Raw genomic sequence first — 288,358 nt, 5'->3', positions numbered from 1 at the left:
GGCACACACACAGAGGCACACACAGAGGCACACACAGAGGCACACATACACATAGGTACACACACACAGAGGCACACACAGAGGCACACACAGAGGCACACACACAGAGGCACACACAGAGGCACACACAGAGGCACACATACACATAGGTACACACACACACACACAGAGGCACACAGAGGCACACACACAGAGGCACACACACACAGGCACACACACATGGTGGACACTATTTCAATAGGAGAAACCTATGTTCATTAGACTGTCTATGAGCTCTCTGGTCGAGGTATGTGTCCTTTCTGTTAACCCTGTATAAGAGCATCCAAAATGGTACCCAGCACATAGACTACAAAACAAGTATATGTTAAATGAATAACCACGTTAACACAGCAAAAGCAATTATGTTGTGCTTCTTTAATTTTTAAAATAGAGTTTTCTCTCTATATTATTCAAGCTGGTCTTGAACTAAAGACTCTCCTGCCCCCTCAGTGTTGGGGTCACAGGTATACACATGCCTGACCTGTTTTATTCTGTAAAGATTATTATAATTATAATAATTATTATTATTTGTGTGTATTTGTGTGAGAGAGAGGAAGAGAGAGAGAGAGAGATGTTTGGATGTATGTGTGCTATGATGATGTGCAGATAAAGCAGATAAAGGCCTGAGGATAACGTTGAGGATCCAACTCAAGTATTTTTCCTTGTCACGCCCTCTCTAAATAGCCCTGGCTTGTGTGCCTAAATGTACTCCATGGTGGTACTCCCTTTCTGAAGCCATGTAAACGTTTGAAGAGACGCGCTTGGGAAACATCAAATCCATGTATTCTGGAGAGACGTTGTAATCTTGGTGTTTCACTAAGTGCTGTCAGCATTGGTCTGAGGAGCTGCAGCTCCTGCTGGAATGGCGGGGAAGAACTCAGTAGTGACAACTCAAAGGAAATCTTGTTGATCAGCGTAACAGCCTGGAACTCACCCTGTGACCGGGCTGGCCTTGAACTCATAGAGACCTCTGCCTCCCTAGCACTGGGATTCGAGGCATTCATTACCACCACCCAAATGAGGGGGAGATTTAACAGTCCCCCCGTGTTTTCTTGAACATTTGTGTTTTGCTGAACAGTTTCAGATGGTTTTTACAAAAAGAGTGAGGTGACACACCTAGCAATTTCGGCCCTCAGGATGTTGAGACAAGAGGCTCAAGATTTCGAGGTCAGCCTTGACTATCTAGTGAGAGTCTGTCTCAAACCAAACCAAACCCTGTTTAGAAGACATCTCTAAACTACTTCTTGGGAAAACCCAAGAGCATTTCCTCAGTGCTGACATATATGCCTTTACATAGAGGCTTTTTTTTTTCTTTTGCACATGACTAATACATCCAAATAAAGAGATTAATGAATTCACATGAATTCACCAAGGCTTTCTCTGACTGTACAAGTGAGAAGTTACGCAGGCATTTAGTCACTCTGGCTACAAAAACCTTCCAGATTAGGACTATGGATTAGCTGAGATCTTGGGTTTGAATTCCACCTCTGCTCCCAATTATTCTGGGTACCAGGAACTTTCTAAGCCCCCCCACCCTCTCGCCCCCACCCCCCGGGAGCTGCTTGCTGAAGGCAAGAGGATTGGATGTTAAAGATTGGAATATTCTTCCAGCTGCGCTAGTCCGTGCTGCTTGTCAGGAAGAACATTTAGCATCCACAAATGGCATAAATCGTGCTGAACATGAAGAGCTGGTTAATGCCTTCGTCGCAGTGGCTCGTACGCAAACTCCGTGTACTTAAATCATGGTGGTCCCTCAGCTGAGTGACTGAGGAGGCTCTCACAGGGTTGAGTAAAGCGCTCTTATTTGCAGGACCCCTGAGAAGGAAAGCGACAGGCAGTGCAGATGCCCTGAAATTGTCCTAAGGTGCCCTTAGCAACTGCTGGGAACAGTACAACACACTGGAGGTTAGAGTCTAAGTTCCTTCCCAGTGCTCAGTCCCTGCATACACCCTGTGCTGTACGTAAACTAAGTACTGTGTACCAGATGTCTGAGACAGTCTTTCAAGGCCTCTAAGTCCTCTAGCTCCTCCCTTTCAATTTCTTTCAGTTTTCTGTTCCTGAACCTGTCTCTCCAGAACTCGTATGGCACACATAGATACTCATAAACGTCTCAAGGATAATACTACGCTGTGAGAAAGGTCACAGCCCTTGCTGCCAACAAACACAACCCAGCTGGCTGCAGTAGTGGAAATGTACAAATGCCCTGTCACTGTAAGAGCTGCTGCTCCTTCGGGACTTCAAACTGTGTAGTAATTCTTATAGAGAAAAAGCGCTTAATTCTTCACCTTTCTGCAAAGCGCGCTATTGATCAAGGTTGTTGAAAGTTAACAGTTAATTCCACACACTGCTACAGTTTACTTTTGGAACCACAGTCATCGGATCTCATTTTTTACTGTTGTGAAATCCCTGCTATGCTATTATCGCAAACCTAAGCTCAACCTGTGCCAGTTAGAATTCTAAGAATTGTTTCTCCTGATTATGAGATTTAGTGTGTGTGTGTTATGGAAAACACAAATCTAATGATTGTTTTGAAAGATCTAGGCAAAGGGTCAGGACAACAACTCACTACTTAGCACAGCTCCCTGAACAAATCCCCAGAGAAAAGCTTAAAGTGACGTAATCATTCCGGCTCATTGTCAGGAGCAAACAGCAGGCAGCTACAGACATGTCTAATTAATTCCTGCACTCTCCTCAATTACAAATTAGCACCAAGTAGCATTTCTGTGACTTAAAGGCAGCTGCCCAGATGGCGGAGGGTAGAGCTTCAGCTGTATGACCTAAGCTAGGATTTACATATAGGACCTAAGAGACTGGGTACATATTTGGAAATAAACACTTTGTTTAACAGAAAAGACAAGATCCAGAATAAACACTGGCAAGAGAGACACAAATAACAGGAGGAGCCCACTGTGTTCCACTATAGGACAACAGGCATCTTCTCCATCGAGGGCAACAACTCAATCCAGATGGGAGACAAGCTACGGGAAGCCCTGGCACCCTGGGAAGATTGGCAGTGTTCTGACTAACAGTGGTTGAGGAAAACAGTCTTGTTAAAGAAATAGCAGAGTCAGAGGAGTAAAAAGCGTTGCCTGGAAGGCATGGGTGGGATTGGCTAAGGGGCAGGTGGATTCTGGAGAATTAATAGAAAATGTGTGAATCTGTTTAATCACAGGAGGCAGAGGCAGGCAGATCTCTGAGCTCTGGGACAGTCTGGGCTACACAGTAAAACTGTCTAAAAAGAAGAAGAAGAGAAAGAAGAGGAGGAAAAAAAGGAAGAAGAGGAGAAAGAGGAAGAAAATTTGTTTTGCTCTTTTGTTCCAAGAAAGATTGTCACTCAGTCTGTAGTCCATGCTGGCCTGGCTTCAGCACATGGCAATCCTCCTGTTCTCACTTCCCATGTCCAGGTGTGAGCCACATACCTCTATCTGTCATTCACACTGGGGTCTTGTTAATTTTTTATGTTGAAACATATATACACATAAACACACACACACACACACACATACACACACACACACACACACAGAGAGAGAGAGAGAGAGAGAGAGAGAGAGAGAGAGTTACAAACGTCTATGCTGTGAAGAGCAGTGAATATACCAGGTTGGATGTCTTTTTCTCAGGCATGGCCTTGGGTAGCACATTTGGATTTCTGGTCCTTCTGTCTCTGCTTACTGAGTTTGGAGGACTACAGAAGGTGCCACCTCATCTGGATTATATGGTGGTGGATTCAGGGCTTTGGGCATCCAAGGTGAGCACTTTCCCAACTGAGCCACACTCCCACTTGAACCTTAGTCTTGTCTTTTGTACAACAGAAAGACATCAATATTCAGGCAAATTGGTATTGCTATAATTAAGATGGCTAAACTGCTTTCCAAAAGCATTTAGTAAGGCCTCATAGTGGCTGCAGTTGTTCACTTACCCACATATTTGCCAAAACTGAGTAATTTTATTGTTTGAAATCTGTGCCAGTCTCATAGAAGAAAGAGAACACTTCATTCTCTAGACTCTCCATTTTGTTACGACTTCAGTTCCTTCTGAGCTACCCACCCCAACCCCAATACTGGGAATGGAGTGTAGGGCCTCAGTGCTAAGCAAGCACCCAGCACTGTGCTATCTTCTCTGTCCTAATGCTGCTCTTTGGGTTTTAGAGACAGGGTTTCTCTGGGTAGCCTTAGCTATCCTGGAATTTGCTCTGTAGACCAGGCTGGCCTCGAACTCACAAAGTGCTGGGATTAAAGGTGTGTGCCACCACTGCTTGGCCCTAACACTGCTCTTAAAGAGGAAACTGGTGAGTTCCTGTCTGTGTTCGTATGGTCTGTGTTGTAGGACCATATTCTGATAGGAGTGTAGAGAAAAGACTGAGAGAGCAACTACTGAGTTCATCGTATTGCTAGAAACCCATTATCATATTCCAGGCAAGAAGTGGAGATGCCTTACTTAGTGCTGGGCGTGTCTGCACAAATAGGAGTAGATGTGAGCAGCCCATCTGTGGAAGTGGAAACTTGTTTCCAAGGTGAAAGGCAAGGAAGCAGTGAAGATTGGACTGTGAGTGTTCATCAGCTTTCCAGTTTTTTTCTTTCCATGTGTGTGTGTGTGTGAGTGTGTATGTGTGAGTGTGTGTATAGTGTGTGTGTATGCATGTGAGTGTGTGTATGGTGTGCGTGTATGTATGTGGTGTTTATATATATATATATATATGTGTGTGTGTGTGTGTGTGTGTGTGTGTGGTATGTGTATGTCTGTGTGGTGTGTGTGTATGTGTGTATGGTGTGTGTATGTGTGTGGTATGTGTATGTGTGTGTATGGTATGTATGTGGTATGTGTGTTTGTATGTGCTCACGTGAATGTGTGTGTCTCTGTAAGGGGTGCATGCCACAGGGCACGTGTGGAAGTCAGAGGACAACCTAAGGGATTTAGTTCTCTTCTTCCACTATGTGTGTCCCAGGAACAAATTGAGATGGTCAGGATAGGCTTTTACCTTCTGAGTTACCTGAGAGGCCCAGTGTTGCTGATGTTATGTATTTGGCTTTAGTTTCTCACTGGCATCTTTATCCTAGATCATATTCAAGATGCTCTTTGCTCAATCACCACACATCTGTGACCAAGCCAGCTCAGCCAGTCAACAGGTTCTCAAGGGAGGGAGTGAGGATTGAAAAGAAAAGGACAATTAAACAGCAGTATAACATGACTCCAGCCGTGCTGAGACTGAAGCGGGTTTATTTTTTCCCAGTCAGCTCTTATACCATTCTAGGTAATTGCAGAGAATAGGGTCAGTTCTTAGATCAAAAACAAAGTAATCAAACAAGGTAATCAACAAAGAGATCAAACAAAACAATAAACCAGGCACCCTGGTCACTGTTTCTAGGGGCTAATCAGGATGACCAAGATAAAAGGAGCCCCATACATTCCTAGGCTGAGTTTACCTTGATCCTTGCATCAGCCCAAATGTGAATATTCTTATCTGAGCCTACTTCCTTAAGCCCAGTGACAAGTACTTGCCAAATTTCTATAAGTGGCACCAAGAGCTTTCCACACATCTAACTCTCCTTTATAACCTCTGCTTTTTCTACTCTCTGCCCCTTTGCTATGATAGGCCGATGTAAGCAGAGTGCAGCCCAGGATGTAACTGAACATGAATCCTCCTTGCCACTCTCTGAAACACTGAACCATCATGCCTGGTTTATTCCATGTTTTCTTTTTTAACAATCATTCATCATAGATTGATTCACCTACTTATTTAATGTTTATTGAGAGCTTTCAATATATCAGGCACAATTCCTAGGAGCTGAAAAAAACCATCAGCAAATAAGAAAAACAAAATCCCCCCCTTCCTCAGCTATTCCAGGACTTGCTTGTGTTTCTTCTGTCAATAATCCATGCTCATAATTTCCCTTCAAAAGGTTGACACTGGTTCTAACAACGTCAACTTCGAGTCTTTACTTGGTGTCCTTGACCTCAATGTTTTGACCTGTCTCTTTCCTTAGCTTCTTTACTGTGAACATGTCTACCCTTGTTTTCCACTTTATTGCCTGAAAGATATTCCTTATACTTCCTGCCTTCTTCCCCTTCCTCATTCCCAGTGCTTCCTACTCAGAGGCTAGCTATGGAACTGTAATTTGTGCTGTACTCCTCTGGGTATGCATATTACTTAGCGTACTGTTTTGTTTTCTGAAGTGTGTTTCATGGAACAGATATGCCTTTGCCTTTTCTAGGTTCTGTGACCACATACTTTGGAAATGGGTAAATACCGGGCTTGACTCTTCTATATCAGAACAGTTTAGAGAAATATACCTGTCAATGAGAATTAGGCACTACCTTGGAAGAAATGATGCACATCCTGGTGAGTAGGCTGTGTCCTGCTCTAAGCTGTGTGAAACTGATTTTCAAGCTTTATCTTACCGAGCTGGCTAGTTTTATGTCAACTAGAGGTAAGCTAGAGTCATTGGAAAGGAGGTAGCCATAACTGAGAAAATGTTTCCATAAGATTGGACTGTATACAACCCCATAGGACATTTACTTAATTAGTAATTGATGGGGGAGGGCCCTGTCCACTGTGAGTGGTACCATCCCACAATGGGGTTTGATGGTCCTAGGTTCTGTAAGAAAGCAGATGGAGCAAGACCCTTCATGACCTCTGCATCAGCTCCTGCCAGCAAGTTCCTACCCTGTTTCCTTACTGGCCTGACATGCTTTGAGGATGTGTAAACCCTTTCCTTCCCAACTTGCTTTTGTTCATCACAGCCATAGTAATTCTAACTAGGACACTTACCCTGAGTGGCTCCATTTTACAAAGCAAAGGCTGCCTCTGTGGATTCAGAGGTTGAGTGAATCAGTATCTTGTTTGTCAGGTAGATACTACATGGGCCATGAACAGATCAATAATTCTGCAGGTAAAGAAGTACTCATGCATGCTTTGCAAGGTAGACTGTGAGTCAGTGGGTACAGGGCTGTATTAAAGCCCTCTCAGCAGAGCTGGCAGGCAGGAAACACTGGGTTTGATCCCCAGCACCACATAAAACAAAGAGCAGTGGTACATAGTTGTAATCCCAACACTTGGAAGGTACAGGTAGGAAGATCAGTGAAAGTTCAAGGTCATTCTCAGCTATACAGTGAGTTCCAGGACAAAGTGAGCACAAAGAGGTGAGATGAAGAGGGGAGGGGAGGAGATCCATAGCAGAAAAACCAGCCCATGAACTTTTTTCATAGTGCTGGGGGTTAAAGTAGGTGCCTCAGAAAATGCTAAGTGTTCTATCACTGAGCTACAACCCTTGCTCTCAGGCCCCTGAGCTTACCTAACAAAATAAACCAATAATGCAGAACTCTCACCTAGACCTCCCCAAAAGGAAAAGTGCCTAACATTGTCCTGACAGTGGCCCTGCCTACCTGTCAGGGGCCAATAGGCAGGGATTTCCCAATTTTCTCAGTGTAAGAGGGAGCCTCAGGTCAATACAATCCCCACTCTCTGACAGCTTGGTGCTGCCCACACCTGGTATAGAACCTAGTTACTTTGTATTTTGAAGGAGGACTTCTGTGCTGAAGAACACACTTCAGGAAATATTACACTAGACAAAGAGCTTGAGGAGAGTCCAGACCTTATCATATCTGTTTGTTCATGTGTTCCCTAGAGAACTCTGAAGAAGAGTTTGGACCCAGAGGTATTGGATACATTTTAGGAGGTAGAGATTAAGCTGAAGGGTTAATAGGACAAGACTAAGCAGGCAGGAATATTGGTTTGGTTGTGTGATAAGGAATGAGGAGGAAATGACGTCAGTAAATCAGATAAGATTCCTGAAAAGATAGATACAAACTACCAAAGCTATAGAAGACAACCAGAATAGTCTGAATTAATTTAAGGCTGGACATTGTGGCATAGTCTTGTAAACCAAGCACCAAGAAGGTAGAGTCAGGAGCAACACAGATTTAAAGCCCAACTGGGCTGCACAGAAAGTTCAAATTCGGTGCTAAGACATATAGTGTGAGCCCCCTCTCATACATACATACATACATACATACATACATACATATGCATATATATATTTGTTTTACATAACACACATATACTAAAAAAAAAACTATTTATAAACAAAAACCTGGGGGCTGGAGAAATGGTTCATTGATTGAGAGCACTGGCTGCTCTTTGAGGGCACCCTAGTTCAAGTCCCAGCATGAACATGGTGGCTCACAACCAACTCTAACTCCATCCCCAGGGGTTCAATACCATATTTGGCCTCCTTGGGCATGAGGCATGCCATAGCACATAGATATACATGCAGGCAAAACACCTGTACACATATATTGTTTTTTAAGAGAAAAGAAAAAGAAAAGCCTGGACTAGAGGGCTGTCTGGTTTAAGTTAACAAAGTTATAGTTAGGTAGTATCCCACCTAATGGCTAGGAAATTCAAAAGGACTGGGTCAGTAACAGACTGTGGAGGTTAGGGGAGGACGAGGCTGGGAGAGTCTAAGTTCCTTGTATAAGGAGAGGTTTTGCTGACTAACGGGATCACTGCAGTCCTTGAATGCACTAAAATGAGGCTAGGTCTGGTTTTGTTGGACCAGCATAGTGGGGTATTCCTGTGACAACCTGACCATGTTTTGGGGAGGACTGTGGAAGAACTTTGGAACTTTGGGCTAGAAGATCCATTTGGTGTTAAGAGCTCTGTTAGATGTTGTGTAGGAGCTTGGAAGATAATATTGAGAACAGTGCAGAAAATGGAGGCGTGGCTTGGAAATTTCAGAGGGAAAATTAAAGACTCTTTTCAGGACCATTGCTATTTTGGATTGTGAAGATTCTGTAGTTCTGGTTAGCCGGGGCTGAAGAATCAGCTGTGATTAACAAGATACCAGAACTACTAAAGCAAAAACTTGGCACTACTAGGACTATTGATGCTGGTTAGCTGGAGCTAAGAAATTAGTGGTGATTAAGAAGAGACCAGCATCGCTGAGGTGACATCTTCTGGGAAGTGTTTTTTGAGAGCACAGAGGCTGTGTTTCAGAGATAGCCAAGGATGTACCTTGTGCTACAGTGGGACTTGGTAATGTTTAAGAGTCACCCAGGTGGTACTGGTTTTGAAGGCATGAAGGGGTCACACAGAGCAGCTGAGGCTCTGCACTGTGAGAGGCCATGGAAGGTCATTGGTGAAGGTGCAGTCTCAGTTGCAATTGATGGCCCAGGACTGAAGGGGTCATGTAAAGGATTTGAGGCTTAGCACAATGAAGAGAGCTGATAAGAGGCTACTGTTAAAGCCAAGTTACAGTGAAAGACAGCAGCATTTTGGAGATGCCAGTACCATGAGATGACTACCAAGAACAGCAGCAGCAGTGGAGTACAGGCAGCTGGAGCCTAGAAGACAACATGTGTGCTAAAAAGGGCATGGCTGGAGAAGTGACCCAAGCTCTTGGAGGAGCTCAGAAGATTGTGAGTTGGATCCCAGACATTGGATGGTTGGAGATTGATTTTTGCTTTTGATTGTTACTGTGCCCTGATATTTTTCCCTCTTGAAGGAAGTTTTTGTAGTGAAGCCCACAGTTAAGAGACTTTGAATTTTAAAGTACTTTGTATTTTAAAAGATACTGGATATTTTAAAGGGATTGAACTTTTAATATGTAAAGACTGTGGGACTTTTAAAGTTATTTAGATCTTGGGGATGAATAAGAAAGTAAGGGTTGAGGCTTACCAGTAATGTGTTTGTGTGTCAAGTTGACAAGGGGTCAATTGTACTGGCTAGTTTTGTGTCAACTTGACACAGCTGGAGTTATCACAGAGAAAGGAGCTTCAGTTGGGGAAATGCCTCCACGAGATCCAGCTATAAGGCATTTTCTCAATTTGTGATCAAGCGGGGAGGTCCCCTTGTGGGTGGTGCCACCTCTGGGCTGGTAGTCTTGGGTTCTATAAGAGAGCAGGCTGAGCAAACCAGAGCAAGCAAGCCAGTTCTATGATCTGTGTTTTTTCTGATCAGTCATTGACTTTAGCGTGGTGTGTGTGTGTGTGTGTGTGTGTGTGTGTGTGTGTGTGTGTATTTGGTATTGACTAAATGTAGAGCCTTAAGCTTGCTAGGCAAGCACTCTATCTAGTCCCCCTGCCCCTGCCTGCTCTCCTCTCCTTTTTCTGCCATCTTCCTCATCTCCTCCTTTTTCTTTTACCTGTCCCTTGTCCCCTCACTGTGCAGACCACACTTGTGTTAAACTTGTGGTTCTCCTCCTGCGTCTTGTCCAGATCTCTAGCCCTTTTCTGCTTTATTATGAGGGATGCTTTTTATTGATGATGTTGGCCTTAAATTTATGATCCTCCTGCCTCAGCTTCCTGAGTAGTTGGAATTTTAGGCATGTAACATAATACTTCTGAACAGAAATGGTTATAAGAAAGTTATAAATAATTTAAGTTATCAAATCTTCAGCAAAAGGAACTTTAAACCATCTATCTGTATAGAAATTAGGTCTAAGGTATGCTATACTCATAAGAAAGAGGGATCAGAAAACAGAGGTCCTTCACTCTGGCTAAATAAGGTTAAGCTTGCTTTCATAATCCTTAGTAAGGATCAGAACTGCTTAGAAAAACGTGAGTGAAGTTCACCTCAAACAATAGCCATAACTATCACCCAATATTGTCTTAATATCTATCACACAATTTTCAACTGAACATTCCCCCAAGACTTAATTTTTAATTCCACAAAAATATGTATTGCAATGTGACCATAGGTGCATTCCCTACTACTTCTAGGCAGTCTGCAGATCTCACCAGGCCGCTCTGATTCTCAGGTGGCAGGCATCCAGTGGACGACTTTTCTTCCACATTCTCACTTCTTCCTTTATGCTTGAATAATCTCTCTCTCTCTCTCTCTGTGTGTGTGTGTGTGTGTGTGTGTGAAGGATGGAGGCTTTAGTATGAATGGGCTTCAGTGTCCTATAACAATGATTCAACTGGCAAGACAGTTCAGTGGTAAAGGGTATAGGAGCTTGCTGACAAGCCTCTGGAACTCACATGGTGGAAGGAGAGAACTGACTTCTACATGTGTCCTCTGATCTTCATATATATTCCAGGTATGCATGTGTGTATGTATGTATGTATGTATGTATGTATGTATCTATCTACCTATCTATCTAGATACACACACAAACAAACAAAGTAAACAAAATAACTTTGCAATGGCTTGTAATGAGCTGGGATGTGGCTTCGTGGTGGAGTGCATGGAGTGCTTGTCTAGCACATTCAAGAACCTGAGTTCAATTCCCAGCACAGCAAACCAAACAAACAAAGAACAGGAAGAGAGACCCAGGAAATATCTCCTGTCCTTTGCTATGTGAGATGCACTGAGAATGTTCACTCCATGAATCTATGAATCAGGCTCTCACCAAACCCTGCATCTGTCAATGCCATGGTCTTAGCTTCTCTACCCACCAGCACTGTGAGAAAGTAATTTGCCTTTTATTTTGTGTGCATGCATGCAGAAGTCTATGGAGGCCAGAAGACAGTGTTGGATTCCCTAAAACTGGAGTTATAGAAGGTTGTGAGCTGCCATGTGGGTACTGGAAGTCAAACTCGGGTAGTCAAACTTGGAAGAGCATCACGTGCTCTTAACTGCTGAGCCATCTCTCTGGGCCCCTGAACTCTTTTGTTTTAAACAGCCTGGTCTGGTGTAAATGATATTCATGCTAAGAAGTCAAAATGCTACTGAAAGAAATCAAGAAGACCTTACAAGTAGAGAGATGTGTTTATTATGGGTTGACAGTATCAATGAAGAGAAAGGGTTGCTGTCCATGGTGGCACATTAGTTGTAGGAGGCTGGCTGGGCTAAGAGAGCAGGAAACTGGTCACAGGGATCTTCTATGTACAATAAAGGAACTGGGAACCCACTGCAAGATTGAAAGCAGGAACAGGTGACAGGGTTGATGTAAAACTTTAAAAGGGTCCTTTTACCTGCTATTTAAAGAATAATCTGTAGAAAGAACAAAGGGAGGCAGGGAGAATGTTACTATGATCAGAGAGAAACTACTCATTCAGAAATACTCAGTTAGGAAGTAAAATTAAATACTTCATTGGTTTGAGTTGAACAAACTGGCCTCCTGGGATGAGTTGGGATGTGATGTGCGATGAGGTGAAGCCAGAACACAAGGCTTCAACTAAGGAATTGGGTGGTATCACTTACAGGATGTAAAACAAACTCATAAATCAACTGATAAGGGGGAGACACTGTGGTTACTATGGGCTGGAAGTCTCAGTAAAGTAAAAGTGTTGCTGTCCATGGTAGTGTATGCTTGCAATCACAGCAGAAGCAGGGAGATTGCTGAGAGTTGAGGCCAACCTGGTCTACACAATCAATCCAAGCCAGGCTACATAGTAAGATCCCATCTCAAAACACACAGGCACTCCAAATGTGCTTGAGAGATGTCTCAGTGGAAAGAGCACTTGCTGCTCTTTCAGAGGACCCAAGTTTGGTTCCTAGCATCCACATCAGGTAGCTCACAACCATCTATAACTCCAGCCCCAAAGCCTCTGCACACATGAGCACCTACCCACCTGAAGACACACACAGCCACACATGAAATAATACAGATAAATCTCTAAAAACGAATGAAGCATCAAACAAAATTAAATTGTTACTTCTCCAAGTTGATATAAAAGTTTAATATTAAGTCCTACCAAAATCCCAAGAATACTATTTTAAAGTTATTTTATGTTGTATGAGTGTTTTGCCTGCATATATCTTTGTGTCACTTGTGTGCCTGGTGCTTGAGGAGGCCAGGAGAGGTCACCTGGAACTCCCTGGAACTGGAGTTATAGATGGTTATTTGCAGAAACATGGGTGCTGGGAATCAAATGTGAGTCTTGTGGGAGAGAAGCCAGTGCTCTTAACCACTGAGCCATCTCTCCAGTATCCCCCAACAATAATATTTTGTAGGTTGTTAGGATTATTTAAAAATTTATATGGAATGGCCATGTGCATGCCTTTAGTCCTAGCAGAAGCAGAAGTTTGAGGCCAGCCTGGGATACATATCAGGACCTTCCTTGACTCAAAATAAAAATGTAAAACTTGTATGGAAATACTAATGACCATTAGACATGAAAGAATGTTCAACTTTACAGGCCATCAAAGAAATCTGAGTCAAAACTAAATTGAGATTCCATCTAACCAAATCATAATGTCAGTCACTAAGAAAATGAACAGCAAATGCTGGGCAAAAGGGAGCCTCTATACACTGTCAGTAGGAATGCAGAGTAATTCAGCTAGTATGCAGGTTTCTCAAATTAAACCTTAGTATAAACCTTCCACACAATCTAGCTACAGCCCTTGCAATCATTTACCCACAGGACTCCACTCAACACAGAGACACTTGTGCAGCCATGTTTATTGCAGCTCCATACACAGTATCCAACAACAGAGGACCAGGTACAGACAATACAATACACAGTGGATTTCTTTACACCCATAAAGAATAACGTTATGTTGTCTACAGGACAATGGATATAACTGGGTATAATCACATTAAACCAATTTCAGTATTTTCTCTCACTTGTGGCTTTCAGAATTCATGTAGAGACATAGTCATATGTATGTATGCCATGAGAGTAGAGGACTGTCAAGGGAGCAAGGGAGATTAAGTGCAGGTGGGACACAGAGAGGACAGTAGAGAGGCATGGTGGCAACAGACTCAATGGGTGACAAAAACTGAAAAATAAATGTGTATGAAAATGCAAAGATTTATCATAGAAAAACAATTTTTGTGGATGCCTTTTTTGGCTGAGGGTGGGTAGGGTGGGTGGGAGTGTTTTGTTACTGGCTTTTTTTTTTTTTTTTAAGCTAGGATTTCTTCATCTAACCCTGTGTCAGGGGTTTCTATTCCTGCACAAACATCATGACCAAGAAGCAAGTTGGGGAGGAAAGGGTTTATTCGGCTTACACTTCCATAGTGCTGTTCATCACCAAAGGAAGTCAGGTCTGGAACTCAAGCAGGTCAGGAAGCAGGAGCTAATGCAGAGGCCATGGAGGGATGTTCCTTACTGGCTTGCTTCCTCTGGCTTGCTCAGCCTGCTCTCTTATAGAACCAAGACTACCAGCCCAGAGATGGTCCCACCCACAAGGGGACCTCCCCCTTAATCACTAATTGAGAAAATGCCCCACAGCTGGATCTCATGGAGGCTTTTCCTCAACTGAAGCTCCTTTCTCTGTGATGACTCCAGCTGTGTCAAGTTGACACAAAACTAGCCAGTACACCCTGGCTGCCCTAAGCTCACTCTGTGGACCAGGTCGGCCTCAAACTCAGAGATCTTCCAGCCTCTATCTCTCAGTGCTGGAATTAAAAGCATGTACCACCACAACCCAGAAAACAATTTTTGTAAAGAAAAATAAAACGGGTGAACTAAGTTTTGCTAATTAAATATTTTTAAAATGTTTAGGTTTACTCTATGTGTATGAGTGTTTTGCCTACACATTTATCTATGCACTACATCTGTGTCTGGTGGCCATGAGGTCAGAGGAAGGAATTTGCTCCCCTGAAACTGGAGTTATAGATGCTTATGGGTGCTGGAAACTGAACCTGGTCCTCTGGAAGAGCAGCCAGTGCTCCTAACCACTGAGCCCTCTCTTCACACATACACCTTCTACTAACTTCACATTGAATTGTTTGTCTACAGCATCAGTACCAGGTGGACTGCGTGGAAAGACAACCAGCAGAGAATAGAGAGCCCAAAATAGGAGCACTTTTATTTTATTACTTATTTGTTATTACTTTGTGTATGTGGAAAATAGAAACGGGGACATGTGTGTCATGGCATGCATGAGGAGGTCAGAGGACAACTTTTAGGAGTCAGCTCTTTCCTCCTTCTGTGGGATTGAGGGAATGAACTTAGGCAAGAACCTTTAGCCACAAAGGCATCCCATCATCTCCCAGTTTAATTTTGACAAGCGTGCAAAGGCTGTTCTGTGTGGGGAGCAAGCCTTGTGAGCCAGAGGCCATCTAAAGATAAAACATTGATATCCCACCTCAGACCTTGTGCACAACTCAAACTGCATCACAAATGTGAATGCAGCGTCTTGAACATCTATGAATGTGAGATAAAGACTTCCAAGGCTGATTTATTAAGGGAAAGATGTAGAGCCTGTACTTCATCAAAGCTGATAATGCTCTAGAAAACGTTTTGAAGTTAGAAAAACAAGTTACAGATTGGGGAAAACATTTATATCCTACATATTACATAAGAGAATAGTATCTAGAATGCTCAAAACTCAACAACACAAAAGCAGGCCCAATCAGAATATGAATAAAAGACAAACCAAAAGGACACACACGCAAAGCAAATATTAAAAAGACGTCAGCCTTACCATAACTAGAAAAATGTAAATTAAAACTACAGAGAGTGAGGGGGAGCATGGCTCAGCTAGTGAAGGCCCCTGTTGCCAACAAGCCTGATGACCCTCTAAGTTTGATCCACAGGCTTAAGTGGTGGAAGGAGAGAACCCGTTCCGTCAAGCTGAGCTCTGACCTCCACATGTGTGCTGCTGTACAACTGCATGTGCACGCATACAAACAAACATGCAATGATGATGATGACAAATAAATGTTTTTAAACTATAGTGAGATATTTCTATATATCAGAACGGCTAAAATAAAAGCTAGCAACACGACCAAATGCTGATAGACAAATCACATATGGTGGCACGCAAAGTAGATTATTCACTCTGAAAAATAGCTTGGCAAGCTCTTAAAAACTACACAGGCAACTACTGTAGACTGAATTAGTGATTTTAAAAAAGGAACTTCCCTCTTAGAAAACAGTAGGCCAGATGGTTTCACCACTGAATTCTACTGACATTTAAAGAAGGATTAATACCAAGTTTCACAAATACCTCAGGAAATACTTCCCAACTCATTTTTGAGGCCAGTATTACCTGATCTGAAAATCAGACACAGATATCAGTAGTTTCAAACAGCCAAACACATCTTCAAAGAGAAAAGTGCTAACACCTGCTTCCTTGTTTGGACAAACTTTTAAATAAAATTTAATTTGAGGGCTGGAGAGATGGCTCAGTGGTTAAGAGCACTGACTGCTCTTCCAGAGGTCCTGAGTTCAATTCCCAGCAACCACATGGTGGCTTACAACCATCTGTAATGGCATCCGATGCTACCTTCTGATGTGTCTGAAGACAGCAACAGTATATCCACATACATAAAATAAATAAATAAATCTTTTTTTAAAAATTAACTTAAAAAAAAACCACCATGTAAGTTTTGCTGACTAGCTTGTCACCACACTGGTTACTATAATATTTAATATAGAATGTTACACATAGACTATGTGACTTTAGTACCTTATAGTCCCCTAAGCACTGGGATTATAGGAATGTGCCACCACTTCTTTCCTTCCTTCTTTCTTTCTTTCTTTCTTTCTTTCTTTCTCTCTTTCTTTTTTAAAGGGTTATTTATTTATTTTATGCATGAGTACACCAAAACTGCTCTCTTCAGACATACCAGACGAGGGCACCAGATCCTATTACAGATGGTTGTGAGCCATCAGGCGGTTGCTGGGAATTGAACTCAGGACCTCTGAAAAAGTAGCCAGTGCTCTTAACCGCTGAGCCATCTCTCCAGCCCTTGTTGTTCCTTTTATGGGTTTTCTGTTTGGTTCTTAGACAGTACTGCTACATGGGCCAGGTTGGCCCAAACAAACGTCATTCCCACACGAGCCTGGTACTGGCATAACAAAGTTGCACCTACACTCTGGCTCCTTGATGAGATTAATCATAAACTTTCTATACAGCTTTTAAATTTAAATTTATTTTGTGTGTATGCATGTTATGTGCATAAGTGGTAACTTAGGAACCATATTATCTTGGCCAAGTCACCTAACATTCTCCAAAGCACAGTTTTTCTCTCTGTACAATGAAGGCAAAGGAGATTTCAGAGTTGTGATGGTTCTAATAATGACTGGCATGTATCCAGCCTACACTTTTTAAAATCTACCCTTTATTACCAAGAACTATAAAAATAAAGGGCCTATTTCTAATTTTACATTGCAGTCTCTCAAATAGATGTCTACGTATTTACTCATCATTTCAAGCCCTCAGTTGTGGTACCAGAGGTAGAGGGAAGACTGGAGAAACATTGAAGTCATTATCTAGTTAACCTGCCACTCAGAATTTTCACTCTGTCTTTTTCAGCATGATGCATAACCTTCACTCTAACCAGCTACTGTGAAAGGATGAAGCTTCACTGTTCTGTCTAGTTAGAAAATCTCAGCTATTAAAAAAGATGAATTCATGAAATTCTTAGACAAATGGATGGAACTAGAAAATATCCTGAGTGAGGTGACCCAATCACAAAAGAACACACATGGTATGTACTCACTGATAAGTGGATATTAGCCCCAAAGTTCTAAATAACCAAGATACAATTCACAGACTACATGAAGCTCAAGAGGAAGGAAGACCAAAGTGTGGGTGCTTCGGTCTTTCTTAGAAGGAGAACAAAATACTCACAGGAACAAATATGGAGATAAAGTGTAGAGCAGAGACTGAAGGAAAGGCCATCTAGAGACTGTCCCACCTGGGGATTCATCCCATATATATAGTTACCAAACCCAGACACTATTGTGGATGCCAAGAAGTGCATGCTGAAAGGAGCCGGATATGGCTGTCTCCTGAGAGGCCCTGCCAGAGCCTTACAAATACAGAGGCGGATGCTTACAGCCAACTATTGGCTGGGCACAGGGTCTCCAATAAAGGAGTTGAAGGGTTTTGCAACCCCATAGGAAGAACAATATCAACCAACCAGACCCCCACCCCCACCCCCAGAGCTCCCAGGGACTAAGTAATCAACCAAGAAGTACACATGGCTCCAGGTGCATATGCAGCCGAGGATAGCCTTGTCATGCGTCAATGGGAGGAGAGGTCCTTGGTCCTATGAAGGCTCCATAGATGCCCCAATGTAGGGGAATCAAGGACGGGGAGGTGGAAGTGGGTGGGTGGGTGGGTGGAGGAACACCCTCATAGAAGCAGGGGGAGGGAGGATGGGATAGGGGGTTTCCAGGAGGGGGGAAACGGGGAAAGGGGATAACATTTGAAATGTAAATAAAGAAAATATCCAATTAAAAAAAAAAAAGAAAGTTTCACAGCTTAAACACTTCTTTAGCATCTGGAAATCTTCTGTTGCAATGCTTTGGTGTTGAAGCAGGCAAAGGTTTGCTTCTTTTGTGTCTCTCAAGTCTGAGGATACTCACCTGGTTTCTCTTTGGTCTCATGGGCGCACATCAGCCAGTGAATACACTGACTAATATTAGACAAGAAAAAGCCCAAAAGACTGGCTTGAGAAAAACATGCACTAGGTGGTTTTTTTGTTTTTGTTTTTGTTTTTTTTTTTTCTCCAGTAACTTTTGGATTAGTGATGAGAACTCTGAAAACACGAACACCCTCATTTTCTTGTCAAACTGGTCTGAAGGTTACTAGGTCAGGCGTCTACTGTAATTAACAGTAGTGTAGCTTAAGGGTAGTTTGACACTAGTGCAATGAAGATGATGATTCTAACCTTTTCTATTTTGTGAAGGTAAATTAGCCTCAAAAATGGTGTAGCAGCCTGAAATGGCAGTGCATGCCTCTTGCCTCTCATTCCCAGTTTTTTGTAAGGAGTTCAAAATCAGGCTGGGATTCCTAAGGAGCCCAGCTCAAAAGCAACCCCGCCCCCATTCTTCACCTGCCGCCTTCAAAATCTAAAGAATTCAGTGGTTACATCCCTGCTATGAGCTCTTCCTCGCTCAAACATTCTGTAACTTTCACACTCTGCTTTTTGCCTGTCCTGTCACTTTCATCGAAGGCCGGCTGGGGAGGGAAACCATTCTTCCAGAACACATCCATCCCAGCAGATTCGGGGATCAGGCAGCTTCAGGACTCGCGACACCTGCCTCGGGACGCCCATGGCTGCACCAGCTTCTGAGAGCTACTCCCCTATGGAGCTAAAGGAGAGAGAGTGTGCTCTCGAGGCTCCGCCCCCCGCGGGGCGGAGCCAGTGATGGGGCAGGTCTAAAGGGAGGGGAGGGGCGAGGGAGGGGCGGGGCGGCGTGGAAAGGGTTTGGGTCCCAGCCTGCAGACTTCAGCTTCTAACCCTCCAGTCAGTTTCAGTTCATCCAGTGGCTCTCGCTTGCTTGCTAGTTCTCTGTCCTGGCTGCCACCTTGGATGAGTGACTGGCTCAGACCCTCGCGTCAGCATCCTAATCTCTAACTGGCCGCTAGTTCTCACCGGGCCAGCAACCTGCCCTGTGTGCAGACATGCGTTCTGCAAGTTTCTGCATCTAGAAACTTCCACCACTGAAGTAGTCCAAAGAAAATATGAATAGACTTGGGTCATGGTAAGTAAAGTATTGCCAAGACCCTACTGTTAAAAAGATACTTTGTGGTTAAGAAGCTAATTACCTTTAAATTTATTTTTATTTATCTTTGTTATAAAATCAGATTGATCCATAAAAGTACATACGGAATGTGACAGCTAGGCTAATCCATGAGCAACTGAACACTGAACACTGGGAAACAAACTTCTGTTTGTTATGTGACTTGCATCACTCTCAGCTCCTTACACGTGATGTTTTTCTTCAGGGCCTATATCATTTTTTCTAGTTTGTGAATCATATTAACTGAATTTTTCCACTTTAGTTAAATGTGCCTTGTGACATCTACCCCAATGCTAGGCTGGGTTAATAACCAAAGGGCGCAAGCCTTCCAAGGAAAGACAAACCTTTACAACTTAGCTAATTGCCCATGGGAAGTGTACTTCAGCTTTTGTAGCTCCAAAACATTTGGGTTAGTCTTCCTGGGAAAACAACGGCAGTTATAGACATTCCCTAGGGAAGATGGATAAATAAATGTGAGGAAAACTGTAATCAGAATGAATGGTAAGTTTTGCAATTTAATAATTACCTGATTGACAGCACAGAAGAGCAAACTATAAAAAGGTTCAGAACTTCTTTATTTAATGTTAACTTTATCAGGATTTGCCAAGCATTAAAAGATGGGTGAAAAGAGAATTTCTCTTATTCAAAAAATGAACATCATAGATATAAACATTAAAGAGATAGACCTTAAATAAATACTATTAAAGAAATAAACATTAAAGAGCCTTTAATCTCTGTTCCAAGGCAGACTGGTGTTAGTTTATCGGTATATCTATTCCTATGGGCTATGTATTCAGAACTGGCTTTTTTCTAGGGAGGAGTTATTTGGGGTTGAATTCAGGGCGTCAAGCTTTCTAAGTGACTATAACCCAGACAATTTTATAGCAGTGGGGCTCAACCTGTGGGTCACAAACCCCTGATGTTCAACTGACCTTTTCATAGGAGTTGTCTAAGATCATGGGAAAACACAGATATTTACTATTCATAACAGTGGCAAAATTACAGTTATGAAGTAGCAATGAAAATAATTTTATGATTGGGGCACTACAACGTAAGGAATGTATTAAAGGGTCACAGCATTAGGAAGGTTGAAAAGTGCCATTTTATAAAAATATAATTTCCATATTCTGGCGATGGTATAGAAAAGTGGTTGAAGGAGCTTTTGTCGCTTGGGCCAGAATGCAGAGTAGACCCCTTCTTAGCCATACCATCAGGGTAGACCCCTTCTTAGCCATACCATCAGGGTAGACCCCTTCTTAGCCATGCCATCAGGGTAGACCCCTTCTTAGCCATGTCATCAGGGGATGATATATTTCTTTCTCTCAATTTCTCCTGCACCAACTGTCAATGAGAATCTTAAGTAAATCTTTTTTTTTAAAGATTTATTTACTTTATGTATATGAGTACACTATAGCTGTCTTCAGACACACCAGAAGAGGGCATCAGATCCCATTACAAATGGTTGTGAGCCACTATGTGGTTACTGGGAATTGAACTCAGGACCTTTGGAACAGCAGTTAGTGCTCTTAACCACTGAGCCATCTCTCCAGCCAAGTAAATCTTTTAAAATTATTATTATCACTGCTACTACCACTCGTGTGTGTGTGTGTGTGTGTGTGTATGTGTGTGTGTGTGTGTGTGTGTGTGTGTGTGTGTGTGTGTATAGGCACACTGCCACCTATTATATGGAAATCAGAGGATAACGTTGGAGTCCAGCCTTCCATCTTTTTGTAGGTGCTGGGGATCAAACTCAGGTCACCAGGCTTATAAGGCAAGCAGTTCCCTGACTCATCTCACTTAAGGTTTTAAATATGAGGGGACTTTTCTGCATGGTTAGGTACCTGGAAAGTTGTTTGCATTTTAATGTATTTTGGATGTACATTTTAAAATTATTACATTGTGTGTGTGTGTGTGTGTGTGTGTGTGTGCATGAGACAGATGGACTGAGAGAGAGAGAGAGAGAGAGAGAGAGAGAGAGGGAGGGAGGGAGGGAGGGAGGGAGAGAGAGAGAGAGAGAGAGAGAGAGAGAGAGGAAGTTTCCTTCCTCCTATTGTGTTGGGGCTATAACTGTGATTTCCCTATCATGTTGGTATGTTGGTTCTGGGATTGAATTCAGGTTATCCTAATGCTTTTATTTGCAGAGTCATCTTTCTAGTCCTATTTACATTATGAATTTTAAGCCTACATGTTAAGCATTTAACCATATTTCTCAAATTTATCTATAAATTTATAGTTTATACTAAAACAGTTGTTCTTTGATTAAGTTCTTGGTGAGCTTATTAATATACTATGTTACATATCACATTTACACATACTTTAAATAAATATAATAGGTTTTTCTTAAGCATTGCATGGTAGTCAGAATAATAGGCACACCAAGCAAATTGAATTCTTTTAATATTTAAAATTGTTTATAATTCAAATTAATAAATATCTCAGAAAGTAGGAAATTCACACATTGCATCTGATCTTTTCTGATACCTCACGTCCCTAAAAAGGTGGACAAGACTCTGTAATGAATGGCCCACTCATCCCTGCCCTGACTACTTAGCATAGTCCTTCGCAGTACTAAAACTGCTTTGTTTTGGAGAGAATACTCTCTTACTGGGCCTGTGAAAATCCTCGTGAAAGGAGAGAAGACTTCTTCCAGCTCACAGTTCCAGAGGTTTCGATCCACAGTCACTCACATTTCTTCTCTGGCTTGTGACTACATAGCACACCATGTTGGGAGCTTGTTGTGGGAAGGCCTGCTACCTCATGGCAGCTGGTATGTAAAGAGAAAGAGAAAGCAGAGTGTTGGGGGTACCAATAACGTTGCCTCCTAAAGGTTCCACCTCTTTCCATAGCACCACCATGACGACCAGGTCTTCAACACATGTGCCTTTGGGGGATGCTTCAGGTCAGGCGGACAGTGGTCTCCCAGCCTGCTCAGTTTTAAGTTCTGGTTCTGCCACTAACTTACTGTATTTCTTTTCTGTGTGTCCTGTTTTTCATCTGGAAAGGGTGCAACTATATACATTTCAGGGAGCTGGGAGCCTCCCAGGCGTCACTAATTCTAAGCAGCCAGGCTAGCTTGTGCTCCTAACTAAGATCTTTTGAATGTTCAGAAAGACTCTAACAGAAATACTTTGATTGGTCAAATCCTAAGAATTCCACTTAAATACTGCTGGCTCTTTGCCAGCAGGTCCAAGGGAGAGGAGAGAGGTCCGTTGGGGTCTGTCTGGGGCTGAAAGGGATGGCGAGTGTCGAGGGCCCAAAAGAAACACACTGAGCCTGGAGTCTTGTAGAAGCAGGAACTCAACTTTATGGCAATCAGCCTCTTGCTTATATAAGTTCAGAACATAGGGAGGGGGATTTTTGGTGGGGTAAGATGACGTAGGAGACGAGGAAAGGTGACAGAGGGTATGGAAAGACTGACAGGGCTAATGGCAAAGCTCTACATCCGCAATGGCAGGGCAGAGGCAGGGCCAAACAGGTCTTGCTGAGTCATCCCGATACGGAAGTGACTGAGACAGGTCTCAAAACTCGAGCCAGGCTTGGGTTTGTCCTCAAGGCCAAAATAGGTCCCAACAAAATACAATTTAAAGTGTCAGATATTTTTAAAAATTATGAAATTCCTTAAAACATAAAATATCCCAAACAAAATAGCACAGTGTAATACAAGTTTTGTTATTCGATCTTAGTAAGCTCAATAATATGTCCCTTAACATTATACTAATTTATTCACTGTAGCCATTTGGAGCTATAATCATTTTCCAGTAACGGGTAGTAGATTTATTTTGGGGCTGTTAATTTGATGCTATATGTTGTCTTGGTTAGGATTTTACTACTCTTATGAGACACCGTGACCAAAAGCAACCTGGGGAACAAAGGGTTTATTTGATTTATATATCCTGAAGCACACTCCGTTTAGAGAAGCCAAACAGGGAGGAACTCAAACAGGGCAGGAACCTAGAGTCAGGAGCTAATGCAGCCGCCATGGAGGAATGCTACTTACTGGCTTGCTCCTAGTGGCTTGCTCAGTCTACCTTCTTATAGAAGCCAGGACCACCAGTCCACCCACAATGGGCAAACCTTCCCCCATCAATCATTGATTGAGGAAATGCCCTACAGATTTGCCATCAGCCTGATCTTATGAAGGCAATTTCTCAATTGAGGTTCCCTCCTCTCAGATGATTCCACTTTGTGTCAAGTTGACATAACACTAGCCAATACACATGTTCAGGGTTGTCAATGACTTTAGGGTTACAGAGTTGGGCAAACACTCCTGTTGGGGGCAGGCAAAATGCATGCATGTCTTTTGGGGGCTCAACCTTGGCTGAACCTTTAGAACAGCTGGGTCTGCCCGCTGTTTAGTGGGAGCATGAAGCCCACACAATTCAGCTGGGATTTATTTTCACAATTAGGACATTGCCTGTCCCTAGGAATCCTAAAGATTTTATCTTTTGCCTCCTTAAAAATTTTTCTTCTCTGCTGTGAAAGGATGGAGTTCTAGAGTTCTCTCTCTCTCTCTCTCTCTCTCTCTCTCTCTCTCTCTCTCTCTCATTCAGCTAATTTCCACTTACTTAAAGTTAATTAAATTCTTCACCTCTACTGAATTGTGTTTTCTCATCTACCTAATAAACAGATTAGTGACACAGAATTAGAATAAGCCTCGAGTTGGTCCTTGGTAGGTCCCATGCACATCTAAGAGGTGATAATGCTACCCAACAACTCTCCAGTTTCCTAATGCACACTGACATCCATGGCCTGTTGGAGAGGAAAGACTTCCTCACTGGGGGCTGGCAAGGTTGGGCAGCCAGTCCGTACACTTGTGGCAAAGCCTGCAGACTCCCATGATTCTCCTGCTGGAGTGAGAGGAAACTGACTCCAGCATGTTATCCTCTGACCTTTGTGATGCATTCCCCACCCCCACACTGGATACGTTAATGTAATTCTTATATTTTTTGGTGTTGTGAGCCTAGACTTTAACAGCTGAGCCATCTCTCCAGACCATGATATAATTCTTAAAAAAAAAAAAAAAATTAGAGTTTCTTATACAGAACAAAGAGGGCCTTTCCAGGCAGTGGGAATCACACAACTCTGGAAAAATCTCAGTTTGCACACAGCCCCATCCTTCTCTTCTAATAAGAGGGTGATTTGAATTGAATTTGGGCCAGGGACTTAGTGCAGAACTAAGGGAGCACAGCCTTAGTTTCAGTGAATTGAGGCTCACGCTGCTCATGTGGCTTTGTGGCCTACTTTTTTGTTTATACTTTTCAACAAGATGTAAGAAGCTTTTTATATTCGTAGACTTCTGGATTTTTAATGACTAGAAAATATTAGAAGAATCTATAATAATTTATGTAAAGGGTTCCTTATTACTGAACATTTAGATTTTTTTGATGGGAATACTAATTCAAAGAATATCCTTGTAGCCAAATATTTGCTTATGTATTTAACCAGTTTCCTGGCATAAATTGCCTGGAAGGGACTCACTGGGTCAAACAGATGCTTATATTTTCAGAGCTTTGGTCTGAATTCCAGAGTGCCCTCGAGGAAGGTTGGACCAGTGTGTGCTATCCAGCATCAGGAAGGACTATGCTTTGCCCTGCTGGTGACGGAATCTCTTACAACTTTTTTAAGTGTCACTTTTTAAAATTAATTAGTTAATTAGTATATATATATATATGTATATATATACACACATATATATGTATATATATATGTATATATATATTCATTTATTTATTTTGTTTTTTCAAGACAGGGTTTCTCTGTGTAACAGAGCCCTGGGTGTCTAGGACTGGCTTTGTAGACCAGGCTGGCCTCAAAAGCACAGAAATCTGCCTGCCTCTGCTCCCCTCCCCTGACAGTGCTGGAATTAAGGCTTGTGCCACCACCCCCAGCTTAAGTTCCACTTTTAAATACTCTTGTTCATGTAGGAAAGGAATGTATGTGAATTATCTAAGTCCAAATGTGAAGAAACATGTGATGTAGAAAGCGAGGGTGCCTGTGTCTCTCACTCTTCAGAGCAGTGTTAGCTTGTAAACACTTAGATAGACTTTCAGCTTTTCCTATGGATACACTAATGTGTAGTATAGGGTAATTATGTAGAAATACTTTCCAACCTCCATCCTTCTCCCCCTCTCTCCTCTCCTCTTCCCTTCCCCTTGCCTTCCCTCCCTCCCTCCCTTCCTTCCTCTCTTTGTTTTCTGAACAGGTTTTCACTATGTAGCCCAGGCTCACCTCAGCTCATCATGCATCTTGGGCTATCCTTGAACTCATGGCACTCCTCTCCAGTACAGGGACTATAGCCTGTATTAATATGTCCAGCTCTGCTTGCCTTTTAACACATCTTGGATATATTTGTCAATATAGTTAGATCTCATTTTCTCTCCTCCCTATTTGGTTTTTTTTTCTACTTGTTTTCCCTTTTTTTCTGAACTAGCCCTTTATACCCTAAGCTTACCTTTATAACCATGTAATTATATAGAGATATTTTCTTATTGATTTTCTAACTATATATACATTAAATATATTACCTTTTTATGTATTTATGAAGCTGTTTTCTATAGCTATTTTTGTTACATGTGTCTTAGTCGCTGTTCTATTGCTGTGAACAGACACCATGACCAAGGCAACTCTTATAAAGGAAAACATTTAGTTGGGGCTGGCTTACAGTTTCAGAGGTTCAGTCCATTATCATCATGAAGGGAACATGGTAGGCGTGGTGCTGGAGAGGTAGCTGAGTGCTCCAATCTGATCCACAAGCAGGGAGAGAGAGAGAGAGAGAGAGAGAGAGAGAGAGAGAGAGAGAATATGCTGGATGCTGGGCCTGGTGTGAGCTTTTTTGGAACCTGCAGGTGCACTTCCAGAAGCAAGGCCACGCCTCCTAACCCTTCTAAGTCCTTCTCAAGTTCTACCACTCCCTGGTGACTAGTCATTCAAATCTATGAGCCTATGAGGGCCATTCCTTTTCAAACCAAAATACCCCTGAGCATTTTTGGCTTGTGTTTGTTTTCCTGATCTCGTGTAGGGGATACTATGACCGAGTCACTTTAGTTAGCCCTGTCCTCTTCTGCTCAGCTTGTCATACACCACAGCTTACTAGTTCACTTTAAAAAATATATTCAGCCAGGCATTGTGATGCACACCTTTAATCCCAGCACTTGGGAGGCAGAGGCAGGTGGATTTCTGTGAGTTTGAGACTATCCTGGTCTACATAGCAAATTTCAGGACATCAAGGATTACATAGTGAAACCATGTCTAGAAAAATGATATTAGTATATAATTGTTTTTGATTGCTAAAGTATTTCTTGGTCCTGTAAATTTTGTACCCAGATGAGTGCTTCCCAGTCCTAGCCTAAGGCACCAGAAAGGGTTGTAACCAACCAAGTTCATAGGCAATTATGAAGTCTTTGCTGTTCAGTTAGGTAGGGAAACCTGAAAAAAGAAACTTATTCAAGCATTTCTGCTTTCATCACAGTACTGAATTATCAGGTGTGTGTGTGTGTGTGTGTGTGTGTGTGTGTGTGTGTGTGTGTATCTGTCTCTGTGTTTTCATGTATTGGTATGTTTGCAGGTGTATGTGTGTGTGCCTGTCTGTGGAAGCCAGTGTCATTCCCGAGAAGCTCTCTACCTTGTGCTTTGAGGTAGGGATCTCGCTTTGTGCACTGGGATCTCGCTTGACAACCAGGCTAGACTGGCAGGAGAGGCCCTCTTGTCTTTGCCTCCTTGACACTAGGGCTCCAAGCATGTGCCATAGAGCCTGACTCAGTGAGCGTACAGAGGATGAGAGCCAGTCTTCTTGCTGTGCTGCAAGCACTTTACCAACTAAGCCATCTGCCCAGAGAGAGCCAACCCAGATGTGCTGGGCAGATGCCCTGCCACTAAGCTACACCCTGGCCCTACTTAGTATTCTTCTGGTTTGCTTTTGTGAAATCTCCTGTCACCATTAGTGAACAATATACACCAAATACCAATAATACTTAAATATATTTTAGGTATAATGTATGTATGCTAAAATATGAAATACTGTTTAGTAAAAAGAAGTTATATACATATTATTTCTTTATTACCACTTTGGGGGACCAGATACTGATAATAATCTTGTCCACATACTTCAAATTAGTAAGGATTTCTTTGTATTTCTAAAAATTATTTACACTTAGAAGATATGACAACTTAAAACAGGAAATAACAGGAAATCGAGTAAATATTTTTGCCTAAATTATCACTTATATTTAAAAGATGTTCATTTTGGTTAGGCTACAAAAGAACAGCTGTCATTCAAGCAAAAGTCAGACCTGTGCTGGGGCTGGAGAGATGGCTCAGTGCTTAAGAACAAGAGTTGTCTTGAAGAGGACCTGGGTTCAGTATCCAGCATACACATGATGATGGCTCATAACCATCCGTAATTCCAGTTTCAGGGCATCTGATACCCTCCTCTGACCTCTGCAAGCACCAGGCATGCATGTGGTACACAGACATATATGCAGGCAAAACACGCATACACATAAAATAAAATAAATAAATCTCAAAGTAAAATCAGCTCCAGATTTGTGTTGACTGATAGTAACACATTCCTTTTTAAAAAATGTTTATTTATTTATTATATGTAAGTACACTGTAGCTGTCTTCAGACACACTAGAAGAGGGCATCAGATTTCATTACAGATGGTTATGAGCTACCATGTGGTTGCTGGGATTTGAACTCACGACCTTTGGAAGAGCAGTCGGTGCTCTTAACCACTGAGCCATCTCACCAGCCTAGTAACACATTCTTATTGCTGCCATTACAAGTTATCATGAACTCAGTGACTTAAAGCTCATAGCTTGAAATAAACAAAACAAAACAAAACAAAACAAACAAAACAGAACTGTCTCTCCAAGCTAAGATAAAGATGTACATACATCATGGGGCTGTAGAGATGGCTCAGTGTTTAAGAGCACTCACTACTCTTACAGGGGACCAGCCATGAAAGGCTGTTCATAGTTGTATGTAACTATAGTTCAGGGGATTTATCACCCTCTCCTGGCCTCCAGGGGCGCCAGGCGCAGGCAAAACACACACACACAGAGGGATAGACATAGTGTAAGGGAAAACAAATAAATAGAATACAATAAAATGCAATAAATAACGTAATGTTTTAGTGTTTTTCTTTTTCATAGGGGAAGTGTTGTAGTTTATCCACTTGCTGTTTCCAGATTGAACAGTTAGAAGCTGTGAGCCCTTCGTCTCCCCTGCCTCCTTCTGATGGACCTTAGTTCACCTGGCAGGACAGGACAGCCACCTGTGCACTTGGCTATGGACCTCACCCGCCTGTGCACGTGGGCCATGTGTTTACTTGCAGCTCCCAGGGGGAGTCACATGCATCTGTTTACGTTCCTAAAGAGCCTAGGAGGTCACCTCTAAAAATAATCATGCTCGGTATCAGATCTTCTGGGACTTGGAGGTACATTCCTCACACACTCTCTGCCACGGCGCTGAGCCGGGCATATCCAGTTCCCCAAAAGGGCTTGGACCAGAGGACTGGATGCAACTGCCAAACGGTGCAGCCCCAGGGTTCATTTAGTTACAGATCTTGGGGGAGATCCACGTTTTAAAAAAGTGTCATGTACCTTTTCCTGTTACTACCATTGCAAGTAATGCTGAAATTTAAATGTGTTTATGGCAGCTTGTAGTTCTCCTGTTACTTTCCAAAGGGAATATTCAGATTTTCAGAACTGTGCTATAGTCATTTGATTTTGCAACAAATGTAGGTTGTCTCAGGAGGCAGAGGCAGGCAGATCTCTGAGTTCCAGGCCAGCCTGGTCTACAGAGTGCATTCTAGGACAGCCAGGGCTACACACAGAGACCCTGTTTCAAAAAAACTTAAAAAAAAAAAAGGCTGTCTGATCAGACTCTATTTGCTTTACAAGGGCCAGTGCTCCTATTGAAATGGTGGAGACTGGGGAGACAGACTTATACCTGGGGAACACCCTCATTTGCCCCTGACTCCCATCCTACTCACACAGGATTGGACTTTTTATTACTCTGCGAAGGGCTTGGAATACTTCGTGGGAAGGAAGGGAGTAGCAGGATTGAAGTTTGAGGTCATCCTCTGTCATAGTGAATTTGAGGGCAGACTGGGCTATGTGAGACTCTGTCTCAAAAAAGAATAAAGAAGAAAAGAAAAGATGACTAGTTCTTTGCCTTTAGAAGGTTAGTCTTTGACTGGGGTTGTACCTCTGGGTAACTGTCTTGCTTAGCATATGCACAGGCTCTGGGTTCAATCTCCCACACCGAAAAAGAACCTGGTATCAGATAGACTGGTGAGATGGGGAGGTTGGTTTTGTTTCTTTTCTTTCTTTTTTGTTTTTGTTTTTTATTTTGTTTTGTTTTGTTTTTTTGAGTCAGGATTTCTTCATATATCCCTGGTTGGCCTGGAACATGCTAGAGAGACCAGGCTGGCCTCACAGAGATCTGCCTCCCAAGTGCTGGGATTAAAGGTATGAACCACCACCACCTGGCTTTTTTTTTTTTTTTTCTTTTTGAGACAGTCTCACTATGAAGCTGGCCTGGAACATGCCTATAATGACTAGGCTGGCTTCAAACTCACAGAGACATGGCTGCCTCTGCCTCCTAAGTGTTGGGACTAAAGACTTGGTGTGCCCTGCTCAGCCTGGGAGGTGAGTTTCAAGTCACAAATAATGAAACCAAATGTAAGTCATGAATGGAGAGTAACAGGTTCCTAGCAAAGGAGACAACTAGAGTTAGCAAAGTGGCATAGCCTGGAAAGTACCTTCAAGCAAGCCTGATGATCTGAGTTCAAGTCCTAGAGACGACTCTCACAAGTTGACCTCTGACTTTTCATGTGCATCATGTGCACGATGGTGCCCACACGTATACACAAAATAATTAAATGTTAAAAAAAATTTTTTTAAAGAAGTGAATCTCGGGCTGGAGAGATGGCTCAGCAGGTAAGAGCAGTGACTGCTCTTCTGAAGGTCCTGAGTTCAATTCCCAGCAACCACATGGTGGCTCACAATCACCCATGATGAGATCTGACACCCTCTTATTGGTGCATCAGAAGACAGCTACAGTGTACTTACATAATAAATAATAAATAAATCTTAAAAAAAAAAAGAAGTGAATCTCAGGCTGGAGAGATGGCTCATCATTTAAGAGCACTGGCTGCTTGCTCTTCCAGGGGTCCTGAGTTTAATTCCCAGCAACCACATGGTGGCTCACAACCATCTGTAATGGGATCTGATGCCCTCTTCTGGTGTGTCTGAAAAGAGACAGCTACAGTGTACTCATATAAATGAAATAAATAAATCTTTCGAAGAAGAAGGAGGAGGAGGAGAAGAAGAAGAGGAAGAGGAAGAGGAAGAGGGAAGAGGGAAGAGGGAAGAAGGAAGAAGAAAGAGGAAGAGGAAGAGGAAGAAGAAGAAGAAGAAGAAGAAGGAAGAAGAAGAAGAAGAAGAAGAAGAAGAAGAAGAAGAAGAAGAAGAAGAAGAAGAAGAAGAAGAAGTAGTGAACCTCTAGAACTTTATGCCTCTTGGCTGGAGGATACAGAAGAGTTGCTGAGGTCTCAGAAGTTCCGAAGATTGAGATAGAAAACCTGGTAGTGACATTACGGAGGTGATAGATTACACTGGGCTCTGAATTCATCATTACGTGCCTCTGCAGATGTCTTGTCATTCATGTTCAATTTTTGCCTTTTTAATTTTCTTTTTCATTTTTTCAGCCCAAGGCCTGGCCAATGCCAAGCAAAGCATTCTACTGTGGGACTTTATGCCAGGCATGTATGCAGTTCTTTAATAAAGTTTTTAAACTAGATTTGGGGTTTTGTTCCTTTTGATTTTTGTTTAGTTTCTGGCTAGATAATGGCCAGAGAATGGCAATTAAAGTTCATTCTTTACAAAATCATTGTGAAGGTTGAATGGGGTGCCCAGCACAGAAGGAGCACACAAAACTCTAATCAGGGCTCCCTCTGCCCGACAGCAAGCAGGAGCTGGGTGTGCACACCAACGACCACAGCCCAGCTTCCTCTACAAACTTTCCCAAGGCCTAGCCTTATCCTGAGGCTCAACAGCTGAGTAGCAATTCAAGGCACAACTGAGGGTAAAGACAATCTTGGATCACACTTATTTCAAGGATTCAAGGATTGAACTCAAGTCAGGCTTGGCAGCAAATGCCTTTATAGACTGAAAATTGAAGTGCCAGGCAGGACTCCCTGGTCAGAAAGAGCGGGAAGCCTGCCTATGTTGCTTTTGGGCATTCAACTTCAATGTCACAGGACATCATTCCTTGCTTGATCTGCTTCTTTCAATCAACAAATGACCTCACCAACCAACTGAGCCATGGAGGCAGACACAAGCCTTATCATTCTTTATCTGGGCTTTATGTATGTGCTCATTTTATGTACCCTTCTCCCCAGCCTTGAGTAGGCTAAATAAACCTTAAGTGTTTGCCACAGTTGGACTTAATGACCTAGGTGTAGTCTTCTGCCCACCTAGGTGAAGTCTCCTGTGGGGAATTGCAGGCTGGTCTTCAGTTGAGCCCTGAAGGTCTGAACCCTGAAGGGTGATAATTCACCTACATGACATGGTAGGCGTTCCCTTATGCTCCTGGAACTCTGGCCCCTGCCTAAGTTACAACCCCCCACAACCCCCACAAGAGAAGCATGGCTAGAAGACATGTAGACAATGGCCCAAGCTTCTGACCTTCAAGCTAAACTCCTCCCCAGTTATCTAGCAACAGTAAAGGCCATAAAAAGGGCTGTTCAGCCCCACCTCGCTCTCTCACTCCTTTGTTCTCTTACCTCTCACTTCTCTCACTTCTCTCTCTCCTTTCTCTTTGTCTTCTCCTCTCCTCTCTCCCTCTTACTCTCTCTTTCTCTTTAGCCTCCCCCCCATCTACCTTCTCTCTTTCCCCGTGCCTTTCTACAATAACGCTCTAAAACCATAGAGAGTCTCTGCTCATCAAGATATGCTCCACTCACCCTGGTCAATGTTGGGAACATCTTCCTTCATCTCTCTCTCCTATAACCCTGGTGGCTTTAGCAAAGTAGCTCTGGGAATCCCAGGTAAGGCTGTCCTTTACCAGCCCCTGAAGAGTGGGTTAGATGCCCACTCAGGGATGAGTGGAAGGTAGATAGCAGTCCTCCCACTCCTGACTGACCAGAGAATAGGTAAAACTCTGGCAGGGTGTGGGTTTTTCCCTGCCCCCTCTTCCCCTGGGTTCCCCCTTTTAGTTCCCGACAGTCTCCTGCCTTGCTGCGCCTGTACTTTCCTACAGGAACAGACTGCCCACTGAACTTGCTTTGCAATATAATCCAGCTGAAACAAAACAACATAATTCAGATGAAGAAAGGATGGGGTCTGTGAGTTCTCCCTATAGAAATACAGTGCTGAAAATTAAACTTTGAGCCTTGATCAGATCTTAGAAATCCTCCTGCCTCTGATGTTAGAAAAATTCTTAGCTCAAGTAGATTTATGCTGTGCATGGTTCCCAGAAGTAGGAATGGTAAATACATAAATGACAGGAGAAAGAGAGAGAAGGAGAGAGAATAGTTTTCAGAAAAGAAGTTGTCCCCTGTCCAGGAAGTACTAGCAAAAGAGAAGGAAAATGGTCAGAGCTCTCCTTGGAAGAGGAGGAAATAGGAAGATGTCGTGCTTCCTCTCTGGCCCTGACTGGAGATCAGGTTCAAGTTCTCTTCCCTCTCTGTCTATTGTCTGTCTTTGGTGCACCAATCTGTTCACGTGTCAATTTATGTCTGTTTTTGTTTTGTTGTTTGAATGATTATTGTTCTGTTTTTCATGTTGAAAAGAAAAAAATGGTTAAAACGTTATTTGCTGGCTATCCATCCCTTGATTTAGTTTAACTTGTTTAAAAAGCAACCTCAATTTGCACAGCAAAAACTGATAAGTTACCCTGTACAGCTGGGTACCCAAGCACAGCTGGAGGCAAGGTGCTTTTTCTCTTTAAATTACAGCTAGAAAGGATAAGAAAATTTTGTTTGGTCTAAATATATAAGATGTATGTAGCCACTTCATTTTTGTTTCTAACTGATTTTAAAGGTATAAATATGCTCTGCATGTCTTGGCTATAGAGTACTGGCTTATAAGTTATTTGGTATCACTAAAAACTTGTAATATTGGTAACAGAAAGTTAGCTTAAAACTGGTAACTCAGGGTTGGAGTCGCTCTAAACACATGAAAACAGGTCTCTAAAGATACTTCTAAATTGGGATAATACTTTATGTAATTCTTATCCTAGAAACTAGACTTATAAAGGATAGAATTTAAAAAATAATGTCTCTTCAATGAGGTATTAAAAGCAGCACTGTCATGCATTCATATATAGGAACTAACAGCCAAAAAGTTTGTAACATGGGGGTGATGTACTTGGTGTTAATTTTAGAGAGACTGGATTGTATGTTGGATATTGAGTTTTGCTTGTCACAATTATGGTTATGCTCTAATATTGTAAAAGAGACTTAAAAATTATAGTTAAACTGCCAGTGTTCCATTGGCTGCAGTTTGCAGTTCCATCAAAGGCTCAGGATACTGGCCTGCTGCCCTTTTAAAGGAGATCTCAGTGGGAGTTTCAGTTGTCCCCTGTCTGGGATGCATTATCTAACAGGGTGCCGAGGAACTGCTAAAAGCAGCTGATTGAATTTTTGGAGACAGAAATTGGACCCTCATGGCTGCTGCCTTGCAAAGGACTAGTGTAAACATTTACAGTTGAGTTAATACAAACCTCAGAGCAGCCTCAGCAGAGGCCTGTGTGGCACTCCTTTTGTCTTGCAAACCCTGCCTACAGGAGTTTTTGGGCCATTGCCACCAGGGGCCTGGGGATTACTCTTAGGCCAAAGCAGCATTATTATAAAAGGATTACAGATCTACCCAGGTGTTATAGAGAGTGATTATGCAGGAAAAATAAAAATTATGGCTGCTTCCCCCTCATAGCATTATAACTGCACCTGCTAATGTTAAATTACTAATTGAAGAAATAGGGCTTTGAAGGATTAATAGACACTGGAGCTGATGTACTCTCTCACCTCCAAGGGATTGGTTATTCCATTAATCCAAAACAAATCTCGAACTTAAGATTTATGAAAGGTTAATGAAAGTAGGAACTTGTAGAGGCATTGCAACCTGGCTTGCCTACTCCAGCTGCCATTCCATGAAATGCATATAGAATTATTATGGATTTGGAGGACTGGTTTTATACTGTTCCTTTGCGTCCTGATGATTTAAAGGGTTTGCTTTTAGTGAGCTTGTAATTTTAGAGTCCAGGAAGTGGTATCATTGGAAAGTTTTGCCTCAAGGAATGGCTAATAGCCTTACATTATGTAAAAAAAAAAAAAAAAATTGTGTCTGCCTCAATACAAGAAGTTAAGACTTTGAATCTTTCAGTGTATATTATTCATTATATGGATGGTATTTTATTAGCTGATGCCTCAGAAGGCATTTTACTACAAGGCTTTGTTCTTATACAATGGGCTTTAAATTTTTGGAGTAGTTGTTGCTCCATAAAAGATTCAAAGGCAATATCTTTTTCAATATTTGAGGCCTCAATTATATCCTAAAAATGTGGCACAGAAAATTCAAGAAAGAAAAATGACTTACTTCAAATTATTTTCAAAAGCTTCTAGATGTTAATTGGCTAAGACCTCACAGGAGGACTTAGGCCTCTATTTGATATTCTCAAGGGGGATGCAATTAACTGGTGAAGGATCAATAGTTTTGCAGAAAGTAGAGGAAGCATTAGCCAACAACAGATACATTATATAGACTATAGACCAATTGTTGGCTGTTTGCGTCATTGCTACTCATGTGTCCACAGCAATTCTTTGGCAAAAGGAACCATTTATGTGGATTCATCTTTCTTCATCTCCAAGTAAAGTATGAATACCCTATTATGAAGCTGTTGCTGTGTTAATACAGAATTGTAGGATAGAATCATGAAAGTATTTTGGAAAGAATGTCATAAGAACCTGATGAAACATTTATTCCTTATTTCAAACAGCAATTAAATTGTTTATTGTAGAATACTGATACTTGGCATATTTCATGGCAGACTTTTTAGGCAAAATTGATAATCATTATCCAAAAGACAAGTTGTTACAATTTGCTTCTATGCATGCTTTTGCATTTCCTGTAAGTTTGCATATATAGCTAATGGAGAAAATGCTTACTGTATTTACAGATGGCTCATCTAATGAGAAGGCAGTATATGTAATTGCATCACATGTTTATTCTCTCTTGAGTTTCTGCCTGTTTCAGCGCAGATTATTAAATTACATGGTATAGTCACTGTTCTTGAAATATTGAAAAAAATCAAGCTTTTGATTTGTATACTGATAGCCAATATATAGCTCATGGCTTACAATTGCTTGAAATTGTTCCTTTTTTAGATACTGCTAATTTTCAATTTTTGCAATTATTTATGCAAATACAAATCAATTTAAGACAACATACTATTCCTTAACTTTATAGGACATTTACGAGCTCATACTAGATTGCCTGGCAGACCCCCTTAAGGCAATGCCACAGCAGATTTATATACCAGGCAGATTATAGGCCTTACACAGGGACAATTGGCCATACAATCTCACTCTTTACATCACCAAAATACTAATAAATTAAGACAACCATTTGGTATTTCTAGAGAATGTGCACATCAAATTGTAAAAAGACTTGTCCTCAATGTCCTCAATCTGTACCACATAATGGTGTTAATCCTGGAGGACTTATAACTAATCAATTATTGCAAATGGATGGCACTTATATTTCTGATTTTAGAAAAGTAAAATATGTACATGTGACTATTGATATCTTCTCAGGCTTTCTAGTTACAACTGCTTTAACCAGAGAAGCAACTAAAAATGTAATTAGTCATTGCCTGCATTATTTTTTCTGTGCTTGATGTTCCAAATCAGATTAAAACAGATAATGAAACTAGCTATCACAGTCAAGCATTGACTGTAATATGTTTTATAGATGATTTAATATGACCTATTTTACAGGGATTCCTTATAATCCTAAAGGACAAGGTATTGTGGAACAGGCTCATGGAACTTTAAGACAATAACTTCATAAAAAACAAAAAATGGGGAATTATATCCCCATATACCACATTGTTTAAATCATGCTTTTTATTTTAAATTTTTAAAATTTGGATGCCAAGGAACTCTCTGCTTAGTGTCTATGGCACCCTACAATTAGGCATACTTGTGCCTAGGTGAAATGGAAGGATCCACTTACTGGCATATGGCATGATCTCAATCAGGTATTTAACATGGGGGTGAGGTTCTGTCTGTGTTTTCTCACAAAAAGAAAATGGAGCCTAATGACTGCCTGAAAGATCAATTCATCAAGTAGACACAGATTCTGAGCCTTCTAATGATTATGATACCAATGATGAAGATGGCTCAAAATCCCTATCAACCAGCTGAGTTAGCCTGGAGTGTAGTCTCTACTCTTATTGGAGAGCAAGTGCTTTCTACCAATTCTCAAAGTTATCCTCCATATAACTGGTGGCCAGACTTTGTGTTTGATCTTTGCCAATTAGCAGCTAAATTAAATACCTGGAATATCCCCGCAGACAACTTTAATTTCTAAGTATAATCTTGTTGCTTTTAACTTTTGGATGTTGTACCTTAAACAGATTGGTTGGCTTCACACAGGATCGCTTTTAGCAAGCTCAGCTATTTACCATGGCGGTTATTCATTACTATGAAGAAATGCATTGAGCGTATATTTATATGTCCTTTGTGGCTTTAGTCTGAATGGGAAAGAGTGTGCTATAGAAGGCCAGTAGTCAAAGATGGGTAAGAGTGTTCTTGAGCCGGGCGTGATGGCGCATGCCTTTAATCCCAGCACTTGGGAGGCAGAGGCAGGCAGATTTCTGAGTTCAAGGCCAGCCTGGTCTACAGAGTGAGTTCCAGGACAGCTAGGGCTACACAGAGAAACCCTGTCTCGAAAAACCATAAATAAATAAATAAATAAATAAATAAATAAATAAATAAATAAGTGTTCTTGAGCTCCTATTGACCTAAGACAGAGACAAACATCAATGCTATGTTTGATCTCCATGGTGGGTAAGAAGGAGCAATATAAACACTGACCTAAGACAGGCATGGTCACCTAACCACTCTCTATCCTAGACAGGATTATGGAAAACAAGTAAATCTTGTGCCCCTCATCAAGCTCATATTTAAAAATCAAATAAGGGGGAATTATGCCCTTCCCCCCAGCCTTGAGCAGGCTAAATAGACCTTAAGTGTTTGCCAGAGTTGGACCTTAATGACCTAGGTATAGTCTTCGCTGAAATAAGTGTTTGAGACCAAGGGGCGGAGACAAAGTTTGGACTTTAAAGAGTGGCTAGATTTGGTCTGGATAAGCTGACCTCAAGGTGGAAGGCTTTCCATAGGCTACAGGTGCATAAAAATCTTCTGCTCAGTGTCATTGAATTTTTCAGGTACCTCCCTGGTTGGGAATTCATAGGTCAGAGTTATGTGTGTGCGTGTGTGTGAGGGGAAGAAACTGGAGGCCAACCTGAACCTTGAGTGTTGCTTCTGAAGCCATCCTGTGTTATTCAAAGTCTCACGGGGACTTGGGCCTCACTTATAAGGCTGGCCAGTGAGCCCTAAGGATCGTCCTGTCTTGCCTCACTAGCACTGGGATTACAAGCATTCGCTATCATTCCTGACCTTTTAAGTATGTGTGGCAGATCTAACTCAGGTCTTCATGCTGTTCAGCAGGTACTTTACCAACTGAGCTATCTCCTTAGCCCCCATTTTTGTCTTAAGTCAGACATTTCCAGTTTGTTCATTTGAAACCAAAAATATATTGTTAGTTTAAAAATACTTCTTTTCAAGGTTGTGGAGCACACTTGTAATCTGATCAGGAGGTGGAGGCAGGAGGATCAGGAGGAGTTCAAGGTCATTCTCCATAGCAAATGGAGTTTGAGGGTATGTGCTATCCTAGCTCAGATAAACAAAACAAAGTAAAACAAAACCTAATTGAGTCTTCTTTCCCCTTAAGTACTTTGCCAATGCAAAGCAGATATGCCAGGACACAATGTAACAGGCACTTTTGCACCCACTGTGACCAGTTTTCTTGCTATATAACAAAAGCAGAGAGGACTGTAGGCATTAAGATTTAATTTAACTCTGAGTCATCCAAGTTTAAATCCAGGTAGTAAATAATGCAGAAAGAAAAGGTGTCTTGTCCAGGTTAGCCTAGGGGAAATGCACAGTGATTTCTACAGGCTGGAGGTGAGGGGTTGGGGGATAGCAATGAAGGGAAGTCTGGGAAATCAAGATCGTTACAGGCAACTTATTGCAAACGTGACATAGACTGAAAGAGGAACAAACTGAAAGATGTTTCCCTACAGGCAATACAGGTTTTATTATAACTAGGGATGATATTAAAAGAGAAAAACCAGAGTGGGGATGTAGATCAGTGGTAGAGTGCTAGCCTACAATGTACAAACCTCTGAATTCAATTCCCACCACTGGAAGAAGAAATAAACAAATAAGCAAAAATGAACAAAACAGCAAAATTTCCCAAACACTCTGATAGTAGAAACAGGACCACTAGACCCTCTTGATAGTAGGGACAGAGCCACTAGATCCTCTCCCCATCCTCTCTTGTTCTTCACTTGCTCTTTTGTTCATTTAAAAAGCAATTTATGTCCTACTGTGTACTGTGTATTATGTGTTGGGAATTGCATATATCACAGTCATACCTGTATTCCTAGCACTTGGGAGCCTAAGGAGGAGTGCTGCTGAGTTCAAAGGTTGTAACAGCCTGCCTGTCTTAGCCTTTTTCTGCTGTGAAGAGACACCATGACCATGGCGATTCTTATAAAGGAAAACATTTAATTGGGGCTGACTTGCAGTTTCAGAAGCTTAGTCCATTATCATGGCAGAAAGTTTGGTAGCATGCAGGCAGACATGGTGCTGGAGTTTCTGAGAGTCCTACATTTTGATTCAAAGGCAGCTAGAAGGAGACTTTCTTCATCAGGCAGCCAGGATGAGGCTCTGGGTCACCCCAAAATCCCCAAAGCCCGATCTCTGCTGTGGAGAGCTTTTGGGGCTGCTTCTAGAAACTTGGCAGGAATTTGACATTGGGCCAGGATCATCCTGATAAGCTCCTAGAAACAGTGATCATGGGACTTTGTTTATTGCCTTGCTTGTTCTTTAACCTAGAACTGATGCTACTACTTACATAATTAAAAATGGTATAAAAGCAGACTGGGAAAAATTACACCTGCTTCAGCCTCAGAACTGGCTGGGGTCATGCTACAATGTTGTCTAATTGTCTTTTTTCTTTTTAATCCTCACTCCTGCCACAGAGAACCTGTTGATTGACTGAGCTGACTTGGTTACTCCACAGTGACACACTTCCTCTAAAAGGGCTGCACCTCCTCCAATAAGGTCACAGCTCCTATGGCCACGCATAGTCAAACCACCATACTAGCTCAAGAAACAAAGCAAACAACTATGAAAATGAACAACAACAACAACACAGAGCTATCTGTCCCACTCTCATGAAGCTGCAGAGGGCAAACAATGAACAGCAGGTCTGGTGCCACAGACACACTCATCATTTATACATTAATATAGAGAGTTAGCTTTTGTGGCTTGCTGGTTGGTTGGTTGGTTGGTTGGTTGGTTGGTTGGTTGGTTGGTTGGGGCTGGGTACTGAATTCAGTGTCTCACACCTGCCAGGCAAAGGCTCCACCCTTCAGGGACAATCAAAATGCATATTATGTAATGGGAATGGGAAATGGGACAACTTCAGGGAATACAGTTGGGAACAAAAGCAGAGTGTCTCTCTTTATGGAGCTTCCTGTGTGAAGGATGAGGTCACACAACAGAAGGCAAAGTTGTAGCTGTGCTAAGATGTGCTATGATGAAACAGCTAACAAAGACATGTGCTCTCACAGAGTGTCTCCAAGGACAGAGTATGGAAGGAGAACAGAAGAGTTAGCCAGGCAAAGGAGGCAGGAGAGAACACTGCAGACAGGGAGAAAGGGCATGTGGCAGAGACCATGACCTAGAGGTTGCAAGTTGGTTAGTGTGGCTAAAATGAACACCCAAGGTGCCCCAGAGGGAGCCCTAGGATGGAGAGAGCAAACCTGGGAAGTATTTGCCAGAAAGTCTCAGAAAATAAGCATTTTGAAATGAAGACATGAATAAGAATCAGATGAGATGTTAGGCACAAGAACTGGAAAATATCCCCTGGGTCTCATGTGTAGGTCACTAGCAATCACACTGGAATGAGGATTCAGAAGCCAGATGGCTGAGAGAGAGTAGAAGATGAGCAAGAGGGGGAATTGGGAGATTGATTAGAATTTGCATCTGGAATAGAGTGACTGTCACTCACTGTTAGAGCATCTACCTAGCTGTGCCAGGAACTCACTATGTTAGACCCATGTACCATAGACAGGGAGAAGGATGAGGAGGTGGAGATAATTCCATTTGTGCATATATATATATATATGTGTGTGTGTGTGTGTGTGTGTGTGTGTGTGTGTGTGTATACAAATATATATTTATATACCATTGTATCTTACCTATAGGACTATTTTCTCAAATTGCAAAATGACAAACAATGATAATTCAGACAGGTCCCATGACTTCCTGACATCACCAGTCATCCTTGGACTGATCTATTTTGCTGCTGTGAATGCAGAATGACTGCTCATTATCCACTCAGTGCCTCAGGTAGGAAAAGAAAGAAACATCAAGGAGAAAGGTCTAGTAGTATCTCATGATACAGGAGCTCTTTGCAAGTCTCCAGCTGACTCCATATACATAACTGGCCATAGGTCCACTCCAAGTTGCAAGCACAGGGAAGTGCAACATTTTATCTAGACCCTGTGGTGGTTTGACAAGGAATTGCCCCATAGACTCAGATATTTGAATGCTTCGTCACCGGGGAATAGCACTATTTGAAAGGATTAGAAGGTGTGGCCTTGGTGGAGTAGGTGTGGCCTTGGTGGAATAGGTGTGGCTTTCTTGGAGGGAGTGTGTCACTGTGGGGGGTGGGCTTTGAGGTTTCAGAAGCCCAAGCCAAGCCAGAGTCTCTCTCTTCCTGCTGCCAGTGGATCTGGATGTATGACTTTCAACTACTTCTCCAGCACCATGTCTGCCTGCACACAGCCATATTCTCCCCCATGATGACAGTGGAGTAAACCTCTGAAACTGTAAGCCAACCCCAATTAAATCCTTTCCTTTATGATAGTTGTTACTATGGTCATGGTGTCTCTTTACAGCAATAGAACACTAAGACAGACTCATTGCTACACTAATAATTTAAATTCCATTTCTGGGGCTGGAAAGATAGCTCACTAGTTAAGAGCACTGGTTGCTTTTCCTGAGGACCAGGTTTAATTCCGAACACCTACATGACAGCTCACAATTGTAACTCAAGTTCCAAGGGATTCAATATCTTCGTATATACATAGACATGCATGTAGGCAAAACATCAATGCACATAAAATAAAAATAAATAAATCGTTGAAATTCAGTTCCTGTTTAAAAGAAAGGGAGACAAAGTCAAACCTAGTGACATAGGCCTGTAATCATAGCTATTTGGGAAGCTGAGGAAATGGGTACAAGAAGTTCATGGCCAGCCTAGGAAACTTAGACCCTGTCTCAAAATAAAAAGTAAAAAGAGTTCTGGTGACATAGGTCAGTGTCAGCACATTTTCCTAGAGCGTCACAGCACTATTTCAGCATGCTAAGGAAAGGAAAGTGGACAGGGAGGAAAGACCAACAGATACATAGTACATAACAAATAACTGCTTAGGACTGTGGGGTGTGTGGGTTAGTTGGTTAATGCTAACCTACCACTCAGGAAGCCTTGGGTTAGATCCCCAGAACTGCGTACAACTGGGTGTATTGATGCATCCTGTAATCTCAGTAGAGCTTGAGAGGGAAAGGCAAGAGCTCACAACTGCTCAGTGCCAGAAGTAAAAATTAGTTCCAGGCCAGCCAGGTCTACACAGGAAGGCCCTGTCTCTAAAGCAAACAAAAAGACAGGTCAATGCCTTCTTGGCTATGTTGTTGGAGGCCAGGGGTGTTATAAGAAACCCTAGCTCAAAAGGCAATCAATCAGATAAACAAAAACGTCCATAACCAGAAGGAGAGAAATGGCTTGATGGTTGGGAAAGTGTATGGAATTGAGTGACTTAAACATTAAACCCAGCAAAGTTGTTCACTGGGTAAAGGTAGTTGCTGCCAGGCCCAATGACCTGAGGTGACTGGGGCCTCATGGTGGAGGTAGAAGGGGAGAATCCACTACCATAATTTGTCCCCTGATCTCTTTACATGTATTGTGACATATTCATGCCATACACATACACACAATAAGGAAATAAACGTGATAATTTTTAAAACTTGGGAATGACTTGAATTTAGTACTTGATAAGAATTAATGAGAGATCTGGGCATGTAAGTGCAGTCAATGCTCTTAACTTCTGAGCTATCTCTACAGAACCCTTGGCAGTTCTTTTCAAAGTGAAATATTGCCTATCATATGAGCTCACCATTCTACTTCAGGTGTTTGACAAAGAAAACACTTGCATGCTAACACATTACATGTGGATATACAAATGTTCAAAGTAGCTTTCTTTGTATTCTTGTGTTGATACAATCCAAATGTCTCTCTACAGCTGAAAGAATACAATGGAAGATGATTCAGGAACTAAATGGACTGAAGAAACTTTCTATGCCTATGACATAGGCAAATCTCAAAGTAACTGTTAGGGCCAAAGTGCCCCACCCCCAAAATAGTAGTATCTTAGTTGGGTTTTTTGTTTTGTTTTATATTTTTGTTTTTGTTTTTTCAAGACAGGGTTTCTCTGTCTAGTCCTGGCTGTCCTGGAACTCATTCTGTAGACCAGGCTGGCCTTGAACTCAGAAATCTGCCTGCCTCTGCCTCCCAAGTGCTGGGATTAAAGGCATGTGCCACCACGCCCGGCCTTAGTTGGGTTTTATTGCTGTGAAAAGACAGTATGACCAAGGCCACTCTTATAAAAGAAAACATTTAATTGGAGCTGGCTTACAGTTTAAGAGGTTCAGTCCATTACCATGATGTCAGGACAAATAGTAGCCTTGCTAGAGAAGGAGCTGAAGGCAGCCAGGAGATTCTGTACTGCAGGCAGCTAGGAAGAGGCTCTCTTCCACACTGGGTGGAGCTTGAGCACTAGGAGCCCTCTGTGTACAGTGACACACATCCTTCAACAAGGCCACATCTCCTAATAGTACCACTTCCCGTGGGCCAAGCATATTCAAACCACCACAAGCATCTAGTTCCCATTCAATCTGAACATCCTGTGTTAGCTCAAAAAGACCCTATCCTGCTGCCTGACAGAAAACCTTCGTGCCTTTCTGCCATTTTGTTCTTCTGTACTACCCTTCCCCCCCAAGTCTTGGCAGTTTGATTCCCATTAAACATTTCTTTCTGCCCATGGAGTGGTTCAGCTCAATGGTTTTGCTGCACTCTCGCTTTCACTGTGTGGATTGAAAAGGCAAAAGTCTGTGGATATCACGAGTCCAAAGCGCAAAGAACCTGAACTTTCAAAAAAAGAGAAAGCAGATCAGTGTTTTTGTGAGGCTGACAATGGTGGGGATCAGGTGAAGCAAGATGAGGAAATTACAAATGGATGTGAAGGGTTTTTAAGATTGTCCAAAGAACCATGAGGAAATTTTGGATGTGTGTTTCTCAGGCTACATATGAGTTAACATACATGGGCTTATATTACTTAATATGTGTTTGTGGCCTGTAATAACACCTGGAACAGAGCTCTTAAAATGACGTATTGCTGACTTAACTGCCTCTTACTTACACTTTTATCTTTTATTTTCCAAAATTCTAATACCACCAGGTATATTGGCACACACATCTAATTCTGGCACTCCAGAGGCAGAGGTAGTCAATTTCTGAGTTTGGGGCCATCCTGGTCTACAGTTTTTTTTCAGGGCAGCCAGGGTTTTGTAGAGAGAGCTGAATAAAAAAATTGGTGGTTTCCTTGGAGACACAATGTGTTTTCTGGAATGAGAGGATGTTTTGCTGAAGCAGACATGTGAGAGGACACATGATGTTTGGAAAGAGTATAAATGGAACCAAGTAACAGTGAGAGGATCTTCTTGCATTGGTTTGCCTTGCAACATTTTGCTGGTCTTCACTGATCTTCAATTGTCATGCCTTCATCGAGAGAAAAACACCAAAAATCTTCTCATGGTGTTCCATCTGCTTCTTGCTGCTCCCGTGGACTCATGCTGATTTGGCAGAGCCTTGTGGTTTCTTCTGGATCTAGCCACTGCTACTGATTCATGTTTGGTGTTTGTGATTGGACTGCTGATATCCTAGCAATGGAGATTGTAGTCATCCAAAGAACTACTTCTAAACAGGTCCACAACCCCTGTTTCCTATTTAGATGGGCTAGAAGGGATGTTGAAGTATTAAAAAAAAAACAAAAAAAAAAAAACAAAAACAAAAAACAAAAAAAAAACCCTCTTATTAAAGTAGGTTTTCTAAAAATCTAAACCTAGAGACACTGTCTCAAAAAAAGGGGGTTCTATTACCTTTTAAATAAGGGTATCTGATGCATTTCAGCTCCTTTATTGCCAAACCAGAGGGCAGGACCACTTTGGCCTCTCTGCCTTCTTGTTTATGATGACTGGAATATAAAGATCTCCTAGAGCCAAGTGAGCTTTCACTCTTTTTCTTGTCTTGACAGGGTTGGCACCCTTTGCTTGGTGGTAAGGGACAGGGAGGGTGTAGACCAAGGCATGGCAGTGAGGGACAGGGAGGGTGTAGACCAAGGCATGGCAGTGAGGGACAGGGAGGGTGTAGACCGTGGCATGGCAGTGAGGGACAGGGAGGGTGTAGACCGAGGCATGGCAGTGAGGGACAGGGAGGGTGTAGACCGAGGCATGGCAGTGAGGGACAGGGAGGGTGTAGACCGAGGCATGGCAGTGAGGGACAGGGAGGGTGTAGACCGTGGCATGGCAGTGAGGGACAGGGAGGGTGTAGACCGAGGCATGGCAGTGAGGGACAGGGAGGGTATAGACCCACATTCAGACAGTTCAGATGCTTGTGGTGAAGAAGTCAGCTCAGAGCTTTGGAATTTTCCAAAATTCCACTGGACCACTTCCCTCCTAGAAGAGACAGGTCATAGGGCACATAGGCCAGAATAGAGAAGCTGTGCAAGCCCCTACTACCTCATTCCCTAAAGATTGATCCGTTTAAAGGGCTCACTGTTCAACCAGTCATATTGTGCCTAGTTGCTGATGCTCTTTCTTCTGCCCCTGGAAACCATATAAAAACTTTCCAAACAGGCCACTGGAGGATGCCACCTCTCCTTCGGGTTTGGGACGATCCCAGTGCACTGGAACAATAAATTCCTCTTGCTTTTTGCAAGATTCTGGCTCCACATGGTTCACTTGGGGGTCCCCGGTAAGCTAAGGGTCACCAGAGTCTTACAGTGGGAGGCAGTAGGAGTCAAATAACTTTTTAAAATGATTTGAGAGCTAGCACATATTATTCATGTTTCTTTTTTTTTAAGATTTATTTATTTATTATTTGTAAGTACACTGTAGCTGTCCTCAGACACTCCAGAAGAGGGAGTCAGATCTCGTTACGGATGGTTGTGAGCCACCATGTGGTTGCTGGGATTTGAACTCCTGACCTTCAGAAGAGCAGTCGGGTGCTCTTACCCACTGAGCCATCTCACCAGCCCTCATGTTTCTTTTAACGAAATCTATAAATAGTCTCATGGCAACTCCAGCACCATCCTAGATAGGGCTGCAGCATGTGGACACAATTCCCAGATTCTGGACTGTAGAATGGATATGAAACTGTGTGACCTTTTTTTTGAGGTCACAAGCCAGTTAGGCTGGAGGGTGGATTCATTACATGAGGAATTCAGAGAGTTTTGCAAGGTCATTGGCACCATCCTGTGGAGTTCGTTCTTGATCACCCAACTCAGATAGGCCTGCTTGCTCAGGCAACTCAGGCATGTGCTGAAACTGGGCAGGAGACAAGCCTCTGGGATTGTTACTGTCTATTACTGTGTCTGATCATCTTTATGCCCTGAGCAGCTCCTGCAATCCCCGGGCATTAGTTTCAACTCTAAGAAAACAAGAACAACAACAATTGCCTGTCTGTGGTGAAAGAGCTTCCCTGGAAATACTTTTAATCCTTATCCTGAAATCTGACTGATCTTTTCTAAAACAAAAGGTCCCATTGTGATTGGACAAAAGAAACAGCTGAGCATGGTGTGTGCATCTGTGGTCCCAGCAGTTGGGAAGACTACTACTGCAGGAGGATTACTTAACCTTAGTGGTTCAAGGCCAACTGGCACAGTATAGTGAGATAAGAAAAGGAAGAGGAGGAAGAGGAGGAAAGGGGAGGGGAGGAAGAGAAACACACACACACACACACACACACACACACACACACACACACTATATTCTAGGGAGATAGCTCCATGTAGGGGGGCTGCTGATGTCAAACTGCTTAGGCTGTAAACGTTTTCCAACCTTGAAAGGAATCTGTACAGGGAGGGGTCCTGAAGCTCATGTCCTACAAGTTCAACCTCTGTGCAGAAGCTTCCCACATGATTTCCCCATTCTTCTGAAATTACTTGTTTAGGATGAGTGCTTACCTTGTACCAGTCACACTTACACTTGAGAGTCTTCTGAGACTTGACAGTACACCTGGGAAGAGTTTCCTTTCTTCTTGTTAGAATATATTAGTTATGCAGAATAAGGAGTTTTCTGCTACATCCACTCCAGTAGTGACCCATGTAACAGGCCAAAAAGCCTGAATGCTGTCCTGAGGCGAAAAGTTCACAGAAACGTAGTCTCCTGGAACCGTGGCATCCTGTATAAAGAATTCTCCAATGTCCTTGCTTTAGTCGGTAAAGGGATCTAGGTGCTTTCCCTTAATATTGTTTATTATAAGTGCCACTAAGGATTGATTTTGACATATAGCTAAGTTAGATTCCTTACCAGTCCTAGGCAGTTCTTGAGCCGACCATGGGCTTTGAATTCAGTAAGAATGCTGCCTATTCAGTGACATTCAGAATTGCCTCTAGTATTGTAAGAGAGATAGTTAAAGAAATCAGGCATTACTGTCTACTACATAGAGTTAGAAATCTCAGGGCAAGCTACTCCTATATGCAGGAATTTATCACTATCTAGGAAGAAGGAAGGCTGTGGTCTAAGGAAGAACCAGAATAGATACTTAAAACTATAGATAGCTGAGTTACACCCATACACAGGAATTTACAATGGCCTGGGGGGAGGTGGACTATACAATAGACTAGAATAGGAACTACAGCAAGGGCACGAAGCCCTTGCCCCTGACTTCTAAGATTAAGTTGACCTTAGGTGGGGCTGCTTTTGATCCCAGTTGTTAACATTGATTTTTATCCCAGTTGATTCCTGTTAGCTTTTAGTATGCATTCCTCTGTTTTGTGTAAAAGTCACTTATAAGACTGGTGCTTGCTTTGAGACAAATTACATTCAGATTCACACTCCCTTGTGTCTGTTTGTCACCCCTTTTCATTGCCAACTCCATTGCCCACCTGTCCGGAACCCTGAGTTCTCCCTGAGGCCAATCTGCAGCAGTTTTCTGCTGTGTGTGCTTTGGTTTTGTTTGGTTTTTGAGACAGGGTCTCACTATATACCCTGGCTAGTCTGTACCAGACAGACCTCAGACATGAAGTGCTCCATCTGTCTCTCTCCTGCATGCTAGCATTAAAGGCGACACCATTACACCTGGCTAAAGGGAGGGACTTTGCTAAGACATTTCACACATGCATAAACTACTTTGGTTATTAGCTTCCTCATTTGTCTCTTTTCTCTGTCCCGTCCTCTATGGCATGCTTCTGCAGGATGGTATCCAGTCGAGCTGACGTCTGAACCCCGATGGTCATAATTCACCTACATGACATGGTAGGCGTTCCCTCATGTTCCTGGAACTCTGGTCCCTGCCTAAGGTACCACCTCCCACAGCCCCCACAAGAGAAGCATGGTCAGTAGTCATGTAGACAATTGCTCAAGCTTCTGACCTTCAGGCTAAACTCCCCCTCAGTTATCTAGCAACAGTAAAGACCATAAAAGGGGCTGTTCAGCCCTCACTTCGCTCTCTTACCTCTTCTGCTCTTACCTCTTACCTCTCTCACTCTCTCTCCCCTCTCTTTGTCTTCTCTCCCCTCTCTCTTTGTCCTCTCCTCTCTCTTACTCTTTCTCTCTCTCTCTCTCTCTCTCTCTCTCTCTCTCTCTCTCTCTCTCCCTCCCTCCCTTCTCTCTCTCTTTCCCTTCTCTCTTTCCCCCTGCATTTCTATAATAAAGCTCTTAAACCATAGAGAGTCTCTGCTCCATCAAGATCCGCCGCACACTCTGGTCAGTGTTGGGAACCTCTTCCCTCATCCCTCTCTCCTATAATCCCGGGGCGACAGGGTGTAGCCTCGGGGTCCCCGATCGAGGGCTGCCCCTTCTCCACCCCCCGCTGTGTGGGTCAGAGGCTTGCATGCCCACCCGGGGGCCGAGTGGAAAGTGTCCGGCAGCTCTGCTGCGTCTGCCTGCCCAGAGCACAGGAACTCTGGCTGGATGTTAGGCCCCTTTTCCTTTCTCTTCTTCCCCAGGGCCTTCCCCTGGGGTCCGCTTTTATTTTGTTCCCAACATGCTTCCTCTTCACAATTCCTCTCTTCTGTCTTTATTACTTATTCTTGTATGGGAGAAAGCATATTAATATCTGTATTCTTTCTAGTCTGGCTTGTTTTGTTTAACTTCATGATCCATGGTTACCTCCATTTTCTCTCAAACGACATGATTTCATTCTTTTTTTTTTTTAAATAGATGAACTGTATGCATGTGCATGTGTGTGCATGTAGAGATAATTTCTTGTGCACTGTGTAAAAGCATTCACCTGCCAATAAAAAGCTGATTGGCCAATGAGCTGAGGCAGGATTAGAAGGTGGGACATCCAGCAGAGACAGAGGAATTTTGGGATTGAGTCAGGTGAGAGATTTGCTGGGACACAGAGGTAGACAGTGAAACTGAAGATGAGGGAATGAGCCAGATGGCATGACTTAGACTACTTTAAATGGGATGATTGAATTATGAGCTGGCAGAAATGAGCCAATGCTATTGGTCTAGACATTTACTTATATATAAGCAGCATTATTTTGGGTGGGAAGGCCATCAGTTATGTGTCCATGCGTATTTCTGTTTAAAATTGCCTTTATTCATTCACCTGCTGGTGGGTTCTTAGGCCGCTTCCATACCTTGGCTATTGTGAAGAGTAGCAAAACGAACCTGGGTTACTTACTATATACCTCTATGCTATATTGACTTCATCCTTTAGGTATATTAAGGGGGTGGTATAGCTCCATCAAATAGTTGTTCTATTTTTAGTTTTAAAAGACTTTTTGTATTGGTTTCCAAATATATACCTGGAAAGCCTTTTAAAGTAAGCCAACCTCAGACCAACAGAATCCGAGTCTCTAGGGGCAAAGCATGAGTATCTAAACACACACAAGTGTTTACTTGCCCCCCTGTGTTATTACGATGTGCAATCTGAGTTGAAACTCTTGGCACACTAGTTGCTGGGTAAATTTTTCCTAGGGAGACATAGACAGCTATCCACCCTATCCCAATAGGGGGCCAACAACAAACTCTACCCAACAGATTCTACTCAAGTGTGGTAAACAAGTAAATTTTGGGGGGGCTTACTCAGTAGCAAGGGTGACCTGCAAACAGCTGTACCACCTTAGCATAGGTGATGGCCTCCCTTCTCAAAGCATCATAAATGGGAGGCCTCCCTCCTATAGGGGTACTCTTCTACCTCCTATTCACTCTAGTACCTCCCAATACCATGACCATGTACGGCTGGGACAGAGTTTTACATAGCTACAGCAGGGAAGGGGATGTGCAGAAGTGGGAAAGTTGCCAGAATCTCAGATGTGGGTCTAATAGTCCTCGATACCTCCCATTCTCTGAGGGAGTATCAGTTGGCCTGATTGTGTTGATGCCTCTTGCAGGTGACTACAACTGCTCCCACTAAGAGGTAAGGTCAACTTGACAGGTTCCAGCATCACCCATGAGGCACTATTCCATGCACCCTCTTGAAGGACTGTCTAGATTAGGTTTGCCTCAGGGCATGGTCATGAGGGATTTTCTTCATTAGGTTAATTGAAATAGGAAGATTCATAATAAATTCCTGCCAGGCCCAGATGTAAGGAGGATTGAAGGACCCTCCTCAATCCTCCTTCTTGCCTTCACTTCTCACTAATGCGTGCATTTCTTCCTGTTGCTGCTGCAGCTGCCACCCTTTGCTGATGTCTCAACCCAGCTACTTCAACCTTCCAATATGGATGTCCGGAAATCCTCCAGGCCTTCATGACCAGCCTGGGAATGCTGAGTCTGCAAGCATCCATGAGACCTGGCAGCCACCAGGTTCTCAACCACCACTGGGCTACACAGATCATCTTATGTAAGCCAGGCTACAAACCTCTCTCCAGCATTTGTACTAGTTACATTGGTTCTGTTCCTTTAGAGAATCCTGGACCGTATTCCAAAACACTAGGCTACTTGACATACGTTACTTTCCTAAATCCTTACAGTAAGTGGTCTTATATTCCACATTTATAAGTAAGGCAAGGCTCAGCAAGATTGAGTATTTAGCTTATGACAAATCAGTCATGATTCAAAACCAGACTGATTGGTCTGGTATTAGAGACCTACCTTGCTTTCTCAGTTCCAACCTGAATGTGCCTTTATGAGAAACAAACACTTTTCCTTCCTTTGTATGTATGAGATGTGTGTGTGTGGTTGGTGTGTGTGTGGTGTGCAGATGTACTTATTCCACAACTTTGAGTGTCATTACTTACCTTTCACCTTATTGGAGACTAGATCTCTCTGTTGTTTGCCATTGAATATACCAGCTAGCTGTCTCTAAAGCTTCCAAGGATCACCCCATCTCCACCTCCTGTCTTGCTGTAAGGGGTTGTGATTACAGACACAACCACTATATGCCTGTCTTTTGTGGGCTCTGGGGATTCACACTCAGGCCTTCCTGACTCTTTCAGTGAGTACTCTACCAACCGAGCCACTTCCCCAACTCAAGCTTTTGCAGCTTGCAAACACTGTAAAAGGAATGAAGTGTTCTACAAGTTACCAAGACATGGTGGCACAGGATGGAGTTCTCAGTGGAGTCCAGGTGCGTTAGCACAGTTTCTACTCTATCTGGAATGAAAATCAACCCAAGAATCTACTTTCTGCAGCTCTTGAAAAGTTTTTGTTAAATTCCAGCCTCCATCTACTGGAAAAGTAGCTGGTTTTCTGCATATAATTAACTTCATATCACAAATCAGAAAAGAGAGTATAGGCATGTGACACCCTCCCCTGTATTATGAAGCTACAAGAAGGCCTCACCAGAAGTCAGCAACCTGCTCTTGCACCTTCTGGATTCTAGAACCACAGGCTAAAAAAAGCCTTGTGTGAAATAACCCTTGTTCTTTATAAATTAAAAAGGTGCAGTGTTTGTGTGTGTGTAGTGTGTGTGGGGGGCATGACAACAAGGTGCTTAGGTTTTGGACTGTGGGAATGAAGTAATTAGCTCATTTTTTGTCTTTGAGGTTTTGTTTTGTTATAGTCATCTACTTAAATAACCTTTAGTGGAAAAATGAAATTACATTCCCTACCTCATTGTAGGGATTTGTCGTGCACCACTAAAGTGGGGAGAGGGCATTGGCAGAGGTTGATGAAAACTTATTTTTTTCTTCAGTACTTTTGGCCTTTATATTTCTTCTCTTATCAGTGGGAACAAATAAGCCATCACAGGACAAGAGGAACTATTATCCCTGAGTGATTTAGGGTCACTAAATGGGATTGCCAGAGACTGGATTACTGTAAGACTGTAGGATGACAGCCTGCCATATCTAGCCCTCCATCATCCTCTGCCTCCAGCCAGCCTTAAGAACAGCTGTGCTGCTGGTGATGGCGCACACCTTTAATCTTATTCTCTACGTGTGAAAATAGCTTAACAGGAAACGGAACATGCTGCCTAGCTAATTCAGAAAGAATTAATAGCTTCTGTCTTTAAAAAAAAACACTTCAATTCAGATACAGCTTTATAATAAACTCTTAGTAACACATTATTGTACTTTAGCCCATCAATAACTCTTAAGATCAATTTAAATGGTGCATTGTGTAGAGAAGTAAGTTCCTGTCCATATTCACAGGAGTGGTATCATGATGACAGTAACAACAGAGCCACATGCAAACCCACCTGAGGGCTTTCCATCACTCCATGATAAAACATCTGTGTCTCTCTTTAAACTGGATGCTTAGGGTTGTAGATGTCACTCCTGGGTAAAGGTGCTTGCAGTATAAGCTTGGAGACCTGAAGTCTATCCCTGCATCTACCTAAAGCCAGAAGGAAGGACAACTCCACAGGTTGTCCTCTAACTTCTACATACACACTTTGGCACACACACACACACACACACACACACAAATAAATGAAATTTAAAAATAAATATTATGTTATCAATAACCATGTTGTCTTGAAAAACAACCAGTTTATATTTATATGTCATTTATCAAATAAAACAGTGTTTTCATTGACTCTTAACCACACCTGCCAGCTACCATGAAAGAGAGGCTGAAGAAATACTTTACCATAAAAAAAAAAAAGGTGGAAGTTGCATACCAACTCTAGAATGTTATCCTCTGATGTACATGAGTGCGGGCACACACACACACACACACACACACACTTAAAAAGCAGGAATACATTAGCTATTCTTGGTTGTCAACTTTTCTACATCTGTAACTAACTAAACCCCAAGCAACTGGGCTCATCCATGAAGAATTTTGTGTGTGTGTGTGTGTGTGTGTGTGTGTGTGTGTGTGTTGGATTATTTGAGGTAGTAGCCTAAAACTAGGCCACACCTTCTGATGCAGCCCACATAAAAGGACATGGAAGAAGGAAACTTTTGCTTTTTGCCTGCTTGTCCTCACTCTAGTTCATCTATCCAGTTCACAAGACACTCCTTTGTTCATGTTAGAATCTACCTCTTCAAGACTCCAACAGACGTGGAAACAGGCAGCTCTCGAGGACTTTCCTGGGACTCCAGGACCAAACGAACAGCTGAGACAAGCAGTCTCATGGACTGAACAACTGAACAACTCCAAGATCCTTGGCCTCTCTATCAGGAGACAACCCTTGTTGGCTGACTCAGACCATAGCCTGTATTAATAAATCTTTCTCATATCTTATGACATAATTGCACATGTTTCAAGTATATGATTTCTTAAGGTTTGAATTTCTATACAACCACAAAGCAGACAGCACAACTGAGATATTAAACATGCAAAGCATATCTGTGTTCTGTGTTCCTGAAAGTTTCTGTAAACATTAGAAATGAACCAAAATCAAATCTTCAGACTCCCAGGCTGCTGTTCCTGTGCTTTTTCTGGAAGAAAGCTTATGCTTTTCTGTATAGTGTTTATGCCTGTTGTGCATATATGGGAAAACACGGTTGAAGTGAAAAACATATATAGGAGCCCCAAAATATACTGCATGACTCACATATGAAGTTTCTCATCAGCTGTACATGATGGTGTACTCCTTTAACCCCAGCACTTGGGAGGCAAAAACAAGTAGCCCTCTGTGTGTTTAAGGTCATTCTGGTCTACACAGTGAGTTCCAGGCTAGAGTAGCCAAGGCTGTACAATGAGACTGTGTTTCAAATGGTAATAATAATGATGGGATTTCCTAGCCTGCTTCCTGGTGGCAGTTCATAAAGGCCCACTATCCTCAGAGACTGGTCCTGCTATTAGTTTCTGAAACACACCTGAAAGAACAGATTTTGTTTTAAAACAACAAGAGCATTACAGACTGTCTTAAGGTTTTACTGCTGTGAACAGACACCATGACCAAGGCAAGTCTTTTTTTTTAATTTTTTATTAGGCATTTTCTTCATTTACATTTCAAATGCTATCCCAAAAGTCCCCCATACCCTCGCCCCACCACTCCCCTACCCACCCACCCACTCCCACTTCTTGACCCTGGCGTTCCCCTGTACTGAGGCATATAAAGTTTGTAAGACCAAGGGGCCTCTCTTCCCAATGATGGTCTACTCCAACCAGGTCACACTTCCAAATGGTACTACTCCCTGGTCCAAGAATATACAACCATCACACAGACCAACTTTCTTTTATGAACTTAGATGAAAAAAATTCTCAACCAAATACTGAATTCGAGAAGATATTGAAAATATTGCTAAGATCAAGTTGAGTCTATTCCAGAAATGTAAGTATAGTTCAACATATGAAAATTGATACATGTTATAAATTACATAAAAAGACAAAAGTCACACAGTTAACAGACACAGAAAGGGCTTTTGACAAAATCCAACATTTGGTGACATTATTTACAAATGGAGGAAAACAAAATTCACATGAAGATTACACTGGAGCGATCACTTAGTGGTTAAGATTACTGGCTACTCATCCCGAGAACACATGTTCAGTTCTCAGCACCCACATGGCAGCTCACAATTATCTACAACTCCAGAGAATCTGAAGCCTACTTACGGCCTCTGCAGGCACCAGGTATCTATGTGGTGCACAGATATGCACAGACACCCATGCACATAAAATAAAAATAAAAAATAAACGGATCTTTGAAAATTATATAAAAGCAAATGAAATCCCAGATAAACAAAACAAACTGGAACAATAGAAGCATGGCTGGGGTTATCACCATACCTGACTTAAAGTAATATTAGATACCTAGTAACTTAAAGTGAAGGCTACAAAACCTGCCCGGGGCCTTGGTGGGAACAGAATGACATGGTTCCTGCCCTGAGACAGGGCCATTGGAGTGTCAACTGCTGCTCTGAATATAAGGCTTGTGTGTATAATAATGTACATATTTTCTGGACCCATGAACTAACTGGCTGTTTTTGTGTGACAACTTAATACAAGCTGGAGTTATGACAGAGAAAGGAGCCTCCCCTGAGAAAATGCCTCCATGAGATCCAGCTGTAAGGCATTTTCTCAATTAGTGATCAAGGGTGGGATGTCCTGACTTCCTTTGGTGATGAACAACAATGTGGAAATGTAAGCTGAATAAACCCTTATCTCCTCAACTTGCTTCTTGGTCATGATGTTTATGCAGGAATAGAAACCATGACTAAGGCAAATTGGTACCAAAAGTGGGGTATTCATGTGACAACATGACCATGGTTTGGGGAGGACTGTGGAAGGACTTTGGAACTTTGGGCTAGAAGAGCCATTGAGTGTTAAGAGCTCTGTGGGATGTTGTGTAGGAGCTTGGAAGATAATGTTGAGTACAGTGCAGGAGATGAAGGCCTGGCTTGTGAAATTTCAGAGAGAAGATTAAAGACTCTTATCAGGGACCATTGCTATTTTGATTGTGAAGATTCTGTGGTTCTGGTTAGCTGGGGCTGAAGAATCAGCTGTGATTAACAAGATACCAGAACTACTAAAGTGAAACCTTTCCATTACTGGGATTATTGATGATGGTTAGCTGGAGCTAAGAAATTAGTGGTGATTAAGAAGAGACCAGCATCACTGAGGTGAAATCTTCTGGGAAGCATTTTCTGAGAGCACAAAGAGGCTGTGTTCCAGGGTGTCTTAGTCAGAGTTTCTATTCCTGGACAAAACATCATGACCAAGAACCTAGTTGGGGAGGAAAGGGTTTATTCAGCTTACAGTTCTACATTGCTGTTCATCACCAAAGGAAACCAAGACTGGAACTCAACCAAATCAGGAAACAGGAGCTGATGGAAAGGCCATAGAGGGATGTTACTGGCTTGCTTCCCCTGGCTTGCTCAACTTGCTTTCTTATAGAACCCAAGACTACCAGCCCAGGGATGGCCTCACCCACAAGGGGCCTCCCATCCTTGAACACTAATTGAAAAAATGCCTTACAGCTGGATCTCATGGAGGCATTTCCTCAACTGAAGCTCCTTTCTCTGTGATAACTCCAGCCTGTGTCAAGTTGACACACAAAACCAGCCAGTACAAATGACCTCTTGTCAACTTGACAAACAAACACATCACTACTAAGGCTCAACCCTTACATTCTTTTTTTTTAAAAAATTCTTTTTTTTTTAATATATTTTTTTTAAAGATTTATTTATTTTTATTGTATATAAGCACACTGAGCTGTCTTCAGACACTCCAGAAGAGGGAGTCAGATCTCATTACGGGTGGTTGTGAGCCACCATGTGGTTGCTGGGATTTGAACTTCGGACCTTCGGAAGAGCAGTCAGGTGCTCTTACCCACTGAGCCATCTCACCAGCCCCCAACCCTTACATTCTTATTCATTCCCAAGATCTAAATAACTTTAAAATTCCCACAGTCTTTACATATTCAAATTTCAATCCCTTTAAAATATCCAATATCTTTTAAAATCCAAAGTCTTTTAAAAATTCAAAGTCTCTTAACTGTGGGCTCCACTAAAATACTTTCTTCCTTCAAGGGAAAAATAGATCAGGGTACAGTCACAATCAAAAGCAAAATCAAACTCCAACTGTCCCATGTCTGGGATCCACTCACGATCTTCTGGATTCCTCCAAGGGCTTGGGCCACTTCTCAAGCTCTGCCCTTTGTAGCACACACCTTGCCTTCTAGGTTCCAGATGCCTGTACTCCACTGCTGTTGTTCTTTGTAGTCACTCATGGTACTGGCATCTCCAAAACACTGCTGTCTTCCACTCTAACTAGGCTTCACAAATAGCCTCTCATAGGCTCTCTTCATGGTGCCGAGCCTCAACTCCTTTGCATGACCCCTTCAAGTCCTGGGTCATCAATTGCAACTGAGACTGCACCTTCACCAGTGACCTTCTGTGGCCTCTCACAGTGCTGAGCCTCGACTGCTCTTCAGGATCCCTGCATGCCTTCAAAACCAGTACCACCTGGGTGACTCTTGCACATTACCAAGTCCTGCTGCAGCACAGGGTACAACCTTGGCCATCTCTGGAACACAGCCTCTTTGTGCTCTCAGAAAACACTATCCAGATTTCACCTCAATGATGCTGGTCTCTTTCTTAATCACCACTAATTTCTTAGCTCTGGCTGACCAGCATCAATAGTCCCAGTAATGCAAAGGTTTTGATTTAGTAGTTCTGGTATCTTGTTCAGCACAGCTAATTCTTCAGCCCCAGCTAACCAAGACCACAGAATCTTCACAATCAAAATATGGCCCTGATAAGAGTCTTTAATCTTCCCTCTGAATTTTTACAAGCCAGGCCTCCATCTTCTGCACTGTTCTCAACATCCCACAGAGCTCTTAACACTGAATAGATCTTCTAGCCCAAAGTTCCAAAGTCCTTTCACAGTCCTCCTCAAAACATGGTCAGGTTGTTACAGGAATACCCTACTATGTTGGTACCAATTTGTCTTAGTCAGGGTTTCTATTCCTGGACAAAGCATCATGACCAAGAAGCAAGTTGAGGAGGAAAGGGTTTATTCAGCTTACACTTCCATACTCCTGTTCATCACCAAAGGAAGTCAGGACTGGAACTCAAGCAGGTCAAGAAGCAGGAGCTGAGGCAGAGGCCATGGAGGGATGTTTCTTACTGGTTTGCTTCCCCTGGCTTGCTCAGCTTGCTTTCTTATAGAACCCAAGACTACCAGCCCAGGAATGGCACTACCCACAAGAGGCCCTCCCATCCTTGAACACTAATTGAGAAAATGCCTTAGAACTGGATTTCATGGAGGCATTTCCTCAACTGAAGCTCCTTTCTCTGAAAAACAAAACAAAACAAAACCTCCAGCCTGTGTCAAGTTGACACACAAAACTAGCCAATACACAGAGATAGCCAAGGTTGTAGTCACCCAGGTGGTACTGGTTTTGAAGGCATAAAGGGGTCATAAAGAGCACTTGAGGCTTGGCACTGTGAGAGGCCATGGAAGGCCCTTGGTGAAGGTTCAGCCTCAGTTGCAGTTGATGGCCTAGGATTGAAGGGATCATGCAAGGGAGTTGAGGCTTGGCACCATGAAGAGAGCCTATGAGAGGATGTTGGTGAAGCCTAGTTAGAGTGGAAGACAGCAGTGTTTTGGAGATGCCAGTACCATGAGATGACCATCAAGAACAGCAGCAGCAGTGGAGTATAAGCAGCTGAAGCCTAGAAGACAAGATGTGTGCTACAAAAGGCAGAGCTAGAGAAGTGACCCAAGTCCTTGGAGGAGCCCAGAAGATTGTGAGTGGCTCCCAGACATTGGATGGTTAGAGTTTGATTTTGCTTTTGATTGTGACTGTACCCTGATCTTTTTCTCTATTTTAGTAGAGCCCACAGTTAGCTGACTTTGAATTGTAAAAAGTCTTTGAATTTTAAAAGATATTGGATATTTTAAAGGGATTGAAATTTGAATATGTAAAGACTGTGGGACTTTTAAAGTTATTTAGATCTTAGGGATGAATAAGAATGTAAGGGTTGAGCCTTAATAGTGATGTATTTGTTTGTTAAGTTGACAAGGGGTCAATTGTACAGGCTGGTTTTGTGTGTCAACTTGACACAGGCTAGAGTTATCACATAGAAAGGAGCCTCCCTGAGGAAAAACCTCCATGAGATCCAGCTGTAAGGCATTTTCTCAATTAGTGATCAACATGAGAGGGTCCCTTGTGGGTAGTACCATTCCTGGGCTGGTAGTCTTGAGTTCTATAAGAAAACACTGAGCAAGCCAGGGGAAGCAAGCTAGTAAGTAACACTCCATAGCTTCTGCATCAGCACCTGCTTCCTGGCCTGCTTGAGTTCCAGTCCTTGTAAGATCCGGACCCTCGGTCAGTGGTACTTACTTCGAGATGCCCCCGAGTGAGACACCTAGATACAGATTAATACAAAAGCAAGTGGTTTATTTTCTAGCGAGTCAGGGTCAACTTTCAAGACAAGGGATGAGAAGGCGATCTCAAATGGCTATTATAAGCAGTTTTTATACGTTTTAGGGGCACAGGTTACATCAGCAAAGTTATAGTTCAAACTTTTCGGTTAAGCATATTGACCTTTAAATCTATTGGCTAGCAAGCATGACAGCATTTGAACTCTATCTGAGACTTTCCAGGCCAGGTTACTATCAGTCAGTACATTCTGAGACTTTTTTTACTCAAGAATGATCCTGTGGGTGGAGAATGGAACTTGGCCTAGCCTTGACCCCAGGTGGGAGAGGAAGCTATAAGGAGGGTTTTCGACTGGAAATCCCTTAGGGTCTCTCATGCTGACTTCCTTTGGTGATGAACAGCAATGTGGAAGTATAAGCTGAATAAACTCTTTCCTCCCCAATTTGTTATTTGGTCATGATGTTTGTGCAAGAATAGAAACCATGACTAAGACAACCCACTAGCAGTGGAGAACTCTTTCCTTCAGAGGAATATGCTCCCTGTTAACTTTAAAGACTCCATGATAATTAGAAACAGCATGAGTGGGCTGGAGAGATGGCTCAGCTGTTAAGAACACTGACTGCTCTTCCAGAGGTCCTGAGTTCAATTCCCAGCAACCACATGGTGGCTCACAACCATCTGTAATGGATCTGATGCCCTCTTCTGGTGTGTCTGAGGACAGCTATAGTGTACTTATATACATTAAATTAATTAGTTAATCAATTATTCTTTAAAAAAAGAAAAGAAAAAGAAATAGCACGAGTCCAGGAGTCGAGGGTGTGGCTATGTCTCAGCAAAATGGTAAACACTGAGACCTTCAGGACAGCCCTTAAAGCTATGGGGAAAGACCTCTAAATACATGACTTCAAAAATATACAATTTCTCAACTATGGAAAATATAAGAATGCAGTATGAATTATATGAGGGGCTTCATGAATCTAAAGAACAAAAGCAGTTGCTCTGTGAAGTTGGATCCATGATTTGATTTCCCACCATGTTACTAGGAAGGAGATGAAGAGACTTAGGGGGTGGAGATCTCAAGAGACCCCACCCAGCTAAGTTTTTGTTTGTTTGTGTTTACAAAGGTAGATAGATTCTGAGTTCATGAGCAGCCTTGGGCAAGGCAAGGTTGGGCCTAGGCATGGTGGAAATGGTAATTTCAGAGTAGGGTCTCACCCAACTTAGTTTATAGTCTGTGCTAAATGAAGACAGACAGACTCTGATGTCTTTTGCAATGTTAAAAACAACGTGAGCTTGCTATCGATAAGAATCGAAAGGCTGGGGTCTTGGGATGCTGAATCATAAGGTGTAACCACAAGGAAAACCTGGAATAAATGGCTGGATTGATGTGGAAAATGAAAGACTGAACCTGTGTTCTGCAGGAGATGAGCTATCCAGAGAATTTTTTTGAATAAAAAGAGAGAACTGCTTGGAGAACTCACACACACACACACACACACACACACACACACACACACAGACACACACACACACACACACACACACAGACACACACACACACACACACACACACACAGACACACACACACACACACACACACACACACACATCCCTTAGAGTAGCAAATATTAAGCAGAACACAGGTCGTCAGCTTGGATCCATGATTTGACTTCCCACCGTTCCTTTTGCTGCCCACAGGCACACACCAATGGAAAAGAATAAAGAAAGGATGTCTTCCAAGCACTTGTTACTCTTACAGAGAAGCCACGTTGTGTTGCTAGTACACATGTGGCACCTCACAGCCATCCCTAACTCCAGTTCCAAAGGATCAAATGGTCTCTTCTGGCCTCCTTAGACCCTGTATACATGTGGTGCACAGATATACAATATACACAGACAAAACACTCATACACATAATACAAAAAAAAGCCTTTTTAAAAGGACCCAGATATAAGGCAAATAAATATTGCCTGCTTAGATGTCTATCAACTAATGGTTAATGAAGACATGATACATATACACTAGTTATTTTTTAATTTTTTTATCTGTTGGAGTGTTTTGCACGTATGTATGTATGTATGTATGTATGTGTACAATGTGCATGTCCGGTGACCCATAAGGTCAGTGGAAAGTTTTGGATCCCTGGGAATGGAGTAACAGACAGGTGTGAGCCAGGATGTGGGTGGGTTCTGGGAATCAAACCTAGGTCCTCTTCTAGAGCAAGTGCTCTTAACCACCAAACCATCTCTCAAGCCCCACAAAGTAAAATTTTATTCATGTATAAAGAAAAATGAAATTATGAAATTCGCAGTGAAGTGACTGAGCTAGAAAAATAGAACATGAAATGAGTAGCTCAGGTTCAGAAAGACAATGAGTTAGCATTCTGTCTAAGCTCTGCCCCACAGTTAACACAATGGCTTCTCGTCCCCTGTCATAGGTGGATCCTCGGGGAACTTTTAGGGGTGTGTGTTTAATCTGGAGTCTCAGTAGAGCCCAGGAATGTGGAAAGGGCCAATGGGTGGGGCTTAGCGTAGAGTGCCTGTAGTGTAAAGTAGGAGAGGACATGGGGAGTTAACAATTAAGCACGTGTGGGGGCAGGGAAAGAGAGGGGCTGGTGGGGTGAATTAATTATAGCCTAGAATGTCTGACAACCTACATGGAAATCCTCTACTTAGTAAGATAATTTTAAAAAACTGTTTAGGGAGTTTGAGCACAACATTCTTCGTGGGTGCGTTGTTTCCCAGCCCCCCTGCCCAGAAGGACATGAGGTATTCTTTTAAAAGGTTCATTTATTTAATTTTTTTGTATATGAGTACACTGTCACTCTCTTTATGCACACCAGAAGAGGGCATCAGATCTCATCACAGATGGTTGTGAGCCACCACGTGGTTGCTGGGAATTGAACTCAGGATCTCTGGAAGAGCAGTCAGTGCTCTTAACCGCTGAGCCATCTCTCCAGCCCAAGACATGAGTTATTAAATAAAAGTCTCAGTGCCAGATGAGGGATCCCACCTTATTAGGTGTTTGTCAGGGAGGCCTAGAGGTCCCCACACAGCCACCACTACTGCTCATTCTCCCACCATAACTAGATGATAAGACCCTTTGGCTGAAGACACGGCACTTATTTCAGGGCAGAGAGAAATCAAGCTAGAACTGACTCGACAACTTCCTGGTAGCTATCTTTCATAGTGCTAATAGGTGCTGTGCAGGCCACCAAGAGAGAAAAGTGATCAATACTGTTCCCAAGTGGTGGATCCTGCGTGCTACAATAGTCACTTGCCAGGCAAAATGTGCCTGGGTCAGTAAAGGCATGAAGATCACTGGGAGAGCCAGCCACTCTCTTGTTGGCTCTGAGGCCTCCTGAGGAATTCATGTCTGGTACTGTAAACCTGGTCAAAAGCCCATGGCCTGGGAAGTGACTGTTGAATCCACAGTTCTAAATGGGACATCTACATCCACTACCACATCAAGATTCAGGGGGCATCGGAAAAGGACCAGAGTGGAGAAGAGTGCTGTGCAATACTACCTTCAGCACACAGTGTGGCCGCTGTGCACATAAACTCACCAAAGGCATTGAGAAGGCTAGGCTGATTCCAGGACAGACTTCAAATTGGTAGTTAAGGAGACTAGGCCTAAAAACTGGGCAAGCCTAGGCAAGCCCAGACAAGTCAGAAAAAGACTGCAGGCTCCAGGCAATGGAATGTCCCAGCAACCTGGCCTGAAGCAAGGACAGTGGGTCAGCAGCAGTTTCCAGACTTCCTCAGCTACTTCCTCAGAAACAGTTCCCAGACCTCCCTGGCAAGTTTCCAGCCCCCACACTCTGGTAATGGAATGTCTGTAGAGATGGATCCAACAGATTAACATAGAGGCCACCTACCCCCAAATTCCCTAATGTGCTTTAAATCAGGCCTGCAAGCTCAATTGGGTGTCTCCCTATCTTGGTAATGGGGAGACCCCATCATGCTGGACTTCTGCAGAATAAAACACTCTTTGCATTTACTTATTTGAGTCTGGGGTATCATTCTTCAATGAATCATGGACCTTTAACAATATAACACTGCACACAACTTTGTACTGTGTAATGCTTCCTCTGCACACAGTGTGGCCATTGTGTGCATAAGCTCACTGCAGCTGTAATACTGCTTATGACCTCTGCACAAAATTGAATCAATGAGGTTAGGCAGCATCCTGACAGGCAGCACTAAGTGGACTGGATGAATTACAAAGAGAGCAAGAAAGAAAGGACACGACGGCTAAAGGGGAATGTGTTGGGAATTCCAGGGAGTGGAAGAAGTGAATCTCTGCATGTATACATGTATGGAATTATATGGTAAATCTATACATGTATGGAATTGAAAAGAGACCATCTCTCTACATAGCCCTGGCTGTCCTGGAACTCACTATATAACTGCCTGTCCCTGCTTCCCAAGTGTTGCCTGGCTTAAAAGACATTGTAAAAGATTATTCTACAGCAAATGAAAACAAAACAAAAAAAGACAAAGAAACCTAACCTTTTGACCTGCCCTTTTACTCTTCCCTCTCTCTGTGCTCCATTTCCCTCGTGACTGGGTTCCGATCTCGGACCTCTTCTCTCCTGTCCCACATGGAGCCCATCAGAGCAGGTAGCCATACCTAAACCACAGAAGCAGACAGCTCCTTACCTCCTCTGGCAGCTGGTCCAAAGCACGGCTCTTGCTCCATACCCTGCCCTCTTGCTTATTTATTTTTTTAATGGAATGAAATCATACTTCTAAAGTATAAGTCACAACATGTCGGCTCTCCTCAGCTTCTCATTCCCTCAGAACGAAGGCAGACATGCTTAACTGTGGCCTGTAAACCTGTGTGGTTGTCTCTTCCACCACCATCTCCACCATCTCTCATTTTACTGCCTGTTGCTCTGTCCTAGCTCACCAGGATGGTGTTGCCAGTAGTCACTGTGTGTTCCCAGGCTCTTGTTTAACAGTGAGGCAAAACCCACACAGATTGTAAAGCAGTGAAGGAGTATTACTCAAAGCAAAACAATGGAAAAGATCAGAATACACTTGCAAGGGAACAGGGGGCCACATGAGCAAGGAACCTCAGGGCTCTGGTCACTGTCTGGGTTTGACTTTAGGAGAAGGAGCAGTTTGGTACTAGGCGTGGAATTTGGATGGTTCTCTAGTTTTACTGAGTTTTTTTTTTTTGTTTTTGTTTTTGTTTTCTGCACATTTCCCCTTATATAAAATATCTGATTTTAACCATATTCACATCTAATTGTGTACAGGCATAATGGAGAGGGGTTGGAAAAGGGGTATTTATACTCCTGGGGAGGTGGCCTGGGTTTGTGTGGCCCTGTACAATGGCCAGGGCAGAGGTGTTGGAAGAGGCATCATCTGCATATTCAGGGGCTGCAGTGGGCTGATAGTGGGAGCACAAGGACTTATAAGGTCAAACCAGAAAGAAGCCTAATAACTATGAGGGTAATAAACTCTTACTAGGGTTGATGATGGGGGAGTCAACTTTATGGTGCCAGGATGGGAGCTGGGAGAGAGCCAACTCCATGCTGCCTGAGGCCTGGGATTGAAACTCTCCTGGATTCTTCCTCTGTAATCCTAGGCCATTACAGTCCCACACTAGTCCTTGAACCTCCCATAATGTTGCAAGCATAAACTTATAGCAGCACAGATTATCTGTACAAGTCTGGGCTATTGACATTCTAATGTGGGTGAAGGAAGAGTTTGTGAGGTCCCACCCCAGGGTCCTCCTTCTGGGATTCTCCAGGTATCCATGGGTAATACGGTAATGTGTTTCAGTTGAAGACTTTCCAAACTCTCCTATACAGAATAATTGCTCTCATCTCTGCCCCCTTAGTTGCCCTGATTATTCTTCAGAACACTGTTCTAAAATTCATTATTTTGAAATTACTATATTTACATGAAATTGTTTTAAATAATAGAGAGTTCCTGTGTACCATTTGTATAACTATAACAAATGTCACAGCTGAGACATTGACATCAATCAGCCAAGGCCCAGAAGATTTCCAGGACTGTTTCTCCACAGGCCTTCATGACTGGGGTCAGTCCGCTTCCCAGAACTGTAACAAATACTTGAGAGTTAGTTTGTAGAAAGGTTTATTTTAGCTTATGGTTTTGAAAGTTAGGTTCCTTTGATCTCCTTCCCCAGCCTACTCCAACGATGTTCAACGAGGCCACACTTAATGTTTCCTCCCAGTAAAGTGGTGCTGGACCTGAGCCTTCAACACACTGGTATTTGGAGAACATCCCAGATCTAGACTAAAGTATTGTCCTTTTTATTTGTTTGTTTGTTTGTTTGTTTGTTTTTGAGACATAATCTGTGCAGCCTGGGCTCGTTTGGAGTAGATGATTCTTCTGCTTCATCCTCACAAGTGCTAGAATTATAGGTGTACACCGCCACACTGGGCTTTATAGAAATGCTCTTTTAGGACTATACTGACTTCCTTCCAAACGCTGGAAACCTGTCATCTGGTCTCCATCCCTATAGTTTGTTTGTTTCATAGATGTTATACAGTCACAGAATTAACCTTTTAGTTTCCCTTTTCTCTCACAGTTTCCAGTGTGTGTCTACTTTGAGCAGATTATCTTCTTTTACCCCTTCCAGAAAAGCCACTTTTTCCCAACAGCACCCCCTTCCCATCTTTCCACATGTGTCTGTGAGCCAGTGAGGCCCTGCTGCATTGAAGTAGCTTCTCTTGTATAAGCACAAGCTGGGATTTATCTTCCCCTCCTCTAGCAACCATTAGGTAACTGTAGCTCCTGGGCACTGTGTCCCCTCACAGTCTGTCACAATGCTCTAGCAGTGTGTCCCAGTGCTTCTTGCCTCCTCTAGCTCTCACTTTCTTTCCCTACACCCACCACAGTGCTTTGAGTTCTGGAGGAAGCAATGGAAGTGTTCCACTTAATGCTGAACTCTTAGTGGTCACTTACACTCCATGTTTTGGCCAGTTGTGAGTTTCTATATAGAGAGTTCCTGTGTACCATTTGTATAACTATATGGAATTTATACTTGAGGACTGGTGTGGGACTGTAATGGCCTAGGATTATAGGGGAAGGGTCCAGGAGAGTTTCAATCCCAGATACCTCAGATGAGGATGGCAGGAGTTGGCTCCCTATCTAACAGCCACTGCAAAATGAAGTGTCTCTAACCCAGGCTGAGAGCAGCTCTCATGTATGAATATAAACATAATATTGAGAAAGCTGACTATAACCCTTAGGTACTTTTTCAGCACCATGTCTGCCTGTGTGGTGCTGTGCTTCCCACCATAGTGGCAGTGGGCTAAACTTCTGAAACTTTAAGCAAGCCCTAATTAAATGTTTTCCTTAAAAGAGTTGCCACAGTTGTGGTGTCTCTTCTTAGCAGTATTACACTGACTAACACACTATCTTACAGTTCTTTTAAGTTTCCCTTCTGAATTACCCCTCTGATTTATTCAGCATTCAGTCTCCTTAGCCCAGAGCATGGTATTCCATGGCCCACTATGCTTACCTGTCATATCACCTAAAACAAGTATTGTAATGCCCTTTTGATTATTAGAGAGGTTGAGGAAAGGAGAAAGGAGGAAGGAAGAGGGAGAAGGAGGAAGTGGGAGAGGGAGGAAGTGAGAGAGGGAGGAAGTCAGAGAGGGAGGAAGTGGGAGAGGGAGGGAGAGAGAGAAAGTGTACAAGAGAGCATGCCTGTGTGCTACTATGTACATGTGGATATTAGAGAATGACTCTGAAAAGCCAGTTCTCTCCCCTGATCTTCAGTGGGTTCAGAGCACTGAATTCAGATCACTAGGCTCATGTGGCATCCCTACTGTCTAAGCTACCTCACTGGCTCTGAAAATCTTAATAAGTGTTTCTCATCATGTAGCTTGGAACCCAACAAAGCATGCACTCAGTTTACCTTACTGAATAAATTCATTAATTTTTATACTTTTAAAGATTTGGTGAAACATTGGTAAACCAGCCATAGGACTAAATACTTCTACATAGAAATAAAGAATAGACGCATGAAGGACAGATTGTTTCATTGAGAGGTTTAAGAAAAATTAGGCCAGGGGCAAGAGGGATGGCTCAGTGGTTGAACATGCACACTGTTCCTGCAGAGGACCCAGGTTCAGTCTCCAGTACCCCCATTAGACGGCTCACACTCCATAACTTCAGCTTCAGAGCACCTGACACTCTCTTCTGGTCTCTGTCGGCACCTGTACTCACATGGTGCCTATAAACTCACATAGGCACATACAAAGGCACACACACACACACACGTAATAACTTTTTAAGAAAAATATATAGCAAAAATCTAAGGACCCACTAGGAAGTTTTACAATCTAAACTGCAACTCTTTTAAACCAACCCCCACAATGAGTAGCAATGGACCACAGGGTCAGAGGTGCAGCTGGTCAGAACTGGACCCATTACTTTTGATAACTACTTCACAGTCTGTATTTTCTTCCCCTGAAACTGTGTTTTTTGCCTTCAGACTAAACAGTCCAAACCACAGGGGTGTCTGGCACAAGCAGGACTTCAAAGAAACTCTTAGCTGACTCCAGAGCTGGCCAGGCAAACTAACTGCTGAAGTTTAAATGTGTAGCTTGAAGCCATTACCTAAATCCCGAAAAAAAACTCCCCACCTCTAGAAAGCTAAACATTTTCCTAAGTTCATGACAATCTCACTCAGAAACCAAACCTGACCTGAAGAGGTGTGTGACTATCTCTAGACCTTACTGCTTCTAGCTAGAGCTGACACTTGTTTCTGCTTGACATTTTTTTTATTGAACATGGTGGTCCATCTCCAGTGAGGTTCTGCAGTAGGCGGCATTGGATTATGTGATACATTATATGATGTCTAAAACCCCAGCAATTGTGTTCTTAAATCTGTCTGGTAAGACAGACTTTGGGAAAGAATCATGTGCTCGCATTAATAATGAAATATCAATTTCCTTTCAACGTTGACTCTTCTATTGCAGACCCTTATTCAGTTGTGTCCTCTACTGATTACCATCTTATAAGTAAAAAGTAGTCCTCTTGAAAATGGCTTTCTTCATTCCAAAGTGTGCTTTAGTGGTGGTGGTTGTTGTTGTTACTGCTGCTTGTGTTTGTTTGTTTGTTTGTTTGTTTGTTTTTGAGACAGAGCCCGTAGTCTTTGTAGTGCAGGCTGGCCTTGAACTCTTAACCTTCCTGCCTCTGGGATGCTGGGGCTCCAGGCATGAGTCACTCTGCCTGGCTCTGTTTAATGTATTGGAATGTAACTGCTCTTACTCAGATGTGAGAACTTCTTTTTAAATTGGGCTGTAGGACGTGAGGTTCTTCTTTGAGATCCTGTGGCTCACTGAAATCAGATGAATCACTGTCATCCTCATATGAATCACCACCAAAACTGAGTTATAGAACGGAACGATCCAATAGGAAACATTGTTCTGGAATGCACTTCAAAGGCTGATGTCACATTTATACGCCACTGACGTTTGCCGTCTCAGCTGATGAAAGAATTTCTACAGATTGACGTAAAGGGGGCTATGAATAAGCAGTTACAATTGTAAAGAGGGAAAAAAGAAACAAATGAATTAAATAAGAAATTTATAGGATACATGGGGAGAAACTGCTACTTGAAAACTTGCAAAACCAGTGTTTTATGCCAGAGGTGGTTTGGGTGGGCTTAAATTAGCAGTTTATTTGGAGACGTGGGTAAGTCTGTGCACTCCTTCAAAGATTCCCACATCCGACTGTGTGTGGCTCAAAGGTCTGTTTGTCTGTGTCATACCTTTCTAGGTTGAAACTAACTAAACCTACCTATAAATTCTGGGAGAGAAAAATCAGACTGAATTAGTTTGAATCAGTTTTCTATAACCTCTGTTTCAGCTACCCATGACAGAGGTGGGGAGGGTCCGGTCAAGTTAGCAATAGCAGTGAGGCTCTGTGAATTAAATGAATTAACATAAGAGAGACCACTGCTCAGTTTGTGTGGTGGCTTAAGCCTCTAATACTAGCAGGTCTGAGGCAGGAGGGTCAAAAGTTCAATGGCCTGGGCACTTGGACTACATGACACAGTGTCTCATATAAACAACCGAACACAAATGAAGCACTTGGTACAACCGATGTCTATATTACCTTTATAAAGAATCTGTTTCTTCTTTGGGAGTGTAGCTCAGTGGTTCAGCACTTGGTAGCACATGCAAGACTCTGGGATCAATCATTAGTATTGCAAAAATAAAATTAATTTACATAACATCCATTTTCCATGATCTGGAATTTTAATACAATTCTTGATGATTAACGTCACCAACTTGACAAAATCTAAAACACCTAGAAGGGAAGGCCATGGACATTATGTTAGGAAGTGTCTATGCTGAGTTACTGAGGTGGGAAAAGCCCATCTAAATGTGGGCAAAAGCAGGGTTTCTACAATAAATAAAAAGAAGAAAGCTAAACATCAGCATTCCTTCATCTCTCTCTGCTCCCTGCACACAGATGCAGTGCGCCTCCTGCCCCACTGCCTTCACCTCCATGGTGAGCCTTCATCTCTCTCTGCTCCCTGCACACAGATGCAGTGCTCCTCCTGCCCCACTGCCTTCACCTCCATGGTGAGCTTTCATCTCTCTCTGCTCCCTGCACACAGATGCAGTGCTCCTCCTGCCCCACTGCCTTCACCTCCATGGTGAGCCTTCATCTCTCTCTGCTCCCTGCACACAGATGCAGTGCTCCTCCTGCCCCACTGCCTTCACCTCCATGGTGAGCCTTCATCTCTCTCTGCTCCTTGCACACAGATGCAGTACACTCCTGCTCTGCTGCCATGGCTTCACCCCCATGGTGAACTTTCAGTAAAACAGAAAGCACAGGAAATCCTTTACTCCTTCTGTTGCTTTGGCTCTCTTTTCATGGCAATAAAGCAAGTAACTAGACAGAAAGCTGGTGTCGCTGCCCCGGAGGTGATGGGACCTGAGAGAGTGCAGCTGATAAATGAGGCACACTAAAGTCTCATCCAATAGCCAGCTTTCTTCAGAGAACCATTCAATTTATACTCTGAGTGTTCAGAGGAGTCACATGGTAAAGTGTGCAATCACAAGGACAAATTGCACATGGCAAAAACATGTTTTCCATAAAGGCATATAAGCAAATAACAATAGGCAGTTTAATGAGTAATCTGAAGCGAACCCACTCTACGGGCTACATCTGGGAGAAGCATGAACGCACATTCTAAGAATGGCGCCATGTTTGAAGGAACTGAGATCACAAGGCTCGCGTTTTCTTGGCGTTTCCTCACAAGCACTAATATCTTCATACGACTCCATTCTTTCGTGTTCTGACAAGTTGGTACTTAGAAGTGGAGCTGTTGCTGTCATAAACACAGTTATGTAGATCTCAGGTGATGTAAAAGGTTTGTGGAAGGATGCAGGAGTCTTTGGATCTCTAGGATCCTAGAAGCAGCACACATTGGGGCATTTTCTTGGAATCTGAAAAACAACAATGCCAAGAGCAATGCCTCAGTGGAGACCTAGCTCATGAGGTTCTAAGCACAGAGACTACATCCAGCCCACATCCTGAGAACTTGAGCAACACAAAGTCCAAATCCTAATGTTTCTGATGGAAGAACTTTCAAAACAAGGCAGCATTCATGCTGTGTGTGCTGTTCACTGCTCTTCGGATCCTTAGTAGAGAGAGCAAAATCGGGAGCAAGTGAGAGCAACTTTAAAGTTACAAACATAGTATGTCTCAAAGCAGTTGTTAAACAGATTAGTGCGATTAAAAAGAAACCCAGAGGGCTGGAGAGACGGCTCACTAAGAGCCCTGGCTGCTCTTCCAGAAGACCTGGGTTGAATTCCCAGCACCCACATGACACCACCATCTATAATTCCAGCTACAGGACTTCTGACAACCAGATACAGACACACATGCAGGCAAAACACCAGTGCACATAAAATAAAATAAATTATTCAAAAAGAAAGAAAAGAAAAGAAGAAAGGGAGGGAGGGAGGGAGGGAGGGAGGGAGGGAGGGAGGAAGGAAGGAAGGAAGGAAGGAAGGAAGGAAGGAAGGAAGGAACCTGGAGCAGGAAGGGTGTCCTGAGGGCAGCCATGAAGGGTTCCACCTTGTGGAATGCAAAGTGGGACTGAATGTCTTTAGCATTAGGAGATGGCCATGAGCCAGAGCCACAAGGGGTTGAAAAGTCCTATGACATAAAAATGATGTGTGGCTGTCAAAATGACTAGGGTTGAAGTTGCGAAGGTTAATACTAGCTGTCAACTTGCAAGAATTTGGAATAACCTAGGAGACAAGCCTCTAGGTAAGTCAGTCAGTGAGGAATTCTCTAGATTGAGTTAACTGAAGGAAATCTACCTGAAATATGGGGGCACCATTGCATCAAAGGAGGCCCAGACTGAATAAAAAGTAAGTTGAACACCAGAACTGATCTCTCTGCTTCTCCCGCAGACACATGTGATCAGCTGCCTCACACGCCTCCTGCCGTCCCCTCATCCTCTTACCTGCATGGCAGACTGTATTCCTCAAGTATAATCTGAAATAAGCTTTCTTCCCCAAAGTTGCCTAGTCATCACAAACAATAAGAAAACTAATACAAATTCCAACCAAAATCGTAAGTCTTGGGTCTCACTAGGTAGCTCTGGCTGGTCTTGAACTTGCTTCCCAAGTGCTTAAAGGCATGCACCATTACACCTATCTAGTTCTTAAGACTGTTATCAACCGGTCGTGATGGCGCACGCCTTTAATCCCAGCACTTGGGAGGCAGAGGCAGGCGGATTTCTGAGTTCGAGGCTAGCCTGGTCTACAAAGTGAGTTCCAGGACAGCCAGGGCTACACAGAGAAACCCTGTCTCAAAAAAAAAAAAAACAATAAATAAATAAATAAATAAAAATAAATATATAAATAATAATAATAATTAAAGACTGTTATCAGGGATTCGCACTACTGAAACTTTAAAAACTAAAGGTGCATTAAACAGAGCCAGTGAGATTGTTCAACCAGAAAAAAGCACTTGACCCACAAGCCTATTGACCTAAGTTGTAGAGGAAATGGGGTCCTTGTGCTCACAGATAAAGCACTAGGAAAGGTAGGAATGTTAAACTCGAAGGGTTATCTATTCAAGAGAAGAGATATATAACCTGTTCTGCCCAGAAGGCTAGGAATGGAAGTAGTAAATAGCTTGGTGATCTGTGTGACCTGTGGGGCCAGGCCACACCTGAATCCCACTGACTATTATGTTCATCCCAGACTCTTACTCCAGAGACCTCTAGTTTGAGCACTGTTTCCCAGTCAATAGACCCCATCTTCATGGAAGATGTCATATGGACTTTACAAAAGGGTTTCAATGTAGTCATGCCTTGAGCTTTAACATGCACATGGGATTTGGTTAACTGTTACCAGGAAACTTTTTCCAAAGCTGTACTGTACTTAAATGTGCCTAGAATAAACTGCCCAAGATCAGACTTTAGAGGTGTGAACGGACAGCAGCTACTGAGTGGAGCTGAAGCAGATGTCTTTCTTGCCTCACACGGACGTCACTCCCGTTACTGCTCTGCCTGCCATAGCATTTGCAGGGATGCTCACACCGAGTGTCCCACACACGAAAAGTAAAAGGGGAGAGGCAAGTCCACAGAGTTGTCCCCTGACTTCCACATGCATCTCATGGCACACGTGCCTTCTCATCATCCACACACAAATAATAATAAATATATTTTTAAAATTTGATGGCCAAGAAAATGGTTCAGCAGATAAAAGCACTTAGTACAAAATCTGACAACCCGAGTTCAATTCCTGGATCCCATGTAAAGGTGGAGGAATGAAGCAGTTCCATGACACTTTCCTCTAATACACACACATGTGCGCACACATACTAATGACACACATACATATATACATACACATGCACATGCACACTGACACACATATATGCATACACACATGCGCATACATACACACTGACACACATACATACATACACACACATACAAACATACACACACTTAAACATATTCTCTCATGCACGTGCATGCACACACACACTTGCACATACACTCACACAATAATATATACAAATTCAGAATAAAACAATTTTTTAAAGATTCACTGAAACAGTATTACTGTTCAGTAGCAAATCAATGGAATAAACGGAAAGGCACATTTGGAAAGTTAGGGTTTTGTAAAAGCAGCATTTTCTTTTCTGTCTGTCTGTCTGTCTGTCTGTCTCTCTCTCTCTCTCTCTCTGAGACAGGGTTTCTCTGTGTATCTCTGTGTATCCCTGGCTGTTCTGGAACTCACTCTGTAGATCAGGCTGGCCTCAAACTCAAGAGATCTGCCTGCCTCTGCCATAACTGAGCATCGTATCTAGGATCTGGAAGATTCTAGGCAACATACTTTATCACTGAACTACATCTCCAGCCCCTCTTTTCCCTTTTACATTTTATTACATTATTTTACTATGTGGAAAGAGATGCATATCACAACTTGTCAGAGTTGGTTCTCTCCTTCCACTATGTGGGTTCTAAGGATCCAACTCAGGACCCGAGGCTTCAAAGCAAGGGCCTTTACCAGCCAAGCCATCTCACCAGCCCTTTTTTAAAAAAGCTTTTTATGGCCCGGCATGGTGGCGCACGCCTTTAATCCCAGCACTCGGGAGGCAGAGGCAAGTGGATTTCTGAGTTTGAGGCCAGCCTGGTCTACAAAGTGAGTTCCAGGACAGCCAGGGCTACACAGAGAAACCCTGTCTTGGAAGAAAAAAAAAAAAAGAGAAGCTTTTTGAAAACTCCTACTCTGTGGGAAGCCACATGTGCCGTTGCAGAGTGGCACTGACTACTGCTGGCCACCACGCATAAGATTGGACAAACAACCAATGTGTACATATGCAGTAAAGTTTTTTGCAAAGACACTGCCTGGCCCAGGCATGATAATGAGGTTCTGTAAGGTACGGAGAGTATAACCAATCAGATGTGAGACATGCAAATGAGGTATGATAATGAGGTTCTGTAAGGTACTGAGAGAGAGTAGCCAATCAGATGAGGAACATGCAAATGAGGCTTAGTGCATAACCAATCCGGGTGTGAGACACGCCCCTCCTAGGCCTATAAAAGCAGCACCAGTTCTTCCTGGCCAGTCGAGCGCGTGCAAGACTACTCCTTTTAAGTAAACTTCAAATGAAGTAAACGACATATGTGCACATGTACAATAAAAACCCTGCAAGTGTATACGGAAATGCAATCAGGTAAGCAGGGAGTTGGAGAGGGACGGAAGCTTGATTAGGTATGCCTACCACAAAGTTAAAACCTTTCACAAACTAAACCTTACTGGCTTTAATAGCCAAACGATTTTTGCAATCTTTAAATAAAAGTTAATATTGCTAATATACAAAAGCACTGTAAGTTTTAAAAATGTTAATACCTCGAATATAAAGAAAACAACTTATAAGCAAGGAATTCATAAAGAACCAGTAAGTATATGGAAAGTATTCAGTTTTATACCTAGGTAACAAAATGCAAATTCATACAAGAGTCTGACAAAAGGCTGACTAGTAACAGAATGATTCATGCTGTCACGCAGCATTCTAATACTTACTGGGAAAATGCATTTTAATAAGAACACTTCTAGGAAGCCTCTGTTAAGGTTCAGAATCTTACAAATGGGCATTCCCTTTGATCTAGCAATCTATCACTGCTTGTAGAAATGAAAAATTGTAAATACCTTAAAAGCCCAGTAACTATGGGTTCTTTAAACAACTAGAATAGCCATACGACCACTTAAAATGTATCTAAGACCTGGAAAAACAGGTACCAAAAACCCCTTTGTGCATATTTGAAAACTCTACATTTACATAGCAGTATGACAATACCCTCATCCTTGTGGGTTTTGTGTCCCACTCTGGTGGGCAGAGCCACCTTAGGTAGCCCAGGCATGTCTCAAGCTGACCTTGACTATACCTTTGGTTCCCAACGTAGACGATTACTTCACTTAATTTCCCCCACTCCGTGGTTTTTGACACAATCTCGGTATGTAGCCCAAGGTGGAGTAGAATTCGCAGTAATCCTCCTGCCTCAACAACGCCCGTCATTTTTTTTTTCTTTTATTGCTTAACTATTTCGGATATAATTGTGTACTGTTGGAATGCTGTTCGCATAGCAAACTGAATTTTTTTAACGCATTATTTTTAAAACGAGGCGATGAGAGAGGCGTTGCCAGCACCATGCCGGGCTCCGGAAAGGTGAAGGGCTCAGCGCCTTAGAAACAAGCCCCCGCACCAGGGGATTAAGGGCCACGGGGGATGGGGGGGAGCCGTGACGGCTGAGGGAGGGACCTCTAGCCTTCTGAGGAAGTGCGATCCCTCTTCCCGCTGGAGTGCGCGCCGCCCGCGCCTTTATTGCGGAGGTGTGGAGAAGAGCGTGGGAACAGCACGCAGGACAGCCTCCCGCTCCAGCGTACAGGGCGGGCGCCGTCAGCGCCGGTACCAACGAGACAGGACCGCGCTGCGTGCCTAGAGCGGCCCTGCCGCTGTGCGCGTGTGCAGAGGCGGTCCAGCCCGGTGCGCTCAGCGCTAGTGGGCGAGGTGATCTGTACCCTGACTGAAGGTCTAGGGCAGTGCTGACGCGAGTTCGCAAGGCGCGTTCGTGCTCCTGGTTGGTAGGACCCAGGGGCAAGCGAGGCTTTCCTCAGAGCCCTAGGATGGGAGGTGGAGGGAGACGAGGCCAGGTTCTGCAGAAAGAAGGCTCAGGCTAGCCCTTGAGGAAGAGTGAGGAGCATCGGGACAAAACGGCCATCCTCCAGACCCAGACGCTGAGTATGGAGACACCTCGGCCAATCACTCTATTGGAAAACCAAATAGAACAAACCTGTTTGGGATGAAGGTTGATAACCAATTTGGAATGATGTGTGTTGAAACGAATGGATTTTGGTTTTGAGGCATTAGCAGGACATTTGAGTAGAAGAGCTGATAGGAGATTTGTTTTAGAAACTGGGTTTACTCTGTAACCCAGGTTGGCCTGGAGCTTAGTTTTCTCGGCTTCTCAGAGCAGAATTCCCGCCTTGTGCCGCCACGCCTGGCTGAAGTTTGGGAACATGGACTGTGAATGTAGAATGTAAGGTGTAGTCTGCAGCTCAGGAGAGTCAGCTAAGTGACAGTTGTCTATAGTCATGTTTACAGGCTCAGTGTTTAGTCCCTAGCAGAAAAAAATTGAAGTAAAGCAATGTAAATGCATTGTCTTGACTAAAAAACTCCATAGGGATTGAGTGGTAAGTTTGACATAAAACTATATATAATTTCACAGAGCAGACAAGAATCATGAAGTTTGGGGGGCGAAAAACTTTGGAAGGCCTGGAAGCCACATAGGACTACCAAGTCAGACATTTTCAAACCAACCAGTTAAATAATGGGCAAAGGAAAAAAATCAGAAGGATGCCCGTTTATTAATTATGGCATATATCCTTGCCTGGCTTAACATAAATTATGTAACTGATAGAAACATTATACTTAAATGATATTTACCCATTAGCAAGAACAGAATTTTAAGAGGTTTTACTTGTAAACATCAGGACCTTTAACTACATCTTGAGGGTTTTTTAAATGAAAATTCGCAAAATCAAGTTGGACTAACTAATGTGTATTTTAAGTATGAGACCTTAAATTTCTAATTATGAGGATTTTTTTGTGGGTGGGAAGATGATTCAGTGGTTAGGAGTATTTCTTGCTCTTACAGAGAGCCACTTTGATGCCCAGCATCCATGAAGGGCAGCTCACAACCGCTGTGAGACTAGTTCCAGGGCAGTTACAGGCATGTGCTCTCACACACACAGTTATTTTTTTCGATTATGAGTTTTTTCCTAAAATTGTTCGAAAATTAAACTAGTGTGTTTAGTTAGAAATGTTAGAAAGTGGTGTGTGAGGTTGCTGGTGGGAAGAGGGCATGGCAGTGAGCCTGACTACCTCAGTTCAGGCTCCAGGTTCCACATGGTGGAATGAGAGCAGCATCTCCTGAAATTTGTCCTCTGTCACCCACCCCTGCATACACACAGAAACATGAGAACACACTGGAAAAAGAGAAGCCATGAATTCCTCTGCCCAGAGTTAATGCCTGTTAATATCGTAGTGCTAACATGTGTTCTCCCTCATGGTAATGATTATGGAGTCAGTAAACAGTACATTTGATAGAGAAGCAGAAGCCAGCCTGTTTGGAGGTCAGGATTCTGAGGGGATTACTTGCTTATGAGTTGGATTACCATCAAATGACCATATGTTTGTTACTTTTTGCAAAAAACAAAACAAAGCCCTAAAATATATTTTTTCATTTCAATCAGGAAAACCAAAGATTTTGGGGGAAAATATATTATGAACATTTTTTTCACATTAAATAGTCTATAGTTATATCATTGATTTTTAAAATAGTTGTGTAACATTCGTGTTTATGCACATATATTTGTGTGTACATCAGAGGACAGCTTTCAGAAGTTGGTTCTGTCCTTCCACCATGTGTATTCTGGAGATTGGACTCTGGCCATTTTGTGAAGCTTGGTGGCAAACACTTGCTGAGCCATCTCACCAGCTCAAATTCTCAATTTAAAAAACAAACACACCTCAAAGGGGATTTTGGTTCAACGCAAGAACACTTAAATAGGTTTGTTTTCTGTGAACACTGTTTAAATTGAGGAAATACAAAAGCTATCAAGCCCGAAGACAACAGTGTTAATGCAGTCTTACTGGAAAAAAAAAAAAGACAGGATCTAAGTGGAGCGGAAGAGGGCTGTCAGAGTAAAGCATTGAGGTATGGTGGTATTGGCCTGTGTTCCCAAACTGTCCTGGGGGTTGAGGCAAAGGGATGACAAACTCAAGACCAGTTGGGCAACTTAGATCCTATATCAAAATAAAATCTCCATGTGCAAGGCCACATGTTGATTTCCCAGGACTTCAGAGGGAAGTGGGGGTAAAGCAACTGCAGAAAGGCTCACAGAGTGGAGCTACCACCTCAGTGGGAGGGGACTGAGAGAAGATCAGGGAGCTGATTAGAAGTCTGTACAGTCTGGCTAGAACTGGTTCAAGTCACCCCAGTTCTGTGAGAAAGAAGGTATGTATTTGGTGGGGAAGTTAAATGAGAGGGCCTGGGTTTTTAAACAAAACCTGATCAAAGGAAAGTCTATACTGACTGGTGAGTACTGACTTTCTCCTATTGACTGTTCTTAGCAGCACTCAGTAACCTCAGCTAGAGAAGAGCCTCTCTATAAAAGGGCCTCTGATTTCATACCTCAAGGTGACATTTTTACTATTCTAACAAAATGGCCTGGCTCCCGAATTCATCCATTCTTACTGTCTTCAAAGTAGTAAACTGCCTACATAATCAGTTTATGCAGGCCTCTACATAGGCCTCACCTCTCTCTGTAGGCCCTGCCTTCTAGAAACCAGAGGAAAGCCTCCTTGTCCCTCATAGAAGCAGCAGCAGCCTAAAGATCTCTAAATTGCTTCCAGAGTGACTCTGCCCTTTTCTGGAAGGAGGAGATGTTCTCTAGGCTGCAATAGTCGCTCTCATCTACACTTCACTGTCTGTGGCTTCATTTCCCACACTCACCAGCACTCTGAAGTGTTAATTTGAAAGTTCCAGAAATAAGTGATTCATAAGTTGTAAATTATGCATCATTCTGCATAGCATGACTATTAGTATTCCTTTTTTTTTTTTTTTTTTTTTTTTTTTTGAGTCAGGGTTTCTCTGTGTAGCCCTGGCTGTCCTGGAATTCACTTTGTAGACCATGCTGGCCTCGAACTCAGAAATCCACCCTCCTCTGCCTCCCAAGTGCTGGGATTAAAGGTGTGTGGCCACCACACCCGGCTGACTATTAGCATTCAGTCTAAGCTCCAACCCACAGTTACCTAGCAACAGCTGGGTATGCTCCTCCCCACGGTAACCTGGCAACAGCCAGGTAGGCCTGACCCACTATAAAAGGGGCTGCTTGCCCCCTCTTTGCTCTCTTGCCCTCTTGGGCTCTTCCCTTCCCCTTTACCTTCCTGGTCTCTCCATGTGTTCATGCCTGGCCTCTACTTCTCTACTCTCTTTCTCTGCCTTTCTCTGCCTCTACTACCCTCTTAACTCCCCTCCCCATGCCCTGAATAAACTCTATTCTATACTATACCGTTGTTTGGCTGGTTTCTCAGGGGGAAGGGATGCCTTGGCATGGGCCTGCTGAGACATCCCCTTCCCCCACACTTCACTTACACCCCGTAGAACATATCTCCTCTTTCTTTATCTTTTCATAAACACATCAGTGACAGTCTCCTGCCTTCTGCCCCATCCTTCACAGGCTGTGACTCATCCCTTAATGCAGCAATTCCACGATACAGATGCTGCTCTCCCTTAGTCAGTTAGCTGTGTTACTCAACTAGGCCATTTGCCTACCTCCCAGCTTCCAATTACTGAAGCTACAATGTTTGCCATCTTAAAATTAGTGATTTTTTTTTTTTTTTGAGACAAGGATTCACTATGTATCCTGAAACTTGCAGTCCCCTTGGCTCTGCCTCCTGAGTGCTGGAATGACATGAGTGTGCTGTGTGCCTCACATCTGACTTAAAGCCCACTGAGAGCAAGTGAAATGAGGGCTTCTTAGGTTTGCCCCAGTCTTGGTTATCAGATGAACTGTCAGGGTGTCACAGTGCTCATGTTTAGCAGTGGCCGGAGCATTTGTGAGTAGTGATTCTGACAATTTGAATATGCCAAAGAGAAGTCATGAAGTGCTTCCTTGAACTGACCCCATAAGGAGAGGAAAAAATGCCGAGTGCTAAAGTAACTAAGATCTACAAATTCTTAACAGAAATTTTAAAGAAAACTAGTCATGGTGGCTCATGCGACATCACAGTGCTTGTCAAGTGGAGGCAGGAGCACGGAGAGTTCAAGGCCACCCTTCCTTATATAGCAAGTTCCAGTCTAGGTCGGAAAACAAATTGTGAAGAAGGAAATGGATCTGTGCTAGTTTTGCTGTCACCTTGAACTACAAATCGGTTGCCACAGTTCCTGACAAATGCTTAGTCATTCACCTCATTTGATCTCTTCACATTGACCTTGTGTCACCTCACGTCACCAGAAAGCTGAGTACAATGCAGTACATTATTGTTTAGAGACCAGATTATGGCTATACTACTCCGAATGCACTGATCTTGTCTGGTCTCAGAATCTAAGGCAGGTTGGGCCTGGTTAGCACTTGCAGAGGAGAAATCATATTCACATACCTTTTGTAGGGCGATATAGAGTTGAACTTGCTGTATTTTATTATTGTTAATCTTACAATGCCTAATACATGTTCTTTATAGATGTATCTAGTAGGAAAAAAATAACTTTCTGGTTTGGTATTCAGTCATCAGTGAGGCAATTTTGAACAGACCCTACCTCCCAAGACAGGTGGAGATTACCACATGTATTAGCATTGGAGACTTGTCCCGGTTTTCCCAAACATGAGTCAGAAAGAGAGGTAATGTTCTGACATAAATCCTAGGACAGGAATCAAATCACTGCCATGTCTCATGGAGAAAAAAAGTCAGAGGATTCATCTCTAAAACCAGATTATTTTAAATCCTCAGCCACAAAATTGGGAAACAGTGGTGTTACCCCACCTTTACCACAAGACCTTCCTGATCTTGACTTCTCTGTGGGGCCTTTTCCCTTAGTTCTCTCACTAGCAATTACATTTTCCTGTTTAACTTTCCACAATCAGAAAGAGTCCCATTGTTTCACCAAGTGTACGGGCTCAGGAGACAGGGAGAGGAGGGTCTCCCCAAAGTTAAAGATAGCCAGCTTTATATGCAAGCTCCAGGCAGCCAAGGCTACATAGCAAGACCCTGTCAAAGAAATCTAACAAACCAACAAAAGAAATCTAGATGTAAGCATTTATAATGCTAACTAGGTCTAAGCATTTATTTCATGCTCAAGTTTCTGATTTTATAACTAGCGACTTGTTATGTCCAAATTTTAAGTTATTTAGTGTTGGGGGAAGAAACAAGTGCCCCTTCAGAGTACTTTTCTCATTTGTACAAGTATTTTTAACTGTTGATACATTTCTCTACCCCAGAACATCTTTTAGAATGTATCTAGGTGTTTTAAGACAACAGGAAAATCTTTGAGTTTCTGTGCTGATTAAACTGTGTCTAGTATCTTTTTTTTTTCTTTAATTTTAAGTCCAGGTTATGCTATAATGCCCAGGCTGGTCTTGAAGTCAGGGTCCTTCCACTTCAGTCTCCCAAATACTGAGAAAAGAGGAATGAGCTGCATACTGGCCTCTCTCTGCTATTCCCTCCCGCCCCCCTCTGCCCCCCGCCCCCCCCACACACACCCTACTGTTCTTGACCTGAGTTACTGAGGGCAGGATTATAGTAAGGCATCCATCAGTAGAGGATGCTGATTCTGTAGTAAGAAATGCCTGCCAAATCCAAGGGACTTAAAACCACAGATTCGTTCCTCATTCATGCTACAACACAAGCTTCAAAAGTCAGAGTAGTCCCAGAATAGCTGTCTCTCATTGGGGGAGGGGAGGGGATGGAATGACTGATGGTTTCTTAGTCCATAAAGTCAGCCTCAGTAATTCCAATCTGGTGCCAGGAGTTTGGATGGTCCTTGGATAGGCACTGTTCTCTATTCCACAATGAAAGCTTGGGAATACTGGCTCTACTGTCAGCAAAGAGTCAGCAGCACTCACAACAACAGGACATAATAACTTGTGGCAAGAGAGAGGCTAAACTGGAAACAGGTAAGAGTAAACATCCTTCTGAAATACCCTTACCTTATCAATTAGGATAATCCTTCAGGTGAGGCTCCCTACTCAGATGTGTAACTTGTAACCTGTGGCAAATTGACTTTAAAACCAACTATAATAATAGCAAAGCAGTAGTGGCACATGCCTTTAATCCCAGCACCCAAGAGGCAGAGGCAGGTAGAGTCCTTGAGTTTGAGGCCAAACTGTTCTACAGATTGAATTCCAGAACAGCCAAGACTACAAAGAGAAACCCTGTCTTGAAAACAAAAAAACAAAAGCAACCATAATAATGGGAATTTGTAGGAGACACAAAGAGACAGACCAATTATGAGTCAGTAGTCTACAGTGCAATGCGTAAAGACATAGTCTCAGAGAGGAGTATCTTAAATTGCTTTGACTAAATGATTTACTGCCATTCTTCAGCATAGTGACCAAATAAAACAAAGTAATAGTAAATGGTACTGTGAGCATCACTGTGTGGGCACAGAGTATGGCTTTGTGCAAGCCTATTCTCATATCTCACAGGTTATATTAGAATAGTAAAGGGAAGTATTAGGCACTAAATATTGATTTGCTTGTGATCATCAATAAACATCTATTAGCACAAATGTCAATGAACATACTTTACAATAGCTAAGACAGTTTACTCTTAATAGAATTTTTCTGTACTTTATTTCTTCGTGTGGAAGAAGGGTGGTATTAGAGGTGACTACAAGGCCTTACACACCCTGGATAGGTGCTTTGCCTCTAACTACATGCCCAGCCCTAAAATTTCTATTTTCTTATTTGGGGCTACAAAGTTATCTAACTTCATCCAGGACTTCAGCTTTTTAAGTGCTGAATATTTCTAGTGCTATGTTAGTTGAATTTTGTGGTGGACATTGTACATTTGTGGTGTATTCCAGCTATGTAGCAGCTATCTAGTTACAGAGTTCTAGAACTAAGTTGTATGTATTTAGAGATTAGTTCTAATCTGCTTGCTTAATCAGACAATCTTTTACTCTTGTCATGTGAAGTGCCACTTCTAAACAAAATCACTGCCTCCTGCTTCCTTGCCCAAAGCCAATAGGCCCAGTTTGAGCTAATCAGATATAAGAGAAGGTAGAAGAGATGACCCACTAAGCCATCTTCCCAGACCCAATGGTGGATTTTTTTTCCTTAAGAAATTATGAAAGCAGGAGCAGCAAATATTTTTTAAGTGCTGAAAGAAAGAAGAGACAGAGAGACAGAGAGGGAGGGAGGAGGAGAAGAAGGGAAGGGAAAGAAGGAAAGGAAAGGAAAGGAAAGGAAAGGAAAGGAAAGGAAAGGAAAGGAAAGGAAAGGAAAGGAAAGGAAAGACTTACCTTACTCCAGAGTTCTGTGCATGCAACAAAATACCTCCTTCAGGATTGAGGTGAAGAAAATACTCCCAAGAGAATTGAAAGAGACTGTTGCTGGAAGATGTGTGTCTTAGTCAGGATTTCTATTCCTGCACAAACATCATGACCAAGAAGCAAGTTGAGGAGGAAAGGGTTTATTCAGCTTTCACTTCCATATTGCTGTTCATCAACAAGGGAAGTCAGGACTGGAACTCAAGCAGGTCAGGAAGCAGGAGATGATGCAGAGACCATGGAGGGATATTCTTTACTGGCTTGTTTCCCCTGGCTTGCTCAGCCTGCTCTCTTATAGAACCAAGACTACCAGCCCAGAGATGGCACCACCCACAAGGGGACCTCCCCATTGATCACTAACTGAGAAAATGCCTTACAACTGGATCTCATGGAGGCATTTCCCCAACTGAAGCTCCTTTCTCTGTGATAACTCCAGCCTGTGTCAAGTTGACACACAAAACTAACCAGTATAATGTGCTTGAAAATTACTCTACTAAATCCTAAGCAAAGGAGAAATGGTACTGTGAGAAAATAGAACATTATGAAGGAAGGGGAAACAATGGTGGAAACATGGTAAATTCAGACAATTCTCTTGAAAGCAAAAATCAACATTGTCTGATTGGGTTTTGATGACTAGAAATGTTATATACTTAGAAGGTCTGTATGGGGGATGAGGTTTTCACATTCAGCTGATAGTAAAATCTCAACAGATGCAGTAAATACTAAGAAGCTCAAAGAACAGAAGGCAAGATAGGGGAAAACAAGAATTGAGTAGATTCAAACCAAAAACAAATGGTTAAATTGTTGACATTAGCCCAAATATATCAATAATATTAAGTTGCCATGTAGCTGACATCAATAACATATAATTGATGTCACTGTGCCAACTGAATACCCCATGACAGTATGTGCTGTCTAATAAAAAAAGTGCTTCAAGTATTGTCAGCCCAGTTTTGCTCCTGCCCTCTAGGCACTGTTGCACACTGGGCTGCCTAGAAGGAATGAAGCTTAGCTGCTGGGTGTATCTCAAGGAACTCAGCTGGCATGAGTACAGGAGAAATAGCCTTCTCCACAGACAGTTTTCAGTGAAACATATCTTTTATTCATGGTGCACAAAGGCTACATAAACCTTGGGGAGTGAGTAGGGGTTTGTGGGTGAGTGTAGATTGATTATTGGCTGGCCTGAAGTACTAGGAATGTTTCATTTGCATGAGGAGGAATTCTAAGACATGTCCTTATAAGAAGAGGAAGTTTAGCCTGTAATTTGGCCACCAGGTATGTAACTACCTCAAAGGTGGCAGAGGTTGAGGTTGTAAGGCTTACATGAGCTAAGACATGCAGGCCCATCACAAGGAGGAATTCTAACTCCTGCCAGTCTCAGGATGAGATTTTCAGGGTTTGAACATGTCTCAACCTCACTCTTACTCCAGACTGGCTCCCCAAGTTGCATGGCTTTCTGGCCTTACAAACTATGACATAAAAATTGAATAGGAAAATATGTAATATGCAAATGTTCATGAAAAGAAAACATCAATATGAATCTCAAACATAGCAGACTTCTGAGTAGAAAAAGTGACTAGGGATAATGTTCAGACCTGCAGGTGTAGCTCAGTGTCAAGGCTCTAGTTTGATTCTTGCAGCAGGTTTTGTATGTGTGTGTGTGTGTGTGTGTGTGTGTGTGTGTGTGTGTGATGGTAGTAGTGGTGGTGGTGGTGGTAATGCATGCCTTTAGTTCCAACACATGGGAGGCAGAGGCAGGCAGATCTCTGAGTTTGAGGCCAGTCTGGTCTACAGAGTGAGTTTCAGGGTAGCCCGAGCTACATAATAGAGAAACTCTATCTCATAAATACATACATACATACATAACAAGAAAAGAAAAAAAAGATTGTTGCATGGGAAGATGGCTTAAAGGGCTGAAGGTACCTGCTGCCAATCCTGACAACCTGAGTTCAATCCCCAGGACTATATGAAAGTTGTTTTCTGATCTCTATATGTGTGCTATGGCATAGACACCCATACACAAATACAATATGTAAATGCAATTTAAAATTTTTAAATTGTGACTGTTTATACATTTAGCAACAGAACTTCAAAATGCATGAAAATTGTTGGACTATGGGAAGCAGAAGAATAAGTAAATTGGCACTTGCAGCTGACGACATCTGTACTTCTCTCTTGATAACAGATAACACAGTAGACAGATAACCATCACGGCCAGATTATATATGCACACTGAAGGACTCAACAGTACCATCAACTAGATCTGACATCCACCCAACAACAGCAAAGTAGTCATTTCTTTCAAGTGCATACTGAAAATTCCTAAGGCAGGTTGCTTCCTGGATCATTAAAAAAAAAAAAAAGAACAGTTGAAAATAATGCAAGTTATGTTAATTACTATATTGGAATGACATTGGAAATTAATAAAAGAAAGCAAGAAGAAGACTCTCCAAACAGTGGAAAACACTATACTTCTAAGTAATTCTCAGGATGTCTCAAAGGAAATTGGAAAATACTTTCATTAAAAAAAGAAAATATACCATATAAAAATTGTGAGGCTCAAATATAACAGTGCTATTACATCAACATCATAGTGTTAGAAAAGAAAGTAACTCTTCAGAGACCTCAGCTTTCACCTTAAGAAACCTAGAGAGTTGGGTGTGTGAAACACATCCATGGCCACAGTGCTTGGGAGGTGGAGGTCAGCCTGGGTTATGTGAAATCTAGGGTGCACAGTCAAAATAAGCTCAAAGAAAGCAAAAGGGGGAAATAGTAAAGAATATAAAAATCAGAAAATGGAAAAAAATAATCCAAAGGGTAACTTTTTGTAACACTGGCAAAACAGAGAGATGACATGAGTTACCAGCGTCTAGGCTGGGAAGCAGAATAGTACTGTACTATGTCACATACTCCACAGACAATAAAAGGATAGGAGAGAGTAATATATAAGCTATATACATTTATAATTTTATTAGATAATATAATATAATCAAAACAAAAAGTCAACAACTTAGCTGGAATAGGTCTGTTCCCTGCAAATTCCAAACTAAAATAAAGAGGGATGAATAGGAATGAAGAAGGATTAGGTGACTTCTTATTTTAAGAGGCCATTGTTACCCTGATAGCCAAAGCAAAGGAACAAGAAGACTACAGGCTGTTGCCCTTCATAACACAAGCAAACCCTCCATCACACTATTAAGAAGTTGAACAATTATTCAATATAAAATATACACACAGTGAAGACATTATGACCAAGGATTGTTTACTTCAGAAGTGCAAGCCTGGGCTTAATATTTGAAAATCAATATAATCTACAATTTTAACAGGCTAAAGAAAAAAAAGCCACATGGATATGTTGGTTGATGTAGAACATTTCTAAAAATTAAATGTCTCCACAATAAGTCTTGTCAAAACTAGGAGTTAAAGGGTCCTTCCTCAACAAGATAAAGGATCTATTCAAAAATCCTAAAAAGCCATTATGAGTGATCAAAAGCTGGAGGCTTCCCCTAAGACTACACCTTCCTTAAGACTGTAGTCAAGGCTGGTCTGTGCACTCTCACTACGCCTGTACAATATGACACAGGAAGTCTTAGCCGGTGAAGTCAAGAAAAAGAAACAGCATAGATTAGAAAGGGAGAAGAAATAACAACAAAAAGAAAACAAAATCCAACCAGACAAAACTGGCATATATGGAAATGATACTTCTGTATCAAGGCCACACAGGAAATCCAAGGAATTTGTTTTATATATAGAACTGCTGATTTCAGCTTGTTAAAGAACATAACTGGTCTTAGAGTTTCCATTGCTGTGAATGGAACTATTTAATTCCATGGCCAAGGCAACTCTTATAAAGGACATTTAATTGGAGCTGGCTTACAGGTTCCAAGGTTCAGTCCATTATCATCCTGGAAGGAAGCATGGCGACATCAAGGCAGGCATAGCACTGTAGGAGCTGAGAGTTCTACATCTTGTTCTGAAGGCAGACAGGAGAAGACTGTCTTCCAGGCAGCTAGGAGAAGGGTCTCAAAACTTACCCCTACAGTGACATCCAACAAGGCCGCACCTCCTAATAGTGCCACTCCCTGGGCCAACTGTATTCAAATCATCACATAACTCCAACACACAATACCAGCTGCAGTTCTGGGGAGATCTCCTTTGCTAAAGCTACTGTCATGCAGGCATGAGCACCTGAGTTTAATTGCCAGCATCCGTGTAAAATGCCAAACATAATGGCATGCATCCTAGAGCTGGGGATATGGAAACCGCGAGATCCCAAGTCAGTGAGCTCCAGATTCAGTCATAGACCCTGCTCCAAAAGTAAAGTAGATAAGAGTTGACTCAACAGGTAAGAGAACTTATTGCTCTTGCAGAGGACCTGGCTTCAATTCCCTGCACCTACACGGCAGCTCACAACCATCTGATTCTAGTTACAAGGGATCTGATGCTCTCCTCTGTCCTTTACAGGAACCAGGCACACAAGTGGTGCACAATACACAAAACAAATCCAAAGAATTCTTTTTCATTAAAAGGTGGAGCCCAGTGTGGTGAGACATACCTTTAATCCCAGCACACAGGAGATAGAAACAAGCAGATTTCTGTGAGCTGAAGGCCGACTTGGTCAAAAACCCATGTGTGTGTGTGTGTGTGTGTGTGGTTAGATGTATAATAGAGTGGAAATGATAGAGGAAGACCTCTAACCTCTACACATATGCACACATAGACATGTGCACTTGCAGACACATGAACATGTACACATGTATGTACCATATAAACGCATACACAACAAATATTTTATATACTAATAGTGAACTGAAAACCAAAATGTAAAATATAATAGCAAACTATTTAGGCAAAAAATTATCTTAAAAAGCTCATTGCTGGGCTGGCAAGATGGCTCAGCAGGTAAGAGCACAGACTGCTCTTCTGAAGGTCTTGAGTTCAAATCCCAGCAACCACATGGTGGCTCACAACCACCTGTAATGAGATCTGATGCCCTCTTCTGGTGCCTCTGAAGTCAACTACAGTGTACTTATGTATAATAAATAAATCTTTGGGCTGGAGCAGGCAGGAACTGAGTGAGCAGAGTTGACTGGAGCGAGTGGGCCTATCTGAGCGAGCAGAGGTCCTAAGAATTCAATTCCCAACAACCATATGAAGACTCACAACCATCTATTCAGCTACAGTGTACTCACATACATAAAATAAACAAATCTTTGGAGGAAAAAAAGCTCTTTGCTTCAAAATGTCAGCTAATTTTTCTGTGTCTTCTTATCCAAATATGTATGTTTGACATTATGCTGCATTTACATTTTAATGAACATTTTACTCTATATTTATCCTCATCAGATTTGTTGTCTGAAGGGCTTCCCAATATTCCAGTATACTGTTACATCAGTATGATGTGAGCTTTTAAAACAATCCTGGCCGGGCAGTGGTGGCACACGCCTTTAATCCCAGCACTCGGGAGGCAAAGGCAGGTGGATTTCTGAGTTCGAGGCCAGCATGGTCTACAGAGTGAGTACTAGGACAGTCAGGGCTACACAGAGAAACTCTGTCTCAAAAAAACAAAACAAAAAACAACAACAACAAAAACACCCCCCCCCCCCAAAAAAAACAACAACCAAAAAACCCAAATAAACAAAACCAAGCCTGGATTCAAATTTCAGTTTTCCCTGGAGGCTTTAATTAAATGCCTTGCTCAGTCCTGCCATTAATAAAATACCAAATATTCAGGGTTTTTAAAATTAAATATGTTAAATGACTGCTACACGGTAGGTACTCAACGAAGTGCACTTATTAGTTCTGTGATTTAAATTCTTAATTTTGAACAATTAAGATAATATCTTGGCAGATATTTATGCTGGGGTCTGAATGGTCTTTTTTTATTTTCAAGATATTAACCCTTAGACTTTTAGTTCTAAAACATTGTTTAGGTGTATGTGTGGTGGTTATAAGCCTTGGCAAATTGACTTCAAGGTCTAATTTGTAAACTGAATGTCAACTTATTCATAAATGTGAGTATCATCATCCTGATTACTTAGAATGCATAATCTATGTTAGACTCTCAGCTGTTCATCACTTTCCATTTGTATTGATCATGAATGTAACCTTGGTATTCCAGAATCCCACTGCCAAGAGTCCAAGAGATATGGAGCACAGAACGTGGGGTTGAAAACCCAGGAGCCAGAACTGTCAGACTTGTCCTGAATATGCCCCAGGAACTCCAGTCATCTCCAGGATGAAAGGAAAGGCAGAGGAGAAAGTAGTTTCCCTCCATTATGAGTTTGGGGTTTAGAGGTGGTGGGAGACTGAGGTTGATTGCAGAACGCAATGAACAAAGCAACAACAAACCTGTCTCCTTTGCATGAATTCTACTGTATAGCTGAATTGTGACTCACACACAAAAAATGCTTCTAGCATTTCTTATGGAAAATCAATCCATCAGCTAGCTAGCACCCAGGAGACAATACCCTCAACATGGGTATATAAGGATGATTCAATGGAGGGTTATTTATTTAAAGCCGTGGTTCAAAATGAAGAGGAGCACTGTGAACCCCTCGAGAGAGAGTTATTTCCAACCTTATGCTTAAAAGGACATAGAAAAGGGGCAGTAGCTCAACATGAGAGAGAACAATGTCCTAGGAGCCACCAGCTGGGCTGTAGCTTTGGCAGGAGAAGAGCCAGCCAGCTTATGACTGTGCAGCAAGGAGCCCAGAATTAAATGCCCCTTCCTCACTTCCTTGCCAGTTTCTTTCCAGTGCCCAGCCTTCCATATTTGCAAAAAGAAAAAGAAAAAGAAACACAAAAATCAGAGGGCAAGAGGTCCTGGGGACCTTAGGACAGAGAATGCTGGAGGGTAAATCTGAAGGTAACAGGTTGTATACAGCATGTAAGAGGTTCACTGGCTTAGCTAGCATTCATAGGCCCAAGTCTTTTTTTGACTCATTTTTGCCTCTGTCACATTTTGGATTTTAGGCTGGCTCTTTGTTTGAACTTGTGGACTACTGTCTATTGAATCACATACACAGTCTTGGATATTGCTCAGAGGTGGAATGTGGATTTAGCATGCACAAGCTCTGCTGTTTACTAGACATACCCTTCAAGGAGGGGCTAGTTATCCATATAGAAATGTAGGAGAAGCTGGGTGTGGTGGCACACGCCTTTAATCCCAGCACTCAGGAGGCAGAGGCAGGCAGATTTCTGAGTTCAAGGCCAGCCTGGTCTACAGAGTGAGTTAGTTCCAGGACAGCCAGAGCTATACAGAGAAACCCTGTCTCGAAAAACCAAAAAAAAAAAAAAAAAGAAAGAGAGAGAGAGAGAAAGAAAGAAAGAGAGAGAGAGAGAGAAAGAAAGAAAGAAAGAAAGAAAGAAAGAAAGAAAGAACGAAAGAAAGAACGAAAGAAAGGAAGAAAGGAGAATCAGTGTATATGAATGATCATCTTAGTTATTGGAATTATCATCTGAGGGGGGAGCAAAGAAGTGCAAATCTCTTATAAAACGTCCCCAGCCACTCCCCACCAAATCACACAACCCTGGAACACCCTCTCCACTCCCCACCAAATTACACAGCCATGGAACACACACACACACACACACACACACACACACACACACACACACACACTCCCCACCAAATTACACAGTCCTCGAGAAGGTCATTGCTTAATCATCTCAAGTTGGAGCTGCTTGTTGCTCCACACAAAGGCAGAGAAGGGCAGATGAGACAGAATGAGTAACTGGGACAAAGTCCACACGTGGAACTCTCATTCCTGTAGGGATGGCTGCCAGGTATTTGGTTGAATGCATAGAGAGCCCAACATATTGGAAAAGCAAACAGAATCAGAATCCTAGGAGGCAGTTCTCCCAACTGGAGAAAGCGGCTGAGCAGGAAGCCAACCAAACCCTCATCTGAGGTCTGAGTGCTCCTCACACTTCACCTGCTGGAAGTCAGAACCGAAAACTTAAGAGACGGACGGGAACTTCCCAGGTGGTTTGGAGGCTAGGGATATAGCTCAGTGGTGGTGCATGCTCAAGTGTTAGGTGCAATCTCCGACAAGAACAAAAGATTTTTAAGTGGTTAGATTGTAGATTAGTGTAGCTATTTAGTAGATGAACTCTTTATCACGACAGAGAGTTTGCTATAAAAGTTGTTTCTTCCAACTCTCTGATGGGATGTCATTTGTCATATAAAACAGAGCAACTCCCCCCTGCCAGATGTTAATGCCATGCTCCTGGACTGCCAGTCTCTAGAACAGCAGTTCTCAACCTGTGGGCTGCAACCACCACGGGGCCTCATACAAGATGTGTACATTACAATTCATAATAATAGCAAAATTACAGTTATGAGAACCACTGATCTAGAATATGAGCCTAATGATTCTCTGGATATTACAAATTAACCCATCTATGGTATTCTGAGATACTAACTCACTATCTGAGGGAGTTATCACCTGACTTTATTCTGCCCAGCTAAGTAAAGCTTTATTCAAATTTCCATTAGTGTGTAACTTCCAGAAAATGATTAAAATTCGCCTGCGTGGAAGAGTTAATCCACTGGCAGCTTTCTGTCACCTTTACATTTCAACCATCTTTGCCACTAGCAGAGAAAGGGATGTGATTCCTTTGTGCAAAGTGAATTTTGGCTTAGAGAATTGACTTATAGAAGAAATAGTATACTCTCTTTGTTTGTTTGTTTGTTTGTTTGTTTGTTTTTGAGACAGGGTTTCTCTGTGTAGCCCTGGCTGTCCTGGAACTCACTCTGTAGACCAGGCTGGCCTCGAACTCAGAAATCCACCTGCCTCTGCCTCTCAAGTGCTGAGTAGTATACTCTTAATTCATTTATTTTCTGCTAATGAATGTTTCTTTGACCATTTTTGCTATAAAAGAATACCACAGACTAGGTAATTTATGAAGTTCAGAGATTTGCTTCTTTCAGACAAAGAGAAGTCCACCATGAGGGCGGTGGTGTCTTATAAGGGCCTTCCTGCTCCACATGGTGTTCAAGGAGGCATTCTATGGGGAGAAGGCACACATCTCAGCATAAAGGTCTCAACATCAGGATTTCAAACAGCTCTACTCGATTCTGAAAGTACCCTCCTCTAGGTATCGCCTGCATATGAGTCTGGGGAATAAGGTTCCAATCTTAAATGTTTCAGAGATATATTCAAACCATTGCATTATTATTTTAAGATTATAATTAGTGATTATGATTGTGAACAAGCCATGTGAGATGTGCTGTCTTGATATTTAACAGTCTATGTGCCCCTTTCAGTGAAAAGTATGTATGGATTTTATATTATTTTCCTTTTGTCTGATATACTGACTTGTTCTTATTTGTTGGGTTTTTATTGTTTTGAGACAGGATTTGGAGAGTCTCGCTATGTTGCCCTGGCTGGTTTGGGATTTTCTGTTTACCAGGCCAGTCGAACTCACATAGATCTGACTGCCTCTTCCTTCTGAGAGCTGGGATTAAAGTCACAGACCATAATGTCTAGCCTTGATATGCTGGCTTTCATATATGTATTGAAATGTAAAAATGGAAGTTTACAGTTGATACACAATACATGGAAATCATAAGAAAATCCAGTGGTCTTTATGATATCTCGTGAACATTTTGTTCTACAAAGGTAGATTAATATTCCATAGACACATAGAGAAAGATAATTCTTAAGATATGGTCTTTTAAAGATTTTGAATACTTGGGTATGTTTTTCAGTAGTTACAAAAAATATCTACTGTTCCATTAATCAGTGAAAAGGATGTTCTAGCCATGCTTTTTAAATGGTCTTTATTTGGTTAGTAATATAAGGAATCAAAATTGTTAGGCACCTCATTGCAAGACAAAAGACTGGAGATATTTTTAAAAATACAAATATTGGCCAGGCATGGTAGTACGTTTCTTTAATCCCAGCATTCCAGAAGCAAAGGCTGCTGGACCTTTGAGTTTGTGGCCAACTGTGAACATGGTCTACATAGTGAGACGTCATCTAAAGAATTAACCAAAATTAAAAAACAAGCAAACAAACATGTTGATGGACATACAGAACAAATTATTTCACCTATAGCTAAATATAGCAATGTTGTCCCTTTCCATGCTAAGCTTCTGATTTCTTTTTCTGCACTGGCAAAGAGACAAGAGGCATTGTACTTGCTGAAATTAGAGTGTGAGCCAAGAAATATTAAAGGGTCCTTTTATACTATCTCTACATGTTAATAAAATGATAAATTAGAAGCATATTCTGCCATTTTAAAAAACCTTAGGGTCTATGTCTTTACTTAGGTGGTATTAAATTACAGTTTCTCTGAACTCAGATATTTAGCACTAGTAGCTCCATGGAGATGACAAAAATACAGTTCAAACACAATCCAATTCCTTTCTTCCCCAGTGTGTGAGATCTGTTTCCATGGAAATTTCATGTTGACAGGGGATTGCAAGAGTACTTATATGCACACACATCTCAGAAGCAAACCCTTTTGGTGAATAACCATGATTTAATTTTAATCATTCCATTAAAATTGTTCAAATAATAGAAAAGAAATCTGTATTCTTCTAAAGCAGAAACCATTCTGCAATTTCCCTTAGCTCAATGTATTAATTTAATAGAATTGGCGATAACAGGGACTTTAATTTGCCTTTTGATGAAAGCAAAATTAAATTTTAATCATTTAGGTAAATTTATCGAGTCAAAAAAGATTAAGGACTTAGTCTGTTGGGATGTGGAAAGGAGTACAGAGATGTATGTCAGGAGCCACATTGAAAAACAGACTGCAACGGTGAAGCTGACAGTTGTATGTATGCTCTGGGATGCGAGAGAGAAGAGGGAAAACCAAGGAGCTCTGGGTTTCAACAGAGCTTGGGAAATAAGACGTGAGAAGGTTGTGGTCTGGTGAGGGGAAGACTCAGCGGCAGGAAAGCTGAAGCCATGCTTGCAGAACTAAGTTCTGCTGGCTGAGGTGAAGGGGAGATGACTGCCTGTGGCTAGGCTGTGTGTGGCGCAGTGAGCACTGTACCACTGACTGTTCTCAACAGCAGTAGTGTTCGGTTAGGGCTCTCAGAAGCTGAGTGTTAAGTGAAGGGAATAGATCACATTTTGAGAAACAGTCCTGAAAGCAGAAAGCCTTGAAAAAGTGATCTGAGACATTTGATCATTTTAAAGTATGTCCACAAAAATGTACAGCTCTTTTTTTTAAGAGATGTAAATTAATTGTACTCCTATAGTATGGGTGTAGTCAGTTCTAGAGAATAAAACAATTTATTGGCAGCAGTAGTGAGGGCAACCATCTCTGAGAGGATTTTAAGAGCGCTAGGCTTCTTTCTTGTTTGCCTTCTCAGTGTTCTTGCTCTGGGGACACCCGCTAGCGTATTGTAAGGATATTCAGCTGTGGACAAGGGTTCTCCAGCCCTGTTAGGCCTCCTGGTGAGCACGGTTGTTTCTTAGTTGCAGTCTCATTGGAGAGTCAAAATCAGCACTTCCTGTGCCTAAACTATTATATAATCCAGACTGTGAGGAGCCCTGAGGTAATAATGGCGTTTTAACCCAATCAGTCTTGCGGTGTTTGTGATACGGAAATCCATAGAATAGGTTAAGTGTGAAGGGATCACCGGAGGGAAGGAGGAGTGGGAATCAGAAGGTTTCAGACGAGCAGAGAAGCGGAAGTGAAGCCGGATGTCCCGCTTCCTTCAGTAATTGAGGAAAATGGGCAGCAGTGCCGGTGATTTACTCAGAGACTGGTCAGTAAGGCTCCACTGAGATCAGAGGCTCCAGAAAAGCAGGAAAAATGGAAGAGCTACGGTGAGCTGTTACCTTAACTCCTGCAAAGTCAAGTCAGGACTACTACTCTACTCCAGGACCCTGGAGAGCAAGCTGAGAAAGCAGACAATGGCTCTTGCCCAACCCTGGTAGGAGCTTTGAGACAGGAAAGACAAATGAACAGAGGATTCTGAGATGCTAGTGTGGTAGTGGCTGAGACACTAGACAGGACCGTAGGGCACGTGCCTAGCCTAGGAGAAGGGACAGCGAGACGTGAGATGGGTTGAGCCGAGGATACGGAAGGGTTGAACTTCTGAAGCAGTTATAGTCTGGGTGAGGCGCACAGGCGGCTTGTTTCTGCGCTGTCCTGCAGAAGTCCCCTTCCCCCTTAGGCTCTTCCCTGGCAAGCATGTTGAGGCTTGCTCCTGTGCTTGCCTTTGCATTTTCCCTCAGAAGCTCTGCTTTTCCCCCACCCTTCCCCCTCCTGCCTTGCAGCAAATGCCGGGATTCTTTCCACCTCCCTGGCTGGTCCCGGAGGACTCAAGGAGTAAGACAAATGACAAAAACTCCTCAGCTTCAGTGGCACCAAGACTAGCACTTTTCTAGATAACCAGGTGCAGCTGGTGCATATCCTTGAAGAAAGATTAGGGTCCCACGCTTAAATCGCAGAAAAGAGGTAATCAGAGGTCACAGACAGTTATGGCCAGCCATAAAACTAGTTCCTGATAGCCCCACAAAAGACAATCTTTAATCCCCCTCCCAGCCTCGGGATTCCGCCCCACCAAATGGTATCATGTCTGAGCTATGACTTACCTGACCCGCCTTCCCTCTCCTTCACCCTAAGCATTTAATGAATTTCTAACTGCTCTGTATATAAGTGCTAAAACACCGGAGCTAGGGATCAGGATCGCTGTAGGGGGTTTGAGATCCAAGTCTGACTCATTTTCAGTAAAAAGTCTTTCATGCCCACTTGCAGCGGACTCTGCACTTCCTGAGCTCGCCTGGGCTTCCTGAGGAATCAGGGCATAACATGGGTAACACAGGTCACATCTTAGTCATGTTTTTATTGTCAAGGAAATCGTGGCTGGGCAGGCCTTGCCTCTCAGTGCTATGATAAACTCAGGGTTCTTGTGGTGGTTCATGCATTTCCATCCCTGTAAACTTCTAGCCCATACCCCCATTAGGCTTTGTGCATTTGTTGAAGCAGTGCATGAAAACTTTTTGAGTGTTTTCCCATTCCAGTTGTTTTCCTCTTTCACAATAAGCACCTGATTGAGGCCAAAGATCTGCCCCTTTCAGTTCATCTGTGCTCCATCCTTGTCTCTAAGAGCCAGGGTCTCTGGATGGTTTTAAGAAGCATTAGATTATTATCCAAAGAGGGTCTGTGCCTGATTGGCTCAAAATAATAACCCTAATTATGCCTACAAAAAAACAACCTTGAAATCAACCTTGGGTAATTTCTCTTCGGTCTGATTTAAAAACAAAACAAAACAAAAAAATCAGAATAATGGTGGAGAGACCGAGAGAGAGAACTGTCTCCTGGAACATCACGAGTCCAAGGCCTCCATCCCAAGGAACCCTGATGAGGCTTGGATCAGACGGGGCTGAGAGGGGAATCTAGATTCAGATATTTACCAGTACTAATTATTGCTTATGTATTTTTTTAACTGGGGCAGTCTGTCATTATTTACCTTGGAGAGTAGAGAAAGACTGCTAAAGTCAGATAAAATGACTAGAGAGAAAAAGAAAAGAGAAGAAGAAAAAAAGGACACCATTTAAGCCATTGGACAGAGTCGTCAGTTGCAATGCCGTAGGTAAGCTTTGAGTTTTGTCCATTTTCACACACCCCTCTTCTTTAATCTGATCTTCTTTTGCAGCACAGGCCAGTCTTGAACTCTCCCTACATCTACAGCCCATGTGCTTGAGATGAAAGGAATGTGCCACCATGCTGAGTGAATATATGCCCTCCTATTTATATACATAGCCGCAAAGCAACCTCCTTCCATCCAACTCAGTCTGTATATATTGGCTAATGCATTAATGGCTTAATGTGTGGTACGGTGGAGGCTGGGCAGAGAGCTCAGTGGCTAAGAGACTTGGCCGGAGATGGGGTTCAGCTCAAAGTATCCACATGGTGACCTCTAAACACCTTTAACTCCAGTTTTAGGGGATCGGATGCCCTCTTCTGACTTCTACTGGCATTTTACACACAAGGTGTAATACTCATACACTCAGACACATATATATGTTAAATAAATAATTTTTTAAAACTATGATGTGATAGAGCTAAGCATTTCAGGTCTGATGTTGGGAGCATTAGCTGTTTTGTTGATGAGCATTGTTTAAATGTTTTGCTGTACTTTATAAGAGTACTTTGCTGTACTCTTATAAAGGTGAAGAGAAACAGAAATGAACATGTTGACACCTGTGACACAGATTTCTTATGTCTAGCACAAACAAGACACATTCAGCTACCTAAGAGGAACAGAATTCAGCCATAGTCAGAACTAATTATAAACAAAAACAAAACAAAACAAAACAATTCATCCAAATGCTGGAACAAGTCTGGAGAAGTGGCTCAGAGGTTAAGAGCACCAACTGCTCTTCCCGAGGACCTGGATTCAATTCCCAGCACCCATATGGCAATTCACACCCTTCTGTAATTCCAATTCCAGGGGATCCAACACCCTATTCTGACACCAGGCACACATATGGTACACAAAATACATACAGAGGAAACACCCATATGCATAAAAGTCAATCAATCAGACATGAGGGTGATCTGGCCTAGAGCAAGTATCCCCTTCTTCACAGCTCCATGCGTGTTCTTCCTGAAGCTACATGCTCTGCTGAAGAGAAAAATAAATCAATTAAAATTTAAAATTAAAGTTCTAGGACTAAATTCATGAAAACTGTGGCTGAAATAGAGATGTACTTGGAAATTTTACAATAACTTTTGGTTATATATTATATCAGTTGTGCCAGGCAGTGGTGGCATATCCCTTTAATCTACCACTCTGTGGTTGAGGCAGGAGGATCTCTGAGTTTGAGGCCAGCCTGGTCTACAGAGTGAGTTCCAGGACAGCCAGGGTTACACAGAGAAACCCTCTCTCAGAAAACGAAAAGAAAGAAGTCTATGTTACTGACTGACTGACTAACTTTGTTTGCTCGGGTTCTCTGGAAGAGCAGTCAGTGCTCTTACTCACTGAGCCATCCTCCAGCCCCATGTTTGAAATGGGGTTTCACTTGTGGGGAGCGGGTGTGGCGGTAGTCCCAAGATGGCGCCCGGGACTGCAGCCAAGTCTTATGACTTGCACCTGACTTCCTCATACACCCAAAAATAAGCCACGTCCATCGTGAGAGCTGCGCAGGCACACCATGACACAAGATCAGGCCATTTGATGAAGGCCAATGAACTGAGATTACGCAGACTGGGCTGATGGGGCGTGGTTGAGGGGTTATGTAAGGGATTGCGACTGGGGGCTAGGGAGATTCCTGCTTGCATGTTGAAAGGTTCCTGAATAAACTGCTTTGAGAAGAACGCTGTGTCGTCGCTCTTTTCTGCTGGTCGGAGACAGAAGCGACATTCACTATCTATCCCAGACTTGTCTGTAACTCATGATTCTTCTGCCACGGCTTCCCCAGTGCTGGGATTACTGAATGTTCCACCATGCCTGGCCTCTATCTACTCTTTTTAAAGAGTAGTATCCCAACACAGAATACCACTATGCTAACAAGTGCTATATTTATGGGTATTTGCATTGCTTTCAATACTTTACTGTTCTCAACAATGCCTTACTAAAGTTCTATACACATGCATTTGCTATTTCATTGGTATTGATTATGTGAATAGTAAAAGTTATGTAAAATTGGTGAATCAAATAGCTTAGATTTGACAAGCACTGCCAAGGAGTCAGCCTCTGAGGAGTTTGAGCACAATGGTTTATAACCACCTGAAACTCTAGTCTCTGGGGATTCTGGCTTCCATGGGTATCAGGCACATATGTGATGCGCAAACATACATGCAAGGCAAAACACCTGCATGAATAAAATAAAATATAATGAAATTTTAAAATCAACACACAGACACACACACTCATGCATGTGCAACAACTCACACACACACACACACACACACACACACACACACACACACACACACAAGAATGAGTGGAAAGGTGCCAGGATAAACTTTTCAATGGCAGGTTATAACAGAATTCCATATGAACAAGTTAATAAAGAAGACCAGACTGTATGTGGTGGTTCAGACAATTGATCCTAACATTGAAAGGCAAAGACTGCCAGATTTCTATGAGTTTGAAGTCAGTGTGATTGTGATAATGAGTTCCAGACCAGCCAGGGTTGCACAGTAAGACAAAGTTACAACAAATATTAAAGAAAATATATGGAAATAGTGATGATTTTACTATTTTTTATTAAAGATCACAGGATTGTTTTAGTTTACATGACATGATCTTTCTAAAATGCCATGTTATATTTAGGGTTTTGTTTTGTTTTGTTTTGTTTTGTTTTGTTTTGTTTTGTTTTGTTTGAGAAAGGATTTCTCTCTGCAGCTCTGACTGTCCTGGAATTGTTCTGTAGATCAGTCTGGTCTCAAACTCAGACGTATACCTGCCTCTGCCTTCCTTGTTGGGATTAGAGTTGTGTGCCACCACTGCTCAGCTATATTTAGATCTTTTTAAATACAAACCTACTAATGACTTAGTCTGTGAGCTCAAGGCCAGCCAACACTACATAGTAAGAAGACTATCTCTAAATGAACAAACAAAAAGTAAAGATTTTTGTGGAAATATTAGATGCTAAGATTATCAGTGAAGCTATGAAATTTAGTCACGTGACTAAAAGAGAAGTTTAGCTCTCTAAAAGATGTTGAGTGCTCAAAGTCACTAACCACACTCAAGGAATGACCTGCTGCCCTGTCACTGTGGAGGTGGCTGGTTTCAGAGGAGCTGGTATGTGTCTAAACTCAGCTGTCTGTAACTCTGTTGTTTCCTAGCACCCGAGGGGGTTGGGGGTACCTGTGAGAAAGGTGATAGGTGGTAATCCTTTGCTCTACTTTCTCAGTCTTTTCTTTTTTAGTTACCCAAACAACTGCAAGGCCATCTCATACTAGGTACATTAACCCTGTAAATCAATAAAATTGCCTTACTGTTTATTTTGTTGATGTAAGACTCCTACAATTATCATCCATCATCATCATTACATCACATCATTCTAATTACCATTTGTGGTGCTACAGTTTAAAGCTAGAGTTGTACATGGCAGAAAGGCTATGTGATGCTGAACTGCATCCCCATTCTCTTGAATAATGGTGGAAATAAGAGGTTGGGGGAAGAAAGAGAGAGACTAGTTTCCTCAATTATAAGTTATGTAAACCAAAAATAAAAGACTTTGTTTACACAAACATAAGGTGTTAAGAAATTGTGGTACAATGTCATTGTACCTGGAGTTAGAGGAGTGGCTTAGTGAGTAAGTGCTTTCATGCAAGCATGAGGACTTGAGTTTAAATCCCTAACATTTGAATAAAAATCCAACATGGCAGAGGCAGGGAGATCTCTTTGAGTTCAAGGCCAGCCCAGTGTACAAAGTGAGTCCAGGATTGCCAAGGCTACACAGAAAAACTTTGTCTCGGGTATTGGGGTGGTGGACATCTAAGGACCTCACTGGCCGGCCAGCCTAGCCAGACTGATGAGCTTCCAGTACAGTGAGAGAGCCTGTCTCAGGCAAGAACGTGGCTAGAGACAGAGAAAGGCAGCCTTCTGATCTTTAGCTCTGCCCCACATGCTCACACACGTGCAACACCATTCATACACAGACAGGCACACACACACAGGCATACACACACACACAGGCACACAGACAAGACAGAAGATTTCTTCAGTACCTTCATCACAAACATACACACAGACACAAATATATATATATATATATATATATATATATATAGAGAGAGAGAGAGAGAGAGAGAGAGAGAGACAGAGAGAGAGAGACAGAGAGAGAGACAGAGAGAGAGACAGAGACAGAGACAGAGACAGAGAGAGAAGAGAGAGAGACAGAGAGAGAGGCAGAGAAAGAGGCAGAGAGGGAGTATTAAGCAAGCCTGGATTTTCCATAGATGTATGGGGAAGAAAATAGAAAGTACTTGGATCAATTTTATAAATCAGCTAAACTACTGGTGGTGCCATGGGGGGGGGGGGGGGACCAGACAATGGCCAATGCCTGTAGTCTCAGCTACTCAGATTTAGGACGGCTTGCTTGAGCCAGCAGTTCAAGTCCAGCTCAGGTAAAATAATAACAATCCCATCTGAAAATGAAACCAGGAAAGTGAAAGAGATGGTTTAACTCTAATAGCAAATCCAAAGATATGTAGGTGCTTTAAAGACATTCCAAGAAAATGGACATGGTTGTCCTCTTACTACTAAAGGCTGTTCATTTCATCCTATACCATTTTCATCCCAGGAGAGATTCCAGTGTAAATATATGACACTGTAAACCTATTTGTCCTGCAGTGGGGCTGGGGCTCAGGCAAATACCCAGTGTCATATGAAGGAAAAACATTGTGGAAACACATACAAAGCAAAGGTCTGCAAGAGAAGGCACAGGAGACATGCTGGCTTTGACAGACACATTGTAAGTGAGCATTCCAGCAAAAGACCATCCCTTGCACTTTAGTTAGAAAATATCCCATCCATGGTGTCTCCACTTAGGTGCCAGTTGTCTGAGGTTACTTAAGAAAACTAAGTGTCGGGCTGGAGAGATGGCTCAGTGGTTAAGAGCACTGACTGCTCTTCCAGATGTCCTGAGTTCAATTCCCAGTCACCACATGGTGGTCACAACCATCTGTAATGGGATCCGATGCCCTCTCCTGGTGTGTCTGAAGATAGCTTCAGTGTACTTATATGCATTAAATAAATAAATAAATTCCAATTAAAAAAAAAAAAAAGGAGAAAAGCCAGTTGCCTTGCAGCCCCTAAGGGGATAGGAACTCCACAGGAAGACCAACAGAGTCAACTAACCTGGACCCTTCCACCAACCAAAGAACTGCAGATGTGCAGTTTGGTCTTCATGTGGGTCCTGAACAACTGGAGCAGGGGCTATCTCAAAAGCTATTGCCTATCTGTAGGATATGTTCTTCTAGCTGGCCTGCCTTGTCAGCCTCAGTGGGAGAGGAAGCACCTAGCCTCAGAGAGACATGATGTATCAGGGTGGGGGATACCGAGAGGACTCTCCACCTGCTCAGAGGAGAAGGAGAGAGACAGGGGAAAGATTGTGGCAGGGAGTGACCAGGATGGTGGCAGTGAGAGGGACATAAAGTCAATAAGTAAAAAAATATTTAAAAAGCCAGCTGCCTGTGTCTGGCCTGCTTGCATAGCAAAGCCCCTCCTGCTGCTCCTGCTGGGAGGGAGAAGCCACCTGTGCCATAGCAAACTGTTTTTGAGACAAATAGGAAGGTTTCAGATAAGCCATTTTCCTGGAATCCTAGAATTGTCTCCTGGGATCCTCTGAAGGACTATTCAGTCTATTTCACCATTGATCCTATCAACTGTACCAACAGCTGGTACAGGAAAATTAAATACTGTTAAATTAAAGATTTTATTTTTATCTTAAAAATTAGTATATCTGCTTCTGTCATTATTCTTTGTAGTTTTAGGAGCTTTTATAGGACTTCTATGATAATTTAAACAAAATTTATTTTAAAGGTTGGCATTTAATTAAAATTATTAAATATTCTTTCCCTTCTGAGGCTTGAGGTCTCTCTGCCTGTTTGGTACTTATTTACTGCCACTGCGGGAGATAAAAAAACAAGTGCAGGTCAACAGTTAGCTAAGGAGTCAAAACTGTTCTGCCACCATGGAAATCATGCTTCGGGAGTGGAGGTCGAGAAATGGTGTGTCGCGTGACCTGGAGAGAGGTGGGTGTTCTGAAGTTGCGGTGGCTGTGGTGTATCCTGCAGTCTGCACCTAGGATGGCTGCGGGAAGATAGGAGGGTTGGGGGTGGGAGCCTGGCGAGCCGCAGGCAGATGAGGGCTGAGGCAAGGGCTTTTGAAAGGGTTATGTAATGTACTATGTGGACCTGTTAGGTTTATGACTTTTGGATTAGGGAGAGGTGTGTATAAACAAGGAATGTGAAACCTCGTCTGCCCCACGATACTGCTGTATGGCTCCTTGGAAGTATCCCAACTCTATTTGGAGAACGTTAGCTGGGGATTGATTACCTTCCTTGTCAGTTTCTGTTCCTAAGCTCTAATTCAGGTAAGCATGCTGTCGCCTAAACCTCTCTCCTTATCTCAAGGGTATCTACCTCCTGTCTTGCCAACCTCCCCTCCATCTTGTGTATTCACAGTGACCTTGCTCAGAAACCCTTCACTTGTCTTTGGACTCTAGATTCTCATAAGTTCACAGGGCCACTCCGGTTGGCCCAGAATTTTCTTTTAATTCTTCCCAATCTCTCTTGGTGCATGTCATTAAAAGGGGTCCATCTGTCTCCCTCTGGATGGCCACACACGCACATAGGGTCGTTCTGTTGGAGTTCCTGGCAGACTTCCGCTAATTCTTCAGGTCTCCACCATCTTACTGTTGAAAGGCTTCTGGAGTCTCTGTACCTCCTCTGTCACAGCCCTGTCAGTGCCACCCTGGATCTGTCTCTCCATCTGTGATGCTCCCTGAGGGCAAGGCTAGGGTCTTGTTTCTTTGATCCCCCTGCACCTACTGTGCCTGGCATATGCTTCGAGGCCAGGCATGGAGGCACACACCTCTCAGAGCAAAGATCTAACTTTTCTCTTGAGTCTGTGGATTCGGGACAGGGTCTTCTGTAGTCCAGGGAGGCCAGTAGCTGGTATACATGAAGACTGGAACTCCTGACCCCCTGCTGAGTTAATCCCTGTTCTACTGCTTCAGAATTAAATCTAGGTTCTTTGGTGTGCTAAAGTAGAACAAATCCACAGACTTGATCTCAGTTCTAGAGGCAGGACAGAGGTCAGGCTAGCCTGGCCACAGAGCAAGACATCTCCAGGGCAAAGATTCAAGGACAAATAAAATACATTTGAGATATTTTTAGTTTTCAAGAAAAAAATATGTATGCAGCTATTAAAAATAACTTTTATGTTTGCTTATTTTATGATCACAAGGCCATTGCTTCAAGTTCCAATACCATTTTTAAAAAAGCACTATTAAAAAAATAAATATGGCTGTATGATGGTTACACGTGGCCCAGTCTACATATTCTCATTTGTTCCCGGATGTTTTCCCCTTCCTCTTCCTCTTCTGGCAAAAGCAATATTTAAATTCTAGGCCTATAAACTAAGTGCCAGAAAGACTTAATAGTGTCCAAATAACCTTACTGCTAATGTTGTGCTGTCCTTTCCTTCTAGAAGGTCCTGAACACCAGAGGCAGCTGTGAGTCCTGTGAAGCTCAGTACATCAGGAGAGACCTTGGTCGCAGACCAGTCCTGAGCCTCTAGTTGGTGAATACTAACATTTTATTTTCTGTCTGCAAATCAGGATAGAGTCTGGTAGTACAGGATAGAAAACAAAACAAACCATTGTTAAATGTGGCTCTGCTACCCCTCTGCTCATCAACCTGAATTTGCAGGAGTGTGTTCCCCACCTCCACACCCAACCCCAAGACAGGATTTCTCTGTGTAGCCCTGACTGTTTTGGAACTTGCTTGGTAGACCAGGCTGACCTCAAACTCAGAAATCTACCTGCCTCTGCCTCCTCAGTGCTGGGAGTCAAGGCATGTGCCACCACACCTGACTTAGGGGTAATACATATTTTCTTTCCTTTTTTCTTTTTATTGGTTCTTTGTCAATTTCACATCATGCACCCCAGTCCCACTCATCTCCCTTCCCCTCATACTGAAAGACCCACAACGTGAGGACTCCCCCACGTTCTGACTCAGGAGAGGCGACATCCCAAATCACTCACAAGAAACGGTCTTGATGCAAACTGCAAGAGGACTTTTATTCCAGGCGCACTGATGGGCCCACAGTCGTACACCATGCAGGGGTAGAGGACCGTGGAGGCCCCGAGTAGCTGGGAGAGGGTGTATTTAAAGGAAGAATCCACAACTCAAGGGGGTGAGTAGGGCATTGTTGGAAAATACCAAAAATACCAGTTAAGAGTCACAAGGAAGTGCAAAGTCACAAGAAAAAATACCTAATAATTGTGTGGTTATTTCTCAAGACAGTTTCTATGAGCCTCTAACAATAGCACATTTGCATAGTGGGTTCCAGCAACGGTCAGGGTGACCCTTTTTGAACAAACACTCCCTGAACCCAGGAAGCAGGTGGGTGGAGGAATGTCACTATCTATTTTATGATTAGCAGGCCTTGAAGCATTGAGTCACAAAGGTCGACCTCTCAAGCCTGGGCCTAAAGGCCTAGTTTTTTTGTTTTTATGTTACACTTTTTCAATACCTGCCCTCCCCCTTGCAACTTCTCCCTCAACAGGTAAAAAAAAATCTCATTGTGGAAGCGGTAGTGTGTCATAGTGTCCCACAGTATATATACCCTTTTGTCCACACTTTTTTGCTTACAAATGTTCATTATGTTCACTCGTTGGTCCTGTATGAGGCCTCTGGCTTCTGCTGTTCTATCAATCCTGGAACCTCATTAGATCTCCTCTGGGATATCCTGTTGTTGCCCCTGTGCCATGGAGATCCTGTATTTTGGATCTGTAGGACCAGCCCCATCATGGACTCCAGCAATTCATCCATGGGGTAGATGTTGGGGTGGGCCAACTCAAAGTCCTGAGAGGTATCTGAGCTGGTCAGTGTTAAGGTCTGGGTAACTGCTGCATGTCTAGCCAGGCGTTTATGCTGTTACTAATGTTACTAAGAAACTTTCTCATGCCTGAGTTGATTGCATATTCTGTTATGTACTATGCTTTGGTATTCTTGGAAACTAATCACAATAGAAGTCAGTTAAAACTGCTTTGTATAGTTAGTCACAGTAAGCTTGGACCTGAACCAACCGCCAAGCAGCTCTTCCTACACCTGTGTATGAACTTTTATGGTCTTTGCCTATATAAGCTGTCCTGGGATGGATCCCAACATAAGAGAGACCTGCACCAACATAAGAAGCAAATTGGAGCCGGGCAGTGGTGACACATGCCTTTAATCCTAGCACTTGGGAGGCAGAGGCAGGCAGATTTCTGAGTTCAAGACCAGCCTGGTCTACAAAGTGAGTTCCAGGACAGCCATGGCTACACAGAGAAACCCTGTCTCAAAAAACAAAAACAAAACAAAAAAAAAAACAAAAAACAAAAGAAGAAGAAGAAGCCAATTGGAATACAACTTTCATTTTGAGTAGGGGTCGAATAAAGTTTTAAGTTCCCAAGATCTCCCTGGGAACTGATATCCTACTTGGCAGAAAAAGTGATATATGTGGGTAACTGAGATCCTGGTTGGCAACTTAAGACATGAATGTTAGGCAGGGCAAGTCCCCCCGCCACAGTTGAATACTCCAACCAATGGAAATGGGATAAGTGTACAACAAAGACTTTGCTAAGGAAATTCCCTGTTCTTAAATCCTGATTAGTGGAATAATTGGAGAATATTTATTCTCATTATATATGATCTCTTAACGTAATATATGTTCTCATAATATACGTAGAATCTGTGTAGCCCAGGCTGGTCTTAGTTCAGTATCCTCCTCCCTCAGTCATGGAAGTGCTGGGCTTATAGGCGTATACCACACCATACTTAGCTTGTCTTCTTTTTATTAATATTTATTTATTTTATATATGAGTACACTGTAGCTGTCTTCAGACACACCAGAAGAGGACATCAGATCTCATTACAGATGGTTGTAAGCCACCATGTGTGGGGCATTGGGCTGTGCACAGACAGGCGGGTCTCCAGTCGAGCTGAGATGCTGAACCCTGGGACCCTGTGGTGATAATTCATCTACATGGGACAGAAGGAGTTCTCTCATGTCTTCTGGGACTCTGGCTCCTGCCTAAGTTACCGCCCCCCCACAGCCCCCACAAGAGAAGCATGGCTAGAAGTCAAGTAGGCAATGGCCCAAGCTTCTGACCTTCAGGCTAAACTCCCCAGTTACCTAGCAACAGTAAAGACCATAAAAAGGGCTGTTTAGCCCCACCTCACACTCTTAATTCTCACTCTCTTACCTCTTACCCCTCACTCTCACCCCTTCTTCTTCTGTCTTCTCTTTTCTTACTCTTTCTTTCTAGCCTTTCCCCTCTCTCTCTCTTTCTCCCTGCCTTTCTAAAACCACAGACAATCTCTGCTCAAGATCTGCTGCACTCACTCTTGTCGGTGTTGGGAAGCTCTCTTCCCTCATCCCTCTCTCCTATAACCCCAGTGGCTTTAGCAAAGTAACACCGGATCCCCGGGGCTTTAGGAAAGTAGCTTCAGGGCTCCCAGGTAGGGCTGCCCCTTAGCCCCACCCCCACCCCTATAGAGTGGGTCAAAGGCTTGGATGCCCACCCAGGGATGAGTGGAAAGTGATGGCAGCTCTCCCACGCCTGACTGACCAGAGTATAGGTGGAACTCTGGCAGGGTGTGGGTCTTCCCCTTTCTCCCTCTTCCCCAGCCCCCCCCACCCCTTTTAGCTCCCAACAACCATGTGATTGTTGGGAATTGAACTCAGGACCTCTGGAAGAGAAGTCAGTGTGCTCTTAGCCACTGAGCCGTCTCTCCAGCCCCTTCTCTTTTTACTTTTTCTTTCTTTCCTTTCTTTCTTTCTTTCTTTCTTTCTTTCTTTCTTTCTTTCTTTCTTTCTTTCTTTCTTTCTTCCTTCCTTCCTTTCTTTCTCTTTCTTCCTTCCTTCCTTCCTTCCTTCTTTCCTTCCTTTCTCTTCTTTTCTTTTCTTTTTTTTTTTTTTTTTTTTTGGTTTTTTGAGACAGGGTTTCTCTGTGTAGCCCTGGCTGTCCTGGAACTCTCTCTGTAGACCAGGCTGGCCTCGAACTCAGAAATCTGCCTGCCTCTGCCTCCCAAGTGCTAGGATTAAAGGCGTGCACCACCACCGCCTGGCTTTCTCTTTCTTTTTAATGGTGATAAGAACATACAGCCTTGTATAAACAGGTAAAGCACTCTGCCAATGACCTTCATCCCCAGTCCTGGGTTGGAGTCTTGGGTTGGAGATATGGCTGTATTGTCTATTGGTAGCTTGCTTGTTTGGTTTGCATGGGGCCCTGGGTTTGATTCTTAGCACTGAATAAACAAAATGTGGTGCTGCAACCTATAATCCCAGAATTTGAAGGATTAGAGGCTAGAGGACCAGTTCAAGGCCACTCTTGGCTTGTAGTGAGTTCAAGGCAAACACTTTATATCTGGGCTACATCTTGATATACCTCCCAAGGGGAAGAATACACACTCGGATCTTTTAAAACATCAGAGCTGCTGTAATGGCTCAGGGGTTAAGAGCACTGGCTGCTTTTCCAGAGGGCCCCATGGTGGTTCACAGCCACCTGTAACTCCTGCTCCAGATGATCTGATGCCCTATCTGACGTTCATAGGCTCAAAACTCCCAATACCCATACACATAAAAGAATACTTGGACCTTGCTATATTATTCAGAGTTCTAAACAAACATATAAGATGCTTGTAAAAAAAAATAAAACAATAACTTTCATATTAGAACTGTCACATCTTTCAACTGTACATTGCATCTGAGGTTTTTGTTTCTCTTTCAGGACAGGGTCTGACATAAACCAGTCTGGCCTTGAACTCCCAGCAGAGCTGGCAACTTTGAACTCCCAGGTGCTGATATTACAAGTGTGCACCAGTTTTACACAGTGCTACAGATCAAAGCCAGAGCATCATGTGTACCTATATCATCTGAGTCAAATCCCCAACCTATATATATTTAGTCAGAGGCTTATTAATCCAGACTCGCCTCAAACTTGCTACTTAGCCAAAGCTAGTCTGCACTCCCATCCTCCTGTGCCTACTTCCCATGTTCTAAAATTATAGGCTTGAGTCACCATATCCAGTGATTGCCTGGAAATTTTATTTTATTATTTATTTGCTTGTTTGTTTATTTAATTACTTATTTATTTATCCGGTGATAGCCTAGAATGTTTTACTTGCTTATTTATTTATTTTGTTGTTTGTTTGTTTGTTTTGAGACAGGGATTCTCTGTGTATCACTTACTGTCCTGAAACTCACTCTGTAGACTAGGCTGTCCTCAAACTCAAAGATTCACCTGCCTCAGCCTCATTGGATACTGGGATTAAAGGCATATGCCACCAACACCTGACTGTTGTTTTTTTTTAAGCATACAAGTGTCAATGGTTTTAAATATAAAAGATACTGTACACATTTAATCAAAATTTTCTGTGTTTTACTTGATCTTATTGGGTCTGTTGGTCACAGTATTTGTAAGCCAGGCACAGTAGCAGTAGTCTCATTATACTGTGGAGAATACAATTCTCCATAAAAGGCTTTTGAACTTCTTTAAGAAATAAACAATTCCAGATCTGAGTAGAGAAACGTAAGTTGGTCCTTGAAACTATCACTGTGCCTTAAGGAAAGGAAGTGGACCAACTGGTGGGGAGCCAGTTCATGGGGCCTCACGATGGCCAAATTAGGAGAATGTAAGCATAATTCTAGAACTTTAATGATGGTAATACTTATAACATACCAAATAAATGAATTCATCAGTCATAATGATATATCACCTAAAAGAAGCAGGAAGCCCTTTAGGGACTGCTGTCTAACATAGAGTAGATAAACAATTTAAGAAAATGGCCATTGGATAAGCCCCAATATCACAACACATTCGGGGATGATTATTCTGGGATATTAAAACTACTGGGTTAAGAACCTGTTGGAAGCAGATATTATAATATTAAAGTATTACTCACATACTCATGTTCTGCCCCACAGTTATCATAAAGGAATACCGAGGACTTTACAGCACACTAAGTGGCAGGAACACCTCAAGTGATCAAACTTAGTTTCGACCACACGTGTCTCCTCACAAAGGGTAATCATAGAGTACACACACTGTCAAGGCATTACCTTTTCCCAAGCCAAATACAGAAATGCAAGGAAATGAAGTAAGACATTGTTTGGAACATCTGGGTAAACTGAAGATGGACTCTATGAGACAGCAGTGTTTGTCAATGTTCAGTTTTGGGGCCATGGTAGGGATCCAATTCTCAGTACCAAGAAAAGAATAATATATGTATGTATGTATGTATGTATGTATGTATGTACATATATGTATATATTATAGTTGATTTTTTAAGGCATTATAATTTAGGTGTATAATATTATGATTAAACAAATTACTGTCAAATCATTCAGGGAATAAAAGTTTGAATGTTCAGGTCAGGGGTGCAGCTCATCATTAGGAAAAGCTACACTTGCCTAGCATAAAGAAAGCCCTCGCTCAAGGTAAAAAGTGTGTGTGTGTATATGTGTAGTATGTGTAAGTTGTGTGTATGTATGTGTATGGTGTGTGGTTGGGATGTGTATGTGTGTGTATGTGTGTGTGTGTGTGTGTGTGTGTGTGTGTATGTATGTAGTATGTGTACTGTGTGTATGTGTGTGTATGGTGTGTGGTTGGGGTGTGTGTGTGTGTGTGTGTGTATGTGTGTAGATTCTATAAACCTTTGGAAATTTTTTTTTACTCTGTTTGGTGATGAAGATCAAATCCAGGACCTTGGGCATGCTAGGCAAATGTTCCACCCAAGCTATGCCTCCGACACTGAAAAATTGAATACAGAGTACTTCTACTCAAGATTATAAACAAAATTTCATGCTATAGCGACTGAAAGATGATGCTGTGGTGTCTCCCTGGCTTGTGTCCTTCCTGCCTACCCACAGGCTGGATATCAGACCTCAGACACAATACAAGCTACTGTAAACACTACAAATACACAAATGGAATGGGTGCTTACATAGGAACTAGATGAGCATCTCCCCTCATGTACATTTAAACTCTCCCTACAATTCTTTCCTTAAAACAGTACTCCCCGATGACTCTGAAAGTAAGTTAGTTTCCACCACCCTTTCAAGCCAATCCCTCTTCCTCAGTTGGACTGAGATTTAAAAAAAAAAACAAAACAAAAAAACTTGAGGGCTTAATGTCAGGAAAAACTAAACCCAGCAGCATAAAAAAAATCATAGCCATAGCATCCTTGTGAGAAAGGGAAACCGAGGCAGAACACAGCTCATCTCCACGGCTCTGATAGTAATACAGCCATAAAATTTCACCAAACTGTGGAAGATGGAAGTCCTGAAAATTTGATATGTAAAGAATAATAAGAAAAATGAGTTCCATGGCATTCAATGTGCCCATATTGATATCATTAATGAACCATTTTATCTTGAACTTTGTTGAGATCAGGAATAGACAGGCTAACCAAGACTGGCCTGAAATGTAATATATAACCTAGGGTGCGTTGTACTTGCAGCAACTCTCCTGCCCCAGCCTCTTAAGTGCTGGGATTACAAGAGAGCTGAGCATCTGTCTGGAGTGCTGACAGGTTCCCTCCTGCCCTACTGCTTCTACAGCCACTTCCATTTCTCGGCCACACAGTTTTTGGCAGCTTTCAGAACGTGGCTTGTAGGGGTGGCAGATGGGCCTCATAGTTTCTTCCATTCTACAGCCCAATGCGAGTTTACCTTTGTTGCAAACCATGCCACAGCTTTTCCTTTTCTCTGTTGGGTTGCATACACATATGTAGGGTACTGTCCACGTTCAACCAGCTGCCTTCTGATAACCTTCCTTCCCCTCTGGACATAGCAATGACACCCGTCCCACGGTGACCCTAACAACAAACAGTTCCCCAGGAAGAAGAGGACATGCTCTTATTCATAATCCAAAGTGAACAGAACTACTCAGAACAGGCCTCAATGCTGGTCTCCATGCTGGTCTCCATGTTGATATCCTGTGATTCAAGCCTCAAAGGTTAATGCAGATATTTTTCTTCACACAGAGCAAATGATTGCTCTCACTGTTCATGGTCAGCATCAAAGACACAGTGGGAATTTAGAAATGACACCTCAAAATATGTTTGAAACACAAAGTTGACTACATCTACTGAATTAAGAACCCTATTCTGCTGCTTAAAGAAAACTCACTTTCCCAAGAAGAAGGAGAAAAAGAGAAAGGGCTGAAGGGACCAGCTGCTGTGTTCCCTTCGAAAGATTTCCCAAACCCCCTTCTTTCTGGCTAATGTGGTATTATACAATGTGCCCACCTAGCTGTATGGAAAGCAAGGAAACAAAGGGTCTTTTCCTTTTCACTGAGCACATAAAAGCAAAGACCACTCAGCCAGCCGTTAGGAGCCCCAGCTGCTCCTCTGCAGGACCTGGGTTCAATTCCCAGCACTTTCACAGAGGGTCACAACTGTTGGCAGCTCTAGCTCTGGAGAGTCCGATGCCCTCTCCTGAGAGTACTACACTGCATGTGCAGCACAGACTAGACATGCACCCAGGCAGAAACCCCACGAAAATACAAATGAATCTTTAAAAAGAGATACGGTAAGAAAAAGAAAAACAAGCTGGGCGGCGGTGGTGGCGCACGCCTTTAATCCCAGCACTTGGGAGGCAGAAGCAGGCAGATTTCTGAGTTCGAGGCCAGCCTGGTCTACAAAGTGAGTTCCAGGACAGCCAGGGCTACACAGAGAAACCCTGTATTGAAAAACCAAAAAAAAAAAACAAACAAACAAGAAAAAAGAAAACAATTACCAACCAAACTATGGTCAATATTACTGATTATATTTTATTATTGATTATTTTTGAAGTATAATACCAAGCTGGTTCGATTGGAGAGCTGGCTCAGTGGTTAAACACACACACTGCTCTTACAAAGGACACAAGTGTAATTTCCAGCACCCAGTTCACAGCACTGGGAGCCTCAGCCCCAGGGATACTGACACTCTCTTCTGGCCTCCATAGGCACCCAAACTCACATCCACATTCCTACACACAGACAGACACAAAGTCATGGATAAAACTGTCCAGCAGTGGTGCCACACTTCTTTAATTGTTCAGCACTAGAAAGGCAGAGGCAGGTGGATCTCTGAGTTCCAGGTCAGCCTGATCTACAAATTAAGTTCAGGACAGCCAGGGCTACACAGAGAAACTTTGTCTCAAAAAAAAAAAAAAAAAAAAATCAAGGAAAAGAAAGAAAAAAAAAGGAAAAAGAAACAAACAAAAATGAAACACTAAAAAATAAAAAAAAGCCAAGGATAAATAAATAAATCTGAATTACGTTTAGGATTTTCCTTTGGCAAGTTAGGATCACAATGTCAGCATATATAGAACAGTAACCCTTATCTCTTAAGATTACCACTCACAAGGGCCATAATTAGTCTATATACAAGAATACACAGGATTCTAAAAGTAGCATAAGTAATTTTAATACTTTATCTATCAAAAATAACGGGAGGATTGAGGATATAGCAAATGGTAGAATTCATTGAGTTAAGTATGTGTGAGCTCTAGGTTTAATCTTCACCAGAAAAAGGGCAAAAAAAGGAAAAAGTAGCCATGGTGTGGATTTAGCAGTAAATCTTTTCAGTATCAAAATTACTGTAAATTTCCAAATATCTACTTTTTCTGTAGTATATTACTTATTTAAAACTGGTTCTGAGAAAAAAAATGAAAATAGTGCATTTAAAAATAGATCTTCAAAAGCTAATAGTTCTATCAATACCAATTTTTCCCTATCAAATGCAAATATACATTTCCATAACTAATCCATTTGTGTCAGCTGTGGTTCTCCAACCCTCAAACACTTTGAAAATACAAATATAATCATAATCATAAAGAGCATAGCAATTTCTAAACTTCAGCATGCAAAGCTGTAAGGTAGCAACCAAATCACTTGTCCTGTGGACTCAGCCTTTCCAGGCATGGTGTCCTGGTTCAGCAGGCCTGCGTGTGTGAGAGCTGTCCCCGCGGATGCTCACAGTAACCCAAGCGCAGGCTCTGAGTCCTGAGGCTGCACATGGGGAGGGTCAGCGAGACAAGAAACCTTGTGATTCGGATTCATTCTCCAGAATTTTCTTCTCCACTTTTAATATCTTTAATATCTTCCTTGTTTCCCTTGCAAGAATCCTGGCTGCTGATATCAGTTAAATAGCTTTCTTCCTCATTCTCTCTTTCTTCTCCATAAGAGCTAAAGAAAGAAATGTATCAATCAAAGGAAAGATGTGTTGGTTTCAAAGGTTTGTGTCACCGTCATGCAGGCAGAGTTAAGTCCACAGGCTCCACCCATAGCAGGAGGGCTATGGCAGCACCAGGTGCCTGATAACTAGTCTATCTTGAAACTTGACTGCTTGTGTCCCAATCAAAAGCAGGCCATTATCTTTTTTATATGTCAGAAATATAAGCTTGCTGTAGGAACAATGTGTTTTATCACTGTGTAAATATTTGCATTGTATGATAAAATAGTATAATCTATCTTACAACAGTTCCCATGCACTCCCTTACAATAGAAAAGCCCCGAGTCTGGTTCCCTGCGAGTACACTACCTTTCTTTCTCCAGTGTGCAGCTTCTCAGCTCTTGCCTGGTGAAGTCTTCAGACACTTTTCCACTTTGGCCTTTCTCTGAAACAAACTCCTCAAGGAGTCCTAGTGCTTTTAGAGTGTTAGAGTAACACCTCTCTGCGGCCATCCTTGCATTTCTCTACAGGAGAAGACAAGCCTTTTTAGATGAGAGCAAAGGCTATACATACACAGTCATTAAGATGCATCGATTTAAACGCACCGCTGAAAATTAAGACCAGCAGTGTCAGCGATTCAAATATGCATCTCCTATGACTGACAGTGACATGTTTAGACATGGACCAAGAGACTCACACATGTGCCCCAGAGGACAGCTACAAGAATGTGTCCTTAATAACCTCCACAGTGAGCAGCCAAAGCCTGCCAACATTTGAGTGGGTAGTAAGCTGTGCTGTAGTCACATAAGATAAAAATGATGCAATGAAAATGAAGAATCTGGCAGATAACTTACAAAAACCTAACACTGAGCAAAAGGCATGTACAGAAAAATACAAAAGGACACATCTAGCCAACTCAGTTAGTGCATGTCCAGAAATGGGAAAAGCTGGAAACAAGGCAATGCGTGCATATCCCAAGTTTGATGTGCAGACCTCTAAAGGTGGCTGAGCGCTAACCTGTAGTCGCTCTTTTAAGAATGCATAAAGAAGAGCTACAGAGACAAAGTTTGGAGCTAAGACGAAAGGATGGACTATCCAGAGACTACCCCACCCAGGGATCCATCCCATAATCAGCCACCAAACCCAGACACTATTGCATATGCCAGCAAGATTTTGTCAAAGGGACCCTGGTATAGCTGTCTCGTATGAGGCTATGCCAGTGCCTGGCAAATACAGAAGTGGATGCTCATAGTCATCTATAGGATGGAACACAGGGCCCCCAATGAAGGAGCTAGAGAAAGCACCCAAGGAGCTGAAGGGGTCTGCAACCCTATAGGTGGAACAACAATATGAACCAACCAGTACCCCCAGAGCTCGTGTCTCTAGCTGCATATGTAGCAGAAGATGGCCTAGTCGGCCATCACTGGGAAGAGAGGCCCCTTGGTATTGCAAACTTTATATGCCCAAGTACAGGGGAACACCAGGGCCAAGAAGTGGGAGTAGGTGGGTAGGGGAGCAGGGCAGGGGGAGGATATAGGGACCTTTCGGGATAGCATTTGAAATGTATATTAAAAAATATCTAATAAAAAATAGTAAACTAAAAAAAAAAAGAATGCATAAAGAACACTCCACAAAGAACAATAAGGAAACTGATTAAGTATCTGCATGTGATGTGGTCCCAGTAATGAAGGGGCCAAGGCTGGGGGAGGATTAGCACAATTTCAAGGCTAGCCTGGCCTACATAATGAGTTCCAGACCAGCCAGCAGGGGTTTACAGCAAGATCTGTCTAAAAACAAACACAAAAACAAACAAACAAAGGTCGTGTGTCTGACTACAGATCAGAAGGCAGGACCACAATAGAGTGCCAGATGGCTCCTTTATGTACCTAATGTAGTTCTTGGTCTTACATGCCATGATATCAGCCCATCAAAAATAAAATCAGCAGTATTGTTATCTTTACTTCATGGACGAAAAATTGGATATTTAGAGCTGAGTTTAAATCCCTTGAATGTCACTTCTTGGTCCACAGGAATTTCAGTGGTCCTTTTGTAGCTGTAGCTAATTAAGGGCTCACTGGTGGAGCATTTAGAAAGGGCTGTAGCTCATTGGTAGAACATTTATACAGGCATGCTTGGGCCTCTGTGTAAATCTTTAATACCACAGAAAAACCAACAATCTTCCCCCGACCCCCCAAAAAGGCTTCAATCCCAGCAGCACTTGGGTGGTGAGGCAGATAGCCTGTTCCACAAAGCCAGGGAGGTCCTGTGAGGGGGTTGGGGGGAAGGCACAGTTTCTATAAGTCAGCCTGGAGTCCACCAGCTTTAGGTATCTACATCATGACCAAGTTTTCTGCTTGCTGTCTTGACTTTGGCCCAATCTTAGCTCCTCTGAGTGGATCTTACAAGAGATCTGAGGCCAAGAATTCCTTATGAATCTCCAAGGTTCACAGCCCAGTTCTGGTGTACCAATATTATCCTGTATGCAATGTGTGATACCGTGCTCAATCAATGCTCAATTAAGAAAACAGGAAAGCACAATTGCTTGATCTAGAGTTCTGCAGGAGAAGCTAAAATAGCAAAGATTAGCTGTAAGAGCTAATACCATGTCCTCCAGGATACTCTGGGAGACTGAAAAAGACACACAACTTAAAACTTCTGTTAAACTGCACCACTGTCAATAACAATAATTTTTAAACAATTCAAGTGAGACAGGGTTTCACTGGGTAGTCCTGATCCTATGTGGACCAGGCTAGCCTTGAACTCATAGAGATCCACCTGCCAGTCCCTCCCAAGTGCTGTGATTAAAGGCATACACCAGTACATTTGGGTACCCTCACAGGCTCTAGGTTCAAAAATCAAATGAGTGATTGAGGAAAGTACATAACACTGATCTTTAGTATGTATACACACACACACACACACACACACACACACACACACGCACACGCACACGCACGCACGGGACGTACTGTTCTCAGGCCATTCAGAGTTGTCTTAGATGCTTTAGTCACCTCTGTACTCTCTCGGCACAGTTCTCATTCCTCTCTTGGTTCTCAGTTCACCTAGATGTTTTGTGTAGTGCGCGCGCTTTAATCCCAGCACTTGGGAGGGACTGGGATGTACACCAAGTGGTAGAGTGCTTGCCTAGTCTGAAGTCCTGGGTTCAATGCCCATGACCACCTAATCCAGGAATAGTAATACAAATCTGTAATCCCAGCACTCAGAAAGCAGCAGTAGAATCAGAAGACCAGGGTTTTCTTTAGCTTTATAACTAGTTTGAGGCCAGCCTGGGCTCCATGAGACCTGTTTGTTTGTTTGTTTGTTTTTAATGCCATGAAGTAAGAGAACTCAACTTAACATCTATTCAGTTAATAGACCCTGTGACGTCCAAGAACAAGGACAAGATGGTTGCCCCGTAACCAATCACAGCACAACAGGCAGGGAGACCAAAACTAACTTTTATAAATGGGCAATGAACAAAGCTGCAAGAGAATTTATTGAATAACAGCTGCTAATAAGCAGCAACAGTCACAGCAAAACTTGAGACTTTGGGAAAAATATACTAATTTATGTTAACAAAACTAAAATAGTGGCCACTAGATGCTGACTTATTCTGCACTTTTCGGGAAGGTAAACCTTCTGTGACCATTGATGTTCATCCTTTGCCTTCACCAGGGAGAGCAGGAGCTGTAATGTCAAGAGAACCGCAAGAGGAAGGCATACCTACTCTTCTAGTATCAAAGGCCCCGCTCAAAAGAATTACTTTTGTCTTTTTAAGATAATGCATGGGGCCAGGAGAGATGGCTCAGTGGTTAAGAGCACTGACTGCTCTTCCAGAGGTCCTGAGTTTAATTTCCAGCAACAGCAACTACATGGTGGCTCACAACCATCTGTAATGGGATCCAATGCCCTCTTCTTGTGTGTCTGTAGACAGTTACAGTGTAGTCATATAAATTTTTTTTTTAAATTTAAAAAGATAACACCAGATCAGAAGTGGTCATCAATGCCTTCGTTCAAGGTAAAAGATATTTGATCATCGAGGTTTGGTCTATAGTAGTTCTTTGGTTTACTTTTCACAGTTGCTAAGTGGAGATCGGCAAGTGATGGGGAAAGAATACTCCAAGAGAACAGAAAACTTGAGGGCCAAAAGAGGGAGGAAGCTGTTAGCTACAAGGTTAGTTTGCTGTCAGTGTGCTCACCACTGATTTGCCACATTCTCTCTGGTCCTTAGGAACCATGGGAATTCACAGCTGACAGACATGTCTATTATGCTGGGGTTCATAACTAATGTGTCAAGATGATGCTCTTAGCTTGGGCTAATCCAGAAAAGAAAATGTATAGTCTAATCTGGCCAATTTTATCACAACTCTTAGGCTCTCCCATAGCCATACATTATTGTAGGTGCTGGGAACTCAAAGATTAAGCCTTCACCCTTAAAGCCAATTAGCAGATAGGGAAGAGAGACATTGCAGATAATCCCCATACCTTGGTGGGAGGGATACAGGCAGACCTGGGTAAGGCTCATGAAGGAACACGAGGAAGGCCAAGACAGTGACTGTGAGCTAAGGTTTGTGTGAGTAGGAGCTAAAAAAAAGCTACAGTCATCAGAGTATTCAGAAAACAGCCTGATTAAAGGGCCAGGGTGTCTCAAAGTTTGTACAGTAAGGGAGACAAATGAGCAGGCAAAGCGCTAGGGAGAGGGAGTGGAGAAGGCCTGAGAAGCCCACAGGGAGGCTGGGGCTGGAGCATGGTGGGTGCGGATGTGGGTGTATTCCCAGCTTCGAGAATTCCATCCCTAGCACCACTTAAAACCAGTTGTGGTGGCACACACCAATAACTCCTGCACTGCACTTAGAAGGTAAAGGCAGGAGTTACAAACAAGTTCACCTTGGCTATGCAGGAGTTTGGGGCTGAGAATCTTGAGACCAAGTCTCAAAAATCAAGGTTGACACAAAGCACGGAGGGGCCTTATATACTGCTCTGTGGCTTACAAGTTCCTCTTTTGTGAAAGGATTAAGGGAAGCAGATCAGCGTGGGTTCTGATCCTAGCTTTACCATTTACTAACCATACACCTCACTACTCACCTCCTTTGAACTTGAGTCTTTCCATCTGTGATATGATTACCCACCCCCATCCTGAGGCAATACGACTGGGGAGGTTAATCATGAGACCCCCTTGAGATCACCATTGAACTTGGGAGTGAAAGGCCTCCACGGGAGGAAGGACCGTGCTAAGGAGGATGGTGAAGCAGAGAGATTTGCTTTGGTTTTTTAATGCTTTTAGGCCTTGAGATGGCTCAGTAGTTAAGAGCACTTATTTCTATAGAGGGCTTAGGTTCAATTCCCAGCACTCACATGGTAGCTCACAACTATAGTTCTACGGTATCCAATACCTCTGATGTCTGTGGGTAGAAATGCACATGGTGCCTACACAAAACACTCACACACAAGTAATCTAACTAAGTAACTAACGAAATACCCAATTTAAAGTGCTTTTAAGAGACGGTCTCACTATGTTGCATACAATGGTCATACACCCAGTGGTTGAATTCATAAAGACCTCCCCATGATATCCCGAAGCCTCAACAGAATCTGACTAAAAAGACCAGACTCTAAAGCAAACCGTGTCAGGAATGTCTTGAGGTACATGGGGTTAGTGACATGTTCTTTATTGAGCTACAAGCGTTGTCACATCTTAAGTGAAATTACTTTCTTGGTGGACTGGATGAAGCCGCCCCAGAAACATCATGTCTTGGCAACTGTAGGACACCGTAAGACGGAGCACAAAGGTGGAGGCCAGAAGTACTGAGAAACAGAAAGCTGGTGATGGCCCTAACCAATAAACACAACCTGGGTGACTCTTTCAAACAACATCGGCCTCTTCTGCAGTTTTTCCTCTTGTTCCTCCAGTTCTTGCCAATATTCTCTCATCCTGGCCTTTTCACTCCTTCTAGAACCAGATAAAGAGAGTGGCATTTTAAAGGTCAGCTACGGAAGCTCTCCTAGGACATTCACCTCAGAAGACAAACCAGGAAGTGAGAGCACAGCTCAGCCCAGTTCCTTTTCTAGACTGGCAAGATTTTCATAAATCCAGAATAAAAAGCCCAGGTTTTGAAGAAACACAGTGTACTGCCCTGGGAATGGTCTGGTCATTTTGATTTCCAAAGTCTTCAAGGCAAAAAGACTTCAGTCTTGCCTGAAAAAGTGTTTTATATAAAAGTATACAAAAGCAAGAAAGTCTGGTCCAAATGGGTATCTTAAAAAATATTCTTTCAAAAACAAGACCCTGAAACTGGTCAGTTGTGGCACAAACCTTTAGTCCCAAAACTCTGGGGCAGAAGCAGGCAGATATCCCAGTGTGGGACGAGCCTGGCCTACAGAGCTAGTTCTTAGGGCAGCCCAGGGTACACAGAGAAACCTTGTTTCAAACACCAAAATAAAAAGACCCTGCTTTTCTTCTTTCCCTAAATGAGATCACCTAGTGGGCAGTGGCAACATTAATTAAGTGGGAGTAGGTAAGAGAGAAAGTGGGGCTCATGAGAATGTAGCAACTGAGGGCAGAGCCAAAAGCATGAACCTCGCTGTGCTCATCCTCTGGACCAGATCCCACAATGAATTAAACTTCACTGTTTTTTTGTTTTGTTTTGTTTTGTTTTGTTTTGTTTTGTTTTCCTCTGTATAAGATATACTAGAAGCAACCAAGACAAGAGAGTTTCATGGGTACGGAAAATAATTATACTTTACAAAAATTATGCTTACTCAAAGTAAGTTGGTATTCAACTTCCTACAGGCAAATACTGTATTCCTAAGGAATTTTTTGCTCAAGTTCATCAAACTCGGCTCTATTAGTGGGCTGATCCTATACTGTAAAGGAAGGCTCAGTGATAAAATAGATGTACGTATTTGGATCTTAAAAGTTAATAAGTCATATTACTTACCCAGCTTTGGAGGGCCTTTTCTTGCTTAAGCATGACCATTTTTATGTGCAATGTTTGGAATGCTGGTTTTCAGACTCTGCTTTATAGAATTCTAGTAGTATTCTGTAAAGGACTGTAGGTGTTCTGTGGCTGCTATCAGTCATGAGGGGCAGCATGTACCCACCATGCATCCACTCAAACTGTTGTATTTGGTACAAACTTCGAACAGAACTCCCTGACTTATCCAGATCAGCCAGTCTGTGTACAAGATCCTGGCTTTGGTCCTCACATGCCCAGCCCCCAGCACCAGATGTATAATGTACATATGTATGTATGTATAATGTATGTATGCAATGCATGTATATATGCCAAATATTTACATAATTTATAAATAAGAACACACTTGCATAAATAAGGTTTTGTGCTGGTTTTTAAGCAATTACTAACTATGACCATAACAAAGCCATTTCTGTTCCACATGGTCTCATGGTTCTCGCTATGGAGGTAAGTAAATACACTGACTGTCATTATAAGATGTATATGTGTGCATATATGTAACAGTTGAGTAGGAACAGCCAAAGATTATTTAAATCCATAAATTAAGATGCCATAGTATTTTCATATCTAGGTATCCACTAGTTAAGCAGGAGGAAAGGAAAGGAAAGGAAAGGAAAGGAAAGGAAAGGAAAGGAAAGGAAAGGAAAGGAAAGGAAAGGAAAGGAAAGGGAAGGAAAGGAAAGGAAAGGGAAGGAAAGGGAGTTTGGCAGCTGATGTTGGCGTTCCCAGGCTCTTCCGTGGTACCTGAGCTCCTTCACCCTGGCTTTAACTATCTGAGACAAGCTCTGGTGGGAGCCATAAGCCTTAACCCGGGTTGCCAGCAGTTTCTGCAAGTCTTTCATTCTTTGCTTCTGTTTAGTTAGGATCCGATTTCTCTCTTCTTCCAACATTTTCTTTTCCTCAAGGGATTTCCTGAGGGCAACAAACTAAGGCTTAATTAATGCACTTTAAGCCAAGGAGGAAGTTGTCCAGCAAAGACTTAACAGGGCATAATTCAAAGGCTGGAAAAAAAAAAAAGCCACCTTTTGACCAAAATCTTAATTGTGACCTTGGAAATCCAAGCAAGGCTGATGGTGTAAGCTTATCTACCTATCATCCCCAAGGAAATCACATTTGTCTCTTAGAAGAACGTTCTTAGCAAACGATTTTCTACCATGTCATACAATACCTTCCAGATAATTTAGTAAATCCAGATTTACCAGGGTAAAACCCATAGGGTTTTATGCCAGTTCAGCAACCATGTGGCAGGGAGTGACCGTCCTGAGGCCTTACCTGATGGCTTGCTCCCGCCCTCGGGAAGACGCGGTGGGCATCGGTGGGCTGCATTCATGAGGCCTGGGCTTTGGGTTCGAGCTTCTTCCCGGTGACTTGCGCCTAGGAGACCGACCCGGCCTGCGTGTTTCTCTCAAAATTTCTTCATCTGCTCTGATGTCTGCCAAGAGTTTCTGTCTTTTATCAGAGTCACAAGGGGATTCGTGAAGACAACACTCTTCACAAAGCATTGGGCATTTCAGAAAGCTGTATTCAGAGAAGGGCTCCTTCCATTTTTCTAAGTCTCCATCACGCCTCAGGCACCTACGCCTGTGTTTACCCCTGGGCTTTGCAGGACTTCTGGGGTCCCTGAAACGTCTGCAAGCTGACCGACTGGGCCAAGGCGAATTCTGTAACAGATCTCTGACCTTTGGCAGCATCCTGCTGTCCCCATAGAGCTCTTCTTCCTTTGGCTTGTCACTCGCAGCTGGCCTGTAAATAAAACGAGGCACAGGTTTGGCTTTAAACTGATTCGTTTTCCTTTTAGCCCTAAAAAGGTCTCTCAGCTTCTTCTCGCGGACTGCTTGCTTCTGTTCCTCCCTCGCAATGAACTTAAAGGGCTTCAGGGAGGCCAGGAGCGCAGCTCTGTTCCTCTCCCGGGCCTTCTTCCGGCGCTCCTCACTCTGCTTGACTAGATCCTCATAAAGGGGAAGGAGCACGCAGGAAGGAACGGGATTGGCTCGGAATTTCTTCTTACACTCTGCATCGTCCTCGTCCCTCTTGAGCAGCTTTGTTTCCAGATCTGACCGAGCACTCAAGGCCTTCTCTCTCCGATTCTGCTCTCTTACCGTCATTTCAAAGGGTACAGGCACTGTAATCTTGGGTGTCAAGGATTTAGCTTTCTTCCTTTTTTTCTTAGCTGTTCGGGAGTCTGAGTCATACTGAATATAATCTTCAACAGAAAAGTCGTTCCACATGTTGTTTATGAGCTCCTGGGCATGGACCATTGCGCTGCTTTCCCCGGGAGTCTTTTCCTCTAGGTCGGGCAACCCCTCATCAGTAGTTGTGGACAAGGAGGACGACCCGTCTAGGTCAGGCTCTGAAAGTGAGGTCACTGACAAGGCAGGATGTGAGCAGCTCTTTTCCGATGCAGAACTAGGGAAGAAGAATAATTAGGGTGCACTTCCAATTTTATGTGGCCAAATGTTAAAATTACTGTAATTACAGATTTTCTAGTATTAAGGTATAGTCAGCCAGAAGGGAGTAGCTGTCTAAGGGTCGTGACAATATCATTTTTCGTTAGAATAGAGCTGAAAGATGACTATGAATTATCTAATACACTCTCACTTTTCAGAGAAGGAACTTGAGTCTCTTCTGTCTTCTGAACTGCTTCTCCTGTCTTACTTTTATTCATCTCCTCTGTGCTTCCCAGAGTCACCATCTTGACCATGTCTGACCATGTTACTCCTACCTAACACTTTCATCTTTGCTACAAAGTCTGAACTACTTGTCAATCAGTACTGGCCCCTGCTTAGCCAGCAGTCTTTCCCCTCCCTAGCCTAGTTATCATTCTAGAAGTGTTCTCACCTGACTCCTTTCTCCACCATGCCTGCTGCTGTCCTGAAGGCCACTCCTTGCTTCCTCTATCCACTCTGCCTCTTATTTTTCTCCAGTTTGAACTCAGTTGGGCATGCTAGTGCATGCTAATAGAAACCAAGACTGGAAGGATATGGGGGTTCAAGGCTAGCCTAAGCAACATAATGAGAGCCCATCTCTTAGGCACTGAGGATTTGATTCCTAGCTTTAATTGGAGGGGGAAAATCATACTTATGTATGACACCTTTGTTGACACCAGCCCCTGAGCATGATCACCACTTCTTCTGTTTCAGAGACACTGGAGTGTCATGTCGTATTGCATGTCTACTTTTGAGGCTTGGTCTGTTGTCATGTATTGTAATGCTAAATTCTGTACCTGAAGGTCTAGGCCGCCAAGGGAATTCTCACATTTACAAATTTTTGTTGTGCAAACCTTGTTTCTCGATTTAAAACTATTGTTTAAACAAAATTGGCTACAGCCAATTACTGGAGGGATTAGAGGGAGGTGGGTTTTAGGTAACCTGGTTGGGGTGGAGAAGAGACTGAGAGGATGGTAGGAGAGAGAAGAGACTGAGAGGATGGTAGGAGAGAGAAGAGACTGAGAGGATGGTAGGAGAGAGAAGACGCCGTGGGCTCGGAACCTTAGAGTCCTGGCCCTGAAGGCTGGCCAGTTGGAGCTGGGAGCAGCCCAGATGGAACACAGCAAGTAATAACTCGGCGTCATAGATAGGAAAGTAGATTCTAATAGCATAGAGGGTAATATCTGCCCAGCTCTGGTGCTGATAAAGGCTAATTGTAAATAACAAAAGTTGTGTCTCTTATTGGAGAACTGAAAGGTCAAAGGCAGGGTAAAAGCCCTCAAATGAGATCAAAGTCTGTGACCTTCTTGGGGATGTCAGAGCTCAAACAGCTCTGACACACAGACAATGTACAGTCAGCTTACAGTTTCAAAGGAAGCAGGGCCACATTAGAAAAGAGCGTTGATGCTAGATTGCTTTTAAAAACAGAAATCAAGGGCTGGAGAGATGGCTCAGAGGTTAATAGCACTGGCTGCTTTTCCTGAGGTCCTGAGTTCAATTCCCAGCAACCAAATGGTGGCTCACAACCATCTAAAATGAGATCTGGTGCCCTCTTCTGGCCTGCAGGCATACATACAGGCAGGCCACTGCATACATAATACATAAATCTAAAAAACAAACAAACAAAAAACACAAATGACAAAACAGAACAAAAAACCCCAGAAGTCAAAACCTTGCATCTTTAATGAGCTCATCTTTTAATTTTTTAAAATAAACTTTAATTTTCATTCTTTAAAAAAGACTGGCTGGGCATGGTGGCACACACCTTTAATCTTAGCACTCCGCTGTAGGGGAATTTCCCTTAATCATCTGATTGGCTAAGAAAGATGACAAGTAGCCAATCGCTGGGTGAAAATGAGGAAGTGGGTTTCGGAGCAAGAAAGGAAGAGGAGGGAGGAGGAGGAGTTGAAGAAGATGGAGGACAGAGGAGAACAGGGTTGTAGATGTTGGAAGGAAGATGGAGTAGAAGCGAATGGCCTGGAGAAACTGCAAGGAGTAGGGATTTCATGGCTGGGGAAGAAAGTGTTGTAGAGGCATGTCTGCCCAGTATAGGTGTGCAGTTTATAAATATACAACTGAGTTGTGTTTTCCTTGAATGGACTTACTGGGTTTGGAGATTCACTGCAACAAAGTTGTGTTTTCCTTAAATGGGCTTATAGTGGTTGGAGATTTACCACAACACTACGCAGGCAGAGCCAGCTTGATCTCTGTGAATCCAAGGCCAGCCTCAATATTTACATAGTGAGTTCCTGGACAGCCAGATCTACACCAGAGAGACCTTATGTCAAACAAGAACAAAAGGCCCAGCTCAAGCAAAGCATGGTTGCAAGTAATCCCATCATCTAGGAAGTGGAAGTGAGAGGATCAGGAGCTCAAGGACATCCTTGGCTATGTAAGACCCCCTTTCAGGGACCCCCACTCTAGTCTCGGGAGTGAGAGAGCACCCAAAGAAACACGAGAATCCCTCCTGTTGTAAACACATGAGGCAGTTTAATGATGGAGCTCCGGGTCGAAACATATCTCACGCAGGAAGCAGTGGATTCAACCACGAGGCTCGAGAGCTAGGGGTGTTTGTGGGGTAAGGGACTTAGGGGTGGGGAATTCAGCATAGAATTCAGCATAGCGACACACTATTGGCTTATTCAAACATCAGCAGAAAAATTACATGTACGTGCAGGGTGTCAGAGTTCTGTGAGTTGTTGACTCAGTTCAGATAACCCTGTTATGTCCTCACATTTCTCTTTATCTTTATGGTCAAGCTGTTCCCAGGAATGTTTTAACTACGGGGCATAACCAGGTTTGTTTTTCTTTTTTCTCAGCCCCAGGCAGCCTCTAGGCTCACAAACAACCAGAAATTTCTGAGTACTTTATATGACTTACAGGTCTTGAAATTTCATCTTTCTTTCAGCTACATTGCAAGTTGGAGACTAGCCTGGACTACATGAGACCCTGTCTCAAAAAAAGAAAACCATGATGGCTCATGCTTGTATTCTCAGTATTTGAGAGGCTGAGGCAGGAGGAGTGCCCAGAGTTTGGGGCCTGTAGGAGTAGTTCTGATGCTTTGATTTAATAGGAATCTGTGTGTGCTGACACTGAAGGGCCTTGCTCCCAATTGGTTTTTGACCTATCAATAAAGATGCCAGTGGCCAATGGCTGGGCAGAAAGAAAGAGGTGAGACTTCCAGGTTCCCACAGGCTAGGAAGAGAGGAGAGAGCAGGAAGAAGAGATCTAGAGACTTGGGAGAGGCAGAACAGACTCAGAACTGTAGGGGAGATCTTCCAAAATGTAGGAAAAGGAAAATGGCCCACAGAAAGGCAGCCTAAAAGTGTCTTGGGCAGCAAGACCAATGGACTTCACAGAAGAGCAACTAAGCTGAGGGAAGATTCAGAGGTGTTGAGCTAGGAGTGAAGGTAGGGCATGCTAGCCGCAGAAAGCACAAAAGTGTCTAGCCACAGAGCCAATAAAGCATTTAAAAATAAGTTTGTGTGTGTGTGTATCTTTCATCTGTGATTCTGACAGAGCTGTTGGGTGGGTGGGTGCCTGTGACCAGCCGGGAGCACAAAGCAGAGAAGCCAAAACTCCCTCAACAAAGGCATGTTCTCAGCCATCCTGGGCTGTAGAGAGTATAAGATCATGTTTCAAAATTGGGCCAGCCTAAATATTTTGATGCATATCTGTAAGCATAAGTAAATCAGAAAAACACAGATGAAAGGACTGGAGAGATGGCTCAGAGGATAAGAGCACCCGCTGCTCTTCCAGGGACACAGGTTTGATTCCCAGCACCCATATGGCAGTTCACAATTCTCTATGGACACCAGGTACACAAGTGGTGTAGACATACACACAAGCAAAACACACTTAAAATGGCAATAAAAACAAACAGATGGCCACCAAATGACCCTCAAAGCAAGAGGGAACCTAGTAAAATGATAAGCCATTAAACATTGTGAATAAAAGCCCACCTTTATATATCATCAATAGGAAGGACTATTTAGAAGCAAATACTGTGGGATACTGTCTTCCACACTTCGACGGGGCATTTATCTTAGTTCAGCTCACAAATGACAATGACAAACTTATCTAGAAGGGACTTACCTCGAAGACGAATCGCTGATCCCATCCCTGATGAACCCCGCCTGGATGTCTTTTATATTTAGCTTGTCCTGGTACATTTTCTCTAATTTTGACATGGTTTCTTCATGGACAGCCTTCAGGTCTTTGAGTTTCCTGAAATACTCTTCATCAGAGTGGTAAATATCAGAGAAGTTCATAGTGCTCTCGAATGCCACCTCTTCATCCTTCCCAGAAAAGTTGTGACAACCTGCCTGATGTGAAGAGAACCCTGTTATCTGCTGTTTGGAATTAAATAACAAATTGACACTGATCCAAATGCTGATTCTTACAGACGTCTCACTATGTAGCCTAGGCTGGCCTCTAACTCCGTATGTAGACCAGGCTAGCTCCGAACTAGTGATCTGCCTGCCTCTGCCTCCTAATCACTGGAATCAAAGGTGTGTGCCTGCCACCATGACTGGCTCTCATCCATTTCATAATGATCAGATTCCTAGGTAACTGACAGAAAACATTCATGTGATGTCACTAACTACTGCACAAGGCAGAATGGAGCTCAGCTACAAGCATCTCTCCAGGAGGCCTCTGCTGAGGTGTGCACTTTTTTTGCTGAGAGACGAGCGGCTGCTGCTTCTGTGCCCAGCTCCTGCCTTGGGGCTTTGATGATGTGCGGTGGACAGGGAGCAGGAATGGGGCCCAGGGACAAAGTCCTCAGTGGCTCTCCTGGGAGCCCAGTTGGGATGATCTTGGAGGGGAAAAGGACACAGGAGAGGGCAGAGGAGAGTCGCTGCTGTGGGCAGCAAGAAGAGTAACGTCCACAGGTGGCAGACACTTAGGGCACGAGAAGAGAGCATGGAGTGATGTGTGGCTGGAGACTCCACACTGGAGCTTCTGATTGGGCTTCCTCTCCCCCACTACTCATCTTTCTCTTCTTCTAACTGACTCAATTAAGGAGAGAAAAACCTCACTTTCTAGAGCTGGAGAAATTGTTTAATTGCTCAAGTGTTTGCTATGGAAGCATAAAAAGCTGAGTTCAATTCCTAGAACCCACGTTTAAAAAAAAAACAAAACCAAAGCTAGACATGGTGACATAAGATTGTAATCCCAGCACTGGGGAGGTGGGAACAGAAGGGTCCCTGAAGCCTAATCAGTGAGAGCCTTCCTCAGATAACAGCAAACAACAGCACTGAAGAGTGCCACAGCATAGAAGTTGTTCTCTGGTCTCTGTGCGTGTATATATATATATATATATATATATATATACATACACACAGGTATGTGCACCTAAACATACATATAACACACCCCAAACCCCTCACTTTCTTTATAAATATAATTTTTAATGTTCTCAGTTGACAAATTTTAGATTATGTATGATGCTATGCATAAAGGGCCACCAACCATGGTTTAAGTATAGCCTACCACCTTAAACATACTCGAAACCAAACAAGAGTATGTCCAAGTTAGATTTATAATAATATAATCTCAGAAAATAAGACTGTTTAGCCTTTCCAATGGGAAAATTCAGAAGAGTCCATTGTGAACAATGATTTGAGCTGGAGAAGTATCTCAGTTGTCAGGTGTTTGCCTGTCATGTACCAGGCTATGGGTTTTTCTTCACATGGGGAAAGGATGGGATGGATGGATGGATGGATAAATGGATAGATATGTATTTTTTAAACTTTGTGCATACATGTGTATGGGTGAGTGCAGGTGCCCACGGAATCCAGAAGTAGGTGTTCAATCCCCTGGAGCTGGAATTATGGGTAGTTTTAAATTATCCAGTGCGGGTCCTGGCAACCAAATTCCAGTTCTCTGCAAGAACATCAAGTACTCTTAACCACTGTCTAGCCTGAGGCCTTTGTTGCTCTTGGAAGAAGACCCGTCTGATATCGTCCCATTTGGGACAACTTCAAGGAAACAAGTGAAAGAAAACAACTTTTCTTTAATAGAACTGATACATAGAAACTTAACAACACACAGGACCAAAGAACTATTTACTGTATGCCACACAAGGCACTTAGAAGAATTTTTATTTCACTGCCTTTGCAGAGGAACCAGATTCAGTTCTCAGCATACATACAGTGGCTCACAGCTCCATAATCCCAGCTGCAGAGATTGCAGCACCCTCTTCTGGCCTCCAAGGGTACAACACAGCATGACCAACTCACACAGATCCACATAGACAACCCACCTCCCAGTAAATACACATAAACCTTAAACAAGAGAAAGAGAGAGAGAGAGAGCCATAGGTCACCAACCTTAATCCCCACACTTGGGAGGCAGAAGCTGGCAGATCACTGAGTTCCAGGCCAGCCTGGTTTATGGAATGAGTTCCTGGACAGCCGAGGTTACACAGAGAAACCCAACCTCGAAAACAAACAAACAGAAGAATGATCAGAGTTCCCAAGGTCTCTGCCTTTGATTTGCTCCATCTCTTGAGGATGCTGGTGACCCAGAGCTTGCCCAGGACACTTGCTCACTCCTCATTCAAATGCCACCTCAAGAGAGTCTTTGTTGACTATCCTTTCTGAAATAACAACTCTCCCAACATACCATGAGTCCTCCTCTGCTTCCCAACCATCTACCCCATCCTGGTCACATGCATACCCAGGCCTGCCCAGACAGGAGAGTCAGCTCAAAGGCAGAGCTTGTTTGCTTTGTGCTTTTGTGTCCCCAGCTTCTAGAAAGGTACCTGGCTAAGAAAACATGTCTGGTAAATATTTGTGGAATGAAAGAAGGTATAAGTTTGAAACTATGTAAGTTTTCACCAAAGGAAAATAGCAGGCGTTTCCTTTGCAAGGGTTGGAGGTCACTGAAGGGCTGCACTGGGATTACAGAGTATTAGGGAAAAGACCTACAATCCAACATAAATGAAAAATCTAAAACCAGGCCGTGAACCTGTCAGTGTTTTATATTTATATGTCCTCTAGCTAAAATAGGGAGCAACTTTCAGGCAGAATATCCGCGGGCTCATTCGTTCTCCTAGAAAAATCTCTTCAAAGGTCCTATCTCCATTATCTATACTAAAACCAGCAAGTCTCTGACCTGGAAGAACTGTAGGAAAAAGGAGCAGCATGAAAGAGCGGGCCTGGTGAGCGACACTCACACTTGAGGATGCACAGTGCCCAGTCCACTGTTAATACGAGCGGAACTTTCCAAATAGGCCCTCCTAGTTTGCTTGTATTTTAACCTAAAACAGATGAATGGCTAGGAAATAACTCCCAATTCTCGCTTCACCTTCGCCCCCTGCCCCAAGACTGTCCGGTTTGCAAAACACAATGTGCAATGCTGGTCCTGTCCTCCCCCTTGATACTAAGCTTTCCGTGTTGTGAGTGCCACTACAGAAGAAGCTAATCTTCCCGAGAGTGGCCTGACCCACTTACAGATGTATCAGCTCTCCCAGCACCTGAGGCTTACCTTGTGTCAGCACCATAAGGAACTGTTTGTATTGTAGTCTACAAAGTTTATCTGACATTCTGGAGCTTTTACTAATTTATGTTCTTTTCAATGCTGAACTTGGTAGCCCCTGTCTGTAATTCCAGTACTCAAAAAGCAGACATAGAAGGACCCTAAGTTCAAGGTCAGACTGAGCTACATTGCCAGTCTGAGGCCAGCACATGCATGCTACATGAGATCCTCTGGGCTAGGCATGGTGGTACACACCTTTAATCTCAACATTTAGGAGGCAGAGCTTGGCAGATTTCTATGAAGCCAGCCTCTTCTACATAATTCCCCCACTCCATGAGCTCCAAGCCAGGCAGAGTTACGCGGTGAGACCCTGACTCCAAAGAAGAAAAGGGCCAGGAAGCAAAGGAAGAGGAAGGAAGGAAGGAAGGAAGGAAGGAAGGAAGGAAGGAAGGTGTTTTACAACAATGTTTAATGGCATATGTGTACCTCAGCCTCCCAAGTACTGAGACTATAGCTGTGGGCCATTGTACCCAGATAATGTTTAAGATTTATTTATGGACAAGGTCTTGCTATGTTGTCTAGGCTGGTCTGGAACTCCATGTGCTTTAGGGTGGTCTCAAACTTACAGTTCTGACTCCACCTTCCAAATGATCTAACATTAGATATTTGAAAAAGAGAATATATTCAGTGGGTATCACTGTAACTGCAGCTTCCCAAAACAATAGACAACATCTTGCAACTATGAATACTAAATTAGACCCTGGGCAATATCTAGTGGATACCTGGCCTGCTCAGCACCTAGTGCTCCTTAGGCAAATGACTCCACTGCCCCAGCAGCTGTGTCTTTCTCTGCTCTTCCTACACACCAACTGCTCTCATAACCCTTTTATTTCTTTAGGAAAATAGAAACCACCAGAGGAACACTCGCTCTTCTCTCCACCTACAGAACTCCCCTCTAGGGACACACTCTCTATTCTTCATTTTCAGGGGACTGACAAAGCATTTGTCCATTCACCTCACTGTTTTTCTCAGTGAATGTGGGACCCCTTGGCCCTTGTTCCAGTCCTACCACGGTGTCTGATCCTTAATCCCTTTTGTCTATTAAGTCTCTACTAAATGTTGATGTTCTCTCTCCACACCTTTCGTGTGTGTGTGTGTGAGAGAGAGAGAGAGAGAGAGAGAGAGAGGGAGAGAGAGAGAGAGAGAATGTGTGTGTGTGAGAGAGAATGTGTGTGTGTGTGAGAGAGAGAGAATGTGTGTGTGTGTATGTGAGAGAGAGAATGTGTGTGTGTGTGAGAGAGAATGTGTGTGTGTGTGAGAATGTGTGTGTGTGAGAGAGAGAATGTGTGTGTGTGTGAGAGAGAGAATGTGTGTGTGTGTGAGAGAGAGAGAATGTGTGTGTGAGAGAGAGAATGTGTATGTGTGTGTGTGTGTGTGTGCGAGAGAGAGAGAGAGAGAGAGAGAGAGAGAGAATGTGTGTGTGTGTGTGTACACCAGAGGTCAGTGACAGGCTTTTTGTCCCCTCAGTGACACAGATACAGACCAGATTAGACCAGATTAGAAGTAGATAAAGGCAGGTTTATTAGGAGGCTGCTCTCAGGTGGGCTCACTGATCTCACAGGTGTGAGAGATCCAGGCCAAAGCAAGGGGATCTTGTAGAGTTTAGGTTGGGAGTGCTGCCATGCTAGCTAGGAGCTGGGATTGTGTCCATGCATGGTCAAAAACTGAGCCCCCAAATGGGCACTCTTGGGCAGGCTGTCTGAAACTCAGAGACAAGGAGCGCTGACATGTTAGCTTGAGTATTCTCCAAGCAGACAGTGGAGATTTCTTTAGGTGGGTGGGGTTGGCAGGAGGGCAGATGTAGTTCCCCAGCTTGTGCAGGGGATAAGCAGGGGTTCCAGGCTAACATCCAATCTTAGCTGAATTCCCTAGCCACTGTCCACTTTATTTTTTGAGGTAGGGCTTTCAGCAAATTCCAGGAATCTGCCTGTTTCTTCTCTCTCCAGCACTGGGATTATAGACAAAAGCCAACACACTGGGTTTGTATTTGGGTGTTGGAAACCCAAACTCAGTTTATAACAAAAATCTTCAGTTAGCAGGGCACTCTGGAACATAAGTACAACTATACAAAGGACAGACCTTTCTGCCGTAGTAAGCCAAAGTATAAATCAATTTCCAAGTGAATTGTTCAAGCTGGCAGTTGTTACAATTACTACTAATTTATGTAAATTACTCTAGAAATGACACCCATTCTCTCCTTTGGTTCTTAATAACAACTGAATAAGGTGGAAAACGGAGACAATTATAGTCCTTTTATAGACAAAGAAACAGAAATCACGGCCTAAGATCACCCAGCACATAGAAGAAAACGGCTTCTGACCCGGGTCCAAGCTCTTGCCTTCCCTGGCATTTCACCTTCTGTAACCTATGACAGGCTGTGTTGAATGATTATCAGGTATAAACCAGTCCTAGGGTTCTGAACCTCATAGCTGGTTAGGCTCTGCTTCACTCTACATAACCTTGAAACATTTGCTACAGGCCAGGCCTGGGGCCCCATACGCTTAATCCCATTACTTGGAAGGTGGAGGCAGGAGGATCAGGAGTTTAAGGTCATCCTTAGCCACAAATAGCAAATTTGAGGCAATCCTGGACCAAAGGAGTCACTGTCTAAAATAAAACAAAAAAGCCGAGGATGTAGCTGTTGGTACACCACTTGCCTAGCAAGCACAAACCCTTCGGCCCACCCCAGCACTGCTAAGGAACAGGGTGTCGAGGGAGCGAGTGCCCGTCCTGGTGCTTTATCCCAGCAGAGTGCTGGTTTAAGTCCAAGGTTCCCGGCTTTTAAAGTGAATAAAAGCTGGGCGTTTTTATTACACACCTTTAAACTCAGGAAGCAGAGGTAGGCAGAGCTCTGTGTGTTTGAGGCCAGCCTGGACTACACAGAGTGAGTTCCAGAACAGCCAGGCTATGTCTCAGAAAACAAACAAAAATTTAAAAGGATGCTAAGATGTTTTAACTGTTAAGAGCACTTGCTGCTCTTGCAGGGGACCTGGGCTTGATTCCCAGCATCCATATGGTAGCTCACAACTCTCAGTAACTCCCAAGGCACACATTCATACACATAAATCTAAAAACAAACACACAAAATGAATAGAACAGATGAAGGAGAGGGGGTGGTTACATTCAAAATATACTGTATGAAATTTTTAAAGAATAAAAGCATTGCTGGAGAGATGGCTTAGTGGTTATAAGTACTGGTTGCTTTTCCAGAGGTAGAGATTATGTGTGTGTGTGTATAATCTCCTCCTCCATATATATCCTTCTGCTAGAAACATATAACACATCCAGGACATAATACTGAAAATGTTTTGTGAAAAGATCTCACTGCACCCATATCATCCCTTTAGGGAACTGGGATTTCGGCGGTTTGTTTATCTGGATGCTTCTCTACATCTGGAGCATCTGTCCACTGAACTTCAAACACGGTTTGCTAATGGACTGCTAAAATCCACTCCTAACAAAAACTGATAAAACACACTTGTCAGTACAACTTATCATCTGAAAGTTGATCTTTTATGAAAACTATGGGCACATCAGTTGTCTTCGGGGGGGGGGGGGGCAAAAATAAATGTAAAAATCAGAACTAAAAAATTATTTATTCCCAAGATATACTGGAGAATAAATAGGAAGTAGAGTTCTGTTCTTTGCATACTCTAGAAATAGCTATAAAAAAACCACTCTCCAATAAAGTTTTGCAGCAACCTTTAGTTGGGGCAGAGAGCAGGGAGGGTCTACAGAGGACACCGCATTTCCACCCGTCCTGCCCGAGACGATCGGACAGCCCTCAGACCCCTCCGGGCTCTCACATTACCGACGCCCGCATCTGCCACACTTTCTTCTGTTCCTCCTCCTCCATGGCCGCCGCCAACCCCGCTGCTACCAAGGACTCTAAGGAGTCTTCGCTTTCGTACTGGGCGACCCTTGCTCCGGTGATGGGATTTGCAGACAGGAGAAGGCTGGCTGCCGCCAGTCTGGCCTCCTGGTGCGGCGAAGCCATCGCCCCGCCTCCAAGCCCAAGCGCCCGCGCCCGCCCAGGGCGGCGTGCAGGCGCTGCCACCTAGCTCACAGATCCTGGCTTGGGGCGAGCGGTTACTAGGGGCTCGGTTACTAGGGACGCTACAGGAGGTGGCGACGGACCATAACGCACGCAACGTCCTTTTTCACTGTCACAAATGCGAACCCCGAGTCCAGCTAGTGTCTAATGATGGTTTCTGATACAAGCCTGCGGTTTCTAGAAGCATAACTGTCTGAAGCTACACAAACGACTACCACAGCAAGCTAAAGTAAAACGCAATCTTCAAGCTAATTGCTCAATGGGAGTCTCACCAGCGCCGGAACAATTACTGATTCACTTGAATGACACCCAGGTCTCCGGCAAGGGACTGAGCTTTTCTCTGGTTTCTAGCTTTATTTCTGTCTAACTACCTAAACGAGAACTTCTCGCGGTATACGGACTTAAAGCAGAAAGCGCGTTTTAACTAGCTGGATCAACATATTAGGGCACAGAGGGACAGGAAGGACCGGGTGTTGGGTGACCATCCCAAGAAAAGAACAGGCTTTGCAGCGCGCTATTCAACATGGCGGAGAACCCAGTTCATCTCTAATTGACAAGAACCAGCGGGTTGACCAATCAGAAGGAGAATACTTATTTGTCCCACCCTCTTTTTTCTCGACTGACCAGTAAGACACTAGACATAGGAAGTGTCTGTCACTCAGACCAGTGAGTGAGATGTGGTAGCTTGTCTAGCGGTTCTGCAGCTAGCTTAGCGGCAGATTAGAGGGGGCGAGAGCCTACAAGGACCACACCCTCCCAGCTCAGCCCTGCCAACCTCCTGATCGGCCTCAGGTTTTTGGCCACTTTGGATGCTTTTTCAGTGAACTCTCAGCCACCTGCAGCATAACACTTTACTTAGAACCCCAGCTAGCGCCCCTGTCCCCACCCTAAGGTTCCAGTACTTTCCACGTTATGCGGCACACCTTCCACAGAACCTGTTTCTGACGCAGTTGTTACCACCCCTTCCTTGTTCCCCTCTGCGAAGCACCTATCACCTTACCTTCCCTGCCTCCTGTTTCAAAACGGTTGAGCTTGCCTTTTCCAACGGAACTGATGATGGATACTGGTTGGTTCTGAAAAGCTAGATGTGGGGAGGGATCCATAGCCATCTGAATGAGAGAATAGTGACTTTCTGCCAGCCACATGCAACTAGTTCTGTGATGGGACTTGGTGTAAACAAGACCTATTGACAGACTGAAGCCCTGTAAGTGGGATGGTTTTAGGAACATGAAATAGTAAATAATGGATATGAAGGACATCAGTGTGTACATAGAATAGGAAAGTTTCGGCTGACAGTATTCTAAATTTGCAGATATCTATTAACACAGCTTTTAAAAAAAAGGTAGATCTGAAAGAAAATGGCACCATTAAAGTGCTTTTGCAGGCCAGCCAGTGGTGGCGTATGCCTTTAATCTTAGCACTTGGGAGGCAGAGGCCGAGGCCAGCGGATTTCTGACTTGGAGGTCTACAGAGTGAGTTCCAAGACAGCCAGGGCTGTCTTGAAAAACAACAAAAAAATTGTAATATACAAGATAGTGAAATGAATAATTATGAATTCTGACAAAAATGAATGCCCATGGAATCACAGGACAGATACACAGAGAAAACGAACAAACGTATATACCAGTTGATACTTGAGTATATACTTGAGTGTGATGAGAAGCAAGCACCAAAGATGTTAGAATTGCTTGTTAGTAGTACTGGGAGAGGTTCTTGCAAACACGGATACTATTCTACTGAAAGCTTTAGCTTCTTGTTAGCCTGTAAAGAACACAGAGGATACATACTCTCAAGCTCTTTCTCCATCAGTTTCTTAACTATCAAGTTTTTAGCATTTGCATTGGCTGATTTCAAGGTTTGATCCCTAGTTACTGAAAAAATAATAATCTGAACAAGAAAATTGGCATTTGTGAAAAAGGAAAATGAAGGCAAGTTCTGCCATCCAAGAACTTGGAATCTCTTTAGGTAATCTGAATGCTGATGCCTCAATTAAATCCAAAATAAAATCCCTGTGATGGTGCTAGGAGGCAGGGCCTTCAGGAAGTTAACTAAGGGGCTCCACCCTCTACAAAGGGTCCATGGCTTTAGTTCTTTGATGATGCAGATTTCCCAGAAGGATCTTGTAGATTTTATCAACTTGAAAGAGATTGAGACCCTGGCATCCTTTATTAAAACTTTATGTTCCAAAGCAAACAATTTGACAAGTTTTAGTGAACGTGAGAAATATTAATCTCCCCTTTGTCATTTCCTCAGAAGAGTACTGCATGTAGTTCAATGAAGCTAAAATACAAAACGCATACCCACAACTAAAAATAGTCTAATGAGAAGACAATGTCTGGTATTGCAGAGCCATCTGCAACCATGGCCAGCAGAGCAACATTGGAGGAGGTAAGAAAGCAGTTCATTTCAACAGGACTCAGAAGTCAGTGTTGGTTCACACTTTAGGAATCGGACACTAGGTAGATTTTTTTTTTCTTTCTTTTTTTTTAGGCATATTTAAGTACAGCACAATTCAGCAAACTTTTCCTGGAGATAATTAACTCAAGCCCATGTGCATAATAAAGTTTAAGGTGTGATTAAATCAAAACTCTGTAAACATAATACTTTCCAAGATGGGTTCTATAGATTGATCCTCTGGGAGAGGAACAGTGTGGTCCTGGCTACGTAGTGCAAAAGGCTCCGGGCTATATTACAATGCCTGCTCCCAGTCTTCTAGGCAAAAAAATAGGTTACACTTGTCTCCCATTGAGGGGACAATACTGGGTAACATTCCTGGTTTCCCTAGTGTTTATCTGTGAGCACAAAATGACCTCTGCCACTTTCTAATAACCCCCTTCAAAAATGTAAGTGCAGCTCTTGCACAGTTTTGGTTTTAAGCTTAAGTGCCTGTCATATTTTATACAGCATTGATTAGGCATTTTAACAGGTGCACAATTGTTCTGTCTTGCTAGGTTCCTTGTAAACTGCTGACTCAGTTGTGTTAGGCCCTCACCTTGGGTGGTGATAGGTTCCATGCACAAGATCCACATATGATCGATCTACTGAGGACCACCTGAGTATCTCTCCAATTTTGCATACTGTGGGCACCTCATAATGTCTCAGAACTTACTGAATGGCAAATCTACTACTCTGAGGATATAGTCTTCACACCATACCTTAAACTCTAAAACTTGGAAACTTAATGAAGAACTGAAGAATAGCACTTAAATGTAAACGTTATCTTTCTAGCCCCTTTAAGTTTGATGGGTAACTTCATTCAGCAAATTTCCCTTGGACGAGCTTTTATTCTAATTTCAACAAAGCTGTTGTTAGGATTGTTAGCTATTGTGCTATAAACCCCCATATCAAATCAAATTAAGTTAGTGGTTTTCTACCAAGCAAATTTCATATAAGCAGTGGTTAGCAGAAGTCTGTCAAAACAGCTACATATTTAGGTAGACGTAAGTAGTAATGGATAATATCCTAGAATCCATTAATATGGATTAGAATAGTATTTTGACCTAAATTTCTAAGATGTACCTGATTCAATTGCTTTTTAATGAATTAATTTTATAGCTTAAACAATTAAAATGAGAGAAAAACCTAAATTCTGGATGATTCAAGTATCTTTCTCTCAAGATCCTGGACTCAAACATTCACTTTCTCAACTTCTTGTATTCTGTGATATAGAGGTAATGAAGCACCAGACTGTGCAGGCCAAACTATGGCTCACCTTAATCCCAGGCCTTTATTCAAAGGTGTCAAAGTATGTGAGAACCACCTATCAGGCTTTAAAACCTCATAGGTATGTAGTAGTTAGAATTAAGATAGCCAAGTTGAAATTTACAATCATGGTGAGGCATGACTATGTATGAAATACACTGGCTGGTAAAAAAAAAAGCTAAGCCCTTTTGACTTTGTAAAATGTGCCACATTGCATGGGCTTTTTTAGGTTTTTTTTTTTTTAGGTTCTGGAAAGACTGAACATGAAAATGAACTTATAAATCTCTACCACTGGGCCACCCCTTCAACCAGAATACTCTATAGAAATGCCAACTAGCATCACTCTGGAGAAGGACTGATGGGCAATGACAGGCTTCTTTTGTATTACTGTAAAATCACACACACTATGCTCTGAAGCTCTCTATGGGAAGGGTACCTGTGGATGAGATGTCTCCCGTTGTCTCCCAGTGCTGACCAGTCAGGTGGTGGTGGTTTGGGGGATTATAAAGTATGGCCTTCTGATATCACCAGGGTAGGCAGGCTTACAAAGTATAAAGACTGGCACCACTGGAGTTCAGTTTTGTTTGTGGTTCAAAATCCAAGCCTCACCCTTTCATGTCTCCTGGTTTGCCACCATGGACTCTTAGCCCTGGCTGGCCTGAGTGCTGGGATTAAAGGTGTACACCACAATACCCTGCTATTTCAACAAAACAAAATAAAATACAACTAGAGGTAATCAAAATAGCCTGACAAGTTGAGTTTGATCCCTGAAACCCACAAGGTTAAGAAAACTGATTTGTTTCCAGTTTGCCTTATTTCCAAGTACCCTATCATGTACATTCCTCCCCAATATACAAACACAATAGGCAAAAGGAAATTAAAGACCTAACATCTGGCACACACCTGTAATCTCAGCATTCATTTAAGGTTGACAAGGGAGGATCAAGAGCTGAGATAATCTGCAGGACACAATCAATTCCGGGCCCAGCTATATGAGCACAATCTGAAAACTAAAACCACCAACCAGGATAGGGGGACGGTTCATTTGGTAGTATGCCCTGGGTTTCAATCTCAAGAGCTGTACAAACTGGGCGTCACAGTGTACATCTGTTAATTCTAGCACTTGGAAGGTACACAGATCAAATGTTCAAGGACAGTTGAGATGTCTCACAAAACAAAAACCTACAAACCAAACAACCACAAGTGAACAAACAAAAATAATGTTAATACACAGAATTAAGCTGTAAGATCAATAGGTAAATGTTAAAATTTGAAGGTAGTTTACCTATAGGCAGTTTCTCCCAAGTATCAAAAACAGTATAATTTTAAAATGACAAGTTAATATGGAGTTTAAAACCAAGTATTTAATGTTTTCATTAAATTGTTTCAATACAATTTCAAACAAATGCCAACTGGAAGACAATGTCCAAAAACTCTGAAGCTTCCAGACAAGGAACAAGGTGGTTGTCCTTCATTCCAGCCACAGTACTTCTGTCCATAATGATGCAGTCAACCATCCTTTTATCCAGATTATCGAGTATTTACCTGATGAGAAAAAAACACTTAGGTTTCAAAACTTGTAATCACATAACTTGTAATCATGTTTAAGATAAATCTTTGCTTCATTTTTATGGAAAAAAAATTAGTCATGAATTAGTCTCTTCTTGATGAGTAGCAAGCTTTTAAGCAAAATATAAAACTTTTAAGTATGCCTTTTTGACTTCCCCTGGAATTTAACTCTATTCGCTTACCACATCATCGATTTTCAGAATGCTCCGCACAGTTTCAGTTGCTAAGGTCAAAGCACTGACTGACACCAACAGAGGCTGAACAACCATTTCCTCCAAAATGTTGGAGATCCCACCCTGCGGAGAAGCAGATGCCTTCAGTATCTGATCACACAATAAACACGAGCACAGGTATCACTCTTCTGTACTCATCTGGCATGCTAATTGCTGATACAACAGAATACCCTGTTCACACTTTATATCTACTTAACTAGTGCCCTCCCAAAAGACCTATGAGGTACTGTTCTTACAACCCAGGAAGTCAAAGACCAGACTAAGTTTTACAAGTTAGTAAATGACAGTAAATAAATGCTATTTCCCATGGCATCATCTTTATTCTGAAGAACATGCAGTAAACTTGCCAGGTCTCAGGTGTAAATCCAAAATCACACTACTTTTAAGTTCAAAAGCCTACTAACCAACAATGACAAAATTGTAAACGTTTCCTTCCACCAATCTGTTCTTCAGCAACTCTAAGCACCAAGACTATTACCTTTCGGACATTAATGCCTGTAGTTTTTTCTCCTTGGGCATGGCGGTTTCTTAGCTCTGTTACTGTAGAAATGGGATTCAGGCCAGCATTTTCAGCTAGTGTAGATGGAATGACTTCCATAGCATCCGCGAAAGCACGAACACAGTAGGACTCCATACCACTCAGTGTTCGGGAGTACTCTGTCAGTCTGAGGGCCAGCTCTATTTCTGGAGCACCACCTCCTGCAATAAGAGCTCTGAAATTCACAAATATTTTTAGCTTATTTTTACCCCAAAGGAAGCTACTTTACTAACTTTATAAAAGTCAAGATAAAGCAGTTTGGTTGTCTTTTAAAGGTAAGCTGCCCTGTAACTTGGATAAAGTAGAGGAAGACACAGAGCTTTTGATCTTCCTCCCCCACTTCCTAAGTGTTACAGATGTGCCCCACCACATCTGCTGTATGCAGTGCTGGGTGGAGGCTGAACTGGTCAATTACTGTTATCAATGGTAGGTATTATATCCCAGCCTCAAATTAAAGTCTTCAGAATATTGAGGCCAGCAAGATGGCTCAGCATGTAAAATGCCTGACACCAACCCAAGTTTGATCCCTGGGACCTACATGATGGTAGGAAAAGAAGAGATTGCCCCAGGACCCCACCCCCCGAGATGCTACATTGTGCGCGCGCGCGCACACACACACACACACACAGAGTAATAAATATGATGCAGTACCTTTTCTTTACTAAGCATCGGATGACACAGAGAGCATCATGAATGGAGCGCTCAGCTTCTTCAATCACCAGTTTGTTAGAACCACGTACGACAATTGTAACTGTTTTCCCTGGGCTTGTACAACCTGTAATCTTTAGTGAACAAATTTCAAATTAAGTAATTGGCTAAAAGAAAAAAACAAAAAGGTAAGAAAAAAAGGCTTAACAATATATTGTTACCTTGAATAGTTTTCCAGAACCATTTAAACTGACTTCCTCTGCTAACTCAGCAGAACCCAGCATGTCAGCAGTGAACTGGTCAATGTGAGCAACTGGTTTGGTTCCAATTGTCTGGAAAAAGATAATCAAGTGCACATATCAAGACAGCATTGTGCTAGACACAAAGCTCAGTGGAAGAACAAGCACTTGTCTGGTATTTTATTCAAAGCACTAGACTCAACACTGGACTGCAAAACAAAAAAAAACCACTGCTGGGCCTGGAGACATGGTTCAGTAGTTAAGAGGCTGGGTGCTCTTCCAGAGTACCCAATGGCAGTTCATAGCTCCAGGTGGACCTGAAGCCCACATGAGGTCTCTAAGAGGACCATATGGTGCAGAGAGATACATGCATGCAAGCACATACATAAAAACAAAACAAAAAAACTTAAAATTAAAAACTAAACCAAACAACTATCCATAACATACAAATCAAACCCACAATACATGTTAATGGATATTTTTGCACACATTAATTTTACCTTACAGATGAATTCAATGTCTTCTCTTTCAACGTCCTTAACCACCATAATCTTCATCTTATTCAGAAAATGTAATGCAAGATCACTAAGGGCATCTCTAAAACACAAAAGTGTTATCTTACGTTTAAAAAGTGTTATTGTTGAGTAGTTAAGATTTTAATTTTACTCTTATCCAAATGGCTAATTATGAAGGGAAACACTTTTAATGTTCCATTTACAAGTTCAAAATTCTCTCCCTCTTCCTTTTGAGACAAACTCTTCCTATGTAGCTTTAGTTGTCTAGAACTGAGAAATCTGCCTGCCTCTGCTTCCTAAGTGCTGGATCAAAGGCTTGGGACATTATTATACCCAGTAGAAGTTCAAAAATTCTTCTGAAGGTTTCTAATTTTACTAGAAAAATTACTATGACACAAAACTGTACATGACAAGTGGGCTGTGATTCTTAAGAAGTGAGCACATTTTGCTAGGTGACCGCTTACATTATTCAGAAGCACAATTCTCACAAACGAGCAAACCAATCCTAGTAACAGCAACCCTGTGATCCAGCAAGACAGACATTACCGTCCTGATCAAAGCTAAGCAAAAACCAATTTACTCAAGGGCAGAGCCACTAAATGACTAGAGACTAGAGCAGCCTCTTACTTGCTTACAAAGGACTCTCTATACCTTCTGGCATAGCTTATTAGGGAAGTAAATGGGAATATGTCTATCTATTTAAAAATAAACAAAAAACACCCCAGAAATGGAAAAAGAAAAAGATGAGTTCAAATTTGAGACTTCTCTTGTCTATGCAGTGCCCACAAATACTATTTTTTAGTTAATTAGTTCAGCAGTGGTTTTTTCACCGTTTTGAGACAATTTCACACACCCCACAATAGCCTAGAATTTTACCTGGTAGCTGGCCATTGACTCCATCCTCCTGCCTCAAGCACTAAAACTAAAGGCATGTGACACAGCACCCAGTTTAAGTCATGCTGGAGATCAAACCTAAGGCTTGTAGGCAAGCAGTAACAAGCTATATCCCTCGCCTCAAACAGTTTTAAACAGCTTTTTAAAAAATGTGGTTTTCATTTTTTTTCCTTTTAAAAATAAGTGTTTTGCCTGTACTCAATCATATGAACCATGAGTATGCCTGTTGTCCCTGGAGTTCAGAAGAGTGTGTCATTCCCTGAAACTGGCATTACATGTTTGTGAGCCACCATGTGGATGCTAGGAGGCAAGCTTGGGTCCCTGAGCAACAAGTGACCTCAAAAACTAAGCCCGTTCGTCTTTTCACTTTCATCTCACTCTCTCCCAGACTGGCCCGACTTGTAACCTTTCAGCCTCAGCCTTCTGAGCACTAGGACTGCAGGCAAGAACAACTATGTTAGACCTTCATTTTCTTACAGCCTTGATCTAAAAAAACCCTACTGGCCATGTTTAAGAGAAAATAGTCCTGTATTTATAAATGAAAATATGATGCACCAAAATATGCACTTTAGATTTCCTGTGCTTTAGAGACTAAGTGTTTAAGAACTGCTGGGTAGAGGCAAAGATGGCTCAGTAGTTAAGCAGTGCTTGCTACTCTTGCAGAGGGCTTGGCTTGGGTTCAGTTCCTAGTTTCCTAACAGAGCAGCTCACAGCTGCTTAGAAACTCCAGTTCGGGGCATCCAACACCTCCTTCTGATCTCCAAGGATCCAGATCCTGTACACATGCAATGCACATACACATTATTTAAAAGTTGCTTGTAGGATCCCCAACTCAATTATAAATCCAGGGAGAAGAAAGTAAATAGAACAGACCTCAGGATAGACTTCTGTATGAGAAGGACATTACATCCTGTTTTCTTAATTTGCTTCACCAAATTTAAAATATAGGCTCTCTCCTCTCGAAGCACTCGATCCATCTGGGCATAGTCAGATACTACTATTTGATTATCCATCTGATGGGAACAAGAACACAGTAATTATTTTCAGCAAGAGATTTTAATGTTAAGTGAAAGACCAGCCCACACCTACCAGTTATATAGGTATGCACAGAAAAGGGTCTAAAATAAACCATTCTATTATGTTTTATTTCAGTTGTTTTTGTATTTTTTTTTAAAAGTCAGGGTTTCTTGGTATAGTCAAAGCTGTCCTGGAACTTAACTTGCTCCAAACACAAGGTTGGCCTTGAATTCAGGAGATCTACCTGCCTCTGCCTCTAAAGTGCCAGGCATTTGTCAGTACCGCCTGGCTAAAGCTTATTTTTCTTTTTTAATATAAGATTTATTTTATGTATGAGTACACTGCAGTTATCTTCACATACTAGGAGAGGGTATCCTATCCCATTACAGATGGTTGTGAGCCACTATGTGGTTGTTGGGAGTTTAACTCAGGACTTCTGAAAGAGCAGTCTAACCACTGAGTTATCTCTCCAGCCCCAGCTGATTCTTTTCAGTCACACCCATTACTGATATTTTGTATGTTTGAAAGACAAGACCTCACTATGTAGCTCACAGCTCAAGCTGGCCTTGAATTCACCATCCTTTGAGTACCAGAATATAGATACATATGACCACACGAGGCTCTACTGCTTCTGAAACTTTTTGCATGTGCATTTTTGGTAACTGAAAAATCCAAATTCCCCAAAATGAAGTTGTTCTACATACCATATGTATTACAGAAATAATTTTAATTCCATCCTTTTTACTCTGTGGCTTGTCATCATATATAATGCACAAAAATTAAAGATCAATTTTCATATGGCTATTTTTTTGAACAAAATACTGAACACACCTATATGTTGGCAGAATATAGTAAAAACAAATCTGAGGTACCAACACACTTTTTAGAGAATCATACTAATATGGTAATATCTTTCATAAAAAAAATTTTTATAGTTTGGCTATCAAGTTAGTCTAAGGCTCCACTTGCACAAACACAATCTTTGTGGGCTCCAGCAGGTAATATCTCAGGAAGCTAGACACAATCTGCAAACTCAAGGAATGAGTACAACACACACACACACACACACACACACACACACACACACACACCTTTCTATTTTATGCAAATGCCTATAATCAGTCTCCACCTTATTACTTGTAGTAGCAACAATTTCTGATTTTGTCTCAATTTTATTGTTTTGAATCTACATTTTAAAGACATCACTAATACCAGCATTTTCTATTTTCATCTTAAAAAAACAGATCTTACTAGAAAGTTAATAAGTAGGAAACCAGCTTGGATTTTACTTACATCTGTTTTAGGAGCAGATAAGCAAAACTGAATAAGCCCAATCTTAGCCTTTTCAACTCTTGTTATGCCAGAATTTGCTACTTTCTGTGTGAGAACGAGGCCTTCCACCAGCTCACAGTCATCTATTGTCCCACTAGGAAAAAATAATCAGAGCAGAGGAAATGCTTTGGTCTTACTCATTCTCAGAACCCATTCTGGGACCTCTTGGATATACTTCCATCCTACCATAAGGAAATACAGGCAAACCCTTGAGGATACCATATATAATAAAGTTTAAGTCAGCAAGTATTTCTAATGTTCACTTTCAGAGTTATTTTCACTTATGTTACATCCACTGGCCCAGGCAGAAAGGTAATCGGACTAAGAACATCTTTGTTTTTAAAGGGTTTTGTGGAGACAGAACCTCACTCTAGCTCAGCCTGTCATGGAACTCACTATTTATTCCAGGCTGGCCTTGAACTCATAGCTAGCCTCCCACCTCAGCCAATCAATTGCTGGCACTAAATGTATAAGCCACCCCTAGTTGTTCTTCAAAGTTATCTGGTTTTGGCAAAACTGAAATTGAAATCAGAGACGCTTACCCAAGCTTCTTAACTATTTTAATATCTCGAAGATCTACACTGGTAGCTGTGGCTGGGTCAATCACTTTCATCACCGCATTGACACTCATTGGAGAGAGTAGACTTGAATACTGAGAGACAACCTAGATTTACAACAGAAAGTTACTTCTACAGAAGCAATAATTTAAGAAATACCGACTTTAGATTTACAAGGACTTATTATCACCTATTAGGATACAGTAGATAAGACACTAAAGTTAAAGTTGTTTTCTCCACCCAGTTTGCAAATTGCTCCATATACAAGTTAAGAATATATATGCTTTTCTTTTATTACAACACTTGACACTATCAAGATTGCAAATAGCAATAAAGGAAAAAAAGGCATTTAATTTTATGTGAAGAATTCCTACCTAAGTTGTACAACCCTGGTTTTCCTAGAATGTATTTTGTAGACCAGGCTGGCTTCAAACCAGATCTGCTTGCCTGCACCTGCTGAGTCCTGGAATCAAAGGTGTGTGCCACCATGTCCAGCTAAAAACTCCTTATTCTTTCGTTAGCTCTACTGATCATTTTACCTCAATCTTAAAACCAATTCCGTTATAGAAATTATTATTACTAGTCTTCTTGAGGCAGTGTTAGATACAGTTTAGCAATTAATGCTCACAACATCATAGCACACCGTTAACTGTAATTTAATTCTCCTTAGTGGTAGTCTCACCTTTGAATTCAATGAAGTAGTTGCGCTATTTAACAAAGTTTCTCTGTCGCTCAGTTGCACAGGTCGAGACATGTCAGTAAGGATTTCAAGACCCTTTTCCAAAGCTTTCTGGAATGACTCGGAAATGATGGTTGGATGTATACCTGCCATTTATGAACCAAGTTAATTACAACCTAACTATTTATCACTATTTTAAAATGTTTTACTCATTAAAATGTCAAAATAACCTAGAAATCTATTTATTTCTACAAAAAGAAGCCTTGCAAAAATAAGAAGCAAAATAGAAATTCTTGACAAAAGAGTAGTTACTTCAAAATTAAACCCCACATTACTTAATAGTTTGGCTTTTTATGTTTGCCTTTTAACAATTTTTTCTCCATCATTCTTCATTAATGAAAAGTATATTATACTCTACATACCTTTCTGCAGAAGTTTGGTACAGGAGTCTAAAAGAGAGCCAGCAATGATGACAACCGACGTGGTGCCATCTCCTGCTTCTATGTCTTGAGCTTTAGACAATTCCACCAGCTGTGTGAACAGAACATGACAAGATGCTAAGAAATGAGACCCTAACAGCGAACTCAGAGCATGACATCGATGTCACCTACACATAGCTAGAAATACATTCCTCTTGACATCTGATTTTTACTTTACTCTAGGTTTCATTTAAAGATGAAAATCCATGTATTAATGGCGCACAAAATTGTCCTTATGATTTCTAGTTTAAACTGTAGATTGTAAAGAGTTCTCAGGCAGGGCAGTGGTGGCGCAAGCCTTTAATCCCATTACTTGGGAGGAAGAGGCAGGCAGACTTCTGAATTCGAAGCCAGCCTGGTCGACAGTGAGTTCCAGGACAGCCAAGGGCTATACAGAAAAACCCTGTTTTGGAAAAACCCAATAAACAAACAAACAAATAGTTCTCAGAAAATTCTGTCTGAGGTCCTGTCCAAAAGCATCACTCCTCAGGGTTGAGGATGTGGCTCAGGAATGCCTGCCTAGCACTCAGAAAGCCCTGGGGGTTGGAGCCCCAAACAGCATAAAGGAGATGTGGTGGTACACATGTAATACCAGGACCTTTTTGCTACAAAGCAGTTCTAAAGGTTCTAAACTGGCCCAGGCCAAAATGATACCCTGCCTTAAAAAAAAAAAAGTCGTACAGGTATCTTATATAGACGGAGAACCTATGAAGTTATTTTAAACTCTATTAAGTTTTTCTGAAGTGATCACATAGAAACATACCATTATTTAGAAAGTCAACCTTTTTTTGTTGTTGTTTTTTAAGACAGGGTTTCTCTGTGCAGCCCTGGCTGTCCTGAAACTCACTCTGTAGACCAGGCTGGCCTCGAACTTAGAAATCCACCTGTCTCTGCCTCCCAAGTGCTGGGATTAAAGGCGTGCGACACCACGCCCGGCAGAAAGTCATCTTTAAGTAATGGAAGGAGACCTTTTTGAAGCATGCTGTCTACGATAGGCTCAAATGATCCTTTTGCTTCAGAGTACTGAAGATTATAGGAATCTGCGGTACTCAGCTGTCCATTCTAACAGAGAGCAATTCCTAAAGCTCATTTTTGTTAATACAACTTCTCACTTGTCACAAGACTAATTGTGACTCCTAAATTATAATTTTTGATAAAGACCAGTGAGAACTGAACATCTGATATGTGATTAAAATTATTTTGTTTTCTAAGAACTGTGGGTGTTTAGTTTAGTTCTTGTTGAGCTTGCACAATGCCATGGGTTCAATCCACAGCAGTATCAACAAAAAGAAAAAAGATTAAAAAATAAAATAAAACAACTTACAATAGAACACCTCACAAAGAACAGTATCTTAAAAATGTACATTTTTAGCATAAAGTTAAAAAGATTCTCCATGTTTAAATAGTATCAAATTTAAGTCTATTGAGTATCTTACAAGTACACTTAAAAACAAACCACTTAACAAGACAGCACATGCCCATACATATGCTCGCTGGATTGCTGCCAAGTTCAAGGATCTACAGTGACTAGCAGGTCACTAGGGCTACTGAACAGGATTATGTCTCAAAAACCAAAACACTCATGTACACTTACCATTCTGGCTGCTGGATGCAATACCTGCATTTGTTTCAGAATGGTGGCACCATCATTTGTAATGGTCACATCGCCTTTTCCATCTTGAATCTGGAAAGTTTTGTTTTTTAAAACTTTAATGCAATATTCTACTAGTTCTATTCCATTTACTATTACATACAAGTTAGTTTATATATGTATATTGCTTAACTCAAAATACCTTTCCTTAGTAAAACAATGTAAGAACATTCAGATCAACGGGCTCTGCCCGGGCTGCTCTCTTACATGTGTGTATGTGTATATATTTGAGGACAGCGCTCAGAGATGGTGTGTGTGTGTGTGTCAGATCCTCTGCATCTAGTAATGGCGGCACAGCCTGGGCTCTCTGTAAGAGCAGTATGTGCCCCTCTCTCTAGCCCCCGCCCAGGGTATGTAAAGGAGTCTAGAGGGAAATCATTCAGTAAAGTTCAAGCATGGAGGCCTTAGTTCAGATGCCCCACATCCCTTGGCTAGCCATATTGGTTTGTCACATTTTTGGTTGCTAACTAGCTCTTAATTTGAGGACATATCAATCCAAAAATTATTAGATTATATCTGTTTTATGCTGCCAGTCAATTAAGAAAAAATGTTTGAAAAGTTGAACTGGGCACAGCGGCTCACACTTGTAATCCTAGCATCCCAGAGGCTGAGGCAGAAAGATTAAGCTCATGTTTCAAAAGAAATGAACAGCCAAGCAAACATGGTAGCGCAAGTCTGTGATCCCAGCCCATCAAGCAGAAGCAGGGGATCAAGAGACAGTCTCAGTTAATTTTTTTACTGACTCAAAAAAAAAAAAAAAAAAAAATCAACCCAAAGGGTATTAAAATATAGTTAAATACTAACTAATCTCTCCTTTTGATGAATGTTAAGATTTTTGGAGGGACTCAAGGGGGAAGAGGGGTAGCAGGGCCTTGTTCCACCTAGGCAAGATTTACCAGTTTTAGCACAGAACTATTTGCCAACCCCCAAATAGCACCACCTTTCATTAGACCTTAGAATGTAAACAGAAGTTCTCAATAAGTAATGAACGATTTAACTTTTTTATTTTACCATTTTGTCCATTCCTTTAGGTCCAAGGCTTGTTCTAATAGCATCAGCAACCGCTGTTAAAATAGAAAAACAGAAAGTCACATATTAAATCAAGACTTAAAAAAAAAGCAAAGTGTTTTGTTTTAAACTTGTCCTTATTAGGATATGGTATATAGTAGCTTATTGTGCCTCCTACAACTTCATGCCTAATAATAACCCTAATAGACACTAGAATACTTCACGTGCTATGTCTATGTAGAACAAATTTTCAATACTCCTGTGAGAATCAAAATGGCACAATGTAGTCTTAAGTTCTTAGTTTTATTTCCTCTATTCCATAACAGTACAAGCATCAGTGAAACAGCTGAACACCCTAATGTAGTACACAATTCATCCATTAGCCTTTTCTCTCCCCAACAAAACCATAATCCGCTGAGAAAACATATGTGGGACCCATAGGCTAAAATTTCTTCTGTATCCCTTAACTACTATATGCTTTTGGCCATATTTGGCAAAGAATAAATAATTTAACAGAAAATACCTTGTATAACAATATTTTACGTATGTCCTAACTTTGGTCTAATGTTATCATCAAAGTTTCAGATGATTTCTGTGGACCCGTTTCAAGATATTCACTACTAAAAAATTATGGTATTTTAGACTCTCCATCTCTAGAACACAAGCTAATGACTGTAAAATGATTTACACAAAACCACCAGTATTTTCTGTCTGTGAAATCTCCCTCACCATTAGCAAGTAATATTGTCTTTATTTGAGAGGGATGGATAATTGCAAAATGAACTCAACTCAAATTGTATCTGGAAGAAACCTTTCTCACTTTCTAGAATTCTGTTTTGACTTGGAAAAACTAGTTTGCCCTTTGCTCCTTTAGTAACTAGATAGCTTTACAGGCAATTTGGGTAACCAATCCTGCCTACGTGCATGGCTCCTTCTGTCCTTTTTAATTTTTGTGCACCCTTCCTTTGAAAAGTAACTGTTCTGGACAGTTTATGTGAACTTGACCCAAGCCAAAGTGATCTCAGAGGCGGTAACTCCTCAAATTAAGAAAAAGTCAGTTAAAACGGAGTTGTAGGCAAGTCTATAGGGAATGTTCTTGACTAGAGATTGAGGGGGAAGGGCTCAATCCTTTGTGGGTGGGTCCATCCCCGGGCTAGTGGTCCTGGGTTCATAAGAAAGCAGGTTGAGGGGCTGAAGGGATGGCTCAGCAGATGGATAAAAGATGGCTGCTCTTCCAGAGGCCCTGAGATCAACTCCCAGCACCCACAACCACATATAAACACAGTTCTATGGGATCCAATGCCTTCTGGTGTACAAATATACATACAGACAAAACACCCATATACATAAATTAATAACTAAATCCACATAACCTGTGTTTTCACAATAATAGAAACCCTAGCTAAGATGGTTGCCTGAAGTAAACTCATTTCTTAATAGAGTGTACACTCTCTTGGTCACTCATCTGACTCTAGAATTCATCTTTCAACATCCCAATGACTCCACTACCACAAACGTAATTAATGAACTCAATAAACTTCCAGGTGTCAGGTATTCACTCCAAACTTCCAAAAGACTCTCACATGGAGCACCTGGTCAGCTTGGCGTCTCCAACTCCTTAAGGCCCATCCTGCGCACACACCTCACAGCACCAACACATTCCAGTCACCTGGACTGGTGACTGCAGTACTTGTCAGGTTTACTTCATACACTTTCACATTTAATCCTCCCAGCAACCCTGCAAATCAACTGTCACCTCACCCAACTTACAGCTGCACTGCGAAGTCAAGAGTTTCTTGGATCCTAGGACCTTCAGAAGATAAAACAACACCCCGTCCACTTCCCAAATCATGCATCTTTGTCTCCAACCCAAATAAACCCTGGCAGTATCTCTTAAGGCTTTGTTGCTTTAGACGTCAGACGCGTCAAATAGCACATACTGAGAATAAAACTCGGCCTGTCTGGTTTTCACCACGTGCTTTTACAACCCTATGTCGCCCACCTGCCAGTTTAAGGGAATTTATAGTGACTATCCGATTAGTACTACGGAGCCAAAGAACGTTCATAAGTTAAATGAACTTTTTTTGAAAATGTTGAAAAAGTAAAATGAATTTTATTTGAAAGCTCAAAATACTGTGTCGTCTACCACTAGGTTTGATAAACAGCCAAGCTTTAGTTCTTAAGAGTCAGATCTCAAGGATCATTGCTTTCAGTATTTTAAACGGCTGTCTGCGCCAATGTGACCAACACCGCCCATGCCTGCAGGAGACGAACTAAGGAGCTCGGCGTCCCACAATGGGGCGTGTCCGAGGCCTCCACGCTCCGAGTGCTTAGCAGAAAGCTGCAAACGAGACCACCTTGAAGGAACACAACCCACCCAGGGCCAAGGTCACAGCGAGGCTGGGCCGTTCCGCCGGAGGCGGGCCGGCGACCGGGTGATACCTTTGGCCGCGGAAATATTGCTGAAGCGGATCTGGGCTGGCTTGTCGCGGTCCTGGTAGGCGCTTTTCCCGCGGCTGCCGGGCCCGGCGGTGGGCGCCCCGCTTCGGGAAGCTACGTTCTCCGGCATGGCGACCTTGGTGGCGTCTGCGCGGGTTCAGGAGGACGGATGGACACGGATTCCGGCTTGCTGTGGAGTAACGGTCTCCCTGACCGCCTCCTCCACGAACCTTCCAGAAAGCGACGCCGGGAGAGAAGGCGGAAGCCGAGCAAGGGGCCTGCTGGAGAGCCGGCGCGGGTGTGACGTCAGGGGCTGTCTGCCGCACGCCGGCTGCGCAGCTTGCGCGCGGAGATGTGGCTACGGACTGTCCACCCCTCCCTGTGCCTGAGATGGAGCGGGAGGTTTTATAGGCGTGGCTGTGGCCGTTCTAGATGGACCCGAGCCTTTAGCTTCTGCTAGTGCTGTTGAGGAAGCTGTGACAGCTCTGGCTTTGTTCCGGAGTGGGTGTGGTGCAACCGGCCTTTTACGGACATCCATGTCTAAATTCCAAATTCTATTCCTAGTTTATTCACTTTGTAAAGGTGTTGGAGGAGAGATGTGCCATGAATAGTTTCCTCCCTTTTGTATATATTTTGACTGCCTAGGGATTTAAATACACTAGTTAGACGGCACAGAATCGTAATAGTTGTGGGGCGGTGACTGCCTATCAAATCCAGTCTGCCTTCTAGTTAAGACCTCTTCCATAAACATAACCACTGACTCTTAGGGAACATAAACATTCTAATAACTGATTAATAGTTATCTGCTGAGCAAAGTGTGAAATCTTTACACTCTTTACCCCCCCCACCCCACCCCCACACTAATCCTCATAATCCCATGAAATAGGTGTCATCGTCTAGACTTAAAGGATGATGAAGCTAAAGCCCAAGGTCAACCAGTAAGGCAGTGGAAGCCAGTACAGAGCCAGGACTCTGTCCTTAGGTAAACTTCCAAGGTTTCTATAATCATGATCATTGACCACCAGAGTTTATATAGGTAATACTCATTCAGTGGTAGTTCACAGTTAATAATTGAGAGCCATAAGGTGCCAGATGCCTGCGGTAGGTTAACGAACAATTGTTTCATGGACTTAGTCCTGTAATTATGAGAAGCATTTACATTCATTCACTCTATTAAGACTAAGATGAACTTTTCAAGCCTCCCCTTGGGGGACACGTCTTTTTCAAAGACCAGTTTACCCCTCCCTCGAAGCACACAAATATTCTATGGTTGTTGAGACAGCTGACTTATATGAAGAGAACAGGTACTGGTACTGTGGTGATTTGAGATGTCTCCCCTAGTTTTAGACATTCAAATACTTGGTCCCCAGTGGGTAGCTCTGATTGGAGAAGCTTAGGAGGTGTAGCCTTGCTGGAGTAAGTATATCACTGGAGGCTGAGTTTGTTTCAAAAGCTACCAGCCAGTTTGTGCTCTGCTTCCTCTTCACAATATGAGATGTGAGCTCTCCCTTCTCCATGCCTACCTGTTGTGAAGCTTCCCTGCTGTGCTTCCCAGTGATCATGAAGTCCTAGAACCATAAAACCCCTCAAAACTCTTCCCTCTATAAATTGCCTTCCTTGTGGTTGTGGTGTGTTTTTTGTTTGTTTGTTTGTTTTTGTTATAAGGTTTCACTGTGTAGCTTTGACTGTCCTGAAACTAACTCTCTGTAGACCTCAAACTCCCAGTGATCCTCCTGCCTCTGCCTCCCAAAAAGTTTGGACTAAAGGCTGGTGAGACCACCACCCGGCATGGTCATGGAGTTTTATCACAGCAACAGAGAAATAACTAACGCAAGTACTCTGACTTCTCCTGCTCTTAAAAGCAGGAGACAAAACAGCGATCTGAAAGAGACCTTCACTGTGCCTGCAGGAAGACATGCTTCTCCCCGGGGAAAGGGATGAAAGAGGTGCAAGCCAATCTCTGCTGTCTGTCGTGCTGGGGAGCTGAATTCACTGCCCACCCAGGGCAGAACCTCATGCACTGACGTCGCAGGGAATTCTTTTTTTTTTTTCTGTAATAGTTGGATTTATCTATGGTTCCATGGCTGAACAGCTTGGGTGGACTGTCTGTATAGTTTGCTTTCTTGTCTTTGTTGACATTTCCTCCATGGCCCCTCTGTTGCTGACATTCCCTGAAGTGGTTACCCATTCAGACTTAGGCACAGAAGAGAAGAAATCAGGGGACAGAAAAATTAAGAGGCATGCTAAAAATAACTGGCTGGGGGCTTTCACGATTCAACACCTGCTTTTGTTTCTTGTAAGGTAAGCTGAACTGCTTTCGCGGCAAAACACGACCTTAAACCATCTATGGTCTTACCAAAGGGGGTGGGGTAGTTAGCTCAAGCCCCTTTGTCATAAGACACTTTAGTATCTCTCTCTCTCTCTCTCTCTCTCTCTCTCTCTCTTCAAGACAGGTTTCTCTGTATAGGCCTTGGCTGTCCTGGAACTCACTTTGTAGACCAGGCTGGCCTCAAACTCAGAAATCTGCCTGCCTCTGCCTCCCGAGTGCTGGGATTAAAGGCGTGTGCCACCACGCCTGGCTAGTATTTTTCTCATCAACATATGATTTCTGGCTCAAACTTTTTTTTTTTTTTTTTGGTTCATTTCCTCCTGAAGCCTTCTATGTCATGTAAGACTTAAATTTATATATTCTATTTATCTCTCTTTGTTGGAAAATTCTATCCAAAGCTGGGCAGTTAGTGGCGCATGCCTTTTATACCCCTGCTCCTCCCACACTCAAGGGTTAAAAACAATCAAACTGGGGGCTGGAAAGGAGAACACTTTAGAACACAGTTTAGAACACTTGTTGCTCTTACAAAGGACCCAAGTTTGGTTCCCAGCACCCACATAGATGGATCACAGCCATCTGTAACCCAGCTCCAAAGAATCCAACACCTTCTTCTGACATCCATAGGCACTGTCGATATACGGTACACATGTATACATGTAGGCAAAACACTAAAAAAAAAAAAAAAAAAAAAAAAAGAAATTGCTGGGTGTGTGCCACCACCACATGGCCCAGTTTACATTTTAATGTTTATAAAAACTATTACTTCCTGCCTGGAACCATTTGCTGGCTATTTGGCCGTGATTAGTGGGAAACCTGTGTGGAAGGAAGGAGAACTGCTTGTTAGATGTCGGTTTCCCTTGGGGCTGATCTTCTGGGTCTTTTCCTTGTTGCTGCATTAGAATATTCTCTTAGTGTTTGCCCAGGTTTGTTAGCTATAAAACCTGTGATTTGAAATTTAATAAAAGATAACTGTATTTTGAGCCTTTTGTTTGAAAAGCATTCTAAACTGCAACTGGAGCCAACCTGCAGTTGCAGCTATGGCAATAGCAACCCCTGGTGGCAGAAGAATGAATTTCTTTTATTGATCAACCTAGTGATTTGGAATTGAGGTAGGCCGGGCTGGCAAGGTTCTCTGTCCAGTGGTACAAGTGAATTTAAAGCAATTAAGAAAGAGCAGGTGCCAAAATTCTATCAGCAAAAATATGTCTCAGTGAGTACTCCCTCTAAAGCTAAGAAATGGGGCCTGGCTGGAGAGCACCTGGGTTCAATTTCCAGCACCTACATCCAGTGGCTGTAACAAAAATTTAAGAAATTAAAAACTACAAAATAGCTTTTTTATGTGTTGCATGACAACAAGAAATAATTTGGTCACGGCCTTCCAGGTAGGAAATTTACAAGTTATCTACTTAGTGGTGGCATTTTGTTCCACCTGCCACCTTCTCCCTTCCATCCATTCTTTGCAACCTCGTTTTTTTGTTTGTTTGTTTGCTTGTTTGTTTTGTTTAAGACAGGGGTTCTCTATATAGCTCTGGCTTTCTTGGAACTACTATGGAGAACAGGTTGGCCTTGTATCTGCCTCCTGGGTGCCCCACCACTCCTTGCCTCTTTGCACTCTGTAGGCACATTTAACACAAAAGTATAGTTTGTCTTTAACGTTGTTTTTCTTGGATCCACAAAACATTTTTGAAGATGCCTTTTAGAAAATCACTTCTTTGGAAAGGTATACCTCAAAATTTTTCTTTTAAATACAAGCAAACCATACATAGGTAAACACTAATTAAAATAGTCTAGACCAATGGTTTTCTTTAGGTTGGTACTTTCTTGAAAGGATCAGTTTAGTTGTCCCCCTTAATACAGGGGTAGGAATAGCCAAGGTTAAACAGAGGTCAAGCTGGGCAGTGGCGGCGCACGCCTTTAATTCTAGCACTTGGGAGGCAGAGGTAGGCGAATTTCTGAGTTTGAGGCCAGCCTGGTCTACAGAGTGAGTTCCAAGACAGCCAGGGCTATACAGAGAAACCCTGTCTCGGGAAAAGAAAGAAAGAAAGAAAAAACAAACAAACAAACAAACAAACAAAAAACAGAGGTCAAGAATATAACACATTCTGCCGTGCAGGGAACATTTATGAAGGTGAAAAACCCATTTGTGAGTTATTGGAGCCTAAATTTAACCCAATTTTACACACATTTTAAGACTTATGTATTTAAGTGGGTGTTTGCCTGGATGCATGTATGTGTATCACGTTTGTGCTTGGTGCCCAAAGAAGTTAAAAGATGGCATTAGGTTCCCTGAAATTGGAATTGCACATGGTTTGTGAGCCATCATGTGGGTGCTAGAACGGAACCTGTGTCCTCTGCAAGAGCAACAAGTGCTCTTAACCAATGAACAATGTTTCCAGCCTCCTAATCACAGATTTTTAGCTTGGTTTTGATACACAGAACAGATCTCTGGCTTGCAGTGACTGTGTAAACTGAAGGAAGAATGTTTCCTTTTGTAACCTTCGCCCATCTTTATTCACATTTAGAAACATCATGCTAACAACAGCAACCGCTTTCCCCTGGAGTTTGGGCTATTACACACCCTTGTTAACTTAAATTCCATGTAACGGTACAAGCACCTGTGTAAGGTTTATACAACACACGTGTGGAGAGCTTTTGGGGCCCACCATCTAGGAACTTGGCAGGACTTTGACATTGGGCTAGGACAAGGAAGTAGGCTCAGGATGAATACAGCTGAGGAGTGTGTTCTTTGTATGGTGATGGGTCTTGTTAAAATCCGGAAACCAGTAATCGTGGGACTTTTGTTTATGCTTTGTGTTTGTTCCTTGACCACATTGTTTATGCCTTAGGACTGACCATACTCTGTGTATGTACTTAGAATGCTATCAAAGCAGACTGGAAAAAACCAACCTGCTGCAGCCTCAGCACTGGCTGAAGTCATGTTATAATGTTGTCTAGTTGTCCTTTCCTTTTCGACCTTCACTCCCTCCCTGGAGGCCCCATTGACTGACTGAGCTGGCTTAGTCAGACACAGCTAGCATTTTGAAGTTTGGGGTATAAAACTCTACCTCCCAATCAATTGTGTTGGGGGCAAAGAGGTTCTTGTGCTCACAGATAAGCACCAGGGAAACCAGGAGTGTTAAACACAAAGGTTTGTTTCTTCAAAGAAAGAGATATACCATGTTTTCTGTTCAGAAGGCTGGGGTGGCTAGTAGCCTTGGTGACCTCTGCGCTGTCTGTATGGCCAGGGCACATCTGGCTCGCCCAGACTTTTATGTTTATCTTAGTCATTCTCCCTAGACCCTTTTCATGAGTGCTGTTTCTCTGTCAGCAGAACCTATCTTTATGGAAGAGGTCACATGTACTTTGAAAAGACTTTCAATGTAAGCATATCTTAAGTTTCACTGTACACAGAGGAGTGACTTAATTATTATCAGAAAACTCTTTTCCAAAATTGTGCTCTGGTTAAATATGTCTGAAGTAAACTGCCCTGTGTCAGACTCCTGAAGTTTAAACCAACACCAGTTCCCGAGGTGTAGTCAGTGGGGTTTCCTTCTTGCCTCAAGCGATTGATGCTTTGCTGGCTAAGGTGTTTTTAGAGACACCCACTCCCCCTCCACATACACATACGTAGATTTTTAGGTTTTTTTGTTCGTTTGCTTGCTTGTTTTGTTTTTTGAGACAGAATCTCATGTGCCTAGGAGTGCAAAGAGGCCAGTATATAATAAACCTCTGCCTGGCCTGGAGCTCCCTATGTAGCCCAGCCTGTCTTCAAATTTACAACTGCCTATTTCTACCTCCTGAAGGATGGGATAAAGACATGTGCCACCATACCTGGATTAATAAGGTTTTTTTCAAGATTTATTTATTATTATACATAAGTACACTGTAGCTGACTTCAGACGCACCAGAAGAGGGCGTCAGATCTCATTACCGGTGGTTGTGAGCCACCATGTGGTTGCTGGGATTTGAACTCAGGACCTTTGGAAGGGCAGTCAGTGCTCTTACCTGCTGAGCCATCTTGTTAGCCCCGATCAATAAGGTTTATATCGACATTTTAGACCTAATTAAAACAATTTTTAAAAATAGCCACTGTTTGTGTACTCAAGTCCTCAACACAGTATGAGTTATATATGAAATGAATCTCTGGTCTTTCATATGGATATTTAAAAATTAAAGCAAATTCACTGGAGCTGGAGATGTTGCTTAGTGGTAGAACACCTGCCTAGAACACACATAGCCTTGTGTCTAATCCTCTCAAAACACAACTAAAGTAAAAACTTAAGGGTTCTTTGGAAAGTCAGCTGGGTGGTGCTTTGCTGGAACAAACATGTGAAGGAATGTTTAGCTGAAGCAGACACAGGAGAGGGGATGTTTTACATAAACAAACACATGAAAAGACACACGATAAAAGATTATTTACTAACAATACACATACATTGGTCTGCCTTATATTATATAGTTGAGCTACATTTGTCGGAATGCCATAGAGAGAAAGGTACCAAAAAACTTTTAGTGGTGTACTATAGTTTGTGAGCTGATTGGGTGTGTGTGCTGAGGCAAGAGCTGTGCTCTAGGTGAGACACATGGAGGACACGTGATGTTTGGAGGGCATAAACAGGACTCCAGAGACAGAGCCTGACTTGCTGATGCAGCTAGCTATACAGAACAACCTCTCCCCAAACCTCAAATCCACATCTTTTATGGAGCCACAGTTCCAAACACATCTCCTTAAAAAAAGATGGAGGCATTTGGCTGCCTTGCATGCCTCCTCACCAGTGACATAGCTGTGCTTAAACACACTGCAGTTCATAGTCTATTATACCATTTTCCTTTATTTTAATTTTTTTTTTTTTTTTTTTTGGTTTTTCAAGACAAGGTTTCTCTGTGTAATCCAGGCTGGCCTCACACTCAGAGAATGCCTCTGCCTCCCAAGTTCAGGGATTAAAACCCAGTATGCTATTTTTATTTATTTATTTTGGTCTTTTTGAGACAGGGTTTCTCTGTATAGCCCTGGCTGTCCTGGAACTCACCTTGTAGACCAGGCTGGCCTCGAACTCAGAAAACTGCCTGCCTCTGCCTCCTGAGTGCAGGGATTAAAGGTGTGTGCCACTATGCCCGGGTTTTTATTTTAAATTACAATTAGCTTATACTAATTTTTCCAATTGGGAGCTAATTTACATATTGCAAAACTGTCTTTTAGTGTATACAATTCACTGTGCTTTGGTAAAGGACAAAGCCGTGTAGTTATCACCAGTGGCTGCTCATAGGCATTTTCATCATCTGAAAACAGACTTTGTACCCATTATGTCATTTCCTATTCTTCCCTCCTTCAGTCCTTGACAACTGGATTTTTGTATGGATTTGCTTAATTTAGCAGTAAATAAGATTGTCCAGTTGTCTTTCATGTCTGGCTTCATTCGTTTCACGCATTTTTTTTCTTTTTTTCTTTTTAATTATGTAGGCCTGTCTGTGCACATGAGTACATTGCTGGTGGAAGCTTTCAATTTCTGAGGTTGGAGTTACAGGAGGTTGTAAGTCGCCTAAAGCGAGTGCTGGAAACTGAACTTTGGTCCGCTACAGGAATAGTATACATTCTTAACCATTGAATCTGTCCAGCCCTCATTTAGCACATTTTAAAGGTTCACCTATATTATAGTATCATGCTACACGCTTATTATAGCTGAATATAAGTAAGGGTTTTTTTTTGGGTAATTATGTAGATAAGTATTTACTAATGCGATTCCACTTTAAGAATGAAAATAAGGCTTTGAAAAATAGTGGTTATAGAAATGGAGACCAGACTACTGATAATGGCTAGAAAGACAACGTACGGGTATACACAAAGGAATTAATGCAAGCAAAGAGATCATGTCCTCATGAAGTAGCTACATTTGGGGGGCGTGGGGAAAAGATTATAGAGCTTAGAACTGAGTAGTAGGCACTGCTCATTTAATTGCAAGCTGTAGAATGAGATACAGCCATCGAAGAATTAAGGTGGCATTCTTACGGAGTTACAGTTAGGTATCTCCAGCCAGCGATCGTTCCTTTGAGTGCGCATTTGCACATCGGAGTGAAGAAGGAAACAACAAAAACACAGTGACTCTAAAGGAAACTGAGTGGATTTGGCTGTGGTGGAAGTAGTGGATGTGTGTGGCAGAGCAAACGAGAGAACTGTTTATATCGACTAGTGGAGGAACCCGGCATCGCGTTCCGTGGCTGCCTTTGCCAGCTTTTATGGCCCTTCTCGGCCCCCGTAGCGGACCGGAGCTCAGCCGCTGGGCGGCAGGCCCTCCTTAGCCATGGCGGGCGATCTGGAGGGTGGCAAGTCCCTGAGCGGGCTGCTGAGCGGCCTAGCGCAGAACGCCTTTCACGGACACTCGGGTGTCACGGAGGAGCTGCTGCACAGCCAACTCTATCCGGAAGTGCCACCGGAGGAGTTCCGCCCCTTCCTGGCGAAGATGAGAGGACTTCTCAAGGTACGGTGGTTCCGCCGAGCAGCCCTGCCCTCCTCGCAGCCTCAGGCCCGCCCCCAGCCTCGGGTGCTGCTGTCTTTGGGCGCTCAGCGACCCTCCTGAGCCGTGGAGGTCGCTCTGTTGCGCCCTTGTTTTAGGGACACATAACGGTGAAAACATTGATTTTTTTTTCTCTCCCTCAAGACTTTCTGTGTCTGTAGTATAGATAAGTTTCGAGTTTTTTTCGCCTCGGACTTTGATGTTGCACCGGGCGTTGTAGTGCACTCCTTTAATCTGTGCACTTGGAGAGGCAGAGGCTGGCAGAGAGTTGTGTGAGTTCGAGGCCAGCCTGTTGCACAGAGTTCCAGGGCAGTCAGGGCAATGTGGTGAGACCCTTGTTTAAAGAGAGCGAGAGCGTGCTTGCCAGCTTTCCTGGGTTGTGGAAGTTGGGGAGCGTTAGCATGAGGTGGTTGGTGAGATAAAGGATTGATTAACTGGAGTAAACACCATTAAAGCAGTCGACTCTATGATTTCCAAATGGAACGAAGTATACATCAGACTGTCTCATGAAAACTATTAGAGGGCAACATAACAGGTGAAATTAACTAAAAAGATTTATTTTTATTTTATGTGTATGGGTGCGGTGCCTGCATGTGCACTGGTGGTTGGAACGGTTATAGGCCACCACATGGGTGCTGGAAACCCGGGTCTTCCTCAAGAGCATTATTAGGGCTCTTCTAAGCAGTCTCTCCAGTCCCCCATTCCACCTGGGGTTTGAGATAGGATCTCTTGTAGCCCAGACTAGCCTTGAACTCACGTGTAGTTGATCCACCTTCCACTTCCCAAGTGTTAGAATTTCAAGCAGCTACCACCATCTCCTGCTGTGACCTCTGTGTGTGTGGGTGGCATGGGGTGGGGTACCTTGCACTATCTCACTCTGTGTGGGGGGTGGCGTGTGGGGGGATACCTTGCACTATCACTCTCTACCTATCTTTCCAGACAGAGTCTCTCTCTCACTGTACCTGGAATCCAGTCTCACTGACTGGCTAGAGCAGCCAAGAACTCAAGAGATCTGCTTGTATTTGCTCTCCCAGAGCTTGGGTTACAGAAATAGGGGACCATGCCCAGCCTTTTCATGGGTGCTGGAGAATCAGAACCAGGCCCTAATTGAGCTATCTGCCCAGCTGGCAGCTGGTTCCTGTGACTTTTTTTTTTTTTTCCCCTTGGGTAAGCTGTTATAACTAAAGTGTATTCAAGGTATCTATCATTTATGTAATTACTATTCAATGTATTGTTTTCACAAAGTCTTTATTTTCTGTGTATTGAAGTTTTGCCTGCATGTGTATCTCTGAATGTGTTGGAACTTCTGATGCTGGCGTTACAGACAGTGGTGATCTGTCATGGGGATGCTGGGAATTGAATCTGAATTCTCTGAAAGAATGGCCAGTACACTTAACTGCTGAGCCATCTCTCCAGCTCCTTCACAAAGTCTTTAAAATATGATGTGCATTTTACATTTAAAACATTTTAGTTGCAACTAGCCACATTCGAAATGGTTAAAGTGGCCATATGTGGCTAATGACCACTGTATTAATTCTGATTACAAGCCATGTGGCAGCTTACTCTAGTCTGTCACTCCAGTTCTAGATCTAGCACCTTCTGGTCTTCATGGCCTCAGCTACTCATACAGTGCACTTATATATATGCAGGCAGGCCACTCATACACATAAAATAAAAATCAATACACCTTTAAAAGGTGAAGTGGATGGTGAGGGAGGCAACTCCCTAGGAAAACGCTTGCCGTGAGAGTAGGAAGCCCTGAGTTGGATCCCGGTTCTCAGATAAATGACAGGCATGTTTGGAACCCGGCATTTGTGAGGTGGAAAAAGGCAGATGTTTAGACTTCACTGGCCAGTCGGCCAGCCTAGCCAATTAGTGAGCTCTGGGTTCCGTGAGACCTTGTGCTAGAATTTAAAAATAGGGTTGCGGGCCAGCGAGAGCTTAGCAGGTGAAGCCACTTGCTGTTAAGCTTGACAATCGAAGTCCCTGGAACCCACATGGGAGAAAGAGAGAATTAACTGTGGCAACTTATCCCCTGGCCTACACAATCACTTTTTTTTTTTTTTTTTAAAGAAAAAGCTGGAGAGTGGTAAAGCAGGATGCCTGAATTCAACTTCTTGCCCCCACAGCACATGTACCCATTTACATGTAAGTGGGAGTACCACTGAGGACGCTTGCTGTTGATCTCTTACATCCAAGCGCACACAGATGAGGCGGCAAATTTAATGTGTCTACTTTTTTGTTGGTTTTCAAGACAGTGTTTCACTGTGTAGTTTCAACTGTCTAAACAGCCTAAAACCACACTATTTAAAGTTCCTGTTAAATTTTAACTTGCTACTAAAAATCCTTATTCTTTTATTTATTACATTTATTTTATCATGTTCTCAAGACAGGTCTGTATGTAGCCCTGGCTATCCTGGAGCTTACACTATAGATCAGGCTGGCCTTGAAGATCCACCTGCCTGTGGCTCCCAATGCTGAGATCAAAGGCAACACCACTACCTAATTTTTCTTACAATATTTGAATACGAGAAAAAAAATGCAATTACTTCACAGAAATTGACTGGAATTGCCTCATGCAATGGGAGGAGTCACTTGTGGTAAAGTAGTGTCAGGGTAGCCAGATGTGCCAACACCCTGGAGGGCAGACAGGGCATCTTGAATTGTATGTATTTATGTGTGCCTGTGCATGTGAATGCAGGTTCCTGTAGTGGCTAGAGGTGGTGGATTCCCTGGAACTGGAGCTACAGGTAGTTGTGAGTAGCCTGATGTGGGTTGCTAGGGTCAGAACTCAGGTCCTCTGAGAGACCAGTGCATGCTCTTAGCCACTGAAATATCTCTTGAGCCCCAGATGTCTCTAGTTCTTATAAAAACATAAAGTGAAAATGATTTTTAAGTGGAGAATGCCTATTATTTAAGTTTTATTACATATATTTATTGTGTGCATAGGTCAGAGGATCACACTGAATCCCTTCTCTTCTTCCACTGTATGGAATTGCTTTTGTTTCTGAGACAGGGTCTCATTATGTAATCTTGGCTGGCCTGGAACTCACAGGATCCACTGCGTCTGTCTCCTAAGTGCTGGGATTAATGGTCTGTAATACCAGGTGGTTTGGGGGGAGTCAAGTCCAGATGGTCAGGCTTGGCAGCAGTGTCCTTTCCTGCTGAGCCATCTCATTAGCCCATCCATCTTTAATAAAAGGGAACATACATAGATATATGATGTAAGGGTGTCATAGTATTTACAAGCAGAAGAAACTGTGGACAGAAGGCATTCTTTCTGCCAGATTTTTTTTCCTTTAAACTAAAATCTACTCATTTTATTTTCACAGTTCATGATACAAATGAAACTACTTTAAAAAAAAGTCTCTCTACTCCTAGCCAAAACTCTTCCCTACGCTAGATATGGGGAGAAGTTTGCTTGTCATACCACTATAAAATACTCCGGTGTAGCCCCATGGTCTGAAACAGAAAAGCAGGGAACTGATGATCCCCTGTTCTTACCTGTCTGCCTGCCTGTGCCATGCCATGCCAGGTCAGTGCCATCTCATCACTGGAGGCCTGGACACCAAGGGGATGTGTCTCTCATGGGTGGCCTCATTGGAGGAACAGGTCCCACAGGCATCACCCCAGGAGGAGGGGCTGCTACTGGCATCATGGAGGTGTCTCCCATGTTGGGTGCTTGCATCATACCAGAGTGTGGAGGACCCCGGGGACTGGAGCCAGGTAAGATCTTGGCCCCTTCAGGAGGTGGAACAGAGAATGTAGCAGGAGTGTCTTCCTTGTTGAAATGAAGCTGTCGTTTTTGTCAGCCAGGCTCTGGAAGTAGTCTTTCCCACTCCTCTGTTCCCACCACTGCAGTGTCTTACAGACTGAGTCATGGATAAGATGTGACAACAGTAGTCATAAGAGAACCATCTCTATCCTGCCAGACTCCATGTTGCCCCTCCCCACCCCTTTTTTATACAGGGTTTCATTGTGTAGACCAAGCTGACCTTGAATTTATAGAAATGTTTGTTTCTGCCTGTTGAGTGTTGAGATTAAAGGCTTTCACTACCACCACCACCACCAGTTCCTCTCCCCCAACCCTCCAGCCTCAGGTAGGCTTCTTGAAGGTGCTTTGCCGATTTTGAACAAAGTGATTATTCTAGATGTTGATAAGGGGCAGCTTTATGTGGTAGTCAATGTAAATGGCAGATGTGGGGTAGTGAAAATGTAGACCATGTTCAAGGGATAAATAGGGTTGGGTAGATAACTTGGTAGGTAAAAGTGATTGTTGCTCAAGTGCAAAGCGCTGAGTTTGAATCCCTAAAACCCACATAAAAACTGGATGTGTAGGGGCTGGAAAGATGGTTCAGTAGCTAAGAGCACTAATTGTTACAGAAGATCTAGATTTGGTTCTCAGCACACAAATGGTTCACAACCAGCTGTGCTATCAGTTCCAGGAAAGTACAGCATACCACCCTCTTCCGGCTTCCTCGGGCACCAGGTACACACAAGGAGCACATACAGGCAAAATACTCATACATAAGTCTTTTTAAAAAGACTTATTTATTTTATGTATATGAGTACTCTTAATACACACCAGGAGAGGGTACCAGATCCCATTACAGATGGTTGTGAGCCACCATGTGGTTGCTGGGAACTGAACGCAGGACTTCTGGAAGAGCAGCCAGTACTCTTAAGCGCTGAGCCATCTCTCCAGCCCCGTAAAATAAATCTTAAAAAAAAAAAAAGTCTTAAAACAAAAATTGATCATGTAGTGTCTCTGCAATTTGCACACACTCCTATGAGGACATGGGAGGTGAAGATAGGAAAATTCTAGAAGCTTAGGGCCAGTTAGCCTGGCATACACAGTGGAAAGACAACAAAGAAACGCCATCTCAAATTAAGTTGAGGATAAGGACAAACACCAGAGGTTGTTCTGACTTGTGGATGTACACTGACACAAACATGCTCCTGCAGTCACACAAGTGAATGTGTGCATGCATACACACATAAACACACTAAAAAAATGGTGAACCAGGGAGGTAGTAAGGAATGCTTGTGATCAGGCAAGCAAAAGTGAAGCACTTCTTCCTTTAGTCCCCCAGCACTCCTGCTTTGAAGCAGGCTACACACTTACACGTGGATGGTAGTAGACTGTGTGTTGTCACCTAGAAAATCATGTTCTGCATAAAAATGGAAAAGGGAGCTACAAAGGATGAAGACAGAACGTGAGGAGATGTGGAATTCCTAGAGAATACAGTGGGTATTCTCATTAACAGGCCCCTGGTTTTGATGTGCTGTGGAGCAAACCCAGGATCTAGTGCTTGCTAGGTAAGGTTATGATGCTGAGCTAAACCCAAGCCTGAGCCCAGGTACCAGTTCTCTTATTGCCAACTACCTGGCTATTTGTTGTGCAGGGTGTTTCAGGAACCTGACTTTCACGTTGTTCCCAAATGTTATGTCTGTTTCCCTGACATTTGTACTGAATGCTCTTTTCTATGTACAACGGAGTCCTCCACTTTCCTTGTTTGGGACATTAGTACTCTATTACCTGTTAATCACAAAAGCGCAAACATTTAATCTGCTTATGGCTATATGAAGCAACCCATTCATTCACACTAGTACACCATGGTGCACACGTGGATGTTGGAATTATAGGAGTCAATGTTTTCCTTCTACCATGTAGGTTCCAAGGATCAAACCCGCATCTTCAGGCTTGGCACTTGCACCTTTATCCGATGAACTATCTTGCTGTCCCCCACTCTAGTTTTGATTTCTGGGTACTGCCCAAGGAGCTGTAAAATTAACAAAGTAGTTATGGTATATGTAGCTAGTGCTCTTAACCACTGAGCCATCTCTCCAGCTTCTATTAATTGGTTTTTAAAAATATAGTGTCACTATGTGCCTGGAACTCACTATGAGATCAGACTGGCCACAAATTTACAGAGATCCTCCCAAGTGCTGGGATTAAAGGTATGTACCACCAGTCACAGCACACTGTCTAATTTTTATATAATTCTTTCTGCTCACATTTATAATTTGCTTTGAAGAATTAATAATATTACCTGAGTTTTTATACTGTTCTTACTAGCTTGTTCATTTGTAAAAAAGGCAAACTTTTTTTTTCCCCCTACCCTTAATACTTATTTCTGGCATGCGATAGGCACTTGGTAAAGATCTGTAGAACATTTGAATGAATGGGTAGTGCTTAAATGTGCCAGTTGCATTGAAAAGGTCAGCATAGTTGGGCACAGTGGCATATGCCTGTGTCCTAGCTATTGGGAAGCTGAGACAGTTTAGAGCTAGCTTGGGCAATGTAAAAGTACAATTCCAGTGTGGAGAAAATCTGATACTCCAAGTCCAAGTCAGGCATTCTGGCTGCAGGACTGATGTGGCCTGGGGCTCCCATTCTGCCCCTCACTGTATTCGCACCCTTACTGTTTTCATTGTTTGCTGTTACTGGGGGTCATTAGACCCACAGGCATGAGATGAGCATACTGGCAAGTGCTCTGCAGCTCAGTTACACTCCTCATTGTTCATGATTTGATAAATACTGCTTTGCCAAAACATGGTAACATGTTCATTCATTTGCTTCCTATCTTTAGCAGCTGTTGGCAAAATAGTAACAGTAGCTGTGACAGATGTTTGATATTAAGAGCCTATAGTATTTAAAATCTGAACATTTACATAAAGATAACTCTCTTACCTCAAACATTTATTCTTAAATTTACAATGTTGTATTTGGAAATAATATGTGTAAATTATATTAAGTTGGTTACTTAGTAGAGAACCTAAAATTTTCACTAATTTGTTCTCAAGACTATGAGACCTATGATTAAGAAAATATCATTATGAGCTAGAAAGATGGTTCAGGGGTTACAGCATTTGTGCAGACACACACACACACACACACAGAGAAGGCTTTAAAAAAAATCTGACCATTGGATTTGGGAGGTGGTATATTTCTGTGACCCCAGGAGCTGATATGGGCAAATCTTTGTGAATCCAAGGCCAGCCTAGTTAGTCTATATAGCAAGTTCCAAGCCAGCCAGGGATACATAGTGAGAGCCTTTCTATAAAAACAAGGAGCATTAGTGTTTCTGTACTCTTATGTGTTCTTTGTAAAACAGATTCAGACAATATAAAAACGATGTTAATAAATATATTAATGACAAAGCATCACAATGTAAAGTTATTACAGGAAAACAACATGGGAAGCCAGCTTAAACTGTATGGAAAATAACATCAATAACATGATACTAAGCATTATAACAGCATTATAAGCATTATAACAGACAAAGAAATACTGAATACCTGTTTCTGTTTCTTAAAGCCACAAGGTTTTGTAACTTGGTTGGGAATTAGATGGAGTCACCATGCCTTTCCTTTGTAATCAGTTTCGTTTTGAATATTTTGGGGAATCTGAAGGATACTGTGTTAGGTTTTTATTCTGTAATGAAGTTTTGTTCATTTGTAAAATGAACTCCCTTGCCAAGCCTGATATCAGTCTTGGGTCCAAGTGGTGCTGCCTTAGCTGGGCTCAGGTTCTGTGGCTCTGGCTTTGTGGACCTGGACTGCTGTCCTCTTCTCTTCCTCTTCTTGAACTGTGCCTCTCATGACTCTTCGTTGTCTGTTTGTGAGATTTCTTCCACCTGTGAGGACTCTTCCTCTCGGACTCCCTGTTTCTCTTGGAGGAGTGGTATGAACCAGAGTGGTAGCTTCTTGACTTGCTATAGTATTCCTCATGATGGTCCTTCCTTTCCCTCCTGTCTGAGTTTTTACCAGAGGAGCCAGTCCAAGCCGGAGGAGACATGTAGATGTCTCTGTTAGCTTCTCTAAATTCGTTGTTGGGATTTCTGAACACATGAAGGAAGTTGCAGTGCTTTCCTTTTGGACACTTTTGCATTTCGAATAAACCACAAATTGCAACCTTCCACCGGGTCACTGGACAGAATTCACACTGGAGCTGTCGTCCTGCGTACCATCTTCCATTAAAGAGAGAGAGGGCTGCTTGGCATTCTTCTTCCGACTGGTACTGAACATACACATTGCCCCGCAGATGAGGTTCCAGGTTGCAGCTTACTTTGAACTGAATCACCTTTCCCACGTTCTTGAACTCCGGCAGCACGTCATGGTAGAAATCCAAGAACTGCTGGTAGGTCTCCTCCTCACTGTACTCCAGGTTTGCGTCTGAGTCATAGTCATCCCTTCTGCACTGCTCCATTCCAAACGTTGTAAACATACTCTTCACAAGAAGGGTGGGACTTGACGTGGGAAAGTCGTGTTTCCGTGAACATCTGTTACCAAATCTGCACGCTCCCGTTTTATTGTAGAAGGGACAACTGGGTCGATATTTCTCCAGCCTTAAATCCTTGGGTGGTTCCGGGTTCTGCCAAATGCGCTCATTTTCAGCCTGGTCCAGCATTTTCTGCACCGCTTCCTCCCTCTCTCTCTTCTCCTGTAGCTTCTGCTCCTCCTCCTCTCTCTGTTTTTTCTGTTGTTCTTCCCACTCGGCCTTTATTTGTCTCTCCTGTTCTTCCTTCTGTTTTCTAGCGGCCTCTTCCTTTTTCTTCTTTATTCTGAATTCTTCTTGCGCCTTCTCCTCCCTCAGCAGCCACTCTTCATGTAATCTTTGCCGCTCTATCTCCAGTAATCGCTCTGCAAGTTCTTCGTTAGCAGAAACATCATCGTCCTCCTCTGGTGGGGCTTCCAGAGCTCTCAGCCGAGCCATTTTCTGCCGACGTTTCTTGCGTTTCTCCTTCTTCATTGCCGCCTTGTATTGTTTTCGGCTGAGTTTCTCAGGAATCGCGGTCTGCCGTGATGCCATTTTACCGCAGAGCGGGGGGGGGGGGGGGGGGGGGGGGGGGGGGGGGGGGGGCTCTTCCCGGATCTCGCGATAATCTCTTTTTCTCACGCTGTGGATTGAAAATGTCGCCCGCTGCTAAGTTGTTCTGCTGTTTAATGTTCGTTACCTTCCTGGACAGCAACTTCAGGGTGGCACCATTCAGCCCAGTTGACTTTCCTTTCCACCAGCCTAGAAAGCTTGAACCAGCTGAGTCACCGGCGTGTTTGCGCAATGCAGCAACCAGTAGTTGAATGTGCGCATGCGCAGTCGAAGGCCAGTGTTTGCGTTGGAATGTGGGCTGTACCGCCTACCTGCGCAGTCACTCGGTTATCCGCAGTACGTAGGCCTGCCTGCGCAGTTATCCGGTTATCCGTGGTACTGCCAGCCTGCGCAATTACCCGGTTATCCAGTTACCCGTGATAAAGCCTATCCGTGCAGTTACCCGGTTGTCCGGTTATCCGTGGCACAGCCTGCCTGCGCAGTGACCCGATTATCCAGTTATCCCACGCAGTTACCCACTTATCCGTGGTAGGCCTGCGCAGTTACCCAGTTTTCGGAGGTACGGATGGTCTGCGCAGTTACCCGATTATCCAGTTATCCGCAGTACGGCCTGCCTGGGCAGTCACCCGGTTATCCGTTTATCCGCAGTACATAGGCCTGCCCATGCAGTTACCCGGCCGGGCCGGTATGGCCGGCTTGCGCAGTTATCCGTCTATCCAGTTATCCGTGGTATGGCCTGCCTGCGCAGTTACCCAATTATCTGTGGGGCGGCCGCAGTTACCAATTATCCGCGATTATCCGTGGTACAGCCAGCCTGCGCAGTTACCTGGCTATCCGCAGTACGGCCTGCCTGCGCAGTTACCCAGGTATCCGTGGTTATCTGTGGTACGGCCAGCCTATGCAGTTACTGGTTATGCATGGCACAGCTGGCCTGTGCAGTTACCCGGTTATCCGCTTTAAGGCCAGCCTCCGTGGCATGGCCGGCCTGCGCAGTTACCTGGTTATCCGTAGTATGATCAGCCTACGTAGTTACCCGGTTATCCATGGTACAGCTGGAACAGTGGTTATCTGCCTTACCGACCGGCCTGCGCAGTTGCGGGTGGTTATCTGCAGTACGGTCCGCCTGCGCAGTCATCCAGGTATCTGCAGTTATCCGCAGTATGTCTGATCTGCGCAGTTACCCTGTAATCTGCAGTTACGTCTTTACTCCGGGAAAGGCAGGCCTGCGCAGTACGATTTACTGCTTTTTTTGTCTCCGCCCCCTGCAGTGGGAGTGCTCCTGCAGTAAGAATGCTCAGCCCTGAGCCGGGGCAGGCTTGTCTCACTGCAGGGCACCCCTCCATGCCGGTGCTGGCAGCTCACCTTCCCGGGCTTGTTTATGTGGGTGCTGGGAATAGAAATTAAGTTCTTATATTTGTTTGTCAAGGGCTTTACCAGGTAAACCGTTTTTCTGGCTTCAGCTCCTCACTCTTGTGGAAAGTAAGGGGTTTTGGTTTTGTTGTTGTTTTGTTTTTTAAATATTGAATGTGGGCCTGGTGTGGTGTCGCACGCCTTTAATCCCAGCACTCGGGAGGCAAAGGCAGGCGGATTTCTGAGTTCGAGGCCAGCCTGGTCTACAGTGTGAGTTCCAGGACAGCCAGGGCTACACAGAGAAACCCTGTCTCGAAAAACCAAGGGAATAAAAAATTGAATGTGTTTTGTTTTTTGCAAACACATTCCTTTCATTTGTTCTGTAATGTAGTTTTGTGGGGTATTCACCAGAGAAGACTGCTCAGACAAGTGTTTAAGCCAAGAAAAAAATCTTTTATTTTTGTTTGTTTGTTTGTTTGTTTTTTCAGAGACAAGGGTTTTACTGTGTAGCTGTGGCTGTCCTGGAACTTGCTCTGTAGACTAGACTGGCCTTGCATCATGCTATGTTTAGGTATGATCCCCATAGGCTCTTATGCTTGCACAAGCCTATAGGGGCCAGGGAGTAGAATGTGATGGTTTGTATAGGGAGTGGCACTGTTAGAAGCTGTGGCCTTGCTGGAGTAAGTGTGTCATTGGCTTTAAGACCCACATCCTAGATGCCTGGAAGCTAGTCTTCTAGCAGCTTTCAGATGAAGATGTCAGACTCTCAGCTCTTCCTGCACCATGCCTGTGTGCTACCGTGTTCCTGCCTTGATGGTAATGGACTGAACCTCTGAATCTGTAAGCCAGCCCTAGTTAAATGTTGTCCTTTATAAGACTTGCCTTGGTCATGGTGTCTATTCACAGCAGTAAAACCCTAACTAAGAAGAAAGCTCTGCCTGCCTCTGTGTCACAAGAAAGAAGGTAGATACCTGTGTATAGCAAAAGTTATATTTTATGCTGAGGGTCATCATACAAGGTTCACACTTTAAATTTCTAAATATGGTCCTAAGTCTTTATCCCCAAGGTGCTCACCTGTGTGATGTATCTTAGCTGGAGGTCAGGTCCAGTCTTACAGAAGTCTCTGATTTGAGGGTCAGGATCCTGGGGAGACTGTCCAGCCACAGGGTTCATCTAGGAGGTATCACTCCAGATATGCAGAGCAGTCCGCATCATGGGGTTTATACCTGTATCAGGTTCTCTTGAGTGTGTGAAGTTGCTGGGTTCTGGGTATCAGACACAGTGTTGGCTGTAGTGGAGGTCCTGACTAAGCTATTTTTACATGTGTAAAGACTTTTAAAAAAATACTATACTGATTACACTGCTTCCTGAGTGCCGGGATTAAAGGGCTACAATGCTGTCACTCAGCTAGAAAATCTTTATTAGGCTGCTGGTACTACACTGTGTGTTTGGGACTGCAGTGCAACACTGAGCCTTTCTCAGGGTGACCTTTTAAGCACCAAAACCATATCCTAGGTTGACATATTTCAGTTAACAAGAACATCTAGCCAGAAGCAGAACTAGTCAGAAGCAAGGTCAGTTCATTTAGAATCTTTCCCATAGCTTATGGGCTTTAACTGATTAAATCTTTGTTTTAATTTTTGGCAGGTGGTGCTGTCTGTGTGCTGAGTTTTATGGCCTGAATGGCACTTCCATCATGGAGTCAGTTGTGTTAAGGTCTGGGTCCCTCTTATAGAGAAAGATTTTACTCTTACAATATGGTTTGGATAATGTAATTAAACATTAGTAAAAATAGATTTAAAGAGTACCCCCCCACACACAAGAAAATTAAACAAATCCAGGCAGTGGTGGTGAACACCTTTAATCCCAGCACTCAGGAGGCAGAGGTAGGCAGATCTCTGAGTTTGAGGCCAGTATGGTCTGTAAAAGTGTCCGAACAGCCAGGCTATACAGAGAAACTGTGTCTCTAAAAACAAACAAACAAACAAACAAAAAAAAACCTGTGAGTTAATTACTTGGGATACAGTCTCAGTCTTTAATATAGATTGGCCTGGGACTCCACGGGTAGCCCAGGTAGGATGTGAACTTGCAGCAACTATCTTGCACGAGTCTCTTGGCATGACACAGTCCTGAGGTAAAATATGGGCGTACGTTTAGGTTTTAGCTGTAATTTTATTTTTCTACTGTAGGCGGCAGTAGAATATTGGTTTGCTAATAGCTGCAGGACTGCATAAAGATGTCTAAATGTTTCCTTATTCTGGAATGTTCGAGGCAGAAAATACTTTTGCTGGCTATTCAACAGTAATAATTTTGTGTATAAAAACATCTAAACATTTGGCTTGGCATTTTGAAATTAAAATTATTTTTAATAAAAAATTTGTTTCAATGGGTCTGGCGAGATGTCTTAGTGGTTAGGAGCTCTTTTTGCAGGCTGGCAGTGGCGGCACAAGCTTTACAAATGCATGGATGACAAGTACATGTCACATACAGATGGATAAATTAATATAGTAGAATTTTTAATTATAAAATTAAAAAGAGTGGGAGCCAGACGGTGGTGGTGCACGCCTTTAATCCCAGCACTTGAGAGGCAGAGGCAGGCGGATCTCTGAGTTCAAAGCCAGCCTGGTCTACAAAAACAGAAAAACAGAAAGGAAAAGAAAAGTGCTTGTTGCTCTTCTAGAAGAGCCAGGGTTGATTCCCAGCACACAAATGGTGACTCACAACCCAGTGTTACTGCAGTTTTAGGGGATCAGAGGTCTTTCTGGTCTCCAATTGAGGCAAAACATTCATACACATGAAATAAACAAATTTAAAAATTAGAAAAAGAAATTGTTTCAACTAATTCTTTCATTAAAAAAACAAAACAAAACAAATTCCACAGAATTTTGCATAGCCAGGCACAGTGCTTGTACACGGCTGCAGTCCTAGAACTGGGGAGGAAGGAGGAGGAGGATTGGAAGATGAAAGTCATCCTAGACTGCAGCCTGGGCTTGCTTATTTATACGACTGCCTGCCTATCTATCTATCTACCTACCTATCTATTGATCTATCTATCTATGTTTTTTTGAGACAGGGTTTCTATGTAAAATCCCCCCCCCCCCACACACACACCCACACCCCTCTTTCTCTCAGGTTTTTGTTTCTCTGTGCAGCCCTGGCTGACCTGGAACTCATAGTGATCCTCCTGCCTCTGCCTCCCAAGTGTTGTACTCAAAGGTGTGTGCCACCATGGCCTAGCTTTAAAAAGTCATTTTTATTACTATGTGTGTATGAGTACTTTGCCTGCATGTATGTCTGTGTACCGTATTCATGCCTGGTACCCACAGAGAGCTTCAGTTCCCTTGGATCTAGATGGTTGTGAGGCATCATGTGGGTGCTGGGATCTGAACCTGGTTCTTTGTAAGAGCAGCCACGTTCTTACACGCTGAACCATCTTCTCTAGCCCTACACTATTTCTTAACAGAGAACCTGCCATTACCATTTACGACTTTAAATTTACCTTTCTTTATCCAGAGCATATTTTGCATTTTAGAAAACAAATTATTATTAGTTTATATGAAATATAGCCATGTATTCAAGTCAACATCATTGTATACCTCTGGACTTTGTGAACATCAGTGAGACAGACTATTTCCTTGCCCCTTGTACCTGTATATTCAAGGAGTGGCTACATATGGGAGCATCCTGACAGTGAATATGAATACGCACATAAAGATGAAAGCAAAAATATAAATTAGCCTTTTTACAACTTTCTTTGCCTCCTGTAGAAGAATTTTAATCCAGCAACATGGCTGCTCTGGGAAGGGATAACATCCAAAGACCTAGTTCTGTGTGCTCTGGCTAGAATGCAGATGCACTCCACACCTTCAATCCCAAACAATGCACATAAGATTAGTGTGCAGAGGAAGCAGCACTAGTGTTTGAAAGTGATGTCTAATTGAGAGGCAAAGTGGTGAATCAGAGAAAGATTTGACGGAATGAGTCAGAGATAGGATATTCCCAACTCCTGTGAGAACGCACGGGAAATAGAAGCTATTTAAGAGCAGTGCAGGGAGAGGAGTCCGTCAGGGGTCAGTGCAGTGAGTGCAGCACAGTGGACTTGAGTTTGTTCCTGAGTTCATGCAGTCAGTGTAGGTCAGCAGAGGCAGCAGAAGCCAGACAATAGGAAGGAGCTAGAAGATTAGAATAAATTGCCAGAGTTAGTTTGATGACAGAGCAATTCAGTTAGAAGCCGAGAGAAGTCAGATTGAGTCAGTCAACTTGGAGAGGAGTTTTAGCCAGAACGGCAGAGTTGAACTAGCCAGCCAGAGTTCAGAAAGAACTAAAAAGGATAAGATTATTCAACAGTAAGCCTCTGAGACAATTATATCAGGTGAATAAAAGTTATTTTTATAACCTCCATTTCTCATTTTTTAAAAATATACTTTGTGTGTGTGTGTGTGTGTGTGTGTGTGTGTGTGTGTGTTAGTACTGGTTGTTCTGAAGCTCAATATGTAGACCAGGCTGGCCTCAAACTCACAAAGAACCTCCTGACTCTGTTACCTCCTGTGCTGGAATGAAGAGTCTGCTGCCATACCTGGCACATAGTGACCGTCTTATTTAGGATTTCCATCACTGGGAACAGACACCATGACCATAGCAACTCTTGTAAAGTAAAACATATAATTGACTTACAGTGCAGAGATTTTATTCATTATCGTTATAACAGGAAGCATGGCAGCATGCAGGCAGACATGGTGCTAGAGAAGGAGCTGACTTGTCTGGATCTACAGGTAGCAGAAGGAGACTGTGAGTGTCTCTGGTGTAGCTCCACCTCAAAGCCTGCCTCCATAGTGACACACTTTCTCCAACAAGGCCAAATCTACTGGAGCAAGGCCACACCTCCTAATAGTGCCACTTTCTATGGGCCAAGCATTTAAACACAGGAATCTATGGGGTTCATTCCTATTTAAACCACCACATCAATGTGGGCAATGAGACCTTTCTCCTAACCACGTGGCTACTAGGAGCCAGTCTTCTCCTAGTAGCATTCAGATGAAGATGTAGAACTCTCATCTCTGCCTGAACCATGCCTGCCTGGGTGCTGCCATGCTTCCGCCTTGATGATAATGGGCTGAACTTCTGAATCTGTAAGCCAGCCCCAGTTAAATACTGTCCTTATAAGAGTTGCCTTGGTCATGGTGTCTGTTCACAGCAGTAAAACCTTAACTAAGACAGTGATTTTAAAAAAGGGTTTATTTATATTTAACTATATGTGTAAGAGAATGTACTGTGTTTGGGTTTATTTGTTTATTTATTTATATTTAACTATGTGTGTAAGAGAGTGTGTGTACCATGTTTGTGCTGGTGCCTATAAAGGCCACCGGGGGTCAGAGTTCTTGAACTGGAGTAACAGGTAGCTGCCTGATGTGACTGCTGGGAACTGAACTCTGGTCTTCAAGAGCAGTAAGCACTCTTAATTGCTGAGCCACCTCTCCACTTCTCTGTAATGACTTTTTTAAAAAATTAAAATGGTAGAAGTACTGAGAAAGCTCAGCAGGTAAAAGTACTTGCTGTGTAAGCCTTGATGTCCTATGCTCTATCCCCAAACCCATGTAGAAGGCCAGAAAGTGTGTTGGTGTGCATCTGTAATACCAGGGCTCCCACAGCAAGACGGAGATGGAGACTCTTGTCTCCTAGAACCCCTGGACCAGCTGGCCTGGAATATCCAACAAAGCAGAAACAAGAGAGACCCTTCTCAGCAAGGTGGAAAGAAAGGACCAATTCTTTTTTTTTTTCCATTTTTTAATTTTGTTTTGCTTTTTTTTCTTGGATATTTTCTTTATTTACATTTCAAATGTTTCCCCCTTTCCAGGTCTCCCCTTCGGAAACCCACTATCCTATCTCCCCTTCCCCTGAAGGACTAATTCTTAAAAGATGTCTTCTGGGGCTGGAGAGATGGTTCAGCCGTTAAGAGCACTGACTGCTCTTCCAGAGGTCCTGAGTTCAACTCCCAGCAACCACATGGTGGCTCACATCCATCTGTAATGGGATCCGATGCCCTCTAGTGGCATGTCTGAAGACAGCCACAGTGTATTCACATAAATGAAATAAATAAATAGATCTTTAAAAAAAAAAAAAGATGTCTTCTGACTTCCGTAGATCAACTCTGGCATATGCACCCCTCCTCCACATTGATAATAATAAAGTTAAAAAGTAGAGTGGCCTACAGGCATCAGGATGAGTCAGTATAAATTTACTGAGGTCTCCAGTGAGTAACATGATAGGCATGTGAGTGCCGCTGGGGGCGGGGGACAGCAGAGCTGCATGTGAGAGGCTTAGCCTGAGTGATGAAGTTGATCTTCATAGCCCCAAATCATGAGCTCCCTTGTTGTTACTTGTTGTCGTTGCTTTTTCTTCCTCTCCTATTATGAATTTCTACTCTTTGATGGCAAATTCACTTAAAAACAAATGGCTGTGTTTGGAAGTCTTAGCAGAAGTGTTGGCCTGATTAGTCAGTTTAGATCTGTGTCTAATTGAGGTAGGCTGTAATTGCTTTTAGTTTCTCCTATATCTGAGTTTACCCCTGCTTTTGTAACAATGGACTGCTTGGCTTAAACAGTAGAACTTATTTCTCTGTGTGTGATGTAGAAAAGACACACACACTTGTAAAAGTTGTAATACCATCAGGAAGCTCCTGTCTGCATAACTTCTAACACTGATCACCTCTCAGGTGATCCCCAGATCCTCAAGTTAGGAATTTGGATGTGAGTAGGACATACATATCCATTTGTAGTACATTGGAGCCCCTTTTCCCCTGTGATGATAAGTTGTTTCAATAGCACAGGTTTGAAGAAGAAATGAATCATTAAGCTTACTTGTTAAAATTAACAATCAGAATCCCCCTCCTTTTTTTTTTTTTTTTTCTTTTCAGTACTAGAGAACAGACCCAGAGGTTTGCACTTACTAGGCAAGCACACTACCTCTAAGATATTTTATCCTCCCCCCTCAGATTTTACTTATTTTATTTTACTTTTTTGAGATAGGGTCTAGCTCTGTTGTTTAGGCTAGCCTGGAACTTGCTGTCTAGCATAGGCTGGCCTGAGTGCTGTGTTCTCAGGTGTGTGTCACTGCTCCGAGCTGCCACAGAATCTTCAGCGCACAAGGTTAACATTGTTTAGATAACCAGCATGCACTGGATGCTCATGCTGAGGGCTGAAGTCTTGTTCTGAATCTGAATTGTTCTTTGTACAGAAAGAGCACGCAAACAGCACAGCCATGGCTGTGCTTAGCTTTGGTTCTGGCCCACTCCTGTTTATTTTGGCTCTACTACAGAGGTCAGATCCTAGGGAAGTAACTTGTGCCTTGCTTACCTTAAAAATAAGACTAAAAAAAAAAAAAAAGACTAAAAATTTGTGTGTGTGTGTGAGACTAAATGTTTCTTAGCGTGAAAACTGATGGAGTCTCTTTCTTCATAATAAGATCACAGAAACACATTGCTGTTACTTATTAAAAACAGTAAATAGACTTTTTGTTTTTTAAAGACAGGGTCTCATTATGCAGCCCTGGTTGTCCTAGAACCAACCCACAGAGATCTCCCTGCCTTTGCTTGCGTGCTAGTGTTAATGAGGTGGGCCACCATGCTTGGTTAGACTTCTTTACTGCGAGTGTAGATCTTTTTCATTATCAATACCTCACACTGAAGTTGTACATTTATTAAAATGGGTGAAACTAAGATTGTTGGCCAAAGTCTATGTTCACTTTAAGATTTACACTTGGCACTGTATGTTCTGTGGATTTTGACAGGTAGTCAGAGTAGCTTCACAACCTTAATCAGCTGTACTGTCTCACACACACACACACACAACTGTACTGTCACACACACACAGCTGTACTGTCACACACACACACACAACTGTACTGTCACACACACACAGCTGTACTGTCTCACACACACACACACAGCTGTACTGTCACACACACACACAGCTGTACTGGCTCTCACACACACACACAGCTGTACTGTCACACACACACAGCTGTACTGTCTCACACACACACAGCTGTACTGTCACACACATACACAGAGACACACACACAGAGACACACACAGCTGTACTGTCACACACACACACACACAGCTGTAGTGTCTCTCACACACACAGCTGTACTGTCACACACACAGACACACACAGCTGTACTGTCACATACACACACAGCCACTGATTTCTTTTTTGTGTCCCTGCTTTTACCTTTCCCAGAATGTCCTAATAGTTGGAATCATCCAGGAGGTAGTGTTTTCAGACTTCTTTTTTCAATTAGTAATAGATACCCTGTAGTCTTTAATGCCATAACCCATTTCTTTTTAGCACTGAATAATACTCCATTGTTTGTGAGCTGGGGATTTAGTTCAGTAGTAGAAAGCCTGGGTGCAAATAATAAGAACAAAAACTTAAACAAACAAATGAACAAACACATTCCACTCTCTGGAGGTAAAACATCTTTGTTCCTTGCAAGTTTTGGTAACTGAAAATAAAGTTTCTGTAAGCATGCTTGTACAGGTTATATGTGGAGAGAAGTTTCGACTAATTTGGGTGAATGCCAAGGGAAGCATTGGTTTGAATGGGTGGTCAGAACATTCACCTTTGTGAGAAGCTGCCAGACCGTCTCCCAGAGAAGCTCTACTACTTTTGCAAAGATAGTTGTCATGGCCTTACATCCTTTGATGGACCTTGTTATCAATTCTGGCCTTGTAGCATGTGAATTGGTCTTAATTTTCGATATGGTGACTTGTTTCTTAGAGACCTAGAGACTACTGATTGTATGCAATAATTATTTAATATTTTTTGAACACTGGCAATGTTTATCAAGAATAGGATCTAATTGTGAGTGCCTAAGATGTGAATTTTTATGTGTTTAAGTATCTCTGTAGTTTGAAACTATACATGTATTATAACTGTAACTGTGATTCCCAGGTAGAAAGCAAGTAGAGGGAAGGAGAGCGACCTGGGTGTAGGATTAATTCTCATTAGCTATGGTGTTATGATAAAAGAAGGGCTGGGTGGATCTGTTGAAATATTTCATATTTGAATTGATTTTAGGTAGAGTCCAGGGTATTTTTGAAGTCTTTATGGTATTTGTTTTTGTTATACATAGTCACAGAATTTTATATTTGGTCATGTAAACAATGTTTGATTATATCCAAACATGTGAAAGGTTGAGAATAACTTGGGTGTAGGCTACCATGAATGTGTATTTACAACGCGAACAATGCCTAAGATACCACAGCTTACCTATGGCTTTCTCAAAGTTGTGAGTGTTATTGTGACATTTCATAAATTCATGTTGCATTTCTTAGACTTACTATGGCTGTGATAAACACCATGACCAAAATCAACTTGGGAAGGGTTTCTTTCATCTTACAGCTTATAGTCCATCATGCAGGGAAGTCAGGGCAGGAAATCAAGGCAGGAACTTATGAAGAGGTCACGGAGAAATGCTCATTACTAACTTGTTTCTCATGGCTTGCTCAGCTTGCTTTTTTATACACCCCAGACCACCAGCCTAGGGGCAGCCCCACCCACAGTGGGCTGGGTGGGCCCATCCACACCAATCACCATTCAAGAACATTGCCTGAAAGCTTGCCACAGACCAGTCTGGTGGGGGCATTTTCTCAACTGAGGTTTCCCACATGGAGGTGAACAACTTCCTGTAACTCTAGTTCCAGGGTATGTGGTGCTCTTTCTGACCTCTGGGGTTAGGGGTACAGCATGCATGTGGTGCACAGATTTACATGCAAACAAAACACCCATGTGCACAAGATACAATTTTTTATTTTATTTATTTATTTATTTATTTATTTGGTTTTTCGAGACAGGGTTTCTCAGGGGTACAGCATGCATGTGGTGCACAGATTTACATGCAAACAAAACACCCATGTGCACAAGATACAATTTTTTATTTTATTTATTTATTTATTTATTTATTTGGTTTTTCGAGACAGGGTTTCTCTGTATAGCTCTGGCTGTCCTGGAACTCACTTTGTAGATCAGGCTGGCCTTGAACTCAGAAATCCGCCTGCCTCTGCCTCCTGAGTGCTGGGATTAAAGGCGTGTGCCACCACACCCGGCTGCACACGATACAATTAAAACACACACACACACACACACACACACACTCACACTCACACACAATGTGTACATGCCAGGGTATGCCTGAAGAACTCAGGAGACAGCTCTGTGGAGTTTGTTCTCTCTCTGTTTTGTATTGGCTCTAGTGATCAAATTCAGGTCACCTGGCTTGTCTCACTGGACTATCTTGCCTGCTCTGGCTGAGTGTGGAAAACTTCTATGTCTTGGACACTGGTCCTATGTTGTGTCCCTCAGCCCAGTCATCCTTTCTTCCAAGGTTTGTATATGTGCTGCTGAAGCAAGCTTGCCCCTTCCTCAGAGAAAAAGCTAGTTTTTTTTAATGGGAGTTTTTTTTTTTTTTTAATTAGGTATTTTCTTCATTTACATTTCCAATGCTATCCCAAAAGTCCCCCATACCCTCCCCCCAGAAAAAGCTAATTTTGATGAGTGTGAGTATGTTAGTTTTTCTTTTTGAATTGTGCCTTGTTGTCAAGAGACACTTTGCGTAGTCTTAGATCCCAAAGATTTTCTTATTTATGTTTACATGTCTAAGAGTCACAGTTATACATTTGTTTACGAGTTTGTGTTTCATTTTAAATTTAATAAAAGCTGGGGGTTTACAGTTTGAGAGGCTTTTTTTTTTTTTTTTTTTTTTTTTTTTTTTAAATACAGGCACACCTTGCTCTGGTGCCTTGTCATTCAGACAGGCTGCCTGTTACAGTTTGAATCCTATGTCAGAGAATGGTGTCAGATGTGTTACTCTCGCAGAGTAGAATCAATGGGTTAAAGAGACTTGCAAGCAGGTCTCTTCCTTGTTCTGAGGCAAGTACAGTGACAGGGGCAATTACCTTACTAGGGAAGAAGACACTGGGAAAAACATGTTTGACTGGGTAGAAGAGGCTAATGAGGCGAGTGGTGGGTGAAGGGCATTTCTGGCAGCCCCAGTATCACAGAGGCACAGAAAGGAACTGCCTTTGGGAATGTAGCAGTGGGACTTGTGAGCAGGTTAGTGCTGCTTGCTCTCAGTGTGGGAAGCAGGAGCATTGTGCTCACCTAGGTACTGAAGATATGCCTGGTTTAACGTTGAGCTTCTGCTTGATGCTCAGAAATTAGAAAAACGTTTACTATAAAAAGTAAACGGGGGTCTGGAGAGAGGAGTAGTTCTGAATACTATATACATAGTAGTTCTGAGCCTGTGTTTGTATTCACTTAAAGTTTTATTATTATTTCTCTTATGTATGTGTGTGTTTTGCCTGCATGTAGTGTCTGTGCACCATTTGCATGCCTGGTGCCCAGGGAGGCCAGTGGAGGGCGTTGGATCCCTGAGACTGAAGTCACAGTGAACTGCCATATCGGTGGCTGGGAATTGAACCCTGGGTCCTCTGCTAGGGCAGCCAGGGCTCTTTACAGCTGAGCCATCTGTCAAGCCCCTGTTTACTTTTTATAATAAACATTTTTCCTACGACTGATTTTATATCCTTATAATAAGTTCTTATGTAAGTATATGGAGCTGGGGAACTGACTCAGTTGTAAAGTGCCTGATACTCGCACATGAGGAGCTGAATTTGGTTTCCCGGCATCCATGTAAAAAGCCAGGCACAGCAGCATGCATGTGTAACTCACTCCAGTGTGGAAGTGGTAATGGTGACACACAGACCTAGTCAGTAATCTCCAGGATTACTGAGATATTATGGCTCAAAAGGAAGATGGAAAATGATTAAAGAAGACACTAACACTGACCTCTGGCCTCCACATTTATGTACAGACATGCATGATCGCTCCCCCCCTCCACCACATATGCACACCCATAGCACACATTTGCACACACATGCACACACACACCATGCATATGCACACACATACACACACCACACATGTACACACACATGTACACACACATGCACACAAAGCACACACAGCACACATATGTACATACACAGCCCACACATGTACACAATTACCACACATATGCACACACAAAATATAGTTTGTATTTTTTAAAACATCAGCATGACATAAATAAATGAAAAGCTACAGTAACCTGAGATTTTGTAAGCTGTAACCATTCAAGCAGTCAGTATGTGTTCCTGTCGTACATATATGTGGAATCGCTGTGAACAAATAGCAGCAAATGCACTTACTGTACAGCTGAGCTGCTTTGGCAGCTCATACACTTTACACTCAGCAATGCTTCTTCCAAATGCTCAGCATCCTGTTTATAAAGCTATTTTAGTCACATTTCTGAAAAACTTAGTGTTTACTAAAACTGTTCTAAGGTACTTTCTCAAGTAAACAAAGTTAATTTCTAGGCTGTGGTTGTTATAAACCAGTTTTCTCGTATAGGGTCAGGTGCATAGGACACTGCAGTCACGTGGACTTGGGTCAGCCTATTCTGTGGTATGTTCTTGAGCAGGGCTTGACCATGTTTCCTGTCCTTGTATAGTTCATAAGCCGAGAATTATTTCTGTTTTCGTTCTTTGCTGTTTGTTTGTTTTTGTTTTTTGTTTTTTCGAGACAGTTTTTCTGTATAGGGTTGTCCTGGAACTCACTCTGTAGACCAGGCTGGCCTTGGACTCAGAAATCTGCCTGCCTCTTGTTTGTTTTTCGAGATAGTGTTTCGTTGTTGTTGTTGTTGTTGTTTTTGTATAGTCCTGACTGCCTAGAACTCACTCTGTAGACCAAGCTGTCTCTTCCTGCCTCGGCCTCCTGAATGCTGGGATAAAAGCATGTACCTCCCAGCTGAGAATGCTTTTTACATTTTTATATGTTTAAAAATGAGAAGAAAACTGCAATGAAGCTGATGTGGGCCTTTCTTGAATTAAAAAACTGGTATTAAATGAGAATGCATGACTTTTTAAATTCAATTCTAAGTTGGTTCCCCGTTTATGTTTGAATTGTGTTAAGAAAAGGATGGATTGACCCCAGATCAAGATACTGATTGAAACTCAACCAAAATAGCTTTTATGTTCTAGACAGAGTTATGTCAGAATAAGACATGCTGTCATGGAACTCCTGGTGAGCTGAGGATGTGGGTGCTGCTACTGCTTTCAGACTGTCGGTACAGGGGCGCATCCCCACACACATCCCAGAGTAAAATCCCAGAGTGGAATGAGGCAGAAATGGTACAGAGTTTCAGTGTCGTAAAAGAAGATGCTAATAGGAATATTTAACTCAATTCTAGTATAACATGCTCAGTAATCATTCCCTCTCCTTGGGGACTTGCCATGGAGCTCTACCTGCCCTAGAACTTATATAAACAGGCCAGATTTATTCTTGGCTATTTTCCTGACTTTATGTCCTGAGTGCTGAGATTATAGTCATGAGCCATCAGGCTAGTCTTAAAAGTAATATTTCTATTTCTATGTAATATGGCAATTAAGCAGTAAATGTGTTCAACTGTAATGTGAAATAATCTATCAGGATGATTGGGTGTTTGCCACACAATTTTAAAAAGAAAATTAAATTTTTATTTATTTTACTTTATCATTATCATTTTTGTTTTCTTTTTTACTTTTTTTTTTTTAATGTATGAATGCTCTCTCTGCATATACACCTGCATGCCAGAAGAGGGCATCAGATCCCTTCACAGATTGTCATGATCCACCATGTAGTTGCTGGGAATTGAACTCAGGACCTCTGGAAGAACAGCAGCAGCCAGTGATCTTCACCACTGAACCATCTCACCAATCCGTCCACACAACTTTTATATTAATAGAGACATCAACAACAGTAGATCTGTAGCTGTCCTTGGCCTGTGCGACTGCAGCTGCCCTCAACCTGGTTTGGTGTACCTACAGCAACATCTGGCCAAGGAAGGAAGCTTCTGGGATTCCCACTTCGCCTCAGCTACTTTTGTCCTCAGATTTAGCTTTGCATCATAATTATCCATGTGTCCAGCATTTGGTGGCTCCTTTTTGCCTATGGATAACAGTGTTACGAGTTTTGGCACACTGGTTTGATTTACACCACCTTCTCAACTTTCCTGCAAATTGTTAAACTAAACTAGTTGGCTTACGTCTAACAATACATATTTCTCACTTGTAACAGCTAAATCTTGAAAAGATGAAAATCACTCTCTAAGGGATATAAATAAAGCTTTAATAGCTAATCCTTGGGTGGTAACATTTTTATATCATTGATGGTAGAAAGAATCAGTTTGACTTTTTAATCAGCAGCAGCAGCAGCAGCGATGCCAGTGTCCATATCTGTGTGCAGTCACTTAGGACAACCAGCCAGAGAAACATGGCTCAACAGTTAGGACTCTTTGGCTCTCTGGTTTTATGGAAACTTAGTGCTTCTGACGACCATGTTGTCTGTGAAATGGAAACTAGAATATGAGACTCAATAGAAGTAATAGATGTCTAGGCTGTGCAGCATGGGCTGGATTGAAGACAGCCACAGACCACAGGCTAGCAGTGTGGGCCCAGTAGGTGCCATTGCAATGAGCAAGTATGTAGTTGCAGAGATGGGAGAGACAGAGAAGGTAAGAAGTTTGTGACTATGAAGAGAGAACTGGAGACAGGCTGGCGGTGAGGAACAGCCTGATGTGAGAGAGGCCTGCATTGCCATCTGAGACCATGGTGATGTCTCATGCCTGTGCTGCTGCTCAGGGTCATGTCTGGACTCACCAAAGACCATGCCTCCGGAGGTGGTGTTGATTTGCTACCACACAGTGGCGCCCTGCCCACATGGGAGAGCTGATCCTGCCCCTGCCCCTTACCTAGGCAGCCTGGGAGAGCTGGCTCTGGAGAGCTGGCCCCACTGATCACTGAAGAGCTGGCTCTGAGCCTTGCCTGGCCAGCCAGAGAGTTAGCTCTGGTGGTGGTGTGTGGGAGAACTAGCAGTCTGATCCATTTAACTACCACCTAGGCCCAGATTCAGGGCCGGTCCTACAGACCCACAGCTTCAGGATCTCCATGACACAGGGCAACAGCAGGCTATCCGAGAGGAGTCCTGGTGAAACTAAGTTCAATCAAAATATGTTCTGTAGCTAGGCAGCTAGCTTTGTCTAGTTATCTACCAAGTTCAAATATATTGCTTTTTCTTTTATCTTTATAGTCTATTGCATCTGCAGACATGGATTTCAACCAGTTAGAGGCATTCCTGACTGCTCAAACCAAAAAGCAAGGTGGCATCACCAGTGAGCAAGCTGCAGTCATCTCCAAGTTTTGGAAGAGCCACAAGATAAAAATCCGAGAGAGTCTCATGAAGCAGAGCCGCTGGGACAACGGCCTTCGGGGCCTGAGCTGGAGAGTCGATGGCAAGTCTCAGTCACGGCACTCAACTCAGATACACAGCCCTGTTGCCATAATAGAGCTGGAATTTGGAAAAAATGGACAGGTGAGTCCAGCTTCAATTTCCCTTTGTAAATTGTGTATTTTCATACACTTATTTTACTTTTATTTAACAGAGTTTGCTGAGGTAACCCTAAAATCACTTTTAGAGGTAGAATCATGTGAACATTTTGATGTTTTCAGTTATATACAGAGTTTAAAAAAGCAGCTACATGTCTTTGCAGTTGTCTCAAAAGGGCAGAGTCGGACAGTTTTGACTGCAGTCTCCCAGGCAATGATAGAGACACAAAGAGCAGGAGCCAAGGTTAGTGGGTGCACACCAAACCTTTCCTATCCTGTTATTTGTGTAGTCAATCCAGTATGGGAGGTGATAAGTCCTAATCTCTTAACCATATCGATGCATTGTTCCTAAAGACCATGTGTGCCATCTCTGGCCTCAAGCTCACAAATCATTTTCAACTGGATCTTGATTATTCACGAGCCAGTGCTGCTCACCTCTGGAGTCGCTAATCACATAACAGGTGGTTTTAGTGTCTATGCAGATTCTCTTAAAGCTATCCAGCTCCTGCTCCAGCTCCTGCTAAATCAGACTTCAGGTGGCCTGGCTTATGGTTTTTTGAGTGGGGAAGAGGGGAAACAAACTGGTAATTAGAGACTATCCAGACCACTGAGTTATCACATTTATTTTTGAAAAATAATCAAATAAGGGCTTTCATTATATCCTGCACTAGAAATGTATTTTCCTTCTCAATGGTAAGCACAGTCCCTTTAGCTGGCTGGTTTCTTCACACATGCTGTTCTTTAGGTTTTTTTTGTTTCTTTTCCAATGTAATTCCATTTGATTTTAATTAAAGGTGCTTTGTTAATTAAGAAAATTAGAATCCCTTTTACTCATTTAGTTTAGAATAGTGTTAATTGTAGCAATGGGCTTGGGCTTATTTAATTGTGAAGTCTAGTCAGTCAATTGTGCTCTCTATAGAAATGTGCCTGTGCTTCCCCCAGGACAAAGGAAACAAAGTGTGCTGAGAAAAAAAGTCAAGAGAGGAGTAGCAGGTGGACTCGGAGCTTTTCTGGTCCGTGCATAGGCCATCTACTTTTTATTCTGGCAATAGTGAGTGCACACATGTGTCTGTCTCTGAGAAGACTGCCCTTAGGACACCATGTCCCTGCACATACCCAACACCTACGCTCAGCTCCTTTTCATGAAGTTGTGTAGCATTTGCATGTGACTTACATATATCCTCCTTTATTTTACATAATTCTAGATTACTTATACTTCCTAAAACAATGTAAACTCTATGTCAATTATTATTATGCTGAATAATGACAAAATAAAGTCAGTACATGGTAGATACAGATATTTTATGTGAGTATTTTTATGTTGTGGTTGGTCAAATCTTGAGATGTGGAGCCTGCCAGGAATCTACTGTATTTCATGTTGTCTTTAAGTACTTAATATGTGCCCGGGATATGAGAACATACAGGGAAATGTTGCTTTGGTAATGTGAACAATTTGGTTGTGCTACAATACATTGTATTTTAGAAAATAACTTTCTCAGGCTGGGCATGATGGCGCATGCCTTTAATCCCAGCACTTGGGAGGCAGAGGCAGGCGAATTTCTGAGTTTGAGGCCAGCCTGGTCTACAAAGTGAGTTCCAGGACAGCCAGGGCTATACAGAGAAACCCTGTTTAAAAAAAAAAAAAAGAAAAGAAAAGAAAAGAACTTTCTCAAGCACAGCGCTTTTCTTGTTTCTGTGTAACCAGTTCCCTATATAGCAACAGATGACCCTTTTGTTCTTGTTGGGGACTGTGTAAAAGAAAGCATTGGCTGGAGGAGCCCTCTGCTTTGTGTTTGGTTGTCACCCTTCCCCACAGTGTGGCACTGGGCACACTTCTCAACAAAAGTCTCCTTGCCTTTCTCAGCAGCATCCATTTGTTTTGTTTTTGCTTTTGGTTTCCAAGACAGGGTTTCTGTGTAGCCCTGGCTGTCCTAAAACTTACTCTGTAGACCTCAGACTGAGAGATCTGCCTGTCTCTGCCTCCTGAGTGCTGGGATTTAAAGGTGTGAGCCACCACCACCTGGCTATTTTGTTGATTTTTATAATGTTTGCTGTTTTCCTCATATTTGCTTGCTTTCTGCTTCAGTATAGTTCCTTGTTCCCTGTGTCTCATGAATGTTATTTTTTCTTCTTCTTCTTTGATGTGTAGCATTCCTTCCAGTAGCTTCTGTACTGCTGGATTAGTGGTAATACATTCCTTTAGCTTGTGTTTATCATGGAAACTTTTTCCCCCTCTCCAATTGTGAAGAATAGTTCTGCTGGACATAGTAATTTCGGTTGGCCATTGGTTTTCAGCAATTGAAATGGACCACTCCTTTCTCCTGGCCTTTAGATTTTTTAGTGAGGAAATCTGCTGTTATTCTGATGGATTTGCCTTTCTATGTGATTTGATATTTTCCCTTATGATTCTCAATACTTTTTTTCATAAATATGATACTGAACTGTAGCACACATGGTATTTTCTGTTTGGCTTGGTTTCTGAATACTTCCTGTGTCTGGGTAGCCATCTCTTCCCCATATTTGGGAAATGTCTCCTGTAATTTTATCAAATATATTTTCTGTACCTCTAAGTTAAATAACTTCTCCCTCTCTTCTGTCTTTGTCATTTCTGCTTCTGTGATGTCAGGAACTGAACCCAGGACATACACACTGGGAAAGCTCTCAGCCACTCAGCCATGCACTGGCCTTCCCTTCTTTTGTCCTTTGTGTTTTTGAGATAGAATTTCAGAAAGCTACCTAGGCTTGCTTTAACCTTCTGTAAGCTCAGATAGGCCTTGAACTGATGGTCCCCTCCCTCTGCTTCCCAAGCAGCTGGTGTTATAGGCTAATTCGATATGCCAATATGATGTACAGTATAAGCCAATTAAAAACAGTCACCTCTTCAGTTAGAATAACTTTTGAAGGAGCAAAATGTAGTATGGTGTGTACATGTAGTTTCTTTTTTGGGAACAGGTGTGAGACCTGTCTCTGTGCAGTCCTCAGGCCCAATGATACTCCCTGTGAATTTCCAGAGTGACCTGAAAATATATTTGATAAAATTACAGAAGAGAGGGATGCTTGCCTCTGGTTTCACTGCTGCTGACTTAGCAGGGATCTTTTAGGTCTCTTAGGCTTCTTAGGGCTGGAGAGAAAGATCAGTGGTTAAGGGCACTGCCTGCTCTTCCAGAGGACCCAGGTTTGATTTCCAGTCCCTAGATGGTGGCTCACAACTGTTGGTAACTCCAGTTCTAGGTGATTCAATACCCTCTTCTTGCCTTGGAGAGCACCAGGCACACGTGGTACACAGATGTATATGAAGGCAGAATACCCATACACATAAAATACAAATGAAAAATAGTGGCATTTCAGCTGTACATGCCTATAATTCCATCCTCGGAGAGGCAGAGCCTCAGTTCTCCTGTATTCTCCCACTGGCTTCCTTTCCTGGAGAGTGAGCTTCATCGGAGTGGTTTGCTTTATGCTGTGGGCAGACCAGGCTTCAAGAGTAGGAGCTGACTAGACGTTTGCATCGGATTTTTTTTTTTTTTCTGATAACTTCTGCTTTCTGATCCAGAGCACACACTTACAAAATGGAGTCAGTACAGACAGAATCAGTTCTTGGAGCATTTACCACGCTCATCACTTTGGGTGGTGACTTAGGAAAGGTTCCTGCAGTCGCTGGTTCTTTTTCATCACATCGTACATGTTCTTTCTCCCTTTTCCCACCCTCAGGCAGGTAGGTGGGCAGGAGAGCCAACACAAGCAGAACTGGGGTGCTAGAATCCTCGGTGCCTTTGCATATCAGGCTTTCCCGAGGGGCCCTGAGGCTCACAGCTGCTGGACTCTGCCTCAGACTCTGCTCAAGGCTGCTCTGAGTCTTGAGTAGCAGGAAGGCACCAACCTCAGGAAGGTCTTGGGGACAAAACTTAGAGATTGAGGTACAGCCTTGTGTCACAGTGTGCATGTAGAGATCAGAGGACACATTTCTGAAGTCAGTTCTCTTTTTCTACCACGTGGGTCCTGGGAATCAAACTCAGATCATCAGACTTGGCAGCAAACCCCGCTTACAGGTCTGGGATGAAGTATTTGAACTTAAATCTGTTAGAGGCACTACTTTACTTTTCTTGTATTCTGCTGAAAGTGAAGCTAGACATAAGACCTTTTTCAATTAAACAGAATGCCTACAAGATTGGTAGTGTTATGACTATCCCAATGAATTTTATAACATTATGATTATAACCTACAGTTAAATATACTATACAGTGCACTTTGTTGTGCTTTTGTTGTGTTTCATTTGCAGTACTGGAGTTAAGTCCCAAATCTCCCAAATGCTAGGCAAGTTCACAACTAGTGATTGACAGCCATGGTCCCTGTATTCACAGTTGTGTCCCATGGAAACAGATATTTTGCATTGGTTCAATCAAGAAGAACTTCTGGGGTGCTGGAGAGATGGCTCTGCAGTTAAGAGCACTGACTGCTCTTCCAGAGGTCGAGTTCAGTTCCCAGCAAACACATGATGGCTCACAACCATCTGTAATGGAGTAAGATGCCCTCTTCTGGTGTGTCTGAAGACAGCGACAGTGTACTCATATGCATAAAATAAGTAAATCTTAAAAAAAAAATTAAAAGAAAAAAAAAAAAGAAAATCAGAGCTGAGATGTTTCCCTTTCCTGTGTTGTCTCATTAAGAGAGCTCTCTGAGCTCCTGTGAGCACTGTTGCTATGTAATCAGTACAAATAGACTGTGTGCCACAATAAGGTTCTTCTCCAGCTTGCACATCAGAAGAGTCACAGATTTCATTAGAGATGGTTGAGAGCCACCACGTGGTTGCTGGGGATTGAACTTAGGACCTCTAGAAAAGCAGTTACCACTCTTAACCTCCAAGCCATCTCTCTACCCCCTCCCATATATTTCACTTCTCTAAGTTTTATTTATTTATTTATTTTTTGAGTACACGAAGTATGTGCAGTACTTTATGCTGAGCATACAGTAGAAGAGACTCAGAATATGCCTGCAATGCATTGCTATGTAAGTGACCTGTGGTGGAGGAGGACTCTCAGGTCTCAGTCTGTTAGTTTAAAAGAACCAGAGTGTGTACTGGTTAGTTTTGTGTCAACTTGACACAGCTGGAGTTATCACCGAGAAAGGAGCTTCAGTTGAGGAAATGCCTCCATGAGATCCAACTGTAAGGCATTTTCTCAATTAGTGATCAAGGGGGAAAGGCCCCTTATGGGTGGTGCCATCTCTGGGCTGTTAGTCTTGGTTCTGTAAGAGAGCAGGCTGAGCAAGCCAGGGGAAGCAAGCCAGTAAGGAACATCCCTCCATGGCCTCTGCATCAGCTCCTGCTTCCTGACCTGTTTGAGTTCCAGTCCTGACTTCCTTGGTGATGAACAGCAGCATGGAAGTGTAAGCCAAATAAACCCTTTCCTCCCCCACTTGCTTCTTGTCATGATGTTTGTGCAGGAATAGAAACCCTGACTAAGACAGAGTGTATGGACACTATGTAACTACCTGAATAGAATGCTTTCTTAGTATAAAGGTGTAGACTTTTCTCCAGTGTCGACTTTGGTAAATATGGAAGCTCTTCATATTCATATTTTCATTTCATATTCAGTTAGCTGCACAAATTAAACTTTACTGCTGTGATTGTCTGGTAGAGCTTTGCATTATAAGTTGATAATGTTTAGCACTGTATTTAAATCCTGCTTTATATATGTTACTTTATTGTCGTAACAACAGTGTTGTAAGGTAGACCTTAGGATTTTTTTTACTACATGAAGAAGATAAAATATTTACTTGTTCTGTAGATCACATAAGTAATTCTTTACTCAAGTTAGAAGACAACAAATGTTTCAATTTACTGTGTTTTTCTGAAGGTCCCATTGTCTTAAAGTATTGTCTGTTACCACTTCAAGATAAACATGTGGGAACAAAAGCTAATTCAGTGGATAGGTTGTATGTGGTAGTGGAAAGAAGTGGAGGGAGATGGAGAGATGGCTCCGCAGTTGCGTCCTTGCTGTTCTTGCACAGGAACCATGTCAGTTCCAGCACGTAGGTATAACTCCAGCTCCAGGGGCTCCGACGCCCTCTGCTGGCTCTGTGGGCTCCTGTACATACTCAGGCACAGACATAGATACAGAAAGAAAAATAGAAAGACGTTGTTGTTTTTGTTCTTTTTGAGACAGGGTTTCTCTGTTTAGCCCTGTGTTGTCCTGGAACTTGCTCTGTACACTAGGGTGGATTCAGACTTTTCATAGGTCTGCCTGCTTCTGCCTTCTGAGTGCTTGGATCAAAGGCATGTGCTACCACACCTGGACAAGTAATTTCTTTAAAGTAGAGCTGATAATGGCGTCTCTGGGGCTGATGTATGGCCATTGTTTGTAGCAGAGTCTTCTTAGTTAAACTTTGAACCAATTCTAAGTTTTCCTAATGTTCTTTGAAGACACATTCTATAGGGTTTTGAATGCAGATCATAAATTAGCTCCACCAGACTTCAGATCTCATTACGGATGATTGTGAGCCACCATGAGGTTGCTGGGATTTGAACTCGGAACCTTCGGAAGAGCAGTCAGTGCTCTTACTCACTGAGCCATCTCACCAGCCCTCCACCAGACTTTTGAATTTAAAGTCTACTTGTAAATTACTTTGAGATTGGCTTCCATTTGTCACCTGGATTAATAAACTCAGTCTCCTGGTGGTTTCTGTTTCAATCCTGGAAAGTCTGATGTAAGATTTTTAGAATAATCCTTTATTTTTCAGAGTTGTCTATGAGATAGTGGTGGACAGGAAGTCTGTGCTGTGCACGGCATTGGAGTCCATTTGCCTGTGTGTAAATCCGAATTTGTCTGTTTGTCCTCGTCTGATGCTGGCCCATTAGCATCAGTGCTGGCCTACATTTGCATTTCAAGAATAAACTTACTTTAGCCAGCTGTGTTCCCAGTCTAATGTTTCAGAGCACTGGCTTGGTAGAAGTGTCCTAGTCACTGTTCTACAGCTGTGAAGAAACACCATGACTGTGTCTATTGTTGTCATAGCTGGAAGCATGGGAGCACACAGGCAGTCTTGGTGCTACATCCAGATCCACTGGCCACTGGGAGAACCACTGACCTCCAGTGACACACTCCCTCTAGCAAGGCCACACCTCCTAATCCCTTTCAATGCTGCCACGCCCTGATGACTAAACTTTCAAAAGTAGGAGCTTGTGGTGGCTGTTCTTATTCAAACTACCACTCCCTTCCCCCATTAATTAGAGTAATTCTTATGCTGCCTTCCATACACCAGATGAAGACTGGGATCTATAGTTAATTTTGGAAACAAATGGGTTAGATAGAAATTTAAAGTCAGAGTTGTAAATGAGATGGTAGTGTTGTCACCCCTACCATGCAGTGCCTAAGAGCCCTTTAGTAACTGCCCTCATTTGGCCTATAACTTGTATTTCCATCATCAACTATGAAAGCCTTAAATACAGTAGCTGTGGAAGTAGTCATTTTGTTGATCTTTCACCTTGTTTATGCTTGGATTGGAATTTCATGGATTTCCTTTGGGAAATAAGTCAGGAGGATAGCCATGTATGTATGTATGTATTTATTTATTTATTTTCTTTTTTCTGAGACATGGTTTCTCTGTGTGGCCCTGGCTGTCCTGGAACTCACTCTGTAGACCAGGCTGGCCTCGAACTCAGAAATTCGCCTGCCTCTGCCTCCCGAGTGCAGTCATGTGCCACCACTGCCCAGCTGAGGATAACCTTTGATGAGGATATTGTTACACTTTGGACCAATGAGCTCTTCTTTAGGCAACTATTCCTATCTTGTGTATTTAAATTGTACAACTTGTAAACAAAATAACAAAGTTGGTGTTCAAAAATATAGAAGTAATTCTCAGAGCTTTAAAGAGCACAGCTGTGCTCTTCCTTTTCACTGGAGGGATATCATCAGAGTGGCCTTTCTTAGAGAGGTTGACTCCCTCAGTAGTGTGGTGTTTTGCAAAGCTTAGCTCTTCCTCCAGATAAGTACACGCTGGGATGTGATAGTTCATTTAAGTCAGTAGATTCCAGTACCTAACACAGTAGTTTTCAACCTACTGAGTCCTTTATAATACAGCTCCTCATGTTGTGGTTACCACCAACCATAAATTTATTTTACTGCTACTTTATAACTCTAATTTTGTTTGCTACTGTTATGAATTGTAATGTAAATATCTGTTTTTCAATGGTCTTAGGCAGTCCCCATGAAAGGGTCATTCAACCCCAAAAGTTCAGAACTGCCGAACTAACATATGATAAAATTCACCTTTAAATTTCCTTATTCATGATTACAGTGTATTTTAAATGAATCTGTTTATTCTCTGTGGATAAAATAAAATTTCCAGGTCTAATTTTTTATATTTGATTTTATTTTTAATTATATGTCCACATGTGTGTTTATGTGTGTAAATATGATTCAGAAAAGGGCATTGGATTTCCTGAAGCTGGAGTTAACAGGCAGTTGTGAGCAGTAGCCAACAACTGAGCTGTCTGTCTAGTGCCTCTCTAGCTTTCTTCAGAATGAAAAACACTTGTGGGTTTCTTTCTTGATACATTATATTTGTAGAGTTGACAGGTTCTGTTTTGTCAGGTTACATACTTAGAGAGTTTAAATGTTGTTTGCTGGTAGTGGGGTAATGATGCTGAAAACTGAAAACAGCCCTTGCCGTGGGTGCTATGATGCAGGGTACGTTGGTTACTAGAGGCCCTACCTCCAATGGTGTCCATAGGAAGTGGAAACAGTTCTTTCCAAGGCCAAGTGTTTCTCCAAACCGATTTTTTTTCTGAGACTATCAGGAAGCCTCCAGTTTTAAAGTAAGGTGTGAACTTTCAGAACTTCCATCTACTAAATGTGCATTGTTCTTTCAAAGACACTGACAGTGGCCTGTGAGTCAGAGCCTTTGGAAATGGCTGGTAAGCTGGTGATAATGGATAGCCTTGGGCAAAGAGAATATTTTTTTTTTGTTTTTGGTTGTTTGGTTTTTTTTTTTTTTTTTTTGAGACAGGGTTTCTCTGTAACCCTGGCTGTCCTGGAACTCACTCTGTAGACCAGGCTGGTCTACAACTCAGAAATCTGCCTGCTTCTGCCTCCTGAGTGCTGGGATTAAAGGCGTGCAAGAGAATAGTTTATATTTTGTCGAGCTAGAGATTAATAATTACCATTTGGAGAGATGGCTCAGTGGTTAAGAGCACTGGCTGCTCTTTCAGAGGGCCCAGGTTCAATTTCACATGGACGTTCACAACTGTAACTCCAGTTCCAGAGGATTTGACCCCCACACACAAACATACATGCCAACAAAACTCCAATGCATACAAAATAAATAAAGTCTTTAAAAAAAATAAAGAATTACAGTTCACTGAAGAAGCCGTTCTACTCTGTTATGGCAAGGTCTAGGGATGTCTCTTTTTAAATGGTTTGCAAGTTCATGTCCACATCTCATACTGTTTTATTAGCTCCCCACCCTTGTCTCCTCCCATTTTGAGACAAGGTCTCTCTTTGTAGCCCTGGATGTCCAGTTTCTATGTAGACCAGGATGGCTGTGAACTCACAGAGAGCTGCCTGCCCCTGCTTCCTGAGTGTTGGAATTAAAGGCACACGCCACAACTCCTGGTTTTCCTTTAATTTCTTTATATTTTTACTTCTTATAACATGTTTGGAATAATTTTTCAATGTCATTATAAAGAATTTTAAAATGTTTTGTATTTTTAGTAATGCTCCATATATGGAAAGTTTGCCCTGTTTTCTCTTTCTTCACTTCAAATTTTAATTAACTTTAATTTTACTTTTGGAAGATAGGTCTAACTAAATTTACTGATTAAATGTATGGCCATTGTGGAATAAGACAGACCCTGCTATAATTTCCTCTCCTTGCCCAGATGCAAGCACTTAGATTTCAGAATATGGCAAGGTTTGATGTACAGTGAACTTGGAATAAAGGTGGCAAATTGGAATAAAAGAATGTGAAAGAATAGTAATATTCTTCCTATGAGTGTCCTGGGACATGAAAGAAACCCCCAGTTCCTTTTCTCCTTCCTGTGTATTTTCTTGGTTGGTCTGGTTTTGTAATTTACCTTGTTAGACTACTTACCATAGCACCTCCTTTTCCTTTTTTATAAGGCCCAGAATATTTGTAATTGATTGTGTTTTTTTAAAAAGGTTTATTTTGTGTGTGTGTGTGTGTGTGTGTGTGTGTGTGTGCTCATGACTATGGAGACCAGCGGATCTCCCTTTAGCTGGAATTACAGGCAGTTGTGAGTTGCTAAATATGGTTGCTAGGAACCAAATTCAGGTCTTCTGCAAGAGTAGTATTTACTCTTAACTGATGAACCCATATTTGCTTGTTTAGTATCTGTCTTACATGAAATTAAAGGACATAAAAGCAGACACTATGCTATTTTGAATATCTCATTCCTTCTTGAATCATGGATGCTAATGACAGTATCAGACTTAGTGGTTGTTATGATCTTGAATGTTGCGCGGCTTCAGAAGGACTATAACAGGCCAAACACTTCCACGTGAGGTTTATTGGGAGAGAGAGGGGCAAGGTAGCAGCGGAAAGAGAAGGGGGAAGAGCGATAGAGAGAGGGAGCGGATATGGGGGAAGTGGGGACTGTTTATGCTCTCTTTTGATAGCATGCACAGTCCCTTCCCCCACCAAAGATGCTGGGATACGGGTAAAGGCTCTATGTAGGAACCAGCTTACCGCCTCCATGTCTAATGAGTTGTGTTAGCGTTTTTCTTCAGCAGAGGGACCCTACTCTCAGTTTGTCAGAGAACAACTCATAGTGCAGGCAACAGCCTGGGGTGTTTCGGAATTCCCTTGAGATCCATTCAGCAAATAAATGCTATTTTCTACAATGAAAGTTTGTAGCTCTTATCAGATTTTTTTTCTTCCATTTTAAAAAATTCTTTTGTAGCCGGGCGTGGTGGCACACGCCTTTAATCCCAACACTCGGGAGGTAGAGGCAGGTGGCTTTCTGAGTTTGAGGCCAGCCTGGTCTATAGAGTGAGTGAGTTCCAGTACAGTCAGGGCTACACAGAGAAACCCTGTCTCAAAAAAACAAACAAACAAACAAACAAACAAACAAAATCGTTTGTATAGACAAAGTCTTACATGTATCAGCCTGGCCTTGAACTCACTATACAGCCGGTCATGGTGAAGAATGTCTGACCTGCTCCATGGGCCTCTCCAGGAGTGCACAATCATGCCAGGGTTTTGTGATGCTGGGTATAGAGTCCAGCATGCATGTAGTACATGCTGGCAACACATGCACATAAAACACAGAATAATAAAATTATTTAAAAATTTTATAAAGGTAAAAAATAAACCTAATATTGGAGAAACTTTCAAAAGACATAAGAGAGAAACCTTTATTATGCATACCTGGCCCCTAGTTCAGCTGCTAGCTAGCACTCTATGCCGCTCATTTTGGTTATTTTATCAAAGAAAAGAGACCTCTCAAAACATTGTATACATTATACAATTTTATATTTACTTTTGTTGGGATGAGAAAGGGAAGAAAATATTTACTTTTTCTCACTTGCATATTATTATTTTCATTTAGCTTTGAAATAATTCACTCTAGCAAAGAACTTTTCACTCAGGAAGAGGCCCTTTGAGAGAGGTCAAGGACCTCTTATGAAGAGTTCACTTTGTAAGCTGGCTTATGTTGCGAGGCAGTGAACTTCATTTAAAACAACAGTGGCCTGGCCTGCACAGGAGCCGAGGTTCAATCTCAGGGCCTCAGAAAGAGAAGAGGAGACTCAGAGAAGAGAATAGTCTTTAAATTAGGAATGTCCTTGCAGATGCCTGACTGCTCTTCTGGAACTTGACCTAGTCAAGGAATGCACCATAGCTATTTGAATCCAGTGTCTTTTTCTTTTCTTTTTTTTTTTTTTTTTTTTTTTTTTTTGGTTTTTCGAGACAGGGTTTCTCTGTGTAGCCCTGGCTGTCCTGGAACTCACTTTGTAGACCAGGCTGGCCTCGAACTCAGAGATCCACCTGCCTCTGCCTCCCGAGTGCTGGGATTAAAGGCGTGCGCCACCACGCCTGGCTTCAGTGTCTTTTTCTTAAAGGAACATCCTCTCTTGGATGCTCAGTGGCAACTGTAAAGTTAAAGTGCAGGGATAACTTTTGTGAAAAAGTTACACAAAATCTGTGAGTTAATACTATCAGAAACCTAATTTTCTCTTTACATAATTCAGAAAGCCCCACCCCCTGTTACTTACCTGAGACAATAAACTTATAAAGAATGCTTATTTGGGCTTCCACTTTTAGAGGTTTGGGTCCGTGATCAGTTGGCACCATTGTCTGGGGACGAGGGTGGCACATTGTATTGGAAGTGTGTGGTGGAGCAGGACTGCTTACTTTATGGACAGGAGAGATGGGGAGAGTGAAGGAGAGGGGCAGGTAGGGAGGAAGGGAATAAGGCTACATAATGTCTTTCAGGGGCAAATGCCAGTGACCCAAAGGTTTCCATTGGGTTATATACCACAAATTTATACCACAGCTCAGCAGCACCAAGCTGAGGGTCAGGCTCATGCAAATCTAGGACCTTCTAGTCATAAGACTGCAACCTTTTTAGAAAAAATTACTTTAGTCTATGCTTTGACATGGTGCTTAAAAAAAAAAACTTTTGCTTTTCAGTGGGTACAAACAGCACCTGATAATTTACCAGTTTTGTGTTGTTGGGGATTGAACCCAGGCTTTTTTATATCTAGACATTGGTTCCATTTAGGCCTCTAGCAGTTGATTGAAAGGAGTACTGTAAGGAGATTCAAGATTGAATAGTGAGTACATGTGTGGGCGAGTGGGAGGGTGGGTGAGTGGGTGGGTGAGTAGGTGAGTGGGTGGGTGGGTGAGTGAGTTAGTGGGTGAGTGGGAGGGTGGGTGAGTGGCTGGGTGGGTAAGTGTATGGGCAGGTGAGTGGGAGGGTGAGTGAGTGGGTGGGTGAGTGGCTTGTGTGCTTAGTGCATGTAGAAGTCAGCAGAAAGCATCAGATTATCTGGAGCTAGAGCTACAAATGGTTGTAAGCTGCCATGTGGATGCTGGGAATTGAATCTAGGTTCTCTGGAAAGCAGCCATTGCTCTTAATCATTGAGCCAATCTTTCTAACCCCTGATTTAAAAAAAAAAAAAGTAATTTCCATACTATATTTTATTGTAAAAAAATTTCAAATACAGGAAATAGTTGTACTGTAACTAGTATATTTCTGGCATCTGTATGACTATTGTTGCTCAGTTTTGTTACTTTTTAATCACTATCTTCCCATCTGTCTATTTACCTGACAACATTTCTTACTGTTTTCTTATATTTTAAAACTAGTGTGCAGACACCATTACATTTCTCCTCTGAAATCTTTCCCTCTGCTATTGCTCTCTTTACCCCCATTTCATTTATTTATTTATTGAATGAATGATTGATTGATTGATTTCTTTTGTATTGCTGTAGGATTTTCCCATGGTAGGCAAGCACATTACTACTGGGTTGTATACCAGCCTGACATGTATTTTATATATTTTATGACCATATTTCTTTATGATTTTAAAGTTAAAATTTGTATATAATAAAGTCTTCAAATCTTTTTTGTTTGTTTTGTTTTTTAAGACAGAGTTTCACTATGAAACCCTGGCTGCCCAGGAACTCACTCTGTAGACTAGCCTGGCCTTGAACTCACAGAGATCCACCTACCTCTGCCTCCCGAGTACTGGGATTAAAGGCGTATGCACCACCATGCTCAGCTAAGTGCTCAAGTCTTAGTTAGATGTATCTTTTGGAAAATGGATATACTGGATATACCCTTACATTTACAAGATACAGAGCACTTCATACCTTAGAAATTTGCACAGCCTATTGTTTAGGGAAAAGCTTATCTCAGCATGTTTGAGTTTCAAGTATATTATATTTATCAGTATACTAGTATCTATTAAGAATGTATTCCATGACCCCCATCCTAAAACACGGATAATAACACACTATATGTATGCTTGTCTATACGTAAAAACCTATAATAAATTAGGGGACAGTAAGAGATCAATAACAACAATTATAAAACAGTTAAACAATGTACTATATTAAAATTGTCAACATTACTTTCTTACCTTTGGTCCATTGTTAGACAAAATAAGAGTTACTGAACAACTGCAATCCTGAAATGGTTGATTTAATAGCCAAGATGTAAGTGACTAATGTATATATAATATATACAGTATTATACATATTATATACGTGTATATATAATGAATATACTGATCAGAAGTGCAACTTCTGTCCCTGACAGAGGGGTGGGATGGCAGGAGATATCATATGCTACTCTGAAGAGAATATGAATTGTTAATTTCTGGAATTTTCAATATTTGGGAGTTGCAGGTAGCTGAAACTCCAGAAAACAAAACCAGATAAAGGAGGACTTTGTAGTTATCTGTTTGTGACATTACTGGGTATTCATTATAAGAACATACTGCAGCTCAGTAGTCCATTCTCTGGGTGGCTGACTGGACTGTACATTAGTGCGTGCATCATATAGTCAGCTGTAGTATACACGAATCCTGGCATGTTGGTGTACACCTATAAACCTAGTGCTTGGGAGGCAGAGACAGGCTCAAGAGCTTGAGACCAGGGCTAGCAAGATGGTCCAAGCAGTTTAAAGCACTGGCTCTTCTTGCTGAGGGCCCAGGTTTAAGTCTCAGCACCCCTGTGGCAGCTCACAACTATTAGGTTATAAATAGGGCTCCAGGGGACCTGATGCCCTCTCCTGACTTCTGCAATCACCAAGCAAACACATGGTGTGCATGCACATACATAGGCAAAACATTCTCACATATAAAATAAAAATAAAATAAATCTTTTTAAAAACAGTATTAAATATATCCAGGCTTCCCTCCCCACTTTTATTCCCCAAGTAATAAGATCTAACAACTATTTATGTGTAATATACATCGTCTTAGGTCTTGTAAGGAATCCAGGGACAGGCAGGAAAGTGGCTGACAGCATGTACTGTTCTTGCCCAGGACCTGATACCCAGTACCTGTATCAGGCTGCTTACAACTGCCTGTAACTACAGCTCCAGGGAGCTCTTGATTACTCAAGTGTCCATGGGCATCAACACTCACATATGTATTCTCTCGATCTCTCGCTCGCTCTCTTTCTTAACCCCCACCCCCCATTCTCTCTTTCTCTGTCTTAAAAAAAAATCTTTAAGGGCTGGAGAGATGGCTCAAGTGGTTAAGAGCACTGGCTGATCTTCCAGAGGTCCTGAGTTTAATTCGCAGCACCGACATGGTGTCTCACAGCCGTCTGTAACTGTGGTCCCATGCCCTCTTCTGAGGTGCAGGTGTACATGCAGATAAAACATCCATATACACAAAATAAACAAATCCTTTAAAACTCTAGAGATTATTTAAAACATCCTATACCAGAGGATGTGCATAGATTATATACAAGTACAGCGCTATTTTATGAGAGACTTGAAACATCTATGGATTTGGTGTCTAGGTACTCCGAACAAACGAACCTCCCATAGATACTAAGGAACAGCTTTGATAGATTTTATGGAGTTGTCAATTAGATTAAGTTGGTAAATAGATCCAGTCTATACTGAATCTGTAGTTCTTAAAGCTTTCCTTTGTGGGAGATAAGTTAAACATATATGGTCACCATTTCTTTGGTCAAATCTAAACACAGATAATCTTGGTGTTTACAATCCATTATCAGAAAGTAGAGTTAGATGCATCGTATTCTAGAGAGCTGGAGCATAGGTCTAGAGAGATCTAAACTATCATCAGTCCTTATACCAAAGTTTTTTTTGTAACTTCTAGGTCCATTTAACTTTTTTTTTGTTTTTTGTTTTTTGATACAGGGTTTCTCTGTATAGCCCTGGCTGTCCTGGAACTCACTTTGTAGATCAGGCTGGCCTCGAACCCAGAAATCCACCTGCCTCTGCCTCCCAAGTGCTGGGATTAAAGGCGTGCGCCACCGCGCCCGACCCCTGTTTAACTTTTTATTTTCATCTAAAACTCCAGAAATGTGCATGTTCATTGAACTGTAAGTTTTAGCAGCACTGTCATATGGCTTTATCTATAAACCTGCTAGTAGTATGGTGGACTTTTTTAAATGTTAGATTACATTAATGTTAAATTCCACTTGTTTTGTGGTGCTGGGAACTGTATTATTGAGCCTCTTGTGGCCTTTTTGTGTTAATGGTGAAACACCCTTGTGATAAATCCATAGAATTTCAGTTTCAACAACAGAAGAACAAAATAGATAGCTCAGTGAAAAATGAGAAGTAGTCCTTCCTGGGAAGTGGAAACAGCACAGGATTGTGGGTGCTGCAGTCTCACTCTTCCAAAGCATGTGTGCACCCAACCAATAAAATTTGTTTCTAAGTAGTCTAGTCAACTTTTAGGCCCAAGTTACTTGAGTTTCATTAAAGGTAAACAACAGTGAAAAATTACAGCTTGTTTGAGAGTGAGAGACAGGGAGAGGCAGGGCTATGATGATGAGGTTGTGAAGGGCTTCGTTCGGTGTTCTGGGCAGCATTGCTCACAGTACAACTGCTGCCTGGACTGTTGTGTCACCTCTACCTGCTAGTACAGTAAAGTAAAGCTACCAGCCGCACTCACATTATAAGGCGGCAGCAGCAGACCATAAGAGACACACCTGCTTTGACATTGGTTGAGTCACATCATACCTGGACTACTCCTGGCTTCCTTTATTTGAGAACTGCACTTTCGAGTTGTTTTTCCAACATGAGGAACATACCTATGGATCTCTAGATTTTTGTATCTGGTAGAATATGTCTGTGAGGGAAACTGTACATACCCAAATGTTTCAGAACTTGGCACATTTTATTTACATCAAGCTGTTGTTTTCTTCTCTGTTATCATAAATCATAATTTATAAGCTTAAATCTGGGACCTAACTTTTGTGATTTTTATATTGGCCTCAGAGTTGGTACATAGGAGAACTGGGATGCCAGTAGAGACCAGTTAGGAGCAAAATGAAATGAGTGACTTTAACTAGGTGTGGTGGCACACACCCTTAGTTCCAGTGCCCAGGAGGCAAAGACAGGCAGATTTCTGTGAGCTCAAGGCCAGCCTGCCAGCCTGGCCTCCAAAATGAGTCCCAGGACAGCCAGGGCTACACACAGCGAAATCCTGTTGCAAAAAAAAAAAAAAAAAAAAAAAAAAAAAGTGGCTTTATCAGTCCTGGTAGCAGTTGGTTTGCATCTGCACCATTTGGCGGAGCCTGCTTATACTAGAGTGATGTGGCTCACATTTGGGTGTTAACAGGAGGGGTACTCTGAGTCCAGGCCAGAACAGTACTACACTGAACAGTAGATAGATCTGACCTCTGACCTGAAAGTGGCCACCACTGCCTCCCAAAGATAGTACAGCAGAGAAGTAGGCCAGGCTTCTGCCCACGAGCACTGCGGAAATACAGTGCACCAGTGAGCATTAGCTCTCAGTGCTGGTGTGCAGCATCTTCTTTGAAAAGACATTTTTAATTTTACATAACCAACTGGTCTAGGACAGATCATATAAACTTTTTTTTTTCTTTTTGATTTATGTCTGTGTTCTGTTTTCTTTAAAAATGTTACTTGGCCAATTCCTTATATCTTGTAACACATTTAAGTTCATGGGTTTTGTTTTGTTTTCTACTACCCTCATACTTTTTTCGAAGTGGGAAGAGAAGGTGGTATTACCATTTTGCAGATGAGAAATTGAGACATAGTTCCTTAGCTACATAATATTTTCTGATTTCCATTTAGCTTTTTGTAGAATTAATACATTTTCATATTTTCTTATGTTTTGTGGTCATTTAATCTATTTGAAGCTTGATACAAAATATTGAATTATTCTTTTCAAACAAGTATTACCAACTAACTTTAATATTGACAGATGATAAAAGGATACTTGCCTAGAGCATAGTAGGTACAGAGTGGAAACTCTTAAAACATTGAAGTGACCCAGATGGCTTTCTCAGAGTCAGACTATCACGTGCAGGCACTCACAGCCCTATCCCTGAATGCAGCCTTGCTGCTTAGAGCACTGTCTATGAAACATTTGGGCTGTGTGCTTGTTTGGATTTTCTATTCACAGATTAAATGAAGAATCTCTTTGGTATAAACTCCCACTTCAGTGTGGGCATTTATACCATTTTTCTTTGAGATTAGAACAGCCACCTGACTTTGGTGATTATATTTTTGTTCCTTTGAATTGTGTTTGGATCTTTCAGCATCTGACTGGAATACATGTTGTTCTTCGGTGTTTGGCTGACGATCCCTTTAGTGCAGTGCGGAGGAGATCTGTGTTGTTTCTAAGTTGTCTCTCCTTAATCTCATTCATAGCTACAATTTTTGCTTCCTGCACTCTTGATTTTGGGTTGAGCTTTACTTTAAGTCTTCTTGCTGAGGAGAATGCTGTCTGCCAGCTGCAGGTGTCTCCATCACCCATTGTGTATGGGCCCCAGGCTTGGTCTTCAGATGTGTGATCAAGAACTGTTGATTTTCAGGCCCCGCCCTCTAGGTTTATGCTTTGTGTGTGTGTGTTTCTTCTCCATCTATTTAAAAAAAAAATATGTGTTTTATTTATCCAACATTTTTAAGAGGTATCTTTCAGGAGATGTTGGTAATTGTGATTTCAGAAACTAATGACTATAGTTACTTTAACAAAGATAATATTATTAAACCTATTACTTTTAAGATGGTGTCATGCTGGGCTGGAGAGATGGCTCAGTGGTTAAGAGCACTGACTGCTCTTCCAGAGGTCTTGAGTTCAGTTCCCAGCAACCACATGGTGGCTCACAACCATCTGTAATGAGATCAGATGCCCTCTTCTGGTGTGTCTGAAGACAGCAACAGTGTTCTCACATACATTAAATAAATAAATAAATAAATATTTAAAAAAAATAAAAAGATGGTGTCATGTATTTCAGAATAGCCTTTCTATGTAGCTCCTGATTTACCTCTGCTTCCCAACTGTGAGGATTATAGGCTTGCGCCACCACATCTGGCTCATCTATCTATCTACCCATCCATCCATCCATCCATCCATCCATTGTTGAAGAACTCACCATTGCAAAAATATTTTCTGATTTTACCTGGCAAGTATATGGTAAATCTAATTTAATTAATAGACTTCCAAGATTCAAAATACATGAATCAAAACTAATTTACCCCTGCAGTTGCCACGCCCTAGAGAAGTGCAGCAAGGGCACTCTGAACACCTTAACAGTGACAGAGAACTGCAGCTCCAAGTTGCCTTTGATTCCAATATTTCTGGAATAATTTAGGAGAAACAATAGCTGTAACTAAACAACTCGGTGGAGATTTGGATTCTGCTGCCCACTTTAATTACTAAAGTACAATTTAAAAGCTGCAAAAGGGAATAGAGAAGAGAGGAATAAGAACAGGAAGTAGCTGCTGCAGTATAAGGGGGCTGGCGTGCCCAGGTGCCTGTGCTGGATCTTTCCATTTACCACCCACGAGAGAACTGCAGCAGAATTTCCCACTCAGTGTGGCTGATTATAGCTGATGAAACTAACATCACTTAGGTTTAATTTGAATTGACATGACAGTACTTGTCCTTATTTCTTTTGAAAGATAAAATTGGAGAGAACACAGTAGATTCTTGAATTACTTATCATTTCTGATTTCACAGTTATTTCCTAAAATGACTTGTAAGACTCCTCCCCCACACTCTGACACTTACTGAGAGCTTTGTTTAACATTTACATATCTATTAGGTAGATGGAGGAGGAAGGGCAACTGTCTCCATGGTTATGAAAATGCCTAACCCCGGGGGTGGGGAGGGGAAATTTGACTACAGGTGCTTTCCTTACATAATGACTGATGGGGATGCAAATCAAGATGAAATCTCTACAGATTTGATGTTATTGCTGCAGTCCTCAGTTGAACTCCATATCAGATGCAAAGAAGGTCGAACTTTTCAGTCTCCTACTGTTGCTGCCACACCCACTGCTCTCAGCAGAGTACTGAATAATAGTACTTGCTTTCTAAACAAAGTAAGAATGAGCCAATGTTAACCATTAATTTCCCAAATATAAAGATGAGCATGAATGAACTAATTTCTGTAGCTTAGTCAAGGGACTTCCCCATCTCACCTTCAGCAGCTCTTGTTAGGCTCCAATTCCCAGAGAGCCTTGGAAGGGATGTGACTTCTGAGTACAAAAGGCAAAATGTTTCCTCACTCACTGCTAGGTACATGGCTCATACTCCAATTTAAAAAAAAATTAAAAAGAAGACTAACAACAGAAATCCATAAAAGTATATCTCAGAAATGAAGACCTAAAACTGAGAGAAAACTGTATGTTTATATTTACAGTTGATGAGGAAAAGGGTTTACACAAGTACAGTTAGACAAAAACGGAGGTAAAAAACCGAACTCTCCAGGTCGGACTTAATTCCGGGACTGTTTTGCCTGCTCCTTTCCTCTTGGCCTCAGGGCAGGATACCTGCCAATTGACACGGTCAGAGAATGGTCTGCTGTTGAGCTTGTAGTCTTCCTCCAACTTAAAGTGTGTAGTAATATGCTAGGTTTCCCAGGTCGAAGCTCAACAGGGTCATCAGTGGTATAGAACTTGTGCTAGAATGTAATGCTTATTAGATTCTAGGGCTGGAGAGGCGGGGAGTGGGGGAGAATATGAATATGAATGAGAATTAGATTGACCATCAGGCAAAAGGTTTATTAGAGTTGTCAGAACAAACAGCAAGGTCTTCAATGAAGCTGAGCCTGCTCAAGCAGAGCAGACTCTGTTCTTTTAAGGCCCTGGTGAGAGAGTAAGGGCAAGGGGGCTGTGCATGAGTAGGAGATGGTCCAAGGTCATCTGATATCATTCAGGTAGACCTAGAAACACAATGTTTATTTATACTTCTGGCTGAAGTGGCTGTTTAAAGGCTCAGGAACATTCCTAGATCTGGGCTGAGGAGGCATTGGGGAGACTGTGGTAGTGTAGCACTGGGCTGTTTGGGGCTCTGCTGTCTGTAAGGACTTGGTCATAGTGCAGTCGAGGCAGCTCTTGTGAGAGCTATGAGAACAGAAAGGCTGCGTCTGGGTACGGGTGTGGTCAAGTCCGTAAATCCCTTTGGAGCAGCATCTGAAAGATCTGGGACCTAACAGTAATATTTTCTATACATAATAGCCTGATACCCATACATATTATGTATTATGTGGGGAGAAAGAATAATAAATAGATTGTTGATTATTTTCTCAAATCCTAGTTAGTGAGAAGCACATAATGCCATGCATGCTGGCCCATACCTATAATCTCTGTATTTGATGCTTAAACAAAGTAATTGTGAGTTTCAGGCAAGCCTAGACTACTTAGTGAATTCGAGGCTAGTCTGACACCCTGTTTCAGAAAACTGAAAGAGGGCGATCAAGATGTCTTAGCAGATGAAGGCACCTGTGACCATGTCTGAGGGCCTGAGTTCTCTGGGCCCCACTCAGTGGCACTGACACCTGCAAGTCGCCTTCCGACCCATGCACTGTAGCATGCGCCACATACAGATAAGTAAATGCGATGTGAAAATTAAAGGAGAAAGGGAAGATGAGAAGGAGAGGGAGGGGTTAGCGTACAAAATTGAGCTCCATGAATGCATGGTCAATTGATTTTCCGCAAAGATGACTCAATGGAAAATGATTCAATAGAAAATGATTATTCTTTTCAAGAAATGGAGGTGAGACAATTTGCTGTCCATCTGTGTGATAGCTAGAAAATGAATCTTTACCACATAAAACAGCCAGTTCAAAGGGGTCATAAATTATGAAGCCTCTCCTAAATGTCTACCCCAGTTTCTGGGCTTGTCCTTCCCTTCTCCTAATAGTGTCTTTGGCAGGGAGAGGGAGAGAGGAAGGAGAGGGAGAGGGAGAGGGGAAAAAGATCTTAGGCAAAGAAAACCAAGATATCTATGTAAATGATGAGCAATGAAACAAGAAACAGTTCTTTTATGCTCATAAACAGAGTGATTGTGTTTTATGCTAGTGAAAAGATGTGCTTTCTTAGATCTTAGGACTGTAACACAGGGAAGATGAGTAACAGTCATCAAAGTGAAAACATCTATTCGCTATGCTGTTATGGGGATTAGAAAAAAAAGCCAAACATAGGGAGAAAGTATTTGCAGAGGATATACATAATAAACTATTTATATTTAGATTGCATAAGGAGTTGTCAAAATTCAATAATAGCAAGCAAAGGGCGAAATGGGCAATGATACAGAACTTACCAAAGAAAATGCATGATTGGCAAACACATACAGAGATCCTCCTCAGCATCGGCCATTGAGGAATGGCACCATCTACCATTGGCATGGCTAGAGCCATTAAATTGATCCTCCTAGTGCTGATGAAGATGACGAGCCATGGGAACTCTCATACCTAGCAGTAGTTTGAAAAATGATTTGGAGCCTCTTCCTCTCTCTTAGGCTTCATAATATATACAAGAACTAAATTTACTGCATCTTTATTTTATTTTTGATCAGGGTCTCACTGTGTATCCCAGTCTGGCCTGGTACTCACTCTGTGTTCTCTGTACAGGAGCCTAGGCTGGCCTCAGACTCCCTGTGTGTGGGTTGCTGGCATGCACCACCACTAAGGGGCTGAATCTCATTCTCCTCACTGGTTATAGCTCTGTTTACCAATCCTATCTGCATGCCCATTCTAAAGGCTGAATTTTCAGATACTAAGAATGCATATTTAGGTGTCTAGTATAACTTCTTGCCCAGTGCAGTAGTAGTCTGTTGAAATGAAACTAGGCAGTAAAGTTATCAATATGTGATTCATACAAACCATGTGTTGTCTCACGGCAAGATGATGGTTTGGAAGTTCTGATAGCTGGATGGTCTCCTAGACTGATAGTATTCTTGTTCCAATTCTCTGGAACTTTCCTTTTGAATTCCACTAGGTAAAGGGAGTGAAAAGGACCTTTGTGATGTTCGGTATTGTTAATTTGATTGGATTAAAAAATGTCAGAGGGCTAGAGTTGTAGCAGTTGGTAGAGTACTTGCTTGCCTATCTTATATCAAAGCCTGGGATGCTGCCCAGCATGGTGCCAGGGCCATTTCTAACTGTGACTGTGAGGGAATGGAGAAAAGATGGACAGACAAAATGCTGGGATCCAGTGGTCTGTGCTGGAGAAACCTCCACATCCAGGAAGCTCAGCATGTTTACTACATGTTAAATACAAGGGCAAGGTTTTTGCACATATTGAACAAGGAGGTATGCTTATTATGTCCAGATAAATCAGGCAGAGGTTGTGGTGCACATCTGCATCAAGGAGGCAGGTTAACTAATCTCAGTAGGAGTTGTCTCTGAAGGGGAGTAGTCTTCTGACTGCAAATATCCTGCACACATTATCAGCATCCACCTGGGCCAGAAGGGAAGGCGTTTCCATTTTCCTACTGAGCTTCAGCCTGGTGTGTGTGTGTGCACACGCGAGCGTGGCTTGGCCATGTTTCCATGGGTCGGAGGCCACAGTGGACATAGCCATGCTCATGTCAACAGCACATGTTTACTTGGGACTTCACTCAGTCAGGGCTTCCTCTTCTCCCTATACTGGGTTTGGTCTCCAGTACCACGTAAACTGAGTGATGGGGCATACTTGTAGCTTCAAAATTCAAGAAGTAAGGACAGAAAGATCAGAGGTTCAAAGTCATTCTTGGCTACAGGATGAGCTCAAAGCCAGCTTGAACTATATGAGATTCTGTCTTTTAAAATAAGGAAAAGGAAAAGAAAGAAATACGTAGGGTGTTAGTGAAATGGGGCTTTAAGTGTATCTATTAGGGTGTTTTCAGAGAGAATTATGGGGAGTAGGGTAGACATTTCAGCCATAGTCTGAGGTTCTAAATGGAATTAAGAAGGTTGAGCACCAGCACTCCCCTCTGCTCTCTGACCTGTGGGATATGAGCAGGCAGAGCTGGCTCCACTTTTGCTTCATAATGGACTGTATCTCCTGCACCATGAGCTAGAATCAACTTCTCCTCTCAGCTGCTTCTGCTCAGATAGATATCAGGTCACAGAAGTGAGAAAAAAATAACTAGTGCAATCCTGTAGCTACCTTATCTCTACCACTGTCTTAGTCATTCATTTAGGGACTACATGATGGACTCTACTTCTCTTATTGTCTCTGACTCTGGTTGCAACAAACTCATCTTTGTATCAGTGGGTCAGTAATTTGTGTAACCATGTTCAGAATAATACATCAGAGTCTTGGGGAGCAAAGTCAGGCGTGATGTCCATGGTGACAGCCTTTGATAGGAACCAATGGGTTCCACAAAAATGGGCAGATAGAGCAGCGATGGAGACCAAACTGAGGAAAGAGAGGATGGCATTGGCAGCTGAGAGGATTGTATAAACGAGGATGTCTTTGGTCTAAGCATTGCAGATTGGGTACACATGGTATATGGAAGTCAGAAGCCAAAGTATTGAGAGCAAAGAAAAGGATTCAGAAAGCAGGCACAACAAACATCAAGTTGTTTGTTAATGGGGTATCTGTAGGGAATTTGAGGTACCTTAACAGTCAGATGGAAGTTTCAAAGTTGTTAGACTAAAGATAGAAGAAGCAGTGCATGTCTGTAATCCCAGTACTTGGAAGGCGGGGCAAAAAGATTAGGAATTTAAAACCAACCTGAGCCTGGGCTACATGGCCTGTCTCAAAACAAAACAGAAGTTGGTTAGACCTTATCTGAAAGGCAGTGTAAGGATTATCAAGTGAAGAAGTGAAATAATTATGGCCAGCATGTTCATAGAAAGTGACTTGTACATTTATATCTGGAAAGGAGTGGCAAGCACCTCTCTAAGAAATTAACATTTAGTTCTGATGTTTGACTGTGAAGACTGGGTGTTGGCCGGTGGCTATCACAGCAGAGAGAAAAGAACAGATCATAGGACTTCAATGTGGAGAGATAAATACACTGAATACACTGGCTCTCCCCAGTTCCCCATGTGCCCCAGTTCTGAGAATTGAGCTCAGAATCTTGAGGTGACAGGCAAGCCTTCCTCACCTGATCCTTAAGCCTTGTTTAGTCCTCACTGTAGTTCAGGTTCCACTAGGTTTGCTTTATAAATGCAGACTAGTTTCAAACTCAAATAGTATCTTGCTGCATTTGCTTCCAATGCTGGGATTACAGTTGTGTGATGTTATGCCCTGATTCCTCAGGAAGCCCAGGCGAGCTCAGGAAGTGCAGAGTCCGCTGCAAGTGGGCATGAAAGACTTTTTACTGAAAATGAGTCCTGACTCGGATCACAAACCCCCTACAGCATAGGTTCGGAGTCTGTGACCCCCAGCTCCAGTGTTTTAGCACTTATATACAGGGCAGTTAGAAGTTCCTTGAATGCTTAGGGTGAAGGGGAGGGAAGATGGGTCAGGTAAGTCATAGCTCAGACATGATACCATTTGGTGGGGCAGAATCCCGAGGCTGGGAGGGGGATTAAAGACTGTCCTTTGTGGGGCTATCAGGAACTAGTTTTATGGCCGGCCATAACTGTCTGTGACCTCTGATTTTTTTTTCTATGACTTAAACGTGGGACCCTAATCTCCTTTCTTCAAGGATATGCACCAGCTACACCTGGTTATCCAGGAGAGTGCTGGTCTTGGTGCCACCGAAGCTGAGGAGTTTTTGTCATTTGTCTTATGAGACTCCTTGAGTCCTCTCAGACCAGCCAGGGAGGTAGAAAGAACCCCTGAGTTTGCTGCAAGGCACTCTCCTCTCAGAAGCAAGCAGCCTGTGCGCCTCAGTAACAGATCTGACTGACTATGATCTTGAAAGGCAGATTGTGTGTCTTAATTCTTCTTTCTATTCCATGTGCTTAAGTGCAGTGCCTGTGGACAAAGTGGCTATTTCAGTTGGATTGGGAAAGCAGATTGGATCTAAGTGGATGTTAGTCACGGTGAAAAGAAAACTGTCAGAGGAACCATGGAGTTAAGAGTGTTGACTGCACGGATAGTAATTTCTTTGGGGAAGTAAGGAATGAATAATGAGCATGCTTAGCCAGAAGATGGCTAATCTTAGCAGTGTGCAGACAGACATGGTGCTGGAGAAGGAGCTAAGAGTTCCACATCTTGATCTACAGGCAGCAGAAGGAGCCTGGGTGCTGCACTGGCTGAAGCTTGAGCATCACAGACCCCCCCACAGTGACAAACTTCCTCTAACAAGGCCAGTAGTCCTACAAGGCCACACCTCCTGGTAGTGACACTCCCTGTGGGCCAAGCATTCAAACACTTTGAGTCTTTGGGGGCTGTTCCTATTCAAACACCACACCATTTAAAAAGTGTTCTGCCTGGCAGTGGTGGCGCACACCTTCAATCCCAGCTCCTGGGAGGCAGAGGCAGGTGGATTTCTGAGTTCGAGGTCAGCCTGGTCTACAGTGTGAGTTCCAGGACAGAACTACACAAAGAAACCCTGTCTTGGGGGAAAGTGTTCTCCCCTTGAAAGCTTTAAAATATTCTGATCATAAAGAGACACTTGTTTTGAGTATCTATATTAGTTGCAGGTGGCTTCCAATTTGTTCTGAAAGAAAAGGTGGAAAGTCAGACTGAGCTGCAAGCAGCTGGTTCCAGTGTGACACGCCTCTTTTCTGTCATCAGTATGTCATCTGGATACACTAAGGGTGCTAGTGCAGCCTGTACAGGGATAGATCTGACTTGACAGGGGCAAAGAAATAAAAGACAAACATACAGACAAGCTGGTAGTAGGTGGACTGAGCTCTCTGTTGGGAAACTGTATCCCAGAAGCTCAGTGTTTTGTTATGTAGAGTTAGAAAGGGAGGTGGGTTTACATAGATAAACAAGGAGGCAGGTTTATAGAATACATCTGGATCAGGAGACAGGCTTAGCTAATCTTGGTAGGAGCAGTCTCTTTAGGAGAAAAGTCTTTGGGCCATAAATATAGGGTCTGGGGAGCTATTGGTGGGCATTTCCTGCAGACACCTTCAATTTCCGTACTCAGACCCTTCAGGAAGGCTTTAGCATTTTCCTGAGCTGGGGCAGGATGGGGTTTGCCATTTGAGTCTGAGGCTAGGGTCCTTGATGTGTGGTCTTGCTGGTGTCAAGAGCACACATTCAATCACTCAGGACTTCTGCAGGGAGTGATGCACAGGGAACAAGGAGCCCAGTGGGAAGAGCTGATCCTCAAGTGCCATGTTGTTACAAATCATACTATTTCTCCAAAATTCAGCTTTTTGAGAGCGTTACTTGGTATTGTATCAGTGTATCAGTGGAGAAAAGAACTGTTTCAATATCAGAGTAGTTTGTCAAAGTCAAATTTACTTTAATTAGCCTTGAGTTCCTCAATGTATTGGTGACCGTCCTGCTCTGTGACAGAGTACCGGAAAGAAGGAACTTGAGGGTGGGAAGGTTTGACTCACAGCTTGTCAGTGCAAGGAAAGAGTGGTGGAGGCAGCGGGGCACGTTGCACCCACGGTCAGGAAGCAGAAAGCAGTGAACACTCACTGTCTTAGGTTTCTGGTGCTGTGATAAAGCACCATGACCGAAAGCAACTTGGGGAGCAAAGGTTTATTTCATTTCTCATATTCTGAAGGAAATCGGGTTGGGAAGTCAAGGCAGCAAGAACCTAAACAAAAGTCCCAGGGCACTGCTGCTGCCTGGCTTGCTCCCCAAGGCTTCCTCAGCCTGCTTTTGCCAGAAGCCCAGGAGTGGCTCCACTCACAATGGGCTCTGCCCTCCCCATTAATCACTAAGTAAAAAAATGTCCTACCGAACCTGTCCACAGGCCAGTCTTTGGGGACATTTTTTTTTTCAGCTGTGTAAAGCTGATATAAAACTTGCCAGCACACATTGTCAGCTCACTTTTTACAGTAGCCTGCTCCTCCTGCTCACCATGGTGCTGGCCACACTTAGGGTGGATCCTCCCACCTCAATGAATGGAACCTAGAAAGTGCCCCACAGTCATGCCCAGAGTTTTGTTTCCAGTGCAGTTGTCAATCAAGGTAGACCATCACACGCAGGGTCCCTGACAAGGCTGCTACTCTGTCAGGGCCTCAGTGGGTGTTTTCTACATCAGGGTGTGTATGGAACAGACTTCAGGGATTTGACTTTGAGATAAAAGTCAACATTCTTTGTACAACCTTTAAATTAATAGCACAAATGCTTGTTTGTTAGCTAAATATTTTCCTCATCTGTGATAAATCTACGTATGAATTTTGTTAGAAGAGGACAAAGGAGCCAGCCCAAAGCAAACAGGAAGAGGGACCACTGCCTCCTGGGAGCCTCAGCCAAGTTTAGCATTGTGGGCTGCAGCTGTGCTTCTTACGTCCCAGACCCTGCCCCACAGGGTTTGGTTGTTTTTGTTTTTGTTTTGGGGTGTTATTTTTTGTTTTGTTTTGTTTTTTTGTTTTTTTGTTTTTTTTTTTGTCTTCAAGGGTTGATTGCAATTTTTCAAAGTTTAACAAGGATCTATAAGCCTCAATCTTACTATAGCAAAAGGCACAATCAGTGAGAACAAATTGATTTTAGAATCCCAAGTGAAATTTCTTGCTTTGAGCAAGAATGACTTACTACTGTCAGTGGTAAGGCATCAAAATTGGCTTACCAATAGGGGGAACGTGTTCCAACATTTTATGCTTTGTTTCCTGATGTGTTTATAAAAAGATAAAGAGAGAGAATATGTTCTGTGGGCGTGTAGTGAGGTATGGGGGGAGGGGATATCTCAGTGGGTCCATGCCAAGGCATCCCTTACCCCTGAGGGACCAGACACACAGCGGTATAATGTAGTATAGAATAGAGTTTATTCAGGACATGGGAAGGGGAGTTAAGAGGGTAGTAGAGGCAGAGAAAAGCAGAGAGAGAGAGAGAGACAGTAGAGAAGTAGAGGCCAGCAGTGAGCACATGGAGAAAGAGGGGGGAAGAGAGGATGGGAAGGGAAGAACTAGGGAGCAAGAGCCCCAGAGAGCAAGAAAGGAACAAGAGAGGGAGGAGGGGCAAGCAGCCCCTTTTATAGTGGGTCAGGCCTACCTGGTTGTTGCCAGGTAACTGTGGGGGTGGAGTTTAGACAGAATGCTAATATTCCCCACCACCACGCTTTTTTTGTTTGTTTTTTTGTTGTGGGTTTTTTTTTTTTTTTTTTTTTTTTTTTTTTTTGAGACAGGGTTTCTCTGTGTAACCCTGGCTGTCCTGGAACTTACTCTGTAGACCAGGCTGGCCTCGAACCCAGAAATCCACCTGCCTCTGCCTCCCAAGAGCTGGGATTAAAGGCATGCGCCACCACTGCTGGGCTTCACACTTTGTTTTAATGGAGGAAACGGGGTCTCATGTGGCTCAGATCAGTCTCAGACTCCCATGTAGCCAAGGATTATGAACTTGAACTCCTGATTCTCTTCTTTCCATCCCTAAAGTTTGGGGATTATAGACATGAACTGCTCACAAGGTGTATGTGGTGCTGAAACTCTAGGTAAGCACCCTACAAACTCAGCCATGTCCCCAGCCCTGTTCCAACATTGTAAACAGTTGCATAGATCTTTACTTGTGTGACAGATTTTCCTGGGGGAGATGTGAACCAATATGTTGACTCACCCCAGGTGGGGAGCTCCCAGCAGACCAAGGCTTCATGGAACATGAATACCATCCAAGTTGAACTTGGCAAACTAATGAATTTTATTTCAATTACTTATAGAAATATAGGTAAGGAGTTACTTATAGGAGGAGAAATGACTCAAAACAGCTGTATCACTAAAGCCCACCCCTGCATTCGTGACTGCTCATGTAAGCTGGAAGTTTGAGCACACTGCACAGCCTGTAGAAGCCCAACAAGCTGTAGAGTGTTCTTTCCATGTGGCTCAGTTGGTATACGCCTAGCAGCTCTGTTGATCTTTTTTCCTTGTATGTGATTTGGCTAGGCTCTGTTTCTTCCTGGCTACATGGCAGGTCTTTGCTTAGACTGAGTTTGTCTCTGATTCTTTTGAGAAGATTTATTTGAGTACACTGTAGCTGTCTTCAGACACACTAGAAGGTGTCACTGGATCCCATTACAGATGGTTGTGAGCCACTATGTGAGTGCTGAGAATTGAACTCAGGACCTCTGGAAGAGCAGTCAGTGCTCTTAATTGCTGAGCCTTCTCCCCATGAGCTATTACTTCTTAAAGAGCTTCTTTGTATTATTTAACCTCCTCCTAGTGTTAGATCCAAAATGGGCCCCCAAAACTGCAGCGCTAGTGACAGTGTCCTAAACAGAAGTCTAAAATTCAGCATTCCTCAGGAATCTAGAGGTTTGTGGGCTTTCTGTGTGTTTACAAGGAACCACCCTTAACCTCCCCCCCAACCCCCATCCTGCTGACCGATCCTCTCTGCCTCCCCAAAGACTCCTCGGCAGTGGATCCCCAGTGGAACTTTATGCTTTCTTCCATTTATTGCTGATGTTCCAGTTGAGTGGTCTCACCAAGCCCTTGCTTACACTTAGATGGAAGGGATCCAGGAAGCTGCTACACAATAATCTCAGCTCTTGTGTATTTTCTTCCATTGTTGTCATTAAAGCATGACACTTCAGACAGGATATAATCTTTCCAAAAGACCTTAAGAAAGCACCCCAAGTAATTCCACTTTCCATGGCAGAAGAGCTGACTTGGTGGCTAAGAGCACTGGCTGCTCTTGGAGAGGACTCAAGTTTGGTTCCTGACACCCACATGCTGGTTCACAATATTCTGTGACTACAGTTCCCTGGGATCCAAGGACCTTTTCTCTCTTCTGCAGGCACCAAGCACAAACATGGATGGTGTGCATATATTCATTCAGGAAAACCACTGATACACATAAAATGTAAAAGTCTTAAGAATTCCTCTCTTAGGGACTATAAATAGTCATCTACTTCAGATCTATCCCCTTCTGTAGAAATGGCTGTCACTCTGTGTGTTCTGCTCGGGTACCTACCAGTGTCCTATAATTCATATGAAGATAAGCCGTGCATCAGGAAATGGTTCAGATGTTCTCCCTTCCTACAGCTCAGAAATAACATAGCCTAGGGACCATAGAAGAAGAATGAAAACTTACAGTATATGGTACATCAAGTGCTCGAGACACTCTACTGAAACCTGAGATTCTTTCTCAGAATCTCAGAAGAACAGTAATTCCCTAGTCATAACTGGCAATATTTAATCAAAGATCCTATTTTATTTTCTCTTGCTTAATGGCAGTTCTTTTATGACAAAATCAAAAATCTCAGGAGAAGGTCACAGGCTTTGACATTGGACAATATGCTTTAGCTTCACGAAGCTCAAACTCTGCGAATTGCTAAGCAGTGAGAAGGAGCTAGAGCTGGCAGTGACAGAGAAGTTATACAGTTTCTGCCAGGGCTATGGGTATTTAGCCATTTTGTTTTTCATTTATGTCTGCTTGTATGTCCACATCTATCACAGGCATGAATGAAGAGTCACTTCAATGCTCTGTAAGACCAGGACTAAAAGACATTTGGTTTTGTCTTTCTGTTGTCATTTTGTATGTTTTGAAAAAGGGTCTCATTTTGTAGCCCCTGTTGGTCAAGAACTTGCTATGTAGACCAGGCTAGCTTTGAACTCCCACGGAGGGATCTGCCTGAGTGCTGTGATTAAAGGCAGGCACCACCACACCCATGACTAGTTTTGAACTCCTAGGTTCAGTCAGTCCTCCTGCCTTAGCCTCCTACGTAGTGGTACAAGCACACTACCACACCTAGTTTTCATTGTCCTTGTAAAATGTCAGCGAAAAAGAAAATATTCATATTAGCAAAAGAATCAATAATACATTTAAAGAATGTTTATACTTGCTGTTTGTTCTCATAGCTCACTTGCTTTACCTGGAGTTTCAAATTTGTAAGCAAGGGCACAGTGAAACTACCACACTAGGCCACTCTCTGTAGGTAGAAGAAAAGTTTATTGGAGCTTCAAATTGCCAGGCTATTTCCCAGGGGCAGAAAAGAGCAAAAAAGCAGGGGAAACCTTGCCAGTTTTAAGGTGATCATTTTAAGGCAGCATTGAGGAGGACAGGTGGGGGAGGGGCTATGAACCAGAAGAGCCTGGGAACCAGCATGGAGACTTTGATCTGTTATAGGCTTGATTGCTGACGATAAGGAAAGTAATGGCTTTTCCTGACAAACAGAAACCCACCTCATAAGATTTTTGAGGAATTCTGAGTTTAGGTTTTGTTTATCCACTAGCAGTCCTTCTGTCTGTCTACCCAGCTGCAGTACAGTCTGAGCAGAGTACAACAGTCACCAGGGCATTGCCAGCAGCACTGCCATTTTGGGATACTTTGGACCTAACAGTGTTAGGAGCAACTAAGATCAGATTTAATACATAAACAATATCTTTTTTTCTCGATGGATGCATTTTAGCAAAACAATGTATTTAATTGAAACACCGTTTGAAGGAATCATACTACAAATGTTTTTAATGTGTTAATTGAATAATGAATCTTTAAATAGTAATAATATACTTCCAAAGAATGTCCAACAAGGATGCTAGATTAAGCATTCAGAAGGCTAGTGTTAATTGTTGTCTTGGCAGAATCACGAATCTCTTGGGAGCTAGGCCTCAGGGATTATCTTGATTTAGTTAATTAAGATGGGAAGACCCACTCATTCTGGTCACACCAGCCCCTGGCTAGAGTCCTGGAGAGACCAGCTGGGCAGCAGGCATTGCTCTCTGTTCATTGCGGGTGTGATGTGCCTTTTGCTTTGCTTCTGCCCCCCTTGACTTCTGTGATGCTTACTCTTGGGTGCCAACTTACTATTCCATGGGAAAGGGAACCTCAACTGGAGAGTTGCATCTATCAAACTGGCTTAGGGGCATGTCTGTGAGGCATTTTCTTTCCTTCCTTCCTTCCTTTCTTTTCTTTTCTTTTCTTTTTTTTTTTTTTTTTTTTTGGTTTTTTTGGTTTTTTTCAAGACAGGGTTTCTCTGTGTAGTCCTGGCTGTCCTGGCACTCACTCTGTAGACCAGGCTGGCCTCAAACTCAGAAATCTGCCTGCCTCTGCCTCCCAAGAGCTGGGATTAAAGGCGTGCGCCACCACTGCCAAACATACATTTTTGCCAGCCTTATATTTTCCCTGGTTCCCTTCACTGCCCAAGCTTGGCTATCCTGGAACTGGCTCTGTAAAACCAGGCTAGCTGTAAACTCTGAAATCTGCTGCCTCTGTCTCCTGAGTGCTGCGATTCAAGGTGTGTGCCACCACAACTGGCCCTAAGCCTCTCTTTAATTCTGTTCACAAGTAGGAAGCTTGGCTGGGTGAAGTCTTACTTAAAGGTCACTACCCCCCTTTTCCACTCAGCATCAGGCTTCTCTTTTTACATTTCCTGCTTCTCCTTTTTTCCTTCAACTGTGTATTTCTTATTTTTTCTTTTTCAACTTGTTCCTTTTCAGTATAGCTCTGTAAAAGACTGGGCACTAATAGTCATACAACATAGTCAATGCTAGGTTGTTAGAAAATGTCCTCTGCCAAAGCTGCTAATCCAAACCTCTTCAATTTAGCCTCAGGCATATTTTTGGACAAGAGTAGAAAGCAACCTCAGTCTCCACCAAAATATCACAAGAATGGTCTCTAGAGCTGGGCCTCCACAGTTTAAATCTCCCTCAGCACCACTGTCTCCCATGCTTCTACTAGGATGGCCCACTAAAAGCATTTCACTGCTTGCCCAATCCAGAGTTCCAGAGTCCACATTCCTCCAAACAAAAATATGATCAGGTGCTGGGAAATCCTGCTTCTTAAGGTGGAAGTCTACCATGTCTGGACAGCTCCTCTGAGCTCCGTGTAAAATGGAGGACTCCCTTCCTAGCAGGGCTTCCTCTTCTTTACTTTATCTAGGGAACCCAATCCCATACTTTACCTGAGGAATGTCACGTAGTGGGATTACAGGTTCAATTTCCTGGAACCCCTCTCCATGAGGTATCCCCAGAAACTTAAACCTCAGCCAATGAAACTTCATCCTTCCCAATTTTCAAGTTTTATATAGTTTTTGTTCAAATCAAATAAACAAGGCAAGCTGTTTTGTGGACAGTTCTCTAAGAGAGCTGTAACACTGAAGTCTTTGGAGGAGACATCTTTCCCCCCCACCCCCACACTCACCCTCGTATTTACTGCAGACCCTGGATCCTGCTAAAGTGGGGACTTGGTTTTCATCCTTTCCCGCCCCATGTACATTGGGGTCTGGACACCCCAAGGGAAGACTTGGATTTCAGAACTTGGCTCTGCTCCATCCTTCTCTGCTTGGTGTGCAGAAGCTCCTGAACCCCCCCCCCCACCCCCAATGCAGAACCATAGTCAGGCCTTTCAGTAATACCCGAGTTACTGGTACCAACTGCGGTCTTAGCTAGGGTGTCTGTTGTGAAGAGACACTATGACTCCCCGATGCTTTACCTTTTTTCTTTTTGGAGTGCAGATCTTTTATTCCCTAGTTAACCTTACTGAAATTACTGATTGTAATTACTGACTCAAATCATGAAGATAAAATAGCCAAGGGTTTCTATCATAGGTCCAGAGTGAATAAATACCACAGCAACTCTATAAGGAAACAGTCCATTGTGGCTGGCTTACAGTTCAGAAGTTTAGCCCATTATTAGAACGTGAATGTAGGCAGACATGGTACTACTGGAGAGGTAGCTGAGAGTTCTACATCTAGATCAGCAGGCAGCAGGAAGAGACAGTGTGCCATTAGGCCTGGCTTAAGCTTCTGACTCCTCAAAGCCTGTCCTCCAGTGGCACACTTCCTCTAGCAAGGACACCCACTTCACAAGGTCCTCCAGTAATGCCACTTGCTGAATCTATAGGGGCCATTTTCATTCAGACCACCACAGACTTGGTACCTTTGAACTGTGACCAGAAATAAGCCCTTTTTCCCTTAAGTGTGTGTGTGTGAGGATAGTTTATCACAGCAGTAGCACAAGAAACTGAGACAGTAGCTCTGTGGCGGTGCGCATTTATCATGAATAGGGTCTTGGTTCAGTCTCTAGCACCAAAACAGGTAAAACCACCAAAAATTCCAGGATAAAAAGTAGGAGGGGCCTGCCTGCCTTAGGTCACCGTTCTGTCCCCAGTGGCCAGCAGAGCCTCTGATGATGACTGGACTCTGTGGTTACCTGCACATTTAATATTTGTTCACTGGTGTCTGAGATGAGTTGTGGGATGAGAAATTAGCAAAAGAAATAAGTGGTGACTTGCAGTGGGAATGGTGGTTTATTATTGCCATCCTCTTTACACACAGCCACCAAATGAGTTGAAGAGCTCCCATCTTAAGTAAATGTTATTTATTAGGTTGCTCTTTAAAATTTACCCAAAAAAAACCCTCATGCTTTATTTTTTTAAAAGAGAGAAAATTATAAAAACATATGAAACATTAATAAGATTTCCAAGTCTTACCAGTGATATTATTCTTTCCTACCGTGTTCCTTGCAGATAAAGATGCACAAGGTTTGGTGGTCTGGCTGGGTGTCTTCAGTAACATTTTGTGTAGTGTTGGTGTCTGTGGCTTTGCCACTGCGCTATACTAGGGCAGCACCACCTCTCGTTAGATTCACACATGACTAATCTTTCCAGCAGCCAAATAATATATGTTGCTCACATAGTCAGCTGTTGTCTCATTAATACATTTAACATGCTTCTTCTTGGATTGCACTACTGCAAACAACGCAGAAAAATATTGTGCTCCTGTGTGTGTGTATCCTTGGATACCTGTGCTCTGTTTTCATTAGCCCCCAAAGCAAGAGTTTATTTATTGCACAGTATGCTGTTTTGTTTTGTTTTTCTTTTTTTTGTTTTTTGTTTTTTGGTTTTTTTGGTTTGTTTTGATTTGTTTTTCGAGACAGGGTTTCTCTGTGTAGCCCTGGCTGTCTTGGAACTCACTTTATAGACCAGGCTGGCTTCGAACTCCCGAGTGCTGGGATTAAAGGTGTGTGCCACCACACTCGGCTTTCTTTTGTTTTTCAAGACAGGGTTTTTCTGTGTTGCTCTGGCTGTCCTGGAACTCTGTTAACCAGGCTGGCCTTGAATTCACAGAGATCTACCTACCTCTGCCTCTCAAGAGCTGGGGTAAAAGGCATGTGCCACCCCCACCCAGCTGATTTTGCATATTTTATTTTGGGCTTTGCAGTGGGAATTAGGGTCTTCCTTACACAGAACATGCACTCTATCCCATATTTTTATTTTAATTACTGATTATTGGGCTGTTGTTCAGAAGGCTGTAGTCACTCCCCCTCTATCCACAGTGCATTCTGTTCCTTTGCCTACATCCTTGCCATCCCTGAAGACTTCCATTTCTCTCAGCCTAGTCATAAACAGATTCTTAGGATTATTTTGCTCTGTATTCTTTTGTCTGTTAGTGGGAGTGTTGTCATATGTCCAGCATCTGTTGACATGGACTCTTCTCAGTTACCTATGCTGACATCTTGTGCCTGTTACCTTCTATTGAATTGTTTAGAAGTTTTCATCAATTTACAGCTTTTTGTTAGAGAAAATTTAAACCTAGGGATTACCATTTAGACTTTATTAATGATGCAATTTTTCTTCAGGATTTTTAATTTTGTGTATTTAATGTGTTAGTCTTCTTATGCATTTATCTTAGGTTTCCTTGGTCTTGTATGATAGAGCCCCTCTAAAAACATCCTACTTACTCTTTTAAGTCCCCCTCCCTTTGGATTGTTTCCTCTGCATTAACACTGAATTTGTAGTCTAATTGAAATTCATTTGTATGTAGTAATAATCAGAACATCATTGCTCTTGTATTCTTCTTATTTATTTATTTTGTGGGGGTGAGGTAAATGCCACTCGCACATGTAGAGATCAAAGGACAACTTGCAGGAGTCAATTTTTCTTCCTTCTACTATGTAGATCTCAAAGATTGAATTCAGGTTATCAGGCTTGTCAGCACGTGCCTTATCTGATGCACCATCCCACTGTTCTACTTTCCCTTTTGTGGTGGTGGTTGGGAGAGACAGACAGACAGACAATCATAGTTATCATTGGATCTCAAAGTTAATGTTTTCATCACTTTAATACAAGTAGTTGTCACCAGGATGAGAGTTGAGAATTGGATATAGGATTCCCTGCACAAAAGAACAAATTGTAAAAGTTTATATATTTTTTTAAAATGTGATGCTATTTTGGTTTTGCCTTTTTTTTATAAATACGGTGTTTTGCCTGCATGTGTGTATGTGTGTATGCCTGGTGCCTGTGGAAGCCAGAAAAGGCTGTTAAGTCCCCTGGGTAGTTGTGAGTTGCCTCATGGATTCTGGAACTAGAACCCAGGTCCTCTGTAAGAGCAGTCAATTCTCTAAAATACTGAGCCATTTCTCCAATTCTATACTGAGGTTTTTATTTCTCTGTGATATAGAAAAGTGAGACACAGATTGTGTGTGTGTGTGTGTGTGTGTGTGTGTGTGTGTGTGAATAACAGATTTTCTATAAAGAACTGTAGATTAAATAATTTAAGCTCAGTGTGCCATACTATCTCTGCCACGTAGCCTGAAAGCAGTCATGGATATAAAAGTGAATGTGCCTGACTATATTCCAATCAAACTTTGATAAAGAAAATAGCTGCAAGCCAGCTTTGATCCAAAGGTTGAAGTTTGCTGTCAGTTTCTTTCTTTTCTTTTTTTAATAGCAAAGGACATCTTTCTGCCTCTTCCTTCTTCATCTCCTCCTTTACTTTCTCCTCCTCCTCCCCACCACCTCTCCCTCCTCTTTCTTCACCTCCTCTTCCATCTCCCCCTCTTCCTCTATTATATTTTCCTCCTTTTAAAATATGTGTGTGCGGGGCCGTGGGTATAGGGGAAAAGGGGAATGGGAGGAAACCCGCATCCTGCCAGAGTTCCAGTGCTCTGGGTGGGCAGACGCGGGAGGACTGCTGTACGCTTTCCACGTGGCCCCAGGTGGGCACCTGGCTGTGTTAGCCACTGATCCCACACGGCGGGTGGTGGACAAGGGGCAGCCCCAGGTACTAGGTTCTCAGTCTCCAGCATCCCATGCTGGATACTGCAGAGGAGCAAAGAACAGAATAGGCAACACTTGGCCCAGAGATAAGGGAAGAGGGCAGGGGAAAGGGCAGGCACTGGGTGGTCCCCACGCAAGTGAGAGTCCTTAGTCTGGTCTGTGGCTGCAGCATAGGAAGGCCTTGTGGTGGCTTGTTAGGAGAAAGCCTATCCCATCGTTCAAGCACCAAGGGCCTTCATGATCAGAAACAGTCTATGGTTTTAGAGCTTTATTGTAGAAAGGCAGGGAGAAAGGAGAGAAGGTAGAAAGAGAGAGAGAAAGGCCAGCCATGGCCGTGTAGAGAGAGGAGGGGGGAAGAGAGAGAGAGAAGGAAGGCTAGAGAGTAAGAGAGGTAAAAGCTTAGAAAGAGCAAGGTGGGGCCAAGCAGCCCCTCTTATAGTGGGCTTGGCTATCTTGCAGTTGCTAGGTAACTGTGGGGCGGAGTCTAGCCAGAATGCCAGAAGCTTGGGACATTGTCTATATGACTGCTAGCCACACGCCTCTCCTGTGGGGGAGCTGTGTGGGCAGTAACTTCAACAGGAGCCAGGGTCCAGGAGACATGATCGAATGCCTTCTGTCCCATGTAGGTGGAAATTACCCACCGGGTCACACCGGGGTTCAAGACCTCAGCTCGACTGGAGACCAGGCTGTCAGTGCATAGCCCATTGTCCCATGTGTGTGTATGTGCATATGGGTATTTTACCTGTATATGTATCTAAATGGTGCATACTCAGAGACCAGAAGAGGATATCAGATCCCCTGGGACTGAAATTACAGACAGCTGTGCACCCCCATGTGGGTGCTGGAGATCAAACCTGGGTCCTTTGGAAGAACAGCCAGTGCTCCCAACCATTGGGTCACCTCCCCAGTCCTGCTGCCAATTTCTAATCTACATAGGCTCTCTCTGTCTCTGTCTCTCTCTCACCTACTGTCTCTATATCTAAGCCAGTGTTCTTACTGATGTCTTATTTTTTGGATAATTTAAACTACTTTGAAGAAGTGCCTGCATCAGATTAGCCCATAGGCATGTCTGTGGTGCATTTTCTTGATTGCTAATTAATGTAGGAGGACTCACCCCACTGTGAGAGGTATCATCCCTGCAGGTGGAGCATGGGCTGTATAAAAAGGCTAGCTGAGCAAACCTGAGGGAGCAAGCCAGCAAGCAGCATTCCTCCATGGCCTCTGCATACAAAAAAAAAAAAAAAAAAAAAAATCAGGACAGTCATTTAACTTACTCTCTTTGTTCCATTTCCTATGGAGTAGAACATAGCTTTGAACTTCTTTGGCAAGAACGTTATAAATGAATGTTTTAAACAGAAGTTTTGTTCCATAGGTTTTAAAGGTAGTAGCCTCTGGGAGGAGGAGACCAAGGCAGGAGGAGTGTAGCAGGAAATATTCCCAGATGGAATATGAATACTTGTTTTTCACAGAACCATCACATGGCACAGTCTGATTAGCTACTCAAGTGTTTTTTTTTTTTTTTTTTTTAATTAATAGTGTCTTTCTATCTTCTTCTGAGTATAGCAAAACTTAAAACTTTGGCTTCTGAGGCTGGAGGGATATTCAGAGGTGCTGGCTTCTCTTGCAGAGGACCCGGGTTCGGTCCCCAGTGCCCAAATAGTGGCTTTATACTTGCCTGTACCTCCTATTCCAGGGGATCTGATGCCCTCTTCTGACCTCCACAGGGACCAAGTTTACATGTGGTAAACAGGCATACATACAGGAGAAACATTCATACAATAAAAATAAAGAAAAATATAACTTTAAACATAAATAAAACTTTTGGCTCATAGTTTTGTTTTTTGTTTTTATTACCTTGATAACTATATTCCCATTGTGTTTGTTGGGAAAGTAGAAGGTTTCAATTTTAAAATATTCAGGGGCTGGAGAGATGGCTACACAGTTAAGAGCAGTGGTTGCTCTTCAAGCCGCTCTGGATTCAGTTCCCAGCACCCACATGGTGACTCATAACCATCTATTATTATTTCAATCCCAGGGGATACAAAGCCCTCTAATAGTCTTTATAGGCACCAGGCCACACAAGTGATGGATAGACAAACACACAGGCAAAATACTCACACACATAAAATAAAAATAGTTGAAAAACATTGTTCCCTTTTTCCTTTCCTTCCTTTTTTTTTTTTTTTTTTTTAAAACCTGTGACCAAAAGGCTCTTCTGGCTGGTTGAGGTGGTTCTCACCTTTGATCTCAGCTCTTGAGAGGCAGAGGCAGGCAGGTCTTCCTTCCTGAGTTTGAGGCCAGCCTGGTCTACATAGTGAGTTTCAGGACTGCACAGAGAAACCCTGTCTCAGCCACCACATCATCCCCCAGAGAGGCTCCTTTGCCCACTGTGGTGGCTTACACCCGCACCTGCAACCCTGGCACTTAGGAGGCTGAGGGAGAAAGATGACTGCAAGCTTCAAACTTTGCCGCCAAAGAAAACAGAACACAACAGAAGGATGTATTTGATTTCTGAATAATCTGGTGATATTATGTCTTCTTGAGACCCTTTGCAGTGGTTTTCTGTTGCTCACCTGGGAACCATTGTTTGACAGCATCTCATCTCACGGACTGTAATTGGCCCATATCTAGTATAGATAAGCTGATTTATATTTTAATTTTTTGCTTCTGTTGGTTGCTAGGCATAAACCTTAGAAAACTCTGAGTAGGAAAGCTGGTGTCAGAATAATTGTGCTGCTCAGTGATAATTAAGATCTTTTATCTGTGCCTTTCAAAGACCTTTGAGAATATTGTTTCATAATTCCCAAATTGCCTTTGAAGTGGTGAGGCAAACGCCATTACCCCAATTTACAGAAGCAGTTGTGGTCTTTTAGAAATGAGAGATGAGCTTCACACGGAGTTAAAGGCAAAGGTGGGAATGATGTATGACCAGTGTGTCAGTTTTCTTCCTAGATCTTTGCAGTCCAGTGTTTTTAATAGAACCATGGGTTTTTATACTGTAGTCACACCCCTTTTCAATTAGCAGTAACTGCACTTGGGTGAACTTCATTGGCTATGATACTGCTGCCATGCACAGCTTGACATTTTCTAAATGAAATTCTATGCGTTTTGTGCCCAGCTAAACATTTTCATGGGTGCCTAGTCAGTGAGGGTGCTTCAGAATCGTTTAGGCTTCACAAAACCACCACGCACTGTTTACCCAGTGCCCTCACTGGAAATAACTTTTCCATAAGCATTCCTGGAATAGACAGTGCACGTAGGAGCCAACCCTTGTTGAGATACTGGTTGTTTATAGTGTTAACTTTTGAATAAAGAGGTATTCCTGCATACAAACCAACAATCTAATCTAGGGCTGTTTTCTTTCTTTCTTTCTTTCTTTCTTTCTTTCTTTCTCTCTCTCTCTCTCTCTCTCTCTCTCTCTCTCTCTCTCTCTCTCTCTCTCTTTCTTTCTTTCTTTCTTTCTTTCTTTCTTTCTTTCTTTCTTTTTCAAGACAGGGTTTCTCTGTGTAGCCCTGGCTGTCCTGGAACTCACTCTGTAGACCAGGCTGGCCTTGAACTCAGAAATCCACCTGCCTCTGCCTCCCAAGTGCTGGGATCAAAGGTGTGCACCACCACTGCCTGGCTAAGGGTGTTTTCTTAAGTCATGTTCTACAAATAGCTAACTGTATTGTCTTAAGTCTCAATCTTATTAAAGACTGATAGTTGTTGTATTCAAATTTCCTAGGAAACACTAGCAAACTCTACTCACCTCAAGTGGGGAACTACCAACAGACCAAAGTAACAATACCACCAGAGTACAGTTCAGTGAAAGCATGTGTCCATTGGAGCTACCCAGGGAAACATGGCTAACTCAAAGGCAGTTTCATCACTAGGAAGCCCACCCCAGCAAGGACAAGTCAGAAGCTGCCTGCAGGAGACTGATCTGCCTGCAAGGCACGGGAAGGAAGCAACCATACAGACCATCGACAGTGTGACTTCTTCAAGTCACTAAGAAAGCACTTGATCTTCATAGTCTTGGCTGAACCACCTGCTCAAGTTTAAGTCAAAACTGAAATCCTTGCTGTCTTTCACCTTCCTTGCTTATGCTGAATTTATAGATTATATAGTAGCATATAGAAATTAAAGCTAAATAGAATATTAAGTTTAAACATGACTTATTAACAGAACATTATTATAGAAGCACAAGTTCCTAGAAAAATCAAACATCAAGTCTCTGAAACTTTAGTTTTTTGATAGAAGAGATTATATTTACTCTTTTCTTCTACTAGGAACCAAACACAGGCCCAAGCATGCTGCACAGATACTCTTCTGGCTCTAATGAGAGTGTATTTTAAAACAAACAAACAAACAAAAAACAAAATCCACGAACTCCCTTAGAAGGGAAGCAGTCAGGAATCCCACTGGTATCAAACCAAGGCAGCTTTCTTAGATCAGGGCGCATGCCAGTTTGGCAAGTATTCAGTGTAATCCTATTATCACCAACTAGCCTTCTACGCTTGCTGCTTGTAAGTGGCCATCAACTCTACCAGTTCTCAAGGCAGCTTCAGTGTCTGCTCTTAGAGATAGCAGACATGTCATGGCCTGCCCTGCTGCTATGGCTTGAATGTGTATGCAGGGCCAGACCATGGGTTGGAATCTTAATCTCCAGTGTAGCAGCACGTGAGGATGTTTCAGACCATGAAGGTCTATTCTCTGGAAGGTATTAGCTCCCATTATAAAAGGTTTGAGTTCCCTCTGCCTTTGCAGAAGTGTTCTGGACTTGACACTTGCGCCATGTGATGGTGCCAGAGGTGAGTGCCCTCAGCATCAGCATCAGACTTGCTAGTTTGAACTATTTCTTTTGTATACATTACCACGTGCACAGTATTTTGTTATAGCAGCCCTAAACCTACTCTATGCAAACCAAAAAACCTACTTTCCCTATGTTCCTGCTGTGTGGACAGCAAACTGCGTCAGCTTTGCAACTCTGCTCAGTTTGGTAAATGAACAGAAGCCTGAGTGAGGGTGGCCTAGCCACAGGCCACACAGGCATTCGTGACACAGGTTGGTGTAATAAGCATTGCTTAAAAAGAGATAATCACTTTTATTTTGAATTTTGGAGTGTTTGCTTTTTTGGACAGGGTCTTATGTAATCCACTCTGACTTCAAACTTACTATGTGACTGGAGCTGGCCTTTGACTCCTGATCTTTTGGCGTCTACCTTCCAACTACTGGGTTCATAGTTGTGAGCCCCCATGAGTAGCTTTAGCTTTTAAGTGATAAATGGTTTAGAATCTGAGTTACTAGTACAGGAAAGCTGTAAGATGGTGAAGAGAGTTGTAACTGAGAGGCCCCACAGAGTTTGGCTCAGGTAGTAATCAATAGCCATTTATATGTCATAGAAGTTGTGTGTGTGTGTGTGTGTGTGTGTGTGTGTATGTATGTATGTATGTATTAGGTGTGTATAATGCTCTGGAAGCCAGAAGAGAGTGTTGTATCCCCCCTGGCACTGGTGTTGCACACAGCTGCTCTGAGGGTGCTGAGACCCAAACCTGGGTCCCCCACAAGAGTGAAAGAGCAGCAAGTGCTCTAACTACTGACTAGTCTTGCCAGTTCCCTTTGGCAATCTCATTAACAAAAGATTTTTTTTAGATTTATTTATTTATTATATAAGTATATTGTAGCTGTCTTCAGACACCACAGAAGAGGGCGTCAGATCTCATTACAGAAGGTTGTGAGCCACCATGTGGTTGCTGGGATTTGAACTCAGGGCCTTCGGAAGAACAGTCAGTGCTATTAACCGTTGAGCCTCTCTCCAGCCCCAACAAAAGGTTTTTTAAAAGATGGAAACTCCAGGACAGTTTTATTGGGTTTTAAAAGAATGTAACAGGCCAGATAAGCTGGAGTCGTAGCATCCGCCAGGAAAAGTGAAGAAGAGTGTGTTCCCATAAGAAGCAGGCAGGCTCGGCAGTGCAGGTGCCAGCTGCTGAATATGGTGGGAGCACTTCTGGCAGGCCTCGCTGGAGAGGTCTGCAGATGGGAGGCTTGGGGGAGGGGGCGCATTTAGATACTCATCTGGTCAAAGGAGTAACTCCTCTTCCCATTCTTACCCCTCCATTACGTGGAGGTGCGTGTGTTCCATTCTGGCTTCAGGCTCATCTGGGTTTGTAAATCCCAGGAAGGCCTAGGACTTGTTTATGCAAGATGAGCGCCTTCAGTCTACATCAAAGGATATTATCAGACACTGACCAAGCAGTTTGTAAGGGGATTACAGACCATCAGGTACTCAGTTTTATCAGAGAATGTCAGCATATTGGTGCTCATACACCCCAAAGGAGTCGTGGCACGAGAGGCACCTGCTGTCTAACTTGGAAGGGATGTTATCGGCCATGGGCCATGGTGTTCATATGTCCTGAGCGGTCATGGGAAACAGAAGGCTGCAAAACCCCTATCTCCTTGCCTCTCATTCCTCAGCGAGCTCACTGTTCTATAAATAATCGGATGAAGTGAAATGTGGTCATCCCTTTAAATATGTCTGCTCATTCCCCCCTCAGCGTTTCATTGTCTTCAGCCCAACTGCCCAACTTTAACACCCCTGGCCTACCTGCCTGCCCCACAGGGACTGGAATTAAAGGTGGTGGCTGTAAAGACATCCAAGAAAGCAGAGGAAGTCATCTACATGGCTTAGTCATCAGTGTCTCAATAGCTGCGAAAGGGCTCTTCAACAGATACAAATCAAGAGGAACTCATAAAATAAGGGTATTTAATTATGGAATATCAAGAAATAAAATCATTTTATTTTTAAGATGAAATATTAAAAAAACAAAATTTCAAAGTGGGATAAGGACTGGGGGCAGGTTTTGGTTGGAGGGATGAGGGAGGGAGGGGGGATGCATGTGGCAGAATGTGTCACACATGTGCAAGAAACTGTCATAGGATATAGTTTTACAAAATGAAACTTTTTATTTTTAAGGTGTGTGTGTGTATATATATATAGAAGTTTATATCACACATGGCTTTTTTTTTTTTTCTCTTGGTTTCTCTGTGCAGCCCTGGCTGTCCTGGAGCTTGCTCTGTAGACCAGGCTGGCCTCCAAATCACAGAGATCTGCCTGCCTCTGCCTCCCGAGTGCTGGGATTAAAGGCGTGCACCAGCACCGCCCGGCTCACACACCTGGTTTTTACTTGGCTGCTGGGGATCGAAGGTCTTCATGTTTAAGCATCGAGCACTTTTACTAGCCGAACAATCTTTTTAATCCCGATAAAATATTTGTCAAAAAGTGGGGTTTGGTCTCAGCAAGGTAGAGGGTTATCACTAAAAAGGGCTCTTTGGAGGATTCATTTCCTCCAAAAGGTAAGCTATGGGAGATGGGGTATGTATGTGGTGACTTATCTTGTATGTGTGCTCATTTGAGTCTTCTGTCAATATTTGATTATGGAATAATAGTTACCTTTGTCGGTGTTTTAAATATTTTCATGTTCTTTTATTGGATCATTAAAACTTTCTAAAAAAACATCTTTGAAATGTGATAGATGAAGAATGTCAGGCTCCAAAAAGTTTAAGTGACCCCTGAACTCCCAGGAGTATTATTAAGAGGCAGAACTGGACACAGAGCCCAGATCTCTGGTTTCTTGTCTTGTGGTCTGTAATTTTATACTAGGCTTTCATTATCTCCCAACAAATGATGTCATCTTGCTTTTGTGTGTTATCAAAGGACAGCGGTGTTGGCGCTGACACTGGAGGACTGACAGTAATGTGAATTTTGTATCTGGGTCAGCTTCTAGCTATAATTCAGTCAACCTCCCTCACTCCCTTAATAAACTACCTGAGAGGGGCTAACAGTTTCCTCATGAAATAAAAAAAAAGTGTTCTGCTGTTGATGAGCAATTCTGAACATGTTGCATTCAAATTGCTCTTAAAGTCATTTTGTTTTCTTTTCCCCCATTAAAGTGGGAAAAGGACAGAAACTGCTTGTTTAAAGCTGACTCTCCAGTGTCTAGTACTGATTCAAATGCTGCTTATAAAATGGGGTCTCTCAGGGCAGGGCCCAGCCTGATCGTAACAAGGTCTAAAACCCATTTTATTCTCAGAAACAAAGAAGGAAGTAGGAAAAGGTCTGTCTAAGAGCAGCCAAGGCAAAGTACATAGAACAAATGTTAGATTTACTATGCAGATTTAAATCCAAATTTGTAGTGATTTGATCGTCTTTCCATCCTCACAGAAAAAGATTTCCTTTGTAAATGTAAACTGTCCTTATAAAAGCATCATCTTTCAGGGCTGGCGGGTAAAGGCACCTGCCGCTGAGCCTGATAACCTACCTGTGAGTTCCAGGATCCACATGGAAGCAGAGAACTGACTTCCATATTGCTGTCTCAACTTCTGAACATGCTATTATGGGGCAGTTAAACACACATGCAAATTAGTTCATTAGAAACCCCAAAACGATATGTGTTTTTAGGGCTTCTAAGTTTAAAGTTTATGTGAAAGAAGCATATTTCAAAATGGCATACACTGGGTCTCACCATCAGTTTGGAGGTGGCATATTCTATGCCCCCAGCAGTAGCACCTTTGCTTTCAAGTCCCTTTGGCTCAGAGCTTTACAGAGGTGCTGGGGTCTGTCTGTGCCACAGGTGGAAATGACTGCGAGTACTACCTTATTAACTTGTAGTAACGGTCAGAGGCAATAGACTTCTGCCATGTTTCCCTGTGGTTAGAAGACATAAGTGAGAGAAATAAGTTGTAAATAGAAACTCTGTCTTAGAGTTTCTATTGCTGTGAAGAGACACCACGGCAACTCTTGTAAAGGAAAACATTTAATTGGGGCTGGCTTACAGTTCAGATGTTCAGCCCATTATTGTCATGGCAGGAAGCCTGGTAGTGTTCAGGGAGACAAGGTGAGGGAGAGGGAGCTGAGAGGTGTACATGGGGATAGGCAGGCAGCAGAAAGACACACTGACACACACTTCCTCCAACAAGGCCACACCTTGTAATAGTGTCACTCCCTGTGGACCTATGGGGGCTATTTTTATTCAAACTACTACATTTTGCTACTTTTCAGAACAGAAAACATGAAAATACATATTATCAAGGGTAAGAAGGTCTTACTGTTTAGTCCTGAGAACCTGCCAGTTTCCTTATGGTTGAACCTGGCCTTTTCCAGTTCTTAATATTTTAATCCAGTGGGTGGTCTTATTAAATAGAGACCTCTATTATGATGATCAGACACAGTGTGTCTGATTCTTGCAAGGAGAAAGACTCTTAGAAGCTCCAAAGGCTTTTGGGAATTAAATCTGTAAAAACAAAGGAATTTGCTGTTTGTTCTCTGTTGTTGCTGGACACAGTAGTGGTCAGATGCAGTGGTCGCTATCTTTCCTCATGTGAGAACATTTTTTGTTGTTGTTGTTTGTCTGTTTTTGTTTTTATGGATGACAGTTTTAGGTTCCAGAAGTCTTTCACATGATTATTTCTCACTATTAAGGGCAGAGTGTCTCTTTTAAAGGAAAGAGGCTGGTGAGATGTGTAGCTCAGGACAGGATGGAGAAGCAGAATAACAGCCAGACACTTGCATACAGGATACAATACTGATGCTTGGGCAGTGGCTTGTCCCTCATGAAAGCTGGGCAGACATGGCAGCAGCCTATTAGCCTAGCAGTTAAAAGGCAGAGACAAAGGATTGCCATGTGTGTTTGTGTGTGTGTGTGTGTGTGTGTGTGTGTGTGTCTGTGTGTGTGTGTCTGTGTGTGTGTGTATGTGTGTGTGTGTGTGTGTTTGTCTGTGTGTCTGTCTCTGTCTGTGTCTGTGTGTATAAAACTCAAAGATGGACCAGATGGTTGAGGCGTAAAAACCTTTTTCACAGGGCCAGGGAAGATGGGTGAAAAAGGTAGGTTAGAGATGAAAGAATTATGTGTGGGGGCAGGACGGAGTTAGGGGCGGGGGGGGGGGGGCAGGTAGGGTAATAAACCTGCCGATGAACAGTGTCCTGGGCCAGATCTCACCAGGTCTTTGGATGTGGTTGCAGCTGTAGCTTTTCCTCCTGGGAATTAATCTCTTGGAAGATGGATCTTATAGGTAGATAGAACTTCCAGGAAGTGCTTCTTCCTATTCTCTGGGAAAATTGAAAGACAGGACTGCACGAGCAGGTGTCAGCATGTCAGAATGTAATGTTTTAAGTCCTAGCATAGCACAGACAGCTGAGAAGAGCTATTCTCCCACATTAAATATATCCTCAAAAGCATGCATATTTTTTTTTCTGGCAATTTCCATTGAGTCATTATAGTTCAAGGAACAGGGTAGGAGCACTTTTGTGTATAGCATTTTTCATTGTTATATGTTTAGGTTTAACCTCTGGTGGATGTTAAATTAAATACAACTATTGTAATGTGTCTCTCAGAATCAGTCTCAACCCTGGTTCCTTGCTCTGTAACAGAAGTATAGAAATTCTTATAAAACTGTTTTATTTAGAGTTATTATTTTATTTGTTGTATTTGAGTGTTTTGCTTGCTTGTGTGTATCTACACCTCATTTTCACCTGATGCCTGCAGAGTTCAAAAGAGGTCATTGGCTCCCTTGAAACTGGAGTGTTGTAGATGGTTGTGAGTCCTGGGAACAGAACCTGGTCTTGTGCAAGAACAGCAAATGCTCTCTCTCTCTCTCTTTTTTTTTTTCAATTTATTTTTATTTTATGTACATTAGTGTTTTGCCTGCGTGTGTGACTGTGTGAGGGTGTTAGTTCCTCTAGAACTGGAGTTATAGACAGGAGGGAGCTCCCATGTGAGTGCTGGGAATTGAACCCAGGTCCTCTGGAAGAGCCCCCACTGAGCTACCCCTATAAGTTTCCTTTTAATGCTCATATTTAGTATTTTACTCTTCACTAATGAAGATACAGGCTTTGCATTTGAATTTTTTCCTTTCAGATAACAGATACAAATCCAAAATTGCTTGTCTCAAGGCCCTTCTTTACAGCTTGAAATGAGGGATACAAGAAGTTTTTTATTTCATTTTTTTAATTTATTTATTTATTTTGTTTTGTTTTTTCAAGACAGGGTTTCTCTGTGTAGCCCTGGCTGTTCTGGAACTCACTTTGTAGACCAGGCTGGCCTCGAACTCAGAAATCCGCCTGCCTCTGCCTCCCGAGTGCTGGAATCAAAGGCGTGCGCCACTACGCCCAACTTCATTTTATTTCTTAACCACCCCCTGCCACAAGGGAGTATTTAACTTTCATTTGAAATTACTGAACATTTCAGTTAATAACATAAAAATAAATAAATTTGACTCCATGCCTCAAGGGTGGTACTTCCACACTCTCGACTTGGTCCTTGTTTTGCTCATGCCAGTCTCTGACACAGGGGACGATTTAACGTGAACTGAATAACTTCACTAGTGTTTTCTGAAGAGTGGAGATGATAAGGTTAGCATATCAGAGCAAGGGATTGAGGTTGCTCTGCACGCCAGCTCGGGTGAAGAAGCCGAATGCCATTTAAACTGTCAAACCCGGTTTTTGCTGTGTAGTTGAATATTAGAATCATTTCCCAGTTTGACTATAAGAAAAATGCTTAGACTGGGGGCTCTTCCTCTCCTAAGGACTGGCAATGATGGCCAGACTAGAACAGAGCTGGGACCCGCGTCACTGGCAACTCTAGCCTGGAGCCTTGCTTGTTTCTGCCCTGTCAGACTCCTGTCCTGTGCTGTGGCCACTGTCACAGCCAGCTGCTGCACCTCTGGTATTCTTCCACTCACTCATGGATGTGTGCTTCCTGATTTAACACTGGCAGCCCCAGAGTAGGGTATCAGAGGCAGCCAGATGAAGCTGACTTCAGGCTGCCCCCAAAGGCCTTGGCCAGACTATATCATAGAGGCCTAGTGTGTGCCTTTGAAAAAAATCAGAAATAGTGTGTAAGTAACCAATATAATTTTTTATCTTGTTGGATAAGATAAAAACTGGTAAAATAAGGCAGGTGTTGGGCAGAGGTTCACTTCTCAGGAGTGCTGAGTCACTCTAGGAGATCCTTGTTAACAGTCTCAGAAACCTTAGCAGTTAAGCCTATTTAAATCGTGAATTTACAAGCTCAGAAACTACAATCCAGGTAACCTTAAGACAGCTGTAAAACGATGGTATCTTGGTTTAGATTGGTGTGATTTCAAAGCCCGTGTTGACTAGGCATTAGTATATAGATATGCACACATAAGAGAGCAGTACAGTCAGAGAGAGTATGGCAGTTGTCTTCTTTTCAAGCTTATTAAATTTTCTAGACATTCAGAGGGACAGCTTGCTTGGCAGGTAGAATCAGGAAATTTCTTAAAGATGTAAGAATCGGGCTGGAGATATAATTCAGAGCTATAGTGCTAACCTCATATGCACGAGGGCCTGGGTTTGCTCCCTGCTATTAAGGAAAGAGACAGACAGATGATAGATAAATGGATTTTGGCTGTTTGTTTTTATTCATAATAGTGTATGTGTGTGCTGCCTGCTGCCTGTTCTGTGTTTCACATGGTTGCCAGTCAAGCCTTGGTTCTACGATCAAGACATTATCAAAGGCTCTCTCTCCTCTTTACCCTTGGCTTAGTTGGAGGATGGATTTGGGTCAAAGATGAAAGCTATTAAAAGTTTAAGTTCAAAATTTAATGCATTTATTTTCTCACATTCCAAAAGTACTCGATCTGATTTTTTTTAAGTTAGTAACTTGATTTTCTTAGATAACAAGACAAAATTGACAATTCCTGTGACTGATAGAAAAAAACAAAAACAAAACCAAAAACAAAAACACAACAACCCAGGTTCAAGCAGGTATTTTGGTTCTACTGGTGTAAAATTAGGATGGTGTGAGAAGAAATCTCGTTCTGGAAGTTTGAGACATTGGTTCATAGACCAACAAAGGTAGCTTTGGTTCTGGCTCTCTTGAGGACAGGTGTCTGTAGCCAATCCTCCTACCCTGCCACCTTTGTACCTACAGGAGTCAGGATAAAATGCCGCAGGAACTGAATTTATTTATTTGCAGCCTGGGTCCCAAGCCCCTTACTAACTGGGCTGTGCTTTCTCCCCATGAAATGACTACTCCTGTGCTCAGAGTTCTCTAGATACAGCCAGGACATGTTCATCTACAGCTCCCTCCCCTTCCTCCTCCCCCCTTCTTCCCCTTCTTCCCTCCTTCCTTCCTTCTTTTCTCAACCCCTAACCTTTCTTCCTTTTCCTCCTATGCTAGGAACCAAACCCATGACCTGGCATTTGCTAGGCAAGTGCTCCACCCCTATAAAGTGGTGGAGGACTTTGAGTATCATATAAACATCAAACTTTCCTTTGAGTCTTCATTGAAGTTAACAGAATCAAAGACCTGTTCAGGTGTGGATACATTATTAACTATCAATGGTGGAATTTACATTATCTATAAATGTAAAAATATAAGCTGAGATTGTGAAATGACCAGGTGTTTAGGTTCTGAAGCCAGCCAAACCTGAGCTTGCTTGCTTGCTTGCTTGCTTGCTTGCTTGGTTAGTTGGTTGGTTGGTTGGTTGGTTGATTTTGGGACAAGGTCTTTCTCAGTAACCCAGGCTGAGGTTGAAGTCATTATGTAGTCCAGGTTGGCCTTCAATTCCTGGTGACTCTCCTGTTTCATCTCTTTCTCTATTGCTGGGGTCATGGGCATGAACAGCTCTGCTTGGCCAGATGTGTATTTTAAAATGGTTTTTTTACTTACTACTTCTGTGGCTTTACAGATTACTCATTATCTTTCTGTGAAATGGGATAAAATGATCCTCACCAGTGTGAAGTAAGGTATATGCTTAGCATATATTACGCATTTTGTTGCTTAGTCTTGTTACCATGTTTTATTATGTTAAACATGAAATTGTCTTCCTCTGAACTTCAAGTTCATTAGCACTTTCCCACAATCCTCCCCTCTGCTCTTTTTTTGGGGGTGGTGGAAATACAGGATGTTATGTAGCCTAGGCTAGCCTTGAGTTTACTGTGCAGTGGAGGGTAATGAACTTCTGATCCTCCTGACTCTACTTCCTCAGTGCTGGGATTACAGGTGTCTGTGGCCATCCCGTTTATGTGGCTGGCACTAGCAGTGAAAGCTGGGGCCCTATGCACCTAGGCAAGTGCTCTGCCAGCTGAATTATGTCCTCACTCATGTTTTTCTCTCTCTGTAGCTTTTCCTTCTCTGAAGGGCAAGAGTGAGTCCCCGTGTCCCATACCCACACACCTCCTTACCTCCACTTCCAAAACTTTCAGTATCTACTACATGAATGGTGGTGACCACAAAAGAATCTTAGATCTTCCCCAGTTAGGAGCTGGCTGCCTTTGCCTGTCTTTCACACAAACCTGATCTTTGAAACTCCAGCTTGTAGAACTGTGGACAATTTTAAGTAATCAAAATCTTAATTTTCTATCAGTGGGACTATAATATATCAAAGCTCATAAAATCAATTGTATTTCCTGACAAAGTTTGCTAGATTTAGCTCAAACCATCTGCTTTGGGTTAGAGGGGGAAATTCTGCTAATTCTACAGTTGTTGAAAGTAGCTTACTTCTGGCTTTGTCTCTTCCCAGTTACCAGGGACTGTTAAAGGATCAAATGAGATCATGCATGTGAAAAGGTTTCTAGTTTAATGTGAGAGCTGATCATTGCATTTGAACAAAGGTCCAGTACCAACTAATGTCAGAACACACCCTCAAAACAGAGATACTATTTCCTCTCTGCTCACCTTCTACCCATTGCCTCCAAAAGCTTATCACAGGCAGAGCCAGCAAGCCCCTGTCTGACTTCCCTCTCCTTCCCTCAGTCTTACATTTTCTCTCAGAGAATGGTATGCAAGAACATGACTTAGGGACACAACATGCATGCAAGGGATTAACCAGATCTAGGAGTAGAGATAGAGAACACTTTTGTGCTATTCTCTAGTCTTTCTGGCAGCTTTGATTCTGGCAGTACTCACAGGTTAAATAATGTTTCAAAATAAAGGTCAGTAAGAATGTGGCCAGTCACTGTGTGTGCGTGTGCGTGTGCGCATGTGTGTATGTGTTTTTTGAGTTTGTTTTCTTATTTTTGGTTTAGCTACTTATTCTTATTTGCATAGTATGTTCAGGAAACTAAGAATTAAGTATGAGGTTGTTGACATTATCATATCGTCCACAAACACCAGATCCTTGATAATCCCAAGAACTCTTATCACTGGACATTGTTATTACCTAAATTGTACCCCCTCCAAATTCTATACTTAAGCCCATTCTGCACTTCAAAATAACTATTTTTGATGTACCTACTTAAAAAAAAAAAGTAATATGATCCAAAGGAAATGACATCAGTATGTTAAAGAGACATCTGTGTTCCTATGTTTACTGTAGTATTATTAAGAATAGACAAGTGTGGAAACAACCTAAGTACTTGTTTACAGATAATTGGTCGAGGGAGATATACATCATCATGAACCGTGAGTCAGCCACAAAGACAAAAAAGAGAAAAGGCTTATCACTGCAGCATCTCTGCAGCATCTCTGGGCCTGGGGTACATGATGTTAATTAGAACAAGTCAGGCATTGGGAGAAAAGTCCTGCCAGTCACTCAGAAATGCTATATATAAATGTTCATCTCAGTCAGGCATGGTGGTGCACACCTTTGAGTCCAGTGCTCAGGAGGCAGAAACAGGCAGATCTGTGAGTTCAGGGCCAGCCTGGTCTATAGAGTGAGTTCCAGATCAGCCCTGCCTACACAGAGAAGAAACCCTGTGTCTCAAAATTAAACAAAACCAAACCCAAAACATTCATCTCAGGCTAGGGAAATAAATAAATGAAAAGAAAGGCAGAAGCAGCTCCTGGCTAACTGTCCCCTAATCTCCACACTTGTGGTATAGCATGTGCCCTGCCCCCACCCCAAATATGTAAAACATATTTAAAATGATGGAAGGTGAGGACTGACAGGTGAGGTTATTCTCTGACCTCCACATGTGTGACGTGGCATGTACACACCCCCACACATGCATACAAGTCCATCTCGTTGTCACTGCAGGTCAGTAGTAAAATGCGTGCGTGACTTGCATAAGGCCCTGGATTCAGTCTTGAGCACCCAAACAGTTGATTTCACAGAAGGTGAGAGCAGGGTGTCAGTGACCCAGAGGCTGGAGAGGATGGAAGGGGGAGTTTAACCAATGGGTCCCAAGTTATAGGTGGGAGCAAGATCTTTCACAGTTAAATGTCTATAGACAATACATTGCAATTTCCAACGGCTAGAAGAAAGAACTGGTGTTTTCACCATTTAAAAATGAGATAGATATGTTTGACTTGATTTAAGCATTAGACAGTGTATGCAAGTTTCAAAATATCCCATGGTACCCAATAAATCTAAACTTTTTAATGTTTTCATTATCAGTTAAAAATCAATTTAAAGGCCAGATGTGGTGGTTCACACCTTTGCCCCCATCATTCAGGAGGTAGAGGCACTCAGATCACTCTAAGTTTGAGGCCAGCCTGGTCTATATAACAAGTTCTAGGCAAGCTAGAACTTCACAGAGAATGAAGCCCTGTGGGGGTGGGGGGAGTCACAGTTATGGGATTAGGGGATGGTTTAGTCAGTAAAGTGCATGGAAAGGCTTGAGTTCAATCTGAGGAACCCACCTGAGACAGCCAAGTGTGTTAGCATAAGCTTGTCATCACCATGCTGGAAAGACAGAAGACCAGCCCTGCCCTCAGTGAGCTCCTGCCACTAAGAGATTTTTGTCTCAAAAGCCAAGGTAAATGTCTGAGGACCAACAGCACAGGTTGACCTCTGGCTTTCATATGTGTTTGTACATGTGTGTGTGCATACACACACACACACATACACACACACACACTCACACACTCACACACACACACATACACCTGAAAACTGAAACTGAAAACTCACAGGCTTGAAAAGGTTATACACCTTTTTTATGAAAAGCAATAAGTGAGGCTCCTAGGAGCAGTTAGTGACAAGAAGAACAGCAGTAGACAAGGGTTAGTCAGTGAGTTCCTGTACTTTATGCCAACTGTGTCTCCTCCCATGCTCCTCGTTTCTCAGAAGGTTTTTGCTTTAATCAGATAGAAGCAGCTCCAGCAAGGGATCCCATGATTCTCAGTTACCTTCAATTCAGAACAATCCGTTTATCAGAGTAGAGACTCTTGGGGTAGGATATTTTGATCCCTTTTAATGTTTAGAGAGGAAAATGTACAGATAAGAATATTAATCCTGTGATTCTGCCTGTAACAGACAAGAGGCCATTAGGCATGTCCCTTGACATACCTAGAACTTAATTTCATATTCTAGAAAGTAAGACCTGTAAGCATTTATGTTAGTCTAAAGTTACTGTTCATGAGGTAGGAAAGACTATCTTGGATTTGCTCTTCTCGTTTAAGGCCATATAGAGTTAGGGTTACCTGGGCCATGTGAGATTTCTGCCACACAAACATCAAAGACCCTACTTTTTGATACTACCTAGATTGGCTCACCAATCCTGAGTGACTGAAGGGACTTTATTGGAGGGAGATCTTGTGAGAGAGGTCTTACTGCGTGGAGAAGGACCTGAGAAATATCTATTACTACTTCAAAATCTGGTCATCCTTTATAGTTTTCTATCTAAAACTTCCCAGTGAACCTATCACAATTTCTTTTTAGCCTGAGTTGCAGATGGCCCAGGATAACTAGAGACAAATCACAATTCTTTTATTATTATATAAGTAGGGACAGCACTGACTTTGAAGCCAGCCAGAGCTGAGAATTCAATTATCTGACTTGTGTCATTTAAAAGATTTCTAGATGGAAGTTAACCTTTCCTGACCTCAGAGTTCTCATCCACAAAGTAGCAATACCTAGGTACCTACCTTAAATTTATACCATGTCAATTGAGCTGCCAGACAGAAGAGCCTCTCATAATGAGAACAAGGGCATCTGTCTCTGTTTACGCTTGTGTTTTATTGTGGATACTGTGGATATGCTTTGTATGGTAAAATATCACACAGGCTTAAAGGCCTGGAGTCTGGTTTGCTGTGCTAGGCCCTGGGCCTCTGCACCTTGCTCATGCCAGATAAAGAACCTTAGCTAGAGCTCGAGTCTTAGTCACTGTTGTGTCACTGTGAGGAGACACTATTACCAAAGCATTACATTTGGGGGCTTAAGTACAGTTTTAGAGGGTTAGTTCATGATCATCACGGCAGGAAGCAAGCAGGCATGGTGCTGGAGCAGTAGCTGAGAGCTTTATATCCTGATCAGCAGGCAGAGAGGGGGTGTGGAGGAAGGAGATTGGTCTTGGGCTTTTGAAACCTTGACGCCCATTTCCAGTGACACACTTCCTCCAGCAAGGCCACTCCTAGTCCTTCCCATCCTGCTCATCATCTGGATGCAAATGTATGTGCCTAGGGGCCATTTTCATTCAAACCACTACTGCTGTCTTGCAGGTTTTTCCTTAAACATCTTTTTGTGTTTTACAGGAATCTGAATTTTTGTGTCTGGAATTTGATGAAGTTAAAGTCAAGCAAATCCTGAAGAAGCTGTCAGAGGTAGAAGAGAGTATCAACAGGCTGATGCAGGCAGCCTAACTGAAGAGAGTATCAATAGGCTGATGCAGGCAGCCTAACTGAAGGCTGGAGGAAGGGGCGTTTGAAGTGAAGCTGCTCACAGACTTTCTCCACTGACCCTTTGAAAGTCCTGTTTGCCCACTGGTGTTACCAAAAGACATTGTATACATGCATGAAAGTCTTCAAGAATAAATAAAAATATATTTTAAAAAGTGGGTAAAAAAGAGAAACCTCTCAAAGTCCAATCTTGCTTGTCTCTGCTTGTTGGGTTCTTTATTTTCCCATCTGTTCCACTGGAGAGGGTCTCATATTTTAGCATGCATAAAGATTATGAGGGACATTTATAAAAACATACTGAAATTTGCCAAGTGGTGGTACACACACTTTTATTAATCCCAGCACTTGGGAGGCAGATGCAGGCAGATCTCTGAGTTCCAGTTCAGTCAGGTTTACCTAAAGTAACCCTGTCTCAAATAAGTAAAAACAAACAAAAAGTGAAATTAAACAGGAGGCTGGAGGGTAAGCACTCATTTAGTGTGCAAGGAGGTGAGGCAGGTTCACCTCAGAGCCTCAGGGTCAACAGAATTGACACTTTAGAATTCTTTCCAGCTGTTGTTTGTTCTTGGGAGAGCTGTTAGTCATCCACACAGGACACATTGTGTATCATATAATATTCTGGATATTCACCCTCAGAAAGTGAGGAAGGCATTACAGTCGTGTAGATAGTGCTCACCAGTGTGTGCTCTAAGCTGCAGTGTAGTAGAACCTGCCTACCTGAACAAGATTAAACTGGAATCTAGTGAGATTCTCCTGGGACCAGCTGATGGAGTTGAATAGGTGTGGTATAAATCTAGAGGTTGGGTTTAATCAGACTAGGGATACTCAAGCTTTTTAAAAATTACATTCTTAGTTTGTATGTGTATGTATGTATGTGGGATAGAACACACATGCTACAGAATGCCTGTAGAAGGCAGAAGACAAGGAAATTTCATTCTCTCCTTCCATAATGTGGGTTCTAGGGCTTGAACTCTGATTGTCATACATGATGGCAGCAAGTGATTTTCTCACAGGGTGTGCACGCACGCACAAGAAAGAAACCCAACATCAACTTCTGGCCTCCACATGCATGTGCACCAGACCACAGATGTACGCAAGGACATGCAAATATGCATGTCTACCCAGAGTAAGAGAGAGGGACTAATGTAATGAAAACTGTTTGAGTAGAAGTATTTTAATGGACTTTCCTTTGTTGAGACACAATGCTTGGAGCATCACCAGTTGAGGAAACAGGTTCATCTTGGCTCACCAATTTGGAGGGTTCAGTCCATGGTCTCTTGGCTCCCTTGTTTTGAGCCTGAGAGGCAGAGCATCCTGGCAGAAAGCAGTGAAGCCTAATTACACACTTCCTGCAGCCAGGAAGCTCTGAGAGATTGGAAAGAAGCAGACTTGCAGCCTCCTCCATGGGTGTGTCCCTACTGACCTAAATTCTGTCCACTGGATCCCACCTCCCAGCAGCACCACAGGCAAATGACCAAACCTTTAACTCACAGCCTTTGGGGGCATATCCAGGACCACCACAGCACACTGCAAGGATCTTCCAGCCAAAGGCTTCAATCCTTGTTGAACGTGTTTGTCATCTGATCCTGAAGTGTGGGAAGCGTAGCTGCCTGTGTGTTACAATGCTGTTCTCTTGCCTGTGGTAACAGCACTCTGGCTCTCAGGAGTCTACCCTAGGTCTTCTGGAAGTTCTTCTTTCTAAATAAACGTGGAGACACAAAGCTTCCGACACCCCATCTGAAAGCACTGGCTCCTTCCCTTAGGAAGGAATTAGGAATTTGGAAACAATGGCTTTAGATGTAGATTTAGATGTAGCCCTCAAGAGCCCTTCAGAAAATGTCTTGAAATCATAGAGTACATCCAGGGACTAAAAGCTGTACAAGCATCTTTCTGTTCCCAGGGCACTCCCACAAGGTCTAGAATTGGATAAAGTGTCCTGCTGTGAAATGGAGGATAAGAGTGTTTCTTTGGATAAAGGCCTGAGGCAGCCTTGGAAGGAAGGACCAATAGCCATCTCACTAGTGTCGACTCACAGGCCATGAAGGTCTGTGGAAGCAGGAAAGAACCATTCACACCTGCGTACTGTTTTGCTGAGTCACGCCATTGCAAACAATAACTGCGCAAGTGGTGTGGGCTTTTAAACATGAGTTCTCCAAACTCTGGGTCATTAGGAAAACTGCTGTTAATGTATATTGAGTTTTCTTAAATGTTTAGGAAAGAAAACTGGTTTGTGAAGACAGTCTCCATATTTCATATTACACATTTCTAATTAAAAAGATGTTTTGGACAAGATATTTTATATTTACTGATTTTTAAAAGCTTATTAAACATAAGCCATAATAAGCTATATTATTCTATAAAATTCTATAAAAATATAGAGACATACTCTATACTCTGCCTCCTGGTTGCTGGGACTAAAGGCGTGCGTCACTACTGCTGGGCAACTGCTTTTATGTAAAGACATTAGAGGGTTTTATGTGATTTCTATTCTTTCACAAGCCAGGGATATGAATTGGCACAGATCTCAGAATGACTGATGTTGAAACTGACAGAAGTTATTTTAGCATCCTGTCAAAAATGAGGAAACATCTGGATAGATAGGCAGTAGACTTGTACAAGGGCATGCAGGATGACCAGGAAGGCATTTCAGGGTTGCTGTCTTCCATGTCTTTCTGTATGTCAGGGCCTTGGCAAAAAAACGTGATTATAAAACTAAATGATGTCCTTGCTCATTGTATCTCGATACTATGCTCACAGCCAGTGCACATGGATCTCTGCTTCAAGAGCCCTGGATTCATGAGTAAAAGACACACATATGTAAACACACACAAAACCTATGTATTTTATTATGCCTTAACTAGCTCAATGACTGGGCACTTCTAAACCTCCCCTCAGCTAGCACACACTCCCCTCTGGTATTCCTAAATTAACACTTTCTAAAATCTACACTTTATCTCTGCTACCCCAGACCAAATCGCAGGAGTGGCCCAAGGGGCTGCTCTTCCCTGATTCTTCCATGGTTGGGTCTCTGTCTTCCACAGCTCTCATGTTTGTATCCTCTTCCTTCCTTTTGTCCTGGTGAATCTCTTTCTCCTTGTCTTGTGTTTCCTCTCCTGGAATCCTCAAAGTCCCATCAGTGTCCCCTTGCCCAGCCATTAACCACTGGCTCTTTACTGACCAGTCAAAAAACCAATTGTTGGCAGGGACCCACAGCAGACTTTCAAATTCCCATGTAAGCACAACATGTCTACTGACACATGGGGCCTGGCATGAGCCCATTGTCATGTGCGTTCTGTGTCCATAACAGATCTGACTGTGCTTGAGGCTCCTATTGATTTTTAGACAGCCTGGTTCTATTTGTGATGGCCTAGGTCTACTTCCCACTCAGTCACCCATTGTTGCTCTGCTGCTAAGGTTGAAGTCTACCATTGTCCAGATAGCCTTCTGAGCTTGGAGCAAAATGGTGGACTCCCTTTAGCAGATTCCCTTTGGCAGTGAGCCTTTCCTCTTCTCAATCTGAGAGATCTCTGACCCCACACCTGCAGAATGTCACATAGCCTTGGTTTGATTATAGGTTCAGCTTCCTTTCTCCCAAGAAGAACCTGCTCAGCTAGCATCTGGGATTCCTGAAATACCTCCCCATGCTAATGAGGTACCTCAATCACCCCAGTATCTTAGCTTTTGGCCAATGACCTTTGCCCACCCTGCATATTCCTATCCCCCTTCCTCAAAACTATATAACCTGTGAGTCACCCAAGTAAAGTTGATCTGTCTCCCCAAAGCTGGTTCCAGTGTGTCATTATTACTGTCGATACTCATGGGCCGTCCAAACCCTGTTCTTCAACTCTGCACCTGTCATCTTCATGGGCCAATGACCTGGGAGAGAAGGGAGACCCACAGCCCATCTCGGAGGGTAATGTACAACATGAATGGGACTTCCTGGGAGCCCACAGCACCGAGGCAGGTGGGTTGTGCCTGTCCTCCCAGGCTTTCCAGCAGTTTAACTCTCAACTATTAATGACTCCTAGCAGCATCCTAGTGAATTCTGTAGCATCTGTACCCTCATTTCCTAACAAGGCTTACTTCCCTGTGATGCAATTAAATGACCAGGTTTTCTGAAGCTTTAATTATCAAGCTGCACATGTTCCTGAAACAACAGGATTTTAAAGTTTTAAGTCAGCACAGAATTGTATGTATGGCCAGGCGTGGTGGCGCATGCCTTTAATCCCAGCACTCGGGAGGCAGAGGCAGGTGGATTTCTGAGTTCGAGGCCAGCCTGGTCTACAAAGTGAGTTCCAGGACAGCCAGGGCTACACAGAGAAACCCTGTCTCAAAAAACCAAAAAAAAACAAAAAAAAAAAAAAAGAATTGTATGTATGGAGTAAAAAAAAAGTAAGTTTCTTTTATAAAAAGGGGGGTGGGTGCTATAGAGATTGCCCAGCTGCTAAGAGCACTGGATGCTTTCCCGGAGGACCTAGGTTCAGTTCCCAGCACCCACATGACAGCTTACGACTGTTAGTAACACCCTCTCTGGCCTCAGTAGGCACCAAGGCATATGCATAGCACACATACATACCTGCAGGCACATAAAATACACATAAAATAAAGACAAATATTTTTAGGTTAAAAAAGTTTCTCCCCCAGGAGTTATTCTTAACAATTGATGCGCTTCGTCCTGAATGCTCCTGGTCCCTGTGAGAGCCCGTGTCCATGAGAACATAACGTGTCTGTGTCTGTCTGTCTGTCTGTGTGTGGACTTATTTTAGTAGTTACATTTATATAGTTATATGTGTGGATTCAGCTTTAAGGCATTATTTTAGTGGTTCTTAACTTACAGATGCAATTGAAATCTAAGACTCCAATAAGATCCAGGGAGAAAGCTCAGTGGATAAAGATGCTTGCTGCCAAGTCTGATGACTTAGGGTCCATCCTCAGGACCCACATGATGGAAGGAGAAATTACCAGCTCCTAAAACATGTCCTCCAGTGTCCATCTACACATGATAGATAGATAGACAGACAGACAGACAGATAGATAGGGTTTTAAATTTTTAAAAAGTGTGATGAAATCTACACATTCTCTTCAACTGAAAAGCCCCACATACTAACATTCACATATTAACATTAGCATTGAGGACCTGAGTTTGGTTCTGAGCAGCTGCATAAAAAGCTGAGTATGGAGTTGCTGGCTACCACTGAGGTTCACTGAGAAACCCTGTCAGGGAGAAATAAGGGTAAAGGAGAAGAGTAATAGACCAGAACACCCTGAGTTTCTATCCTATGTATATATACATGCAAAGCTGTGCATACCTCACACATGGACCCAAGCACCACACACACACACACAAGCTAAGCTAATCTAAATTTATAAAAGGTTTATTTATTTATTTATTTATTTATTTTTGGTTTTTTGAGACAAGGTTTCTCTGTATAGCCCTGGCTGTCCTGGAACTCACTTTGCAGACCAGGCTGGCCTCAAACTCAGAAATCTGCCTGCCTCTGCCTCCCAAGTGCTGGGATTAAAGGCGTGCACCACCACGCCCAGCTGGGTTTATTATTTTTAATTATGTGAAAATGTATGTATCCATGTCTGGGTATGTGCATGTGTGTGCTGGTTCCTGAAGAGGCTAGAGGCACTGGATTCCTCTGGGGTTGGAGTTAAAAGTGGTTGTGAACCTCCTGACAGGGGTGTTGTTTCTAGAAGACCAGTAGTCATGCCTACCTGCTGAGCCTTCTCCCCAGCCCAATAACTGAATTTTCCTATGTGGATTGTGTGAAGCACTTTGAAACACAACCTCACCTCTTTGCTTGCTGAACTTGCCCAACATCAAAGCACCTCTTTCTTGTCACATGTTTTCCCTAGAGCTGTGAGCTTCATAAGGGCAAGGAACATTTCTTACACATCTTGATATTAAAAACCTTCTCTCCATGTACTGAGCACCAGAATTCCCTTTACACTGAAATTCCTGAGAGGATCTGCAAACATACTCATCAGGAGATCAGGTAATTGAGTTGGGCATTAACTAAATTCATGGTTTCCATTTGGTAAGGCAAAGAAAGCACAGAATCCAGTAGATTTGGATCTCTATCACAGCACTGTGCAGGCTTCTCAGGCAAACTCACCTTGTTCATCTGAAGAGGAGTGACAAGTCCCTCTACATTACATTACACCACATTACATTACATGTATTACAGAGCCAGACAATGTGGCGTGAATGGGATTTGTGGGACCCTGTCTCAGAAAAGGAAAATGTCAACAACTAAAAAGACACATTACATACAGAATCAAGAACTGATTAACCGGGTCAAATTCTGGCCGTTAACTTACTACTACATGACTTTGGTCAGCTCAACAGCTCCGTGCCTCCTGGTCTTCATTTGTTAAAAATAAAAATAAAAAAAAAACCCCAAGAACAAGGTCACACAGCAGTGCTCACCGTGTGTATATTGAGGTCTCTATGAGTGAACATACTTTCATTCTTGAGCAATGTCTCTCCTGTCGTCAGTACATGTGTTTGCTGCTGCTGCTAAGACTGGTAGGAACCGTTTTCAGGTAGCTGAAGCAGTGACATGAAGCACTCAGAGACATGATGAACTGTGCACAGCAGCTGTGTGAGCTGCAGAGCCCTCAGGACCTCAGATGCTGGGAGAGGCTGTAATTGATTTCGAAAGGGTCTCATTATATAACCCAGGTCTTAAGCTAGCCATCTGCCTCCCAGGTCAGGAATAACAAGCACACACCATCCTGCTTAATTTAGAAGCTAGGGGGGTAGACTGATTGATGGTTGATTGATGGTTTGACTGGTTTTGTGCTCTGGGAATCAAATCTAGGAGCTTGCACATCCTAAGTCAGGTGCTCTAGTAGAGAGCTAGTAACACAACTATGCCCAGAATTTCAGGAAAGACTTTAAGCCAACATTTTAAAAATAGGACATATCTGAGGGTAAAGAAGCCAACATAAAGTGGAAATGATGTTTTTGGGTTTGGGGTGCATTCCCCACAGTGAGTGGGGTCACCATGTTCATGAAAGTGGCTCCTTTTTTCCTTGATGGATATTTACAGATCTACGTGCATCACATACAGCTCAGCATATGAGGCTTGGGATTTCAGTGACAAGCTGTTATAAGTGGAGAGCTGAGAGAAGAAAAAGTTGTGTTTCCATGGAAGACAAACAAAGCTAAACAGAACTGGCTAAGAGAACACGCAGCTGCTAACAATGAAGTTACGCACCTAAGTGAACCCCCAGGGCTTCAGTCCTCCCTGGGGAGGAGACCAGAGGCAACTCTATGGCTGCCTTCACGGAGCTGTGTGGCCTTTTCAGCCCGACTGGCAAGGAAGGTGTGTTCTTCCAGTAAGCGCAATTATCTATTTCCTAAAGAAAACTGCCAAGGCCCACCCCTTTGATCATATAAAATGGAATTAATGCTATCTGGTGAGAGATTCATATCTATAACTCCCAAGCAAATTTCTGGAGGGAGTAAATATTCCAAAACTAAACCCAAACAAAAAACAAACCTAAATGAGTCATGGTGGCTCATACTGTAATCACAGCATTACAATTGGGAGGTACAGGTAAGAGGGTCTGAAATTCAAGTGTTCTTCAGCTATGTAGTGAGTTCAAGGCCAGCCTGGGTACCTGGAGACCCTGTCTCCAAAGACAAAACTCCTTCCTGATCCTTTCCTCAAAGTGGAATTGAGTTGTGAAATTAAAAGGACTGAAGGTTGCCACTGTGTGTAAAACTGAACTTTGCTCAGTTGGTATTTCTCAACAGCGGCAGTGATGGCACAGAAAGGCTGGCCAGCTGTGTGTGGAACTCGCTTCCTTCCCTAGAGCCAGGCTGACTCAGGCTGTTGGGTCAGATGGCGCTCCTAACGTTCCCGAGCAGATGGCCCACACTGACCAAGGAGTGACCATGCAGTTGGGGTTTAGCTCAGCAGCTGTGGAGGGAAAGGTGGTGAGTGCGGTTCCTGAATACCTTTCGATCCCTATGATCCAATGATCTTACAGGTTTATTTAGGATCAATTTAAACCATAGATATGGCTATTTTCTGAACACTGTATCACACCTGAGATGAAGAGAAAAATTTGGAAGAAAGCTGTCACCAGTATCAGGAGGTAAAGATGGCCAGCTAATTTGTCGGATCTAGCCAGAGAGTCCTTAGGGCCATTCACTCCCTTTCAGAGATACAGGGATGCTGTCCTTTCAGCAATGCTTATGGATATTATTTCAAAATGAGGAGGGACAGTGCAATCGCTAACAAATGGCACCTTCTTTCTCTGTATACGCTGAGAAGAAGTGAGCAAAAAGCTAAGGGATTCGGTTCTAAGATCCCTCAAGAGCTGGAGAAGTCTCCTTACCCCAATCCTTGGAGAATCAACCTTTAATCCCTCTGGGAAAAGCACAGGAACCTGTGGTTAGGCAAGACGCAGCAAGTATCTGGAGCCTTGAGTAAACCCTCAGAGAGAAGTGGTTACCACAAGAACCACAGCTGTGCCGCTCTTGTGGCTCAAATGCCACGACCACTTTGCACCTGATTGTTAACCATGCAATTAACTGTGCATGTTCTAAAGAGCTGCGTGAGGAGGCCGTGACGGAAAGCTGGGGTATTAGAACATGCCTGGGAAGAGGATATTGGACCCTGGCCCCTTCCTCTCTTTATGCTCCTCGGTTTCTATGAAGTAAATAATCCCCTCCATGTCTGTTCTCCTCACAACAGGCCTAAAGGCAACGGAACCAAGCAGCCATCAACTGGTGGAACCATAAACTAAGCTAAGCTAAGCCTTTTCTCCTTATGTGTTGATTGCCTTGGAGATTTTGTTACAGTGACAGAAAGCTGGCAAGTACTCTGGGGTTGCACAGTTCACTTTAGGAGCACTTTTTCCTGTGGCCCCTTAAAGATTCTACCTCCTTCCGGTGGTGCCTGCCCAGCTGTGGACCAAGTTTGAACAGATGAAACACTGGAGAATATCTCAGAGACAAAAAAGAGCATGGATTACAAACTTTTTCTGGGATGCTGATAAATGTTAACATCCGTCTTCCCAAAATCAGTGGGGGAGTCTAGAGCCCTTGCTACTTGCCTTTGTGAGAAGTTTTCCCACCATGGCTGACTGCAAGCTACATATGTGACATTCATGCACAGTCAGGAATCAGAAACAAGTGCACAGGAGCCCTGCAGCCTGAGGTGCAGATAGAGACCACAGAGAGCACTGTTACACAACCTGCCAGTTTATACTTTCAGAAGAAGTTTACAGGGTCCCCCTTTACTCCTGACAGTGCTTGATAATACACATTTTTGCCAATTCGAGGCAAAAGTTTCTTTGTATTTTCCAATCAGTGGTGTTGAGTATCTGTTCACATTGTTTCTATTTCTTCCTTGCAAAATTGCCCTTTCCTTTTGTTGTAGCCTGGAAACAATTGTTCATCAAGAAGTCTTTAGACTAGGGTTTCAGAAATGGCTCAGCATTTAACAGACTTGGCTGCTCTTCCAGAGGCAAAGTCCCTGGTTCAATTCCCAGCACCCATGTGATAACTCTAAAAGTTCAGGGCACCTGACACCCTCTTCTGCCTTCTTCTGGCCTCTGCACACACCAGGCATGCTCGTGGTACATAAACACAAATTCAGGCAAAACACCTATACACATAAAATAATAAATAAAAAATGGTTTTGTTTTGTTGTATTTTTTTAAAGACAGGGTTTCTGTGTAATCCTGGCTGTCCTGGAACTCGATGTTTAGATTAGGGTGGGCCTTGAACTCAGAGATCAGCCTGCCTCTGCCTCCCAAGTGCTGGGACTAATGATATATATATATATATATATATATATATATATATATTGTTTGTTTGTTTGTTTTGTTTTGTTTTTTCTTTTTTCAGTGTTTCTCTGTATAGCCCTGGCTGTCCTGGAACTCACTTTGTAGACCAGGTTGGCCTCGAACTCAGAAATCTGCCTGCCTCTGCCTCCCAAGTGCTAGGATTAAAGGCATGAGCCACCACGCCCAGCAATATATGGAATTTTTATCACACTCATCTATGTTGTTGGTGTGTGCATATGTGGACAACTTGACTTGCAGGAGTTGGGTTTTGGTTTCCACTTTGTGGGTCCTTAGGGATCCAACTCAGTTCAGCGCACCTTTACCTGCTTAGCTATCTGATGGCCCCAGACATCAGAAACTTTTAAGCTGAAAAGATATTAATATAGCAGCAGGCAATAATGCAGAGGTTAGGGAGAATGACCTTAAAATCCCCTAAGTCTCTAGCAGTCTGCTCCAGCCTCCTGGTTCCCATTCTTCGTCCTTTACTGGCTCTAGATTCTTTGGACACCAAGATGGAACCAACAGCTTTGGAAATGTGTTAGTGCAATGAATAGTTCTTTTTAAAGATTTTAATTGTATGTGCATGTGTCTTTGTGTTTGTGTGTGGGAGTATGTATGTGAGTACAGCGCCCACAGATGACGGAGGTGCCAGATCTCTTTGGAGCTGGAATTACGAGTGGTGGGGAGCCACCCAAAGTGACTGCTGGGAACCCACATGTTCTCAACTGCTGAGCCATCTCTTCAGCACCCAGTGAGCAATTCTTAACCATGGGTGGATACCAGAATACCCTGAGGAAAGTCTTGGGTAAAAGGCAGACACATAAGTTTGGAGGAAAACTCTGGAAATGAGTCAGATGTACCTTCCTTCCTGCCTAGCATGTCAGTTCTGGTGCTACATGTATGGTTACTACATTCGTGTTTAGAATAACTGTCCAATAACTCAGAATGTCAACTTGGATTCTCTGTGTCTTTTATTTCATTTTGTACTTTACAAAGTTATCAATCTGGGATAGAGTGGAAATTAAAAAGCATCCTTCACAGAGTCTGGCAAGCACTGTGTTGACTTTGTGGTATTAGAACCACAGGGAACAACTGAAAACTGTGTTTAGAATAACAGAAAGGTGGTTTGACTGAGATGGAAAAAAACTTAAAACCCAGTAACTGGGTCTACCTAGAGACCCAGCAGCCAGAAACTGCCAACCAGGGTGCTCTACTCATTTTATAAAGCTTTCCCTCTCTGAGTTTGGCACTGCATGGTTCAAAAATCACTGCTCACACAAACCCTTTAACATTTCAGTGTACCAAAGTTGATCTCTTAGCCTTGGTTTGTTAGTTCTGTGATCCCAGTGGCCTCCCAAGCCCTCAGTGACCTCATTCCGTGGGTTGTTGAGAGGATTAGAGATAATGTATTATCCTGAGCAGCTAGTAACTTGCTTGCCTTTAACAGAAGGTGCTGGAAGCCCACCAGGGAACAGTTCTTAACACCACTAGCTTCTAGCTGGCTATTGAAAACCAGAACATTGGAAGGGGGTGACTCAAGCTTTCTAATCACATTCTGAGCGTCCTGGACATTTGAGATTCTCTAAGCTCTTTAGCCGCAAGATCAGGTGCAACCAGGACGGAGGCCATGGCACTGTTCACAACCGCCAATCTCTGGCCAACAACACCCCACAAACCTCTCCTGCCTCCTCTCAATCTCTGTCCCGTGGGCCCTTTCTCTTGTGCTCCCTGCTCCATGTGTTTTCTCGGAGGTCCTAGGTTTCTTGCCCATAGCACAGCCATTTTCCTGGTGGAAAGTGAAAAAGTTGGAGATGAAACATTGTGGCCACTAAGGCTTTCTTCAAGTATCTAAAAATAACCAGACCACTCAAACCTGGCAGTTAACCTCCTGGGGCAGTCTCTCCTGTGCCTTATTGAGATTCAAGAATATGCTGTTTCTTCTTCTGACGTTGTACAGCACCTCCATGGCTATTGGAGTGGCACTGTGCCTTGCTGTGCCCTACAGTTACTTCTAATCAGAAATCCGGGACTGCCTTTGACTCTCAGTCTCTTAAGACTTAGGGAAAGTTTTGTTTGTTTGTTTGTTTGTTTTTGTCTTTTATTTTAATACTCTTACAAGCAACAACGGTCAGGCTATTTATTTTAGTGGAGAACTGGTTTGAACCACTCAGTGTAACCTGAATATTTGGGAAAGTGGGCCAGAGAAACACTCTTTTCTTAAGGATCCATAGTTCTTTTTTGAAGAGAGGGGGTTGAGAGAGGTCTCTATATGTACTCCTGGCTGTCCTGGAACTGGCTATGTAAACCAGATGGGCCTCGAACTCACTGTAATACTCCTGTCTACCTAGTACTGGGATTAACAGCATGCACCTCCATGCCTGGCAGGATCGTTGGTCCTGGCATCTGATTTTGTCAGACAATACTTCTAAGTAAGTTCTCAAGTGGAGCTTGGGAATGTGTGCCAAGCCCCAGGGCCTTTGCAATCCAGGCAGGTACTCTCTTTTTGAGCTATATACTGTGAGCCTCTGGCAATTCGTTCTTCATCATTTCAGTATGATTTAAAATTCCTCTATCCTCAGGAAACCAGAAACTAGATGTGCGATTAAAACTGCTGTCAAAAACATGCCATCATTTTGTCAGACATAATTCCTATACAGATTTAATTCTAGCAGCTCTCTCCTTGGCTGTGGGTGTCCCCATCCTCCCTGAGCCCACCTCCTCTGGTTTGATCACTCCTTAGCCTTCAGCTTAGCCATGGTTCTCATAGAAGCAGCCTCTCTCATCTTCCAGGCCCAGTACATAGGCTGCTTCCTCTTGGGCTCCACTCCAGGGAATTGAAATCAATGCTCTGTCCTCTGGTGAGCTTGGTTAGCCCTTCTCCAGCTGCTTTGTCTTCCACCGCTCTTCCAGTCAGCTTTCAGTGCACGAACCCGGCCTTCAGTTCAGGCTTCCTGGCACGCAGTCCAAGCTATTTTTTTAAATAACATGTATGTCTTAGTTCAGATCACTATTTTGCTGTGATGAAACACCAAGACCAAAAACAACTTGGGGAGGAAAAGATTTGTTTGGCTTACATAGACTCATGATTATGAATCTACCTCATGGGCAACCTCAGGAAGCCAAGGCAGGAACGCAAAGCAAGCAGGAAGCTGGAAGCAAGAGCTGATGCAGAGGCCACGGAGGATGCTGCGTTTGGCTTCTCATGGCTTGCTCAGCCTGCTGTCTTCCATAACCCAGAACCCAGAGGTGTCCCTACCACAATGGGCTGGGCTTTTCCACATTAATCACTAATTAACAAAATGTCCCACAGGTTTGCCTATACTCAGTCTTAAAGAGGCATTTTCTCAATTGAGGTTCCCTCCTCTCAGGTGACTCTAGCTTGTGTCAAGTTGGTATGAAACTAGCTAGGTCAATGTATATCACAGGCTGTTTCTAGATGTTCCTATTTTAATGAGTGTCTGTCTAAATTCACTGGCAACGAGGACCATGATTGTCGTGATTGATTCCTTCTAACAGTTACTGAGGATTTATTGGGAGATAAAAGGTGCAATTTTACCTACCGTTCTTCTCTAGGTCAGGACTATCTTATTGAAGTTTGAGGCCTCCATATGTAGCTGATAGACCAGGCAGTCTAATAAGGTTTATTTGCACAGATAAACAAAGTCTTTCTGCAATGAGAGAGGAAAGGGTAGGAAAATGGTCCTTAGGAAGGCAAAAGGTAGTGATGCTGATGATGATAGTGGTGGTGGTGACAATGCTGCTGCTGCTGGTGGTGGTGGTGACAGTGGTGATGATGGTGGTGATGGTAGTGGTAGTGATGATGATGATAGCATTAGACTACAAAAATGTCTTTAGGACTTGTGAATAATTCTTGCCTAAAGTTTATCTTGAATCTAATCAAACCCTTAATCCTAACACCTATCTTGTAGGGAATCCAAGGGTAGAGGAAAACATTTGATAACACCACAAAGAACTTCAGACAAGAATAGACTTCTGGGCATTAAAGCAACTGTTTTAGACCAAGGTAGTGGAAAGAAAAAGATACAAAGATCATTATTCTAGATCAGCAGTTCTTTTTTTGGGGGGGTGGGGGTAGGGGTTGGTTTTTTGTTTTTTTCGAGACAGAGTTTCTCTGTATAGCTCTGGCTGTCCTGGAACTCACTATGTAGACCAGGCTGGCCTTGAACTCAGAAATTCTCCTGCCTCTGCCTCCTGAGTGCTGGGGTTAAAGACGTGCACCACCACGCCCGGCCTAGATCAGCAGTTCTTAACCTGTGGATCACGAGCCTTTAAAGGGGTCACTTAAGACTATCAGAAAATACAGGTATTTACATTATGATTCATAACAGTAGCAAAGTAACAGTTATGGAGTAGAAAAGAAAATAATTCTATGGCTGGGGTCATCACAACATAAGGAACTGTATTAAAGGGTTACAGCATTAGGAAGGCTGAGAACCACTGCTTCAGAAGGAGACTGAAGAGACCTAACAGCCAAATTTATCTTTCACTTGCTTTTGTGGTTTTGAGATAATGTCTCCCTACATATAGACATACTGGTTCATAACTCATAATAATCACACTGTCACCTTCCAAAGTCACGCACCACCCCAGCTTCAAATGTATCTTATGGTCCTTGATTAAAAACTGGCTAGAAAGAGGCAACTACACACACACACACACACACACACACACACACACACACACAGAGAGAGAGAGAGAGAGAGAGAGAGAGAGAGCAAACCTGAAACATTTTGATTATGAGAAGGTAGAATTAATAATTGGTATTATTACTGCTCTTCTTAGACATGAAGAAAGCTATTTGTTCTGTCTGCAGATGTATGCCTATATGTCATAAAGGGCATCGGATCCTGGTACAGATGGTTGTGAGTCACCATGTGGTTGCTGCAAATGGAACCTAGGACCTCTGGAAGAGCAGCCAGTGCTCCTAACCGCTGAGCCATCTCTCCAGCCCCATAAAATATGACTCTTAAGAGATGTATATTGAAATGGTTAGAAATTAAACTGTCCTGATGCCTACAACTTATTTCAAATGACTCAGTCATGATCACTTATGTACAATGTATATATAATTGAACAGTGTGAGGTCAGCTGCCTTTGCATCTGGATGTGAAGTAAGAGAGTAGGTCTTTGGCTTTGCTTTTTGGATTTGGAAGAAGAACCAGCTTTACTGACATATAATCCACATAGACTAGAAATTCACCCTTGCTCAGTTTAAAGATTAATTTATAACTTTTGCTAGTATCAGGGATTGGACCCAGGCGGCACTCAAGAGATTGCCAGCCTCAGTCTGGTTTTATGAGTGGTTACCACACGCATCTCCACGTGGTTATCATGACCCGAATCTCCCTCCTCCTGCCCCAGACACCTCTGGTTGGTCTCCTTTGCCATTCCATCTTCTCATAGAGATGGTGCTTACAAGCTACTGCCTTTGAGTCTGGCATCTTTCATTTTGTGTTCTGTTTCACTTGGGCTGTTGTAACAAACAACAGCAAATTGGCACCTCAAAACAACAGACATTTGTTGTCTCATAATTATTAGGCTGTGGGGAGGGCTACACTATCTCCAAAGTATTGGGGAGAATCTGTTCCTTTCCTTTCTCTGAGCTTCTGGTGTCACTAACAACCTTGACATTCCTCAGCACACAGTGGTGGAACTCTGACACCTGCCCCTCCTCCTGCCCCCTCATTACATGGTATTCTCTGGCCCTTCATATAGTGGTTCTCAACCTGTGGGTTGCGACCCCTTTAGGGAGGAATGAACCTTCCACAGATTAAAGGTCTGTCAGATATTTACATTTCGAATCTTAACAGTAGCAAAATTACAGTTATGAAGTAGCAATGAAAATAATTTTATGGTTGAAGTCATCACAGCATGAAGAACTATATTAATGGGTCAGAGCACTAGGAAGGGTGAGAACCACTGCTATATAAGGACGTCAGGCAGGCTGGATGAAGGACTACTTTATTCCCATATGACTTGGTGTTATAATTTGAAATGTCCCCACAGGCTCCAGCTCATCAGCTGATGGTACTTCTGGAAGGCAGCAGAAATTTTATGAGGTAGGCCTACTTAGAAGAAGTAGGTCATTGGTCTAACCTCTGCTCTTTGCCCTCTTTAACTTCCCAGTTACCACGAAGTAAGCAGCTTTCCTCTACAGACACTCCTCATACAACTGCCTTGCCTTAGACATAACAGCAACCCTGCCAGAGGACTATGGACTGTGAACCCTCCCCCCCCACACACACACACATGCAATTTATTGGAATGACTTACAGGCTGCAGGCCAGTTAATCCAACAATGACTAGCTGTGAAAGGAAAGTCCAAGAATCCAGTAGTTGCTCAGTCCACAAGGCTCCATATCTCAGCTGGTCGTATATGATGGAATCTTGAAGAAGTAGGCTCTAGTGCCAGTGAAGGGATAGATGTGCTGGCAAGTAGAGGACAAGCAGGCAAAGAGCAAAAGCTCCCTTCTTCCACGTCCTTATGCAGGCTTTCTGGCCCAGGTTAAAGGTCTGTCTTCCTCACTCAAGATTTAGATCAAAAGTGTGTATCTTCCTACCTGAAAGGTCTGGACTAGAATGGGTTCACTCACTTCAAACCAAGCAAAAATAATCTCTCACAGGTTTGCCCTCCATGTCTGGATTATAGTTCATTCCAGATGTAGTTAAGTTGCCAATCAAGAATCGCCATCACACCCTATCAAAGGGTTCCACTCCCTGATAACTGAGTGTTCCTTCTATGAGCCTATGGAGGCCATTCTCATTCAAACCACACATTCTATTCCATGGCTTCCATAGGTTTGTAGCCATATCAAAATGCAGAAATGCATTCAGTCCATCTAAAAAGTCCCCACAGTCTATCAGTCTCAACACTGTTTAAAAGTCCAAAGTTCAAGGTCTCTGTGACTCATGGCATAACTATAACCCCTAAAACATGAAAGTGCAGAATACATACTCTCAGCATACACAGGCACAGGATATACAGATTACAAACTTCCTGCATACAAAGGCACAGGATATATATTACACACACACACACACACACACACACACACACACACACACACACTCACACCATGGTTCCAAAAGGGAGGAAAGGAAACATACCAAGGAAATGCTGGACAAAGCAAGACCAAGATCCAGTAGGACAAACTCTAAACTCTGCATCTCCATGTCTGATGTCAAAGCGCTCTTCAGATCTCCAACTCCTATCAGCTTTGTTGACTACAACCCACTTCTCTTTCTTGGGCTGGTTCTATACTCTGTTAGCAGTTCTCCATAGCAGGTATTCAATGACTCTGGCATCTCCAGCAACTTGAGGGAAATCACAGCTTCACAGAGGGCTTCCATGCAGGGACACCCCTGACACAAGCCTGACCTCAGGGGCTTTCCATAGCTGCAGAGGGAGATTCTGTGACCCCCTTCTTCTATCCTTGCCTCTAAAGCCAGAAAGACAAGGCTGAAGCTGCCAAGTCCTGCTGCCTGCTGGGGCTGGAACATGGCCTTCTTGTTCACTTACATCTGTAGCAGCTTTCTGTTGTTGTTGTATTCCTTCATTGCTTTAACTTTTCTTTAAATCTTTTCACAGTTAGAAGCTTAGCTGGGTGGGGTCTTGCCCTTAGGTCACCTCTCCCTTTATTCCATTTAGCATCAGGCTCTTTTTTGTTTTTAACTTTTTAATCTCCGTGAACACAGAAATTGTATTCTCGATGCTCCTTTTCTTCTCAAGCTGTACATTTTGTATTTCATTGTCCAGCTTTCTCCTTTTCTTTACAGATCTGGGTAAGAGGGCTTACTGGGCTGGAGAGATGGCACAGCAGGTAAAGGTGCTTGCCACTAAGCCTAACGACTTGAGTTCAATCCCTAGGACTAGAAGGAAAGAAACAACTCCCATAAGTTGTCCTCTAATCTCCACAAGGTACCATGGAACATGTGCTTTCCCTCCCACCCCTAGTACATAAGATCCAAATCTGTTAAGAAAAAAAGATGATTACTAAAAATCACATGATACAATCAACACTAAGCTATCTTGAAATCTCTCTGCCAACACCAATAATCCAAAATTTTCTTCAATTTAGCCTCAGGCATATTTTTTTGGACAAGGGCAGAAAGTACCCACAATCTTCACCAAAATATCACAAGAACAGTCTCCAGGCCACTGACTAATGTTCTTCCTCTCTGAAACCTCTCAAGCCAGGGAGTCATGTTCTGTGTTACTCTCGGCATCTCTGAGAGCACATTGAGCCCCACTTAAAGCACTGAACAGCCTTTCTAGTCCAAAGTCCCCAAATCTACATTCTGCCAACAAGTAGCATGGCCAGGTCTTCTGTCTTGATATGAGGAGACACCATGACCAAGGCAATTCTTTATTGAGGGCGGGCTTACAGTTTCAGGGATTAAGTCCATTATTATTATGATCAGGATCATGACATCATGCATGATGCTGGAACAGTAGCTGAGAGCTGCTATATCCGGATCTGTGGGGAGAGAGAGGGAGAGAGAGAGAGAGATGAGAGACAGACAGACAGAAGCTGGGCCTGGCATGGGCTTTTGAAACCTCAAAGTTCCCCTAGCTCCCAGGAACACACTTCCTCCATCAAGGTCACCCCTCTGAATCCTTCTAACCCTATCAAGGGTTTCTATTCCCTGGTGACTAAGCATTCAGATATATGAGCCTAGGGGCTCAAACCATCAGCACTCAATATTTCAATATTTCAGGCTCCAGTACACCATAGATGGCAGTGCACAAGAGACAAGGCCCTCAGACAGCGTTAACAAGAGCGACTCAAAGTATGTTTATTCTTTGCTTGGTTCTGCCATCTTAGCTGCAAATGCTGTAACAATGTGCCATAAACTAAGTAGCTTACCCAGTACATATTTATTTTCTCACAGTTTTGATATCTAGAAAATACCAGCTTTTCAATTATGGAAAGGCTTTTCCTGGTTTGGAGGTTCCTCACTTGGGAGGAGGGGTTCCTCTGTCTCACCTTCCACTCAACATTACCTTCCACGGGCCCCACCTTCAAACACCACCATACTTTGGATTAGAGCTTCACCTTAGATAAAAGTCCAGTCCACATGGAGCCAAACGACTGGAAAAGCCCTTTCCAAATGTTTGTTAAGTGGATAAGCCAGTAATTCAAAGCAAGATAGTGAAATGGAAACATAGGAGTCTACACTGAACTTTGACAGCATCACATGGGAAAAGCCAAATGCTGCCTCATACTGTTGTGTCTTTCTGATTCAGATGCTAGAAGTTAGAAGTACTCCTGAAAGCAAGTGCTTATTCACTCTCATCTATTTTTCTGTTCCCTTTTGAATAATTTTTTTTTGTCCTGCTTAATGAGGAAGATATTTTAGTTTTTAAATTTCTTCAAAGCTTTTTTCAAAGTAGGGTGCAGTATAAATAAATACTTTTTAAAAGTCCAATTAGAATAAAGACAATGGACCTCCCCTGGGATGAAGGGCAGGAAGAGCTGGGCGGAAAAGAGCATTTGGAGGACAGAGAGTTCCCTGAGAGCAAGCTTGCTCTGTGAAGTCCTGAGAAGAGTGCTGTGCTGTTCCAGACAAAACTGACCTTTGTGGGAAAAGTTGAGTTTTTTGTTCTTTTAAGCTGAATTCTTTTCATATAAGCCCTTCTGCTCCTTAGAGATGGAAACCCATTCCCATTAATTTTACAGAAATGAAATTTGGTCCATATTCACAACTGTCAGCAAATGGAACTCCCCACCCTAGACTTAGACTAAGATCTGGACACCACGAGGCTGTAGTTGTTGACCATGGGCTGTAGTTGACCACGGGCTGTAGTTGACCATGGGCTGTACCTCAGGGGGCTTTGTTACCAGAACTGACAGGGAAGGTGTAAGGTGCTTTTGAAAGTTCAAATCCGATCTAGTTTTGCTCTCCAGGGCCAGAACTCCTCCAGCCTCATCCAACTTCTCTGTGAAACACAGGCCTGATCTGAACATTTTGGAGACAATAAATAAATGCTGTTTTGTTCCCCCCCCCCCCAAATAGCTGATTGAGCCTCCGCTGATCCAGATAGTCAGTTTCCTTCTTTTCCCTTTCAGAGGACTGAATCCTCCCTGAGCTGGGTGGTCCATGCCAAGCTGTCCCTGATGTAAGCTCCTGTCAGGGGTTCAGGGCTCATCCAACCAACATCACTGCTCATGAATTATTAAAGTTCTGGGGGCTGACACTGGAGGAACTGGCTTCCTGTCACATGCTTGCATCCTTCACAAGCAGGAGAGGGACTCCCCCATGTTCTAAGAGCAGAACCTGGAGCCAGGTGATAGCAGTTATTGGTTTCCTGAACTTTACGCGCGTTTTGCTCTCCCAAACTCTCAAAAGGCCTGTGTACTGGAGGCTGCACCTCAGGAAGGTCCGAGGGTGGAGTGGAAACCAAAAGCAGCAGAGCCTACTGGGACCTGGGTGGTGACCCCTCTTCCTCTCTTATTGCTGGCCTCTAGGTGAGTGGTTTTACCTTGACAGTGGCTTCTGCTCTAATGTCTCTCTGAGATGATTGTCTCAGGCCCTTTTATTCCTGGCATTTGCCTTCCTTGTTGAAGGAGATTTACTTAAACAAAACTCAAATTAGCATAACAGGTCTCCATTGCTTTTAAAGTGTGTAGAACTTTCCAGAAGGAAGTAAAAACAGAATTGGTGATGGTCCCAATTACTAGTAAGTATGAAGAAAATTGAATGATGTAAGCTGAGCGTTATACAAATTATGGCTGTTCTGCAAAGCAAACTGTAACTTCTTACAAATGTAAACATTTACTACCATGTACAACCAAGCAATTGCACTCCTAATAAAGACATGTACTTAGGCAAAAACCCGCATATGAATTTTATAGCAGATTTCCCTCCCATAGTTGTTAAAATGAAGAAACAACCCAACTGTCTTTCACACAAGAGAAGAGTTAAGTAAACTCTGGCACTCACACATCATAGATTTCTGTAACAAGGTAAAAAACAAACAATGTAGAAAATGACTCAAATGGGCCTCGGGGAAATATATTGTACAGGAGGGAGAGAAAGAAAAGTTCAAAGGAAGCAGGTGGTGTCCCTAGCCTACTTCTCCTACTGTAAGCCTCATGTTCTTGGGTGCCTGTTTGTGCTCGGTGTCTAGTGCACAGGTCTCAAAAGTAAGGATGCCTCCAGAATACTGTGACCAGGTGCCACACTGCTGCTGCTGGGACAGTACTGCCTGCTATCTAGCTGTCACAAAATTCTCTTGGAGATCACCACAGTACAACTGCAATAGAGCTTCACATACAAAAGAACAATGCAGCACGTGCCACCAGCAGACATGCCATGCCACCAGCAGATATGCCATGCCACCAGCAGACATGCCATGCCACCAGCAGACATGCCATGCCACCAGCAGACATGCCATGTCACCAGCAGACATGCCATTCCACTAGCAGACAAGCCATGTCACCAGCAGACATGCCATGCCACCAACAGAGATCTCCAGCTTTAGAGATGTGTACTGCAGTGCTGGGAGGCGCCACAACTGTCACTCAGCATTCAGAGGAGGCAGGGGTGGACCGATCTCTGAGTTCGAGGGGCTAGCCTGGTCTACAGAATGAGTTCTAGGACAGCCAGGGCTACACAGAGAAACTCTGTCTTGAAGGACAAAAAGCAAAAACAAAACAAAACAGGAAAAAAAAAAACCCAGAAAACAAGACAAAACCCATAATTTTTAGAGGCTGCAAAGCAACTTGTCAAGATGTTGGCTAGCTGGCTGTTTTAACTAGAATGACTGCCACTTCTGTCTAATTGACTCATTGGGTTGTTACATGGTTCCATGCAAATGCTAGTTCTCACATTCATGTTGTTTGCCTTCCTTATTGAAACACTGTGGCAAGTATTTGTTTAAACAAAAAAGGGATAAACCAACCTCATAGCTTGTAGGTTCTTTTGGTCTTACAAGAACTTGTTTCTTTGAATTTAAAATAATCTTAGAGTTTTAATTTTGAGGTTAATATATAGTCATTCTCAAAGTCATATGTGTGTGTGTGTATGTATGCAGACCTTCTTAATTTTTATAGTTTTAAAATTTTTATTTGATTTTGTTTTTTTGAGACAGGGTTTCTCTGTGTAGCCTTGGCTGTCCTGGAACTCACTCTGTAGACCTCAAACTCAGAAATCTGCCTGCCTCTGCCTCCCAAGTGCTGGGAGTAAAGGCATCCACCACCATGCCCAGCCAAAAATACCTTCTTTTTAAAAGTACTTTTTAAAAGGGTGTATATGTGTGTGTATATGTGTGTGTGTGTGTGTGTGTGTGTGCTCACACTCTCACTCTTGCATGCAGGTGTATATGTGAAGGTCAGAGGTCAGCCTCAAGTGTGGGTCTCACTTTCTATGTTGTTGGAGGCAGGGTCTCTTCTTACTCCCCACAGCATACACCAACCACCAGGCTAGCTGACCCATAAACTCTGAGGAGCCTTTTCTCTCTTGCGTATCCCTATACTTTGCAAGCACTTGAAGCTTGCTATGTAGACCAGGCTGGCCTTGAACTCACAGAGATCTTCCTGCCTCTGCCTCTACTGGGATTAAAGGCTTTCATCACCATGCTCAGCTAAGAAAATCTTAATAGATGCAAATTTAAAGTCTTTGGGAAGTTGAAGAATTCCAGGATGGAATGCACAATGTGGCCAAAGAACTTTTGTTTGTAATTAGGTATGTGTATACAAATATTTCCAAATAAAGCCTGAGAAAAAAAGAATGTATCAGATGAGCTGTATATGGTGATAAGGAGCCTCTGGGAGCTAAGTGGAAAGGAGGCGATGAGAGGTGGAGACACTGAGGCAGAACTGGACAGCATTCTGAGATGGCCAGAAAGGTACAGCAAGGCTCATCTGAAGTGGAGTGGTGCTTTTATCAGAGTTCTGCACTCTGAGTGTTCCCTGGGGTGGCTGCCATTTACTTCTTATCTTCAGGACTAAAGCACACTCTGGTTCCACAAAGCTAGCGTTCTTAGCCCAAGGCTTTCTCTGTAGCTCACTTATCCAGTCACTCAAAATGTTCAAAACAGTCAAACTGATTTCCTTCAACCACAACAGCAGGAAGGGTTAAACAGCATAGGGAATTTGTATAAACTCTGTTTGGGTTAATACTGAAACCGTCTTTTGTTTTTCATTTTTAATTTTGTAATAATTCAACATATGTGCATACCCACACCACCACCACCACCAAGAGTGAAACTAGTGAGGCCAGGCATGGTGGCACATGTCTTTAGTCCCAGCACTCTGGAGGCAGAAGCAGAGGCAGTCAGATCTCTGTGAGTTCAAGGCCAGCCTGGTCTACACACTGAGTCCAGGACTGCCAGGACCACACAGAGGAACCATGTCTGAGGGGAGAGTGAAGCTAGAACAAAGAACTCCCATGTGAGTTCAGGTGAGCTTTATAAACCCCAAATGTTAAGAACTTGCATTGGCTTGCAAACTTCTTTATGTTTATTTTTAAAGTTTTCATATTAACTTTTCTACTCGCTTACAAAGCAAAACAGTATTAAGAAGAGCAGGCAAAAATTCTTGCTTGTTCTAGCCTCTACACTTTGTACATCACTCACAGTCATAGTTGGCCACCTGTACTTTATGCAAACATAAACGAAATGTTTTTGTCTTATTTTTAAAATATTTTAACAAGGTTTTGTTTTTTGTTTTTTGTTTTTTTGTTTTTGTTTTTTCAGACAGGGTTTCTCTGTGTAGCCCTGGCTATCCTGGAATCCACTTTGTAGACCAGGCTGGCCTCGCACTCAGAAATCTGCCTGCCTCTGCCTTCCAAGGGCTGGGATTAAAGGCGTGCGCCACCATGCCCGGCTTTTAGTGAGTTTTTACTTTTATGTATAGGAATGCTTTACCTGCATGTATGTGTACTACATGTGTGCCCATCAAGTTCATCTGATCCCCTGGAACTGGAGTTACAGATGGTTGTGAGTAATAATGTGGTGAGAATGGAACCTGGGTTCTCTGCCTGAGCAAAAAGTGCTCCAGGCTGATCTCTCTAGCCTCAGGGTCTCACTATGTAGCCAGGACTGGGCTTGAACTCCCAGAGAGCTGCCTGCCCTGACTCCTGAGTCAATGTGTGATTCAAGGCATGTACCACCACATCCACGGTTTTTGTTGTTGTTGGTGGAGGTGGTGGTGTTTTTCTTTTTGTTATTTTTTAAAGTTTTAATTCCCTTTCTGCACACATTTGGAATCCAGCATCCTGTGCGTTGTACATACTGGACCTTCTGTTGATTATTCAGAAGTATATCCTGCTTGGGGCATAGCTCAGTGGTAGAGCACTTGCTTCAAGTACTTTCACATAAGAACGTAGTAATGTATTCTATTTTATTCTAATTTTATTCCATATAAGCCCCATTTCCCTTTGCCATTCTCAGGCTCTTTCTCTCTTTCCTATCTAACGGGCATTGCACAAATCCCAGATCCCCCAGGCCCAATTCATTCTCTGTACTGACAGAGCCAGGACTTACACAGACCTCGGCCAGCGTGGCTGAAGCAGAGCTTCCAGGGCCCTGGACTACCCCGACCCACAGAGACACATCCAAAAGCAGCAGCAATAGGGTGATGATTGCCTTAGCTTGAGTGACACCCCAAAGAGATCACCCTAGGCCAAGAAGAGACTGTCTGGAAGGAGGCCTTGTTGCCAAGCAACCCCAGAGGGATGAAATTAACACAGGCTGTTTTCATGTAACTGCATCTCCAATGATAGCTGAGTTGATCCCATGCAAAATTAATAATTGCTGGATGACTCTTTCTTCAAATGGCTGCTGTTAGAAGCCAGGACTAAAGAAACAGTCTTTGTAAATGTTATCCTGGCAGGGGAGAAAGGAGAGCACAGAGAATTCAAGTTTTGTCTTTTCCCATCTGCACAGTAGGTAGGAAATCTGATGTTTCTGTCATAGAGGGGTATCTGCCTGGCAGATTCTCAGGCAGGTAAGATAATATGCCCCAAATTGCTGAGAAAAGATTTTACCCCTCGAGGCAAGAGAAAGCTTGGGATCATCTGAGACCACTTACTGGCCTTCTGGGTGGATCTGAAATGTGCTTCTCCCCATTAGCGTGTTCTGAAAGGGCAAATTACTGTAAAAATAATCCTGCTGTCTCCATTTACTCCTTAGCCTCACACCACAGCTGCAGGAGCACAGCTTGATGCGCCCACAGCCCGAGGCTGAGAGCAAGCACATCAGGATTAAAAAGAGAAAATGGAATGGAAGAAAAGCTGTTCTCCCGTCAGGCATAGGCTCCGTCAGTTCCAGTAAACTGCTGATCAGGCCAAGGACTCCTTACCCAGAGAAACTTTTAGATCAGTATTTTGTGATTATGTAATGAAACACGGAAAAGAATGCATTTCTATCCAAAGAAAACTAGTTTTATTTCAGATGGAAAACTTCCTTGCCTAAAAGCAGTTGGAGCCAGACTTACATTCTGAGGAAGAAAGCCCCCAAGTTAAACTTTCCTCACTTAGCTCTTATGCAAGACATTTATTGGCTTTGGTGTATGTGTGCGTGTGTGTGCGTGTGTGTGTGTGCGAGCACACGTGTGTGCCTTCAGGCATGGGCAGGCTGGGACTAGATAGGTAGTTCCAGTTGCCTTTGAATTTTACTCTTCCTGGGTTCCCAGCGTGGACCACAAAGTTGGCTTTATTTCTTAGCTTTGAGAAAGTGATTCCCTTCCCTCTTGCCACCCCATCACCCTCAACTCCTAGTAGGCCAGTTTTAGAAAATGTCCTCCTAAACTTGCTTCTGTGACGTGATGAGCATTTGCTGATCAAGTTGAGCAGAAGGTATTAGAACACAGAGGAAAAACAGATAGTCACTCCTAGAACGTGGGATATAAGACAGGGCAGGACCATAGCCAACATGCCTGGGCTCTGGTCTGATAGTATAATAATAGTTAATAGTAGCATACAAGCCAGCCACTCAGACAATACTTATGGACTATGACTGGATGAAATAAATCCTAAATTACAATTAGATACCTCAGCACAACTGTGCATAAGGATCACTTAAAATACAAAGGCCTTTAACATTTGTTGAGGATGTTGTTGATGTATACAGAAGCTGATGGGATAGGTGATCTAGCTGTGCATTCTGTTGGGCACAATGGCTTCCTCTTTCCTGAAGTGCCTCCTAGCACTTGGGAGCTGAACCAGGCCTGGGTTCAATCCCATGACCTAAGAAATATCCTGCTCTAGCAAGAGAGCAAGTGATGTGTGGTCACAGTGCTATGGGGACTCTGATATTGTGCCAGTGACATGAGCTTATTGACACTGGATGGAGGGAACGGACACCACTGAGTCTGCTCAGAGCAAGATGGCCCTCCTGATGTGAGCAGCATGCTTCTCTGCTGAGTGCCAGAGAGGTTGTTCCTGGGTTGCCTTGGGACAGAATTCCGTTGATGTAAACTGGAACTACGGCCTGCAGGAAATGCTTCTGGCAGAAATACCTCTGGGTGTCCTACGCTTGTGGCTTACAGTTTCTAAAGCAGAAAATAATCACTTCCCTTGTAGGACAGCTGGCACTTTCAACAGGGCAGTTTCCCAAGCCAAATCTCCAGTTCTTGGAAGACTCATTCACCAAGAGACTCAGCAGGAGGGGTGGAAGGAACAATAAGCACTGACCCTTGCAGGAGGGAAGGGTTTAAATTCACACCTGAGATATTTCCAAAGCAGGTTTTTTTTCAGCTACTGAGAAGTGCCTTCTAAGATGTAGACATTGCACGCTCCTTTTTAATACCAAAAAAAAAAAAAAAAAAAGCCTTTTGGAAGCAAATTATAATAGCTTCCTGCTTCTGACTTGACACAGCAGCAAGGCTCTTCCCACCAAATAAGGGCGAAACTGCCCTTGAAGCCCTTGTCTATCCAGAACAGCATGTTTTAACGTTAAGCCTGAGGATTTTCCAGTCTTGAGGCAAATGCCTGTTCCATTGATGACTATAAGTAAGGGTCTGGTCTTCTGGCAGTGCCTGGCTATCATTTCTGTAATGGCTAACTGTACACCATTGGCTAAAGGAAAGGGAAAACAGTGGCTTGTGACATCTTGGAACACAGAACACCCATTGAGACTAATATGTCTGAAAATGTCGTGGAAAGGATGTGCAGGATCTCAGAAGACCTGACACACCGTTATCTTGCTGTTTGTGAGGCGGCACGTCTACGAAGGAGAACAAAGCAGACACCAAACACCGCATGTGTGAAGGGTAAGGACCAGCTTCGTTCTTCTGTCTGCTCATGGGAAGTAACCAGGTACTATTTCTTTGAGTGTTACCCCAGAGGAATTTAGCTTCCTCTCGTTCTCAAATGCTTTTCTATCTCCAGACAGGGTCTTTCTCTGGATAGTAAGCTGGCCCCCTACTCACCATGAGGCCCAAGCTTTCCTGAAGAGTCTTGGTCCCCCTGCCTCAGTCTCTCTAATGCTGGGATTGCAGATGTGACCCTCCACATCACCTTCTGGTGTCTAATTTTTATCCTTGGTTAGTGCAGTGTCTCCCTTAGCCAAGTTGTGGCCTTACACAGAAGTTTACCCTCAGACCAGACCAAGCCTAAAGGAAGCAGAAGCTGACTCCCCGTGGAGCCTTGCCTGGTTTTTCAGTGGCACATCCTGCTGATTTCTGGTCACACTGACAGAGCTTGTTTCTCTTTAATCATTATCCCCGGCTGCCCACGCTGTCATTTAAAAACAATAAATGCTGATTATGAAAATAATAATTACCATTTGGAAAACGGAGCATGCTGTCCTCTCTACCATTACAGTTTACAAATGTGCTGTCAGATTTGCCCCTTCCCCCGCAGGATGTGAGGAAGCCAACCTTGATCCCCCACCCACTTCAGGCACCGCTGGACAGGGAGAAGGTTTCAGTCTGAGGCAGTTGGAAGTTCACATGCACATGGAGACAGCTGCCAACCCTCATTCTCATACAAGGAAGGAAACAGGCAGGAAATGAGAAAGAGGCAGTAGTGAGCTTTTATATTTATAGGGGAAACAGCACCAGACTGGGGGCTGAGCCTCAGTGTGAGTCCCAGCTTTGTTGGTATTGAGCTGTTCTCCAAAGAGATCCTCTCACTGTTGGTTTCGCTTTCCCTTCTTTCTCATAGTTTTGAAATAGGACAATTGATTTCATTTCTCTCATTTCTATAAATTGCTCCATCTCTAAAGCTGGGATAAGTGTTGATTGCATTAATCTCCTTTCTCATCTGCCACGGCCCTTCCTGTTTCCGCTCAGCACACTGCTCTCCCCTGTTCTCATTACCCAGATCTCTCGCTCTTCCATTTGGCAGGAAGTAACGTTCATGGATTGAGCAAATTCCCCCACTTCTCATATCTGTGCTGTTCTTTTCCCAGCCTTTTGTCCCAAATCCACCCCTGCTCTGTGGCTGTCACTGATAAGTGAATGAAAGTGCCTTTATTGGGAACCTACAATGAAAACTCTTCAGTTTTGCTTTAAGAAGATAAACGGGGCTTCAGCATGTCCCCAGGCCTCTGTGAGACAAGGGCTGAGCAGCGTGAACCCTCTTTGCTTCATGCTCATCTCTCTCTATGAGGTGAGCTCTCTGTGGCTGTTGGCCACACTCTGAGGTTTCTTCCTACTTCTTCGGTTCCTTTTGCTAGATTTGCCTTTTTGACCGGTTCACTAACTAGCTATAATTTCCAAGGGCTCTATTCTCTCATTATAAATACATATGTATATGTGGATATGTATTATGTATATGTACATATACACATACAACAGAAATGAGTGCTTCTGGCCACCAAAAGATATGACAGGTTGGGGTCCTGACTTTTTACTTTATTTTTGTAGACCCTATGTACAAGATGTGAGGTGGCTCCCCATTAGGCATTCACTGCTCATAGTAGGAGGTATACAATGCTTTTTGCTCTTGGTCAATACAAGCCTTGGAACTAAACCTTGATTCCAAAGGACCTACTATTCTGACCTCAACTGGGGTTATATTTCCTTTCTTCAGATTCCAATGCTGGCCCACAATCTTCATTCAAGAGTTAGCATGTCCCCAGTTTTAGAGAAGGAATCAGACAAGCATCCCATATACTACCTGATACTCTCAAGTTTCACTATATTCATATTCATCTATTTTGGCAAATGCTTTTGATCAAACACATAACACATATGTAATGGAACATGGTGGAAATAAAATGGGGTTGATAGATAACTGTAGGATTTTGTAGCAAATCTGATTTTGGTGTCATCTTGTGAAAAAAAAACTTTAATATTTCAGTGCTCTGTGGGCTTTAGAATGACAAGAGGGCTTTAGGTGTAGCTCAATGCTAAGAGCAGGCTCAGGGCATATATGCAAGGACCATCCCATCTGAGCTAAGAACAGGCTCAGGGGTACATGCAAAGACCCTCCCATTTGATCTGTGGAAATGTGGACACTAAAATAGAAATAAAAAGAATTGCATAGAGGAGCTGAATATGGTGGTATATACTTGTACGTCCAGTGCTCTGGAGACTGAAGCCAGAGGATCATAGTTTGAGGACTTCGAAGCCTGGGCTTCGAAGCAAGACTACCACTACCACCACCACCACCACCACCAATAAAACAAAAAACAACAAGCAGCCAAAAATTTTTACAGAGATGGTTTTGAAAATGTAGAAATTAATAATCTTTGTCAGGCTAGAGATGGAAAAGAGAAATGAAGGAAGGAAAGAAGGAAGGAAGGAAGGAAGGAAGGAAGGAAGGAAGGAAGACCATTTTTTTACTTCCCTCTTTCTGGAGCAACAAATTGTTAGGCTACACATCAGAAGGCCTTTGCCTCTCCCCTCTGAAGAGATCCAGTGCCACTATTGCTAGACTAGCTTTTCCTGAGAAAACAGAGATGGAGCTCGAACTGTGGTCCCGTAGGGTCCAACACTTGTCTGAATGTACCTGAGGCCCCAGGTTCCATCCCCAGCACCAGAAAGAAGAAAGCAAACACAAAGAAGAGATGGAGACTATGACCAGTGTTCTCAGCTTCCCTAATGCTGCGACCCTTTATACAGTGCCTCATGTTGTGGTGAGACCCCAACCATAAAGTTATTTTTGTTGCTACTTCATAACTGTAATTTCTACTGCTATGAATCATAATGTAAATATCTGTTTTCCGATGGTCTTAGGCAACCCCTGTGAAAGGGTAACTCCTGGTTGAGAACCTCTGACTCTACAGCAGCTGGCAGTACTGAATTCAAGCTTCACAAGCTACCAAGTCACATGTGTGGCTAAAATTTCTTCCCTGGGAAGACATAGATAACGCCCTCCTGCTTCCCTAAGGTGCCAACAACAAGCCAAGATTGCATGCCACCAAAGTTCATACTGGATGCCAACGAGTTTATTAGGTTTACCAAGAGAGCATAGGTGAGGGGTTACTTACAGGAATGTGCATGTTTCCTATCCCAAAAGACCACTCTGGAGAGTCTTTACCCAGCAGCCCCCCCCCCATAATCTAGCCCCTCTCAGAGGCCATCTGCAATTATGGCAGAGTTGCATATAGCAAGTGATATGAAGATACTGAACACTCAGGTGAGGATCCCAGAACCTCCCCAACCTTTCTTTCCATGAGGGGAGGTCAACAGACCAGGACCCCAGCAGGGATGGATGACTTTGCATGCGGGCACGGCTGGATTCCCAAGGATCACAGCTGTTTGGCTTGAAGGAGTCCTACACAATAATATGATTGAGATGTTTATGGTAAAAAGAAAAAAAAAAAAGGCCAAACAAACTCATAAAGGAATACATGAGGTTTCAGCAACACATGACTGTGATTCCTGCGTGTGCACACAGACTCTTGTGTATGGCATTAGTTTCTCCAGTTCCCTTCACTCGCTAGTGTAACCCCTCCTCTGAGCTGGCCCTGAAGCCAAGGACTGTACTAGAGCTGGGGAACGTTCATGCCTTGAACATAAGTAGCGTCTGGGAGTCAGGGGGCAAGGCAGCCTAGAGGGGCTGGTAACATGTTACTTTAGTGTTTCCAGTGATACAGGAAAAATTCCATGCAAAGGTCTTCCCTTTTGTTTTGCCAATTCTTTGGATTATACCCTTGTTGGTGAAGTTGGCAACCCCAGGTAAAGCTTCTTTTACCTGTCTGTCTGTGTCATCCTTGCGCAGGGGCCATGCTAATCTTCTCTGTATTGTTCCGATTTTAGTATATGGGCTGCCGAAGCGAGCACGACCTGTCTATCTGTAATTACTTCAACCGCCTTGGCTCTCCTCTTGTGTCAGCTGTGTTGAGAAGCTTGGCAGGAAGCATCTGGAGATGGAGAACTGGGTGGTCCTATGTGTATGGTTTGGGAAGTGCAGCAGATGCCAGGGCTTAGCAAACTCTCAGCTTGCTCAAGACTAATCCCGTGGATTTTCATTCTTGTGGGCATCACACCCCTGTGTCTGCGGGTTTGGATCCTGTTCCAAACTCAGGTGACACAGCCATCTTCCCTCTGTCCTTTAAAACCAGAGTAGCAGCTGACATTTGGAGGTACATGTTTTCTAAGGAAATTGGTGCGGGCTACGGAGATAATGGCGTTCTATTTCCCCAACATTCTTCAGTGTTGGTGGCCACAACTATCAACTAAGCCCCTCTCTGAGACAAATGTTCTTTGCTGAAGAGAACAACTTGCTTAAGGTCACGCTTGCATTACCGAGGGCAGCCATATCTAATGGCTAGCTGATGTAGGATTAAAAAGGGCTCATTCGCTCATCCAGCTTGGACCAACTCTGAGCCATCCCAGTCCCAGAGCTCTCTGAAACATCTGCTCAGGCCCCACGGCCACGATAGCACAGAAATTCAGTTTCTCTCTGCCTATTTCAGCTTCCCTTGGGCCAGGAATCTACCTGCAAGGCTCCATCTATCTGGGTCAGCAGAGCTCTGGCTGTGTTTGCAGAGGGTAGACTTGTCTCATGCCTTTTGCCAGTGATGGTCATAGGAGAGTCATATGATTCCACAACAGCAAAAGACATGGGAAGAAATGATAAGAAAACTATGTCGATAGTTTTCCTATGACATAAAAAAAGGTCGAGAAGAAGCTCTGAAGGACGAGTCTGAGGTAGCTGTGGAAAGCAAGCGGTGTAGGCAGAAAGCAAAGCTAAGAGAACAGCAAAGAAGCTGAACTGGAGCCACTAAATGCTAGGCCAGGGCCTGCCCCACCTGTGAGCTTCAGTCCTGTGGGATAAAATCCCCTAGAGAGTACAGGGGGAATTTACCACACAAATACTTAAAGATGGAGTTGCCTCTACAGTTTGTAACTTGTGCTGTAGCTCCAGCCTTGGTTTCTGGCCCTTTGAAAGCCTGTCCGCACCTTCTTCTTGTGTTTCCTGGGGACCCAAACTCTCCTTTCCTGGTTTTTGATGACCAGCCATATGTCTTTTGTAATTTAGCTAAATCACACTTCCCTATTTTTTTTCTATAAAATTATGGCATGGAGTCTAGAGACCCAAACTTGCACAATAATGTGCATACTGAGCTAGCTGGGAGGGATGCCGACTCTGAAAACCCACTCCCTAGGATGAACTTAGGCAAGAAGGGAAGGCAACAGTGACGGAGGCTTTCTGCACCTAGAGGAATAGGAGCTCAAGTTTAAATGTTTAGCTCAGGCAGAATATAACCTATGCCCTGCAACCCATAGCTTAATTAATCTGTGGCGGCCTGGGTTTGGCACTAAATTGCCTAAACTGAGAGGTGGGATGAGTGGTGAGGGTCACCCCTCCCCTGTCCTTCCTTTTCCCATTCTGAAGGATAATTTACAAACAGTGATATGTGTTATCATGCACACAGTTAGCTAACTTAAAGGGCTGTTATTTTTCATGGGAAAAGACTAGGAGAAGCCTGTGTGTGAATGTGGCGATTGTTGTCCCATGCGGTGGGGTCCCATGCGGTGGGGAGAATGTTATCCTCGGTTTCTTTCCACTTAATCCTGTCCTTATTCCAGAGGCAACTAGTGTTCTGATTTCTGTCAGCATAGAGGGACTGTACTTGCTCTTGAACTTAATATGTGATTCTTGTGTTTGGCTTTTTTCACTGTGTTGTTCTGTAACGTGAACATGTGCATAATCTTTCTTGCTCGAAGACTGTCTGAGCGTCCGATGCTCTCTCCTCCCCCTGACTACTGTCATGTTTGAGGGATCGCTGCCCTGTCCCCCTATGATTGTTTGCTGTGGGACAATCTTGCCATTTGAGTTTCAAGAGGCATGGGATCCTGATGACTGATACTCGGTTCCTCTGGGGGTCGTTATTGTTTTTCCCATCCCCATGATGCTGGTACCACTGGAATAAGGGCAGAAAGACCCGTGGGTCCAGGACAGAGGTTGAGACTGCCTCCCATTTGACTTGAAGATACTGTCTGTATTTTACCCTGTGAGGATGGTCCCACAGCAGAGGCAATGGAGCCCCAATGAGGCTCAGTCGTAAGGGACATCTCTCCTTCCTATGAACTCTTTGAGATAGGTTATTACCATTACCCTAGAAACATCAATTCCACAAAGTGGGATCTGAGTTTGGAATCACGATGTTTTACTAGTAGCAGTCAAGACTCAGACCTCTGCATCTGAGTTGGTTCATACATATGGTGGTTAGACCTCAATCCATAAATGTATTGTTCTTCTGCTATGTAAGACTTGCAGCCAGATGAACTTTCTCCAAAAGGGCCAACTAGAGTTGCCGATCAGTTGGTATTTTTCCTAAAGCGTTTTCTTTCTTCTTAACCAGGCAGCTTTGGCCTTGGGTAAAGGTTAGCAGATTTTTGCTACCCCCCTTGGAAATGGATGCTTTGTAACAGTTGTGTTTACAATTGAAATGGTTTCTAGACCCTGGGAGCTTTGCAAGAGATGATGCCAAAATCAGGCATTAAGCTCTCTAATAGGCCTGTGCTCCGATAATCATATTAACAGTGCTGCCTCAGGCTCCACACTGCAATTTTAGGCCTCTCTCCTTGAACATAATGTTTCGGCTGGATGATAATTATGAGTATGATTTTGCATTTCTTCTTACTGAGTGATCTATTTCCCAAATACGATGTTCTTAATAGGGACAGCCAGTTGCTCATACCCCTTCCAATGGCTGACCTTGTGCACCAAGGTCACAATATCGTGTGCAGACTAGATTTCACAAACCTGGGGATTCTGAGTTGTTAAAAACTGTGCACTATGGAGTCCCCCGGGGATCATGGCATTTGTTTCCAGCATCTGCACCTGGTGATGGGGCTTTCTGTTTTCCTCTGCTGCAAGTCACCCTGGGAGCAAATCATCTGTTTTAGAGCTGGTGATTCTAGCCTTCGACTTTCTTGTCCACCATTCAAGATAACATCTGCGGTACTAAGGTTTGTGGTTTCTGAAAAGTCTCTACTTTAGAGGCTTATTTTCCTCACTTGCCAGTTTCAAAGGACTCAAAATAGATTTCTAAGAATTCCACTGTCAAGATTCTACAGGTACAATCAATAATTAGTTCTTCACTCAATACAATTGTGTATAGTGTCCCACCCCCGAAACAGAGTAACAAACTATGGAAACACTGCTATCCTTTTAGAACAGCATTTCTGAACCTTCCTGATGCCATACCCTTTAACACAGTTCCTTACGTTCTGATGACCCCCAAGCATAAAGTTATTGTTGTTGCTACTTCGTAACTGAAATTTTGCTACTACTATGAATTGTGATTCTGTGTAATTGAAATATCTGTGTTTTCTGATGGTTTTAGTGATCCTAAGACCCTGTCAAAAGGTTGTTCAACTCCTATGAGTCATGACCCATTGATCTAAAACGACCTAAATTCACAACATATTTGAGTGTGGGAATTTTGGCTATTTATGCCAGCTATGAGTGTCCCTTAGCCATGCTGGGCCCCTTTCTATGCTTGCAGGTGAGAAGGCGAGAGGTACAAGTACCAACCAGGCCACAGGGCTAAGAGGCATGCCACTGAGGTCTTCATTACACAAAGGATCACATGAGCTGGGTCTGACACAACCAAGGAAGAAAAAGGTAGCTCTGAGCGGGTAGGTTTGTTGGGGGTCCTGGCCTGTGAGGCAAGGGCAGTCAAGAGGAAAGGAGGTACATGCAGCCCAGGGTGTTGGTTCTGTAGGTATGCTGTAGGCTAGCCAGAGGTACTGAGGCAAAATGCAGAGCTCAAAAACTAGGGAGAGGCAGCCCGACCTACTTGCTCAGGAGTTTCCGGTCTGTAGAGGCCAAACTACTAAGTGGGCACTAGGTACACAGTTCCTGTGTGCAAGATCGTCTTTGGTTTCCTCACCAAATGTGATGCAAGAGCCAACTCTGTGACACTCAGTATACAATGTGTCAATTTACTCTGTGGGCCAAGCTGTAAGTCCCCAGAGGGGCCAGGGATTCACAAAGTAGCAATAGGCCGAACAAATAGGGTCTAAAGAATGAAATTTCGGACCTAAGGTCTTTTCCCAGATCCATGTCACAGTGTGGTCAGACAGACAGAACAGGCCTGCCTGTAAGTGTTTTCTTCAGGCTAAGTAAGCAACCTGAGTGCCTGCCTTCCGCACTCCCCTCTCCAGGAAGCCTCCCAGGCTCCCCCAACCCTGGCTAATTGCTCCTTTTCTGCTCTCAGCTCTCCTATTGTAAGCGCCTAACAATTTAGCACTTAATCAGCCCAGCTGCGCATTCCTCTCTAATTGTTTTGGATGTGTTTGTCTGTCTCTGAAGCAAAATTATAATCTCCTCTGGGGCAGAGACTCAGTTTTTTAAAAGGCTATGAGAGAGCTGTGGGTGTATCCAGAGGCACATTGGGGGATAGGAACAAGGAAACTACTCACATTTATACAAAATTTCAACATTTGAAAAGTGCTTGCTTGTAATCTGTTCTTTACCATCGGAGACAGGTGCATTTTAACAGCTCCATTTTATAGACAGTGAAAATAAGATCAAGAAGTTAACAAATGCCTGGAAGAAGGTGACAGACATTGTAGGATAAGCTTAGCATTCAAGGTTCTGTGCTATAAAGGACCCACAGAGGCTTATTTGGAGGAGGAGGCTCACAGATGTCTTACCCTGATGGATATCGTGGAAAGGAAAAGTGATAGGGTATGGTCCTGTTTGCAGAGATTCAAAAAGAAACAACTGAGGCAGAATTCCACTGTGCCTCTTGTTCTTTTCATCTTCATTCCTCCAAAGATTGTTTATCGCTCCAGCATGTTGGGTCACAAAGTGCTCTGCCCTTCTGGTGCCTGACTATCCCTCCTGCTAAGTGGCTGAGCTCACATCCTTCCACGTGTCTCTGGGAAACTGCAGACTTCAGCAAGCGAAGTGAATGAAAGGCTGTCTCATCAGTCCAAGTGCCAGTCTGTGCCTGAGACTGTGCACCCATCCCAACAGCAGCTGCCACTCACAATCAAACACCTATTTTGCTTCTCCTGCGGGCCTGGGAGGTGACACTGCTGGCTCTCACCCATGTTCTCCAAGGACCCAGGGGCTGGATGAACCTTCTACCTGATCTCATTACTGTCCTATGTCTCCTGCACACACCCCCTTGAGAAGACTGACATCCAGCCATATTCCCTTCCCCTTTCTGGCGCTCCCCATCTTCTGATCTCCAGGGCAGCACTCTTAGAAATTTAGCTCCTGGCTCAATGTCTTCACAATGCATTCCTAATTCCTGCCCACATCCTAGATGGCTTCAGTCACACCAATGGTCCATGCATTAACCTTGACACTTAATAGCTCAGCGTTGGTATTAACACTCACTTCTAGGTGTTCACTTCTACCCTACTCCATCACTTTCTGGCTTACTGTGGCCCTAAAGTTCACCTCCGCACACCCAGATTTGAGACCTGACCTCCTTCCCTTATTGAGTGACTTGATGTCTTGTCCTTTCTCTCTGATCACCCGGCACTGTGGACCAGGTTCTTCTTTGCTCTTCTGCTCTAACAACTGGGAATTAATCCTGGGTCCTCTAAAAGAGCAACATGTGCTCTTAACAGTTGAGCCACCTCTCCAGGCCTCTGGTTATTTTTTTTTTTTTTGACTTTTCACAGTCAAATGAGTTGCCTAGACTCAGTGCCTTTCTATCATTCATATATATATATATATATATATATACACACATATATATATAATGCCTATCACATTTCTATCATTCATATATGTGTGTGATAGCTCTTGCTCTTATTTGCGTGGGATTTTTCTTCAATTTTTAAAAGTTAAAATATAATTATACAATTTCTCTCTTCCCTGTTCTTACTTTTTTTCATCTCTCATTTACTCCTTAGGCCATTCTTTGATCCACCAGTCATGACCTGCAAACATCCCAACATCATTCAAGCCACTAGAGCAAGCACATCACACATGGGTCTCTGCCATTTTAAGAGCTGTTGCCTCCTGCCTCCCCCACTGTGTCTGTTCCCTCTGCTGACTGACTTTTCTCCCTGCCTCACTACTGGTCATCCTGTCCCTCTGTGAGATAGCTCACCCTGTCCATGCCCCTCTTGATTTATCTACCCCTAAGTTCCCTTATACTATCTTATGGATTTCATTGCCGCAGGGCCACCAGTTACTCTAGTACTCAACTGCTCAAAAGGGCATCTCACAGGCGCCACACACCTGCCCTGGCCAAGCTGGAATCTTGGCAGGTTCCCCAATGCAGAAATGGCTATCTGCCTGGTTGAAGCTGTACCACTTAGGCACTTTCCAGAATTCCTCACCATCTGAGTGGCTAAGTCTTGTGGTGGTGTCCATTCTCTACTGCTGTATAGACCGACACCCCCTAGCTGTGCCCCTGCCCTATCCTTCATATGGCAGAGAACGACTTACCCACAATGCAAATTTTAGAATATAATTTCTACTTCAAATGTTTCATTGAATAAAATCCAAACTCTGCTTATTTCGATACCTTCCCCTTATAGCCAGAAGCAGCTGGGGTGTGTGTGGTTTTTTTTATTTTTATTTATTTATTTATTTTTGTTTGTTTGTTTTTTGTCAACTTGACACAAACTAGACTTATCTGGGAAGAGGAAACTCAACTGAGAAACGCCTTCATCAGATTGTCCACAGGTCTGTAGGTTTGTTTGTTCATTTGTTTGTTTTTTACATGTGGTGTGAGAGGGCCCAGCACACCCCAAGTAGAATAAGAAAGCAGGCTAAGCCAGTAAGCTGGGTTCCTCCATTGTCTCTGTGTCAGCTCTTTCCTCAGTTTCCCTTTATGAACTGTCGGCCAAACCAACCCTCTCTTCTTCAGCTGCTTTTGGTCATGGTGTTTTACCACAGCAATAGAAAAACTAAGCACTTTTCCTGGACTCCTCAAAATGGTCCTACCTTCTTACAGTTCTTTTGGTCTATATCTTAATTGTAATGAAATAGTTTTAATTTATTTAATTATTAAGCACTTCTTTGGTCGTCTGCGCCTGGGTTGGACAGCACATTTGTTGAATGTATTATCTCTGCCTTTCGATGATGAATCCCTCATAACCTAAGAGTAAGCAGGACAGCTAAGTGGGTGTGGAATCCAACACTTGAGTTATTTCCCCAAAGTCACACTGGAAGCTGGATGGAACATTTCCAGCTGCACTCAATGGCACCAAGGAGAAAACGCCTTTAAAAAAAAAAAAGACAAAAACAAAACTACATGGCCTGGGCAGCTTTTGGCAGCTCTGAAAGACTCAAGCTTTCTTTCCCTGTTGCTTGCCAGCTGACTTTACTCAAAACTTCTTGCCTAGCAATCCTTGAAAGCATGTCTGTGGCTTCGGAGAGCCATTTAAGGGGGAAATACAATAACAAAATGCCCACCAAGAATCCAGCTTTGTCTCGTCACAACGTTTAAATATCAATACGGCAGTCTGCAGTTAATCAAGTACACAGACCTAACTTCTAATTTGCTTCTTTTATTGGCTTTCTGAATTATAAATATAATCGTGGGAAAAAATTCCTCAGAGTCAAGAAAAGCATACAATTTCTCTTCCTTTCTTGTTCAGAGTGACAGTGGTTAACAGTTTATGTGAACATATAAAAATCCAAGTTGTTGTTGTTGTTTGGGAACGTAGTGACAAACATAAGAACAGATCGGTCTGCAGATTGTCAATCTTAACATTTCCAGAACCACTGACTCAGAATTCCTTCTTGTGGATGACCGTACACACGTGGCTCTGCGCTCAACCCAAACAACTCGCACTTACTTCTTTCTGCGGCTGTAAGTAAGACTTCGTGGTCTTGGTCGAGCTGGCTGAAATTCAATCTCCAGCGCTCGAAAGTCAATGGCATCCCTTTGACTAACTCCATCTGACAGCCTTCTGAAAAAAAAAAAAAAAAAAAAAAAAAGCAAACAGGTGTAGAGTGTTAACTTCTCAGTGTGATTATCTCCAGAGGGTCGACCGAAGGCCTTAGCAATAAGAATGGAGGGGAGAGGAAGCAGCTTCCAAGCGCGTCCCAGGTTGTGGGGACCAGGCTCTAGGTTCGGTGTTGAGGGCGTGCCGACTCGGCCGGCCCACCCAGCTCTACAAACTAGAGCAACTTCTCCATCCGGTCTCCCCGGCTTTTTCCTGGGCCTCACCTTGGCACGTAGCGCTCTGGGGAGCCTGGGGAGGCGCTGGGTTGGGGGTGGGGGACCGTTCCGGGTCCCGCGTGATCCATGCTTGGGTGTGGTTGGTGCTCAGTCCAGCGGCATCACGGGGGTTCAGCGTTCAGATGTCTTGCTAAGCCCAACTTCTGAAGTCGCCGAGCGAACTCCGCACCCAGCGCCTCCCGCATCTTGCATTCTTGACTTCCTGAGACCCGAGTGGAACCACGTGGAGACCTCATCGTGTCTTTGATGGCTTCATAACCTGAAGGTCCGAAGAGGCCAGATAGGCACCACCCTCAGGCCTTGGGCATCTATCTAGGTGGCTGCCGCTACTATGTACGCTGAGAGCAAAGGTCAGGTGCACTTGGGTTTCCCTCTTCTCACCTCCCCTCGTGGATCCCGCTCACAAGCCACTCGGAGCCGTCTAGACTTAGCTACATGCCAGTGCTGGCTGGCAAATTCTCACCAAGCGCCACGCCCTGGTAGCTGAAGAGTTTACACTAGACCCTGGATCTCAGCAGGGTTTGGGACTCAAGTCTCAGCTGTTTTTCTGGGGGAGGCTACTTCCTGGCGGAGCGGGGGAGACTGTAATCTTTGGACACCGCGCGCTCCAGTGAAGCCTTAGGTTTTCTCAGTGCTACGAGGGGCGGAGAGCTCGGGAAGGGCCCGGGGGCGCAGTCCCAGCGGGACCTGGGCGCCAACTGGCGGGAGGGTTCGAGTTCGGCCTTTCCCAAACTTGGGCCACGGGGCGGGAGCGCGGCCTTCCCGGCGGTGACGCGCGCGGTGGCGCGGCGTGTGATTGGAGAATCGGGCGGGGGCGGGACCGAAGGGACGCGGCAGGGGGCGGCGGTGCCAGGAGCCGGGGCCGAGAGTAAGGCTCAGCGGCCGCCGCGGCAACAAGTGCTGGAGCTGAGGCGAGCCGGAGCCGCCCAGACCCCGCCGGGCCGCCCGTCCGCGCATTGCGCATGGAGCGAGAGCGGCGGCGGTCGCGGGGCTGAGCCGCAAGAGCGGCTGGGACGTGGATGCGGCCGCGGTCTTCCGCCCCGCCCCGCCGAGCTGGAGGTGTCCCTAGACAAGGTAGGGCCGGGTGGGTGGGCACCGGCCCTGCATCCCCGCCCCGCCGCGCTAGTTCCGGCCGGTGTGGGCGCCCCGCGCTCTCGCCGCTCTTCTGTGGCTCCTGCGTTGTCTGCGCATACGTTCCATCGGGTTCCCCTCACCGCTCCCAGTCTCACTTTCCTGGCCTCCGCACATCATTTCCCTGGCCTCCTCACCTCCCGGATATCCTCACCGGTCTCCGTTCTCCTGTCCGGCTTCCTCACCTCCTGGTCCTTCTCCCCTCCTTTACAGCCTCCTCACCTTCTCCCCAGTCTCCCGGCCTCCACCTCCTTCCTGACCTTCTCACCTGCTCGACCTCCGCTCTTCCTGCACCCACAGGGAGAGGGCAGCGACACCCTGAGCCGCGCTGTACCCCGCGCACGAGGTGCGGGCCTGGGCGGCGGGGGAGCGTCGCGGGCGGTGTTCTGCCCCGCCCGCGCACTGCGCTGGTCTAGGGTGCCGCAGGGGCAGATCAGGTGTTTGTGAGCCGCTGGCTGCCGCTTTTCACCCCCATCCGCTGGCACTGTTATCTTCGGGTCCCCAAAGACTGGTTTCTGTGAAACTTCAGGAGAACCTTTCGCGTTGACCTCTAAAAAATATTCCACGCCGCCCGCGTTGAATGATTAACTAGACTCAGGACTGCCTGGGGAGCTGGCCCTGCGACTGGCAGGTGGGCGCACCTGAGGGGCTGGGACCCTTCTGGGGACGTAACACCTAGCACCTGCTCAAATGCACTCGCCTAGGGTCCTCTGAGCTCCCGGGTCTTGTGTGGGAAGGAAGCTCTGAAGACTCCTCTCTAGTGTCATAGTGCGTGCGAGGTCATCTTGAAAAGTAATGCACACTTGGGTAACCTGGGCTGGCCCCATGTTCGCTCCTGCCCCAAATACAGGGTGGCTGGCCTTCGCTCCCCTGCCCACTGTGGTCTCCCAACTTGACTGCTTCAAACGATTAAACCTGTTCTTCTGCCCCCTCCGCTCCCCGCCAAGCCGTAGCTTTTTCCAGGTTTCGAAGCCAATGGGTGAAAATGGGCTTCGTGTTATTACAGGTTCTTCCAGGGTACTTCTTTGTGCCTCGGAAAGTGATGGGATGGTTAATGAGAGGGCCACTGGACCTGAGTGGAGCTAGGAGGGCGGGACCGGGGCCCAGCCGTAGCGCACTTCTGTGGGGTTTGGACCGCGCACTTGATAGGGGACCGGCTCAGGGGCAGGCCGGTCACTTCCCTCCTGTTCTAGTCCAACTTCTGTTTCTTTTGAATAGAGATTATGAAAGCTGATGGAACCCCGGGGAGTTTTTACGCCGGTCCTAGAGCTCTTTATACGGTTAGGTTTTAAGACCAAAGAAGTGTGCGGGAGCCCTGTAGAACTCGCCCGAATAATTTCCGGCCTTTGCAGTGTGTACAGATATGTTTATCAGCAGATCTGCTTGGAACTCCTTTCTCGGCGTAGAATACTGCTTTCCCCACTCAGGACTCAGCCTGCCGTTCTTAATTTAGTGTTTTTGTGTAAATGTCGGATTCTCTGCTAAACTTAGGAGTCCATTCTAGAGGCTTGCTCTGCCACGTGCTGATAAATGACAATGTTTTTTTCCTTAAGAGGCTTGTATCCCCTATTTAGTTTCGGGAATGGGATACTTGGACAGTAAGATTGTTTTTAAGGACAAATAAGATGCTTAAGCGCTTATAGAGATCATAACGAAGTTCTTGGTGGCCTCAGCTTACCTTTGCCAAAAACCAGTCATCTGGTGGAACTGTTCAGATTTGTCAGATTTGTCCAGTCTGAAATCACCCAAGCTTGACCGACAGAGATAGTAGATTTTTAAGACCTAAGGGAGAGGTAGTCTTTGAGAGAAACATAATTTGTTTATGAATTGCTTTACCCCAAACCCATTGCTTTTGAAGGCCTGAGCACAGAGATGGTTTACGGTTTTGAAGATATACTTGCTTAAAAAAAAAATCGCATGGTGGTTCACACACCTTTAATCCCAGTACTCAGAGTCAGAGGCTGAGGATTGCCAGAGTTCAGAAGGCCAGCCTGGGTTACAAAGAAACCTTGTTTCAGAAAACCAAAAAACAATTTTAAAATAATTTGGATTTCCCTTGTTCTCACATAGTACAGTTAGGCTAAAAAGGGAAAGGGGAACCGATAATTTACTGTTGACTCTGCCCTATACTGTTGGTTCAAATGTGTGTGCTTGGTTTTTTAAGGGTTATATTAGGAAACAAGATCCAAACATTGTTGCTTAACCTAAAAATGATGCTGGTTGGTCTAAAAGGCTGGTCTAAAAGCTAATATTTGGTAATACGACCTGTTATAACACACAAATAGTGGTACATAAATTACCAAAACTCAGAAATTATCATAGAGGTCTTTTGGTCTTCTGTAATTGCTCTGGGGTCAAAAATCATTATGATCAGTTGTCTGACATTTTTTAGTGATTACGGATTAAATCGTGAATTGAATGAGGCTCGCTTCATTTGAAAGCTATAAGTATTACCTAACAACTGAAGTCGTCCAGTAAAGGAGATAGTGCATCGCTCCAGCTCACCTCACCTTGCCCTCCCTAGATGTAGCTCTGGCTGTCTCTTTTCCCTTTCTGGACGGAGTGGGCACTTGCTGAATATATTCAAATGGTAGGATGAATGTATTCCTCTCTGGAGAGGCAATTACTGTTTGTATAAGAGGTGTGCGCATGTGTGAGGTGAGGCTTTTTGAGAATTGATGTAATGATTTCATCATTAGCCACTGCTGGAGAAGTTTGCCAGTCTGAACAGAGCCTGAGTGGGAAGCATGAGGCACCAACTGTTTGTGGAGGATTTGTTCCTGGGGCAGCTACTACTGGAAACATTATTCCTACTGAGTTTTCTATTCCTTTCAACTGTATGTTGCCCCTTCTGTGAGTTTTTTGTTGTTGTTGTTGGTGGTGGTGGTGGTGTTGGGTTTTTTTTTTAACTCTTTTGCTGCCTGCTTTGTTTGCTTGATGTGGCTTAATTACTGTAACAAAATTCAAACTCTTTGAGAGCCAACATTGTATCTGATTACAATATAATGCACATTTTTAACATTTATGTAAGGTTAGGTGTCCACATTTCCTTATGTAAATGTAAGAAATTATTTGAAATTATTTTCTGTTTGTCTATAGACATTCCCTCCAGCAGGGCTTAATTTTTTTTAATTTTTTTTTATTTGGTAGGGAAATTCCCATTAGCCAAGCAATTGATACTTGCCACTTTCCATTGTTACATTTAAAACTAGGTTTGTGTAGAGCCTTCACTCTGGTGTAATAACAATGTATATTGCTTAGTAGCTGTTCATTTCTTTCCCTTTAAGAAACAAACTTATTAGTCATGGTGATCAGTTCTAGGACTATAGCAAGGCTCCCTGAGCTGTGCTAAGGTAAGATAGTTAGGAGCATGAACTTGGAGTCTGTTAGCTAAGCTTTTCCTTTTAGTTGATGAGGCACAGTGTGAGGTTCTGTTTATGTTACACAGTCAGACCCTGAGCTGTTTCACTAGGTTTCTGTGCTTCTTTTCTCTCTCTCTCTCTCTCTCTCTCTCTCTCTCTCTCTCTCTCTCTCTCTCTCTCAGATATATAAGTACACTGTAGCTGTCTTCAGACACACCGGAAGAGGGCATCAGATCTCATTACAGATGGTTTTGGGCCACCATGTGGTTGCTGGGATTTGAACTCAGGACCTCTGGAAGAGCAGTCAGTGCTCTTAACCACCGAGTCATCTCGCCAGCCCATCTCTGTCCCTTTTCTAAAGGTGCTCACCATAGATTGGTTTTCTCTATCCTGCAGTTAATTGGAATCTGCTGTAGCATATGTAGTGTTTTATAACCCGTGAGATTTGAAAGCTGGATTTGCCCCTAGCTGTGTGATGGTGGGTAAGTTGCTTGGTCTCCCTGAACCTCAGTTTTATCAATGTGAGATGATAGGAAAATTAAAGTGAATGATACCTGGGCTGCTGAGATTCTCAGTGAGTTTGGGGGTACCTATCATCAAGCCTGACGTGGACTTTATGAGTATGGTGGAAGGAGAGAAGCAATTCCCACTTGTTTTCCTCTGACCTCTGCTTTTGTTTCATGACTGGTGCTCACAAGCATGTGCTCATACATGCACATTTAATAAAACACCAGTACCTGAGATGCTGATAGCTAAAGGAATTGTATTTTTGGTTTAAATAATCTACGTCATTATAAAAAAGCTAA

General features: G+C 43.0%; 5 protein-coding genes, 2 long non-coding RNA genes and 1 other non-coding gene across 36 annotated transcripts in view; 3 read left to right on the top strand and 5 right to left on the bottom strand.

Annotated features, from left to right (window-relative positions):
- The first annotated feature begins 39,900 nt into the window (after nt 1-39,900).
- On the top strand, nt 39,901-51,748 carry Gm39610. The gene is made up of 5 exons (XR_872312.2): nt 39,901-39,979; nt 41,026-41,126; nt 48,311-48,371; nt 50,743-50,913; nt 51,509-51,748. It is a non-coding gene; the product is annotated as a predicted gene, 39610 (long non-coding RNA).
- Nucleotides 51,749-67,316: 15,568 nt separating this feature from the next.
- On the bottom strand, nt 67,317-78,563 carry Gm12059. Of its 2 annotated transcripts, none has more exons than XR_872307.2 (2): nt 75,210-78,563; nt 67,317-70,748 (listed from the first exon to the last, which is right to left on the bottom strand). It is a non-coding gene; the product is annotated as a predicted gene 12059 (long non-coding RNA). The 2 variants fall into 2 exon arrangements; XR_381097.4 differs by having other exon boundaries at nt 75,221-78,563.
- Nucleotides 78,564-97,883: 19,320 nt separating this feature from the next.
- Fam161a (family with sequence similarity 161, member A) lies at nt 97,884-136,906 on the bottom strand. 24 transcript variants are annotated; one of them, XM_006514832.2, is made up of 8 exons: nt 135,001-135,162; nt 129,980-130,088; nt 127,743-127,972; nt 122,494-123,627; nt 121,966-122,133; nt 120,098-120,197; nt 114,617-114,771; nt 112,836-114,261 (listed from the first exon to the last, which is right to left on the bottom strand). In XM_006514832.2, the coding sequence occupies exons 3-8, from the start codon at nt 127,916-127,918 to the stop codon at nt 114,132-114,134; spliced, it is 1,863 nt and encodes a 620-aa protein (XP_006514895.1). In that variant the 5' UTR covers nt 127,919-127,972; nt 129,980-130,088; nt 135,001-135,162; the 3' UTR covers nt 112,836-114,131. The 24 variants fall into 24 exon arrangements, 20 of the variants coding, with proteins under 20 accessions (XP_011242062.1, XP_006514895.1, XP_017170288.1 ...); XM_017314799.2 differs by having other exon boundaries at nt 134,996-135,088; XM_011243762.3 differs by lacking the exons at nt 129,980-130,088; nt 135,001-135,162 and adding an exon at nt 136,244-136,906.
- A 3,384-nt stretch (nt 136,907-140,290) lies between these two features.
- Cct4 (chaperonin containing Tcp1, subunit 4 (delta)) lies at nt 140,291-153,034 on the bottom strand. Its single transcript, NM_009837.1, has 14 exons — nt 152,747-153,034; nt 150,308-150,360; nt 149,240-149,329; nt 147,589-147,697; nt 147,170-147,312; nt 146,473-146,594; nt 145,892-146,024; nt 144,455-144,594; nt 142,673-142,769; nt 142,155-142,265; nt 141,937-142,067; nt 141,226-141,460; nt 140,697-140,810; nt 140,291-140,490 (listed from the first exon to the last, which is right to left on the bottom strand). The coding sequence occupies exons 1-14, from the start codon at nt 152,871-152,873 to the stop codon at nt 140,476-140,478; spliced, it is 1,620 nt and encodes a 539-aa protein (NP_033967.1). The 5' UTR covers nt 152,874-153,034; the 3' UTR covers nt 140,291-140,475.
- Nucleotides 153,035-159,087: 6,053 nt separating this feature from the next.
- On the top strand, nt 159,088-243,899 carry Commd1 (COMM domain containing 1). Of its 4 annotated transcripts, XM_017314316.2 has the most exons (5): nt 161,873-162,119; nt 165,120-165,310; nt 169,525-169,727; nt 186,935-187,216; nt 243,570-243,895. In XM_017314316.2, exons 1-5 carry the CDS (start codon nt 162,091-162,093, stop codon nt 243,675-243,677), a joined length of 813 nt encoding a protein of 270 aa, XP_017169805.1. In that variant the 5' UTR covers nt 161,873-162,090; the 3' UTR covers nt 243,678-243,895. The 4 variants fall into 4 exon arrangements, with proteins under 4 accessions (XP_006514626.1, NP_653097.2, XP_017169805.1 ...); XM_006514563.4 differs by lacking the exons at nt 161,873-162,119; nt 165,120-165,310; nt 169,525-169,727 and adding exons at nt 159,088-161,548; nt 187,395-187,474 and having other exon boundaries at nt 243,570-243,886; NM_144514.2 differs by lacking the exons at nt 161,873-162,119; nt 165,120-165,310; nt 169,525-169,727 and adding an exon at nt 161,343-161,548 and having other exon boundaries at nt 243,570-243,899.
- Zrsr1 (zinc finger (CCCH type), RNA binding motif and serine/arginine rich 1) lies at nt 167,131-171,622 on the bottom strand. Its single transcript, NM_011663.3, has one exon. It carries the CDS (start codon nt 170,397-170,399, stop codon nt 169,113-169,115), a length of 1,287 nt encoding a protein of 428 aa, NP_035793.1. The 5' UTR covers nt 170,400-171,622; the 3' UTR covers nt 167,131-169,112.
- A 30,723-nt stretch (nt 243,900-274,622) lies between the features above and the next one.
- On the bottom strand, nt 274,623-274,726 carry Gm24917. The gene has a single exon (XR_003949881.1). It is a non-coding gene; the product is annotated as a U6 spliceosomal RNA (small nuclear RNA).
- Nucleotides 274,727-283,290: 8,564 nt separating this feature from the next.
- Nucleotides 283,291-288,358, top strand: part of B3gnt2 (UDP-GlcNAc:betaGal beta-1,3-N-acetylglucosaminyltransferase 2) — a 25,598-nt gene continuing 20,530 nt past the window's right edge. The window contains exon 1 of one of the 2 annotated variants that reach the window (NM_001169114.1): nt 283,291-283,409. The gene's annotated coding sequence lies outside the window, so the exon portion shown is untranslated. Of the gene's footprint in view, nt 283,410-283,891; nt 284,134-288,358 lie in introns of those variants that run through there. The other variant, NM_016888.5, reaches the window with a different exon arrangement.

The sequence above is a fragment of the Mus musculus genome, chromosome 11 (assembly GCF_000001635.26).
Source record: "Mus musculus strain C57BL/6J chromosome 11, GRCm38.p6 C57BL/6J".
Taxonomy (NCBI): domain Eukaryota; kingdom Metazoa; phylum Chordata; class Mammalia; order Rodentia; family Muridae; genus Mus; species Mus musculus.
Note: the sequence above shows the minus strand (reverse complement) of the source record. Positions and strands in the feature narration are given on the sequence as shown.

Bases quoted from the DNA above. Each gene is read 5' to 3' on its own strand.
- Fam161a (XM_006514828.4), bottom strand. From the start codon at position 135,186: ATGGCTTCGCCGCACCAGGAGGCCAGACTGGCGGCAGCCAGCCTTCTC. The intron at 123,628-127,742 runs GTAAGTCCCTTC...CTTCTTCCCTAG, and splicing joins ATCAGCGATTCGTCTTCGAG to TTCTGCATCGGAAAAGAGCT. The intron at 120,198-121,965 runs GTACCACGGAAG...ATCTGGTTCTAG, and splicing joins GCCAGGGTGAAGGAGCTCAG to AAGGAGTGAAAAGGCCAGGA.
- Cct4 (NM_009837.1), bottom strand. From the start codon at position 152,873: ATGCCGGAGAACGTAGCTTCCCGAAGCGGGGCGCCCACCGCCGGGCCC. The intron at 142,770-144,454 runs GTCTGTTCTATT...TTTGTGTTTTAG, and splicing joins ATACAGAAGTCTATCCTGAG to AGATGCCCTTAGTGATCTTG. The intron at 141,461-141,936 runs GTACTGCATCAT...TGTGAATTTCAG, and splicing joins CGATGCTTAGTAAAGAAAAG to AGCTCTTATTGCAGGAGGTG.
- Commd1 (XM_017314316.2), top strand. From the start codon at position 162,091: ATGAAAACTATTAGAGGGCAACATAACAG. The intron at 162,120-165,119 runs GTGAAATTAACT...ATGCCATGCCAG, and splicing joins ATTAGAGGGCAACATAACAG to GTCAGTGCCATCTCATCACT. The intron at 169,728-186,934 runs GTAGGTCTCCTC...TTATCTTTATAG, and splicing joins TAGAAATCCAAGAACTGCTG to TCTATTGCATCTGCAGACAT.
- Zrsr1 (NM_011663.3), bottom strand. From the start codon at position 170,399: ATGGCATCACGGCAGACCGCGATTCCTGAGAAACTCAGCCGAAAACAA.